The 288,358-nt window shown below is 42.0% G+C and overlaps 1 protein-coding gene across 1 annotated transcript; it reads right to left on the bottom strand.

Annotated features, from left to right (window-relative positions):
* Positions 1-228,214: 228,214 nt before the first annotated feature.
* LOC149163192 (uncharacterized) lies at positions 228,215-229,452 on the bottom strand. Its single transcript, XM_089437560.1, has 2 exons — positions 229,117-229,452; positions 228,215-229,022 (listed from the first exon to the last, which is right to left on the bottom strand). The coding sequence occupies exons 1-2, from the start codon at positions 229,300-229,302 to the stop codon at positions 228,489-228,491; spliced, it is 720 nt and encodes a 239-aa protein (XP_089293686.1). The 5' UTR covers positions 229,303-229,452; the 3' UTR covers positions 228,215-228,488.
* Positions 229,453-288,358: the final 58,906 nt, after the last annotated feature.

Below are 288,358 nucleotides of genomic sequence, written 5' to 3'. Positions count from 1 at the left end.
GTCGAATTCCAAATGAAATAGATTCGGATAATAATTCAACCACTGCACTGTATTCTGCAATGTTATTCGTTGTTTGACCGAGGCTTACCCCATGCATAGAAACTAACTCGTCAGAGGGCGAATAGATAACCCAAGCTGCGGAAGAGATATTCCGTGTATTACGACAAGCACCATCAGCAAATCCAATGTATGTTTGGAGAGGCGTCGACATCTACAATATCAAGAGTAAAACCAAGATAAGCCAGAATAATGACGAAAAACCACACTTGCTAAGCTAAGCACACTGACTAAACTAACACACTTGCTAGCTAGAAAGAAAATCTAACCTATCTAAAAATTTCTCCATACCCATCATTTTAAGCATAATACCTCTTTAGGTAAAGTCCATTTCTGGGTTTACCCAAAGAGTCCCCATCAAAATCAACTAACTCATAAGCCCCTTTTGCTAGCTTTCGCTTTACAATGTAGGGCCCATGCCACATGGGAACGAATTTTCCGGCACCTAGCTTATCGTTAGCTTGATCATATAATAGTACTAGGTCTCCTTCCGAAAAACTTCGAGGGGTTACATTTTTATCGTACTGAGCTTTCATTCGTTTCGCGTGAGTCTCGATAGCTAAAGTAGCGTCACGTCGAGTCTCATCTAATTTAGCCAAGTATAATAACCGTTTCTCCTCTTCGGAAGTAGCTGGAAGTAATTCGACAGCCATTTGAAGTGATGGGATTTCGCATTCAATAGGTAACACAGCTTCTAAGCCATAAACTAGCTGGAAAGGGGTGAAACCTGTTGAATTTTTCACTGAAGTTCGATATGCCCATAGCGCCGAAAATAACATGTTATGCCAATTCGTTCGATGGATACCAATGATCCGTCGAATCATGATGACTAGAACTTTGTTGATTGACTCAACCAAACCGTTGGCTTGCGGATAATAAGGAGTAGAGCTATCGTGGCGCAAACCAAGCTGGCTTGTAAGCTCAGTCATCATGACGTTTCGAAAATGGCTCCCATGGTCAGTAATGATTGCTTGTGGGACACCAAACCTAGTTATGATATGATTGAATACGAAAACTGCAGCTGTCTTGCCGCTTGCGTCGAATGTAGGCATCGCCTCGGCCCATTTTGTAAAATAATCAACCGCGAGGATGATATACGCATGCCCCCCGGCCGAGTGAGGGTTACAAGTAATAAAGTCAATGCCCCATTTGGCGAATGGACCAGCGGCAATTATAGGGTGGAGAGGAGCAGGTGGAGCGCGCATCTTTCGATCAAACACTTGACAGTTGTGGCATGTTCTGACAGCAAGGATACAATCTTTAAACATAGACGGCCAGAAATAGCCAGCGCGCAACACCTTCTGAGCTGTGGCATACCCAGACATATGACCGCCACATGCTCCAGAGTGACAATCATTCAAAACTCTCTCAGCCTCTTCGTGAGTTAAACAACGTCGAAAAACTAAGTCTGCCCCCCGGCGATAAAGTGTATCTCCAATAATTCTGTATTGCTGGGATCGAAACCGAATTTTTCGACGGTCTTCCTTGGAAGCTTCAGGCCGAAAGGTTTGGGTTTGGAGATAGATGATTATATCCCCATACCACGGATCTAAAGTGCTAATAAGAAACAAAGATTCGTCCGCAATGGACTCCTCTGCCACAGTCTCTGTGTCAGCACTCGGGAAATCACACATCAATTCCGCAAAAACTAAAGATTTCTTAGACTTGGACTTCTCGAACTCCAAGTCGAACTCTTGCAGGATAACAATCCATTTAGAGTACTTGCCCCCTAGCAGTTGTTTTGTCAAAATATAAATCATAGGGTTGCAATCCGAAATAACTGTAGTCTTGCGGAGAAGAATGTAGTGACGAAAACGCTGGACAGCTTGAACGGCTGCCAGGGCCAATTTCTCCACATGCGAATATTTTAACTCAGTGGGATTTAAGGTTCTACTAAGATAATATATCACATGCTCTGCTTTGAATTCATCTTCTTGAACTAACACCATTCCAATGGTGGAATGCGAAGCTGCGAGGTATAAGAAGTAGTCCTGGTTGTAGTTGGGAGGATGCAATAACGGTGCATGGGTCAACGCGTGTTTCAGTGCATCAAAAGATTGTTGGGCAATCTCGTCCCAAAAGAATTGTGCGTTCTGTTTCAACAACCGTGTAAAACCTTTAGTGACCTCGGCGTAGTTTGGGATGAATCGGCGTAAAAAGTTCGCTTTCCCTTGCAAACTTTGGAGTTGGCGCAAACTCGAAGGAGGAGGCAATTTGATGATAGCCTCGACTTTCGAGGGATCGACGCGAATGCCGGCTTTTGAAACAACAAATCCCAGCAATCGACCTGTTTCTATACAGAAAACACACTTGTGGGGATTCAACCGAATTCGATAATGCCTACACCTCATAAAGATTGCTCGTAGGTGGACAAGGTGATCAGCTCGGTGTAAAGAATGAGCAGGCAAATCATCGAGATAGGGTTGCACAATGTGCTTGATGTCATGAAATGCATAAGACATTGCCCGTTGAAAAGTAGCACCGGCGTTCTTAAGCCCAAAAGGTAATTTGCAGTAAGCAAATGTCCCCCATGGACAAATGAATGCCGTTTTTGGTTGATCGGCAGGTAGAATATTGATTTGATTATAGCCTGAGAAACCATCCATGAAGGAAAACATCTCACTTCCGGCACAATCATCAATAATTTGATCGATATAAGGCGTAGGATAGTTGTCTTTTGGACAAGCTCGATTGATATCCCTATAGTCGATACAGATTCTTATTGTTCCTTGTTTTTTATTGACGGGAACAATATTCGATACCCAATCCGTTAACGGGATCGGATAAATGAAACCTGCTTTCAACAGCTTTTCGACTTCTGCTTTAATCGCAGCCGCTTTTCGAGGGTGAATCTGACGCAACCGTTGCCGAATGGGTTTAGCATCCGGGTAGGTTTTGATTTCATGAACAACAATGGCAGGATCAATTCCCGGCATTTCCTCGTAAGACCAGGCAAACACGTCGCGGAATTCTTGGAATAGGGCCTTGTAAGTTTGGATTTCTTCTTCAGTACATGCGGCACCTATATGAATGTTCTCCTCGATTCCGGGCTTCACTGAAATATCAATGGGAATAGTACGAGAAATATTCCCTAAATTCAGCTCTGAATCAGAATGTTTCGTTGGATCCTGAGCGTCTTTGACATATTCAGCGGTAAAGATAGATGAAAAATCATTTTCAAATGCATCATCCTTAGGTAAAAACGAAGATCTGTGATGGAGATCTTCCCATGGTAGATCATCTACACTTAGGATTTCGCGAAGTTGTTCGTCAGATGACACTTCTTCGGGAAACGTTATCCGTTCTAAGGGTGAGGTGAAAAGTGACTCTTCACTGACCACATTCATTTGGTCGGTTTCGGTTGAATGAAAGTCGGTAAAAGACATAAGAGCTTCATAAGCAATCTCATACGGACTCAACGGCATAACATCACCGAGTGAGTCTAGCTCAGAGTCAGAGGGAACATACCAAGGATCATCATAAATAATGTTTTCTGACGTGATCATATGAATTGTTGCGAACGAAGGGTCTGCATTGAGTGGAGGGAGAGGAAAAGTTCCCAGTAAACCGGAATCCTTAACTAAACCTACACCAATGTCCCTATAAGGGATTGTCGTTTTACCAACATGCTGGATAGTTTCTGAAGAGGTTGGGTCGGATGAAAAGTATGTCAGCTGATCAATAGTCACGATCTTACCGTTATGTGGAAACTTAATGACTCTGAAGACCGATGAAACGACCGCTGTCATAGCATATGACCAACTTCGACCCAAAAGAAGGTTGTAGTCTAGAGGGGCATCAACCACTTCCACATCCAGACTAACGGTTTTACCTTCGACCCCTATAGGCAATTCTTGTAGAATACCAAACGGACGGAACCCACGGCCATCAAAGGCCTTAAGGATGGTGGGGGATTGGTTCAACGAAGGAGAACCAAGCGATCTCCAACATTGAATCGACATAATACACGTAGAAGCTCCCTCATCAATCACAGTCCGATGAATAGGCCTGTTTTTGACTATCACTGGAATTTGGAAAGCCATTTGATGGGGGAGACGCGGTGTACTACTTTCTAGATCAAAGATCATTAGGTTCGGGTCCTGAACATCGACAGCTCCAATAGCCGACAAAAGCAATTTTCGTTGCGCTGGACATGATTGCAGCACTTCGAGTGCCGACATTGCTGAAGGTGAAACAGCTAAGTCTTCAACAATGTTGTAATTCTGGGCTGCTCTCGCATGTGGATTGAAAGCAGACCTTCGAAGTACACCCTTGGCGGGCGGCTTAATCACTAAGTCTGGGTTAGGTTTTTCGATCTGTAGTGGATCGGAACCAGGAGCTGAGGTTGATGGGTTAGAGTGAGAAGATTCTGCTTCCTTACCATCAACAGGAGCCTTACTACCATAATCTTGCGATCGAGTCGCAATCCTGACATGAGACATCATCAAAATGGGTTCTTCACTGGCATTCGAAGAAGAACCTATCATCTTATTCTCCTGCTCTGGAAATGGATTTTTTAACACAGCAGGAGTGGGAGAACCTTTGACTATTTTCACTACCTCGGCCCGATGAGGGCAGTCTCTCGTAAAATGATCTTCTTCACAAATAAGACAAGGATATCGAGGTTTGCGCTTTTCGTCATTGGTTTCCGACTTTTCCGTTTTCTCCTTTGGAGCCTTGTCTGCTTTAGCCTTCTTCTTTCCTTTCTTCTTTCCACCGTTTTTGGATTTGGCCGTAGATGACTCTACAGCGTGAATGTCGGCGGTAAGTTCAGGAGGAGAAGACTCTCCTGTCGGAGAATCAGGCAAAGTGATAATTGGAGTATTGGAGGTCTTGGAAGACTTCTTCTTACTCTTCGTAGTCACGATACCGATCATACCATCAGCGGCATGAGATCCCGAAGGAGCAGCAGCGATTTGGTTTGACTTTGGAAGATCCGGAATTTTCTCGTGTAACGTACCCGACTGAGTGTAAACTAAGTCAAGGTATTGTGCCTGAGCAATGACTTGCTCCTCAGTAACTACTCCGGCCTTAGCTACATCTTCAGTAATTCTTGGTAATAATGATTTGACAAACCATTCAGCTAAGATTTGGTCCGGGATAAAAACTTTCACTAATCTCCTTCGACGTCTCCACTCATGAATGTGATCAGAAATGTACGTGGATGTCGATTGTTTTAGCGAAGTTAATAATTCTGTACCATTATCGTATCTGACTGGTAACTGAAAATGAGTTAAGAACGAGGTAGCTAACTGGCTAAAGTTGTAAAAAGAGGCCCGTGGTAACTCAATGTACCACTTGGCTGCGAGACCAATGAGTGTACGCTGGAAAAGACGTAAGCGGATGGAATCATCTGAGATGGAATTTGATGCACACCAGAGGTGGTAAGTCATCACGTGATTAGACGGATCCTCTCCAGACTTACCTTCGAACTTGGGTATATCGCTGGGCAACTTATTTGGCATTGGCGGCCAGAACTGAAGATATTGAATTGGATCGTTCGTTAGGCGCGTCAAGTCGGGTAAATCTAAAGTCGCAATAAACGGTAACTGCCGGTTAGGATCTCTAAAACTCTGAGTCACAATACCAGCCCCAGGAGGAGGATATCCAGGATAACTAGGAACAGGAGTCGCATTTGGGATATTATATCCTCCTGGAAAACCAGGATTAACCGGACCGTACTGGGGTTGCTGAGGTGGTTGATAAGTGTACCCAGGATACGGTTGATACTGGTAAACCGGTTGTTGGGCAGCTTGCCCAGGTTGATACTGTCCCTGGTACGGAGGTTGAACAAATTGAGGTTGAGTAGTAACAACCGTACTTGTACCAGGTTGGCCTGCAGGCATCTGGACTGTGGTTTGAACCGTGGGTCCAGACAACGGTACAGATGTCTGAGGAGTGGTTACAGGGACAGTAGAAACCGGAGCTGCCGATACTCCAGAAGTAAGCATGGTAGATGAAGCGGTAGTTGCTGCAGCCGTGTGAGGTGGAGTACCAGGTGCAATTGGCGGCTGAGTAACTACAGAAGTTACAGGGGTCTGAACACTTGACTGGACAGGTTGCGGTTGCTGGGGTGGACCAGGAACTGCAGGTTGTCCTGCTTGAGGTACCGACTGTATACTTGGTTGCGACATCTGTTGACCCTGTGACGGATCCCATGTTAACATTCCAGGGTATTGACTCGTAACAGGTTGAGGATACTGAGATCCATAGCCGTATTGAGGATAGGGTTGATAACTGTAAGGTGCAGTCCCATATGATTGCCCTTGAGGTGGTTGATAACCTTGACCAGGGTATTGACCCGTAGGTTGATAACCTTGAGGTAAATACGAATACTGGGGTTGACCTTGACCTTGAGGTTGGTATCCTTGAGGTTGATACCCTTGGGGTTGATACCCTTGGGGTTGCCATCCTTGAGGTTGCCATCCTTGAGGTTGATATTGATACTGAGGTTGACTTTGGGGTACATATTGAGGCTGGGGTTGATACCCTTGAGGTTGCCCCCCAGTCACGAATGAAGTACCTTGAGGTTGCCCCCCAGGCATTAACGAAGGTTGCCCCCCAGGCGGTAATTGGCCACCTTGAGGTTGGTTAATGGGAGTTGAACCTGACATCATATAAACTTCACCTATACTCAATGGTACATTACCACTGTTTCCAACTAATAACCCATGATCAACAGGTTGAGGAGATGCTCCCGCAAAGGTACCAGAAAGTGATTGATACCCAGTAGGAACAGAAGGACCGCCATGTAAAAATGATTCAGGACTTTGTGAAAACACAGATGACTGACCAGACATATTTACAGGAGAATGAATTCCTCTAGGTGGAACCAGAGTACGAGGTGTAGAAAAACCTACTGAGTTGTCTAAAAAATTGGTTAATGCAAGGTACCAAGATTCACTTCTAGGAGGACTGTAAAAGATGGATTCACGCTCCCTTAGATCAAGGGTAATTAGATCTTCAGAATCAGAAACGCCTATTTCTTCCTCTGGAACAAGTTCTTCTATAGCAATTAATCCAACAGGAAGATTTTCGGTGATAATTCTTTCTATTCTTGGTGAATCAGGAACACTAGGAGTTGGAGTAACAGGTTCTGAAATTTCAGGTTCTTCGCCTGTTTCACTGGCAGATGAAAAACTACCAGCAAGCTCGGAAACTGTAACAGCTTCGGGATTGTAACCTGTTTCTAAACTTTGGTAATCTGGATGGACTACCAAGGAAGATTCTCCTTCTTCAGGTGATCCTACTCTACTGCCACTAGGAGGAGTTACAAGGACCTTTAACCCTTCTAAATGACCCGGAATGTCTTCAGGAGATTCACCCCGCGATTTACGGAGTTTTCTTAACAAATCTATTCCGGTAACAATCTCAGGAGACTTGCCCCGAAGTCTACGGGACTGTCTCGGTAATTCCGCCACAATTAAAGATTTTAACTACAACACACGAAAACAAAGTAAAAAATTTCAAATCAAACCACCTAAAGTCTTCTAAAGAAGCAAACAAATTTGAAGCACACGCCTAAATAATCTAGAGCGTCAAACCACACACAAACAGTAGTCTTCCGGACCAAAAGCGCTAGTTGGTGATTAGGCCCAACCTCGCAGGATTCAGTACAGAAATGGTGGGTGGAACAGTTACCCCGGCAACCTGCTTAATGAATAGACTGGACCAAGTTCCTCCACTTTAACCGTCTCGAAGTGAAGCGAACCCCCCAGAAAATCCAAGTGAGTATAACCGACGTCTGCTCCAGGTACAGTGGGACCTTCCCTCCACCGTCACCTTGGGTAGAATCCTAGATATTATGGCCACTAAGGTTACCAATCACAACAATTACACCTGGGGGAACAGTCTAAACTCCGACAGCACGCAAGGGCAGAGTAGCAAGCTCCAATCCCCTTACCGGCTCCTTGACAACAATCCAAGGTTTACCGATAAGTGACCCCTGGCTCCTCGACAATGGTTAATCCGAGGTTTACCGTTTGTAATACGTACTGCCTGGCGTCGTTCCCAACGAGGGAGGAATGATCCCCTCACTGGTTCGGACACGAGCTCGTGCTTCTCCTTTAAGAGGAGCTTTCCCAGAATGTAACTGAAACAATTGGATTTGTTCTACTCAAGATAGACTATCTGTTTGGTTTTGTAGTCTTGGAGAGTTAAGTACTCACCTACTCCAAGACCCTAGCCTAAGCTATGTTGGTGCTTCAGAGCCCTAGAAAAATAAAGATTACTAGATTGATTTTAATTTAAGCGTTACTTTTAAGGTTGTTTCTTAAGTCAAAAGGTGATGGAAGTGAAACCAGTGGTGTGTTGACTCGACTCGAAACCACTACAAAATGCACCTAGAATGATTTATCCACTACTTTACTTTTTCGATGAATTGCTTAACTAAAAAGTTGAGAGAATGCAATCTTTATAAAAGCAACTTCTTAATTGAAGACAATCAAAGAAACAATTCGTTTGTCTTTTCCAAGCATAAAAACATAACCTCTCTTTACATGCACGAAAAAACTCTTTTCTTCTTTCGAAAACAAAAAGCTACTTGAAACAAGACTTTTTAAGAAGATGTTTTTGTATTTTTCTTTTAATAAAGCAAGTAAATCTAATGTAACCAAAAATCAATCTTAACAACTCTTAAAATCTATGAAAATGCACTCATAAGCAAACTAAAGGCAAATTTACTCTAAGCAATCTTAACGAGGCCAAAACTAACAATGATTATTTCTAAGGTGTTTTACTTGATCACAATCAAATCAAGGACTAGCTTATTGCAGAATCAAAAACTAGCCAAAACAAAACTCTAATCTTTTTGTTCTTTTTGTAAAATGGAAATCAATACTTTATAAACAAGTAATTCGAAATTTGACCCAAAACAACTCAAATGGCAAGTTGCTCACAAAAGGAGACTTTACGACAGGCCCGACTTCTAAGAAGGTTGACTAACCAGAGAGATCTAAGGCTGGACAACTTTCTACTATCAAAGTCACTACAAAGCCTTTCCAAAAATCAAACCCTAGGTCTAAACTTCGTTGAAAACCACTAAAACACTCAAAGCTCACAAAACTAGTTCAGGTGAAAATTCTTGACAGGGTACTAAAGGATCTGGGCAGAAAACACTAAGGAAAAACAAAATCTAAAAGCAATTTAAAGCAAAAATGGAATTTTCTTAAGTTTTACAGGAAGACGCAGGCAACCCGTTGTCACAGGTGCGGCCCCGCTCTGTGCAGACGGCAACAGCGCGTCCAAAGACGCACTGTGCAGTACTAAGAGGGTGCGTCCTTCTGGAAAATGAAGAAAAACCAAATCTAACTAAATCTAAAGCTAAGCCACCCAAATACTAATTCTCACAGTCAAAAACCAGAAAATAAAAATGATTTTCTCAAAGCAAAGTTCATATAAAGGAAAAGACTCTCTCATTAATGGATTCCCCAGCGGAGTCGCCAATTTGTCACACGGAATCTGTCAAGGGTGCGGACACGACTGACCTTCCTAGAAGTCTAAGACATTCTAATGACAAACAAGACAAAATGGAGTGATCTTTCTCTAAATACACCTTTTACAACATGAAAACTACAAGTGTTTAGGCTTACCTTATTCCAAAACGCTGTTGTTGAAGTCCGTTCTTGACGATCCGGATGAGCTCCTCCTTCAAGTCAATTCCTGCAACCACAAACAATCAAACAATTACCAAGCACTTGCATTTCATATAATAAAACATATATTCAACATGCAGACCAAGGAACACATGAAATAACTCATTAACACAAGCTATTGAGAAAAATAAACCAGTTTGTATTAATAACGAAACAAAGAAACTCTTACAACCTGGCCTTGGTGTTGTGCAAGTTCCTCCCAGGGTCCATCAAGGGTTTTCCTCTACTTTGACAAAGCTCACCCTCTCCCAAGTAGAATCAAGTGAAGACAATCTCTCCTCACAAAGGCTCTAATGGAAGACCTAAATCCTGCAGCATTTACCCAAAGAAAATGTATAGCTCCAACCTCTTCTCCTTCTGGCTCAATGCCTTTATTTATAGTGCTGTAAAGAGGTTATTCAGGTCCACTATCAATGGGATCATCCCCCTCTATGGGTGGGATAGCTCCCTTATTGATGGGATAAGTTCCCCCTTAATAGAGATACATGAACCAACTGGAGGCGCATCCATTTCATCAAACCGACCTCTAGAATGTTCTAGAAGTAACCACAAGTAACTTTTTCAAGATAAAACTCGCGCATTTTGCCTTTTACAGAGGGACGCACCTGTCCCTTAACATACAGAGCGTCCATGGACGCATATTTTGTGAACAAGGTCAGCGTCCCCGCAGGTAAGGCTAGAGAGAACCTGCGACCCCGGAGATAAACATAGTTTTTACAAGACTTTCTCTCTTCTTTGAGTTTGAGATGGATAACAGAGGCATGAGACTTGCCTAAGAGGGTAGCATGACTGTTGATTTGAGCCATACTAACTGTAAGTAGTCAAGGTGACATTTTTTAGTGTAACACTCCCTATATACGCGACGGTACGTGGGAGCACAATCCGTGTTAGACCACTATCGAGTCACAGAAGGAGGAATCACCCAACCGTAATGTGAAACAATAGTGACTATGTTTAAAGACGCCGGAACACGTCTCTAGCCTAGACCTCTAGATGTTTGCGTTAAGTTCCAATGCGTTTTTAGGTTTATTCAGTTCATTTTATGGTTGATCTTGAATTAAGTTTCGGTTTCAGGCCTTATCGTGTGATCTCTCACAATTACCTAGATGCAAACTACATGCCAAAGAATACCATTTCGTTCGATGAATTCTAACTATGAGAGGGTTAAGAGTACTTTGTTCGGATTGGGATGGAGTTAAAAGTACTTTTAACCAACAACCAAGTCTGGAGTTATCTGGAAGGCTGGCTGTTAGAACAAATTCGCCCAAACTGGATCAGCGCGGGTGTATAACTGCACTGGTGCGCTGACAGCGCATCTTAATAACGGAGCAGGCTGTGTCAGCGTGGCTTAATACATTCATAGGATGCGCTGGCTCATGAAATTCGACCAGCGCGGAAAACCCGTGTGCTTCCGCGCTGGCAGCGCATCAGTTGCACTATCAGCCGCCAGTCAGCGCGGTTATTTTAATAACAGTCGCGCTGATCAAATAAACTTTGGCAAAGTGGGTCATTTGGCCAGACTAGGGAGCAGGAGCATGATTAATTGGAATTCATGGCACAGTAGGGAGACTGACAGGGAGACAGTGACAAATTACTGTGTAACAATCCTCATCCATATATGTGCCAAGAACAATCATAATATATGATCTTTATGCATATGACGACAACAGCATATGAGTGACTCATCATCAAGTAAAGAAGATGTGAAATCAAGCTATGTACTTCTCCTTATCCTTATGAAGATCACCATGTAAGCACCATTAGAGAATCAACCACAAATCTGATCTAAATATCAACTATGTAACCCCAAGGATCATCTGAACAACTCATAATCATATCAAAATGAATCATTTATCCATATATGCATCATCACCAAGGACTATTAACCATAATGCCAACAATTCATTAAAAGCATATTCTCCCCCTAAACCTGTGCCATCTTGGTTACTGTCAGATCTGATCATGCATATCAGCAAGAAGTATGAATACATCATCATTATCAAGTTAGAAACAAAACACTTCTAACCATAAAGTCATTTCCACACATCATCAACAATTGTAACCATTATCAAACAGCGCAAATAATAAACCGAATCATAACTAATCCTTTTCCTGAACCTGTCCCTTCTGCCTTTCCTCAAACAATCATATATGCGACTATGCCATAACCAACTCGCGTATATACGTGAATTCTCTTTAAGAAACTTGCATATGAGATTTAGGACACTGAAGTTTTACACTTCCAGCTCCCTCTAATTCTGTTATGTCTGTATGTTGTGCTATGCCTCCTCTTTCTGACTGCACTTCTTTCTTCTTCCACATCTTCAAGTGTGATGATGATGTTTTCTCCTTTTGGTATGGTGCCCATACTTTGTTCCTGCATTCCTTAGCTATATGTCCAAGCTTGTTACATGTGTAACATCTTACATGTCTCATATTTCTTCTATAGCAATCAACAGCTCTGTGATCAAACATATTGCAAGCAAAGCAATATCCATTAAAGTACCTTGAATGTGATGATCTTTCTGCATGATGGTCTTGAAACCTTCTTCTTCTACTTCTGGCTGCAACATGTCCAAGATTATGACATACATAACATTCAACATTATTCATAGGAGGAGTAAAAGATTTTATTTGAAGAATTTCTTTCCTTGGTTGATGATGAGATTGACCTTTCATCTCCTTATTGAGCATTTCAGATTTTGCAGTCGAGTCCCTTGTCTTACTTTGTGAACTAGATTCACCTTCAATAGATTCATGAAAACCAAGACCAGTTTTGATAGCAGGAGACCTTTGACTATTAAGAATATCATCCAAGACTTTAGTACTATCTTGAAATCCTAACAGTTTATCCTTTTCTTCTAATTTATCTTTTAGAATATTTACCTCAACTTGATGTTGCTCTTCCTTTTCAAGATACTGCTTCTTCATGTTTTCTTCAGCATTTCTTTCTTCTTCCAACTAACGTCTTAGTTCAAGAACTTCATTTTCATGAGCTTGGAGTAGTTCTTTATTCTGCTTCTTTGATTCTTCAAGATCTTCTTTTAGCGAGCGGATCGTGGCTTCAAGACTTTCATAGTAACTGGATCTATCTTTGAGTTTCTTGATGGTTGTGCTTCTTTCATTGACTTCATCTCTTAGTGATGTTACTTCATCCTGCAACTTTTGATATTTTTCCTTGAATAAATTCCTTACCTTGTTTCCTTCCTCTAGTTGAGCTTTTAGTTTGGCAGCTTTTTCTTTGAAGACACATTCCCTTTTGTTCAATAGATCTTGTTGATATCTAATTTTGTCTGTAAGCCTTTTAAATTCTGCCTCTATTTGATATCTTTCTTGCTCACCCATAAAAGCAAATTCAGTTGTTTCGCTATCACTTTCATCTTTTCCAAATGGATAGATAGCTGGAACATCAGAGGATAACAAATTCATACCTGATAGTTCATCTTCATTCTGAAATGATTATGAATTTGAAGTGCTTCTTCCACATAATCCCCAATCGATTCTCCCACTGTCATAGTTCTTATGAGATGTCTTCTTCTGCTTAGGCGCTTTCTTCTTAAGCTTCTTTCCCATTGTTCCATGGATCTCCTTCAAGCGATCAAGCTTCTACAAAAGGACCTGCTCTGATACCAATTGTTGGAAATAATACTGAGAGGGGGGGGTGAATCAGTATTATCACATCAATAAAACTTTTTCATTTCCATATTCAGATTCATATATGCTACTTCCACAACTTCTTATGATTCAGTTAGTTGATCCTTAATGAGTGCATTAGAACATTATCAACCATATTAACAGTAAACAGGTGCAGTAAAATAGAACAGATCATCACACATAAGCCACACACATGAACACCATGATATAAGGTGGAAACCCAATGTGGGATAAAACCACCTGCTGCAAGTCATCTCAATCTTCTTCTTAATAAGAAAATCCTTTTACAATATTTCTGTACTGGTGCAGTCTTATACCAGTACGCAGGCTTCTACCTGCAGAGAGCTACAGCCCTCTCTCGTTCTCCAGTCTTTCCTGGAAGGGAGCTACAACCCCCATAGTTCTTGTACTAGCCGATCCATTTACTAGTACGCAGGCTGCTACCTGCTACAATGCTCCAAATTTTTCAACTGCTACTGGAAGGGAGCTTCCACCCCCTTAGCTCTTGTACTAGCTAAGATACTAGTACGTAGGCACCGGCCTACAACCTTCTATCCTCCAGGTACCACGTTTCATAAATTTTCAGACTGGATACACCTGAAGCACCACACATAATCTGAAAGGCCACGTTTCATCCAATTTTCATACTGGACCCATAAATATCATTGAAGCACATAATCAATCAATCTTCTGAATCACCCAATCACCATATCAATACATATACAAGGATAATATGAGTGTTAGCAACCCGATCTAGTCCATTAGATCCATTACTAGATCTCATCCATCAATACAATCAATCAAACTGAATATGTAGAATACTGACACCATTAAACAGTCATCAGAACACATCAACAACCTGAACCACCTGTAACTTTAAACATCATAGCTCAAATGGTATATGCTACTACAATGAACCAAACCTGCGTACATACGTGCTTTCACCAAAGCCAACCCACGTACAGATCTATAAATATTCAATCATGACTTGCAGCGATTTCAAACTTAAGTTATACCCAGTTCAGATCATTACAAGCGTCAGTATACAGATCTAGAATAAGCATAATCAACTATATATAGATAGTTCATTTCAAACCATTTGATCCCGATCTATCCTTAGATCTTGTTCTCCATCAACCGGTGAGATCCCTCTTTAGCTCAGATCCAGATCTGCACCATAACCCAATCACAGTATTCTAGATCTAGATATTCAATAATTCAGATGATGCTTTGCCACATGATCTCCTTCCTCTTTTATAGTCTTAGGCCTTTCACAATACCACGGTCCAAAACCATAATAACACAATACCACGGACCCAATACTTGGGATCAACACTTTTGGATGCAATACCATGGGCCAAAACCATAGGATCAAAAACTGTCGGATTAATACCATGAACCAATCATGAAAGTGTGTGAATTTGCTCTCGCATGAAAGTGCGTAAACTTTTCTCTACATGAAATAAACTTTTCTCTGCATAAAAGTGCGTGAACATTTCTCTACATGAAATAAACTCTTCTCTGCATAAAAGTGTGTGAACTTTTCTCTACATGAAATAAACTTTTCTCTGCATAAAAGTGCATGAACATTTCTCTACATGGAATAAACTTTTCTCTGCATAAAAGTGCGTAAACTTTTCTCTACATGGAATAAACTTTTCTCTGCATAAAAGTGTGTGAACTTTTCTCTACATGGATTAACTTTTCTCTGCATAAAAGTGCGTGAACTTTTCTTGTTACACAGTAATTTGTCACTGCCTTCCTGTCAGTCACCCTGCTGTGTCAAAGAAGTCACAATCACTGAATGTTGTGCCCTGAACTGGCTAAAAAACCCATTTTTCCAAAGTTTTGTGCATCAGCGCGTCTGTTCCTAAAATAACCGCGATGACCAGCGCCCCACAGTGTATTTCGTGCGCTGCCATCGCGGAAGAACATCACTTTTCCGCGATGACGCACAGCGCGGCTTTCACGTGTCCTTCCGCGCTGACATGGCTTGTTCAGTTGCTGTCATGTGCTGACAGCGCGGCAGTCTCCATATAATCCGCGCTGATCCAGTTTGGGCGAATTTGTTCAAACAACCAGCCTTCCAGATCTTTCCAGGCTTGGTTGTTAGCTTTGTGAATGTCGACTCCCTTCTATGGCATGTCTGTTCGACTCTTTGCAACTACTCCCCTTGAAGATAAGCTCATCCTTCCACCTTTTTAGGAGACTCCTTCTCCTATATAAACCTCCACCATTACCATGAGCAGCTAGTTTTGGATGGTTAGAAACTAGTGGGAACGAGCTAGACTTAGCTTGGATTGTACAGAGCTTGTAGTGCTCAGATTGCTGCTATAGGTGTGGTGTGTTAGGAGTGGAAGTGATTGATTGCTTTGGGAAGTTTGTTTGTGACATTTGTGTGAGAGAGAGAGACTAGTTTGTCTTGGGAGAACCATCTTCAAAGGTGAATGCTTGAGACACATGCTGACTGATCCCTCCTGAGAAGTTTATCGACGTCAGAACATTTGGTTGTACTCTTCTCTATTCAAATTAATAATAGATGACTGCCATCATTGTTCCATTCTCGTTTGTTATATGCAATGGATAAATGTGAATTATGTCTTTTCTGACTGGCATATAGTTACTTTTACTAGATTTTATGCTTGCGTTCGTCTTCCTTTCGTGTGTGCAGGTGTCCGTTCGCGGGGATCGCGGAAGACTATGACCAGCTGAAGCGAAGGAGCAAAGGAAACATCTCCTCGACAAACGACAGCGCAGGAATCCAAGTAGGTGCTCTTTACTTCTTGTCTAATTGTAACTAGGAACATGCGTGACGGCATTGTGTGATTGTTGCTAGACCCCTGTTGGGCTAGTAGGGATCGCCTCTATCCGTAGAGGGGATTTACCTTCTCAACAATTTGGCGACTCCGCTGGGGATCAGCCTTTTTGTCTCTTGAGTCCATCTTTGTGTTTGAATTTGATTGCTCTCTTTTTGAAATTGGGGATTAATTATCAGTCGTTTGCGTTTCCTGGGTTGATCTGGGAGATGCCCCTGTTTGATTGAAAGATTGGTTGTTTTGATTTGGGAGTTTTGATTTGCCTGTCACTATTTTTGAGCTCCATCGCGGATTTAATTTTAACAGTCGCGCTGAAAATCGGATCATCGCGGAAAAGACGTGTATATCCGCGATGTCAGCGCCGCTTTCTAGCTTAATTCCGCGCTGACTGTGTTTTTCTAGCTTAATTCCGCGCTGACTCTGCTTTTCTGAGATCATCTCGGTTTTTGGGGCAAAAGTCGCGCTGACAGCTCGGGTGGTCTGTGTAAAAGTTGCGCTGACATGGGTTTTTAGTGTAAAACTTGCGCTGACTCCTGAAAGTTGTTTTTATAACTTTATCTCCTGAATTCATCAATCTTTCTTATCCCCTTGTGGTTTCTTGTCCCTCATTAGCTTGTTTTGATTGCTTTTTGGTTAAGGGATGCTCTCTCTTTGATTTCATTCGAGTGACTCTTGTGTTTTTAGACCATGTGACCTAGCCCTTTAGAAGTTTCATCGAGAAACCGTTTGCTTGGGTTACTTGTCTATTCAACATTCATCCACAACCCTCTTATTGATTTGCTTGAGGCTTTTCCACTGCTTATTGCTGGTTGATTTTTAGTGTCGATTATTGAACCACTTTTTATGTTGATTCGATTTCTTCACTACCAAGCATAGATTACGATTGTTTGGATCGATCAGTTCACATTCGCTTCCTCCTTGCTTGCAATCCTTGCTTGTCTTGCCGAGCTTAGATCACATAGCTCGTGCGGAACTTAGTTTTCCTTTTGATTTGGAAGCCTTCGTTGGATGTTTTGGGAACTTTGTGTGCTTTCATTAAGTGATTTGCTTGGTGTTCCGGTTCCTCCAAATTCATTTAGATGCTTTGTGCCATTGGAAGAAAATCAAACTACTAGCTTTGCTTTGAGAATTGAAAAGGAAAAGAACATTTCGTTGATTTGCATTTTCAAAAGAAAAAGTTTCCTTTCCTTGCTTTTAGCTGCATTAGGTTGCTTGTTTGCTTGTATTTGTTTTGTTTGATCAAAATTCTTTACCCTCTCATAGCTAGAATTCATCGAACAAAATGAAATTCTTTGGCATGTAGTTGGCATCTAGGTAATTGTGAGAGAACATACGATAGAGCCTGAAATCGAAACTTAATCTCAAGATCAACTATAAAATGAACCGAATGAATCTAAAAACGCATTGGAACTAAACGCAAATATCTAGAGGTCTAGGTTAGAGACGTGTTCCGGCGTCTTTAAACATAGTCACTGTTGTTTCACATTAGGTTGGGTGATTCCTCCTTCTGTGACTCGATAGTGGTCTAACACGGACTGCGCTCCCACGTACCGTCGAGTATATAGGGAGACCCCACTAGGCTTTTATCCTTTATCCATAGGAAGCCGAGTCGGCCGCCCTACAATTCGCAATGCAGTGAACACAGCATTCACGAAGATTGACCACCCGTACCCTAAAAAGTATTCTGTGGTTTTGCGAAGAGTTTGGCACACCCTCTACCTAGAATTCCAGAGCAGTCGCTTTTGATCCTTTTCGGACTCCCTAAACGAAAAGGTGCCTGTGAGCCTCTTGTCACTTCGTGCTCATTAAACATTCGAAGGAGACTGGAGTCATCTTTGTCCTTTTCTCGACTCCTGAAATATGAAAAGGTCAAGTTTGGTCCTTGCGTCTTAAAAATTTATTCGGCCACGATAACATCACCTGGTTAGATCTTGTGTGCGTTAGCTTGAGCAGGTTTCGTTTTCGTTTGCTATGGCAACTTTTCCAGGATTCACTAACCCAGGTTCCCCCTCTGATGGGAACCCAGGACAATTCCCTCCTCTTGGGAATGTTGGTGCTCCGTATATGGCGACGTTGTCCCTACCAGGGTTAACTGTCGGGTTGCCTGTGTGGTTGTTTTCAACCTCTTTGGTCCCTACCGTATCGGCTGTTAGTCCATCAGTCCCTCCACCTGAACAACATCATGTTGATCCTAAGGTGGATCTCTCCCCTTCGACGCCTACTTCTATGTCTTCCTCTTGTACTTCGCCTGGTGAAACTCTCGATGAGAGTAACCAGGTGGCTAAGAAGAAGAAGAGGAAGACCAAGAAGAAGAAGTCTCCTAAGGGAGAGCTTACACACACAGTCCCCCCCTCAAGTCCAGCTATCCACTCCAGTACACCTGAAGTCGGGTCACCTTCTGCTCCTCCGCGGAAGGTTAAGTTTCCTTGTCGATTATGCAAGGAGGACCATCTGCTTCGTGATTGTCCTGGCATCCCCAGGGTATTAGAAGTTTGGTCTCACGATCCGGCTCGCCCTTCATCGTCCACTGATGATTATGGCGATGCTACCTCATCAGTTGGGAATGGTAAGGAGAAAAGGAAGTTTCGAATCCCCTGTCGACTTTGTGAAGGCAAACATCCCCTTCACCTTTGTCCCCTCATGGATAAAGCCTCTGCTGTGTTGGAAAGTCTTGCTGCTCCTCCGAATCCACTTCCCGCTGGTTATCAGCGTCTTTCTACAGCTGTAGATCGCGCCCTTGTTGACAAAGAGATTGTTTCAGATTCCTCTTTTGTCCAAGCCCCTCTTCCCGAACCTGGCTGTCCCCAGCCTGTTCCAGACCCGCCGTTGGTCGGAAAGAGTGTTGATTCGAGTTCCCCCCCTCTCGAGCACTCTATTTCGGAAGAGCAAAATTCTCATGTTCTTCTCGTCTCCTCAGATTCTCCTGAGCTTGATGAAGGTTCTCCTGAAACCTCTCCGGAGAATTTAGATTCAGTTCTTTCCGAGCAGGGGGGCAACCATATGGTTCCCCCACCAAGTAGTTCGGTCATCTCCTTTGATTGGAGTCGTTTGACTACCCCTCCCCTTCCATCCCACGTGCCTTTCTGGGTCACCGCCTATGCTTGCAATAAGGCGCTGCCCGGCACTGTGTTAGACGAAGGAGCATCGGTTAGTCTTATGCCCGTTACTACTTGGCGAGCTTTGGGTTCCCCATCGCTTGTACCTGTCGCACCGCATCTCACCGCGTTTGACGGAGGAACGAGTCAACCATTAGGGATCCTTCCAAAGTTTCCTATTACTTTGGGGGGCAAGACTGTCTATATAGACGTCTCAGTTACCCAAGGTTCTTTAGACTTCAGTCTTCTCCTTGGTCGTGATTATGTGTATGCCATGGGAGCCCTTGTTTCTTCACTTTTCCGTGTGGTTTGTTTTCCACACGATGGAAGAATCGTGACATTCGATCAATTATCGTTCGTTCGTCCACAAGCCCCTCCGGCGCACTCGTCCTTCCCTCCTGGCTTTCATCCACAAGTTGCATCTGCCTCGCCGCACATCAACTATGTGGCCACCTACCCCGTGCCCGTACCCAGTGATGACACCATCGTGTATAGTGTCCTGGGGGCATTAGGTCCTGATTTCCAAGATGTCGGCCTTCCCTCCGGAGCCACTTTCTTGGGGGCCTCCACTTTCTGTTCATTATGATGAGGTCTGGATGGAGCATAGTTCTTTTCCGGTGTCAAGCTCCTTAAAAAATGAAACTAGGTCTGGTATGGAGCATAGTTCCTTTTCGGTGTCAAGCTCGCTAAAAAATGAAACACGGCGTTCCGAGGATAGTTTTGATCTTGTGGCGACCTCGTTAAAAAACGAAACAAGGTGGTCGGAGCATAGTTCCTGATCTTGTGTCAAGCTCATTAAAAAATGAAACACGGGTTATGAGGATAGTTCTTTTACTGTGTCAACCTCATTAAAAAATGACACACCTCCCTTTTCCGATCGAGTCTTTGATTAAGATCTCGTAAAATCCCAGTCGAGTCTTTCCAATATCTCGAGCATGAACCTTCATTCCATCCACTTTGTCGAATGCAATGAAGCTTGGGGGGCATGTACCTCGATTTGCATCATTATGCTGGGGGCATGCGAACTTATAACAAGCATAGTTTTTCGTTTCAAGCTTGTGTAAACATGAAACCGAATCCAAGCAAAGTTCTCCATGGTTCAAGCTTGTGTAAAAATGAACCCATACCCGATTTCCAAGCAAAGTTCTCCATGGTTCAAGCTTGCGTAAAAATGAACCCATACCCGATTTACATCTCGTGATTGCCATTTTTATCCGCTGAATTTTGCTAGATGAGCCTTGGTTGTTTTCATTCCATCGCCACCATCTCTTTGGCCGATCATATGCTTTCACTTGGTTGTTTATCCTTTCCTGAGGAACCGCAGCGATGAGTGGTTTTATTAGCCAGCCTCTTGACCATTACATGTTTTGAGCAGTTCCACCTTTGCCGGAACCAGTTGCTACCCTTTATACCACTCGTTCCTCTAGGACGAGTCGCCTTTAAGCTCTTTTCTGACTCGTAAAATATGAAAAGATTGCCGAGTATTTTTCCCTTTTTGACTCGTTAAAGAGAATAAAAATGGAGGTCTGCTTTCAGCTCTTTTCTGACCGTTTAAAGACGAAAAGATTGCCGAGTCCCCCTCTCAGCTCGTTAAAGGGAACGAAAGGCGGTCGTTTTTAAGCTCTTTTTCCGACCGTTAAACCAAAAAGATCGCCGGGTGTTTGTCGTTTCGCACTCGATATTGGCTCTAAAACGACGTGTCTTCGACCACTTTTTTACTTTTTCCGGTCGGCGACACTATTTATGAAAAGTACTCCTCGGTTGTAATGGCCGGGCGGTTCTTTCGAGCACAGTTTTATACTTTTTCGGGCTCGAGAGACACAACTGTACGAAAAAGGACCCCCTGGAGTCTCCTTTTCCGCATTCTTTTCAGACTCTCGAAACAAGAAAAGAAGCCGAGTTTTTCCTTTGTCAGGCTCGTTAAACACTCAATGACATCGGATATTGTCAACATGACACACACCAAGCATATGTTATCCCCGTCAAGCTTGTCATCCCAAAATAATCGGGGTACCTGCCTGCAAAGGTGGGGAAAATGGAACTTTGATTACAGTCGTCTCGGCAGTACGTCACTCTTGAACATGGCACTCCGCTGTTTCGTGTCTGGGTGGGGTCATCTCATCTCGTTTTCACTAGCCTCCATGGGTTTGGGACATCCTATTTGACCTCTCATCTGTTCATTGCCGTCATCATCCTATCCGCTGCTCATTTGATGTCAAGTACTGCCAAATCCGTTACAGTGCCGTTATATGTTCAAGAGAAGTTGTCCTCTGCCACAATGCAACCTCGTTCGCTATCTCATCACAAATTATTATACCTCTGTCTCGTGTCGCTGATGTGGGAATTATTATGGCCCACCTTCGATCAAAGCCACTTCTCGTCGACATCAACTCATTATCCGAGAACGTGACTTAGAGACTCTTTCCAGGTGCCTTGGAGCCTGCATGCCTCAATGGCAGGTTCTTCGTGTTCGACGCAAGGTTTGCATCATTGGCCTGCGATCGGATGATTCCGTGGGTGTTCGACACCAGCTCATTGATTCACACGCTACGGATTGTACCTATAGTACCTTGAGGGCCATTGTCATTATTGGTGGTACCTCTCGCGTCTGTTAACGGTTCTCATCATTGACCGGTAATCAGGCGATGTTCATACATGTTCGACTTCAACCCCTGTATTCACATGTGTGGACTTGTACTCTGTTCGGGTCGAGATGGAGCGCAAGACCCTGGATCCTTGCTCACTGTGGTCCAGGTTGCGATTTTGTGGATAATCATAACTCATCAGTGGATGGCTGCGCCCATACCTGAGTCTTCATGGATGGCTGCGCCCATACCTTGTCATTATTATGGTCTTTTTATCTGGGTGGCTGCGTCCACACTATAGACCAGTTTTGCATGTCTTTTGGATGGCTGCGCCCATGCCGAGACTGCGTGTACATGATTGTCAGAGATTTTTCGGTACTTCCTGGTGGTGTTTCAGTTCGGCGTGTGTTGTAAAGCATTTCACCCCTCCCACTCTCTCGGTCTTCATGCTTTAGGGGGCATCTGTTACACAGTAATTTGTCACTGCCTTCCTGTCAGTCACCCTGCTGTGTCAAAGAAGTCACAATCACTGAATGTTGTGCCCTGAACTGGCTAAAAAACCCATTTTTCCAAAGTTTTGTGCATCAGCGCGTCTGTTCCTAAAATAACCGCGATGACCAGCGCCCCACAGTGTATTTCGTGCGCTGCCATCGCGGAAGAACATCACTTTTCCGCGATGACGCACAGCGCGGCTTTCACGTGTCCTTCCGCGCTGACATGGCTTGTTCAGTTGCTGTCATGTGCTGACAGCGCGGCAGTCTCCATATAATCCGCGCTGATCCAGTTTGGGCGAATTTGTTCAAACAACCAGCCTTCCAGATCTTTCCAGGCTTGGTTGTTAGCTTTGTGAATGTCGACTCCCTTCTATGGCATGTCTGTTCGACTCTTTGCAACTACTCCCCTTGAAGATAAGCTCATCCTTCCACCTTTTTAGGAGACTCCTTCTCCTATATAAACCTCCACCATTACCATGAGCAGCTAGTTTTGGATGGTTAGAAACTAGTGGGAACGAGCTAGACTTAGCTTGGATTGTACAGAGCTTGTAGTGCTCAGATTGCTGCTATAGGTGTGGTGTGTTAGGAGTGGAAGTGATTGATTGCTTTGGGAAGTTTGTTTGTGACATTTGTGTGAGAGAGAGAGACTAGTTTGTCTTGGGAGAACCATCTTCAAAGGTGAATGCTTGAGACACATGCTGACTGATCCCTCCTGAGAAGTTTATCGACGTCAGAACATTTGGTTGTACTCTTCTCTATTCAAATTAATAATAGATGACTGCCATTATTGTTCCATTCTCGTTTGTTATATGCAATGGATAAATGTGAATTATGTCTTTTCTGACTGGCATATAGTTACTTTTACTAGATTTTATGCTTGCGTTCGTCTTCCTTTCGTGTGTGCAGGTGTCCGTTCGCGGGGATCGCGGAAGACTATGACCAGCTGAAGCGAAGGAGCAAAGGAAACATCTCCTCGACAAACGACAGCGCAGGAATCCAAGTAGGTGCTCTTTACTTCTTGTCTAATTGTAACTAGGAACATGCGTGACGGCATTGTGTGATTGTTGCTAGACCCCTGTTGGGCTAGTAGGGATCGCCTCTATCCGTAGAGGGGATTTACCTTCTCAACATTTCTCTACATGGAATAAAATTTTGTTGCACTATAATTTATCAAATAAGTTTGTTGCACTATAATTTATCATTTCTGTGATTTGCCATCAAGGACAACACTTGTCTCATAATGCCAACACTTAGCTCTTTTTTATACAATCCCATGGTCTGTGAAACATGGGTAGCTCTTTATAGCCGACTTAACACTTTACAAAATAAATGTGGACAACCCTTTATGACTCTTGACACCTTCATGCTTTGCAACCACAAAATGTGGAGACTTTACAACTTTATTACAAAATTGTCCCAAAACATGGGCTTTTAGCCCCAAAACTGCTCTTGGGGGAACTCGTTCCCAACAGCATGGAATATATTGGATGAGTTGCAGCTATTTTGGTGGGATTGTTGTGGCGGGGTATTTTGACATTGTTTCTTCTTCAGTTACATGTGTGTGAATGTTTTGTATTTTCCATGATCCATTTCACTTCTAAATATGTTTGATTTTCAAGTATGATAAGCAGAATTCATCTCCTATGGTCTGTTTTGGGAAAACCATCATAAGTTGTTTCATTTCTTCAGTTTAAAAAGAATTCATGATTTCCATGCTATTTTTAGCACCTCATCAGACTAAACCATTCCATCAAGATACCACAAAAGTGTTAAAATACATGCCTACCTTTCCCATCAGATGTCTGCAATTCTGACTTTGTTTTTCCCTGACCTAGTTCACTCTCTAACCTAATTCACTCATCTAGTGATTACCACAACCAAATCAAATCAAAACAACCTCTGCACATCATAACTAGCCTAAAACCCTAATCCATCCAACCCTCTCAGTTTTGATTCTCTGGAGAGAACCCTCTCCAACCTGGTAGGGCTAGCTACCAAGTCAAAATATTGGTCTGTGGTTACCTCAGCTAGACTCTTCCTCAACATTGGAGATCCAGTGGGGTGATAACAAACTTCAACCTTCATATTACTAAATTAGAACATTTTAGTTTTATTACTATTAGTTATGAGTAAAAAAATACTCTCCAAGTTGAACCATTCAATTTGGCCTTGAAATGAAGGTTGGGTGTGCGTTTTTGTGAAGTAAGCCAAAATTGCCTTACTTCATTAAAATGCATGCTTGGGCTTCATTTCTTGGCCATGTTAATTGATTTAAATTGTATACTATTTAATTACTAATTTTACACACTAATTTTCTTCGAGTAAGTTTCTTCTTTTCACAAATTGTTGACACTTTTGGGGGACACTGTGAAATGATTGTTGCAACACTTTCATTTACATTAACTTCAACCTTCAGATCACTAAATTAAAAAACTTTAATTGTATTAGTGTTACTTATGAGTAAAAAAATACTCTCCAAGTTTAATCATTCAATTTGGCATTGAAATGAAGATTGTGCATGCATTTTTTGAAGCAGGCCAAAATTTCCTTGCTTCACTAAAATGCATGCCCAGGCTTCATTTCTTGTCCAATATGATTGATTCAAATTTTATACTATATAATTACTAATTTTACACACTATTTTTCTTCCAGTAAGTTTTTGTTGTTCACAAATTGTTGACACTTTTGGGGCGATACCGTGAACTATGGTTGTTGCTTCCCTTTAATTTACATTAACTTTGACCTCCATATCACTAAATTAGAAAAATATAGTTGTATTAATGTTACTTATGAGTAAAAAAATACTCTCGAAATAGAATCATTCAATTTTGCCTTGAAATGAAGGTTGGCCATGCATTTTTGTGAAGCATGCCAAAATTGCCTTCCTTCCCTAAAATGCACACCCAAGATTCATTTCTTGGCAAATATTATTGATTCAAATTGTATATTGTTTAATTACTAATTTTACACACTAATTTTCTTCTAATAAGTTTTCATTTTTCATAATTGTTCACAAAATAAGACTAACAACTTTCCTTATTCTTTGTATTTTCGTGCATTGACCCTTGGTTGATCTTCCTACGCGATACCCTTTTTTGTGGTGCTCCTCTACACAAATCCCAAAAATTGTAGCCCAAAATATTGCTCCAACATTAGGTCCACATATGACCACTTTTCTTCATCTACTAGACATTCCCTACCATTCGGTATCATCTTCTATTTTTAACTTTTTTCTATTTTTAGTAAGTCTATTTTTAATAGTAGATGCCACCTAGGATGATGTGTAGTAGTGATTGGCCACTAAATAGGTAGTGACATGGTGATTTCCTCTCCATTATTGTAGTATCAATGCAAAGTAGATCCATCAAATTTACAAAAATCCTCATGAGCCCTTGTCACTATGGGTTTTAATTTTAATAGATCATTTTGACCAAGCAGGAGAGAGAAAATGACTTAGACAATGGATAAATTTATCAGACCAGGGAAAATATTTTCCCAAGAAATGAAATGATGGTTCATCAAGTGAAAAAATTTCCCAGTAAAGACAAATAGGTGGAATAAAGCACTCCAACAGCCATATAAGTGCACATGTCTCCTTGAGTTGTGCATCAGTTGCACTTCAATTACTCTAGAGGAGTCTAATTATACATGCAACACTATCTCATCAATCCACTCATGCATTCCAACCTTAGATTCATCAATAAGAAATGTGTGCTTTAAGTATTTGGGGCTAATATGTTGCAATTTATATGCATGCATGAGATTTTACTTATTCATGGCTAATTAGTTAAGGCTAACTCCATCACATGGTCATTTTAACCGAGAAAAGTGATTTTCTAAATAATAAATTGCTAGTAGTTGGGGTTATTAAAACTAACACCCTTATAAAAATCATCTTTCATGCCTTATTATCTTAGGATTTGGAAGGATTAATATTCGCATATACTTCTGGCCCTATTTCCCATTAACAAATTGAATTTGATGTACTGCTTCTAGGATATGTCAGTCGAAAATAAGTTGAAGCAATAAAAAATGTTGTTGGCTTGTGGGGGCTTGACCCAGGTTTAGAGTTATTTAGCCAAAGAAATCACTGCACTACTGGCCCTTTTGGCATCAGCCCGCAAGCGCGGACTGAAGTCTCACCCAAAGCAGTATGGGGGGATGCTGGAACCAAGTTTCTGCACCCTTTAGACTTCTGAGGTGTCGATTTAGTCGAACTATGCCTACCTGCGTGTAGGTCACTTCGCACACTATTCTAACCTTCAATACCCTCACGATTTGTTATAATCGCCTTCCGCATAGCCCTAACCAGGGGTTGATATGCTTTCGTGCTACTATAGCAGCAAACTGCACTATTTCCTCAAACGACACCGTGAATCTTACTTATCTTCTCAAAGATCTTAGTTAGCTTCACGTAAACATATATTCTACCTTGCATTCACTTAATCAACACATTCATACATATTCGTCCATCATATAAGCATTAAAAGTGCAATGTATATTCAATGTAACAGATGCATAAAACAGGAAATAAATACACATAATGGATATGAAACTTCTCTTTATTAATGCTCCACGTGTTATAGACTCAACCCGCCTTGCACACTCAGCTGCAGGGGTTCACGCACTTAGCTGCAGACTACTAGGCCTCTGCGCACTCAGATAGAGAGCCTTCTCCTACTCTACCACCCAAAACTAGACGTTACACTTTAAATATGTCTCAACTCTTCATCCTTATCATTATTATTGAGTTATTGATTGATTACTTAACTACAAAGAGCCTCGCTCTATTTATACAATCCCATGGTCTGTGGACCATGGGTAGATCTCTATAGCTGACTTTACATTACAAAATTGAGGGCAGACAACCCTATGACTCTTTTACAAACTACACGTTCCGCGCCCACAAAATGTGGAGTCAGGGTTACAAATTTGACCAACATCTGGGCTATAAGCCCCAAAACTTCCCTTGGGGGATCCTGCAACCAACTGGCCCCCAACACAAACATCATGACTTACCCTCAAGTCACTTTGTCAGTGTGAAGATATTTTCATGAAGACCTCCCAATTCTTCTTGGATCACTACAAGATCGATAGCGCACTGAGCAGCTTCCTGCTGCACTTCTTGGATGCGTTGTTCAGAGACCGTTGTAGCTGAATTACTTCTCTGAACCTGTTCTTATGTTCCTTGCATCTGCGCAAGCTTTGCTTCAATACAGGCTGTAATGACATACGTCTCATCAATCCATGGCTATAAGTGCACCTTCAAAATTGTTTCCTTATGTCAAGCAGCATCCACCTGCTCCTTGAGCGCTTTCGCCTGCTACATCTGCGTGAGCCTCTGTGTAAGGGAAACCATTTGCGTGGTCCATTTTACTTCATCATATTTCTGTTGTAGTTCACGCACCTCTGTTTCTAGGTGTTGTATGTTCGGGTCCTCCTGCAGAGTAGTGAGAACCTTGAACAACTTTGTGCAGTCTTTCACTGCATTGTTGACCTCCGCTATTGCTACTGTAATCGCGCTGGTGTGCGGTTCCTTAACCTCTGGCGGAGTTGAAGGCTGCACCTTCAATTGCAATTCAGTTATCTAAAGGTTCAGTTCGAGCTAAAGCCTGACCATCTCTTCCTTTGCCTCACACACTCCTGCTGCTAATTTCTGGATGCGCGCCTCCACTGGTTCTTCTGCTTGGATGGCCAACTTTGGGACCATCTGGTAGGCTTCCTCGACCACCCGCACAAGCTGTCAGTTCTATGCCACTACCTCATTGTGCTACAAGCTCAACTGTTCAATGTTGATGCACTGCTCGGTCATGACCTAAAGTGAACGGCCTTCCTTGGCTCGCAATTCTGCAGTAACTCCATCCTACAAAACACAGAGCGTCTCCCGAGGGAGTGCAACCATATTTATCCCAATTCCCTTCAGCCTGCTGACCATAGGCCTGTTGGCCTCATTTTCTGTCACAAGCGCTCCCTCCGGTAGCACTATAGTGTTGGTCATTCAAGCGCACAACATTTCCTCAGCCGCGGGCGTGCTTACTGCTAGTCTAGTTGACACAGTGCCATCTTGTGGAGTGCACACCTGTAACTCCTGTATCTGTGCTCAGAGCACCCCCAACACCATCTAGTGTTCCTCTGTGAACTACTAGAGGGTCTCCGCGGTGACTCCCTCACCATCTCCCCAATTTCATGTAGATCCCCCTTAGTGAGGGTGATCGGGTGGAAAGAAGGTTTTTAAGCCTTCGACTTCTTCCGTGACCCTACCTGCTCTCTTGGGGGATATAGTTTCAACTATTTGGATGCTCTCTCTGGGTTCGCGCCACCTTTCTCTGTATCTGTTTCTTGTTCGGGTGAGGGAGATTTGTCTCCCTCACGCTCTTTCTCAACTGCCTTCTGCTATTCTTCCACCTCCTTCACAGGGTCTCACGCCACTTGGGCCTTAGCTAATGTCGCTTCATTCCTATGTTTCTCTGCCAACTACACCATCCGTAGTTTCACCTCATCCTTTTTCCTCTGCGTGGCAGACTTCTACGTTTCCACCGTGGAGCTGGCTGGAGCGCACCACTCCGACGGGCACGACTCAAGAACTACGAAGATGACATTGTCTATTGCCAGGTAGGGTAGCTCACACCACATCTTCGTGGGGTCCTTCCGCTCCTTGATGTAAACATGATGGAAATATTCCTTGAACTCCGCAAAGCTCTTCAGACTGTTATAGGTTGTGGGTGATAACCACAGTTTTCGATTAATCCCCATTCTGATTTTCATCTCCATGAACACCCAAAATATCTTACTATCCATGATCCTCTATGCATCTCTAGTTTCCCATGGTAAAGCATACTTCACTACCTACAGAAGGTCTTGCGCAATCGCCAAGAACTAGCTATCTTCAGGAAATTCCCATGCCACTAGTACTATAGACAATAGCAGCCACACATAATGAAAATTCTTCCCTTGCTCTTGTGCCTCGCAGTAGTTCTCAAGGAACTCACTGCACAAGTAGTTCGCCCAATTAAACTAGACCCCTTATATGCATTGCACGGAAAGTGCAACCACCGGCGCAGGTACCTCATCCACACGGCACTTCCGCATAACCTTTTTGGCCAATATTTGCATCTTGACTTTGACCGTAGGGTTGTTGATGCTAGAAATCGTGTACCCTCTCTTCTTCTTCTATAGCTTGAACTTCTTCTTCATGGCCTCCACAATGGCCAAATAATCACTCTTACCCTCTGAGATGTTTGTTGGGTCCTCCCCTTTGTAAGGGAGTTGGGTAATGCTATGAATTAAGTGGTCCGTGATGGGGATGGGCTCCTCTAGTGATCCAGGTGGATATTGGTGGCCACCTGCCAAGTCCACCTGGACCCCCACCATTGTCTTTCTCAGCATTTTCAGTTTCCTTAATTGTAGCACAACTTACTATTTTTAGCAGTTTTCGGGTCCTGAACTTCCGGAGCCGTTTTGAGGCCCTAAACGACGTTTTTTGGGGAATCCAGGGGCAACATGGCTCCATGGAATGGACCAATGTTACCCGTTCCAACAATGATAGTGCTCGGATAGATCTTTCTAATGAGCTATTGTACGCATCAAACGGAGATCATATGCCAAAGTTACGACCCCGGGAAGTTGATGTACCAATTTACCCCAAACGGGGCCCACAGTTTGGCGTTTCATCTCCTAGGGTTAGGTTTTGGAATGTTAAGGGTTTTCCATTGTTTCTCAACAATAAATAGGCCTTCGAGCCTCATTGTAACACAGTTCAGAGGCATGTAGCCATCACATCTCTTCTCAGAGATAAGCTAACATCGCCCTAGCTGGTTTATTTCCATTTCTGGTTGTAAGCATATTTCAGTATTTTCCATTAATGAAATGAAGTATTATTTCCGCTGCATCTTTGTGTATATGGTTATCTCTGTAATTTGTTGCGTTCTTGTTTAAATCTGGATCAGTGGTATCAGAGCGGTCTGCTTTTTCTCTGTTTTTCTTTGCATGTCCCCAACAAGGTCGGGATATAAGGAGTTAGGGCTTGAACTGGTTGAACCTTTGCAAGACCAGCCTCGCAAATCCCGACGGCCTCCCATGGCGGACGAGAAGAAAGACGAGGGGGCAGGAGATCCCATCAAAATCTTGCTCGAAGAAGCCCTCGAGCGACAACGGAACGCGATGATGGACAGCTTTGCCCAGATCCTTCAGCGGCTACCCAGAAGCAACGCATCGGCTTCCAGCAGCTACTCTGGAAACGCCACACCCTTTAAGGTACAAGTTAATTTTGAAATCCCCATATTCGAGGGTCAGATAGACGCAGATGCCGTAGATAAATGGTTAAATCTGCTAGAGGGTTATTTTTCTGTTCATGAATTTTCGAGTCGGGAAAAGATTGTTTTTGCTCTTCTCAAAGCAGCCCCCCACGTCAAGGACTGGTGGGAAACCTACTGCGAGCAGAAGGATGAAAGTACTGGCTCACTATTTTCAGCCGCACCCACCTGGGATTCATTCCGGGATGCCATCAAGGAGCAGTACTACCCTGTCGGAAGCTATGAGGATGAATACATAAAGTGGACCACGCTGCGGCAGGGAAGGGACCAAGACGTGCCGGAGTTCACCAATCTTTTCCATACCCTTCGCACAAAGTTGGGTATCAAGGATTCGGAGCAACATTTGATACTCAAATACCGTGGCTGCCTGCACAAGTACATCCAGGAAGAAATACAATTCCTAAACATCCCCTCGCTCGGCGCAGCATACCGATATGCCGTCAAGGTCGAGCAGAAGTTTAAACAAAAGAAGCGAGACTTTGGATCTGCGAATCCAAAGCAGGGGAAAGGTGCCCCTAAACCACAAACAAAGGACAAAGCCAAGGCGGGACAGCCCAAGACAACCAACCGAAGCTGCAAGCAAAGAACAGCGCCGCGAAGCCGAGAAAGGACACTGGAAAATGGTGCGAGTTCCATAAGAGCTCCACTCACAACACAAGTGAGTGTCGGGCCAAGCAGTCACTGGTGGCTGAGCTAAAGGTTTCAGAATCAGATGCATGTTCCGACTCTGAGTCAGAACCCGATAAGGGGTATGAAAAAGGGAAGCAGATCATTGATGCGGATCCCAGCGCCACTGTTGCTACCGCAAAGATCCAGAAAAATGAACCCGAAGATCCAGAGGAGGAGGAGCGTCTCTTCCACTCCCAGATGTGGGTAAAGGGCTCCCCGATACAGTTCATTGTTGATAGCGGGAGTCAAAAGAACCTCATTTCGGCAGAGGTCGTGAAGCGGTTGGGCTTACCGACCACAGCACATCCACAACCATACACCATTGGGTGGCTTCACCAAGGACGAGATCTTCGCGTGAGCCAGCAGTGTCGCCTTCCATACAACATCAAGCCCTTCACGGATGAGGTATTGTGTGACATTGCTCCCCTTGAAGTTTGTGATGTATTACTAGGACAACCATACTTGTGGAAGCGACATGCTGTGTATGAATCAAGGCCCCGTGCTGTTATTATTACATTGGGAAATAAGTTGTTCAGGATACCAGAGGTAGCACCACCTGCCGCCATCTCTTTGATTACTGCAAAACAATGCAGTAAGATCATTTCCAAAACCAGGAAATTTGTTTTCCTGATGATACGCCCTCAAGGAAAGAAGAAGACAGTGGCCGCGGCCTCCAAACGGGGTCCCTCTGCACAAAACTACAGATGGACAAGATTGTGGAGGAGTACGAGGACATCTTCACCTCCCCGGCAGGGGTTCCTCTGCACTGTCAAGTCAAGCACTCCATCGATCTGACCCCAGGTGCGCCGCTACCCAATGGACCAATTTATCGGCGCTCCGTTCTGGAGAACAATGAAATCAAGAGGCAGATTCAGGAGCTCCTGCAGAAAGGTCACATCCGTCCGAGTTCATCGCCCTGTGGGAGCCCGATCGTGTTGGTACAGAAGAAGGATGGGACGTGGAGACTCTGTATTGACTATCGGGCGCTGAACAAGATCACTGTCCGTAATAGGTACCCGATCCCGCGGATTGATGACCTCCTAGACCAACTAAAGGGGGCGAAATATTTCAGCAAGATCGATCTGAAGTCAGGATATCACCAGGTACCAATTGAACCCTCCGATGTGTGGAAGACTGCCTTCAAATCCAAGGAGGGCCTCTTCGAATGGTTGGTCATGCCTTTCGGATTGACGAATGCTCCTGCAACCTTTATGAGGCTAATGGATGACATCTTGCGGCCATTCACCAACTCCTTTGTAGTAGTATACTTGGATGACATTCTGATCTTCAGCCAGAGTTGGGAAGAGCACCTCCACCACATCCGACAGGTTCTCCAAACACTGCGGCAACACAAGCTATGTGCCAATTTGGAGAAATGCACTTTTGGCATGACCCAGGTTCAGTATCTGGGATACATCATTGATGAACAGGGGGTGCATGTCGATCCAGCCAAGATCCAAGTCATTCGGGATTGGCCCTCTCCAACCACTCTAACAGAGCTCCGCAGCTTTCTAGGTCTTGCCAACTTCTACCGCAGGTTTGTGTTGGGGTTTTCTCATATTTCTTGGCCCTTGAGTCAAGTCACCAAGGGCGGGGCGAAAGCAAAATTCTTTTGGTCTGAATCTCAACAGAAGGCATTCAGGGAGTTGAAGGATCGCCTCTGCACGGCACCAGTGCTCGCGTTACCAGATTTACAACAACCATTTGAGGTCGAGACAGATGCCTCTGACTATGCTATTGGGGCAGTCCTTACTCAACATGGACATCCAGTGGCATATCACAGTGAAACACTTTCAGACACAGTCCGGAAGTACCCCACTTATGATAAAGAGATGTATTCCATTGTACAGGCCTGCCGACAATGGAAGCATTACATTTTGGGGAAGGAAACGGTCATCCACACAGACCACCGACCTCTGCAGTTCATACAGACCCAAGGGAAATTGCAGAATGATCGCCATCAGAAGTGGTCTACATACCTGCAACAGTTTCACTTGAATATCAAGTATAAAAAGGGCAGCACCAATAATGTTGCAGATTGCCTCAGTCGACCACCGATCATGGCGCTAACCACCGTGCTCAACTCTTGTGGGCACGAGACTTCTGATTGGCCACTTCTCTACAAAAGCGACCCAGAATTCGGCCACACATACCAGACACTCTTGGAGGGTCGGCATGTTGCAGATTTTCACCTCCAGGATGCCCTATTATGCCACCTCGGTCACCTTTGTGTTCCTTCAAGCGAGCGTGCCAAGATGATTTGGGAAGCACACTACAGTCGGGCTGCTGGGCATTTCGGGGTCGAGAAAACAGTGGCAGTACTGCAAAATTATTTCTATTGGCCGAATCTTCGACAGGATGTTGGGAAGTACATCCGATCATGTACTGCCTGTGCCATTGCCAAACCGACCATTAAGAAGCAAGGCCTCTATACCCCGTTGCCTACCCCTAGTCGACCTTGGGAATCCATCTCCATGGATTACATGTCAGGCCTTCCTTCCACTAAGCATGGAAATGACTGTGTTTTTGTGGTCGTCGACAGGTTCTCGAAGATGGCCATTATGATGGCCTGCAAGAAGAATATCACAGCAGAAGCCACTGCTAAACTCTTCTTTGAACGAGTGTGGGTGCACTTTGGGATCCCACAGTCTATCATCTCAGATCGGGACAGTCGGTTTCTCAGCACATTTTGGTCCAGTCTCTGGTCAATGCTGGACACCAAACTCACGAAGTCCACAGCCTTCCATCCTCAAACTGATGGCCAGACAGAGGTTGTCAACAGGATGATTGTGCACATTCTGCGCATGTATAACTCAAAGCATCCACGCACATGGGACGAGAGCCTCCCCTATGTTCAGCACAGCTACAACCGAGCTCTTCACAGCTCCACTGGCCATAGCCCTTTTCAGGTGGGTTTGGGATTCCAGCCACTATGCCCCATTGATGTGGCCATGCCACTTGCAGCTACTCACATGAATTCAGCTCATGTCCAGTCCGAAACAGATAAGGCCACCAGCTTCATTGAGCGCATCCAACATATTCGCCAGCAGGTCCATGACATTCTTGAGAAATCAAATGCCAAGTACAAGCAGCGACATGATCAACATCGGGTGCCACACAAGTTTCAGGTGGGCGACAAAGTCTGGTTGCATTTGCAAAAGGAACGCCTTACTGGAGCCTATCGGAAATTGAGACCACTCCGATATGGTCCTTACACCATTACTAAGGCTATGGGAGACAATGCATTTGAGCTCAGCATTCCCCCATTCCTTGGCCTGCACCCAGTGTTCAATGTGGACCGCCTTCGGCCATACTTTCCACCATTGCTAGACACATCCGACATTGCAGAACAGCTCAAACCCACAGAATTAAATCCAGATTGCATGGAACAAGCTGCAACTGATCGGATCATGGACACACAGATCAAGAACACTCGCCAACAGAATATCCAACTGTATCGAGTTGTCAAAGCAGGCCAACTCCTTCAGCAGGGCAAGTGGCTCACCAGGGAACAAGTTCAGCAGAAGTTTCCTCATCTCATGGAGGAGCTCAACGCAATGGGGACCATTGCTTCCTAAGGGCGGAGGAATGATCCAGGTGGATATTGGTGGCCACCTGCCAAGTCCACCTGGACCCCCACCATTGTCTTTCTCAGCATTTTCAGTTTCCTTAATTGTAGCACAACTTACTATTTTTAGCAGTTTTTCGGGTCCTGAACTTCCGGAGCCGTTTTGAGGCCCTAAACGACGTTTTTTGGGTAATCCAAGGGCAACATGGCTCCATTGAATGGACCAATGTTTCCCGTTCCAACAATGATAGTGCTCGGATAGATCTTTCTAATGAGCTATTGTACGCGTCAAACGGAGATCATATGCCAAAGTTACGACCCCGGGAAGTTGATGTACCAATTTACCCCCAAACGGGGCCCACAGTTTGGCGTTTCATCTCCTAGGGTTAGGTTTTGGAATGTTAAGGGTTTTCCATTGTTTCTCAACAATAAATAGGCCTTCGAGCCTCATTGTAACACAGTTCAGAGGCATGTAGCCATCACATCTCTTCTCAGAGATAAGCTACCATCGCCCTAGCTGGTTTATTTCCATTTCTGGTTGTAAGCATATTTCAGTATTTTCCATTAATGAAATGAAGTATTATTTCCGATGCATCTTTGTGTATATGGTTATCTCTGTGATTTGTTGCGTTCTTGTTTAAATCCGGATCATCTAGCCACAAGCACCCATCATGCACAAGGCAGAGCAGCTGCCTGATGACAAAAATAGTCACTGGGGCACAATGGTAATGCAGCACCCAGAGCAGGTTTAAGAGTCGTACCTTTTCTACACCTCTTAGCCACTTACACGACTCCAACTCTATAACTCCCATCGGTGCATCTTTCTTCTGGCGCATTAGCTACATGGTTGCCAAATGTGGGAACTTCTCATGGTCCACGAGATCCCAGCCTTCAAATTTTAGTACATGCACTTGCCCCAAGTGTGCTCCATAAAAAATAATGTCGTTAGGGACTAGTGGAGTCTACAGAGAGCTTTTTATCTCATTTAGATCTTTGGGCACCCTTTCTTTTCCCTTCTACGGAGGAACATATGCGGGAAGCCTGGTCAGAGGGTCTGCACCTTGGGTGTCAACCACCATTTCTACATCCTCCTCCTCCTCTACCAATATTTCTTTAAATTCTTCCTCCTCATCAGCCTCCAAATTGATAGCATTCCCCTTTTCTTCCATGGTAAGCTTAGTCCTTAATGGGCTCCTCGGGGATATGCACACTGGTACAATAGCCTGCTTGTCTTTCTTGGGTCTTGGCATGCGCGGCGCTTTACGAATCTCTATGACTATCCCGGAACTTTCTGGGACTCCTACTTCCATTATGGCCTATGTGACTTCCTCAGCAGTCATTGCTCCGATATCCATGGCACCCTCAGGCGCTGCCATAGTGCTATTCCACAATTCTCTCAACGGCTCGAGTAAGTGCTCAAAGAATGACTCTTCCTTCAAAATATCGAACAAGTCTGGGTTCATGAGTGTCTGGGCATGCAAAAGCTCAGTTCTCAAATTGCCAAGTGTTTTTTGCTAGACAACCCTTTGTAATTTATAGTGCCTTTTGAATTTGAATTCGATTGTTCCCCCCACATTCAGTCCATTAATGCTCACTTGGTGGTAGATTTTCAAGAATCTAGCCCATAAATTTTGCCTTAAATGCCTGCCATCCACTCCATTTGGCCTCAAACCAAGGATCACATCGTGAATAGTGATTGTAACAGTCACTTTCTAGCTGACCCGCGTGGCAGTGCAGCTACCTTCGAGTTGTCGCGGACCCTGTGAGACTTCGCTATTGCATGCAATCCTAACATCACGCAGTCCCCGGGAAGAGTAGTTTATAGTCTCACGCCTCCTTTCAGCTGCTTGGGGCGGTAAGACTGTGCTTTTGTCAGCTAGTCAGATGGTCGAGCCCCCTGTGTACACCTTCAAATGACTTCCATTGACTTTTCCTGGGGAGAGTTCTCCATTTAATTTTACCAACTAGACCGCGCCACCATCTGTGATCTCCTTAATAACATACGGTCCCAGCCAATGCATTCTGAGCTTCCCTGGGAATTTATCAAACTTACTATCATACAACAACACCAAATCATTCACCTTGAAGGTGTGCAACTTAATATGTCGATCGTGCCAGGCCTTTTCACATTGCTTTTGGACCTGCTGGTGAAATCTAGCTAAAAATCATTCTTCTTCGGGCTCCTCCAACTGCACGAGCCTCTCCTCCAGGGCTCTGCGGTCCATTATACCTTTGAATGCTACTATGTGTAGACTATGCACATGTATTCCATAGGAATTACAGCTTCCACTCCATAGACATGCTGAAAAGGTGTCTATCCCGTCAGTTTCTTGCATGTCGTCCTATAAGCCCATAATACTGCGGTTACGCGCAGGTCCCAATCACTTTTTTGTGCATTTCATACCTTGTTCAACACGTTGCATACCTTGTTGAGCGCTTCTACACGGAGAACATTCTGCGTGATTGTTCTTCCTACATAATGTGTCCCCAACATTAAGAGCCAAATTCATCTTTGCCCCCCCAACACATGCTTATTGACCATACTTCTCAACGTGGAGTTCATGTGCATCCACGTAGGTTTTTTTCCATATGCCTATGCCCACCTAGCGAGATGCACACATAGATCATCCCATCCATTTTATTTGTCTGTCAATCGTACCCTAGGCTTCCCAAATCATGTGCATCATCCTTCTACATTCATCCCATTCGTCAAAGCTCCCTTTGTGCGTACCCCACCACCTCGCGGGCATACTATGTAGTACCCAATCAAAGGCCTGGAAGCATTGCTTTTCTGGCACCTCCCTTTCAAATCTATTCAAGAAGGTATCTACCTCACTTAGACCATCATAAGTAGGCAGGTCTCTTACTTTTGTTGATATGCAGTGTAGTGACCTTGTCATCATATTACAATTCAGTGTAGTTTCCTCATGTAACCTATTTTTCCATCACTTCATCTCCTCATCTGAATCCAAAGTACAGGAACTTTCGTGCTCCCATGCAATCCACCCATCCACGGGTGAATCATCCACCCATCCACGGTGGGATTCACCCAGTCCTAGTTTCGTGCTATTATCTTATAGATGCAGTCCAAATCATCATCACTTTCATAGTCGCGCACCATCTCCGTATAGAGTGATCCTTCAGCAAGGTCCAAGGGTATAATTATGCGTAGTGACTTCTTTTCAAAAATCATCTTGTACTTCTTCAGATTAATCACCCCATTCATGTCAGTGGCCCAATCAATTCCTAAGAGTGCAGGGTAGGGATTGCTATCATCAACAATATCTATCACTTTAAAGTCCACCAGCACGCTCGCTCCCTCAATTTCCACGGTTATTCCCTGCAATCGCCCCATGGGTATTATTTTCTGCTGGTTCACCATTCATAGCTGAATTGGATACCACTGCAGCGCAAGTCATCCCATTCGCTCCCATGTTTGTTTCAGTAGAACATTCACATCTGATCCTAATTCCAGGATGACTTGATCCATCTCATATTCTCCAATCTACGCAGTTAGTCTCATTTCTCTTCCTGTTCTTGTCTTGTGTTTTCTAATATTTTTGACTACGTGCGGTTCTCTTGGTGCGGTCCCAGCGCATCTTTTAATGAGTTCCTGTAACCCTTTTACTACCTTACTTCCACGCAGTAGCCTCATACATGTCTCTAGGAACGTTGTGAGCATAGATGGGTCCATCTCTAGCTCTGGTTTATCTTTGCTTCCTAAAGTGGAGGCACCAGCCAAGCTCTTCTTGGCTTCCATGAAGGTTTTCTGAGTGCACTCCAAATAAAACTCTACTTCTTTCATCGGAGCTTTGCAAACCCAAGTACTATCTTATGGTTGTTTGCCTTTGCTATCTCTTGACGTGATTCCACTTCAGAGCACAATGTTTACATTCATATCTTGCTCGTGCAGCTCAGACCTCATCATCTGCAGGTTCTGAATCAAGGGAGGCGGTAGCGCTCGTTTTTCGTGTATCCTAGCTATCAGTGTAGGACAATATTCTATCTCATGATCAAACAAGTTACAATACAAACAAGACAGGGTTGTTGGATTTGTGCAATCACAGGCATAGTGGCCTGGCCCTCCGTAATTGTAGCATATCAACTGTTTGCGACCTCTTCCAAGTCCTCCTCCGCCTCGGCCTTGTCCGCACCCCTCGCCATTCCTGCATTTTGATCAAGGGGCCGCATTTCAAACTGAGCTCTGTAGGTGGGAATTCTATCAATCATTAACTCATAGCTTCTACACGTGTGCTCATCGTGTCCCACTGACCTACAAAAGTTGTGGAACAACTGTTGCGAATTTTGCGCGTACTTCTGTAACAACTGACAATTGTCAGTGGCATGTTTTCCTACTATTTGACATATCGTGCACCACAAAGCTGGTTTCACGCTAGGTCCTGCTTGCACTTCCAGTCTTAGCGGAATCGGTCCTCCTCCTGCGAGGTAATTTTCAAAAACCAAGCAGTGGTTCTTGTCATGACCCTAACCCTTGCATTTTATGCACCATACCTCTTCGTGCACTTTTGGTCAAGACGTCATGTCCTGTTTCAGAATCTGCATCTAAAGGCATAAATTCACACGTGGATCTGTTGAACTCCCAATTTAGGATCCTACATCAGGTTCTCCTACAGCCTCATTACGATTTCTAAGGCCTCTGCCTGAGTTGTTATCTTTTGCTATGATAGCGCACTCCTTAGATGTGGGGTTAGCGAAGCTACAGACCACTCGTAATGTTTTTCATCCATTAGATTCATATTGGCTTCGCGAATTGTACATTTCAACCTCTCATTCAGCTCCCAAGGAGTCTTGCCTGGTAGCATTTTGATCTCTTTGAATCCAATGATTGATCATGCTTCAGACTTCGGCCTGCTAAATTCTTTGTTTAGCGCTTCTTGGATATCCGTGAATCCCGTATTTGGATTATCATTGGAGTGATTAATATACCATGTTAGCGCGTGCTCCTACAGGGTGCTAAATAGTGTCACTTTCTTTATATTGTCATCTGTAACTCATTGCGCTTCCCATACAGCCCTTACCATGAACCAGAATTGGTCTGGATCCTCATTTCCCAAACCTTTGAACACAAGCAACTGCATTGTGCTTTCCATATTGAATCACGGTGTTGGTGGAGGTGGTATGGGTGAAGATGGAGGTGATTATGGTGAAGTTGGTGGTGGTGTGGGTGGAGGTGGTATTCGTAGAATTCTTTGCCTGATCAGATGGATCGCACTTCGAGGTGAGACCTTCATGAGCTCTTCCTTGTCCCCTCTTGGAGATGAATGCTATAGGATAAAATGTGCGGTGTATGGAGAATGGAGATACCCTCAAAGGTCTTCCTGGACCTTTGGCAGACTATAAGATTATCTACATCTATCACAAAGTTACATGTATGTCCATAAACAATAACTAACTATCAAATTAAGACAGATTGATTACCTCAAGCCTCTGTGTAGATTTGCTGGAGAGAACAATGCAGCTAGGTGGAAGTCCCCTGAGTTGGCTCTTGATCAAGTCCTGCACATAGACGAGACAATCATAATCATAGTATACAACCTTGATAACTAATAGATGAATACGTAAAAGACATCTAGTTACACATAACTAAGCTACTCATGCTAAAAGGTATTGGACAAACAAGTAAATGAATAGTACCAACACCACAGAGTAGACAGTACAACTGTAGTTCTATATTAATGTCCGAAGAGTGATTACAACCATCTGTTGCATCAACCTTCCCTTACCCCTCTAGCTTCTCTCTCTCTCTCCCTTTTTACCAACTTCTTATGCTTAGATTTGAGACTATACTCAACAATCAAGTAAGCTATCCTTTCAAATGATCTGACCTCTATCACCATAGCCCTAGCTTTGCTTATGTAGCAATTGAATTATGGTTTCCAAGTTCCTCCACAAGTCTCTTAAGTTAAAATAAATGATGTTGCCATGCTTTTCAGCTCTTTCCCATTTGCCTCCTTCATTAGGACTTAGAAATCCCATAAATAAGTCAAACTTGAGATGTTTCCTTGCTTTTCTGAGTAGATTTAGGAGGGAATATAGAGATATTTATGAGTAAATTCACTCCTTTGACCTCTAGATGCTCATTAGGATCCACTAATTTTGTTCCCAAACTAACAACTAGAGTTAGTAGGGTCACTAACGCTCCCTTAGGCTTATAGAGAAGCTTTATAAAGCAGGTTGTCAGTGTATAGCCAACATTAGTGTGGAAACAAGGTATGCGATCTTTGTCTTTTCTTCAACTATCATGTCTTTCGCCTCTGAGCTGATGAGGGGGTCATTTTGATGTATAACAGATGCCCCATAAAATGTGAGATCAAAGGCTGTGATGATGGTTGAAATACTTTACTTAACTGTAATTTTCCTTCTTCGACAAAAAGAGAGAGAGGATTGGAGCTTCGGGTGGTACGAGAAGCCTAATACAACACATATATATAAAACAACTAAAATCATGTCCTGAGTCGGGCATTCCCATGCTTAGTAGCTATTTCAGAGTGATTTTCTCATAAAAGAGATATGACGATGTTGGCCGCCGATAAGCACAATGCAGATCCAATGTCATAATAGGATCATTCTAATGAGCTGTCTCCAAAAAACAATATATGCAACTTGGGAGAGGAAGAAAGGTTGAGGTACATAGATGCAAGAACATCGGGGTATTTAGGCTAAACTCATAGGATGGTAGGATTCATATTGAGAGGTAGTCACAATGAAGGTTTATTTGAGGGAGTGCCATGTTCAAGGGAACGATTGTTGCCAAACCACACTTTCTAATACTTAATGTAGTTGTATTGTCTACTTTCCCCATCTAATTAGTTTAGTGAGTCCAGACGGGTAAACTCATCGATCTTTTCATGTTTTAAGAGTCTGAAAAGGATCACAAAAAGAGAGACTCTATGCCCTATCTGATTAGTTTAATGAGTCCAGATAGGAAAACTCATCGATATTTTCATGTTTTGAGAGTCTGAAAAGGATCATAAAAAGAGCGGCTCTATATCTTGTATGTATAATTTAATGAGTCCAGACTAGACAACTCGGTGGTCTTTTCATATTTAGAGAGTCTGAAAAGATCGTAAAGAACAACTCCAGGGTGGTCCCTTTGTCATAGTTGTTAACTGGGTGCGACAAAAGGTTAATAGTATACCCGGATCAGGTACTTTTCCATGAGTTAATCTATTGAATCCGGACAAAGAGAAACCTATGTTCAATAGATGTTGACCTCATTTTGTTACAAGTACAAAGAGACGGACTAAACTTGTTTTTCGTCGTGAATTTTTGATGAGTCACGCGATGACAAACTCAATTCCTTCATCAAATTTTAACGAGTCAAATGAAGAAAACTCAAAATATATTTTTCAGTTTATTGAGCAAGGAAAAAGAGGTAAAGGAACTACTCATTCCTTCCTCGTAGATTTAATGAGCCCAAAGAAGGGGAAAAACTTGAGGATTGTTTCGATTTTAAGAGCGAGAAATGGTCCCAAAAAAGCAAGTGCTCTGGCTGCTATCATAGATTTTTAATGATCCTGGTGACAAAAGCTCGATATTTTTCAGTTTAATGAGCGAGAAAAGTACCTAAAAGAATGCTCAGATCATGTTTATAAATATTTAATGAGCCTAAAGAAAAAAACTCGGGATTTTTTCAGTTTTATGAGCAAGAAAAAAGCGCCTAAAAAGAATGCTCTAATGATCTTTTTTAGTTTAATGAGCTAGAAAAAGAGTGAAAAAGAGTTGCTTGGACCATCGTCGTATGTGTTTAACGAGCCCAATGATGACAAACTTAGGGATTTTTCAGTTTTTGAGAGCAAGAAAATATCCCATAAAATAAAAGCGCTCTTTTGAGAATTGCATGCAGCTTTTACTGCTTTTCATTCCTGAGGGTACTTTCATCAAAAGCGGAAAAAAAGTATAAAAAAGTAGTAGTTCCTATCCATATGGGTTCATGCATGATAAAAAATCATGGGGAATGGACTACTACCTCTTTGATGATTTCAAAAAATCATGTCTCCAAACACAAATATAAGCAAGTTTTTTGAGCATTCACATGCATTATTTTCACTATTTGAGAATTGTGAGTGTTTTGGAGCCAAACAGGAGCATATTTTCTGCGGACCATTGCAGGAGATTCAGGAAACCATTCAACATGCCGTCAGTCCCAGGTAGAGGATAAAACCATTCTCTATGCATTTCTTAACCTTTCTTATCAATTTTTGGGGTGGATTTTTGCAGATCTGAGGTGCCCTAAAGAAGTATTTGCACACTAATGCCCTCTAGATGGCCTATAGGGAGTGTTAAACGCCCTATACAACTTGCTGGAGGGCATTAATCCTCCCTGTGTACCACTAGGGGGGGCACTAGAGCTTAAGGGCATAGTTTATAACCTCATGCAGTGAATCCTGAAGTTGTATTGCCCCATTTTGACTAAGTTTAGGGTTATTTTGCATAGGTTTCAGGCCATAATGACTAGCCTATGGAGAGAACGGGCCCATGATAGCTAGGAATTGTTGATGCTAAATGATCCAACATGCATACTTGCATTACGCCGCTGTAGTTTACAGAAGTATGCAAAGTTGGAGCTGATGAAAAGACAAGAGGATTTATTGAGATGGATTATCCAACGCTGGGATGAACACGAGCAAGTGTTCAGGATTGCAAATCATGAGCTGGCTATTGACCATGATGACATATACTTTTTAGTTGGTTTGTTGTGCCATGGGTGTTGAGAAGGTAAATCCCCTCTACGGATAGAGGCGATCCCTACTAGCCCAACAGGGGTCTAGCAACAATCACACAATGCCGTCACGCATGTTCCTAGTTACAATTAGACAAGAAGTAAAGAGCACCTACTTGGATTCCTGCGCTGTCGTTTGTCGAGGAGATGTTTCCTTTGCTCCTTCGCTTCAGCTGGTCATAGTCCTCCGCGATCCCCGCGAACGGACACCTGCACACACGAAAGGAAGACGAACGCAAGCATAAAATCTAGTAAAAGTAACTATATGCCAGTCAGAAAAGACATAATTCACATTTATCCATTGCATATAACAAACGAGAATGGAACAATAATGGCAGTCATCTATTATTAATTTGAATAGAGAAGAGTACAACCAAATGTTCTGACGTCGATAAACTTCTCAGGAGGGATCAGTCAGCATGTGTCTCAAGCATTCACCTTTGAAGATGGTTCTCCCAAGACAAACTAGTCTCTCTCTCTCACACAAATGTCACAAACAAACTTCCCAAAGCAATCAATCACTTCCACTCCTAACACACCACACCTATAGCAGCAATCTGAGCACTACAAGCTCTTGTATAATCCAAGCTAAATCTAGCTATCCTCTAACTAGCTGCTCATGGTAATGGTGGAGGTTTATATAGGAGAAGGAGTCTCCTAGAAAGGTGGAAGGATGAGCTTATCTTCAAGGGGAGTAGTTGCAAAGAGTCGAACAGACATGCCATAGAAGGGAGTCGACATTCACAAAGCTAACAACCAAGCCTGGAAAGATCTGGAAGGCTGGTTGTTTGAACAAATTCGCCCAAACTGGATCAGCGCGGATTATATGGAGACTGCCGCGCTGTCGGCACATGACAGCAACTGAACAAGCCATGTCAGCGCGGAAGGACACGTGAAAGCCGCGCTGTGCGTCATCGCGGAAAAGTGATGTTCTTCCGCGATGGCAGCGCACGAAATACACTGTGGGGCGCTGGTCATCGCGGTTATTTTAGGAACAGACGCGCTGATGCACAAAACTTTGGAAAAATGGGTTTTTTAGCCAGTTCAGGGCACAACATTCAGTGATTGTGACTTCTTTGACACAGCAGGGTGACTGACAGGAAGGCAGTGACAAATTACTGTGTAACAGATGCCCCCTAAAGCATGAAGACCGAGAGAGTGGGAGGGGTGAAATGCTTTACAACACACGCCGAACTGAAACACCACCAGGAAGTACCGAAAAATCTCTGACAATCATGTACACGCAGTCTCGGCATGGGCGCAGCCATCCAAAAGACATGCAAAACTGGTCTATAGTGTGGACGCAGCCACCCAGATAAAAAGACCATAATAATGATAAGGTATGGTCGCAGCCATCCATGAAGACTCAGGTATGGGCGCAGCCATCCATCAATGAGTCATGTAATGATTATCCACAAAATCGCAACCTGGACCACAGTGAGCAAGGATCCAGGGTCTGGCGCTCCATCTTGACCCGAACAGAGTACAAGTCCACACATGTGAATACAGGGGTCGAAGTCGAACATGCGTGAACATCGTCTGATTACCAGTCAATGGTGAAAACTGTTAACAGACGCGAGAGGTACCACCAATAATGACAATGGCCCTCAAGGTACTATAGGTACAATCCGCGGTATGTGAATCAATGAGCTGGTGTCAAACACCCACGGAATCATTCGATCGGAGGCCAATGATGTAAACCTCACGTCGAACACGAAGAACCTGCCATTAGGGCATGCAGGCTCTAAGGCACCTGAAGGGAGTCTCTAAGTCGCCTTCCCGGATAATGAGTTGAAGTCGACAGGAAGTGACCTTGATCGAAGGTGGGCCATAATGTTTCCCACATCATCGACGCGAGACAGAGGACAAATGATTTGTGTGAGATAGCAGATGAGGTTGTATTATTACAGAAGTCAACTTCTCTTGAACATATCGGCGGCACTGTGGCGGGCTTGGCAGTATTTGACATCAAATGAGTAAGGGTCATGGTGACAAGGCAATAAGCAGATGAGAGGTCAAATAGGATAACCCAAACCCACGGAGGCCAGTGAAAGATAAGATGAGATGGTCCCACCCAGACACGAAGCAAAAGAGTGCCATGTTCAAGAGCGACATACTGCCGACACGACTACGATTACAGTTCCATTTTCCCCACCATTTCTGGCAGGTACCCCGATTATTTTTGGATGACAAGCTTGACGGGGATAGCATATGCTTGAAGAGTGTCATTTTGACAATGTCCGATGTCATCAAGTGTTTAACGAGCCTGACAAAGGAAAAACTCGGCGTCTTTTCTTGTTTCGAGAGTCTGAAAAGAATGCGGAAAAGGAGGCTCCAGGGGGGTCCTTTTTCGTACAGTTGTGTCTCTCGAGCCCGAAAAAGTATAAAACTGTGCTCGAAAGAACCGCCCGGTCATTACAACCGAGGAGTACTTTTCATAAATAGTGTCGCCGACCGGAAAAAGTAAAAAAGTGGTCGAAGACACGTCGTTTTAGAGCCAATATCGAGTGCGAAACGACAAGCACCCGGCGATCTTTTTGGTTTAACGGTCGGAAAAAGAGCTTAAAAACGACCGCCTTTCGTTCCCTTTAACGAGCTGAAAGGGAGCTCGGCCATCTTTTCATCTTTAAACGGTCAGAAAAGAGCTGAAAGCAGACCTCCATTTTTATTCTCTTTAACGAGTCAAAAAGGGAAAAATACTCGACAATCTTTTCATATTTTACGAGTCAGAAAAGAGCTTAAAGGTGACTCGTCCTAGAGGAACGAGTGGTATAAAGGGTAGCAACTGGTTCCGGTAATGGTGGAACTGCTCAAAACATGTAATGGTCAAGAGGCTGGCTAACAAAACCACTCATCGCTGCGGTTCCTCAGGAAAGGATAAACAACCAAGTGAAAGCATATGATCGGCCAAAGAGATGGTGGCGATGGAATGAAAACAACCAAGGCTCATCTAGCAAAATCCAATGGATAAAAATGGCAATCACGAGATGTAAATCGGGTATGGGTTCATTTTTACACAAGCTTGAACCATGGAGAACTCTGCTTGGATTATGTTTCATGTTTACACAAGCTTGAAACGAAAAACTATGCTTGTTATAAGTTTGCATGCCCCCCAGCATAATAATGAAAATCGAGGTACATGCCCCCCAAGCTTCATTGCATTCAACAAAGTGGATGGAATGAAGGTTCACTCTCGAGATCTATGAAAGACTCGACTTGTATTTTACGAGATCTTAATCAAAAGACTCGATCTGGAAAGGGAGGTGTTTCATTTTTTAATGAGGTTGACACAGTAAAAGAACTATCCTCATAACCCATGTTTCATTTTCTAACGAGCTTGACACAAGATCAGGAACTATGCTCCGACACCTAGTTTCATTTTTTTAAGGAGCTTGACACAGGAAAGCGAACTATGCTCCGACCAGACCCAGTTTCATTTTTTAAGGAGCTTGACACCGGAAAGGAACTATGCTCCGACCAGACCTAGTTTCATTTTTTAAGGAGCTTGACACCGGAAAAGAACTATGCTCCAACCAGACCTCATCATAATGAACGGAAAGTGGAGGCCCCCAAGAAAGTGGCTCCGGAGGGAAGGCCGACATCTTGGAAATCAGGACCTAATGCCCCCAGGACACTATGCACGATGGTGTCATCACTGGGTACGGGCACGGGGTAGGTGGCCACGTAGTTGATTTGCGGCGAGGTAGATGCAACTTGTGGATGAAAGCCGGGAGGGAAGGACGAGTGCGCCGGAGGGGCTTGTGGACGAACGAACGATAATTGATCGAACGTCACGATTCTTCCATCGTGTGGAAAACAAACCACACGGAAAAGTGAAGAAACAAGGGCTCCCATGGCATACACATAATCACGACCAAGGAGAAGACTGAAGTCTAAAGAACCTTGGGTAACCGAGACGTCTATATAGACGGTCTTGCCTCCCAAAGTAATAGGAAACTTCGGGAGGATCCCTAATGGCTGACTCGTTCCTCCATCAAACGCGGTGAGATGCGGCGCGACAGGTACGAGCGATGGGGAACCCAAAGCTCGCCAAGTAGTAACGGGCATGAGACTAACCGATGCTCCTTCGTCTAACACAGTGCCGGGCAGCGCTTTACTGCAAGCATAGGCGGTGACCCAGAAAGGCACATGGGACGGAAGGGGAGGGGCAGTCAAACGACTCCAATCAAAGGAGATGACGGAACTACTTGGTGGGGGAACCATATGGTTGCCCCCCTGCTCGGAAAGAACCGAATCTAAATTCTCCGGAGAGGTTTCAGGAGAACCTTTATCAAGCTCAGGAGAATCTGAGGAGACGAGAAGAACATGAGAATTTTGCTCTTCCGAAACAGAGTGCTTGAGAGGAGGTGGACTCGAATCAACACTCTTTCCGACCAACGGCGGGTCTGGAACAGACTGGGAACAGCCAGGTTCGGGAAGAGGGGCTTGGACAAAAGAGGAATCTGAAACGATCTCTTTGTCAACAAGGGCGCGATCTACAGCTGTAGAAAGACGCTGATAACCAGCGGGAAGTGGATTCGGAGGAGCAGCAAGACTTTCCAACACAGCAGAGGCTTTATCCATGAGTGGACAAAGGTGAAGGGGATGTTTGCCTTCACAAAGTCGACAGGGGATTCGAAACTTCCTTTTCTCCTTACCATTCCTAGCTGATGAGGTAGCATCGCCATGATCATCAGTGGACGATGAAGGGCGGGCCGGATCGTGAGACCAAACTTCTAATACCCTAGGAATGCCAGGACAATCACGAAGCAGGTGGTCCTCCTTGCATAATCGACAAGGAAACTTGACCTTCCGCGGAGGAGCAGAAGGTGACCCGACTTCAGGTATAGTGGAGTGGATAGCTGGACTTGAGGGGGGGACTATGTGTGTAGGCTCTCCCTTAGGGGACTTCTTCTTCTTGGTCTTCCTCTTCTTCTTCTTAGCCACCTGGTTATGCGAATCGAGACTTTCACCAGGCGAAGTACAAGAGGAAGACGTAGAGGTAGGCGTCGAAGGGGAGAGATCCACCTTAGGATCAACATGATGTTGTTCAGGTGGGGGGACTGATGGACTAACAGCCGATACGGTAGGGACCAAAGAGGTTGAAAACAACCACACAGGCAACCCGACAGTTAACCCTGGTAGGGACAACGTCGCCATATACGGAACACCAACATTCCCAAGAGGAGGGAATTGTCCTGGGTTCCCATCAGAGGGGGAACCTGGGTTAGTGAATCCTGGAAAAGTTGCCATAGCAAACGAAAACGAAACCTACTCAAGCTAACGCACACAAGATCTAACCAGGAAATGTTATCGAGGCCGAATAAATTTTTAAGACACTGGAACCAAACTTGACCTTTTCATGTTTCAAGAGTCGAGAAAAGGACGAAAAGATGACTCTAGTCTCCTTCGAATGTTTAATGAGCACGAAGTGACAAGACGCTCACAGGCACCTTTTCGTTTAGGGAGTCCGAAAAGGATCAAAAGCGACTGCTCTGGAACTCTAGGTAAAGGGTGTGCCAAACTTTTCGCAAAACCACAAAATACTTTTTAGGGTACGGGTGGTCAATCTTCGTGAATGCTGTGTTCACTGCATTGCGAATCGTAAGGCGGCAGACTCGGCTTCCTATGGATCAAGGATAAAAGCCTAGTGGGGTCTCCCTATATACGCGACGGTACGTGGGAGCACAGTCCGTGTTAGACCACTATCGAGTCACAGAAGGAGGAATCACCCAACCGTAATGTGAAACAACAGTGACTATGTTTTAAGACGCCGGAACACGTCTCTAACCTAGACCTCTAAATATTTGCGTTTAGTTCCAATGCGTTTTTTAGATTCATTCGGTTCATTTTACAGTTGATCTTGAGATTAAGTTTCGATTTCAGGTCCTATCGTATGTTCGCTCACAATTACCTAGATGCAATCTATATGCCAAAGAACTTCGTTTTGTTCGATGAATTCTAGCTACGAGAGGGCAAGAAATTTTCTATCAAACAAAACAAGTACAAGCAAACAAGCAACTTAATGCAACCTTAAGCGAGGAAAGGAAACTTTTCTTTTGAAAATGCAAATCAATGAAACATTCTTTTCCTTTTCGATTTTTTAAGAGCAAAGCCACTAGTTTGATTTTCTTTCAGTGACACAAAGCATCTAAAATAATTTGGAGGAACCGGAACACCAAGCAAAATGCAATTGCCTAATGAGAGCACACGAAGTTCCCAAAACACTCAACCAAAGTCTCGAAATCAAAGGGAAACAAGGCAATGCACGAGCTATGTGATCTAAGCTCTGCAAAACAAGCAAGGATTGCAAGCAAGGAGGAAGCGGAAAAGATCACTTGGAAGCACAAACCAATACACTCTAACAATCACTGAAAAAATGCGAAAAGCGAGTCTAGAACGAGCTGGTCAATCAAGCAAACAGGGATCCTTACGGGAGGCTTGACACACACACGGCCGCTAGATGTCCTAGGGTTCAGAGCGTGAAATCAAATAGAGAAAAGCAAACATCCGACGGACCAGAGTCGCAACCAGTCAATTAGAGACCCAAACACAATCCAGTAATCGCAAAAGTAAGGATGAAAACGTGAACCAAGCAGCTAGAAGGGAAGTTGTTTGCAAACTTAAAACCAAGCAAAACGAAACCCTATGGAGTTGAGCTTCGTAATCAAACAGTTCAAAGTTCAGAGAGTAAAAAACAAGTCATCAGACAAGTGGGGAGAAGCAGGGAATCCAAGTAGGTGCTCTTTACTTCTTGTCTAATTGTAACTAGGAACATGCGTGACGGCATTGTGTGATTGTTGCTAGACCCCTGTTGGGCTAGTAGGGATCGCCTCTATCCGTAGAGGGGATTTACCTTCTCAAAAGACAATCCCAAACCAACAAAGAGACCAATCAAAGTCAAACACAAAAGTGGACTCAAAAACAAAAAGGCTGATCCCCAGTGGAGTCGCCAAATTGTTGAGAAGGTAAATCCCCTCTACGGATAGAGGCGATCCCTACTAGCCCAACAGGGGTCTAGCAACAATCACACAATGCCGTCACGCATGTTCCTAGTTACAATTAGACAAGAAGTAAAGAGCACCTACTTGGATTCCTGCGCTGTCGTTTGTCGAGGAGATGTTTCCTTTGCTCCTTCGCTTCAGCTGGTCATAGTCCTCCGCGATCCCCGCGAACGGACACCTGCACACACGAAAGGAAGACGAACGCAAGCATAAAATCTAGTAAAAGTAACTATATGCCAGTCAGAAAAGACATAATTCACATTTATCCATTGCATATAACAAACGAGAATGGAACAATAATGGCAGTCATCTATTATTAATTTGAATAGAGAAGAGTACAACCAAATGTTCTGACGTCGATAAACTTCTCAGGAGGGATCAGTCAGCATGTGTCTCAAGCATTCACCTTTGAAGATGGTTCTCCCAAGACAAACTAGTCTCTCTCTCTCACACAAATGTCACAAACAAACTTCCCAAAGCAATCAATCACTTCCACTCCTAACACACCACACCTATAGCAGCAATCTGAGCACTACAAGCTCTTGTATAATCCAAGCTAAATCTAGCTATCCTCTAACTAGCTGCTCATGGTAATGGTGGAGGTTTATATAGGAGAAGGAGTCTCCTAGAAAGGTGGAAGGATGAGCTTATCTTCAAGGGGAGTAGTTGCAAAGAGTCGAACAGACATGCCATAGAAGGGAGTCGACATTCACAAAGCTAACAACCAAGCCTGGAAAGATCTGGAAGGCTGGTTGTTTGAACAAATTCGCCCAAACTGGATCAGCGCGGATTATATGGAGACTGCCGCGCTGTCGGCACATGACAGCAACTGAACAAGCCATGTCAGCGCGGAAGGACACGTGAAAGCCGCGCTGTGCGTCATCGCGGAAAAGTGATGTTCTTCCGCGATGGCAGCGCACGAAATACACTGTGGGGCGCTGGTCATCGCGGTTATTTTAGGAACAGACGCGCTGATGCACAAAACTTTGGAAAAATGGGTTTTTTAGCCAGTTCAGGGCACAACATTCAGTGATTGTGACTTCTTTGACACAGCAGGGTGACTGACAGGAAGGCAGTGACAAATTACTGTGTAACAATGGGACATAGGCAAATCTCACCAGGGGAAGGCCAGATCCACAATCTGCCCTAGAGCAAGTGAAATCCTATTGCATCCCTGAGAGTGGACTTGTCAGCAACAGAGTCCCCATAGAGAGGATAAGGTCCAGGTCTATGAGGGCCATTTTATGGTTGATTTTGTGGTTGGAGGGGTTAAAGAGTCCCCATGTTGTTGAGGGAATAATTCCCCTAGGGCTTTGGGTCAGAACCCTATCAGAGGAGGAGTCATCTATAGCAAGAAACAAGCATTCAACTCAGGCAACATGATTAAACAAACTAACTATGTGAGGATGAACATACCCGAATGTCCTTCGTTTGGGTAGTTCCAGCCAGGGTTCAAACCCTCTTGTTACACAAAAATATCGTCACCATGATTATTTGCAGTCAGTATGGGTCTATCATCACTTGTATTGTCCTCCTAAGCAAGTCTCAGACCTCAGCTCTTCAAGTCAAGCTTTGAAAATGAGAGAAAGACATTAAAAACCAACAAATCTTTGGTTCCACACTTTCTCTCACTATTGCCTACGGTCCCGCACCCCCTGTTTACAAAAACTGCGGACCTGTCCGCTCTGTCCCTAAAGGAGTGGGTGCGGACCCCTGTGAAAGTCAAAAAGAAGGAAGTTTATTCTAAAAAACTCACTTTGGGTTAATTCTAGATGATTCTAGAAGGAATTTTGACGTGGATTGGTCGCTCTTAGGTGGTTCATGCATCCCAAAAGAGAAGGAGCTAATCCCTTGATGAGAGGAGCTATCCCTTTGAAGGAGGGCTTTACCCCTTTGAAGGAGGACCTAGTAACTTCCCTCCATTGCACTATAAATTAGGGCATTGGGCTGGTTGCTAGGGAGGTTAGAAGCTAAACACTTTTGAGGGTAAATGATGGTGGAATTGAGACTTCCTAGTTAAGCTTGAGAGGAGAGATCACATGCCTTTTTGGCTTCATTGGGAAGAGAGTGAAACTTGTCAAAGTAGAGGAGACTTCTTGTTGGACCCTGGGAGGAGCTTGTACAGCATCAAGGCACAGGTTGTAAAGTTCTTCTTTGATTTGAATTAATACAATCAGATTCATTTTTGTCAACAAATTGTCTCATGTCATTTGTTTCATGAATTCCTTAATCTTCATGTTAAATATGTTTTATGATATTGGCTTTTCAGGTGTTATTTAATTTGTTTGCTTGTTTGTGTTTACAGATTCGCAATGAGGGAGCTCACTTGGATCAAAGGAGCGAGGCTTCTACAAACTTGCATTGGACCCAAGGTAGGCCTAAAACACTTGTTTGCCTTTGTTTATAAACACATATTTAGAGAAAGATAGTTTTTGATTGGCTTGCTTGTCACTAGTGTTATAGACATTTTTGTGCCTTACAGCTCTAAGCATGAAATGTCCATAAACCAAGGGCTCCTAAGTCCCTAAAAGTGTTGTTCCAACCCCTAAGGGAACAAGGTCAACAAATTACGGCTTCTCCCAGAAGTTCTCCACCAGAAACTGCTCAGAATAAGTCAAAACATGATCATTTCTGCTGCTCCACTAGCTAAGTGCATTGCATAGCACCTAAATCCACTGGCTAGGTGCGTTGCAACGCACCTAAATGCACTACCAGGGTGCGTTGAGCGGGAAATGACAAATGGCAGTGTCATTCCGCGAGGTAGAGAGACAATGGAAGCTTCCAGAATCTTCTCCTATGACACTTGCCTCACTGAATTCGACCAAGGATGAGTAAGAGGCCTTCAGTCTCCAAGTGGAAGCAAGAACTGACAGAGAGAAGCCACTAATCAAATCGTAAGCTGACTCATCCTCCTTACATACATCTATATATGGATCCCTCATCCCAGAGATCCAGAGGCTGGAATTTTGCACATTGTAAGGAATTGTTGTTGGTTTTGAGACACATATCAAAGAATTGGGTGATCTATGCTTTGTTGGAGGTGAAGAGGGGCTTCTTTGCTGGGAGGTTGATGTTGGGTCAGGAATCATCGGTTGTAACTCCTCCTGGATCTTCTTGTATATCAATAAAAACTATTTGAGTTTCTTCTCCATGCTTTTTGTATCATTGATGCTTATTACATTTGTATGGTTAACTTAAATCTGATCCTAAGTTATTTATGAATATAAATCCATGTCTTTGTATAGTTTTCTTCTTCTGTGATCTTACAAGTACTTGGTGAAGCTGGGCAAGTAAGGGAGCAGGTAGCTGGAAGCTGTCAAAGAGGAGAGAGATTGGATCAAAGGACTAGCGCAAGACACAGGTTGGTTCTTCCTATTCCTCTTTATTTATAGTTCATAAAGAAGATACAAAAGTAGTTTTCTCTGTTTGTTTCTAAGGCAGCTATCAGACCTTAGTGGGATAGAGCAGTTCTAAATAGACACTTTTCCCGGTAACAAAATGGCGACTCCGCTGGGGATCGAGTCTAATTAGTTTGTTTGTGTATCTCTTGTTGTTTATTTCATAAACTTATAAGTAGCAATCGAACTGCATTTGCCATATCAAATGCAAAGTAGACATATGCTGCTTCAATCCATTCACTGGATCTGTTTATGATTTGAACAGCTGATTCATAGACTATCTGATTGCCCTTATGATAGCTCTTAGACCCTCCTTAGATCTACCCCTGATTGTGCATTACTAATTGCTTTTACTCGGCCAAAAACCAAAGATTAAACTGCAAACTATGACCCAGAACCCGGATAGAATTCTCGTTTCTGCCCCAGCGCAGGCACTGTGAAGAGGTTCTGCATTTCAACGCACTTCTCGAGAGGGAAACCTGCGCTGCAATTCAGTTTCTCTGTGTAACAGGTGCGCTGATCAGCCTAGCCCTGTGCAGCTGAGGTTCTTTGCTTCATTCTTTCCAGTTTTGTCTCTGATTTTTGCAGCCTGTGATCAGTATATGACTGTTTCAAACCCCTTTTCCTTACTGATATTCCACCTCATTTGTACGAAAGAACTGTAGATGTTTTTATGTGTTTGTTGAGTCGTTTACAGTTTTCCATTGCAAAAGTAGAATAGTCGTACTGTCGTCCTTTGATTTAGATCTGTCACAAGTGTTGATTTCGATCATAGGAGAAAGTTTATTTGCTGTTGATGGTCGATTATGCGTTTACTATTTCCTTTGGTTTGAATTTGTGACTTTCCAGTGTCAAAACGAGTATTTATTTCAAAATCATAAAGTGTCGTAATCATCTCTACCTTTTGATTTCGAAAAGAAGCTTGTTTGTGTTTGTCGCTTGAAAGCAAATTCAAATTTGTACATCAACTTTCTTTTTAGCATCAATACTAAGAAAGTGAAAAACAAATACATGCATGTGCATTTGCATATAGACAGTCTGTTTGGATTGATTTAGGAAAGTGCATTTACAGTGTGCTCTTTGCTCTTTGTGAAAAGATTGTGTCTTTCTTTTCCCCTAGTAGCTAGGATTTTCATTGCCGAAAAGAGATAAAAGTTTGTTTATCATCTTTAGATTGCATTTTAGGAATTACATCTACATCTCGTGGTGAACCCAAAAGGCAAACTTCATAAGAAAGATCAACTTGAAATAAATTCAATGAACCTAACAACGTTTTGGAACTTAACGCACAACATTTAGAGGTCTAAGCTAGAGACGTATTCCAGCGTCGTAAAGCCTGGAAACTATTGTCCTCACTGATGGTTGGGTGATTCCTCCACTTTGAGACGATAAGTGCCAGTACGGACTTGTGCTCCCACGTACCGTCGAGTATATATTGGGAGACCCCTATAGGCTTAAAACCTTTATCCATAGGAAGCCGTGTCGGCCACCCTACTGATCGCAATGCACCGAACACAGCATTCGGGAAGATTGACTGCCGTACCGTAAAAAGTATTCTGCAGTTTTGCGATTGGTTTGGTACTCCCTCTACCTAGACCTCCAGAGCAGTCCCTTTCATTCCTTTTCAGACTCTTTAACGGAAAAGGTCCATCTGAGCACTTGTCACTTCAGGCTCATTAAAAATCGAGGGAGACTAGAGTCATCTTTTGTTTTTTCTCGACTCTTAAAAACTTAAAAAACAAGTTGTGTCAAAGCGTATTAAAATTTATTTTAAACGGAATATTCATTACCCCTTTCCTAAGTTGATCTTGGGTTGAGAAAATGGAGTCTACCAACCAAGGAGTTCCCCTTGGTGGAAATCCTAGTCCCTTCTCCTCTTGGGGAGATGTTGGTGCACCCCATATGGCCACATTGTCGCTTCTAGGACTGACAATTGGTTTGCCTGTATGGCTCTTCTCAACCTCTATCGTTCAGAACATCACTATTCCTGAACAATCGAATCAGCAATTAAACGAGTCCAGAGTTGCCCACCAACCTTCTACTTCCTCTAATTCTTCCTCTCCTCCTTCCTCTTCGCTTGATGGGGCTGGTAAAGCTAAAAGTCAAGTTCCTAAGGAGAAGAAGGAGCCAAAGGCGAATGGAGGAAAACAAGTGTCGTCTAACGAAAATCCACACACTGCACCGACCAGGCCTAAATCGCCATGTGTCATTTGCAAAGGAGACCACTTTCACAGAGATTGTCCTTGCATCCCTCGGATATTAAGGGACTGGTCTCCTCGTTTGCACAACCCAGTGTCGTCAACCTCTGATGATCATGTTGAAAGCACACCGTCAACTAGTGAAAGTGAAGCCCCAGGACAAAAAGGGAAAGCTAGATTTCCTTGTAAACTGTGCGAAGGCAATCATGCCATCCACCGTTGTCCCTTCTTAGACGAAGCTAAAAAAGTTTTGGATGATCATCCGGTTTCACCGTTACGACTTCCTCCTGGATATAAAAAACGCTTGCCAAGTCCGTCACTAGTTGAAAATCCAGTTGGCCCACTCAGGTGGTCAGCTGAAGCACCTATCATTGAAGATAAACCATCTGGATCCATACCAGACAAAAGTCAAAAGGTCGAGGCGGCAGTTGACCCGGTCTTGCCTTCAGAGGTTTTATCTTCAGATGATACAGTCACTGAAGAGAACAAGGATGACACTGTCCAAATTCTCTTCATAAACACAGACTCCGATGAACATGGGGGCAATTTACCCGTTCCTTTACCGCAGGAAGGAAGTTCATCAGAGCCATACCCGGCCATCTATTCGGTCCCACCTCCAAGCAACCTAGTTGTCTCCTTCGACTGGAATCAACTAGGCAGACCCCGTTTACCAGCAAGCATACCATTCCGAATTATCATTCAAATATATAGAATGATTATGGCTGGTACCATCATAGATGAGGGGGCTTCTGTGAGTATCCTTTCCTCAACTGCTTGGAAAGCGCTTGGTTCGCCATCGCTTTTGCCTGAGATGCGAAATCTGACATGCTTTGATAAAGGAACCAGTCGACCTTTAGGGATCCTTCCCGATGTGCCCATAACATTGAGAAGGAAGACAGTTCGCATGAACGTAATGGTAGTTCAAGGACCCTTGGATTATAATCTACTCCTTGGACGAGACTATATTTATTTCATGGGAGCGATTGTCTCCTCACTCTTTAGAGTAATGTGTTTTCCGCACGAAGGAAGAGTGGTCAAGCTCGTAGACCAACTTTCATTTCCCGGATCACGCATAGAAAATAGTCATATACCATCCCTAAATGGTCTTTTCACGCAAGAAATGTCTCAATCTCCAGTCCGTCCTCCCGATGAGCACGAGTAATTCGGAGAGATATGACTGAAACCCAGGGGGCATGCGTCCTAGTTTGCTTCGGCAGGAAAACTTCGGGTATAGGGTAGGTTTCCGCGGGAGAATATGACTAGTCTGTACCCCGTCCGTTATTGGAAGAGGGGTTATTCTAGAACAAGATTCTCTTGTCAAAGTTATGTGAGTTGGCGGGCATCGCCACTCACCTTTGTTTATCTCGGTAGACATCGCTGAAGAAGTGTTTTGTTTGCGCCGCGAATAGAACAATCTTTGGGTGACCTGTAAGAGGTAGGCCTCTCTCGGTAAAACAAATGTTTTGACGGAAGAAAGTAGAGGTAACCTTGAAACTCCATTTTATACCTGGGGGCATGCAAACCTTTTGGAGTGCAAGCAAAGAGCGATTATTTATCTGTTTTTTAGATTAGTCGTTACCTAACTTGCATAAAGAAAGGGTGTGGGGCAAAAATCTAAAAGTTGTCGTATTTATATGAGACATTCTTATCATATGACTGGATTAATCAAGCAGTGTTACCGCGAGGTTCAAGCTCGTTAAAAAATAAACCCGGATCGAGCAGTGTTACCGCGAGGTTCAAGCTCATTAAAAAGTAAACCCGGACCGAGCAAATGTTTCCACCCGCGTTTAAGCTCATTAAAAAATGAACTATTCCCCGGTAAATAACCACCGTGAATGTAGTATTTCAGCCATTAAAGCCTTGGTTGTGTTTGCACCGTCACCTCCACTTTTTCATTGGCCGATCATTCACCTCCATTTGATTGTTTACCCATTTTGAGGAACAGCTGCAAAGAGTGATTTCACTAGCCATCCTTGTGACACTGTCGTGATTGGAAAATTCCAAACCTTACCTGGAATCAGCTGCTACCCATTTTATCACTCATTCCTCAAAAGACGAGTCTTCTTTAAGCTCTTTTCAACTAACTCGTAAAATATGAAAAGATTGCCGAGTCCTTGGCCTTCCAGCTCGTTAAAGGGACAGGAAGTGCTATCCCTCCTCTAGATTTTAATCTTTTTGGACCCGAGGGATTATTGCACAAAAAGATCGAGCGCTTGTTTTGTTCGGCTCGTTAAAGCTATCGAAAATTCATCCCTTCTGTATTGTTTTATACTTTTTCGGACTTAAGGGATTAGATGACGAAAAAGGAATTTTGGAGTTACCTTTATGTACCTTTTCAGACTCTCTAAAAATGAAAAGGACCGAGTTATCTTTGTCGTTAAACTCGTTAAAAAGATTAATAGCGACAAACTTGTCTTTAGACGAGAACGAGTTTCACTATCGCTAGGCTCGTTAAAACATAGCGATGGGTTTGCCCGAAGGGAAAATTATAGAACAAGCATATGTTATCCTCTTCAAGCTTGACAAAAATAAAGAGGTACTGGTCAGCAATGACTGGGGAAAAAATTGGGAAGAAAACTCAAAGAATCTTTATTGGTAGCAAGTCGCTCTTGAACATGACACTTCCGCTCCGTGCCCGAGTCGGGTTGGGTTGTTTCATTCACCGGTCACATCGCCATGGTCACGCCATACCATCCACATTTGGGGTTAATGCTACCAATCCATCACATCAGTGTCGCCGACATGTTCAAGAGAAGTCATCCAGAAAGGCCACCTGTGTCCCACCCACTACCATACATTATACTCCATTCTTTCATGACCGCCACCCTGAACCATATATCATCGGATCGTTTTCACCTCCATCAAAATCATTTGCTCCGTTCCGTGTCATTGATGTGGGATTCATTAAGGCCCTCCTATGACGGATCACTTCTTGTCGACATCAGCTCATTATCCAAGAAGTTCGTCTAGGAACACCCCATTCAGTACTTTGAAGCTTGCATGCCTCAATGGCAAGTTTCTCACTTCCGGCGACAAGTTTACATCAATGACCTTCGACCGAAAGATTTTGCATGGTGTTCGATGCCAAGTCCTTTATTCACACCACGTGAATTGTACTGCAGTACCTTGAGGATCATTATCATTATCGGTGATTCCTCTCGCGCTTGTTAATAGTTTACATCATTGACTGGTAATCAAGCGATGTATTTCCATGTTCGACTTCAAAACATTTCTCACATGGATCGACTTGTACTTCGAGTGAAGATCGGACGATATTGAAGACCCCGGATCTAGTTTCATCCATCCAGGCTGCAATATATATTTAGGGAAATAAAGACATTAAAATGTACAGCATTGCAGCACAGATAATCATCCTACCAAAAGGATGATGGCTCTATCAGAATCATCAGTCTACCATCAGACGATTGTCTGTCCTATGTACATGAGAATGAATTTATAAAGCTGAGAATGGGAATGCCCGCCTCAGCTAGATCATGAAAACAGTATGAAGATAATGTATTGTATTGTATCTTATTACAGGTCTCCTCCCAGCATTGAAAGAACTTCGGATCCTCATAATAAAGCATTTCACCCGATAAACGGCCTCATACTTTAGGGGGCAACTGTTATAGACATTTTTGTGCCTTACAGCTCTAAGCATGAAATGTCCATAAACCAAGGGCTCCTAAGTCCCTAAAAGTGTTGTTCCAACCCCTAAGGGAACAAGGTCAACAAATTACGGCTTCTCCCAGAAGTTCTCCACCAGAAACTGCTCAGAATAAGTCAAAACAGGATCATTTCAGCTGCTCCACTAGCTAAGTGCGTTGCATAGCACCTAAATCCACTGGCTAGGTGCGTTGCAACGCACCTAAATGCACTACCAGGGTGCGTTGAGCCGGAAATGACAAATGGCAGTGTCATTCCGCGAGGTGGAGAGACAATGGAAGCTTCCAGAATCTTCTCCTATGACACTTGCCTCACTGAATTCGACCAAGGATGAGTAAGAGTCCTTCAGTCTCCAAGTGGAAGCAAGAACTGACAGAGAGAAGCCACTAATCAAATCATAAGCTGACTCATCCTCCTTGCATACATCTATATATGGATCCCTCATCCCAGAGATCCAGAGGCTAGAATTTTGCACATTGTAAGGAATTGTTGTTGGTTTTGAGACACATATCAGAGAATTGGGTGATCTATGCTTTGTTGGAGGTGAAGAGGGGCTTCTTTGCTGGGAGGTTGATGCTGGGTCAGGAATCATCGGTTGTAACTCCTCCTGGATCTTCTTGTATATCAATAAAAACTATTTGAGTTTCTTCTCCATGCTTTTTGTATCATTGATGCTTGTTACATTTGTATGGTTAACTTAAATTTGATCCTAAGTTATTTATGAATATAAATCCATGTCTTTGTATAGTTTTCTTCTTTTGTGATCTTACAGGTACTTGGTGAAGCTGGGCAAGTAAGGGAGCAGGTAGCTGGAAGCTGTCAAAGAGGAGAGAGATTGGATCAAAGGACTAGCGCAAGACACAGGTTGGTTCTTCCTATTCCTCTTTATTTATAGTTCATAAAGAAGATACAAAAGTAGTTTTCTCTGTTTGTTTCTAAGGCAGCTATCACACCTTAGTGGGATAGAGCAGTTCTAAATAGACACTTTTCCCGGTAACAACTAGATCTCTTTAGATTCTAGGAAGGTCTATCTTGTCCGCAAGATCGACTCATTCCGTGTGACAAAATGGCGACTCCGCTGGGGACTTGATTTTTTCCTTGTTTTTACTTTGACCTAAGAAACTATGTTTTTGTTTCTGTTTTTGGCTTGTTGTGTGTGGAATTGGGTAGATTTAGTAGATCCAGGGTTATTTCTTGTTTTTCATAACTTTGGGAGAGGACCGCACCCTAGGCTTTTGACACAGTGCAGACCTATCCGCACTTTTTCTTTTAGCACAGAGCGGTACCGCTCCTGTGTTAACTGTGGGCCTGCGGACCCTGTCAAAATTTTGGAAACCTAAGATTTTCTCTGTTAGTCAGCTTAGTTTTTATTTAGATGTTATTATCCCTTGCCTAGACCTGCATATAACCTGTCATAAGCTTTCCTTAGGTTAATTTCATTGGTGTTATGGTTTTAGGTGAAATTCCTAGAAGTTTTGCTTGTTGGGTTTGGTTTTCAGTTTGGTCTTGTAGTAGCTCTGAGCTTAGAAGCTGTAGAAACCTCATATCACCTTGGTTTTTACCAACCTTCTTATGAGTCTGACCATTTGCAAAATCTACCTTTGTTGAGGAATCTGCCTTGTGTTTTCTCTTTACAAAACTTCGAAAAGCTTGTGTTTAAAAGTTTGGATTTCATTTTAAAAAAGAAAACGAAATTGGTTGTTTTTGACTGATTTGTGATTCTGCATAAATTGGTCCTTAGTTTACATCTAGCTAAGTAAAACATCCTTAAAAGACATTTTTTAAGCTTTGACTTCAAATATGTTTTTATAGTTTATAGATCTCAAAGTTAGTCATTTCCATAGTTTTGAGTGTTTTATAAAAAATAAAAAAATCTCTTTTGGAAAAAGTTTGTTTTTGTAGTGGTTGAATGTTTTGAAAGAAAAGGGAATTTTTTGTGAAAATAACTAGTTGTCTTGTTTTGAGTGCATTGGAAAGGAAAAAAAGCTCTTCTTTTAATTTGTTTGTTAAGAAAGATTTGTGTTTACAAGTATTTGCATTCTCAAACTCTTTCCTAGCTAGAAGTTCATTGAAGGGAAAAGATTGTTTAATCATATTAAGTGCATTTTTTAGTGATTTCGAGTCGAGTCTTCATACCACGAGTTTCATCTCCACACCTCTTGACTTAAACAAAAACCAATAAAAGAAACGCTTAAAGTAAAATTCATCTAGTAATATTTTTATTTCTAGGGCTCTGATACACCAACATAGCTTAGGCTAGTGTCTTGGAGTAGGGAGTAATTAACTCTCCAAGACAGTAAAACAAACAAGTAGCTGTATCTTGCGGTAGGAGAGAAATCCAATTGTTGCATTTATGCTCTGGGAAAGCTCCTCTTAAAGGGGAAGCATGAGATGCTTGTATTGAATAGAATTTGTTTGTCATCGTTTATCAAATTTTGTTTAATGCACTTTGCCATCAACAAAAGAAAAAATCTCTTTTGCTTTGTATTAGTTAATGAGAATTAGAACTTTTCATTTTGATTAGTGATTAGTGATCTTAAAGAAGAGTTTGTTAATTTCCATTAGCTGCATTAGGGAAGTTCTTTGTTGTTTTGTGATCATTTCGTTTGCGTGAAAGCTCTCAAACCCTCTCGTAACTAGCATTCATCGAATGAAATGACATATTTTGGCATATAGTTTGCATTTAGGGAAACTTTGAGAGATTACATATGGTAAGGCCTGAAAACCGAAACCTAATGCAAGATCAACTTTAAAATGAACTGAATAAATCTAAAAATGCATTGGAACATAACACACACATTTAGAGGTCTAGGCTAGAGACGTGCTTCGGCATCGTTAAACCTAGTCACTCTTGTTTCACTCAAGGTTGGGTGATTCCTCCTTCTGTGACACAATAGTGGTCTAGCACGGATTTGACCTCCCACATACCGTCGAGTATATGGGGAGACCCCACTAGGTTATCATCCTTTATCCATAGGAAGCCGTGTCTACCGCCTTACAAGCCGTAACGCACCGAACACAGCATTCGAGAAGATTGACTGCCGTACAGAAAGTCCTTGGTTTGCATATGACTTCCAAGGTGTATATGCAGTTTTATGGATTTGTTTGGTAAACCCTTTCGCCTGGCTCTCCAAAGTAGTCACTTTTGATCCTTTTCAGACTCCCTAAAAGAAAAGGCTCATCTGAGCACTTGTCACTTCAGGCTCATTAAACATTCGAAGGTGACTAGATTCATCTTTTGTCCTTTTCTCGACTCTTTAAAAATGAAAAGGTCAAGTTTTGTTCCTGTATCTTAAAATTTATTCGGCTATATTCACATTTACCCGGTTAGATCTTGTTTGCGTTAGTTTGAGTAGGTGTTATAGACATTTTTGGGCACTACAACCCCAAGAATGAAATGTCCATAAACCAAGGGCTCCTAAGTCCCTAAAAGTGTTGTTCTAACCCCTAAAGGAACAAGGTCAATAGATTACAGCTTCTCCCAGAAGTTCTCCATGAAAAACTGCTCAGAATTGGTCAAAACAGGATCATTTCAGCTGCTCCACTGGCTAAGTGCGTTCCATCTCACCTAAATACACTGTGAGGGTGTGTTTCATTTCAAAAATCCCTTCTATGGGGTGCGATGGACGAGAAATGACAAATGGCAGTGTCATTCCACAAGGTGGAGAGGCAATGGAAGCTTCCAGAAACTTCTCCTGTGACACTTGCCTCACTGAATTCGACCAAGGATGAGTAAGAGATCATCAATCTCCAAGTGGAAGCAAGAACTATCAGAGGGAAGACACTAATCAAATCATAAGATGACTCATCTCCATTACAGATATCTATATATGGATCCCTCATCCCAGAGATCCAGAGGCTGGAATTTTGCATATTGTAAGGAATTGTTGTTGGTTTCTTGAGACAAACATCAGATTGTTGGGTGATCTAAGCTTTGTTTGAGGTGAAGAGGGGCTTCTTTGCTGGGAGGTTGATGCTGGGTCAGAACAACTGGTTGTAACTCCTCTTGGCTCTTTCTTGTTTATCAATAAAAGCTATTCAAGTTTTCCTCCATTCTCTTGTGTCATTGATGCTTGCTACATTTGTATGGTCAATTTACATCTGATCCTAGATTGTTTATGATTATAGATCCGTGTCTTTGTATAGTGCTATGCTACTGTGATCTTACAGGTACTTTGTGAAGCTGGGCATGCAAGGGAGAAAGTAGCTAAAGACTATCAAAGAAGAGAGGAATCAAATCAGGAGATTATCGCAAGACAGAGGTTGGTCTTTCTGTTCCTCTTTATCTATAATTCATAAAGGAAAAACAAAAGTAGTTTTTCTCTGTTTGTTTCTAAGGCAGCTATCACACCTTAGTGGGATAGAGCAGTTCTATATAGACACTTTTCCCTGTAACAAAATGGCGACTCAACTAGGGACAAATTAGTTTGTTTGTTTATCATTCTTTGTTGTCTGTTTCATAAACTTACAGGTAGCATTCGAACTGCATTTTCCATAGCAAATGCAAAGTAGATAACTGCTACTTCAATCCATCTATTGGATCTGTTTATGATTTAAACAACTGATTCACAAACTATCTGATTGCCCTTGTGATAGCTCTTAGATCCTCCTTAGATCTACCCCTGATTGTTGCATTACTGATTGCTTTTTGCTCAGCCAAAACCCAAGAACTGAACTGCAAACTGTGACCCGGAACCCAAACAGAGTCTCGTTTCTGGCCCAGCGCAGGTACTGTTTAGAGAATCTGAACTTCAGCGCACTTCCTGAGTGGACAAGGTGCGCTGCATTTCAAATTCTCTATGTTACAGGTGCACTGATCATACTAGGCTCTGTGCAGTTTTGGTTTCTGTGATTCATTCTTTCTAGTTCTATTCCTGAATTTTGCTGCCTGTGTTCAGTATATGTCTGTTTGAAACCCCTTTTCCTTGCTGTTATTCCGCCACCTTTGTACAAAAGAACTGTATATGTTTTTGTGTGTTTGTTGAGTCATTTACAGTTCTCCTTTGCAAAAGTAGCATAATCGTACTGTCGTCCTTTGATTTGAAACTGTCGCAAGTGTCGATTTCAATCGTAGGAAAGAGTTTGATTGCTGTTGATGGTCGATTATCCTGCTACTGTTGTTTTTGTTCTGAATTTGTAATTTTCTAGTGTCAAGAACAAGTATTCATTTCAAAATCGTAAGGTGTTGTGATCGTCTCCATTTTCTATTTCGAAAAGAAACTTGTTGATATTTGTCGCTTGAAAAGAAATTCAGATTTGTGCATCAACTTTCTTTTTAGCATTCATATACTAAGAAAGTCAAAAAAAAATACATGCATGTGCATTTGCATATAGACAGTCTGATTGGCTTGATTTAGGAAAGTGCATTTAGAGTGTGCTCTTTGCTCTTTGTGAAAATATTCTGTCTTTCTTTTCCTTAGTAGCTAGGATTTTCATTGCACAAAGAAGATAAAAACTTTGTTTATCATCTTAGATTGCATTTTAGGAATTACATCTACATCTCGCGGTGAACCTGAAAGGCAAACTTCATAAACAATATCAACTTAAAATAAATTCAATAAATCTAACAACGCTTTGGAACTTAACGCACAACATTTAGAAGTCTAGGCTAGAGACGTATTCTGGCATCGTAAAGCCTGGTAACTATTGTTCTCACTAATGGTTGGGTGATTCCTCCACTTTGAGACGATAAGTGCCAGTATGGACTTGTGCTCCCACGTACCGTCGAGTATATTTTGGGAGACCCCAATAGGCTTAATCCTTTATCCATAGGAAGCCGTGTCTGCCGCCCTGTCGATCGCAATGCACTGAACACAGCATTCGGGAAGATTGACTGTCGTACCGTAAAAAGTATTCTGCAGTTTTGCGATTGGTTTGGTAACCCCTCTACCTAGATTTCTAGAGTAGTCCCTTTCATTCCTTTTCAGACTCCTTAACAGAAAAGGTCCATCTGAGCACTTGTCACTTCAGGCTCATTAAAAATCAAAGGCGACTAGAGTCATCTTTTGTTTTTTCTCGACTCTTAAAAACTGAAAAAACAAGTTGTGTCAAAGCGTCTAAAATTTATTTTAAACGGAATATTCATTACCCTTTCCTACGTTGATATTGGGTTGAGAAAATGGAATCCACCAACCAAGGAATTCCCCTTGGAGGAAATCCTAGTCCCTTCTCCTCTTGGGGAGATGTTGGTGCACCCCATATGGCCACATTGTCGCTTCCAGGACTGACAATTGGTTTGCCTGTATGGCTCTTCTCAACCTCTGCCATTCAGAACACCACAATTCCTGAACAATTGAATCAGCAACTAGATGAGTCCAGAGTTACCCACCAACCTTCTACTTCCTCTAATTCTTCCTCTCCTCCTTCCTCTTCGCTTGACAGGGCTGGTAAAGCCAAAAGTCAAGTACCCGAGAAGAAGAAGGAAAAGAAGAAGAAAGAGAAGAAGAAGAAGGAGCCAAAAGCGAATGGGGGCAAACGAGCGTCATCTAGTGAAAATCCACACACTGCACCAACCAGGCCTAAATCGCCATGTGTCATTTGAAAAGGAGACCACTATCACAGAGATTGTCCTTGCATCCCTCGGATCTTAAGGGACTGGTCTCCTCATTTGCACAACCTGGTGTTGTCAACCTCTGATGGTCATGTTGAAAACACACCGTCAACTAGTGAAAGTGAAGCCCCAGGACAAAAAGGAAAATATAGAATTCCTTGTAAACTATGCGAAGGCAATCATGCTGTCCACCGTTGTCCCTTCTTAGACGAAGCTAAAAGAGTTTTGGACGATCATCCGGTTTCACCGTTACGACTTCCTCCTGGATATAAAAAACTCTTGCCGAGTCCGTCACTGGTTGAAAATCCGGCTGGCCCGCTCAAGTGGTCGGCTGAAGCATCTATCATTGAAGACAAACCATCTAAACCCATACCAGACGAAACTCAAAAGGTCGAGGCGGCAGTTGACCCGGTCTTACCTTCAGAGGTTCCATCTTCAGATGATACAGTCACTGAAGAGGACAAGGATGACACCGTCCAAATCCTTTTCATAAGCATAGACTCCAACGAACATGGGGGCAATTTACCCGTTCCTTTACCGCAGGAAGGAAGTTCGTCAAAGTCATACACGGCCGTCTATTCGGTCCCACCTCCAAGCAACCTAGTTGTCTCCTTCGACTGGAATCAACTAGGAAGACCCCGTTTACCAGCTAGTATACCATTCCGAATCATTGTTCAAATATATAGAATGGTTATGGCCGGTACCATCATAGATGAAGGGGCTTCTATGAGTATCCTTTCCTCAACTGCTTGGAAAGCGCTTGGTTCGCCATCGCTTTTGTTTGAGATGAGAAATCTAGCAGGCTTTGACAAAGGAACCAGTCGACTGTTAGGGATCCTTCCTAATGTGCCCATAACATTGAGAGGGAAAACCGTTCACATGAACGTAATGGTAGTCCAAGGACCCCTGGATTATAATCTACTCCTTGGACGAGACTATATTTATTGCATGAGAGCCATTGTCTCATCACTCTTTAGAGTGATGTGTTTTCCGCACGAAGGAAGAGTGGTCAAGCTTGTAGACCAGCTTCCATTTCCCGGATCACACATAGCAAATAGTCATATACCATCCCTGAATGGTCTTTTCACGCAAGAAATGTCTCAATCCCTAGTCCGTCCACCCGATGAGTGCGAGTGATTCGAGGGACATGACTGAAACCCAGGGGGCATGCACCCTGGTCTACTTCGGCAGGAAAACTTCGAGTATAGGGTAGGTTTCCGCGAGAGTATATGACCTCCGTACTCCCATCCGTGATTGGAAGAGGGAGTTGGACTGGAATAAGATCCTCTTGTCAAAGTTATGTGAGTTGGCGGGCATCGCCGCTCACCTTTGTTTATCTCGGTAGACATCGCCGAAGAGGTGTTTTGTTTACGTCGTAAATAGAAAAATCTTTGGTAACCTGTAAGAGGTAGGCCTCTCTCGGTAAAACAAATGTTTTAACGGAATAAAGAAGGGGTAACCTTGAAACTCTGTTTTATACCTGGGGGCATGCAAGCCTTTTGGCATGCAAGCGAAGAGCGACTATTTATTTTTTAAATTTGTAGGTCCTCTAACCCTTTAAACTCGTAGGATTGGTCGTTTCCTAACTTGCATAAAGAAAGGATGTGGGGCAAAACTCTAAAAATTGTCGTTTTTATATATGAGACATTCTTATCACACGACTGGATTAATCGAGCAGTTTTAGCACATAGTTCAAGCTCGTTAAAAAATAAACATAAGGCATGAGCAAATGTTTCCCCCCGTGTTTAAGCTCATTAAAAAATGAACTATTCACCGGTAAATAACCATCGTGAATGTAGTACTTCAGCGATTAAAGCCTTGGTCGTGTTTGCACCATCACCTCCACTTTTACATTGGCCGATCATTCACCTCCATTTGATTGTTTACCCATTTTGAGGAACAGCTGCGAAGAGTGATCTCACTAGCCATCCTTGTAACACTACCGTGATTGGAAAATTCCAAACCTTACCTGGAATCAGTTGCTACCCATTTTATCACTCGTTCCTCAAAAGACGAGTCTCCTTTAAGCTCTTTTCAACTGACTCGTAAAATATGAAAAGATTGCCGAGCCATTGGCCTCTCCAGCTCGTTAAAGGGACCGGAAGTGCTATCTCTCCTCTAGATTTTAATCTTTTTGGACCTGAGAGATTATTACACAAAAAGATCGAGCGCTTGTTTTGTTCGGCTCGTTAAAAGTATCGAAAATTCATCCCTTCTGTATTGTTTTATACTTTTTCGGACTTAAGGGATTAGATGACGAAAAAGGAATTTTGGAGTTACCTTTACGTTCCTTTTCAGACTCTCTAAAATTGAAAAGGACCGAGTTATCTTTGTCGTTAAAAGTGTAATAGCGACAAACTTGTCTATAGACGAGAACGAGTTTCACTATCGCTAGGCTCGTTAAAACATAGCGATGGGTTTGCCCGAAGGGAAAATTATAGAACAAGCATATGTTATCCTCCTCAAGCTTGACAAAAATAAAGAGGTACTGGTCAGCAATGACTGGGGAAAATTGGGAAGAAAACTTGAAGAAACTTTGTTGGTAGCAAGTCGCTCTTGAACATGACACTTCCACTCCGTGTCCGAGTCAGGTTGGGTTGTTTCATTCACCGGTCACATCACCATGGTCCAATCTTACCATCCACATTTGGGGTTAATGCTACCAATCCATCACATCAGTGTCACCGATATGTTCAAGAGAAGTCATTCAGAGAATTCACCTGTGTCTCACCCACTACCATACATTTATACTCCATTCTTTCATGACCGCCACCCTGAACCTTATATCACCAGATCGTTTTCACCTCCATTAAAGTCATTTGCTCCGTTCCGTGTCATTGATGTGGGATTCATTAAGGCCCTCCTGTGATGGATCGCTTCTTGTCGACATCAGCTCATTATCCAATAAGTTGATCTAGGAACATCCCATTCAGTACTTTGAAGCTTGCATGCCTCAATGGCAAGTTTCTCACTTCCGGCGACAGGTTTACATCAATGGCCTTCGGCCGAAAGATTTCACGTGGTGTTCGACGCCAAGTCATTTATTCACACCACGTGAATTGTACTGCAGTACCTTGAGGGTCATTATCATTATCGGTGATTCCTCTCGCGCCTGTTAATAGCTTACATCATTGGCTGGTAATCAGGCGATGTCTTTCCATGTTCGACTCCAGAACAGCTTTCACATGGATCGACTTGTACTTCGAGTGAAGATTGAACGAGATTGAAGACCCCGGATCTAGTTTCATCCATCCGAGCTGCGATATATATTCAGGGAAATAAAGACATCAAATTTACATCATTGCTGCACAGATAATCTTCCAATCAAAAGGATGATGGCTCTATCAGAATCATCAGTCTACACTTAGACGATTGTCTGTCCTATGTACATGAAAATGAATTTATAGAGCTGAGCATGGGAATGCCTGCCTCAGCTAGATCATGAAAATATTATGAAGATAATGTATTGTATTGTATCTTATTACAGGTCTCCTCCCATCTTGAAAGAACTTCGGATCCTCATAATAAAGCATTTCACCCGACATCAAAAGATTAACGACCTCATGCTTTAGGGGGCAACTGTTATAGACATTTTTGGGCACTACTATCCCAAGCATGAGATGTCCATAAACCAAGGGCTCCTAAGTCCCTAAAAGTGTTGTTCTAACCCCTAAAGGAACAAGGTCAACAGATTACAGCTTCTCCCAGAAGTTCTCCATGAAAAACTGCTCAGAATTGGTCAAAACAGGATCATTTCAGCTGCTCCACTGGCTAAGTGCGTTGCATCTCACCTAAATACACTATGAGGGTGCGTTGCATTTCAAAAATCCCTTCTATGGGGTGCGATGGGTGAGAAATGACAAATGGCAGTGTCATTCCACGAGGTGGAGAGGCAATGGAAGCTTCCAGAAACTTCTCTTGTGACACTTGCCTCACTGAATTCGACCAAGGATGAGTAAGTGATCATCAATCTCCAAGTGGAAGCAAGAACTATCAGAGGGAAGACACTAATCAAATCATAAGCTGACTCATCTCCATTACAGATATCTATATATGGATCCCTCATCCCAAATATCCAGAGGCTGGAATTTTGCATATTGTAAGGAATTGTTGCTGGCTTCTTGAGACAAACATCAGATTGTTGGGTGATCTAAGCTTTGTTTGAGGTGAAGAGGGGCTTCTTTTCTGGGAGGTTGATGTTGGGTCAGAACAACCGGTTGTAACTCCTCTTGGCTCTTTCTTGTTTATCAATAAAAGCTATTCAAGTTTTCCTCCATGCTCTTGTGTCATTGATGCTTGCTACATTTGTATGGTCAATTTACATCTGATCCTAGATTGTTTATGATTATAGATCCATGTCTTTGTATAGTGCTATGCTACTGTGATATTACAGGTACTTTGTGAAGCTAGGCGTGCAAGGGAGCAAGTAGCTAAAGACTATCAAAGAAGAGAGGAATCAAATCAGGAGATTAGCGCAAGACAGAGGTTGGTCTTTCTATTCCTCTCTATCTATAATTCATAAAGGAAAAATGAAAGTAGTTTTTCTCTATTTGTTTCTAAGGCAACTGTCACACCTTAGTGGGATAGAGCAGTTCTATATAGACACTTTTCCCTGTAACTGTAGGGTTCTTTCTCATTTGTGATGGCAACTTTTCCGGAGTTTACCAACCCAGGCATCCCCTCTAATGGGAATCCTGGTCATTTCCCTCCTTCTGGAAATGTTGGTGCTCCTTACATGGCAACGTTGTCCCTTCCTGGGTTAACTGTTGGGTTTCCTGTTTGGTTTTTCTCAACCTCTCTGGTCCCTACCGTCTCAACTGTTGGTCAATCAGTTCCTCCACCCAAACAACATCATGTTGATTCTAAGGTGGACCTCTCCCCTTCTTCACCTGTTTCTACGTCCTCATCTTCTACTTCGCCTGGTGAAAGTCTGGATTCAAGTAACCAAGTGGCTAAGAAGAAGAAGAAGAAGACGAAGAAGAAGAAGTCTCCTAAGCGAGAGGTTAAAAGTACAACTCAAGTCGAGCCACCTTCTGCTCCTCCGCAAAAGGTCAAATTTCCTTGTAGATTGTGCAAGGATGACCACCTTCTTTGTGATTGTCCTAGCATTCCCAGGATCCTCGAAGTATGGTCTCACGATCCGGGTCGCCCCTCATCGTCCTCTGAAGCTCATGGCGATGCTACCTTCTCGACTCACAAAATTAAAGAGAAAGGGAAGATTCGAATCCCCTGTAGACTATGTGAAGGAAACCATCACCTTCACCTTTGTCCGCTCATGGATAAAGCTTCTGCCATTTTGGAAAGTCTTACAGCTTCTTCATCCCAACTTCTTGTTGGTTATCAGAGGCTCTCTTCTGACCCCCTCCCTGTGGACAAAGAGATCGACTTAGATTCTTCTCTTGTCTCTCCTCCTCCTTCCGAACCTGGCTGTGCCAAGCCTGCTCCAGACCAACCATTGGTCGGAGAGAGTGTTAACTTGGGTTCACCACCTGTTGCCTACTCTGTTCCGCAGGAGCATCATGATTCTACTGCTCATGTTCTTCTCATCTCGTTAGATTCTCCTGAATCTCAGAACGACCCTCCTATCCTCGTTGATCAAGAGGGTCCTTCTTCGTCTCCTGTAGTGCAGGGGTGCAATCATATGATTCCCCCACCAAGTAGTTCAATCATTTCCTTCGACTGGAGTTGTTTGACTACATTCCACCTTCCATCCCATGTGCCTTTCCAGATTACAGTACATGCCTATGATAAGGCAGTACCTGGCAATGTCTTGGATGAGGGTGCGTCAGTTAGTCTCATGCCTTTCACTACTTGGCAAGCTTTGGGCTCCCCACAGCTTGTACCAGTCACACAGAATCTGTTGGCATTTGATGGAGGAACCAGTCAACCTTTAGGGATCCTCCCGAAGCTTCTTGTTACTTTGGGAGGAAAAACCGTCTATATAGATGTACTGGTTACCCAAGGTGCTCCAGATTTTAGTCTTATCCTTGGCCGTGACTATGTTTATGCCATGGGGGCCCTTGTCTCTTCACTTTTCTGTGTGGTTTGCTTTCCACACAACGGAAGAATCGTGACTATAGATCGATTATCATTCTTTAGTCCCCTGGTGCCTCCTGCGCATTTGTCATCCCCTCCTGGTTTTTATCCACCGGTTGTATCTGCCCCACCACAGGTCAACTACGTGTCTACTTATCCCATGCCTGTATCCAGTGATGTCGCCGTCATGCATAGTGTCCTGGGGGCATTGGGTCCCGATTTCCAAGATGTGACCCTTCCACCGGGAATGGCACTCTTGGACGCTGCGACTTCTTGTTCATTCTGATGAAGTTCATTCGGAGCATAGTTCCTTTCCTGTGTCAAGCTCCTTAAAAAATGAAACTAGGTTTGGTCGGAGCATAGTTCACTTTCCTATGTCAAGCTCCTTAAAAAATGAAACTGGGTCTAGTCGGAGCATAGTTCACTTTCCTATGTCAAGCTCCTTAAAAAATGAAACTGGGTCTGGTCGGAGCATAATTCGCTTTCCTATGTTAAGCTCCTTAAAAAATGAAACTGGGTCTAGTCGGAGCATAGTTCACTTTCCTATGTCAAACTCCTTAAAAAATGAAACTAGGTCTGGTCGGAGCATAGTTCGTTTTCCTATGTCAAGCTCCTTAAAAAATGGAACTGGGTCTGGTCGGAGCATAGTTCGCTTTCCTACGTCAAGCTCCTTAAAAAATGGAACTGGGTTTGGTCGGAGCATAGTTCGCTTTCCTATGTCAAGCTCCTTAAAAAATGAAACTGGGTCTGGTCGGAGCATAGTTCGCTTTCCTATGTCAAGCTCCTTAAAAAATGAAATTGGGTCTGGTCGGAGCATAGTTCACTTTCCTATGTCAAGCTCCTTAAAAAATGAAACTGGGTCTGGAGCACAGTTCCTTGTCTTGTGTCAAGCTCGTTAAAAAATGAAACAAGGGTTATGAGGATAGTTCTTTTACTGTGTCAACCTCATTAAAAAATGAAACAACTCCCTTTCAAAATCGACTCTTTGATTAAGATCTCGTAAAATACCAGTCGAGTCTTTCCAAGATCTCGAAAGTGAACCTTCATTCCATCCACTTTGTTGAATGTAATGAAGCTTGGGGGGCATGTACCTCGTTTTGTGTCATTATGCCTGGGGGCATGCGAACTTATAATAAGCATAGTTTTTCGTTTCAAGCTTGTGTAAACATGAAACCGAACCCAAGCAGAGTTCTCCATGGTTCAAGCTTGTGTAAAAATGAACCCATACCTGTTTTACATCTGGTGATTGTCGTTTTTATCCGCTAAATTCTACTATATGAGCCTTGGTTGTTTCATTCCATTGCCACCATCTCTTTGGCCGATCATATGCTTTCACTTGGTTGTTTTACCTTTCCTAAGGGACCACAGTTATGAGTGGTTTTGTTAGCCAACCTCTTGACCATTATATGTTTTGAGCAGTTCCACCGAACCAGTTGCTGCCCTTTATACCACTCATTCCTCTAGGACGAGTCACCTTTAAGCTCTTTTCTAACTCGTAAAATATGAAAAGATTGCCGAGTATTTTTTCCCTTTTTTGACTCTTTAAAGAAAATAAAAATGGAGGTCTGCTTTCAGCGCTTTTCTGACCGTGTAAAGACGAAAATATTGTCGGGCCCTTGTCATTTCATGCTCGTTAATGGTTAAGAAACGACGTGATTTCGATCGCTTTTTTACTTTTTCAGGTCGAAGTCACTAATCATGAAAAGTACTCCTCGATAGTAATGGTCGGGCAGTTCTTTCGAGCATTGTTTTATACTTTTTCGGACTCGAGAGACACAACTTTACGAAAAAGGATACCCCTGGAGTTTCCTTTTCCACTGTCTTTTCAAACTCTCTAAACATGAAAAGACGTCGAGTTCTTCCTTTGTCAGACTCGTTAAAACTTAATGACATCAGATTTCATCGAAATGACGCCTTTTAAGCATATGCTATCCTTGTCAAGCTTGTCATCAAAAAATAACCAGGGTACTTGCCAGAAATGGTGGGGAAAATAGAACCACAATCATTGTCATGTCGGCAGTATGTCGCTCTTGAACATGGCACTTGTCTGCATTCGTGTCTGGGTGGGGACATCTCATCTTGTTTTTACACTTGCCTCAGTGGGTTTGGGTTATCCTGTTTGACCTCTCATCTGCTCATTACCTCGTCACCATGACCCTTGATCATTTGATGTTAAATATTGCCAAGTCCACTGTCGTGCCGCCAATATGTTCAAGAGAAGTTGACCTCTGTAGAATACTCAACCTCCCTCTGATACCTCACACAAAACATCTTATCCTTCTCTGTCTCGTGTCGATGATGTGGGAAACATTATGGCCCACCTTCGATCAAGGTCACTTCCTGTCGACTTTAGCTCATTATCCAGGAAGTTGACCTAGAGACTCCCTTCAAGTGCCTTGGAGCCTGCATGCCTCAATGGCAGGTTCTTCGTGTTCGACGCGAGGTTTTCATCATTGGCCTCCGATCAAATGATTCTACGGGTGTTCGACGCCGGCTCACTGATTCGCATGCCGTAGATTGTACCTATTGTACCTTGAGGACCATATTCATTATTGGTGGTACCTCTCGCGTCTGTTAACAATTTTCATCATTGACTGGTAATCAGACGATGTTCTTACATGTTCGACTTCGACTCCCATATTCGCATGCTTGAACTTGTACTTTGTTCGGGTCGAGATAGAGCGCAAGACCCTGGATTTTGTCTGTTGAGATCCAGGTTGTGATTTTGTGGATTATTATGATCATTACATACTCATTCACTAGATGGTTGCGACCTTGCCTGAGTCTACTTATCGATCCTTACTGGATGGCTGCGCCCATACCTTGGATCTGGATTTTTATGTACTCTGCTATGGATGGCTACGCCCATACCACATACATCATGTACTTGAGATATCAGTTGTACTTCTCCATGCAGGTTCTCCGGTGGCAGTGTTTTAAGTTGGCCATGTTCTTGTAAAGCATTTCACCCCTCTCTCTCTCTCAGGCTTCATGCTTTAGGGGACATCTGTTACACAGTAATTTGTCACTGTCCCTGTTACCCCTTCTCCCGCACATTGGAGGACTTATTCTGGGACCTGTGAGAAGTGACATAACCTGAAAACATTTGCATTGTATCCCCTTGAGTATGTACTTCATATGCCCTGAAGACACCTTCTGCAAAATACCCAAAAAAATAGCTCTTTCTCCATTGGTGTGGTTCCACTGTGTATCACTCACGCCAATGGGGGAAATCCTCCAAAGAGGGTGCGCCAGCTGGCGCTCTGTCTCAGAGTCGCACTCGCGCCAGCCTAGTTGGGTAAAGTTTTCAACAAACAAACTTACAAAGGTTCTTCCTAACCCACTCATGAACTGAATCTATATTGAGTTGGGTCAGTTTGGCTTCGAATCTCCATAGAAGGGAAGTAGTTCTCCGCATCTCATGGAAGCTTCTTAGTGATAAAGCAAATCCCATGAATCTTGTGGATGACCCTAACTCCTTCTCCTCTATCTATAAAAGCTTGTCATTTTGCCTTTGACAAGTTAGAGTCTCCAAGTTCCAAATTCTAAGTCTCAAAGTCTGAGAATTGCCAAGTTCATGCTACAAGGAGCCTTCTTCATTCCCATGAGGCTAAATCTAAAGTGAGGAGATTCTTGCCCAAGTAACCAAGGAGAGAGAGGCTTGTTCCCCATTCCCAACAAGCTTTGCAAGGCATGTGTTGCTGATCACCCAGCCAAAGGAGGATTTGACGTCAGAACTATGGTTGTGTTCTTCTTTGTTGTTTATCAATAATAATAGACGACTATCATTATGGTTCCACTCTTATTGTCTTTGTAATGATGATTGAGTTATATCCTTTCCGACTATATATAGTTGCATCTATTGGATTTTATGCTTGTATTTGTGTCGTTCTTTGCATGTGCAGGTGTCCGTTCACGAGGATCGTGGGGATTGTGACCAGCCGGAGCAAAGGAACGAGAGCGAAGACTCTTCTAAAAATATTAGCGTTGGAATCCAGGTAGGCCCTCATCATCGGTCTTTGATTTTCAATTAGGAACCTGCATGTTAGCGTTGTTTGATTGTTGTTAGACCCCATTTGGGCTAGTAGGGATTGCCTCTATCCGCAGAGGGGATTTACCTCCACAACAGGTAGATTAGAGGAATATTAACCAAAGTGTTTAAACTTGGTTAATTGCATAAATATGCATTAGAATAGGGTTAGAAGCAACCTTAGGAAAATAATATGGGCTTGCTAATCAAAACATGCCCTTAGGATTAAATTAATTATGTTTAGTGTAGATTAATCTTGATTTAATTAGTTTAATCATGTAATTTAAACATGATTAATTAATATGTAATAATTCACTGGCTTGTGATATATGGCATGCACAATCCAACGGTTGAGATCTTCCCTACCCGGATCAATGGTGGAGAGTTAAGTTCGGACTATTGGAAATAATACTGAGAGGAGGGGTGAATCAGTATTAGCAAATCAATAACTTTTTCATTTCCATAATCAGATTCATATACGCTACTTCAGTTAAGGGAACTGGTGTATGCACACAACTGTGTTTAATGCAACTAGCGTATATCCAACAAACTTATGATTCAATTAATTCATCATATATTGATCTTTAATCAGTGCATCAGAACCAGATAAATAGTAACCAGGTGCAATAAAAACAAAATAGATCATCACACACAAGAAACACACATGAACACCAAGATAAAAGATGGAAACCTAATGTGGGTGAAAACCACCTACTGCAATCATCTCTGTCTTCTTTTTGATAATAAGAGAATTCTGCTTACAATTATTGTACTAGTGCAGTCTTATACCAGTACGTAGGCATCTACCTGCAGAATGCTACAACCTTCTCTCGTTCTCCAGCTTCTACTGGAAGGGAGCTACAACCCCCTAGCTCTTGTACTAGCTGATATGTTTACTAATACGTAGGTGCCAGCCTACAGAAGGCTGAAACCTTCTCTTTTCTTCCAAGGACCACGTTTCATAAATTTTTAGATTGGATCCATCAACAACATCATTCAATCATCAAACATATTTGCATCAACCAATTTCTTTTTGAACCAACCACAACCGAATCAATAAATCACTTTGATCATTCAGAATGTTGTCACCAGAATATAGTAACCAGAACCAAAGCAATAACCCAGAACACTCCAATAGCAAACAGAAGCAACTAAAGCATATTTTATAAGGTATACGCTACTTCCATGTGCCGAACCTGCGTGCATACATGCTTTCTTCAAAGTGAACTAGCGTACAGATCTGCAAATCAAATTTTATGGTGTATATTCTATTTTGATATGCAGAACCAGCGTGTATACGCTCCTTTTCTGAAGTGAACCTGCGTACAAATCTGTAAAAGATGATTTAAACATAGCAACAGTTCCAGACTTCAATCATACCCAGACCATCATATTTATAGACTACAACATGCGCCAGTTATTCAAATACATTATCAAACCACATAAAGATAATTTACTTCAAGCCTTAAGATCCTAATACATCATTAGACCTTATCCTTCATCAAGTGCTAAGGTTCTTCTTTGGTTCAGATCAAGCACGGCACAATAAGCCAATAACTTGCACATTAAATCTCACACTATATCAGATATTTGATACTTGCACACCTTGGCCTAATGAGCTTCTCCTCCTTTTATAGTTTTTAGGCCTTTCTCAATACCATGGACCAAAACCACTTAAGACCAATACCTTGGACAAAATACCTGGGGTCAATACCTCAGACCCAATACCTTGGACCAATACCATGGACCAAACACATCGAACCAAACATTTAGTTTTCCAAGGTATACGTGTTTTTCCTTTGTGAAAGTGCGTGTGTACGTATACGTGACTTGTATATAGTGAACCAACATGTATACGTAGCTTAGTCAATGGTGAACTCATGTATACATCTCTTTCTTCATTCTATGAAGTCTGATTTGTAACTTTGTGTTGTTAACCTATAGTATTGTGATCTGTCATATGAGTGAGTTGCTTTATGAACTAATTCCTTGAAGCTGTCCTGCATTTCATCACACTTGTAAACACTCCTGTCATGCATTCTGTCACATCTAATATCTCTTATGTAGATTCATCTAGTTACCATATATAAGAGAGTTGTTCTGCTACAAGTGGGTTTCCATCAAGTACAACGCATACATCATAATTCCAACAATCTCCCCCTTTGGACTTGATGGAAACAACCACACCAAGTCACTCTCCCCCTTTGACATCAAGGGCAAAGGGCCATGCTCCCCCTAAGTGCATGTTGAATTCTCTGATATGCTAAAGTGCTGATTGAGCTCCCATGATCGAGTCCATGCTCCCCCTGAGCATAAGAAAAGTCTGCAAAAAGATGTTCTGAAATAAGAGCATGACATTATACATACATCACACTTGACCTTCCTATCACCATTGACTCATACATGCATCCATCTCCCAACCAAGTGGGGATATACCAAATTTCACTCATCCACCCAACCAAGTGGGGATATACCAATTGTTTATGCATGACTGAAATATTACATCATCCTTCCCATGCATAGTGGGGCTACAAATTACATCATATGACCAAAAGGGACTCATCACTTCTCGGAGAAACTCTCGCGAGCTCTTCCTCGCTTTTCCACGAGGATGAAATTAAGGGACTAGTTTCTAATTCTTCACTACCTCCGCTTCTGTAGATCTTCCCACTTCACGTAGTCCCAAACATTAATTTATTCACATAACCTGCTTTTCACACAATATCATCTTAATCCAAGTGTTCAAAAATTTAATATACTTACCTCGCGGTCCTTGAGGAAGCGTCGTTTTGCCTCACTGTAGTTGATGGTCGTATCTAACGCGAACTCAATGATAGATCCTCCTATAATTCGATCGAGCCAATGGTCCATAGCTCGCGCGATCTTATATCCTGACGCTTCTAGTCTGCACACTAATTCTGAAGTCCACACGATTGGTTTGTTGAGCCTACACCTTCCCTGACTGTCTGCTAGCTTCGTGATCCACTCATACAGCTCAGAAGGAAAGAATGCAAAGAAAATTTCATGGATTTCTATATATAAGTAGTGCTCCAACCACTGTTCCTTAGATACTCATGGATTCCTGTTTTCCTACACCACGAAGTCGTGAATATTCTTTTCCAACCACCCTTCAATTTATTTCTTTGTTGGATTCCAGTGACACGACATCAGACATCCCTTATGCAGATCCCGGTCCCGGCAACAGAACCATTTGTTGGCTTATAGGGGCTTGACCCAGGTTCAGAGATGATTTAGCCAAACAAATCCCGATACTACTGGCCCTTTTAGCAATAGTTCGTGCGTTGACTGAGGTCTCACCTGAAGTAGTATGAAAGGGTGCTAGAACTAGGTTTCCGCACCCTAGAGATGTCTGATGATTTTCAGTGGTCCGCACATTTTCCCTGCGCTCGTTGCTATGCGCATCTACCAGTACCTCGTAGCCTACGATGCTACCTTCGCGCAACCCTGCTCGAGGTGTGATCCATGTTATTACCCAAGTTCCTTACTATTAACCTGATATTATCCGATTACTTAACTTATTTGTATGAGCCCAATTATACTTAACAGTGTTCAGTATTCATATAAGTGTGCAAGATAAACAAAATAGTATAAGTGCATAAAAAGTAATACAAAAGTATATAGACAGTATTTGGAATCAAAATTCTCTTTATTATTATTCTTCTTGGGTTATAGACTCGACTCCGCCCTGCGCACCCAGCTACAGGGGTCCGTACACTCAGCTGCGGACTCTACCAGGCCTCTGCGCACTCAGCTGCAGAGCCTATTCCTACTACTACGACCCAAGACACTTAGACTTCTTCTCTATCCGCTATTAGATCATTACATCCATTACATTAATCAATCCATCCATTCCCTTCTTTACAACTTAGAGCCTCGCTATTATTTATACAATCCCATGGTCCGCGGACCATGGGTAGGTCGACAGTACATTACAAAACTTATGGCGGACAACCCTATGACTCAACATGCTATGGGGGGATTCCATGCCCAACATCTGAGGTATGAACCCCAAGGTTTCCGACCCTATCTTTCAAGGCACTTACCTTGTTTGTTCGAGGCTCCAACCTTCAAGGCACCAACCCTCTGGGCTCCAACCCACTTCTATATTTTGTCTAGATATGTTTGATAGTAATTCTCTTCTCCCAAAATATTCTTCACTGGATTCTATCAATCTATGGTTTCACTGTAGTCTCCATGTTATATAATCAATGGCAACCTTGTCTCATAGAAGGTGTCACCATTGCTCTTCATTACATCCAAGGAAAATATTCAAGTCACATCATTATGCTAACACACCAAGTTCTACAATAGTCTTTACACAAATTCAATGTATCTTCAATGAATTGTACTACGCTCCACACACAACCTTCTATTTCAACTCTCTGTTCTAACTTTCGTGGTAACAGCTTCAGGAGTATGCTTCTCACTATTCTTGCTATCGCAATCTCTTACTTCCCAGAAAAAAACTCAGAAACGCTTCAATTCTGGTGCTTGCTAATGCTCCCTTCAAAATGATGTCAGATGAAACTTTATTTTTACCTTCACAAAACCATTCTTCAAGTTACGTTCTTCACTAGTCGAAGTCTTTCAAAGGTTAAACCAATCAACAGAGTTGCTTTTCCTTCAGCTTCCTTCTTTCCTGCAGGAACTTCGGCTTTCTTTCTTCTCGCTCGATCTTCGGCTTCCTCTATTCCTTCAAGTTCACGAGTTGTGAACTGTTGTTTTGTACTTTGATAGATTCTCAAGATCGATGGTCAGAAATGAGAAGTCTTAACTTATATTTATATGGGTTTCACCAATGACCAAAAAGAAACATTTATTGGAGGGATTCCGACTTGTATATTAAAATATATCGAAGAGTCTTTCATCCACAGACTTAATTATTGATAGAAACCATATAAGAGAGGTTATACCCATAGGGAGGTCCCACATGCCATGTCACTACCTCAATCGCAATCACAACTTTCAGAGGTCTTTTACAAGTCGTGCCCATAACATAGCCGATGGACGATTGCCCCTATCGGATGCGATATTATATTAAACTATTTTTATAAACCCGTTGGGTCCACCACTTTATCGTAATCGTAATTCCATAAGACTCCCGCAATCGCAACATTCAATATCACCGATATTTATATATCACCCCGTAGCGATGCGATATTTAATAAACTATTTTTAATAGATTCTTCGGGTCCACAAATCTATCGCAATATAATGTTTGACATCCCTTTGAACTTTGTGATTATTGCAGATGCGATATTTAATTAAGTCATGCGATAATAATGCAGTGGGTCTGCAATGTTATCGCAATCAGCGGTTTCGGGGGTTTATCACAATCGGCAGTTTGGTCGTGTCAACCCTTAAGACTCGTGATATGACTCTCCAACGAGGTGGACACGATATAACATAAAGGAGTATTGTAATAGTCTGGCGGGTCTGCAATGCACATATCGCAATCGGGGGTTTTGAGTAGTGGAAAGGTTTTTAAAGTTCGCAATGCAGAAAATGCGATATATTCCAAACAATAGTTAATAAATCTGTTGGGTACACATATTCAAAACGCAATTGCAGGTTTTGTGCAGTGTCATATAATAAAGTTGTCGATAAAGTGATGATATGAAGTTGTCGATGTGTTTGGTGGTCTTTATTGTTAACTCCTTCGTTATGGCTCCTCTTCGGATAGCTCTACTCCTCTGTCATAATGTTCCTCTTTGTTCTTCTGATAGTGCTTACCCTTAGGCATATGCAGTAACCTGCATTGTCTTGGATTTTCACTCCTGTGGCTTCTCTTCAATTCTATTACTTCCGATAGCTCTTCTTTGATGGCTTCCCATAAATTTCCTCCTTGGTCTTACTGCTTTTATTTTGTCCTTCCGATAAATTTCCTCCTTAGGTATACTGATTTTATTTTGTCTGTATATATGTATTTAATCCACTTGTATCTTCCATCTCATCATATCTTCATATATCAAACATTCATCACTATGATCATTATCATCAATGGGCATCAATAGGAAACATCATTTATCAAGGAATTTTCCATCGCAAATATTGTTGTATTGACATCAATGAAGACCTAGATTAACTATCCCCCCTTTGGCATTGATGTAAATATTCTTCTTCTCTCCCCCTTTGACATCAATGGAAAAGGAGTGCACAAGGACTCCCCCTGTCGAACTACTCCTCTTGTCAAACTGCTCCCCTTGTCATGGTGCTCTTCTTATTGCTCAAGATAGAAGGATTGTTGTCTGTATTCTGTTGTCTTCCATAGTCAGATTTAAGAGGTCTTCATAGTCTGAAACAAGAGAAAAAACCACTGAAATTGTCTTTCTCGCTATATTTCTTCAAATTTGAGTTCCTCTATATTTTTGTGCTTCTCCTTAAGTCACTGCCATTCAATATTTTAACATTATTGCATTCGGATGAAATGGTGAGAGATTGTGCCTCACTGTTGCTATTTTCCAAAGTGACTAGCATTAAACTGAGCTTATATTCGACTATGCAACATTCTTCTTTCTATAGTACTTTTGATGAGCCATTTTTCCTTGTGTTCTAGTAAAAGTTTCTACAAGTTATTTCTACTAGCAGATTTGACATCCAATCTGTGACTGTCTTTTGAATTCTTTTTACTGATTGGCAGCTTTTTGCAATGCTTCAATTTTGTTAGATGCTGCCAACTACTCTTGCTTCAAGCTTCATTCCCATATGTATCTATTTTTTGAATCTTGCCTCTATTTGTGTCCATAATTTACCTGTTCTCACATCAAATCCCTGAGTCGAAATATTCAACTTTTGTAACAACAACAACATAGTTCTTCGCTTATTAGCATTAGATGGTCTTCTGCTGCTCCAATTTCTGTTTAGAGATCTAGTGGAAAAAATTTTAACAACAGTGCATTGGATAGATAAGGGATCATGTTCTTTTAAGGGAGTGTTCCTAAGAAATGATCTATCAAAGAATGATAGTTAATATAACTCATCAAGGATTTCATAAGGACCCTTTTATGGATAGCTTCTACAATCAAGAATCACAAGCTCCCCCTAACTGTATGCATGGCCTCTTTTTGGTAGAATCCCATCATCAAACACTCGAAATATCAAGGATATCTTCATCAATTCAACGTCATGTGTTGTTGGTTGGAGATTCCAAGAGATTTTCATATTGTATTTGCTTTCTTCTCCATACTTGTGTAACTTTCTTCTCTGGCATGGTTCTAGCTTGTGTAGGAGCCCAAGTCAAGAAACAGTCACGTGTCATATTTCCAATGTTATGACACTTGAAGCACTCTGTGTTGAATTCATGACTTCTTTTTGAAAAATTGCTTCTCGGAGATTGGCAAGGACCATAATGTTTATTTTTGTGATATGCCCTACAATATTTTTCCATGTGTCCAAAGTTTGTACAAGCATAACAATAACCAAGAAATATACTTTGGTACCTGGGAGAAGAAGGTTTCCTTGATGTACTTTTGAAGTCTTTTTTCTTGAGATCTTTGATTATAACTATTTCTTCTTTCATCCTTGACATCATCTGCATTTCTTCTTGGAATAGGATTTCCTTCATTGTTGCCTTGTGTTAGGGTCCCACCCTAACCCCCTTATTTATGTCATGGGATCACGTCATAGTCAAGAGTCAATAAAGCCCATATTAATATTTGTAAGTGGTTAACCCGCAATTAATGACGGGACCACAGTTAGTTGCAAATGGGCCGTAGTATTAGATAGATGGTATTAATAAAACCCACAGTATTGGCCCGTGGTATTGCATGTATGATTCATATATAAAGGATAGAGACTCCCTGCGAGGAGTATCGTGTCTTATTTTGTAATCGAGCTCTGCTCTATTGGAGGTTGCCCCCTCGAAGAGGCAAGTGAACATTACTCTCTGAATAATAAAATCATTGCTATTTTGTGTTCTGGGTATCTTTTCTTCGCATATTCTGTATTGGGTATCATTTTGCAGGTTAAGAGCCTAACAAGTGGTATCAGAGCACTTTCCAGGGCCGGTGGGATCTCCAATTCTTAGCAAAAAAAAAATTGGCTACAGACGTGTTCCGGCGTCTTTAAACCACGGGATCTGTCGTTGAGCGCATAAACCTGCGGATTTGGGGAGGCATGCACGCAGGAAATACAAGAGGTGGTCACGTCTGTTGGACTCCCTTGTAACCCCTGTGTGTACCCCTTCGAGTAGTAGCGCATTAGACAGAACTGCGCACGGACTGTCTTCCACGTACCCTCTGGGTATATCAGAAGCCCCTAGGCTCCCTTGAAACCTCGCCATAGATAGACGGTCGGCCGTCTTGTGGCTACAGTACACCGAGAACAGCACTCGGAGATATTACTCGCCCGTACGATAGGGTAGTCGGGTTGTACGGCTAAGGGTACGGTCGATCCTCCTTAGTTAGAGCCCTGAAACATTGGGCCGAGTACTACTGCCAGACCCTTATGTATATTGTGATCTGTAGCACCTGACACTCCTCAAGACCATAGTTCCCTTTTCTAGCGGGGGATCGCACATCATCTATTCCAGATCCGCTGGTGCAACGGGGTGCAGCAACAGCCGACATTAGTGAAAATTTTTAGGCGGTCCCAATTTTTCATCAGGTTGGTGTATGGTAGAAACTAGAGCTCAAGCAATGGCCAATGAAAGAATGGACAAACTTGAAGAATCCATCGAATCCATCAATAAGCAGCTTACCGGACTAGGTCTCCAGGTCCAGCAATTAATCCCGAAGGGCAAGGAGCAAGCCCACGAGGAGGCGTATAATGACAATGAATACAATGAGGGTGAGTCTAGCCACTCTCCTCACGTCTGGCACACCCACCCACCACCCAGTCAGCGACCTCCCAAGTTGGATATGCATAAATTTGACGGTTCTCACCCGTCCGCATGGATAGCACAAATGGAGCAGTATTTCAAACTGAATCATATCTTAGATGATGCGACTAAGCTTATGTTGGGGAGCATGTACTTGGACAATGAATGGTGGCAATGGTGGAAATGGAATCAACGTTGCAATAGACCTTTTAAGACTTGGACCCAATTTACCAAAGCTCTTCGAGACCGCTTTGAATAGGAGGACTCTTTTTTGGGTCGCCTTACTAAGCTCCGACAGACAGGTACAATGGATGAATATATTACAGCTTTTGAAGCCTTAGCCTTTCGCACTTGGGGTCTCTCAAATTTGTTCTACACGGAATGTTTTATCAGTTGTCTTAAAGAAGCCATCAAAGCTCAAGTCTTACTGCACCACCCTCCCACTTGGACAGAGGCTTGCAAGGTAGCCCGTAACGTGGAACGTGCATTAGCAGCCCAATACAGTCGCCCAAATTTCCCCGCTAAAGGTCGTCCCCCACAGGCTCACAACACGACTCAAACACTTAAGGTCCAAAAGGTGTCACCTGCGGAAATGGCCAAAAGAAGGAAGCAAGGAATATGTTACTACTATGATGAAAAATACTCCCCAGGTCATAAATGCAAGGAGCCCAAATTTTTTCAAATAGATGCCACTGGCTACAGCTCAACAGAGGAAGATCCACCACTTGAGGAACATGAGGCGCTAGAAGAAGACAACCCAAAGGAGAATGTCTCTGACGAACCAGTTATTTCGCTGCATGCATTGGCAGGGATTTCTTCCCCTCAAACTCTCAAAATTAGGGGTTTTCTTAAACATCGCCCAGTAGTAGTCTTGATTGATAGTGGAAGTACCCATAATTGCATCCATCAAAAAATCACAGAAGCAGTGCATTGTTTTGTACGAGCAGTTTCTAACTTCCAAGTCCAAATTGCGGATGGGGGCACAATGAAATGTGAAGGCCGCTGTGAAAATTTCAAACTTCAAATGGGGGATTATCAGTTGAAAACCCACATTTTTTCCATACACATGGGGGGTTGCGACATTGTCCTCGACGCTGAATGGCTCCGCACTCTTGGGCCAATCACAATGGATTTTTAGGAGTTATATATGAGTTTTAAGCAGAACAACTACACACATACCCTCCGTGGACTCCAGGCGGGAGCCCCCTCTATCATCAACTCGCATCGGATGGAAAAATTGTTAAAAAAGGGCAATCATGGAGTGGTAGCTCAATTTAATGCCATCCAGGTCGTCGAAACCAAGTCTCTTCCAATTCATCCTGAGATGCAACAGATTTTAAATAACCATCTGCCAGTCTTTGACAAGCCTCATGAGCTTCCACCCTCGCGAGGGGAACATGATCATAGCATCACCTTGGTTCCAGGGGCCCAACCCCCAAATGTGCGGCCATACAGATATCCTCACCCAAAAGAATGAAATAGAAAAAATCATCAAGGAACTTTTGGAAGCAGGTGTCATTCGTCCCAGCATTAGTCCTTATTCATCCCCAGTGGTCATGGTGCTCAAAAAAGATGGGGAGTGGCAGATGTGTCCCGACTTCAGGGCCCTCAATAAGTTGACAGTCAAAGATAAATTTCCCATTCCGGTCGTTGACGATTTGCTGGACGAACTCAATGGGGCTCAATTCTTCACTAAGCTGGATCTTCGCTCAGGCTACCACCAAATTCGCATGAAGTCGACATTCGCAAGACTGCTTTCTGAACTCATGAAGGCCATTATGAGTTCCTGGTCATGCCATTTGGTCTTTGTAATGCCCCCTCTACTTTTCAGAGCCTTATGAATCACATTCTCAAACCATATCTCACGAAATTTGTCCTTGTCTTCTTCGATGACATCCTCATCTATAGTGGCACTTGGGCTGCACATCTTCAGCATGTAGATCTACTCTTACACCTGCTCTGCAAGCATAAATTATTTGTCAAGATTTCCAACTGTTCATTTGGCATGGAAGAAGTTGAGTATTTGGACAACATTGTGGGGCGTGAAGGTGTCAAGGTGGACCCCAAAAAGATCCAGGCAATGCAAGCATGGCCTCAACCTAAGACTTTGAAGAGCTTGAGAGGATTTTTGGGTCTCACAGGCTATTATCGTAAATTTGTCCGCAACTATGGCCGCATAGCGAAGCCCCTCACTCAACTCCTAAAGAAAAATTCCTTCTTCTGGAATGAGGAAGCACAACAGGCATTTATCGCTCTCAAAAACGCCATGTGTTCCGCTCCAGTCTTAGCACTACCTGACTTCACCAAATCCTTTGTCATTGAATGTGATGCTTCGGGGACCGGTATTGGGGCAGTCTTAATGCAGGAAAGGCGACCTTTTGCCTTCACAAGCCAACAACTAAGTGGGAGGAATCTGGGCCAATCTACCTACGAAAAAGAAATGATGGCCATCTTACATGCCGTCGAGACCTGGCGAACTTACTTATTAGGGCGACGTTTCCAAATCCGCACAGATCATCACAGTCTTAAATATTTTTTGGAGCAACGCCTATCCTCCCCACAACAAAATAAATGGCTCGCCAAAATGCTGGGATATGATTATGAGATCATTTACAAGAAAGGGAAAGACAATAGTGTAGCAGATGCATTATCTCGCCAATTTGAGGAAGAAAGTACTCTGCTAGCAATTTCCCTCCCCATTCCAAAATGGATTGAAGAGGCTCGCAAGGAATGGTTTTCACACCCCGGGCTATCCCAACTCATTTCTCAATTGCAGGTAGATCCAAATTCCACCAAGGGCTACTCGTGGCAGGATGATATTCTTCGCTACAGGGACAGAGTCGTAATATCCCCAACATCCACCCTCAAAGGTCGCATTTTGGCAGAATTGCACTCATCGCCCATTGCAGGCCATTCGGGCTTTCAGAAGACGTATGCTCGCACCAGAAGATCATTTTTTTGGACAGGCATGAAAAAGTACATCCTTAATTTTGTAGCAGAATGCGATGTCTGTCAATGCCACAAAGGGGAAACCGTCAACACACCAGGCACATTACAACCATTGCCCATTCCGACATCAATTTGGACGGAAGTTTCTATGGATTTCATTACAGGTCTTCCAAAGTCCGGGAACAAGTCAGTCATCGTGGTGGTTGTGGACCGACTATCGAAGTATGCTCATTTCTGTGCCCTACCCCACCCATTTACACCAACTTTGGTCACTCAATATTTCATGGATCAGATTTTCAAATTACATGGCATGCCCACTTCTATTGTGTCCGATCGCGACCCGATCTTCACCAGTAATTTTTGGCAGGAACTCTTCAGGATACAAGGCACTCAACTAAAACTTAGTACTTCCTATCATCTGCAAACGGATGGTCAAACTGAAGCCGTCAACAAATGTCTAGAAACCTACCTTAGGTGCTTCACTTCAGAAAAGCAACACCTTTGGGTACAGTGGTTACCTCTAGCTGAATGGTGGTATAACACCAACTATCATGCCACCACCAAAATGACTCCCTATGAAGCAGTATATGGTCAACTTCCGCCTTCCCCTACTTCTTATCTCAAGGGGTGCTCCAAAGTACAAGCAGTGGATCAACTCCTACAACACCGTGCAACCATGCTCGCGCATCTTAGACAGAATCTTCATCAAGCTCAGAACCACATGAAGCAACAGGTAGACCAGCATCTCTCAAAGTGCCAATTTCAAGAAGGGGATCAGGTCTTTTTGAGGCTGCAACCATATAAGCAAACATCACTCAAAGACAAGGGTTTTCAGAAGCTATCTCCAAAATTCTACGGACCATACCAAGTACTTCAGCGCATTGGAGAAGTGGCTTACAAGTTGGATTTTCCACCTACTGCAAAAATCCATCCAGTTTTCCATGTATCATGCCTCAAGAAAGTGATCAGGAACAATTGCCGAGTTCAAACCAGTCTACCTGAATTGGACGAAGGGTCAATATGGCTTCAACCCGAACAGGTTCTATACACAAGAGACAAACACCTGTGCGGCCGCATGATTAAGGAAGTCCTTGTCAAATGGAAAGACACCTATTCGGAAGATGCAACTTGGGAACCAGCCACTATTCTTCAGCAGTTTCCGCAGCTTCAGCCTTGAGGACAAGGCTAGTCTTAAGGGGGAGGGCATGTTAGGGTCCCACCCTAACCCCCTTATTTATGTCATGGGATCACGTCATAGTCAAGAGTCAATAAAGCCCATATTAATATTTGTAAGTGGTTAACCCGCAATTAATGACGGGACCACAATTAGTTGCAAATGGGCCATAGTATTAGATAGATGGTATTAATAAAACCCACGGTATTGGCCCGTGGTATTGCATGTATGAGTCATATATAAAGGATAGAGACTCCCTGCGAGGAGTATCGTGTCTTATTTTGTAATCAAGCTCTGCTCTATTGGAGGTTGCCCCCTCGAAGAGGCAAGTGAACATTACTCTCTGAATAATAAAATCATTGCTATTCTGTGCTCTGGGTATCTTTTCTTCACATATTCTGTATTGGGTATCATTTTGCAGGTTAAGAGCATAACACCTTGACTCTTATCCTTTGCTTTGTTGGAATTGGGAGCATCAACATTTCTTTCTGGTTTCCTCATATCCTTTTTGTTTGAAGCATTATCATTCTTACTTGAGGATTCTCCTTCATAGCCAAGACCAGATTTATCAAATGGGGATCTTTGATGGCTGAGCATGTCATCCAAGACTTGAGATCTCTTCAAAAATCTGTCCATCCCTTTAACCTTTTTCCTGAGGGGGACAATCTATTCTTCCAATCTTTCGCAATCATTATTCTTCTTAGCAAGTTGTTCTCAAACTCTTCCTTGATATGTATTGCTTCATTTTCTTCTATTTTAAGGGAGATGATATCTGATTTCATTCTGAAGATTTCTTCATTTTCCTTAGCTAGACTGCTCTCCATTTCTTCCATGATCATTTTAGCTTTACATGTTTCGGCCTTGAGAAGGTTGAGGTTGGATTTTAGTTTGAATATTTCTTCATACTTTGCTTTTAGCTGGCATATCATGGTGTTTTTCTTCTTTTCTGCTTCATCAACCTGTCCTCCTATGATTACCAATTCTTCCATTGTCTTCTCAGTTCCTTTTGCTTGTTTCCTTGCTTCTTCTAGTTGTGATATAAGGGGGGAGACCTCTTCCTTGTATTGACCAATATTTGCTTCAAGTTTGTTCAAGCTCTTGTGCCTTTGTTCAAGGTGGCTTGATATGTTATCTTCCCATTTCTTTTCTTTATCCAATTGATTTGTCATGCATATGACTTCTTCATGATGCTTTCTTTTACTTTGATGAAATTCCTTCTTAAGCTTGGCAAGTTCTTCATCCCTTTTGTTGTACTTGAAGCTTGACAAGGTCAACTTTATTCCTTGTTTAAACTTGGTAACCAACTAGTGCTTTCTTCTTAAGATCCTCATTTTCCTTTTTCAAACTGATAATCTCTTCCATGGTAGCCATAAGTTTAGTGAGGAGATCTTCTTCAAAATATTTTTCATTCTCTTCATATTCTAGGTCTTCTTTAGCCTTGATGTCATCATTCTCATTTTCATCTTCTATGATGGGTTCTAGATTTCCTTCTTGGTTTCCATCATCTTCTTGACTAGTGGTCATGGTCAATGCTCCTTTTGAGTGAAGGTCATGAAGTTTGTCCAATATACCCTTTTCTGACGAACATTTTCCTAAATTATTCTTTATAGAATCCAATAGCCCATTTAAGATTTCTTTCATTACTTTTGAATTGTACTCCTTGGATTCTCCATCCATCATGCTATCAGTAATTACTGATTTCCATATTTCAATGCCTTGAGTCTTTAAGAAATTCCTCATTCTTTCTTCCCATATATCAAAGTTTCCATTGAACCATGGAGCCTTTACAAATTGATTGATTTCAACTTCGATGGTTGAGGGAGACACATCTTTAGGAGGATTGGAGACTTTCTTCCCTGACTTTGTCATTTGTCTTCTAATTGATCAACCTTCAAGTTGTTAGGATTTGATTGAAGGTATTGGATCTGATACCAATTGTTGGAAATACTGAGAGGGGGGTGAATCAATATTCCTTTTCAATTGTTACTTTTACCAGTTAAATCAATTATATTGAGGACACAAAATGAACAATAGTAATAAATACTTTTATTAATATAATCTTTACAATAAATCAGGTACAATATATATAGGGCTCCAACCTATTGCCAAGCACCAACTTGGTCTTTTGTGAGGCTCCAACCTTTAGGGCACCAACCTTGGATTTAGGAGCACCAACTCCAAGGACGCCAATCCTTCCAATTCTGAGGCACCAACCCCAAGGGCTCTGACCCTATCTTTTCAAGGCACCAACCTTGGATTTAGGAGCACAAACTCCAAGGATGCCAATCCTTCCAATTTTGAGGCACAAATCCAAAGGGCTCCTACCCTATCTTTCAAGGCACCTACCTTGTTTATTCGAGCCTCCAACCTTCAGGGCACCAACCCTCTGGACTCCAACCCACTTCTATATTTTTTCTAGATATGTTTGATAGTAATTCTCTACTCCCAAAATCTTCTTCACTGAATTCTGTCAATCTATAGTTTCACTGTAGTCTCCATGCTATATAATCAATGACAACCTTGTCTCATAGAAGGTGTCACCCTTTCTCTTCATTACACCCAAGAAAAATATTCAAGTCACATCATGATGACTAACACACCATGTTCTTCAATAGTCTTTACACAACTTCAATGTATCTTCAATGAACTATACTAAGATCTACACACACACAACCTACTATTTCAACTCTCTGTTCTAACTGTCACGGTAACTGCTTCAGAAGTACACTTCTCATTATTCTTGTTGTCACAATCTCTTACTTCCCAAAAACAAACTCAAAAATGCGTCAATGTTAGTGCTGGCTAATTCTCTCTTCATAACGATGTCAGATGAAACTTTATTTTTCCCTTCACAAAATTATTCTTCAGGTTACATTCTTCACTAGGCCGAGTCTTTCAAAGGTTAACCCAGTCAACAGAATTGCTCGTCCTTCGACTTCCTGCTTTCGTGCTAGAAATTCGGCTTTCTTTCTTCTCACTCGATCTTCGGCTTCCTCTGTTCCTTCAAGTTCACTAGTTGTGAACTATTGTTTTGTTCTTTAATAAATGCTCAAGATCGATGGTCAGAAATAAGGCATCTTAACTTATATTTTTATGGGTTTCACTAATGACTAGAAATACATGTTTATTGGAGGGAGGCTGACTTGTATATTGAAATATATTGAAGAGTCTTTCATCCATAGACTTAATTATTCACGGAAGCCATATAAGAGAGGCTATACCCACAAGAAGGTCCCACATGCCATGTCACTACCACAATCGTAATCACAACTCTCAGAGTTCTTTTACAAGTCATGCCCATAACATAATCGATGACCGGTTACCCTTACTAGATGCGATATTATATTAAACTGTTTTGATAAACCTGTTGGGTACACCACTTTATCGCAATCGTAATTCCATAAGACTCCCACAATCGCAACATCCAATATCACTGATATTCACATATCACCCCGTAGCGGATTCGATATTTAATAAATTATTTTTAATAAGTTCGTTGGGTCCACAACTTTATCGCAATAGGCAGTTTGACATCCCTTTGAACTTTGTGATTATTGTGGATGTGATATTTAATTAAGTCATGCTATAATGATGCAGCGGGTCTGCAATGTTATCGCAATCGGTGGTTTCGGGGGTTTATCACAATCAGCGGTCTATTCATGTCAACCCTTAAGACTCATGATATGACTCTTTGACGAGGCGGATGTGATATAACATAAAGGAGTATTGTAATAGTCTGGCGGGTCCGCAATGCACATATCAAAATTGGGGGTTTTGAGCGGTGGAAAGGCTTTTAAAGTTCACGGTGCAATAGACGTGATATATTCCAAACAACAGTTAATAAATCTATTGGATACATAGCTTCAAATCACAATCGTAGGTTTTGTGTGGTGGCATATAATAAAGTTTCTGATAAATTTTTGATATGAGGTTTCCGATGTGTTTTGTGGTCTTTACTATTGACTCCTTCGTTATGGCTCCTCTTCCAATAGCTTTACTCCTCCGACGTAATGTTACTCTTTATTCTTCTGATAGCACTTACCCTTGGGCATATGTGATAACCTAATTTTTCTTGGCTTGTCACACCTGTTATCCTCCACAATATCCTATGTTGAGAGGAATTGAGGGAGGTAACCACAAACCAAGCTTTTATTCTGGTAGCTAGCCCTACCAAACTAGAGAGGGCTCTCTCTATGGAATCACAGCCAAAAGATGACTGAGATGTAAAGGATTTTAGGCTAGATAGCTAGGCTCAGGTAGGTTTTGGAAAATTTATGGTTTTTGATGTTGGATAAGGGAGAAAAACCAAGTAGCTAGGTCAGAGGGTGCTAGGTCTAGGATTTGAGAATCAGATTTGCAGAGATGTAATGGGGAAAGGTAGGCACACACTTTAGCACTTTAGGGTTGTCATTATGTATATGGGAGATAGGTAGGGTTTCTAAACGAGCATGAGTCTCATGAATTCGTTTATATCAGAAGAAAAATGAACAATAATGTGAAAGCTTCTCCAAAACAGAGCATTACATGAGTGAATTTTGTTTGTTATCTTAGGAAACAAGAAGATGAAACATGGAAATGGAAATGAAAGATATAATACATGCAAACTTATGATCACAGAAGGAAAAACAATGCTAAAACACATACCACAGGAATCCCACTATAATAGCTGCAAACTCTGTCTATTAGTTCTTGCCAAATTCTCAATTACACTAGCATTCAAGGCTTAATTCCACTGCATCCAACCCTTGAAAATTATTACAAAAGGCCTGATATAGGCTCTGAAGTTGAAATAATCCCTAGGAGGTCGAATTTCCAGCAAATAAAGTCAAATACATGCACCTATCTAATCATTGCTACATACTAGGGAGGTTACTCAACCATTTCCTCTTTTATCTAACTATCACAAGATATTTATCCAAAGCATTAAATGGAGGATAATACACATATTTACCCATATAGTAACCCATTTAAATTTACATTTTACCATTTACATTCATCCACTTTCACCTTTTGGCTTTTACAAAAGTCAAACTAGAAACTCTGAAAAATTACACAGTGAAAATTTTAATTAAAATCTCATAAAATTGTAGAAGCATAGTGCCAAGCTTGAGGAAATTGTTAGGTACCTTCCTGAAGTCAAAATTGAAATCTGAAAGAACATTAAACTAGTCTTGTCTGTCTAGTTTCCAGAACATCTTGAATTTTTGAAAATGACCCATGGGAAGGCCTCCAAAAACTCATTCTCCCAAGGTGTCTCTAGAAGGGTTGCGCCAGGCCCAGAAGGGTCGCACTATCTAGCAAAAGGGTCACACCTGTTGAGAGCTGATTTTAGTAGATTTTAAGGATTCCATTCTGCATTTTGGAAATCTGGTTCAAGTAGCCCCACGTGTCTACAATCCAATGAGCCATCAAGCTCCAAATAATACCCATGGTAAGGCCTCCAAAACTTGATTTTCCCAAGCTTACTCAAAAGCACCGCGCCAATCCAGATTTAGTGTCAGAGGCATGAAAAAGGTGAGTTTTTTAGTTTCTGATCAAAATATGAAGCTTTCATGCAAAACTAAGCTTAGATTTGGCATGTACTCATCATTATGCACTCATCCATGTAGGAAAAACTTCATTTGGATGTCTAGGGAAAAAGGGTCACGCCTATGCGCAGCGCTTTTGTGTGCCATTTCCTGCAAAATTTAAGAAAAAAATCCAAATTGCTCCAAAATCTTCAAAATATTCTCCTTGTCTACTATGGATGATAGGATAAACATCCTTGGATGTTTTAGCCACCAATTTCATTCTTTTACCCCTTTTTCTTGACTCCCTTTGCTTGTCTTGGACTTCTTTCAGTCTTGTTTTCAATTTCTTAATTTTGATTTGTGCAATCTGATTCCTTGTTTGATAGTGGGCAGCCATGAGTTTATGTATCTTGTTATCTCTGTTGGCCTTTTCAAGGAGTTTCTCCAGATGATCATTGACCCTGCTTAGCCAATATTCCTTGTCTTCATTGATTTCTTTGTCAATGAGCTTTGATGTAGGGTTGATAGAATTGGGCATCCAACTCTTGATGGTTGAACCATTTCTCACAAATATTTGGTATCCCTATGGCTGTTGCTATGATGTCAGTTGATATAGTGAATGTCACTCCTACAATTGTGACTTGATCCTTCTTAAGATGTGTGGAAAAAAAACTAGTCAACTTAGCATGGCATTTGAATTTTTTCAACTTGCTCACAAAACTCAAGACACCCTACATGTTGAAAACATTGCTTGGAGAGTGGTGAGGACATCAACTCATGTGTATTGAGGAGTTCATACCTTTCCATTTTCCCACCGTTGTTGTAAGGCCTCCTTTTTGTTGTATCTCTGAGATGATAATGGTCAACTATCATGCTAGGGCATCTAAGATATTTGTTTTGGGGAATTTTGTTTTAATTTTTGGAGGACAAATGTATGAAACAGATTTAAAATAGTGATGACTAACCTTCTTGAATAATACTAATATTAAACAAAGGGCTGCTCTTAAAATCCACACAGTGATTTATCTTATCTGGTGATGAATAGAAATAGAAAGATGATATGACTATTACAGTTTTCAAATAGAAAATTAAATAACCATAAGTAAGAAAACCTTCAAACAATGTTCAGAAAGTTTGACAAAATATGCCCAATATTACAAAGATACTAATGATTTTATGATTTAGAGGGAATTACTTAAAAAAACAGTTTTTATAATTCAATCTCTTTAAAGATGATCACTTCAGAAAGTTTATAAGAGTGAATTGAGACTCAACTACTCCTATCTGGTTATCTTTGTAAAACTTAAGAATATGGAGAAAACACAGTGAATGAAAACTGGAAAACTTACAAGGAATACAAAATTGTGTGAATAAAAATTCAGAATCCTTTGCTTTGGTATTAATGATTGAGAAAAAAATGAGTACATTTAGTGCTTACAAATGTTTCTTCATGGGTGCAACCCTTTAATAACTCGTTAAAGAGAGTTATTTATACAATCTTAGAGCTAAGAAAATATCTTCAACAAATTTGCAAAAATAGATTAATACAAAATCAGGAATATGAACTGATAGTCGATCTATCACTATTTTGGTGTTGAACTATTGATGAATGTTCCTGGAAATGTTGAATACTGATGAGTTGTTGATGGCTGTCCTTGGAAATGATGAATACCATTGAGTTGTTTGATGACTATTGAATAAAATTTTACAAGTAATTTTGTTCAATTTTCTTTCCTGATCTTCCAGAACAGATGGAGCGCAAAAATAGAGCATACTCAGCAATATTGAAACTATTTATTCAAAAACAAAGCAAAAATATTCGATCTCTAACTTCAAATTGTGGCTCTCAAAACTCTATTTGTTCTCCTTCTTCTCAAATATTCCTTCTCTTTCTACATCTTTTTGCAAATGATTAGTGAGTTGGGTGGCTCTTACTGCACCACCAATAAATAAAATTGCAAATGAAATGAAATCTAACTTAAAAACTTAAAAAGAAAAAAATAACCAAACTTGGTATTTATTCATTGATTCTATCCTACTCTACTCTACAGGAAATAGAAAAATTGATCAAGTATATGCATATTTCTAGTGTAACCATGTGTGTAACAGGAGTAAAAAGATATTCATGCTTATTTTTGAAAAATATGCATTAAAATACATCAAAGCATGAAAGACCAGTTGTTTTGATAATACAATCAAGAAGTAAGGAAGAATGAAAGAGTGATGTGACTTGATCCTTGATTGGAACCATCTTTCAATAAGGCCATGACATTCCTGATTCCTTTCTTGGTTTAGATCACATTGAATATCCTCCTTTATTATGCATTCCTCAATCTTAGATTCTACTGGTTTCTCCCCATCAAAATTATTGCATGATTATTTAATCTCTTCAACATATTGACAAGAGGAATCAAAAGAGACTTGAAGATCCTCTTGTGCAGGTGGAGAGATAGACAAGTTTCTATATGAAGTTAAAATAAACTCTTCCTGAGAGGAAGATATCCCAGCTATTGCTAAGATTTGATAAATTTCTTGGACGGAGATTCTTCAAACTCTTGATTGTCTTTGAATTACTCCAACAGGTTGATAATTCCTGCCGTGCACACAAATTAGTACAAAGTTTTGAAAAATTATTAAAATCTAATATGCATCCTAAATTATTTTAATATGCTTCTAACCATGCATCTAAGAATGAATGAAACTAAATTGAGTTGTCTAAACTTTCAAAAGAAACACCTATGTATACATCCCCGGCAACGATGTCAAAATGTTGGGTGATTTAATTGTGAGTTAGATCCATGTCATTAATTGTCAACACTGGGTTCGTAGAACTGACGAGGTATACATGTACTATATGTACTAGATGTTTATCTATCATAATAGATTAATCTAATGCAGTTAAAACTAATTACAAAGAAAATTAAATCAATCTAATCCAAACCAAACCAAACATAAAGAAATTGAAATCACACTTGCATAAAGGAAATCACACTTGCTTCAAAAGGAAATCACACTTGCATAAATGAAATCACACCACACTTGCATAAATGAAATCATAATTGCATAATTGAAAGCACACCACACTTGCATCAATGAAATCACACCACACTTGCATAAATGAAATCACACTTGCATAATTGAAATCACACTTGTTGAACTGAAATCACACCACACCTGCTGAAATGAAATAACACTTGCTGAAAGGAAAAAAACACTTGCATAAAATGAAAACACACTTGCTAAAAATAAATGAAATAAAATAACTACACTATGTTACCAGTATGTACAAAGGTTTGCAAATGGTTGTTTATGGGGGCCCTCCATTCCTCAGCAAGCACATTGAACAACTATCACATCTTGAATATCAAAGTGGCTATATCTATTTCATAAAAATGAAGTTACAAGATATTACAAGAATTATTTATCCTCACTTTACAAATTACATCTATAAACTAGTAACTAACACTAACACTCACAACCTCTAACTTGACAACTAACAACCCTTTGTATGAAGGGCGCACTCCTATTTATACAAAAATTAAGGATAACTATACAATAAATATAGATCCTTAGATCTCTCCTAAATCCACATTTATCTCTTGTGGTTACAACCAATCTCCTAAAAATGTAAGATACAAATCCTCTCAAAATCCTCTCATCCATGATTCTTCTCCTTTGGATGTGCATAGTTAATGATCCACATCTTCTAAAATTATTCCACAAATGCTCATGAGTTGGAATTTGAAATTCGAATTTGTGGTCGGGTGGCCGAATAGGACCCTTCTAGAATCTCCAAGTAGGCCTACAATATCACAAAACTCATAACACTTTTAGATATATATGAAAACATGTTAATTCCCTAACATTTAATCACAAATTCACTTATAATACTTAAAATTAAAGACTTGGAAAATAAAATGATAAACCCATGTAATGCTTAAAATGGTTACTTAATGTAAGGTTATGGGGCTATAGAGTTACGAAATAAGGGTAAAATGATGGAAATGAAGGTGAAAGTGGATGACATTTTGGAGACCCAACATAAGGTCTCTTCTTCTGAAATGTCTGAGACTTATTTCTAAATTTCAGACCTTCTTCTCTTTCAGTCCCCTCTTTGTAAGGGCATTTGGAAGATAAATGTCCAACTCTTCCACAATCGAAACAGTTGAATGGAAACTTCCCTTTATATTTACCAAAGCCTCACTTCAGTTTTCTAGCTAGTGGAGCCAGATCGTGATCAGATTCATTTCTAGAGCAGTCTTGATTTTTGTGTTCCTTTGCCTTATTAGATACTATGAATGCAACTTCCTTTGGTTCAAATTTATCCATTCCTACTCTCATCTCATAGGATGTGAGAGTAACATGTAGCTTATCCATCTTGAGATCCTTTAGGTTGACCATTTCCTCTATAGTTGAGATTTTGGCATTAAATCTCATGGGTAGAGATATTAATACCTTTAGAACGATTAACTCTTCCTTGGCTTCTGTTATCACCCAGGTTGTTCCCTATGACTCCCAAGGGAATACGGCCGGGGTAACCACTAACCAATCTTTGGATCACAGTTTCTAGCCAAACTGTAATCAGAGAGGGCTCTCTCTTTATAATTTGTCTCTGTTTTGATAGTATTTTAGGCTAGTTATTATGCTCAGGTTTTGGTTTATATTTTGGTTGAAGGATTTCTTTCAGTGCTTAAGGTGTAGTGTTCAGACAATAGTATATCATTGGGCAATGGAGTCTAGAGCTGTGAAATGTTTTGAAATGCTGGAGTGATGATGTTCAGACTGCAGGGCCTATTGAGTATCTCAAACTAACAAAATTTAAACTTAAATGGTGATGTATGGTCAGCCAACAGAAAGCATTTAAGAATTCTCCATTAAGCTGGTGATGTGAAAGTGAAACATGATGCTCAGGAGCATACTTGAATTCCTGAAACAAAGGTCACTGTGAAAGATATATTCTGAAAGTGCAGCAATTAAGAATTACACTTATCAAGATTATAGCTGAAGAAAGACATTCATTAACAACATAGATTGAACTCAGGGTATTGCATGAATAAGTCCTGAAGGTTATTCTTTTTCTTTGTTGTCAAACACTTAGAAATTAAGAACATGTATGGATGGTAATAGATTTAAAATACATAACAAAGAGAGTTACAAAAACTTATTGTATTGTGAAGTACACAGGAATCCTGCGATTTTCAACAGACACCAGAACGCATTCAACACTTCAGAACTCCGAGAAATTCCATCACTTTCTTTATTAAACTCTGAAAGGATTACAGCTTAAGAAATTCTTCAAGAGAAATCAACAACAACCCCTGCAAGCTTGTGCGAGGGGCAAATATATACAATCCGTTGTTACAAAATATCTGAGTGCTAAGTTATCTCAGAAATGAATATCTTCACCAACTTTTCAAGATATTTTGATCAGAAGTTATTACATCATTGAATACAAAGTAAATGCATCTTTATGCTTGTCAGAAGATATTTTGGCCTTTGGAGGCCATCGAGTCGGTTGGAGTGATCTGCATTAATGCTGACAAATGCGCTTTTGGAGCTGCTCTGCTGTAGCTTCTCGGCCTGGACACCTGTAGCTGTTCGTTTTGACTTGCTGGCCGAGACTTCTGCTGAGTTGGCTCAGCTTTTATCTTCAATGCCTACTGATTCTTTTAAACTGTCCTGTGTATGACAGTTTGCATTTTCCATGAACAAAATTTGTTGAATGGCAACCTGTTTATAAAATCGTTTGTATGGCCTTGGTCCACCATTCTAGTGTAGGTAGTTGATGCCTGAGAATTGCATCCATGGTCTCCTCTGCCTCTGTATATTTGTAAAAATTGGGAGGCACCTCAAACAGGTGTTTGATTTCATTCATTATAAAAAATAAACTTTCTACTCTATTGTAGAGAGTTTGTCCTGTGGCTGGCCCTGTTTCCTCTGAAGTGTTGGGCTTCTCGTTGATCTGACTAGTGGCAAATGTATTAACCCTTTTGGCATACTGGTCATGTGTGAACAATCTCCCTGCGCTGTTCAGTAAGCTAGGGAGCCCTCTGTTTTCTAACACCTGAAATTTCTCCATAAACCTGTTCACCTCAGTCTGCATGTCCTGGGTTCTTCTCTCCAAGGTCTGCACTAAGTTTCTCAGTGTGAGAACCCTCTTGATTAACTGAATGTGCTCAATTCTGTTTGAAATTCCCATGGCAGCCAACTGAGTGCTTGTCCTATTGTTAAGCACATTAATCATCCTGGTGGCAATTTCAGGCATGTTGCTTAGAGCAGCTCTTGATCTCTGAATTTCAGTCTGTGCTTTTGGAATGAGGTCTAACTGCTCATGGATTGTTTCAATATATTTCCATTGCTCATTAATAGATTGGCCAATGTTAGCCCACAACACTATTTTAAGCTCAGCCACAACCTTATCTAATTTGAGCTCGTTTTCTAGCTCTTTGATCCTGTCTTTGAGGGCTTTTATCTCCCTGCCCTTTTCTGCCACAGACTGCTTGGATTTGTCATATCTTTCATTGACCTTGGCTAGTTTTTCCTTGGCCTCATTCAATTCTGTCATTTGTGCTTCTAAGGCCTGGATCTCATTCCTCAGCTTTTGCATGTCCAGGCTTGGGGCCTGCTCTGTTGTTGGTGGTGCTGCTGAGGTGGATGTTGCTGCTTGTTCTGTCTGTTGAGGAGGAGGAACAGTAGGTGGAGCAGTTTCCTCAAGATTTATCACTTCAGGAGGAGGCTGGGAGGTCTGACCTTCTTCTCTTTGCTTCAAAGCTGCCTGTAATGCTGCCTGTGCAGCCTCTGATTCTCCCAGCTTTTCTTGTGCCTGGATAAGCTGTTTATAGAGAGACACCAGCAAAGCTGTGGCATCTTTATCATGCCTTTGTTGAGCTACTTCATCTGTTTGAGGGTGAATTGTGGCTGGGAGTTTGATCTTTCTCCTCAAAGCTGCCATATCTGCATCCCTCAACTTTAATATTTCTTGTATGCCCTTGATATCTTTGGGATCATGCCCAATCTCAATAATTATGTCTTCTAAGGACCTTATTCTGTTGTCCTTTGCTTGAGATGATGCCCTTTCCAACTCAAGTTGGGCAGCTGTATTATTAAGGCTATTTTCTAGCCTGTAGTTATCTAATGTTTTGTCTGCCAAGGAAGCATAGACCATCTCACCTGTTTGTTTATGCAATTCAATTTTATCCATCGGGTGGATGTCCTTGGCCAGGACCTCAAGATTGGTCCTTAGGTAATCTGAAGGGGACTTTGGCTGCAAAGTAGTTGGCATGAAGTGACTCATGATCATCTTGCCCTCCTGGACATCATATGCAGACATCAGACGCTGCTGGTTGGTGGGAGCCATATTTAACAGATGGTTATACAGCTGTATTTTTATGGGTTCATTCCTTTTCTTGATTTCAATGAACTGCTGCTTAATGCTTAGTTCACCCCCTCTCTGCTGGCTTGAGGAGCTGACTTCTCCTCCCACTGTTCTCTCTTGTTCCTGTTGGAAGGAACTTGCAGATGCCTCCAAACTGGGCGGGCCCATACCCAAAGATTGCCCTATAGGCATCTCTTCCTCTGAAAGGGGATTCATCCTGTGCCTCTTCTCACCATGACTTGTTGATGTAGTCAAGGGAGTTTCTCTATCCCTTTTCCTGCTTACATCCTCCTTTTGTGGAGTTTGGAGGACTGAGGTTTCATTAACTGCTTCTTGCCTTGGAGGTACTATGTTTTGAGCTTGCTGCTCAGTGAGAATTGGGGCCTCAACTGCCCCTTCTTGATGTGTGGGCTGCTCTATGTCATGCTGCCCTACTCTTTGCTGTGATTCCTGTTGTTGTTGTTGCTCTACCTGTTGCTGCACTTCTTCTTGCTGTTCCATCTCTTTATCTGTTTGGTCTCCAGTGATGGGAGGTGGTTGCTCTTGTTCCACCTGCTTTCCTTTGCCTTTGCTGCCTGTCTGTTGAGTGTCCATGGCAGCTCGCTGCTGTGTTGTTGAAGAAGAGGTAGCTGCTCCAAGTTGCCTTTGATATGATAAGGAAACCTGTCCACAAGTTTCCAAGTCAGCCTCTTTTTGCAAATTCCTAGCCTCTCTCTCTAGTATCTGCTCTCTAGAGATTGGCTCTTCTAGAGTGCCCTCTTTCCAGCCTAAAGAATTTGCATACTTTTCAATATGAGGCAGCCTAACATGTTGTTGAGGCCACGAAAATCGCTGCAACAACATAGGGGAAACCACCCGGTCCGGACCTTAGTACATCTCCTTTTCCGTTTGGAATAGTGGCTCCGACTGGGGATAATGGGACTAGTTTCCCAAAAATGGATAAAAGTGGGATGAATGAGTGACTTATGATGTATGATGGTGATAAGCGAACAACTAAAACTATCGGTGAAATATACTAACTATAATCTAATCCCGGGACTTATCAATTTTTAAAGCGTAGCGTTTGATAATCTGTGCTTTAAGGCAGGCATATAGATGACTCTAACGCTAAAGCATAGATGTTTAAACCATTTAAGATTGCTCTGCATAATTAGTTATGCAGAGCGATAATAGCGAATTACTACACTTAGTCATTCATATCATTGCTACATGCATGATTAAAAGAGAGGGCATATCACAAAACATCCAATAGTGGAACGAAATGAAGATTTGCTGTTACAGCGCATACATGTATTCAACAATAGCAAAAATAATAACACAGCAATTCATATAAGAGGAAAGACACAGATGCAGATAAAAGTACCATGTAAGCTGCTTATCAATCCAGTATATTAATCGCTATGTCGCAGTCCTTCCTTCAAACCAGAAAGCATTCCAAACAAGAGACAATAGTGCGCAATTGTATAAAACAGCCTTCTCGTTAAATTAAGGACTATCGGTCGAGTTTCACAAAAGAATATAGGCTGAAGCACAGTAGTGCAAACTTCAGCCTTTAAGTCTATTACAAAATTTTACGACCCTTTCCAAAACAATGAAAGGGTCTATAAATACTAAGCTAATCTAAATATCTAAGAAATTGAAAAGCTATTAAATTGGCATCAATAAATATTTCTTCCATCTTTCTTGGTGATCTGGCAGTCGGCGGCAATGCTTCATCAGGTGGCCTCTTTGCCTTTAAACCTTAGCTGACATATCGCCAGCATTGGCTCTACTTCCGGTGGAGTGTTGAGACGCGAAGTGAGCTGGGCATCATATGTGGCGTCCTGAATGTTGGGGATCAGGCATCCGAGAGCATCTGTTAAACATTTGAGAGCCGACCTTTGAGTGTGTGGCTTGATTAGAAAGAGCCAATATGCCTCAGAGGTTAAAGTATTTACTCCAGCGATTAACCTTCCCTTTTCTTCCAAGTCATGATAACTTGTTTGTTCAATCATGTTTGCCGTTGTTATGCTTCCAGGTGTGCACTGGGAAATCATGTTTGCCAAATAGAGTGTGTTGTTGACTAAATCAATCATATTGCTGGCAATCATTTTACACCTTGAAGCTGCCCTTTCCGCTTTCATCATCTGAGTGTTCCATTCCATGAAGAGTATGTCCTTGTACGTCTCATAGATTCTGGGCAAGTTCGCTTCCTTCCCCTCATCAGTATCTTGCCACTCAAGATATCCTGTTATGGTTTCTTCGGCCTGATCTAGCTCATTTCTGGCTTGCTCTATCCGCTGACATACTGCTGTAGATATTTCGCATAATGGCTCAGCCTCAGTAAGTTGCTGGCATAGGAGTCTAATCTGAGATATTAATGCGCCATTTATTTGAGCTGCTTCTGCTCTGAAATCCTCCACTTTCCGAGTGCCCTTGATGTCTTCGAGCTGTGCTAATAGTTGGGCTATTTGCTCGTCTTTTGATTTCATCATCAGCTCATTCACCGCTCTCAACTGTGCCAATGCTTCCGACAATTCTTTCTGCCTCTGGATTGCGCTCTGGTCTATCCTCTGCTTTTCAGCCTGCAGTTGCTGGGTTAATACATTGTTTTCTTGTTGTTGTGCCAGCAACTGTTCTTCTACCTGCGCTGCCCTGTTTTTCGCCTCGGTTACTTCTGCCTGTAATGCACAAATCTCCTGGTCCTTAGTCTTCAATAGAAGACTTACCTCCGATGCCTTGTCAATAGTCGTTGCAGAATAAGCTCTCGCATACTGCGACAGCTTTGTTAGATCATCGAAGGGATCGAATTCCTCCTTCCAGACTACATTGCCCGTGACTGTTTGCTTAGGAAAGATAGAAGGTTGATCAAGCCTTCGTCTCTTCCTTGAGCGCTTAACAACGGCTTTATGCTTTGGACTGTAGAAAACATCCAGGGGAGGAATATCTTCCACCTGGAGAACAATTTGATCGGAAGGGTCTTTAGTAATTACCTCGACATCCTTTGAAATGGGTGGGCCATTGGTTTCGCTTAGAACCTGAGAAGAAGTGGTATCTGGTGCATCGCTTGTCTTAGAGGTGTCTGTGTCTTTGGAGCCTTCCTTTCCACTGATAATGGAATCGAATTGGTTCCATTGTTTAAGCAATTCAGGATCAATGGAGGTTTGTTTATCTTGCTCTATCTGGGATTTGCTCCGCTCTTTTTCTTGTTCTAACCTCTGCTGCTCCTCTAGTTCTTTTCTTTGTCTCTCTTCTTGCTCCCTTTTCTGCCTATCTGCCAATTCCTTTTTCTGCCTATCTGCCAGTTCTTTCTTTTGTTTCTCCTCTTCTTCCTTCTTCCTTTGTTCCTCTATCTCTTTTTGCTTTCCCTGTTCTTGATCCTTCTGCGTCTTTTGCTGTTTTTCTATTTGCTCCTTCTTCTGCCTCTCAGCTTGCTCTTTTCTTTTCTTTTCTGCCTGCAGCTTCTTTTGCCTTTCCTCCTGTTGTTTGTTTTGTTCCTTAGTTGTAATAGGAGGTTGGCTCGTCTGTTGCCGACCAGGCTCGCTTGAGGAAGACGCTGGGGTTGTTGTCAATAAATCTAGAGGCAGAGTTTGCAACCTCTGCTCTCTAAGTTTATTGAACTCAGTTAACGTCTCATCATTGTATTTCATTCTAGTAAGCTCTTTGGCACCGCCTATTGTTTCGGCGGCGATGAACAGGTCATCAAACATATCCTCTTGATGGTCAACTTTTGTTAATTTGGCCTGTTCTAGGGTAGTGTAGGTAGTTTTATGTGGATCATAGAGTCTTCTTGGGATAGTGGCCAGGGATAAAGCTTGCATCTTTTTTGCCTCTTTTTCTACATGATTGAGATCATGCGGAGTAAAAAAACCAATTCTCAAGGGAAAAGAGGGCCAGCCCCTCTTCTTTTCTTTCTTGAGAGTTTGTGTGACACTCTCAGCCATAATCTGGTAGGAGATTTCTCGGGCCAACAATTTGTCTGGAACATATAAAGGAAGAACATGCGGCTTGGCTTGGCTCCCAAAAACCCTAACATAGGTAAAATTCTCTTCTCCGAACCAACTTGCCACAGCTGGTAAGTCGAAGGAAGCCAGATAGGAGATTTTGGGAATAGGCCGATCAAAAATGGAATAATGAATGGGAACCATAAAACCATTGCAAATTTGATACAAATGGTCCTTGTAAGAGGGCTTCACAATTTCTGATGGTACAAATGAATGGGTGAAGGGTCTTGGGTGGTCCACCTCCAACCGAGGATAGGAAACTCAGAATTAAAGCACAAGGTATCCATAATGTAAGCACTATAATAAAATGGTGGGATTTTCCTTTCGGTAACTCTGGATTTGGCTCTAAAGTCACGAACAGCGACGGCCAACTTATCAGAAAGAATGGTGGCCCAATCCATGATTATACTATTAACAGCTGCTTCCATCAGGGGAACCATTTCTATGTCGAAATTAGCAGAGTCATGTAACCCCCATAGTCTACACATCATAATCCCCGCATAGCAATAGGGAGAAGCCAAAGAATCGACGGAGTACTTACCCGAGCTTTCGTGCTTGTGTTTGGCCGGATTCTACCTCCAATCCCGGATGGGTTCAGATTGTACTTCATTTTCGGCTGCAAATTTCTCCACGAAGGCTTTGTTATAGATTTTCTCCAGCTCGGGAAAATGATACATTTGCCTTAGGTGCTCTGGCTTGAACGACCCGAAAATCCTTCCATCCCTTGTGTGAAACGTTCTATCGACGATTGGAATTTCCTCGATTGCCCAGCGCACTACATCAGTGTAGGGCAGGACCTTCTCTCTGGCTGCTATCCTGTGAAGAAAGGAGTCGGCCAAGTCTTTGAGAGTAGCATCAGACTTCTTTAGTACATCCACACTAGCCTCTGTCACTGTCACTTCTGGTTGCTCAGCCTCTAATAGATTATATGTGCCCTGCCATGAAGTCCTAGTGAGACCAGTGCACGTAGTGTCTGAAATTAGGCCTTTCTTCTTATCTACGGCAGCTTGTCCTGCAACAGATGTGGCAGCGGAGCCCGCGGTCCTCTTGGATTTCTTCCCCATCATGCTCAGGCTTCTCTCAACAGATGAATTCTACACAAATGCAAGAGAAATCGTAACAAGGAAATAACAATGACAATCCATAACAGGAAAGATATATCATTTGAAGTGTGGTGAGATTAATTCTCAAAAGTGGCTGCGAATCCAATCACTGGGAAGATATTGCAGATGCATTAATGGTGATTTAAGGCCTGCTACTCATTAAATGACTATTACACCGTTATCCGGCTGAATGACCCCCTTAAGCGTGCAACAGATATTTTGGCGGTTAAACGCAAGTGTTCGTTAATCGAAGGGGCAAAGTTTTAAATACACATGCATTACCTTATCACTGCATTTAACGGCATTTTGAAATTTGCGCTTTATCAACCGGATATCAATATAACTTTAAGGGTTCAAGCGATGACTTTTTGAGAATGCCGACCGCCGATGAGCGATATCGCATCGCATCGGGGAATAGATGCTACACAATCATTAGAAAAAGATCCTGCCGAGTGTCGATAGCGACATCGCATCGGACTAGCGCGTGGAAACATTACAAAGTACATATAAAGTGATTTGCCGATTTCCAATTGCGATATCGCATCGCATCGGGGGTAAGACCCGAGCGCCTTATCAAAGTGCATGGGATTCTGCCGATCGCCGATAGCGATATCGCATCGGGTCGGGGTGTACAACTTAAGGCGTTTTTTCCTACCTGAGGCAGTGCCGATAGCCGATCACCGATATCGCGTCGCGTCAGGGCGTGAGTTATGTGCCCTTATTAGGTGTGCATGGAATATCGTCGATCGCCGACAGCGATATCGCATCGGCAGAGAACAAGGTGTCGTTTTAATATATTTCTCATTTCATTGCGATATGCGATCTTGCGATCGCTTTATCGCAATAACAAAAGATTGTTTTATTATTGGAACATTATTATTCAAAAAGGCTTAAATATATAAACTCATTTGATTATCATACCTTTTTGAACACAAAAGCATTGATGCCAATTTAAATTTTAAAAGGGACCCATTCCATATGTTAATTTTTTGTGTGAATGAAAATGTTATGAAATGGGGGGTTGTTGTAGAGCAAAACACATGTGAATAGTTACCCAATTTGTGTTTTATCCTCCTGAGGGAAATAAAATGATTACGGTCATAAGGGGACCATTTGAAACTGGTTTGCAATTTGAAACCCTCTAAGATCATATCTGCCTCCTTCCATCCCTCCTCTCTTTTGTTGTACAAAAAAGGGCCTAGCTGGCTCCTTACCTTCAGTTGTACCTTCTTGTTTTTGCTTTGGAAATGGAAGTAGTCAGTATACCCAAACTGCCTGAAGTATTCTAGGGCAAACAGTCTCATAGGGACATATCTAGGCAGCCTGTAAGGGTCCAATTCACAGCCATATACTCTGATCACTGTGTGGTGTTGGTAAAAGTACCAATCACCAATGTTGTAGGATTTGGAGAGATGGAGAATTCTCTGCATGTCATCGGTTAACCTTGGAGGAGGGACACGATACAACAATGTCATAGCTGGGTGAATGAATAGGTCTATAAATTCACAGTATGTGTATGGTGATTGAGAAACGTCATGGAAGACTGAGGTCCAAAACACAACTGATCTTGGATTTCCCTGAGCATTAAGTTTCTTGAGAGGAATGGAGAAATTGTCTGGCTGATAAAACAAGAACAGGTGGTAGATGTATGAGGTGTATCTGAACACCCTTTCCCTTGGTAGATTCATCAGCTGCTCATGGATCTTTTCTGCAATATAGGTGGCATAGTCATAGTGTACAGCTGGAGGCTTTCCAGGAGAAAACATGGACAGCATTGCCATTATGGTGCCATCCACATCCTCAATTCCCTTGTATCCCAGGACATAGCTGATCAAATCTACTAGCATTCTGCCCAGGTCATTCAGGTAGTGATATCCAATAGGAGGAGTCCTTATAGTTTCAGAGCTTGGCTGCACAAATAACTGGTTAATTTTGGTAATCTGGGCACTTGACAGATTATTTCCCTTCTTTATTAAATCCGACATGGAAAGAGGGGTTAATGGCCTTGCAGTATGGAAATGCAGCATCTCATTTATGGTTTCTGGGGTGATAAAGAACAAAACAGAGCCTGTAGGACTGAGAACAGCTCTCTGGCAAGGATCATAGCATTCCTGGCATTTGTGGATCAACTCTGGGAGGGCATTGACTTGAGGGAGGTTGTAAATGGGCAAATTTGAGTCCCAAATCCCTAAAATATCAGCTCCATTAAGGTGTTGAGCTTTTAATTCATTTAGCATATGGATATTGAACTTAGAACCCATGGGAAACCAATCTAACATCTGATAGTCTACATCTCCCAGGGCTTTCCATGTTATCTCCCTTTGAGGGGCATTAAGAGGCTGGATATTCAAGGCTATTGGTGTCTCCATAGCTACTGAAGCTTTTGGACTGTAGGTAAACTGGTTTCGATCGAGCAGAACAACAGGGAGGAATGTTTTCTTGTAATGGCAGTGAATTATAAGCAACAGAAGGCAAATTGAATAAACAGCAGTTGAAATACTGTCTAAAGGGTTGATAAAACAGTAGCAGGACTGACCAGGAGTATTTTCTGTGGTGAATTTGGTCAATTGAAGTCTTTAGTTCACGACTACGCGAACTAGCTGTGAATTCAGCTTAATTTGTCAAATGCGGCTCTGCAGGAGGTTTGTGACTTCACTGGTTAAAAATGGGTGCAAGTCACTGTGTATTTGATGGTGAAAACAGTGTTTCACAGTCTCTTAACAGCTTGCTTGAGGAAATACGGATAAAACCAGGCTCATGGAATGATTTTGAGAAATACCTGGTAATTTCGCCGGTAAGAGTTGCAAATGCAGGTGCAATGGAGGCGCTGGCGGTCTTGGAAACAGCTTTAGCAGGTTGGCGCTGGTTTGAACGTGAGCAGCATGCAAAAATGGCTAAAGTTTCTTTTGCCAAAAGTGGAAAAAACATGACATTTTGGCCTAAATATGGAATTTTGGCAATATTGGCGCGTTTTTGGGATGACGTCAGCATGACGTCATCGGGTGGGGTCGGAGTCGGATGACGTCAGCATGACGTCACCGGGTGAGGTGGCAGGCTGCGATTGGTCCACGGGGATAGTGAGGTGGCAGCCATATCAGCGCGGGGGCGGACGAAGGAGTTGATGCGACGGCGAGGTGGCAGTGACGTGGCTCTGACGTGGGGGTGACGCAAGCCCGGCAAAACAAGTGGTAAGCGGAACGACGGTAATGGTTTTCTCGGACCGCTTACAATACGGAGACGGTTTTGTCAGAGGCCGACCCGAGAAGCTGTGAGGGCGACGCGTGGCAGAGGCCTGACGTCACCCTCTGACAGTTTCTCGGGTGCTAAACGTCGGACCTCGGGCCCAACCCGATATTCATAATAGTCGTCCGATCAAAAGTGCCCGATCGGACGGTCGACGGGTTGATGAGATGATCGGACAATACGGAAGCGGAGAAGGATTAAAATAATGTATTTTTTGGGGGGCGCGCTCAGCGGGAAACCTTTGGAATATAGTGTTTGTAATGTTTTCCAATGAAAAATAATGCGGCCCCGACACTTTGGATAATTGGCAAAAAGTGGGTTTTGATATTATTTTGCGATTTTAGAGCGGGTATGGGTAAAATGGGTCTTTTTATAAGGTTTTCTTGGTAAATGAAGGCTTTGGTGGGCAAAATGAATTCAGAAGGGGGGAGGGGGTTAGACTTAGGTTCATCAAAGTGACCAGATGCCATTTTGATCCCTGACAGAGGGCATATGGCTATAATGCCAAAGGGAGGGATATTTATACAATGCTTGGGGTTTATACACCATGGTGTTATAATACTAGGGGAAAGGGAATCATAAGGGAATTATATAATAGAGTTAGGGTTAAAATGGATGAAAGGAGTGGATGAGGGGAGATAACACTAAGTTTATTTGAAAATAACTTAGCTTAAGGAGTAGATCAAAATGAAAAGAGTTTTAGACAAGAAACATGGCTTCTAATAGGACTAAGAACCACTAAAAACCACCAATTCTTTCATGAATATCAACTGATGAGGGGATGTTAGTAATGAATGGAGAGGGGAAAATTTGGAAGTTAGACATGCTTCTTTACTTGTTGCAACCTGATAGAGAAGAAAGACTTCCCAATCCATTGACTTTGCTTTGTGAAATAGGTTAGCATACCTTCAATTGTAAGGAATGATACTTCCGCAACCCCAACTGCCTACCCATCTACTTGCCTAGCATTTTTTGTTTCTTCTTGGAGGGTGCACTTGGACTTGCAGACCCTTATTTGCCTTTTCTTTTCTCTGGCTTTTTCTTTTGTTTTTCTATCTACTTCTACCCTTATTTCTTCCAAGGTCCCAGATTAAGCAGTTGGGAGCCTTTCTTCTCTACCTAGGCTACTTGTCTGCCAAGATTAAACAGTTTGGACAGACTTCTTTCTCTATTCTACAACTGAAAATTTAAAACATGGCATGATCCAGATTAGGCTGTTGGACCATCCATCAAAATTTGAGTCCACATCAAGCTATAAGCACAGATTGTATTCTCTTGGAAATATGTGATCTTTGCATCATCAAAGCAGAGCATATTTGGACCTTTTCATTGCCAATCATGAAATATGAAACCTATTGGTATAGGTAGCTAACAGCTTCCTCACCAAATCCTCTAATCATATTAACTACTTCATCAACTCTGAGGAAGTACTCAACTATGCTTTCATTCTCAGTCATCTTCAAGCTTTCAAACCTCATTTTGAAAGTTTGAAGTTTTTCTTGCTTCACTTTGTCATCTCCTTCATGACACTGGTTAAGCTTCTCCCACATCTCATAAGCAGACTTATAGTGCATAACCTTCACAAGTTCTGACTAACTGAGACCAGCAAGAATGGAATGCTTGGCTTTACCATTACTTAGATACAGTTTCTTTCCATCTGCATCTATGGGGGGGATATCTGGGACATTGTAATTTACTAGTACTTAGGTCCAAACATATACCCCCAGGGTGTTTTGAAGGTAAATTCCCTCTATGAATAGAGGCGATCCCTCTAGCCCAATGAGTGGGTCTAGAAACAAACCAAACAACTAACATACACTTTACTAGTTTATGTTTAACAAATGCAAAGAGAAGGAGAAACATACCTCGCTCTAATGTTAATCGCTCGATCCTTTGAAGATGACTCTGAATCTTTCGCTCCAGGCCTCACTCCTTACTCGTTCTTCACGTCTGAGTACCTGCAAGGAAGATTGAAGAGCTATGCAAGATACAAGAGCATATATTGGCATACATCAAACATAAACTACTTAATAGATCAAGGAGTATTAAGCTAAAAGTATAAACATTTACACAATTATGGAAAGTGAACATCATATGTATATATTAATAAGCTAAAAAAGGGAAGAATACAACCTATGACTTGATCTTTGAGACCTCCTTTTGGTGGATGTCCAAGTCCAAGCAAAGACTTTTCAATCACTCCTTCTCGAAGCTAAAATGGGTACCATGTAAGCATAATCTCAGCATAGGGATGCAACAATCAATGAACAACCAGTTGGTGATGGAAGGGAGTGAATTTATAGGAAGGGAGAAGGAGTTAGGGATCCACAAAAGAGGGAGGAAGGTCCAAATCTTAGGGGGAAAGCTCATGATGATAAGATCAAGAGGCCCAAATGAGAGAGCTCGATCATATCAACAACAACCAATATCCAACTTGTTGTTCCTGAAGGTTCTAGTGAGCGAAGCTTCTCCTCTAGTTTTGGAAAACCTACCAGAAGAGGTTTAGCATGGGTTTTCCTATGAAAACCCACACTGGAAGCGCGAATGTATAACTGAGAAACCTGCCATCAGCACGGAAAAGCAGTAGGGAAAAATGCGTTGATGCCAAAAATTAGGTTTTTAGGCAAACTTTTCCAGAATGGATCCAGGGCAATTTTCCTTTGATTCTTCAGGGAGTATATGGTCTATATATCATGATGGATATGCTGAATAGTAATAAATGTTTTGGCACTTCAGGATATGGAACGGGAAGTGAATAGGAGGTATGAAAAATAATGTGTAACAGATTCCCACTAAAGCATGAAGGCAGAATAGGGAGTGATGGTTGATAAGCTTTACAAGTCAGTGCAAGGACGAGAACAACACCATACGGAGGTAGGAAAATCAAGCATATACATATACATATACATATCTGACGTCTAAGATGATCATGCCTAACGATACAGGAATATGCATCTAATAATACATAAATTTGTTGTATGGACGCAGCCATCCATAAAAAGGATCATGTGCAAAGATACTCGGCATGGTCGTAGCCATCCGAATAGAAAGGTTCATGAATATGGACTCACGGTATGGTCACAGCCATTCATCCAAAGGAAACATGTATACGATCATGAATGACTCATAACTACACGCAACCTGGATCCTATCAGACAAAATCCAGGGTCTTGTGCTCTGTCTTGACCCAATCAATTTACAAATTCTAACATGTGAACAAATGTGTCAAAGTTTAACATGATAGAAAACCACTTGATTATCGGTCAATGATGTAAATTGTTACCAGGCACGAGAGAAGCCACCACTAATGACAATGGCTCTCAAGGAACAATTAGCACAATCCATGAATGTGAATAATGGAACTGAAGTCATGTTGACACCTAATCCTTGTGATTGGGTTAATTTATGTAAATAGGTAAATTGGAAATATGAATAGTCATCGGGAGACGAACTGAATAGTCTCTCACTCATGTATATAACAAAGACCTACCCGATGGAATAGAACACATGAATCATTTTTTCCTTATGGAGTTACCGCCTGGCCTGACATGGTATCAGAGCCAGCTCCTTTTTTTTGGTTTTTATGCCCTTTGTAACTCCCTATTCTGCTCCTCTGCTCTCCATTCAAAAATGTTTCCTGTTCATAAATGTTGGCAGCTTGCTCCACACTGTCACCTGAACGATGCTGCCCGATACTGCCTACACCCTCTATCTTCCATATTCCATATATACAATCCTGCCCCCTCCACAGTCACTGCCAGGTCTAAATGATGAAAAACCTGCACTCTCTGGACTGTCAACATAATGTTTTCTGCCATAACGTGGGACGTCGACTGTCCGACTATTCCAGTGCTCAAAGGTTTGTGAGTCCTAATCGATCTGTGGGATTTTTAATGTGGATCATAAACATCTATGTCTGACTATTCCAGTGCGGTCATTGATGGGATCCCTAGAATTATCTTTTGCGCCCATGCCCATCTCTATCCCACAGTCGGCGCCAATCCTCTCGCCACCTCTCCTGCAAACTTCGTCGTATATTTAAGAAAGGTTATCTCTTTGCCAAGAACCAAACTGAAAAATTCATCCCACATCTCAATGTTGTTGTTGTTCAAGACGAGGTAGTTGTAAATTTCCATGAGATTAGGTAGATGTTCCTTTCTGAAATTGGGAACATCGCTGCTCACTGCCTGCTCCAGAGCCGAGGAATTTCTCGAGACGGTGCGTACTAAATGCTTTTCCAGGTGTGTTACAAAGCCCGGTACAAGTTTGAGCGGAAGTGAAAGTAGTTGCATTTCGAGGTGTGTGGAGCGATATATTGAGGCAACTCAGATTATTAGCCGTGCAATCTTCAATGCTCCTCGTTGATGGGGAGTCAGAGTATTGACTAGAATGGAAATGAACACAAGCCTTAACCGCAGTGAAAAAGGTCAATTTAATTTTTTATTGTTATATTTCATGAAGCAGTTGCATCCCAACTTCTACTCTTTGAGGAAAGAAGCATTCTTTTTTCTTAAATTTTTTAAGCAAAATATCCACCATATGGCAAGGTAGGCTCAAATGAGCCTTGACCCCACCATCCAACCAAACAACATCCCTCAGAGCCCTCTAAGAACCTTTATCTTTTCTAAGATGAAGAATTCAGCACCTCCAACTCTGACACTACCTCCTTGACTCAAATATTTTCCTTCCAAATCCTTACTCCTTCATTTCAACTCCCGCACTGTTATCCCATATATTGGGTGTGACTTTCAGCTCTCCTTGATTTTGACACCTTAAACATTCTCTCCTTGACTTCCTGCTCTCCCTGATTCTGACACCTTAAACCTTCTCTCCTTGACTTAACACAAAAAGAGCGTTGGGTGGATACACCAATTTTATCACAGTTATCCCATATATTGGGTGTGACTTCCTACTCTCCCTGATTTTGACACCTTAAACCTTCTCTCCTTTACTTAACACAAAAAGAGCGTTGGGTGGTTACACCAATTTTATCATAGTTATCCCATATATTGGGTGTGACTTCCTGCTCTCCCTGATTCTGACACCTTAAACCTTCTCTCCCTGACTTAACACAAAAAGAGCATTGGGTGGGTACACCAATTTTCCCATATATTGGGTGTGACTTCCTGATCGAAACTGCAAATGCAAATTGGTGTCATTCTTTATAGCATCCTTTGGGCAGGCTTTTAGTTCTAAGAGGCTGGTATTGTGGTATATTAAAGCTGCTATCATTGTATGCGTTGAAGTTCATGGCATTATATTAACAATAGTCTTATTGAACGCTGAATTTTTTTGACATAAAATGTTGGTAACGTTGGTACTGAACGCTGAAGTTTTCTTCACATAAAACGTTGGTAACATTGGTATTGAACGCTGAAATTTTTTGGCCATACGTTGAAGTTTTTTTTTGCCACGCATGGTATACAAGTTGACTTTTTTGTCCCATCATATCAGATGTATATTGTTTCCCATTAAGAGTAAAATTTTGCAGCAAAAGTTTTTTTGTTACAGAATTCATTCAATCATATCCATGGTGGGAATAGTTCTCACTGGCAAGGAGAACTATCCTGAATGGTTTCGGATGATAAAACACAACCTCATTTTCAATGAGTTGTGGAAAGGAGTGTGTGTCGGAGACGGAGACAATGAACCAGCATAGCCTACCTCAGACAAAGAGCTCGTCATTTGGGAAAAAAAGAACAGCAAAGCTTATGCATTAATCGCAGCATCTGTAAATGAAGAGGTGAGTCGCCATATTTTGTCATATTCAACTGCCTTTGAAGCCTTACAAAAGTTGAAACAACTCTATGACTCACATTCTACACTTGAAGTTGTTCAACTCATGATTAAACTCTTCACTCTTGAACTGCAAAATAATGATCCTCTTGCTCTTGCATTTGAAGTAAAGTCTACAATGCATGATATCAAATCCACTAAAGTTGAATTGGATATTCCTCTTATTGCTTTTCTCAAGGCACTTTATCCTACTTACTCCAATTATCTTGAGTCATTGCAAGCAAATGGAAATCTCAAAGATATAACCTTTGACTCTCTTGTGAAAAAGTTTGCTGAAAGAGAGAAAGCTTTTGGAAAGAAGACAACCCATGAATCTTCTGAAGAGGTTATGTGCCTTGCTCATAAAGAAAAGCATCCTGCTCAAGATTCTACAAGAGGAAGAGGTGGTCGAAGAGGAAGAGGAAGATATTTCAGAGGCAAGGGGGGCAGACATTCTCAAGCAGAAAAGGCAGATTTTCACTGCATACACTGCAAAGGAAATGGATCACATGATGCCTCTACATGCAAGCTACCATGGGACAAAATTGAGCAAAAAAGAAACAAACAGAAAGGTAAAACTAATGATACAGACAAAGGTAAAGCACTTGTATCCGCTCACTATGTTGTGGAACAATGTAACATTGGAGTAAATGAAGATTTGTTTAATGCTTCACTTGCTTCTTGGAAAAACGATTGGTTGCTTAATTCAGCAGCAACCAGCCACATGACTCATAGAAAAGATTTTTTTGAAGATTTCACTAACAATGTTGATGGAGTAGTATACTTTGTAGACCAATCAAAAATCAATCCATCAAGGCTTGGCACAATCAGGCTTAAACTGCCTGGTCTTCCAGACTTTCTTCTGCATCATGTTCTATATCTCCCACAACTCAAGAGAAACTTGTTGTCCTTAGTCCACATCCGCCAGCAAGGTCACTCCATTCATATGTTTTATGGCAAGCTTGAGGTAAGAAAAGCATCTGACCACTCACTTGTCATGAGGGGAATAGAAGAAGAAAAGCTTCTCAAGCTGCAAGGAACCTCTGCTCATGCACAACATTTCTCATACAATTCTCATCATGAAGAAGGTACACTTCCATCAAGTTTATTATGGCATGCTAGATTTGGACATTTGAACTATGACAGTCTCTGCTTATTGAAGAAAAATGGTGTTGCTGGTTTGCCTACAATTCCTAGGAACCTTAAGCAATGTGATGCTTGCATTCTAGGAAAGCATAGCAAACAGTCTTTTCATGATTCACATTCAAGAGAACATAGAAAACTTGAACTCATATGTGGTCCAATGCTTGTTCCTTCTGCAAATGGAAATAAATATATCATGACATTTATTGATGACTACACCAGAATGTGTTGGGTTTATTTATTGAAGAACAAATCTGATGCTTTTCAAACATTCAAGAATTTTCATAAATGGATTGAAAATGGTGCACAATCTCATATTGGGTCTATTCACACTGATAATGGAAAATAATACACATCAAATGAATTTGAAAACTATCTTCACCAACATCGGATCAAACATCAAACAACTGTGCCTTATAATCCCCAACAAAATGGTGTAGCTGAAAAAATGAATAGGACAATCTTAAATATGGTACGATCCATGCTCTTCTTAAAAAATGTAAAGATAATGTTTTGGGCTGATGTTGTTCTATATGCTCCATATATAAAGAATAGATGTCCATATAATGCTATAAGAAACAAGACTCCATATGAAATGTGGTATGGACATGTTCCTTCGGTAAAGCATCTCAGGGTTTTTAGTTCCACTTGTTATGCCTTTATACCAAAGGTACATAGAAACAAACTTGGTGCTAGAAGTCATAAGTGTATCTTTCTGGGATATTCAAACACCTCCAAAGCATACTGTCTCCATGATGAAGTAAATAAAAAGTTTGTTCTATCTAGAGATGTAATTTTTCTTGAATCATCCAAAAATGACAATGTTGTTGAGAGGCAACTTGATCGCTTGGATAGATTCGCAAAAGCAAAATCATTTCAAGAATTTGATAATCAGATTCCACATCTTGAAGGGGGGATTCCTATACTAGATCAACATGTGGAATCTTCTTCTGAAGAACACTTTCCCCCACATGAAACTCCAAAAATGAATGATGCTTTAAGTGATGTAATTGATAGAATTGGGAGACTCAATTCTTATTCAGTCCCAACTCAATCAAGGGAGCAGCCTGGACCATCTGAGAAAGGTCCCCTAAAGTGGCTGACAAAGACACTTGAAAGTGTACATCCTGATGAAGTTCGAAAGACAGGAACCATAAATTCAAACCAGCAAAATGGAGGTGATGTAGATGACTCTAATTCACCTGTTGATATGGATGTTTCTTATGATTGTGAATTGAACTTGTCTACAGATTTTGAACCAACTTCCTTCAAAGAAGCTACTTCTCATGATGAATGGAAAGAAGCAACGCAAAAGGAGTAGGATGCCCTCACAAAGAACGGCACTTGGAAGCTGGTTGATCCTCCATTAGGAACCAAACCAATTGGCTACAAGTGGGTCTACAAGAACAAGTATAAAGCTGATGGCTCACTTGACAAGCACAAAGCTAGGCTTGTGGCAAAAGGTTTTGCACAGAAGGAAGGGGTCGATTATGAGGAGACTTTTTCCTGCATAGGAAAATGGGCTACCATCCGGACACTCTTTGCACTAGCAACTCAGAACGGTTGGAAAGTCCGTCAAATGGATGTAAAAACTGCTTTCTTGAATGGAGATCTAAAAGAGAATGTTTTTATGTCCCAGCCTGAAGGATTTGTTATGAAAGGACATGAACATAAAGTATGCAAACTTGTGAAGTCCTTGTATGGCCTCAAACAAGCACCGTGAGCCTGGTATGAAAAACTAACTGAGCATCTTCTGAAACTCAATTTCAAACATTTTGATCTTGATGATGCAACTTTATTTGTCAAGAAAGTTGGAAAAACAGTTGTATATCTTGTGGTATATGTAGATGATCTTTTGATGACAGGGAGCAATGAAAGCTACATTGCATCCATAAAAGAGGAATTGGGGAAAAGTTTTGAAATGACTGATTTGGCCTATATTCATTACTATCTTAGCATTGAAGTAACCCAACATCCAAATTCCATATTTCTTACTCAAAAGAAATACATTGTAGATTTGTTAAATAGGTTTGGCATGACAGAGTGAAATCCTCTGACTACTCCAATGGAACAAAACTTAATGCTCACATCTATTGAAGGAAAAGAATTTGAGGATGCAACAAAGTATAGACAGCTTGTAGGAAGTCTCAACTACCTAACTACTACCAGACCAGACATTTCGTTTGCTGTTGGAATCCTCTCCAGGTTTATGCAAAAGCCTTGTGAGGAACATTGGTCTGCTGCAAAAAGAGTTCTAAGGTACATGAAGGGAACTCAAGACTTTGGAATCAAGTATACACAGGTGGACGACTTCAGCTTGATTGGATACTCTGATTCAGACTTCGATGGAGACAAAGAAACTGGGGTATCAACATCAGGATATGTTATGAGTCTTGGATCAGGAGTTGTCTCCTAGAGATCACGCAAACAATCAGTTCCATCAAATTCCACAACAGAAGAAAAATACGTGGCAGCAGCTGAAGCAACAAAAGAAATTGTGTGGCTCAGGAAAATTCTTGAAGATTTGCAGGTAAAACAAGTAAAATCAACTCCACTCATGAATGACAATACCTCTGCCATAAAGTTGGCCAAGAACCCAAAGTTCCATGATCGAACAAAGCCCATCGATACTAAATATCATCTGATTCGACATCATGTTGAGGCCAAAACAATCCATCTCCGTCATTGTTCCACAAATGAGCAAATTGCAGACATCTTCACCAAAGCACTTGGAAGAGAAAAGCTTAAACGATTCAGAATGATGCTTGGACTCACCAACATCCCTTCAGATTAGGGGAGGTCTTACTCAGTAATTTGTCATTGTCTTCACTCCAGTCTTCCTACTGTGTCATGTGTCCGTCATACATGTTCATATTATACAATGCTCTCTGATGTTGCCAAATGACCCACTTTTCCTAAGTTATCTGCCTCATCGCGTCTGTTGGCTAAATAAACGCGCTGAAGGGCACTCCAAAACAGTCCAGAAGCATTGCCATCACGGAAGTACACCTGATTCCCGCGATGGTCTGATTTTATGTGCCAGCACGAGGTCGCTTGTAATCTTCAGCGATGACCTAACTAGCTACGTTATTCAATAGTGATGTCAGTGCATAAGACCAATTATGGACCCACGATGATCCAGATTGGGCGAATTTGTTCCAACAGTCGGCCTTCCAGATGACTCCAGACCTGGTTGTTGGCATAGTTTATGTCACCCTCCTTTCTCTGGTGTGGTTGTTCCGTCATTTGTGCTACCTTCCTTGGAGATAAGATCACTCTTCCACCTTTCATGGAGACTCCTTCTCCTATTTAAACTCTCACCATTGCTATGTGCTGCTAGTTTTTGGATAGTTTCTGATAGTTGGTTAGTTGAGCAGTGTTGTTAGTGTTTGTGAGTTTTCTAGATAGTTGGTGTGAGTGTGACAAGTGTGGGATTGTTGATAGCTTGTGGAAGGTTGTGAAGTGCCCTTAATCTTGTGTGAAACTTGTGAGTGAGAGAGACTTGTATGTTGGGAGATCCATCTTCAAAGAGTGAATGCTTGAGGAATATGCTAGCTGGATCCCTTTGAGAAGGCTTGTGACGTCAAGAGTTTGGTTGTAAGCTTACTCTTATTTCATTATTAATGCAATCAATGATGTTTTCCTATGTCTTGTATGTAATGTACTTGATAGCTCATGACTTCTTGACTTTGTGAGTAAATAGATCATTGTTGTTCCGGTTACGTGCTTTGTTGTATTTCCTTTGCATTGTTTCAGGTTGATTACTCATTAGGAGAAGGATAAGCTATTGTTGATCTATCCTTGTTTGTGACTAGACCCACTCTAGGGCTAGAGGGGTTGCCTCTGTCCGCAGAGGGAACACTTTCTTGCATCACAAATTGGCGACTCCGCTGGGGAGCTTTGGCCTTTGTTCTTTTCTTGTTTACTCTTGTCTTGATTTTTGTTTTGGTCTCTTTTGAAGTTTTGGGGATTAGTTACCGGTATTCTGAGTTTCCTGGCCTGATCTGGGAACACCCCTTATTTGATTGAAGGATTGATTGTCTTTGATTTGGGAGTTTTTGGTTCGCCTATTACTGTTTTGAAAATCATCACGGCTTTAATTTTAACAGTCCCGCTGTCATCGCGTCCACCTTGTTGTAGTATCCTGTTCATCGCGTGATTACGCCTAACAGTCACGACAGTTCTGTAAATCGAACCATCGCGGAAAAGTCGTGTACTTCCACTCTGACATCGCTCTGTTGCTACGATGTGTTCTTTATCAGCGCTTGTTGCTCGTGTATTACTCATGCTGATTGCTGTAGAATTGATTTTCTCAATTCTGCCTCCTGAGTCCATCAGTCCTGCTAGTCCCTTGTTGTTCTCACTTGTTTGATAACTTGTTTTTCACCGTTAATAGGTTGAGGCACTCTCTTGTGAGATTTGTGGAATGAATCTTGTTTTCTTGCTTCTGTGACCTAGTTTCATTGTTTCAAGTTTTTTGGATCATTTTCACTAGGTTGCTTGTTTGTTCAAAGATTCATTTGCATCTTGTTGTTGGTTTGATTGAGCCTTCCCCTTTGCTTGTTTTGGTTGATTTTTTAGTGCTTGTTATTGGACCAATCTTGGCATTGATTCGATTTCTCTTCACTACCCGGGCATAGATTACAATTGTCTGGATCAACCGATTTTCCACATTTCTTATTGCTTATTTGTTTCTTTTAGATTTAAGAGACATCAAAATCAAAAGGATTGCATTCATTTAGTATACGAAATTGAAAGTGAATTTGCATTTCAAGTTGCATATTGAAAAGTGAATGATTAAATCTCTCATTAGTAGTATCTGTGCACTTTAGGAATTGATTTCTGTTTGCATTGAGTGACTACCTTTGTTGTCTTGGTTTTCTTGGTTTGGGAATGATCTCTCTACCCTCTCATAGGTAAGTGTTCATCGAAGAAAAAGGATATTTCATTCATTATAGCTGCATCCTAGGATTTGTTATATACATAAGGTAATGCCTGAAAACTGAAACATAATCCAAGATCAACTCTAAAATGAACTGAATAAATCTAACAACGCATTGGAACATAACACACACTATTTAGAGGTCTAGGCTAGAGACGTGCTCCGGCATCGTTAAACCTAGTCACTTTTGTTTCCACTCAAGGTTGGGTGATTCCTCCTTCTGTGAATCAATAATGGTCTAGCACGGAATTGTGCTCCCATGTACCGTCGAGTATATGCTAGGAGACCCCACTAGGTTATCATCCTTTATCCATAGGAAGCCATGTCTGCCGCCTTACAAGCCATAACGCACCGAACACATAACTCGGGAAGATTGACTGTCGTACGGAAAGTCCTTGGTTTTCATATGACTGCCAAGGTGTATATGCAGTTTTAAGAATTTGTCTGGTAAACCTTTTTGCCTAGTTCTCCAGAGTAGTCACTTTCGTTCCTTTTCGGACTCCTTAAAATAAAAGGTCCATCTGAGCACTTGTCACTTTAGGCTCATTAAATATTCGAAGGCGACTAGAGTCATCTTTTTGTCCTTTTCTCGACTCTTTAAAGATGAAAAGGTCAAGTTTTATTCCAGTGTCTTAAAATTTATTCGGCGACGATTCACATTTACCCTGTTAGATATTGTTTGCGTTAGCTTGAGTAGGGTCCTTTCTCGCTAGTTTGCCTAGGATTTTTTGAATCATCATCCTGGCGGAATCACCGGTCCCGTCTCTCGTTCCAAGTGACCAAGGGTCTCCTTCTTCTATTGCTCCTGAGGTACCGGTTGTCAGTGATACTCTTCCTGTTATTCCGAGTGTCCAACCGATTAACTCTCGCGCTCCAGAGGATGAGACTTACGATATTCACTGGAACCCCATTAGGAAGACTTCTGAAGAAGATATTCCCAGTACTCCTCCTAGTGTTTCGGTCCCAATGTCTTCTTCCGATATGGAGGACACATCCCCTGTTACAAGTGAAGAATCTGTTGCGACGAGCGGTGAAATTCCCACCTCAACGAAAACTACACCTTTTCGTATCACCCCTCTTGGTGTTACGTTGCCTTTACTCTATAAGACTTTGAGGGATGTTATGAAATCTAGGACCCCCCTTACAAGTTCTATGTGGTCTCACACCGTCACTCCGACCTCGGAGTCTTTTATTCCTCAAATTCACAATGTGTCTGTCACTTCCGTCCCGACTATTCCAACTGTCTGTGTGGCTTCTTCAACCCCTGTTGTTGGTGTCGTTACTGCATCCTCAGTTATGACCACTGTTGCTGGACCTTCTCCTGGGTCAGCGAATAGTGGCCCATCGGCATCTGTATCTGGAGTTGTTGATCCTACACTAAGTGCCCCACCTTCTTCTGGTTCCATTCCAACAGGGGGAGCATACGATCAATATCTACATGCTCTTCAGAATCCAGATCCTCAAAATCCGTTTCATTATTATGATTCTAGAGGGGCTCATCTCTATCACCATGGACCTTTGCCACCTGAGCCTGCGGTTGAGGTCACAGTCCCATTATCTGTTTCTTGGACCACCACTGGTTCTGTCGGTGGCCAAGTATTGCCTGCACATCTTCAAGGACCACCTTATCAAGGCCAACCGTCTTACGCGTAGCCTTCTTATGGGTAGCAGTATTACAGGCAGTCTTATCCAGGGCAACCCGGAGGCCCACAAGGAAAACCCTTCCAGGGACAACCTTCGGCCTCTAGTGGTCCTTCTTTTACTTATTTCGCAACCTTCTGGTAATTCAGGACAACCTTACATCCAACAAGGTCAACCTGGTGTCCAGCAAGGCTACCCTTCTGGGCAAGTCGGTCAACCTTACGTTCAGCAAGGCCAACCCACTTTCTAGTATGGTAAACCATCTGGACAAGGCAGTCAGCCTCAAATCTAGTCAGTTCAACCAACTATCCAGTCTGCTCAGCCATCCGGTCTATCAGGACAGCCCTCAGTTGTGCAAGGACAACCCAACAACCAGCAAGCTCAACCTTCTGGGAAAATGGGTCAATATCAATCTCAACTAGGTCAACCTTCTGGCCAAATGGCTCAACCTCAGTTCTCTGAAGGACATCCATTTGGGCCTGCTCAACCGGGCACTCAAATGATTGTTTCTTCTCAAGCTCAACCCGGTTTTCAGTCCCAGTCTGGGCTTCCGACCCAATCTGGTCTTCAAATGCAGGTTGGATCTCAATCCCAACTGACCTATCAAACACAGCCTACCTCCCAGGCTCAGTTTGGAGCCCAGCCGCCATACGGTTTCCAGCAATCCCAAGGGCATACTCAATTTTCCCCGTATCAAAATTATCAACAACTGCAGGTGAGTTCTTATCAGAATTACCAGCAACCTTATGTTGCTCCTGTAGGCCAAGTTGCTAATCAATGGAATGCTGGGGGGAAAATCTAGGGTAAGCCATCCCATAACCCCTAGGGACAAAATCCCTACGAACAAAACCCTTATGGGTCAAATCCATCCAGAAAAAATCAATGGGGGCAACCAGCAACTGGCTGGAACTCTGGTACTACCTCTTACCCGCGGCCTCAAATGTCCTTTAACCCTCAATTACCCTTTTTAGCAACGTTGGAATTACCGGATGTGTCCAAACTGACAAATGATCCTATCCTCCATAATCCTTATTGGCCCCTGGTTCCAACTAAGATTCCCGGTGATTGTCCCAAATTCGATGGTAAAGCTGGAGAATATCCCCAGGCTCACGTCATGACTTATCATCTATGGTGTTCATTGAATTCATGGCTTGATGATTCAATCTGGCTCCGCCTTTTTCAAAGGACTCTCACTGGCTCTGCTGCTAAATGGTATATTGAGCTAGCTCGCGGATCTTTTCAGGATTTTAACTCGTTGGCTATGGCATTTTTAACTCATTTTCAGTTGCCGATTCGATATGAAACAGGCACACACCTCCTAACATCCTTAAAACAGACAACGGCTACGCATATCTCTGATCATATCCATGAATGGAGATGGCGTCATCGTTTGATTAAGTTTTGGATTCCCGATCAGCTTCTCATCGACTAGTTCACGACCTCATTCGTCGGTCCGATAGCACGGGACATTGCTATGGGGGCATGTGTAACTGAAGAACATGCTATTCCATGCGCTTAGTACCTTGACTTGGTTTACTCCCAGTCTGGTATGCTATATGATTATTTGTCGGATGCCCCGAGACCCGGAACTTCCAAAGCCCCGCCAACAACATCTGTTGACGGTTTCATCGGTTCTGTTAATCCGCCTTCAAAGAAAACTTCCGCGAACCTTCGGAAGCAAAAGTCGAATTCTCCGAATGAAAATACTTCTCAGGATGTATCCAATTCTGGTAGTACTTCCGAGGTTAATGCCGTCCAGTCCACCACGGCGGACAAAGCCTCGAAAGGAAAGAAGAAGGGAAAATGAAAGAATAAATCGGATCAACCTAATCAGGATTCCCCTAAGCCTCCACCCAAGGAAGGCGACAAACGCAAGCCCAAGTATCCTTGTCTTATCTGTGATGAGGATCATTATACAAAAGACTGCCCAAGGCGGTCTAAAGTTAGTCATTTGTTGAAAGGTGCTCCCGGGACTCCTGTTGTGCTCAAAGAACCTTTTCCCTCACAGTAAATGCAAATGGTGGCTGATCCATCCCAATCCTTTTCTCCCTTTGGTTCTCAAGTATTTATGGCTGGGATGATTCCCGTCCACATTAGTACTCAGGCAAAAGAGTATCTATCGTCTGCCGGGAAAGAACCTGAGGTCCCCTCTAGTGCTCCTTTGTCCAGTTCTGGTCCGCTATATATCGAGAGACCTAGCACTGAGACACCCGTCCGACCCCCTCCTAAAGGTGTACTCCGGAAATCTTCTTACAACCCTAATGCTCATTTTTCCCAGCACTATAGCAACATTGAGGACTTAGCCCAGGCTCCATCAGCTATGTCCGCCTTAGAGGTTCTCCAGAGTTGCCCCTCTCAGAGGAAGTCCTTGCTATCAGCCATCGGTGCCATTGACCCGGCTAACTCAAATCTGATTACTTTTGACCTAGAAAGCCATATACTGAGACTGCCTCACCAAATTGCCTTCCTTATTCAAGTCATCATCAATTCCAAAACGATTCATCAAACAGTCATTGATGAACGTGCTTCGACTTGTATCATGTCTGTTGCCTGTTGGAAGGCTATTGGTTCTCCGACTCTGAGCCAATCTCCTAGGACCTTGGAAGCCTTTGATGGGAGAGAGTCTCGCCCTTATGGTATACTCCAACATTTTCCCATTGCTTTGGAAGGGAAGACGGTCGAAGTGGAAGTTGAAGTTGTTGAAGCAAATCTTGCCTACAACCTCCTTCTGGGACGCAGCTGTACATATGCCATGCGAGCCATGTCTTCATCTCTATTTCATGTCATTCATTTCCCTCATCAAGGGAAGATCATCACAGTAGACCAACTGTCCTTCTTTGCCTCCTCTTCCGAAGGCAACATGCCCTTTGTGGAGCATACCTCCATCCCATATGAGAGTGTGGGAGCTGGAATTTTTAAAGATCCTGCCCTTATGGGTGTTTTTTCACTCCCACCTCCTAACGTCACTCCTATTAATATGATTTCTGTTTGCTCTGATCCGTGGGTTCTTCCCCCCGCTGATCAGATAGATGCATGGGGCGACGAGATGTCGTTGAGTCCTACCGAGCTCAACTACGTCGAAATTGTTACTGCATCGACTCCACCTTCTGAACCTACTCCTTCGAGCAGAGCTCTCGACTCGTACAGTGATTCCCCTTGGCTTGGAGATGACACTTCTTCGGACCCTCTCAAGGAAATATTTCCTTATGATGAAGCCATTATCGAGACCATGTCTCTCGAGGAACCCCCTTGGTCTGATCATCACCATCATTCTTCGTTTCTCCCTACCCACCGGGAAATGCTTACCTGTCTCGAGCGATTTGCTCCTTGTCTCCCATCCCAACCCCTTCAGAAACCCATTCAAGTTTATCAAGTGTCTTCTAAAGGAAATATGGGGAACATCACGCAGACCCAGCCCTTGACATCTCTATGAAACCAGGGATTGTCGAGCATATCCATGTCGAAGTAACTTGTACTCCGGAGGAAATTCAGCTCTATACTGATTTTTTTCGCGAATTCAGTGATGTCTTTGCTTGGTCTGACGAAGAAATGCCTGGAATTGATCCTACCATCGTGGTGCATGAGATACCTATGTATCCGGGTGCTAAGCCTGTTCGCCAGTGTCTACGCCCCGTGCACCCTAGAAAGGCTGCAACTATTCAAGCAGAAGTTGAAAAGCTTCTTAAGGCTGGTTTTATTTACCCCATCCCACTCACAGATTGGGTCTCCAATATCGTCCCTATGACTAAAAAACAGGGTACTATCCGAGTGTGTGTTGATTATCGTGATATTAATCGGGCCTGTCCCAAGCATAACTTCCCCAGACCCTTCATTGACCAGCTCATTGATGAGTGTGCTGGGAGCGAAATGTATTCATTCATGGACGGCTTTTCTGGATACAACCAAATTAATATTTCCCCCGTCGATCAGCACAAGACTGCCTTTATCTGTCCGTTGGGCACTTTCGCCTACAAAAAGCTCCCTTTCAGTTTGAAGAACGTCGGTGCTACCTTCCAACGCGCAATGTCTTACGCATTTCATGATATTCGACACGTTGTGCAACCGTACCTGGATGATCTACCAGCTCATTCAACTAAACGTCAGGACCACCCCGCTCATCTTCACGAAATCTTTCTCCGTTGTCGACACTACCGCATCAAGCTTAATCCTCACAAGTGTGTCTTCTGCGTTGAGTCCGACAGACTTCTTAGGTTTATCGTCTCCTGAGAGGGCATCCGTTTGGATCCCCTTAAAGTCGAGGCTATTCTGAATCTTCCTCCCCTTGATTCTTTGCAGCAATCGCAAAGTTTGCAGGGCAAAGCAAATTTTTTATGATGATTCATTCCCAACTATGCCGAAGTGGCTAAAGGTTTCACGCAGTTGTTAAAGCGGGATACCCCTTTTCATTGGGATGCCGCTAGTCAAGAGTCCTTCGTGCGTCTCAAGGTTCTCCTTGTTTCGGCTCTGTTGTTGTTTCCTCCGAATTATCATCGCGACTACACTCTATATTTGGCCATTACCGATACTACTATTGGCATGGTTCTCGTTCAAGATGACGATGATGACACTGATCATGTCATATATTATCTCAGCCGCAATCTTCTAGATACAGAAACTCGATACACTTACGTCAAGAAGTTGGCATTGGCTGCCGTTTGTGCCATCCAATGTTTACGCCATTATATCTTGTTGCGTACTACGACAGTGGTTTCTGATTGCAACGCGATGACGTACATTCTGTCACGTTAACTGCTGGGGGCAAGTACTCGAAGTGAATCGTTATCCTCAAAGAGTTCGACTTGGAATTCACCACCGCCAAGTCTAAGAAATCCCTCGTTTTTGCTAAGTTGCTGTTGAGCCTCAAACCTGCACTTTTTTACACATCCTCTCAGCCTCCTTTTCCTATTCATTTCCTTCTTTTGCCACTCATTCCCTCCATCAAATTGCTCAAATCATTGTATTTTAGGACTTTTTACATGGTTTGCTAATTATGCTAATGACTGTTGTTGGTTTAGAATTTTGGTTCAAAGTGCTGCGTTTCCACAGCTCACACAGGGTTTTTGCAGCCAACCCCGGATTCCGCAGCTGTTTTATTAAATGATATGTTCCAGGTGTCCTCCGGGAAGAAGAGCCACATGGGCAAGTTCGTGGAACCAAGGACATGGTGTGTGTCCTTCCAGCTCACCCAAACCGGTCATAAAAACCCATGGTCAATGAGGAGGCAAATACGGTCAACAGAAGTCATTGGCGGTGGCACGGCTCTGCGTGTTCTGTTTTGGAGCACGTGAAGAACATGTGGGCATTTTCCTCAGCCACGAAGACAGTGGGAAACATGAATCCAACAGGAGATTGAATGCCCACAACGACCGTTGCCTAAATCCAAGGACGCAGCAAGATTATGTGTTTTTACACAGCTGCTTGAATAGCTTAGTTTTCGTTAAGTTAGTTTGCTTTCCTCTGTTATAAATAAAGCGTCTTTGAACGCTGGATAGTTAGTCGTTGTTGTAATCGCTTTGTAATTTTGAGCTCCCCACTGTACTTTTACATTTGCTGTCAATACATGAGAAGACTGTTTTACACTTAAGCGTATAACTGCTCCTTGAACCGGCTGAAGTAGGCAGAGGGCCCCTGTTTTCTGAAGCCCTGTATAATAATCTTTAATTTCCTGCATTTCTTTTTCTTGTTTCATGTATAATAGTTGTACAGATTTCTTTTCAAATTGCTGCATTTTTATTTCTTTTCAACATGTATATTAGCTGTACATAAACTTTGAATTCTGTTGATTTACATTTCTGCACTTTTATGTTCATGACTGATCAGTGTGTTATGCAGGTTTCTTAGGCAAGCCCGGGACAGTTTTCTTTCTTTTCTTTTCATAACTAGTGGCATGTGTGATCATCTTGTCTAGGCTGCTGACCTTTATTTTTTCTGCAGTTTGATTTTCATTAGTATCATTTCTTTAACTTGCACTTTACTTTCTGCTCAGTAGTTATCAAGTTGTTCATTTATTGATGGTTCTTTTTCTATAATCAACCAACTTTATTGGAGCCAAAATATCACTTAGTGCAGCTTGGTTTATTTTGCTTTAAGACTCACATTACTGACCTGTTCATAATTGCTCTCACATGATTAAGAAAAGGTTAAAATAGTGTGATTTGTCTCACTTAAATTTCACATTGATTAGATTTAAATGAAGAGTTAAAATAGTGTAAAGTAGTTGTTCTTGCTTTTAATTGAGTTAATATAGATTTCATTTTCATTTTCATCAGCAGCAGAGATACTGGGCCGATGCCATTAGTCCTTTATTTGATTTTAAGCTTTGGTTTTATTGCAGTTGTTGTTCAAGCTTTCTTTTAGAATACTTTTTAAGTTTTGAGAAATCATTTAGAGCTCACCACAATCACCCAGATTTCACTTGCTTTATTTCATTTCCATCACATCACAGTAGGAAAGATACATTTGAAAACAAACTTAGAAAAAAAACTAAAAACGACAAAAGACTAAGAAAACAGTTGCCTAAGTACATATAGTACACTTCACTTCATCAGCTTACGAGCCCCGGGTTGACATTTAAAAGTTGCAATTTAGACATCACTAAATTGACCAAACATTTTGGCGCCATTGCCGGGGAAGTGAAATTAGGTAGCCAAATTTTAAAAAAAAAAAACAAGAAAATTTCAAGGAAGGAAAATTGATAACATCTCAAAGTATGCTCTCCTCTTGCACTTAATGTCATCTGGAGGATCAGAAAAGAGAGAGTTATTGGTTTAATGGTTTCTTGAGTATGCTCTCTTCTTGCACCTAGAGTGACCTGGAAGATCAGAAAGAGAATTATTAGCCCGACTTGAAGAAAAAATAAAAAATGACATGCATAGAGCAAGAGATTCTAGGGGAAGGTTTTTAGCTAGAGCCAAAAGTTCGATTTTTACAACTCCATCCACTTCAAGGAATAGACAAGAGACACCTCCATCATCTCCAACTTACACTCCTAGCCCTAGGATTCCTGGAATTCAAGAGGCAGGAGTCGACTCTCCCATACCTTCCATCGAATCTGAATTAGAAGGAGATCCTTTCCTTTCTTCTACAGAGAGACAAATTGTAATTGAAGAAGTAGAATCATCTGAAGAAGAGGGAGAAATTCCTCCTCATACACCTTTAGTAGAAGAACCAGAAGACTCTGAAGTCTCCAGGGAAACTACCATGACAGAGGAAGGAGCAACTGGATTTGGTAGAGGTAGAGGTAGAGGAGGAGGAGGAAACAATGGAGGAGGTAGAGGTAACATTGGGGGAAATAGGGATGGGGATAACTCATTCGGGTTTCCTATAGTTGATGAGGACTCCCGAGCCACAATGAAAAACATTTCACCATCTGTCCTCCCAAACTTTCATGGGTTTAGGAATGAGGACCCTGAAACATTTCTATTTGAGTTTGAGGTAGTGTGTCGAACTTATGATTATTTGGATGACTCACAAAAACTCAAACTGTTTCCTTCAACATTGAAAGGAGCAGCCTTGAAATGGTTCATGGGATTACTCACTCAATCCATTAGGTCTTGGAATGATATGAAACAGGCATTTTTGGATAGGTACCTGGACTATTGTATGCCCACCAATCACAAGGATGAGGTATTCAAAATGATGCAAAAAGAAGATGAAAACTTGGAGGAATTACTTGAAAGATTTCAATATAATCTGAAAAGAGAAAAAATGAGTAACTTGGATGAGGATACCTTGAAAGCCCTTTTACTAAAAGCCATTAGAGATGAATGGATAGATCTTTTGAATATGATGGGAAAAGGAGATGTATCTCAACTTCCACTTTCTGACATAGCAGAATTATGTGTCCATCTCTCAAGGGGGAAATCTAAAACTCAAAAAGGGCCTAGAGATCCTTCTCTCATCAGAGCAAATAAATCTGCAACTGGATTGGTAAGTAGGGCTGAGATTGGCAACATGCTTGATGAATTCAAAACTGATATCTTAGGGAGCCTTAGTGAGCAACTAGACACCCTTAAGATTCACAATAAGCAGAAAGCAGAAGCTGAGGCTTTGGCCATCTTTTGCCCAAAGTGTAGGAAGAAACATGCTCTAAGGGAATGTCCCTTGGATGCAAAATTTGTAGAAACATGTGTAATTTGTTCAGAGAATCATGAGACCAAGGATTGTCCTTTAATTCCTGGGCTCAAAGCTGTCTTTCAAGAAGAACCGAATACAATTGAATCTCTCTGTTTTGTTGCAAGGAGACCTTGGCAGGGGCAAAAAAATCAAGGCTTTAGCAACTCTATGAATTTTCAACCCCAACCAAATTGGAATCCTTGGCAACAACCTTGGTCCCAACCTCAAAATCCTTTTCAATCTTGGGTACAAGGTATGCAAAATCCTTATGGGAGATTTTCTCAATTTTACCAATATCCTCCATCTTTTCAAAACCAACAAGCTCCACAACTTCCAAATCAAAATCCACAACTATCATTGCCATTTCCACAACAACAACCTTCTCAACAGAATCCAAATTCTCAACTCTTGCTTCCATTCCAACAGAAGTCAAATCAACTTCCTTCTCAGCCATTGCCAAACCCCAATAATAAAAACCCTCAAAATGCCTACATGATGGAAGGACAACAATTTCCTACCTATATGATTGTTCCTCTCAATGAAGTACAACTCAGATCAGGTAGAGTCCTAGATAAACCTTCTATAAATGCTCAAAAGCAAAGAATTTTTGAGGAAGAGTCTCTTAAAGCCAATAAGGGTTCTGAAGCATCTCTTCAAAACCCAAACACTCAAAAAGAAAAAGAAAAAGAATTAACCCCCACAACTCCCATAGTTGAGAAACCTACATCTTTATCCACACCTCCTTTTCCTGAAAGATTACAAATTGGCAAAGGAGTGGAAAAACAAATTTGGTTTCCTGACTATAATTTTTTAGATGAATTGAAGAATGTCTGTATCAAGATTCCCTTGTTACAAGCCATTAAAGAGATTCCTATTCTAGCAAAAACAATAAAGGAGTTGATTTTTAAAAGACCAGGAAGGAAACCAAGAGATACCAGAAGGATCCACCTGGTAGGGAAAATTGCAGATATCATGATGGGAAAAATTACTATGCAGAAATATGTAGATCCCGATAGCCCAATTGTAAAAACACATATCAATGGGGTAGAAATACCAAATGCTTTGATTGATTTAGGGGCTGCTATCAACATCATGAGTAGACAGACTATGGAACAGCTAAAACTTCCTAATCTTCTTTTTACACCCACCTTATTGCAACTTGCAGATCGATCAATTATTAAACCAGATGGTGTATTAGAAGACATTCCAGTCTCCTTAGACTCTTGGGAATATCCAGTGGATTTCATGATTTTAACTCCCAAGAGTAATCTAGGAGGACATCCTCTTATTTTAGGAAGACCTTGGCTAGCCACAACTGATGCTTTCATAAGTTGTAGGTCTGGGGATATGTATATTTATGATGGTAATTCGACAAAGAAGTTCAATCTGTATCCTCCAGCAAAAGAAATTACAGAAATAGGGGATAATGAGTGGGTTGATGATGAAGATACTATACAACCTGTCTTTACCATTTCTGAGATCAGTGAAGATAGTCAAATTCTGAACACATTAGAAAATTTTGAACCATCTTCAGAATATGACCACACACAATTTCAGTTGGATTCTGACATTGAGTGTCTATCATCTAGACAGATGTCTCTTTTCTCTATGGAAGAGTTTGGTAGTTCTGCCATTGAGATTTTTCCAGGAAAAACATTGAATATCAACAAAAACTTGGAAAAATCACAACAGGAAAAGCTAACCAAAGTCTTGCAAAAACATTCTACTGCATTTGCATGGGAGTATACAGATATGAAAGGTATTGACCCGAAGACATGCATTCATCACATCTACATTGAGGAAAACAGTAGACCAATCAGACAACCTCAAAGAAGGATGAATCCAAACCTTAGGGAGATAGTGAAAGAAGAACTCCAAAAGTTACTTAATGTAAACTTCATTTACCCCATTTCAGATAGCCGGTGGGTTTCTCCTTTGGTTATAGTACCTAAAAAGAATGGTAAATGGAGGGTTTGCATTGATTACAGGGAATTGAACAAAGCATTGAAGGATCACTTTCCTTTGCCCTTTATTGATCAAGTATTAGATACTTTGGCAGGCAAAACGTATTTCTCATTTTTGGATGGTTTTAGTGGTTACAATCAGATTCAGGTAGCACCTGAAGATCAGGACAAGACCACATTTACCTGTCCATGGGGAACTTTTGCTTACCGAGTACTTCCTTTTGGATTATGTAATGCACACGCAACATTTCAAAGGGCAGTACTAGGAATCTTTTCTGATCTAATTCATGATTGTGTAGAGGTCTATATGGATGATTTTACAGTTTATGGTAACTCATTTGAAGAGGCATTAGAAAATTTGGAAAAAGTCCTTATAAGATGTAAAGAAACAAATCTTTCATTAAGTCATGAAAAATGCTTTATGATGTTTACTGAAGGGATTGTTTTAGGACATCATATTTCAAGAGATGGAATTAAAGTTGATAGGTCAAAAGTTGAAGTCATCTCCAAGTTACCTATTCCAAATTGTTAGAAAGATGTTAGAAGTTTTCTTGGATTTACTGGATATTATAGAAGATTTATTGAAAACTTCACTAAGATAGCATCTCCGCTTTTCAAATTACTTACAAAAGACTGTGAATTCAGTGGAATCATGACTGTCAATCTGCATTTGAAACTTTGAAAACAAGAATATCTGAAGCACCCATTTTGAGAGGGCCAAATTGGAAACTTCCTTTCCATATTTCTACAGGTGCTTTAGATACAGCTCTAGGAGCTGTGTTGGGTCAAAAGGATTTAGTTCCTTATGCCATTTACTACACCAGTAAAAATTTGACTCCTACTGAGTTAAATTATACTGTGACTGAAAAAGAGTTCTTAGTCGTTGTTCATGCAATCAACAAGTTTAGACACTATATAACTGGCTATGAAACTTTTGTCCATACTGATCATTCTGCAATTAGATATCTCATGAACAAACCTGTTACTAATGGCAGAGTTACAAGATGGCTTTTACTTTTACAAGAATTCAATATTACTGTGTTAGATAGACCAGGAAAACAAAATACAGTAGCTGATTTCTTGTCTAGAATCCAAAATACTAACGAAGATTCTCCTGTAGAGGATAAGTTTCCAGATGAATATTTGTTCGCAGTAACTACTAAAACTCCTTGGTATGCAGATATTGCTAACTATTTGGTTACAGGGAAGCTACCTCCACACTTATTTCCTAATGAGAAAAAGAAAATTATTCAGGAGAGTTCACATTATTCATGGATTTCTAATGAATTGTTCAAAACAGGGCTAGATTGTGTGATCAGAAGATGTGTTCGGGAAGATGAAATGCCTGACATCCTTAAGGCATGTCATGATGAACCGTGTGGTGGACACTTTGCTGACAAGAGGATGGCCTATAAAATCCTTTCTTTAGGATATTATTGGCCTTCTCTCTTCAAAGATGCAAAACAATATGTTAGAAGGTGTGACAGCTGCCAAAGAGTTGGGAAACCAACTCTTTCAAATGAAATGCCATTACAGCCACAGGTACTCATCGAACCCTTTGAAAAATGGGCTTTAGATTTCGTTGGACCTATTAATCCACCATCTAGACAAAAGAAGTATATATTGGTTTGCATTGATTATGTTACTAAATGGGTAGAAGCAAAGGCATTGCCTTCTGCCACTGAAAATTCAGTTGTTCAATTTCTTTTTGAGGATATTTTTACTCGTTTTGGTGTCCCAAGAGAAATTGTGACAGATCAGGGAAGTCAATTTACATCTAACTTGATGGAGAAGCTGATGGAAGAATACAAAATCAAGAACAGAAAATCTACTCCATACCATCCGCAAGCAAATGGTCAAGTGGAATCTACAAATAAAGTCCTTGAGAGCATCATCACCAAAACTATTCATCTCCACAGAAGAGATTGGGCAGAAAGGCTTCCTGAAGCCTTATGGGCCTATAGAACTACATGGAGGAACACAACAGGACATTCTCCCTATGAATTTGTTTATGGGAAAGAAGTCTTGCTCCCCATTGAGTTTCAAGTCAAGACCTTCAAGATGGCAGTTCAGTTGGGGATGAATCTATCAGAAGCCCAAAAGCACAGAATGGAGCAGCTGAATGAGCTAGATGAAATAAGACAAGATGCAATTTTAAGGACTGATCTAGTTCAGCACCAAAGAACTAAGTGGCATGACAGATATATCAAGGAGAGAAAGTTTCAAAAAGGAGATTGGGCGTTACTGTTTGATTCCAAGTTTAAAGACTTCAAAGGGAAATTTCAGACTCATTGGCTTGGACCATATGAGATTGATGAAGTCTTTAGCAATGGAGCAGTTCGAATCAAGACTATTGATGAGCTTCAAACTCCTCTCATTGTGAATGGCCACCGATTGAAAATTTATCATAAGCCACTCTCAAAAGAGGAATTTGTCAAAATGCTTCAAGAAAATTCTGCAATGAGGCTGGTGGAGAAGAATTCTTCTCCTCCATCAGCCTAGTCTTTGTTTCTTTCAGTTGAAAAAAAAAAAAAAAAAATTGTATAAGCCTGAAAACCAATCATAGATTGGCAGTCTTATACAGAAAATGTAGAGTGAAAATCAGGGACACCTGACACTCTATATTTTCCAAAAAAAAAAATCTCTCTTCCTCTCCATCTTCACTCCACTTGTCATTTCCATCTTCATCTCCATCTCATCTTCATCTCCATTCCACTTCACTTCCATCTCATTCCATTCATTTCATTCCATTCCATCAATAAAAATCCCTCTCAGGACTATTTCATTCAGTTAGTTCTTTTTCTAACTATTTTGTGCAGTTAAAGGGGTGTTGTCTCAGTTTCCGCAGCTGGGAACCGTTTCCGCAGCTAACACCAATTTCCACAGCTCGAAACGATTTCCGCAGCCAGCACACTCTGTCTCTACAACCAGGATTAATCTGTTTTCAAAAATCACAATCAGAGGTATCATCATCACCAAGGGCGGCAAGGATATGAGGCATCTGCAAGATCAGAAAGCAATAATGGGTCAGCAACCTTAATCAACAAATGGCAAACTTATGAAGGTATGATCAAAATCTTTTCCAAACAACAATTTAATGTCATTTTATGCATAGTTATTAAATCATGGAAAGAGCCACTAAATGCAATGATTCGGAAAGATCATCCCACTCCTCCTCCACGATAATGCTTCATCCACCTCATACCTTTCTAACGGTCCCCTAATCATCATTAATTCAAAACTTGAAACGGGGCTGCTCCTCCATTACTGGCCATACCTCTGTGACGTAACCCAATGTACCACGGCTCTCCTTACCATCATTTCTACAGCCAACGCTGAGACGTGTGTGTAAGCCACCCGACTCTAAAGGATTCGGTCGTTATTCCGTCCACTTATCACTCCATTTCTGCATGCATTGAACTCATTTCTCGTGTTTGTCTTCTACTCCCTTGTACTCACACCATTTCCACTCTCATTTCCACTGCAAACTCCACATCTCTGTTTCAAACCCCGATTACAGTTCTGCAATACGCCTTGCATTACGTTACGGCTACTCCACTTACAGCCGTAATCCACCTGTTTTTTCCCGTGAGCATCCTCCTTGAGCATCCACACACAGTCAAAGCTTCAGCCGAAGTTGAGAGCCGAAGATGGGGAAGCTGCTTAGAGCTGAACATGAGGGTCCGAAGTATTTAGAAGGGTATCCACAGACGAAGGAAGCATTAAAGAAAGCAAAGTGGTTGAAGTTTATTCAAAAATTCAGAGGGTATAATAAGGAGGTAACGAAAGCATTTGCTCGATCCTTCAATGGACACACCGTGGAAGTAGGGGACCTTAAATTCACAATAACAGAGAACACCATAGCAACAGCAACCAGTCTACCTCAGGAGGGAGAAAGATGGTTTAAGAACAGAGGGCTGGAAGATCAGGGATGGAAAGACATGCTTAAGAACCCAGGTATGGACACTTCAATATTCACTAAAGGGATTCCTGTGCATGTAATTAAGGAAGAATGGACTGCATTGTTATTACTAGTTCAAAAGTTTATCACATGTGAGGGCCGCTTTGGCACTATGTATATGTACCATGCAAGGATTATGATGAATTTCATGGAAGGCCATGCCCTCAATTTACCCTACTTTTTGTTAGCAAGCCTAAAGAAAATGAGTTCCACTGTCCCAAAGCATGTAGGCCATATTGAACCCCACTTGTATCATCACGGGTTCATTAGAATTCTCATAGAAGAGCAATTGAAGAATAACAAGGATACATGGGAAAAGTTTCTAATCAAAAACCATTTCCAAGAGGTGACTGAAGCCTCTAGCAGTTCCCCTAGAATCCCAAAAAGAAGTAGGAGAAGAGAAAGAGATGTTGCAGCCCAAGATCCTCCTATAGTAGAAACTCAAGAAATTGCTCAAGAAGAAGAGGAAGAGGGAGATAAAACCAAGAAACAGAAAAAGGATAAAGGGAAAACAATTGTTCAAGAATCATATCCATCACCTGAACCTTCAGTAGAAGAAGACTCTCAAACCTTGGCTGATAGGCTAGCACAACTTCAAGCTGCTGCCCTCTCAAAGAAGAAACAGAAAGAAAAACAGAGTGCCCAGCAAAAGAGCACTAGTGCACAAGTGAGAAGAAGCAGTAGACTTAAAGAAAAAATGAGTGTGACTAAAGAAAAAAAATCACATTTCATTGATTTGGGAGAAGGTACACCTGAAAAGGCTCCAACTCAGCTTGACCTTGAGTCGAGTCCTCCACGTGTTGAGTCCACTCCTCCACGTGAAGAGAGTCCCTTTCAGCCAGAACCTCAAACAGAATTTGATTTTGAACATAGTCCAAGAAGAACACCTGAAATTGACCCTGACCAGCAGGAGGTATACAATTATTTGGAGACCTTGGAGCAATCAGTTGCAGGTCCAAGCACTATATTGCCTCTTGATGAACAGGTCCAATCTTTAAAACAGGAATTGTTTGAGCTAGAAGTCCTGAACCGGCATATTAAACAAGAAAACGAAGCATTGAAAGAACAAAGCAAGGTGGACAAAATTGTCCATGACAATACCATGCTTCACTTAGGACTCTGGCAGAAGAAGAACAGAAAATTGAAGAGAAAATGTAAGAAATTGAGCAGGGCATTGATCAATTTGAAATTCAGGTGTTTAGTCAGAAAACCAAGGACAATTTTGGTAGCAAGGAGAAAGAGAAGAAGGCTAGATGTTTTGGCAGAAGCATCTGAGCACATGGATTGAAAAACAATGACAAAGTTTTGGTTGCATGAGGACATGCAACACCTTCACAGTGGGGGTATGTTGAGCCTCAAACCTGCACTTCTTTACACATCCTCTCAGCCTCCTTTTCCTATTCATTTCCTTCTTTTGCCACTCATTCCCTCCATCAAATTGCTCAAATCATTGTATTTTAGGACTTTTTACATGGTTTTCTAATTATGCTAATGACTGTTGTTGGTTTAGAATTTTGGTTCAAAGTGCTGCGTTTCCGCAGCTCACACAGGGTTTCCGCAGCCAACCCCGGATTCCGCAGCTGTTTTATTAAATGATATGTTCCAGGTGTCCTCCAGGAAGAAGAGCCACATGGGCAAGTTCGTGGAACCAAGGACATGGTGTGTGTCCTTCCAGCTCACCCAAACCGGTCATAAAAACCCGTGGTCAACGAGGAGGCAAATACGGTCAACAGAAGTCATTGGCGGTGGCACGGCTCTGCGTGTTCTGTTTTGGAGCACGTGAAGAACAGGTGGCATCTTCCTCAGCCACGAAGACAGTGGGAAACATGAATCCAACAGCAGATTGAATGCTCACAATGACCGTTGCCTAAATCCAAGGACGCAGCAAGATTACGTGTTTTTACACAGCTGCTTGAATAGCTTAGTTTTCGTTAAGTTAGTTTGCTTTCCTCTGTTATAAATAAAGCGTCTTTGAACGTTGGATAGTTAGTCGTTGTTGTAATTGCTTTGTAATTTTGAGCTCCCCACTGTACTTTTACATTTGCTGTCAATACATGAGAACACTGTTTTACACTTAAGTGTATAACTGCTCCTTGAACCGGCTGAAGTAGGCAGAGGGCCCCTGTTTGCTGAAGCACTGTATAGTAATCTTTAATTTCCTGCATTTCTTTTTCTTGTTTCATGTATAATAGTCGTACAGATGTCTTTTCAAATTGCTGCATTTTTATTTCTTTTCAACATGTATATTAGCTGTACATAAACTTTGAATTATGTTGATTTACATTTCTGCACTTTTATGTTCATGACTGATCAGTGTGTTATGCAGGTTTCTTAGGCAAACCCGGGACAGTTTTCTTTCTTTTCTTTTCATAACTAGTGGCATGTGTGATCATCTTGTCTAGGCTGCTGACCTTTATTTTTTCTGCAGTTTGATTTTCATTAGTATCATTTCTTTAACTTGCACTTTACTTTCTGCTCAGTAGTTATCAAGTTGTTCATTTATTGATGGTTCTTTTTCTATAATCAACTAACTTTATTGGAGCCAAAATATCACTTAGTGCAGCTTGGTTTATTTTGCTTTAAGACTCACATTACTGACCTGTTCATAATTGTTCTCACATGATTAAGAAAAGGTTAAAATAGTGTGATTTGTCTCACTTAAATTTCACATTGATTAGATTTAAATGAAGAGTTAAAATAGTGTAAAGTAGTGTAAAGTAGTTGTTCTTGCTTTTAATTGAGTTAATATAGATTTCATTTTCATTTTCATCAGCAGCAGAGATACTGGGCCGATGCCATTAGTCCTTTATTTGATTTTAAGCTTTGATTTTATTGCAGTTGTTGTTCAAGCTTTCTTGTAGAATACTTTTTAAGTTTTGAGAAATCATTTAGAGCTCACCACAATCACCCACATTTCACTTGCTTTATTTCATTTCCATCACATCACAGTAGGAAAGATACATTTGAAAACAAACTTAGAAAAAAAACTAAAAACGACAAAAGACTAAGAAAACAGTTGCCTAAGTACATATAGTACACTTCACTTCATCAGCTTACGAGCCCTGGGTTGACATTTAAAAGTTTCAATTTAGACATCACTAAATTGACCAAACAATTGCTTTGCTATTTTCCATATTCTATCGTGCCCTCTCGGTCAAAGGACCATATCCCCAATGAAACTATGTTCCTAATTAGCACCCTCGATCCCTGATACAGGGATATCATTGTATATCTGCAGACATCCTCTTTTCGTCCTAATGTGTCTAAGGATGCTCGGCGACGAATTCGTCATCAGTCTCAACCCTATCGTATCATTGGGGACACCCTGTACCATCTCGGTGCCGACTCTGTTCTTTGCCGATGCCTAACATTCGAGGAGGCTGAGTGAGTTTTGAATGACTGCCATTCTAGCACCTGTGGTGGTAACATGTCCGGATATGCTACTGCTCAAAAGATCCTCCGGGCTGGTTATTTCTAGCCCTCCATCTTCAAGGATTGCATTCTTGCCGTTCGCTCGTGTCACGAGTGCCAGATCTACCAGCGGAAGATGTGTGCGCCTCCCGCTCCATTGCACCCTGTCGTTACCGTCGGCCCTTTTGCAAAATGGGGCATTGATTATACGACCTATAACCCTCGCTCAGTCGGGGGGCATGGGTATATCATCATTGTCGTTGATTACTTCACAAAATGGGCCAAGGCGATGCCCACATTATCTGAAGATGGTCACACAGTAGCGCAATTTTTGTTTAATCATGTTATTTCACGGTTTGGAGTCCCTCAGGCTATCGTCACTGATCACAGGAAGCATTTTCGTAATCACATGATGATAGAGCTAACAACCCAGCTCGGCTTGTGACATGATAGTTCAACTCCATACTATCCTCAGGCCAACGGCCAGGTAGAAGCTGTCAACAAGGTTCTAGTTACGATGCTTCAACGTACAGTTGGCATGCACAAGTCTAACTGGCACTTGATGTTGTTCTCCACCTTGTGGGCCTACCAAACCTCTGTAAAGGATGCCACCAGTTTCACTCCATTTCAATTAGTTTACATACTGGAGGCTACCCTTCCCATCGAGTGTGAGATCCCTTCTTTGAAATTAGCCGTCGAATTACTCCCCGACACTACTCCGGTAGAAGAATTCCTTCTTTACCTACAACGGCTAGACGAGACCCATCACCTAACCTCTCTAGCTATTGAAGCATAGAAGAAGAGAGTGAAAACTCACTTCAATCATACTGTCCATCCTCGTTCTTTTGTTGAGGGAGATTTAGTCCTGCTCTACGATCAAGCAAATGATAAGATGGGGGCAGGTAAATTCGAGCCCATGTGGCATTGGCCTTATATTTAAAAGAGAGTTTTGTAGAAAGGGGCCTACAAGCTGATTTATTATGAATGGAATCCTCTGGATAAGCGCCGAAATGGGCTTTACTTGAAAAAGTATTATGCGTGAATTCCATGCACTCTGATTTGTACATACGTGTGTTTTTAGCAGGTGTGTTGTATGTGTGTGTTTTCATGTTTTTGGCTTAGTGTGTAGCATGATTTCCGCTTATTGTGTCTTTTACTTCTTGTACAGATGTCTGGTGCACCTTACGTTGGTTTCGTTGATGGTGCCTGCCGTAGTACCCACAACTTGTCCTCTGCGGCATGGGTGATCTACGATCCTCATGGTGAGTTGATAGATCTTCAAGGTGTTTGTATAGGTTGTACCACGAACAATGTCACTGAATATAGTGTTGTTATTGAGTTACTGACCGAGGCGATTAATCTCAGCATTCGTGCATTGGTTTTGAACCTGGACTCTCAGCTTGTCGTCCACCAGCTCAATGGGCGATATTCCATCAGAGACCATCGGATTTTAAGGTTGTACTTACGTGTTAAATTGTTAGAAAGGAATTTTGATTTCATTACATATCAGCATATTCCACGATGATTAAACGTGTTAACTGATGCATTGGCTAATCATGTATTAGACAGACATTTGCGTAACATGTAATCAAAACAGCATACAAGAAGCATGTAAAACACAATAATAAACCGTAGGAATATCTATATATATATATATATAGATATATATATATATATATATATATATATATATATATATATATATATATATATATATATATATATATATATATCGTGTGGTGCACCAAGGCGCTCAAAAATAAGTGTACATGTCCAAATAGAGTCTTTGTTCTCCATACATCTGAGACACATGTCTCTCAAAAAATCACCAGTAGGAAATAAAAACCTAGGTGTCTACTGCGGTGGGTTATGCTCCCTATAGCATACCACCACCCATGCCACCCGCCTCAACAGGTGATGCACCCTGGGTTCCACTCCTGCTGTGTGGATCTGGAACACTATGGGGACCTCCTCGATCCCCATGTAATCTGGAATCCCTGTTGTTAGGCCCTCAAGGTTTCGAGCCACTATCTCCACCATATCATCAATCGGAGGAGCCAAGGCTAGTGCTGCAATACCCTGCGCATCCCTCCGTGCCTCTGGAGCCAGTGCGACAGGTCTCACGGGTCCTACATCTATATACCATAACATTCGTTATTAGGACATATGCACGGAAAAATCAAAAAACATCATAAAAAAAAAATTAAAAAAAAAATGTGATCAAGTGTCTTACCACCATCATCCCACTGCTCTCCAGCGGGCAGTTGCATGTCAGGTTCTCCACGTAATTCCATGCCAGAATACGGCCAATCCTCCACAAAGATCATCTAGCACTCCAGCCACTCTCAAAACAATGTCCCCCACGCCACTGGTCGTCCGCCACCTCCTCGTGGCATGACGTGTGCCCATCGTGTGGCCCTAGTCTCACGTGCTCTGGGCAAATCCAAATCCATGTCCTGTAACTGCAGTGCCGGCACCCGCTCTAGCATGAGTGGAACTAAGATGGATCCATAACCAAATTGCTTCATCTCACCTCAACGGCAGTTGGTGAGTTGCCTCTTCATGTTCGTCGTCACCATTTCTGCCCAGTTAAACATGGTTGGATTGAGACACTCGAGAGCCAGCAAGAGATGGGTCTTTGAAGCCTCATGTTGGGCTTGGGAGCCCGCTGCCCGTGTCACCATGAAAAGCATAGCACGAAGGACCACATCGTCCATTGTAGGGATTGCCACCTTCCCACTCCTCGTCTTGCGTGCCCGTGGGCACACTTGAGCCATTAGCATCTCTAAGGAATCAACCCCGGGTCGCTGCCCCTCTAGAATGGGCCTCTCACCTCGACGAGACAGCCCGGTCAAAAAATATATGTCTGTAGCATCAAACTCGATATCCTGGCCTTGGATGATGAATTTCCCATCCGTAGGATTCCAGGCCCGGATCAGTAGCTCCAGCAAATCAGGTTGTGATCGGAGATGCGGAGTTAGGAAGAATTTGAGCAATCCACATGCTCGTAATGCATTTTGGCACCCCGCATCAGTGAAAGCTTCTATATCATTGTCATCATGTGTCCACTCTTGCCATACAAACGCCATTATCACTTGCATGACGGAAAAAATCGAATTAGCACTTCGTTTACCAAATTCAACGCGTAATTTGCATAAAAAATAAGTTCATGTCTGTTTTTAAAACAGACGCGATGACGCAAGGTCTCTAGTTCATTTTTTTTTGCGATCATCATGGAAGTACACCACTTTTCCGTGATGATCGGGGCGCGCTATGTGTCAATTTTTCGGTCATCGTGGACCCGAAGGCTATACCTGTGATGACCAAGTGGCGGAGCTCGGTTCAAAAACCCGCCCAAATTAACACATTTAACGTTCAAAATGCATGAAAAAGGTATGGAATTGAAGCGCAGGACAAGGGCTAATTACCTGGAACAAGTTTCGGGGTGAATGATGGACAATTAAAGCCGAATTTAGCACGCCAACTTTGGTGCTCCAAAATGCTCCACAGTGAAATGAATAGTAACTATGGTAAAAATGGTTGGATTAACCCCTTTTTTATAGTAATTTTTGGAAATTAAAAAATTATATTTTATGAATGTGTGTTTTTTCTCATTGTTTTGCCACATGGTTAGTCAAAATTTGGCTTTTTAACTATGTCTTTATGTGTATTGTTCATTTTATCTTGAATGGGTTTACGTGTGACGTGTTTTTGTGCAGAGCTACAGGTAGTGGAGTTATGACAGTTTCGTGTACACTTGATCCATAAAGTCATCTTTAAGCCCTTTTTCCGACTTGAAAAAGGAAAATATAGCCGAGTTATCCCTCTTGAGTCGTTAAAAGAAATAAGAGGTGGTCGCCTTTAAGCTCTTTTTCGACCATGTAAAAACAAAAAGATTGCCAGGCCTTTGTCATTTCAAGCTCATTATCGGTTACGAAACGACGTGACTCCGACAGCTTTTCTACTTTTTTAGGTCGAAGTCACTAGTCATGAAAAGTACTCCTCGATCGTAATCGTCGAGCTGTTCTTTCGAGTATCATTTTATACTTTTTCGGGCTCGAGAGACACAAATTTACGAAAAAGGACCCCCCTGGAGTTTTCTTTTCCGTGTCTTCTTCAAACTCTCTAAACATGAAAAAGACTCTGAGTTTTACCTATGTCGAACTCGTTAAACCCTGACGACATTGGACTCGTCACCATGACGAGACTCGAGCTTCTCCCTCCTAGGGCTCGTTAAATTATTACTAGGTTAGACTCAACAACAGGTTTATCGTTTATTGTCTATGGCAGCTAGTCACTCTTGAACATTGACACTTTTTCTTCTTGTCGGGTTGAGACATCCGCACATCATCATTTTGCCTTCCATGGGTTTGGGTTGTCATTTAGCCTCATTCCATCCGATTCATGCCATCTCCATTGAGCCTCTGATCCTTTGGTACCTTAATGTTGCCACCCTCCAGAGTCGTGTCACCGGCGTGTTCAAGAGTATAATCCTTCTGCAGTTTACACCCTCGCCTTCTCCTCTGATACTCTGTTTTGCCATCTGCCACTTATTCCTTATCTCGTGTCGTTGATGGGGGAAACATTATGGCCTTCCTGCGACGGGTCATCTCCTATCGACATCAGCTCATTATCCAGGAGATTGATCTAGACATCCGCTTTAGTACCTTAGAGCTTGCATACCTCAATGGCAAGTTATTCACACCTGACGATCAACTTTCAACATTGGTCGTCGATTGAGTGATTACACAAGTGTTCGACTTCAGCTCCTTCTTCACACTTCGTGGATTATGCTAGACATTACCTTGAGAGCCATTGGCATTATTGGTGGTTTCTCTCACGCTTGTTAACGGTTTCCATCATTGACCGGTATCAAGCGACTTCCTATCATGCTCGACCTCAGCACATCTATTCGCCTGTTAGGATCTGTACTATGATCGGATGGGTTCAAGACCCCGAACTCAGATTACATATGTTCGGGCTGTGTGGATTGGTTTATGATTACATGACTCATTGATGGATGGCTGCGACCATACCTTTACCATCATCATGGTCTCATTAGCTGGATGGCTGCGTCCATACCACAGACCTATTTCGTATGTCTTTTGGATGGCTGCGCCCATACCAAGACTATATGTACTTCATTATCAGAGATATCAATTATACTTGCGTGCAGGTTCTTCAAGATGGTGTTCCAACTCAGTCAGTTTTGTAAAGCATTTCACCCCTCCCACTCTCTCGGGCTTCATACTTTAGGGGGCATCTGTTACATAGTAATTTGTCACTGTCTTCACTCCAGTCTTCCTACTGTGTCATGTGTCCAAGTCATACATGTTCATATTAGACAAATGCTCTCTGATGTTGCCAAATGACCCACTTTTCCTAAGTTATCTGCCTCATCGCGTCTGTTGGCTAAATAAACGCGTTGAAGGGCACTCCAAAACAGTCCAGAAGCGCTTCCATCACGGAAGTACACCTGATTCCCATGATGGTCCAATTTTATGTGCCAGCGAGAGGTCACTTGTAATCTTCAGCAATGACCTGACTAGCTATGCTATTCAATAGCGATGTCAGTGCATAAGACCAGTTATGGACCTGCGATGATCCAGATTGGGCAAATTTGTTCCAACAGTCGGCCTTCCAAATGACTCCAGACCTAGTTGTTGGCATAGTTTATGTCGCCCTCCTTTCTCTGGCGTGGCTGTTTCGTCATTTGTGTTACCTTCCTTGGGGATAAGCTCACTCTTCCACCTTTCATGGAGACTCCTTCTCCTATTTAAAATCTCACCATTGCTATGTGTTGCTAGTTTTTGGATAGTTTCTAATAGTTGGCTAGTTGAGCAGTGTTGTTAGTGTTTGTGAGTTTTCTAGATAGCTAGTGTGAGTGTGACAAGTGTGGGATTGTTGATAGCTTGTGGAAGGTTGTGAAGTGACCTTAATCTTGTGTGAAACTTGTGAGTGAGAGAGAGACTTGTATGTTGGGAGATCCATATTCAAAGAGTGAATGCTTGAGGAACATGCTGGCTGGATCTCTCTGAGAAGGCTTGTGACGTCAAGACTTTGGTTGTAAGCTTACTCTTATTTCATTATTAATGCAATCAATGATGTTTTCCTATGTCTTGTATGTAATGTACTTGATAGCTCATGACTTCTTGACTTTGTGAATAAATAGATCATTGTTGTTCTGGTTACGTGCTTTGTTGTATTTCCTTTGCATTGTTTCAGGTTGATTACTCATTAGGAGAAGGAAGCGGAAGCTGGAGCAGTGCAACGGAACTCCATCGACCACCGGTTGAGGTAGGCTTCCAACTATGACTATTTAAGGAAAGTTGTTGTTTATCTGTCCTTGTTTGTGACTAGACCCACTCAGGGCTAGAGGGGTTGCCTCTGTCCGCAGAGGGAACACTTTCCTGCATCACAGAGGGAATGTTGACACTTAATCCTTGTGATTGGGTGAATTTATGTAAATAGATAAATAGGAAATATGAACAGTCATCGGGAGACAAACTGAACAGTCTCTCCCTCATGTATATAATGAAGACCTACCTGATGGAATAGAACACACAAATCATTTTTGCCTTATGGAGTTACCGCCTGGCCTGACAAGTCGAACACCCGTGAAGTCATCTAATCGAAGGTCAATTATGTAAACCTGTCGTCGAATGAGAAGAACTTTCCATTGAGGCATGCAAGCTCTAAGGTACTGGAAGGGAGTTTCTAAATCATCTTCCTGGATAATGAGCTAAAGTCGACAGGAAGTGATCCATTGAAGGAGGGTCATAATGAATCCCACATCATCGACACGAAACAAAAGGAATATAGTAGAGCAAGTAACATTCAGGACTATGATAGAAATTCAGACAATGTACAAGCGGTAAAGAACTGCATATATGACTTCTCTTGAACATATCAGCGACACGACTCTGGAATTTGGCAGAATTTGACTCAACATAGGATCAGAAGTCATGATGATGAAGTGGTATAATTAGATGAGAGGCAAAATGGATTTCCAGAACCTAGGAAGACAAGTGATGAAGTGAGGATATCCCAAACCCGACACGAGTAACAGATGAGTGTCATGTTCAAGTGACATGCTCCCTTTACAGGATGCAAGAGATGAACACTTTCACTTTTTCCCCACCATTTCTGGCAAGTACCCCATATATTTTTTATCGCAAGCTTGAAGGGGATAACATATGTTTCCATATCTATCGAAATACAAAGGAAAATCATGATCGAGCGGTTAAACCGGACTTCAAAAAAGCACTCATTCACATCTATATCTATCGCCGGGTCCAATCTCTAAAGCCTTTTCCGTAGCGCTTTTCTCTCCTCTCTCTGATCTTCGATCAAATTTGGATTGTTGATATGGCACTTGATCCGACATTTGTCGATCAGCCCGTCCAACCAAACTTGTGCAACTCTCCTCCATAGTCTATCTGTCCTCACTAGATCTAACGGTTCACATCGATATCGGGCTGACATCAGGCTCGGAGATTACCCACTCGAAAAGCGGTTTTCTCTCTCTCCTTCACTGCTACATGTCACCCAGTCAGTGGAATTGGATGACCCCACCTTTTTACCACTCACGGTTTTTTCTCTGCCCAAAATACCATCTCCTTTTATAAACCCGCCTCTCTCCTTGGTTATCGTTCGGACTTTTTCGCGCCTGATGACCATAGATTTTAATCATCGACAGCGGTGATGGTTCCTCCAGACTCCTCTTCCACCAATGCTTCTGCTTAATCTCCACCGTCCATCCCATGACTTCGAACTATGCGACTTAATCTTGGTCGTTATTAATCTGATAACCTCGTTCATTGATTCCAATGGTTCCCGTGTCTGACAAAAGGAAAGCGGTCAACATCAGCAGAAGAAAAAGTACCTCAGGAAATACAAATTCAAGGAAGCACAACAAAACAAGGATCACAATGCAAAGCCAAAGGAAGAACAAGAAAACAAATCAAATGGAATCACAGTGGCATATTACAAAAACAATAGCACAAGCAATGAAGGAGAGAACTCAGTCAAATATGAAAAGAAGAACTAGCCAACTCAGGAGCAAACAGTCTATAAGCCATGAAAAACTATCAGAGAATCCATGACATGTAAATTTCTCTTTCTAGTAGGTCAGTTTGTTAGGCAGTACACTAGAATACTCATAAAAATACATGAAGTCTTGAACACCAGCCTAGGAGAAGAGACTACGTTCCTATCTCATGGCTTAGATGTTTATCATTTTACAGTCATTTGTAATAGGAGCTTGCTCCAACAAAGCTTTTGATAATATATCAACTACCTGACCTTGTTAAAAAAAAAAACAAATGCTTTCCATATAATTTCACCCTTCGGATGAATCCATCCTAGTAAGTTTTATGAGCCCTAGGAAGGAGAAACTCAGTCTCGTCATGGTGACAAGTCCTGCGTCATTTAAGTTTTACAAGTCCAATGGAGGTGAAACTCGACATATTTTTCATGTTTAGATATTTTGAAAAAGAAGCGGAAAAGAAAACTCCAAAGGTCAGTTTTCATAAATCGTCTCTTAAATCTGAAAAGGTAGAAAACAATATCCAAGAAAACCTCTTAGCCATGTTTGACTAAGAGAGTCTAGAAAAGGGTTAAACTTATACTGAGTAGACGTCATTTCATTTACTTTTACGAATTCGAAACGACAAGTACTCGGAAATCTTTTCATTTTTCGAGAGTCAAAAAAGAGCTTAAAGATGACTCCTCCTAGAGGAACGAGTGATATAAAAGGATAGCAACTTGTCCTGGTCATGATGGAACCGCTCAAAACATGTAAAGGTCAAGAGGTTGTCTAATAAGACCACTCATTGCAGATGTTGCTCAGGAAAATTTAAAACAACCAAGTGAAAGCGAATGATCATCCAAAGACATGGTGGCGATGGATTGGACAAACCGAGGCTCATTTGGAAAAAATCGGCTGATAAAAATGACAATCAGGAGATGTAAAATGGGAATGGTTTCATTTTTACACAAGCTTGAAACATGGGAAACTATGCTTGAGGATGCTTGAAGATGGTTTCATTTCTTCACAAGCTTGAAACATGAGAAAAAACTATGCTTGGATTTGCTTTCATTTTTTACACAAGCTTAAAACAAAGATAAACTATGCTTGAGATAATTTTCCATGCCCCTAACATAATGACTCAATCGAGGTACATTCCCCCCAAGCTTCATTTCATTCACCTAAGTAGACTACTAGTTACTAACAGGTGGATGGAATGAAGGTTCACCTACAAGATCAAGTGAAAGACTCGACTGTGATTTATGATATCTAATCAAAGACTCAAATTGCAAGGGGATGTGTTTCATTTTTTAACAATATTGACATAGGAAAAGAACCATGCTCATGACACCTTGTTTCATTTTTATTGAGCTTGACACAAGTAAAGGAGCCATGCTCATAACCTATTTCAATTTTTAACGAGGTTGACATAGTAAAAGAACTATCCTCATGGGGACCTATTTCATTTTTTAACAAGGTTTACATAGTAAAAGAACTATCCTCATAGGGATGTATTTCATTTTTTAACCAAGTTGACATAGTAAAAGAACTATCCTCATAGGGACCTATTTCATTTTTTAACGAGGTTTACATAGTAAAAGAATTATCCTCATAGGGACCTATTTCATTTTTTAACGAGTTTGACATAGTAAAAGAACTATTCTCATAGGGACCTATTTCATTTTTTAACGAGGTTGACATAGTAAAAGAACTATACTCATAGGGACCTTGATCATGGACTATAAGAAACCATGGCTTCCAAGAGGTTCTCATCAGATGGGAGAACAACAGTTTGGAAGGGATACATGTCAAGGGATCTAATGGAAAGATGTGGCTCCAATGCCCTCAGTACATGGTGTACTACATCACCTACTAGATCATCAGTAGATGTGGGCATAGAATAGGTGACCACTTACTTAACCTATGGCAGGGGTGATACCGGTTACATATAAGAACCATTTAGGGATGATGGTTGAGAGTTCATTCAGGACCAATGAATGTAAGTTGATCAATGATCACAATTCTTTTTTCATGCGGGAAACACATCACACGAAAGAGAAAAGAGACAAGAGCACCCATGACATAAACATAGTCACAGCCAAGGAGTAGATTAAAATCTAAGGGGCCTTGGACAACCATCACATTTATATAGATCGTCTTTACTCCCAAAGTAATAGGTAACTTAGGAAGGATCCTTGACGGTTGATTGGTTCCTTTGTTAAAAGCTAATAGATTCTGGGTGACGGGGACAAGTTGCGGAGAACCTAAAGCGTGCCAAGCAGTTGAGGACAAAATACTAATAGATGTGCCCTCTTTTACGATTGTGCTCGGTACGACCATAATTTAAGCCTGTATTGTGATCTGGAAAGGTACATAACATGGAATTCGATATCCTTCCAGTCGACTCCAATTAAAAGAAGTGACTAAAATACTCGTAGGGGGTGTCGTAGGAATGTGAGAGTTGCCCTCTTTCTCTATGGGAATAGGAGAATTGCTCTCATGCAACTCGGGAACCGAAGGATTTCCCTCGAGTTCATTTGAAACTAAAGAAACTAGAAGAACCTGAGCAGTACAAGGTTCACTCTCTACCGAAAAGGTATGGTTAACTGAAGGTGGAGTCAATTCTACCATTTTCTCAACCAATGGTTGGTTGAGAATGGACTCACGAGACTCACTTTCAGAGAGAGCGGGGTTGATCAATCATGGGATCAACTAGCGGAGGATTAGGGGAAAGATTTCGATAACCAGATAGAAGATGAGGATAGTAAGTAGTAAGGTTTTCGAACTCTTTGGAAGCTTCATCCATAAGAGGAAAAAGGTGAATGGGATGATTACCTTCACACAACTTATAGGGAAATTTGACTTTTCCCTTTTTCCCATGAGATTTACTGTTACTAGTTGAGGGTTTGTCACCAGCATAATCTCTAGAGCCTGATGACGAAGTTTGATGTGAACCCGTGGACCACACTTCTAAGACCTTGGAAATACTAGGACAATTTCGAAGAAGGTGGTCACCCCTACATAACATGCAAGGGAATTTTATTTTTCGGGGTTGGTTAGAATATTTTTCTACATCAATTGCGTTTGTAGCAATGGATGCTTGGTCACCCCCTTACTTATTTTTCTTCTTCTTCTTCTTAGCTTCTCGGTTACTAGAATCCAGACTTTCATCAAGCGAAGAGGAAGAACGGGGTGAAGAAATAGGCGAAGAAGGTGAGGGGTCAACTTTAGGATCAACATGAGTTTGATGTTGTTCAAGTGGAGGAGAACTCAGTTGAAATGAAATTTGGATACTCAGAATCACCGAGGTCGAAAATAACCAAACTGGCAGACGAATGGTCAATCCAGGAAGGGACAACATTGCCATATAACGAGCACCAGTATTTCAAAAAGAAGGAAAAGGACTAGGATTCCCATCAGAGGGGTTTCCTTGACTAGTAGATTCAGGAAATTTTGCCATTAGTATCAACCTAAGATCTACTAAGGAGTATTTTCATAGGAAGGATGTTGTTCCATGGTCAATTAATTGATTTTAGAAATTAACAAAAAAAAGGAGGGGTAAGTTAGGAAAGAGGGTTTACCAAGTATCCATGAACCATAATATACACCTTAGTTGAAACCAAGGACTTAACGTACGACATCCAATCTCCCTGAATGTTGTGTTTAGTATATCACGTTTACAAGGCAGCTGACTCGGTTACATGTGGCTAAAATATAGCAACCTAGTGGGGTCTCACAATATATACGCGATGGTACGGGGAGCACAAGTCTGTGTTAGCATTGTCTAATGCATAATCATTCGATGAGAGCATCCCCATATACCTACCATAGTGGAGTGCCTCTGATATACCCGAGAGTACTGGAGAACCTCTGATATACTTTTGTACTAGAACAGGATTTCACCCCCGGGATACAAGGTAGGCAGTTAATGATAGATGTTAGGTTTATAGACATCAGAACACGTCTCTAGCCTAGACCTCTAAATGTTTGTGTTAAGTTCCAAAAGCTCCTTAGGTTAATTGAGTAAATTTTAACATTTATCTTCAATTATGTTTTAGTTTTGGGCTCAAAACAACGTCACCTGAATTCCTAAGATGCAGCTATATGAGAAAAGGAAATTTTCCACTTCAATGAAAGCTATACTAACCAAGGGAAGAAACTCAATCAATAATGCATCAAACAACATGCCTTCCACCAACTTTCACTTTCATCTACCAAATGCAATGCCAAAAGTAAAAATGATTTTCACTTTTCACTATCCTAAAGACTACTTTTTTCAAAAGAAAAATGATTTTACTTTACTAAAATGCACTTATATGAATTATGCTTTTATTTTCATTTTGAACGATTTGATGCACCTAATATAGTCTTTAGCTTTCAATCACTGGTAAATGTGATATATTTTCAATGATGAATCCCAAAAAATAACTTTTCAATGCAACTAATCTAATGCATTTTCACGAAAAGTAAATTTTGAAAGACATGCTAAAACAAATGCAAAATGATGTTTTCAATGATTTCCACAGAAAACAACACTCGATCAATATAAAACCAATATCTTAATGACACCAACGAGTAGCAAGCCATGACCAATTGACTAGAAACCCTAGAACTCAATCAGATTTCACTTCAAAACCAATGAGACAAAATTTGCAAATTAATCAAGACAATCAATCAAAAACACTGACAAATCCAAGTATACAGGATGGGAAAAGACCTCAAGGGCCAAGACACACTGGATTTTGACAAAGAAACCCTAAAAATTCTCACATTCAAGGATCAATGCTACTTTATATAGAAAAACCCATGCTAACAAGGTCATCAACGCTACTTTTCATAGCAAAACTTATGCTATTAGCACTACTTTTCATAGAAAAACCTGTGCTAGTCTTCAGCACGGGTAAACAGTGGAAGATAGGGTTTCCAACGCAAATTTACAGGTAAAAAAATGCACTAGTAGCACGACTATCACTGATAAAACTCGCGTTGAGCGAGGAATATGGGAAAAACAAAAAATATTTCACAAACACTCCAAACTTAGCACTCTAAGGATGCAATCAGTGATTGTGCAGACCTATATAGACTCAAACTAATTGATAATTCGATGGTCAATCAAACTGATCAAGATATCAGATGAAAAAAGAGGATGAAGTGTCTATAGCTTCCCCAATGGAGTAGCCATTTTTCTGTGAAGGTAAATCCCCTATGCAAACAGAGCCGATCTCTCTAGCCCAATGAGTGGGTCTAGAAACAAACCAAACAAACTAACATACACTTTCCTAGTTTATGTTTAACAAATGTAGAGAGAGGGAGAAACCTACCTCACTCTGATGCTAATCGCTCGATCCTTTGGAGATGACTCTGAATATTTTGCTCCAGGCCATGCTCCTTACTTGTTCTTCACATCCGAGTACCTGCAAGGAAGATCAAAGAGCTATGCAAGATATAAGAGCATATATGGCATACATCAAACATAAACTACTTAATATATCAAGGAGTATTAAGCTAAAAGTATAAAAATTTACACAATTATGGAAAGTGAACATCAGATGTATATATTAACGAGCTAAAAAAGGGAAGCATACAACCTATGCCTTGATGTTTGAGACCTCCTTTTGGTGGATGTCCAAGTCCAAGAAAAGACTCTTCAAGCACTCCTTCTCCAAGCTAAAATGGGTACCATGTAAGCATAATCTCAACATAGGGATGCAACAATCAATAACCAACCATTTGGGGATGGAAGGGAGTGAATTTATAGGAAGAGGGAGGGAGCCAGGGATCCACAAAATATGGAGGAAGGTCCACATATCAAGGGGAAAGCCCATGATGATAAGATCAAGAGGCCCAAATGAGAGAGCTCAACCATATCAACAACAACCAATATCCAGCTCGATGTTCCCAAAGGTTCTAGTGAGCAAAGCTTCTCCTCCATTTTGGGAAAACCTGCCAAAAGAGGTTCAGCGCAGGCTTTCCTATGAAATCTCGTGTTGGCAGTGCGAGTGTATAACTAAGCAACCGGCCATCAGCATGGGTAGGTAGTGGAACAAAACACATTGATGCCAAAAATTATGTTTTTAGGCAACCTTTTCCAGAATGGATTCAGGGCAGTTTTCCTTTGATTCTTTAGGGAGGCTATGGTCTATATATCATGATGGATATGTTGCACAGTAGTCAATGTTTTGGAACTTTGGGATATGGAACGGGAAGTGAATGGGAGGTATGACAAAATACTTTGTAACAAGGGACATAACATATGCCTCCATTCTTACTTTCCAAAAAGCATAATTGGCTCCATCAAAGATCGATACCCTAATCGAGTAAACTTCTTGGCTATCTTGCCTATTCATAATTTCTTAAGGATCTACCTTCCAATGGTTAAATTGTTACTGAAGGAACTTGACTCTAATATCAATTTTTGGAATTAAGGAATTGCTAAGAGGGGGGAGGTGAATCAGCAATTTAAAAAACTATTAATTTTCTTTTATTACAGTGCTTATAGTTTCTTCTTATGTTCTTTCACATGTGAAAGCATTCATTCATGAAGCAGTAAATCTTATAAACTTCCATAGCACATACTTAAACAACAATCTCATGATCAACATACATTTGACATAGTGTTTTCACGTGGCAACCCAGAGGGAAAAAACCACCAATTTATTGTTTGTTTTATGATGTAATTTAAGCACCAACTTAATTACAAATATTTGTTTGTGAGGACCCACTGATTGGAGGCACCAACCCCCTTTTGTTTAGCAAGCACCAACTTTCCAAGAGGCACCAACCTCTTGTGTTTAGAAAGAACCAACCTGCAAAGAGGCACCAACCTCTTAAGTGTGCAAGCACCAACCTGTCACTTTCACTGTTTTACTATTTCATACAATTTTCATACTGAAAACATAGGCATACAAATTACAAGTAAAATACCAACTTAATGGTTGCTTGTAGATTCAACTTCTGCACTCTACTTTCTGAACACTTGTGGCAGTATTCCTCTTGCTGCCCACTGCAACACTTGCTTTCTGCTCTACTTTCTCTGCTCAGGGCTCTCCATTGTTTCACCACAGCACTACCCTTGCAACACTCTTATCTATGCTCTGCTTTATCTGCTCAGTGCTCTCCATTGTTTCACCACAGCACTATCCTTGCAACACTTTGCTCTATGCTTTGCTTTCTCTGCTCAGGGCTCTCCACTATTTCACCACAACACTACCCTTGCAAAAATCTGCTCCAATTCATAGCTCACTGCTATACTCTCACACAAGTATCCTCCCACACTCCAGTTAGCTCAATGGAGGTTCACCATTTTTTTCATGTGACTCTCTTAGCTCAATGTAGTCACTGTCATCATCAATTTTTCCCATGCATGTACCCTAGGCATGGCACCCCATTCTTCTGTTGATTTACGCAAACTCTAGTTTAGTCATTACATTAAACTCATAAGGATGGGTGATGATCACTTCTTTGTCATACAACTGACTCTCCATGTTGTGTATTAACTCTCAATCCTCCTTACATATTTCACAAAGGCTCCCCATGCTTCTTTATGGTTCACAGAAATCTACATGTACATCATCATGGATTCTTTGTTTTGCATTTATTTACAATGCGTGCATGGGAGGTCTTCGGCCATCAACCTTATAGTTTTGCATTCAAAACCACAAATTTTGATTCATACATCTTAATGGCACCCTGTACCATCATATCAGAGCTTTTCATCGCAGTGTTGTGTAGTGGTGTAACACTATTAAATAGCCAAATGTCGACCTTCGATCAAGTCTAGCCCATTTTGCATTAGACCCCCACTATATCTCCACAATATGACTTGGTTCGGTGACTGAGCACCAACCATATCAGAGCCCCCTATATCGGTGTTTTTTATTTATGGCCAATGTGCTAGCAACCACAAACCTGTGATATCGTCAATTTTCAAGCTCCTTCCACTCAGCCCTTACCACACACTTCTCACTATAGGATCGAGGGCGGTGACCAGGGGCTTGGCCTTAAGGCGCTAAGTCTTTCAGTGCTCTGTCGGAGGCCTTTGGTTCCCTTATAAAGTTTCGCTCCCTTAGTTTCTTGTCTTTACTCTAGATTGTGCACTTACCACATCGGAGCCCCTTATCAGCGATTTCCACTTTGTGACAATGTGTTGTCCATCACAAATCATCGATCGCCGATTGTCGATTACTGAAGTGATGTCATCTCATGCCACGTGGCATCTTCTGACCAGTGACACATGTCACTCATATATGGCCCATTAGGCCATCCATAAACACCGAAACAACCTGCCATGTCTCCCTCCATATTGTGATGTCATGCTGACACAAGCGGCCATGTGTCCCTTATCAGAACCAATCAGATTCTGCCACTTGTCCTCATCAGAGCTCCTCCTATGCTACCTTATGTCCTTATTAGAGCCAACCGGATGCCTCCACATGTCCTGCCTAGAGGAGAGAGAAAGGGGCCTTGCCTACTCTGGTTTTTCACCAAATTCCTTTATATTTTCCTTTTTGGCCTCCCCAACAATTTAACAAGGAATGCATATTCTCAACTTATCCCCCGATATTGCGAGACCTCTGACATGCAGGATCGGGACCTCCAACATGCAGGATCGGGACCTCCGACATGCAGGATCAGAACCTCTGATTTTCCAGGACCTTCGATTGGCCGAGACCTCCGATTGTGATTCATCGGGACCTTTGATCTCTGATATTCCTCACTACACAAGGCTTGAATCATCTTAAACTTCAGCAAGCCATATCTCTCAAATCACCAGTCCATTTATGGACTTCTGCATACCGTTGGAAAGCACTTCCAGATCAATTTCCAATGAAAATAGTATGATTAGCCACTAAGCTTACCTAGATGGAATCACAACCACCAAGGCATGAAGCCCCATCATCAGGTTGAGCCTTGTTTGACATCAATGCCAACACATACACAACTAGCCACCTTCATACCATCAAATGTGCAACACTCTGATGCAACCCTATCAAATAAATGTCTCGGCACTCAAATGGGCAGAGTTTATGTTGGCAAAGAACTGTAGGGGAAGTCTCGCCATGGCTATGTGGTGATTCAAATTGCATATCGATGGTCTAGCCATGGGGGAAGGAGAATAGAGGGGCGAAGAAGATTATGGCGTGAAAGAAGCCTCTGTCGAAGATAAAATATAATATATAATATATAACATATCCTAGGTTAAGAGGTAGCCTAGCCAAAGGAATCCAAATAAACTATCAATTTTGGTTCACATAGGAGGAGTCAAAATTCTTCTCAAAGGTCACAAAAAATGTCATTTTTTTTTAGTTTTGGCAGTGATAAAGTCCTTGTGTTCATCGCAATTATGAAGACCTATTTCTAGTTTGTCAGAATTGTGACAAACTACTTCTGGGTCATTGCAATTGAGAAAACAGATACTATTCATCACAATTCCAACTCCTAATAAAGGTTGTCGGCATTGCGACCATGTCACTGCAATTGCAATGACCAAGAAATAGTATGTCGCAATTTTGACTACCTAGAAATAGGACGTTGAAATTGCAATGAACACAGGGACTTTATCACTACCAAAATTTTAAAAATGACATTTTTCTTTAGCTTTGCGACAATATGGGCCATATCGTCAAACCATGCCATTTCAATTTATTACTATATATAGTAGTGTAAAAACACTTAATTTGTTGCATGCACAATAGTAGGAAAACATAGGAAATAAATGAAAAAGAAGCCATGGAATAGACCGTTCTTAACAAACCAAACAAATCCATAATTTGCAAAGAAGAACCTTTAATCAATGAGAGTTGAGAACAAATTCTTCTCATACCTATGGCCAATACACTTTATCTTCCTTGGAGTCGGTTGCCAGCAGTTCTCTTTAGCAATTGTGAGCACCAAACTAGGGTTCCAGAGAGTGTTTGAGCTCTGCTTCTTCTCAAGAGTAAAATCACACACCAACTACCTCTACTTGGTTGTAAATCTTGACGTGCTCCTTGTGATATGGCAAATTAAATGCATGTCTAGTCTCATAAATTCAACCAGTGCTCAAATCCCTCACCATATGATCCACATAAGCTCACCTCGGGGTTGGCACACTTCACAAATCGTAATTGATATTCAAGTTGTAAAATTTACAAACCGAATTAATATTTATGCTATGAATGGTTATGATGATATTATTGACACCATTCAATTAATCTTGTACGCATGGGGGTGTATTATTTTCTATAACCTATTGAGGGCCCCAAAATCGGGTCAACAACAAGGAGGATACCCACCCGGTCCGGAACCTAGTTGGCGGCTCCTTGCTCGTTTGGTGTAGCGGGTCCGACTGGGGATGATAGGACCAGCTTCCCAATTTAAAGGATGTGTGTGTGTGTGTAGATTTTAATGATGCTAATCTAGAGGTAATTTTAAGCTAATCTAACTCTAAACTCTAAACTGACTCTATGCTACTTTAATCTAACAAAAACAACACATCTAATCTATACTAACCCGGGGTAGGATTCTTTCATCATGCGATCTAAAAAGATTTCATACAATAACTGGTAATAAAGATCATTCAGCTATCATAACAATATAAATCAATTAAGATAAACCATTCTGCATAAGAAGTTAGGCAAAACAGTTGTGAACAGCATATCGCATGATAAGTTATTCATATGTTAAGCACAAACAAATGATTCCACCGTACAAAAGTGCCAAATGGTAACCCAGACATTCATACATCAACATATAAACAACTCAGCTGTATATCACTCTAAGAATATGAGCAGAAATTAATCAAGAGATAAAAGTACCATTTATGACTGATTTTACTCACAAACTTCAAGCAATAACGATTTATCTCTACTTACTTCTAACATCTACTAAGAGTACAGAAGTGCAACATCAGTAGCAGACATTAAAATGCAAACATAAATAAATCTCGATCCATCCATTCATCAAAAACCACCTCCGACGGTGCAAAAGTGCATGTTCTGAGGACAAGTTTTTTGATAAATTTCTGGACCCTTCTCCAAATGCCATGAGAAGGGTTAAATACTACTAGCTAACTAATCTTAATTACACAAATTTAGGGAACGGCTTCAAATGACCGCCCTTTTACTAAAGCAAATTTATTTCTAAAAATTGAATCTAATTTCTAACCGTTTCTGTATCTGCTCCTTAGTGCTGTAAGCAATGTGAGGTTCGCCTGGAAAGAGTCGGCTGGTTGTCTTTTCCTTTTTCTCGGGCGATAAAAGTAGAAATAACAAAAGCTGGCACCTCTTTCTGACAAACTAGAAGATATTTTTAAAAATCTTCCTTTGGCTGGGTGTATTTGCTGTGTGTATACTTAGTATAACCCAGATTTTTTTTTAAACTGATTGTGTTGTTGCTATTTCGGTTTCCGGCCGTGAAAATGACTCAATGAGTTAGGGATTTCGTTGCCTGAACAATCTTACGTATTGAAAATTGCTTCCGTTCTTTGTTCCAGGCTTTTCTGAAGCATCATCCCTTTTTAGCGTTTTTCTTTTTGCTTTATCCAATCTGAGCTTCAGGATATTTTGCAAACATGCTGCTTTTGTGCGCCTTTGACTCTGAGTCTTGGATAGTCTATTTTCATTAGTGTCTATGGAGTGATACTCTGGAATCTGCGGCTCTGCTGCATGCGACAACCATTTGCGAAGGCATCTCCTCTCTGTTCTTCAAGTATTGGCGCTTTCCCCTTCTCCTTAGATGTTTCCTGCATATAGATTTATATTAGTTGCTGCCTTGCAGTTTACGCAAAGGAAAAGAGACATGACGAAAAGATTGACATGAAAGCTTTAAGTTCTAATGAATGCATGATCATGATACTCATAATGACTTGACTCTTCGAAAAATGCAACACGATCATCTTTGGATACTCAGGCGTGCAATCATTAATTCCCCTTAAGGTGCGCGCTCGATTTTGGGTTTACAGATCATGCCGAAGAAACTTTGCGATGAGTGGTTTCTGCGATTCGTATCGCAGCAATTAATAGTTTCATTCATCGCAGATCGCAAATCGCAAAATCGCAGTTTGTAAGATCGCAGATCGCAAATCGCAATATCACAATTTTCATTTGCTCATTGTGTGCTGCTTATGCGATGTTGCGATATGCGACGTCGCATATCGGCCATCGGCGATTCCTTAGGTTTTTCTTTTAAGGGCGCTTTCAAAATATGCGATGCGATGAATATCGCATCGCTTCATCGCAGCTTACTTACGCGCATAGGAAAACGCTTCACTCTCTCTTTGCGATGCGATGTAGCTTTTAGGGAGTTAAACACAAAAATTTTGATAAAAATATTTTTGAGATTTTTTGTTAAGGGTCCCCCTTTGCTTGATATTATTGCTAATACCAAGCAAAGAGGGGGGTTGTTGGTGACCACAACAATGGCGATTCACTGTGAAGAACCAGTTATCTCTGCTTTTCTATTGACATTTCCACTTCCGAAACAGAAAAAATTTTCATATGCCTAAATTTTGTTATGGACAGATAGAGTAGATTACCCCTCATCCTGTCAATGATACTTTGTTTCAACCTTTCTTTTTGTCCAATTGTCTGCTTCCCTAGGCTTAGTTCTTGCATTCATACCAGACATTACTCGGTCCTTTTTAAAGATAAAATAAGGTCTTCTCTGCGTACTGGCTTTTAAAATATGCTCATTTGTCGTAGGTAGAGCCTCTGCTGCCCGCAAGCGTCCATAGCCTCGACAGGGTTACCATGTTATCTAGCAATGATCATTTTTTCTGCTTGAGGTTATTTACAACATTTCAGAGAAAAATCCTTTTTGACACTTTTTCCTTTTTTATTCTCTAAAGAACAATGTCTTGGTTTGGTGGCCAAATTATGACACAGTCATTCACTTGATTTACACTTTTGTTGAACAAGTTGGCTCGTGATGAGACCCCTTGTCTTTTGATTGCAACAATCTTGAGTCATTGCCCTGTTTTGATAGACAGTATTGGCAAAGTCAGCAAGTCATAATATCTGTGATCATGATAAGCCGGCTCGTGACGAGACCTCTTATTCTTTGAGATATAGTGTTTTCTCGTATTGTTTCTTTGAATGCTGCGGTTTCCTTTTGCAGGGAGGAAGTCATTGTTTTTCCTTAAGAAAGCTCTGGATGACAATATAGAGTTTGAAAACAACAGCTTTTGCAGAGAATATTTATTTTATTATTGATGATACCTTTCATTGTGCTGACATAAAACAATTTTTTACCAAAGGTTGCTTTCATCAAAGTCTTTTGAGAGGTTGAAACTAATATCATATTCAGGGTAAAGTTAACTCTATTTGTCAATAATAAAAATCAGATTTTACGAAAAGTTTTGCTATTTTTACAAGTGAAATCAAAAGCTGATAGAGAGTTAGTGTGCTCTTTCATGAATCCTTTTCAATGATCACTTACAACTTATTTTATTTATAAGAAAGAGAAAAACAAAATAAAAATAAAAACAAACTAAAACTATCATACAAAAATAGAAGAACGATCTTCTTATGGAAAATACATTTTAAGAATCTGTCCATTCACAGGCAAAGAATCTCTTCTACCTGCCAAATCCTGCAACACAAACGTCGATGGGCCTATGACTTTTACAATCTGAAAAGGACCAAGCCACAGCTTCTGAAATTTCGTATGCTTGCCCTTTTCTTCATGAGCCTTATCCCATTTCAAAACTAAATCTCCCATCTGAAAGTTCTTTCTGGTTATGATGTTTGAGTCAAAAGAGGATTTTATTAGCGCTTGGTGGTGAGCATGGGTTTTCTTAGCTTGTTCTCGTTGTTCTTCTAGTTTGATTATCTCCATTTGTCTCAATTGCAAAGAGGAAGTAGATACTTCATCGATGTGTTGTACTAAAGACAAAGAGGGAATGACTAAGTGAGTAGGAAGAACCACTTCTTTCCCATAAACTAAATTAAAGGGAGAAGTGCCGATCGAAGCTTTCTTCATAATTCTGTCTGCCCATAGAGCATTAACCAGCGCTTTGTGCCAATTCTTTTGGTTTTGGTCAACTGTTCTTTTAATAATCCTGATTAGGTTTTTGTTTGTTGATTCAGCCAACCCGTTACCTTGCGGATAGTAGTTGGCAGAATACTTCAGTTTGAACCCTCTTTTAAGTGCAAACTCAGTCATTGCATTTCCAGAAAAGTATGATGCATTATCAAACATTAAGGCCGTTGGCAATCCAAACCTATTGATGATAAATTGATCTATGAATTCAATAATGCTTTCAGAATTAACTGTCTTGAGAGGAACTGCTTCTACCCATTTAGTAAAATAATCTGTTGCCGTGAGGATATACCTATGCTGCTTAGAAGAGTGAGGAACGATCTTACCTATTATGTCCAAGCCCCATTGGCTGAATGGTTGCTCGATGTTAACCGGCTGTAGTGTCATGGACGATTTCTTTTGTTTCCCTGCAGCAGTCTGGCAGATTTGGCATTTCCTTACGTAATTGTATGAGTCTTTGAACAGCGTGGGCCAATAATATCCTGCACGTAAGATATTATGCGCAGTAGTCTCTCCAGCATAGTGTCCACCTGCTGGTCCATCGTGGAGTTCCTGCAAAACCTTTTCGGCTTCAGTTTTCTCAAGACACCTAAGAAGTACAGAATCGTAATTCCTTTTAAACAGAACATCATTTATGAGCTGGTATTGTTTAGCTTTCAATCTCAGAGCTCTTTTCTTGGTGTGATCCAGGTGTGATGGAGCATACCCGTTCTTAAGATAATAAATGGTGTCCGCATATAATGATTCTGCGTCGTTTAGGCTTACCTCATATGTATGTACCTCTTCAGATGAGTTCTCAGGAATTTGCGATGCTCCAGCTAACATCTTGCAGAAGCATTGACCTCTTACGATGTTTGCTGGTTTGATCTCAAGATCGTATTCTTGTAAAGCGGTAATCAAATTCGCCCTCTTTTCACCCACGTCCTTCTGTACCAACAAGTTTCTTACCGCTGGAAACGGTAAGACGACTTGGTATGGGCTTTAAGTAAGAAAGGTATGAAATATTTGATCGCTTTGAAAACAGCATATGCTTGTTTCTCCACGTCTGAATAATTGAGCTCAGCGCCTTGTAAGTTCGAGCTAAAGAATGCGATTGGAGCTTCCGCCTTCTCTTGATTTGCTTGAGTTAAAATCGCGGCATAAGATTTCTCTGAGGCAAAAGTATATAAGATAAAGGATTCTGAAAAATTTGGGGTAGCTAAAGATGGAGCGTTGATGATAGCTTGTTTGATCAAGTTGAATGCTTCGTGCTCATCTAGGCCCCATTTAAAATTTGAATTCTTTTTTATCATATTTTGTAAAGGAGAAATAATACGTGAAAAATTCGGGACAAACCTTTTTACAAAATTGATTTGTCCAAGGAAAGATTGCATGGCCTTTTTGTTATGGGGAATGGATATTTCGGAAATTTCTTTGATTCTGTCAGGTTCAATGTGAATACCAGATTTTGACACTATGAATCCGAGTAATTTCCCTTCACTTAATGCGAAAAAAGATTTCTTTGGGTTAAGTGAAATTCCATACCTTAAACATCTTTGAAAGATTTGTTTCAAGTCTTTGAGATGGTCGCTTCGCTTCTTGGAGTACACTGTTATATCATCCAGGTAAATCAATACCGATTTATTGACTAAACCTTTAAACGCGATGTCCATGGCTCTCTGAAAGGTAGCGCCGGCATTGATCAGACCAAATGGAATCTTCCGATATGCGTATGTGCGCCATTTGGTTCGAAATGTGGTTTTTAACTGGTCATCGGGATGTACCAGCACTTGACTGTATCCTGAAAATCCATCCAGGAAAGACATTAATTCTGAGCCCGCTACTGCCTGTAGTATTTGCTCCATAGGTGGGAGGGGAAAATTGTCTTTCTGACAGGCTTTGTTGAGATTCCGGAAATCAATACAGATTCGAATATCTTCGTTTTTCTTTCTAACGGGCACCATATTGGATACCCATTTGGAATGTCTGATGGGGAAAATTATTCTGGCTCTCAACAACTTATTTAGCTCAGTCTTTATCTAATTTTCTAAGTTGGGGTGGATTTTCCTGAGCTTCTGCTGGACAGGTTTTTCATTGTCAATCATAGGGATAGTGTGTTGAATGATAGAAGTGTTGTATGTCTTCATCTCATCGTAATTCCATGCAAAAACGTTTTTGTATTGTCTCAGAAGACGGATATATGCTGATTTTTCTTCAGGGGCTAGGTCGTGGCCCAGATTAACGTTTTGCGGCTTCTGATCGGTTCCTAGGTTCACTAATTCATAATTCAGAGTTGAACTGTAGAGTTTAGAATTGGCAGACCTTTTAAAACGACTTTTCAAATCATATAAATCTTCTAACTTAACCACCGATTTAGGTATAGCATTATCAATGCTATTTTGTTGAACTTGGTGATCATGATGGTCTTCGTCAATTATTTGATTTGAGTAGGATCCTTCAGAAGTGAGGAAATTTACAATGTCAGGGTCGTCGTTGAATACTCTCCAGTTGGTGATGTTGTCAGGGATGGATGGTCTAAAGATTAATTCTATTGAGAACCTATCGGGACTAAAATCTTCGAAGGGAATAAGTCTAGAGGCTACGTTAGCTAACAGGTCTGCGCTCGCATTTTGGAGTCTTGGGATTGACGAAATATTGACTGCTATGAAATGTGAAGTCAGATCTTGTACTAAAGATTGATAGTGCTTTAAATGACTTGATAGGCAATGTATGGTGTTACGTACCTGTTTGACGACAATTTCAGAATCTCCAAAGACTTGAAGATACTTAACATTCATCCCGATTGCTTTGTATAGGCCTTGCACCAAGGCTTCGTATTCCGCTGTATTGTTTGTGCAATCGAACTCAAGTCTGCATGTAAGCATGGTCTTGTTTCCGTCTGGGCTAATCAGAACGCATCCTGCTCCTGCTCCCTCGTTAGATTTAGAGCCATCAAAATATAATTTCCAAAACAAAGATGTATTTACAGAGTTATCTAAAAATTTAAAACACTTTGAATCATCAGTTTGGGAAAAAAATTCAACTTGGGACAAAACTGAATTTTCTAAGTAAGGTGAGGTGTGAGCATTGAAATTTCCGAGGAAAGAATCTACTGAGTAATTGCCTATGATACTGCTGTTGTATGCTATTGCTTCATTCTCTCCTTCCAATTCGGTCACTATGTATTTTTGGTGCAACTCTCGTTCAACCTTTATTTGATTGGGTTTACCGTTGTAGGGTAACCACATGTGCGACCAGTCGGTTGAGAAATATCCGTGGAGTTTTTCGGACCAATCCCTGCTAAGAATTAAACCATAGAATTCAGGGATATCAGCTACTGGAATGTCGATAACCTGGCATACTTTCGGGTTAGACGACAATCTTATGGTCACCTGGTTAAGTTCACCAATCACTTCGACTTGAGATCGATCAAGTTGAACTATGCGCACTGTTACACAGTAATTTCTCACTGTCTCCCTGTCAATCACCCTACTGTGTCAGGAATTCACAATAATCAAGTTCATGCCCTCTGAACTGGTCAAATAACCCACTTTTCCAAAGTTTTCATCATCAGCGCGACTGTTATTAAAATAACCACGCTGACTGGCGCTTCATAACAGGCCGCATGCGCTGCCAGCGCGGAAGCACACGACTTTCCCGCGCTGGTCGAATTTCATGACCATCGCAGCCTCTGTTTATATTAAGTCGCGCTGACATGGCCCTGCCTATTACTACCTTGCGATGTCAGCGCGACAGACCAGTTTTGCACCCGCGCTGATCCAGTTTGGGCGAATTTGTTCCAACAGCCAGCCTTCCAGATAACTACAGGCTTGGTTGTTGGCCTTGTGAGTGTCGCCTCCCTTCTATGGCATGTCTGTTCGTCATTTGAAACCACCTCCCTTGAAGATAAGCTCATCCTTCCACCATTCAAGGAGACTCCTTCTCCTATTTAAGCCTCTACCATTGCCATGAGCAGCTAGTTTTTGATAGCTTGGATTGTGTGGAGTTTATAGTGCTCAGATTGCTGCTGCTATAGGTAGTTGGTGTGATAAGTGTGGAAGTGCTAGATAGCTTGGGGAAGGTTGTGGAGTGTTGCTTGTGTGAAAGAGAGAGTTTCTTGTCTTGGGAGATCCATTTCTAGAGGTGAATGCTTGAGAGACTTGCTGGCTGGACCCCCTGAGAAGGATATCGACGTCAGAACATTTGGTTGTACTCTTCTCTGTTATTGATTAATAATAGATGACTACTATTATGGTTCCATTCTCATTTGTCTTTGTAATGGTTAATGTGAATTACATCCTTTCTGACTGATGTATAATTGCTTTTATTAGATTTCACGCTTGTGTTTGTCTTTCTCTTCGTGTTTGCAGGTATCTATTCGCGGAGATCGTGAAGGATTGTGACCGGCCAGAGCGAAGGAGCGAGAGCGGCATCTCTTCATCAAACTATAGCGTTGGAATCCAAGTAGGTGTCCATTGCCTATCTTTTAATTGCAATTAGGAACTTGCATAGTAGCATTGACTGATTGTTGCTAGACACATTCTGGGCTAGTAGGGATCGCCTCTATCCGTAGAGGGGATTTACCTCTCCAACAATTTGGCGACTCCGCTGGGGAGGACTGCCCAAGGCGGTCCGAAGTTAGTCGACTTTTGAAAGGTGCTCCTGGGCCTCCTGCTGTGCTTAAAGAGCCTTTCCCTTCCCAGCAGACTCAAATGGTGGCAGATCCGTCTCAATCCTCTTCCTCGTTCGGTTCTCAAGTGTTCATGGCTGGAACGATTCCCATCCATGTTTCAACTCGAGCAAAAGATTATCCATCTCAAGCCGGGAAAGAGCCGGAGGTTCCCTCTAGCACTCCTCCGTCCAGTTCTGGTCCCCTTCACATTGAACGACCCAGCACTGAGACGATCCCTTGACCCCCTCCGAAAGGTGTACTCAGGAAGTCATCTTATAACCCTAATGCTCGTGCTGCCCAGCATTATAGAATTTTGAGGACTTAGCTCAGGCTCCGTCTACTATGTCCGCGTTAGAAGTCCTCCAGAGCTGCCCCTCCCAGAGGAAGTCCTTGCTATCAGCTATTGGTGGCATCGACCCGGCAGATTCAGATTTGATTTCTTTTGATCTCGAGGGTTTTACACAGAGACTGCCTCACCAAGTGGCCTTCCTTATACAGGTCATCATCAATGGCAAAACGATCCATCGTACAGTTATTGATGAGGGTGCCTCCACCTGCATCATGTCTGTTGCTTGCTGGAAGGCCATTGGTTCTCCTACTTTGAGCCAGTCTCCTACGACCCTGGAAGCCTTCGATGGAAGAGAGTTTCGTCCATATGGTATCCTCCAACGATTGCCTATCTCTTTAGAAGGGAAGACCGTAGAGGTGGAGGTCGAAGTTGTTGATGCTAATCTCCCTTACAACCTCCTCCTTGGACGAAGCTGGACATACGCCATGCAAGCCGTAGCTTCCTCCTTGTTCCGTGTCGTTCGTTTCCCTCATTAGGGGAAGATTGTCACGGTGGACCAGCTCTCCTTTTTCGCTTCTTCTTCTGAAGGCAATGTGCCATTCGTGGAGCATACCTCTAAGTCATTAGTGAGTGTGGGCGCCGGACTTTTCAAAGATCCCGCTTTAATGGGAGTCTTTCCCCTCCCACCTCCGAATCTCGCCCCTGTCAACATGATCTCAGTACGTTCTGATCCATGGGTTCTTCCTCCCCCGAATCAGGAAGACTCTTGGGGTGATATGATGTCGTTGAGTCCTGCCGAGCTCAACTACGTCGAGATTGTCGCTGCATCGGCTCCCCCTCCTGAACCTGCTTTTCCAAGCAGTGTTCCCGATTCATATGATCATTTCCCTTGGCTGGGTGATGAGGCCACTTCGGATCCACTGAAGGAAACATTTCCCTCCGATGAGGCCATCATAGAGACCATGTCTCTCGAAGAGCTCCCTTGGTCAGATTACCACCATCACTCTTCGTTTCTCCCTCCACATTCGGAAATGGTCGCATGTCTCGAGCGGTTTGCTTCATGTGTCCCATCCCCGCCCCTCCAAACACCTGTTCAACTGTTTCAAGTGTCTTCTGAGGGCAATATGGGCAACATCACGCAAACCCAGCCTATCGACATCTCTGTCAAATCAGGGATTGTCGAGAACATTTACATTGGAGTCACGTGCACTCCTGAGGAAGTTCAACTCTATACTGCTCTATTTCGCGAATTCTGTGATGTCTTCGCATGGTCCTACGAGGAAATGCCCGGCATCGACCCTAGTATCGTGGTGCACGAAATACCGACATATCCAGATGCTAAGCCCGTTCGACAGCGCTTACGCCCAGTGCACCCTCGAAAGGCTGCAGCCATCAAGGCCGAAGTTGAAAAGCTTCTTAAAGCTGGTTTTATTTACGCCATTCCCCTTACGGATTGGGTGTCTAACATAGTCCCTGTGAATAAAATGCATGGCACTATCCGGGTCTGTGTTGACTACCGCGATATCAATCGTGCCTGTCCGAAAGATAACTTTCCTACGCCTTTCATTGATCAGCTTATTGATGACTGCGTAGGAAGTGAGATTTATTCGTTTATGGACGGCTTCTCTGGCTATAACCAGATCAACATAGCCCCTGCAGACCAGCATAAGACAGCTTTCATTTGTCCTTGGGGTACTTTCGCCTATAAGAAGCTCCCTTTCGGTCTCAAAAATGCCGGTGCCACTTTCCAGCGTGCGATGTCATATGCTTTTCATGATATTCGACACATCGTACAGCCTTACCTGGATGACCTCCCAGCTCATTCAGCTAAGCGTCAGGACCACCCATTTCATCTACGCGAAATTTTTCTCCGCTGTCGACACTACCGTATTCGATTCAATCTGCACAAGTGTGTCTTCTGCGTAGAATCTGGCCGACTGCTCGGGTTTATCGTCTCCCGAGAAGGCATCCGTCTGGATCCCCTCAAAGTCGAGGCCATCTTGAATCTTCCTCTCCCTGCCTCTTTGCAGCAATTGCAGAGCTTGCAGGGCAAAGCTAATTTTCTTAGACGTTTCCTTCCGAATTATGCCGAGGTGGCTAAGGGTTTTACACGGTTATTAAAGCGAGACACACCCTTTCGTTGGGATGCTATCGCCCAGGAATCTTTCGAGCGACTCAAAGACCTCCTTGTCTCAGCTCCGCTCTTAAGACCTCCCAACTACCACCGTGATTACACTCTCTATCTAGCTGCCGCTGACACCACCATCGGCATGGTTCTAGTGCAGGATGATGATGACGGCACCGAGCACGTTATCTATTATCTTAGTCGCAACCTTCTGGATACGGAAACTCGTTACGCATATGTCGAGAAGTTGGCATTGGCAGCTGTCTGCGCCGTCCAACGATTCTGACATTATATCCTGTTGCGCACCACGACCGTGATTTCTGACTGCAACCCAATGACCTACATTTTGTCGCGTCAACTGCTGGGGGGCAAATACTCGAAATGGATTGTAATCCTCCAAGAGTTCGACTTGGAATTTACTGCGGCCAAGTCTAAGAAGTCTCTGGTCTTTGTTGAACTGCTCTGTTCCCTGCCATCTCATTCTGCACCATCTCGTTCGGAGGAGCATATCCCGGATGAAACGTTGTTTCTCATCAGCACCCTCGACCCGTGGTATGGGGACATTATAGTATATTTGCAGACGTCTTCCTTCCGTCCCAATGTATAGAAAGATGCTCGACAGCGGATTCATCACCAATCTCAACCCTATCGCATTCTTGGCGATACCCTGTACTGCCTCGGCGTTGACTCTGTTCTCCGCCGATGTTTGACTCTCGAGGAGGCTGAGCGGGTGTTGAATGACTGCCACTCCGGTGCTTGTGGCGGCCACATGTCCGGATATGCTACCGCCCAGAAAATTCTTCGTGTTGGTTACTTCTGGCCTTCTATCTTCAAGGATTGCATCCTTGCCGTCCGTGCATGCCATGAATGCCAGGTTTACCACCGGAAAATGCGTGCACCTCCTGCACCACTGCACCCTGTTGTTACCGTAGGCCCATTTGCCAAATGGGGCATCGATTATACGTCCTGTAACCCTCGTTCGGCCGGGGGGCATGGGCATATCATCGTTGCCATGGATTATTTCACCAAGTGGGCCGAAGCGATGCCTACACTGAACAAAGACGGTTACACAGAGGCACAATTTTTGTTTAATCATGTCATTACTCGGTTCAGAGTCCCCCAGGCTATTGTCACGGATCACGGAAAACATTTCTGTAATCACATGATGACGGAACTAACGACTCAGCTAGGCTTGCGTCAAGATAGCTAGACGCCGTATTACCCTCAATCCAACGGCCAAGTTGAAGCTGTGAACAAAGTTTTGATCACAATGCTCCAACGTACCGTGAATACGCACAAGTCTAACTGGCATCTGATGCTGTTCCCCGCCTTGTGGGTCTATCGGACCTCTGTGAAGGACGCCACCGGTTTCACTCCTTTTCAGTTGGTTTATAGACTGGAGGCCACCCTTCTTGTTGAGTGTGAGATTCCTTCGTTAAAATTAGCTGTCGAGTTGCTTCCCAACACCACTCCGATGGAGGAACGGCTTCTTTACCTAGAGCGGTTAGACGAGACCCGTCGTTTAGCTTCTCTGGCTATCGAAGCGCAAAAGAAGAGAGTTAAGGCTCACTTCGACCACAACATTCAACCTCGTTCCTTCGTTGAGGGAGATCTAGTACTGCTCTATGATAAAGCTAAGGATAAGCTGGGGGCAGGAAAACTCGAATCCATGTGGCTAGGTCCCTATATTGTGAAGAGAGTTTTGCAGAAGGGTGCATATGAGCTGATTGATTACGAAGGAAACCCTCTTGACAAGCCCCGCAACGGGCTTTATTTGAAGAAATATTATGCATGATACATACGTGTGTTTTAGTGTGTTTTGTGTGTGCATGATTTCACTTTTTGCTTTGGTGTGAAGGTGTGTTTGCCTCTTATTGTGTCTTCTGCTTCTTTTGCAGATGTCTAGTGCACCTTATGTTGGTTTCGCTGATGGCGCCTGCCGTAGTACTTGCAATTTGTCTTCTGCGGCATGGGCAATTTATGATCCTCACGGAGAGTTGCTAAACCTTCAAGGAGTCTGCCTCGGTCGTACCACTAATAATGTTGCCGAATACAGTGCCGTAATTGAGTTACTAGCCGAAGCAGTTGATCTCGGCATTCGTGCAATGATGGTAAACCTGGACTCTCAGCTCATCTTCCATCAACTCAACGGGCGATATTCCGTCAGGGACCAACGCATTCTAAGGTTGTATCTACGTGTCAGATTGTTAGAAAGAAATTTTGATTATATCACATATCAACATATTCTGAGACGATTAAACACGTTGACTGATGCATTGGCAAATTGTGTGTTAGACAGACATTTGCGGAATAGATAAACATTATACAAGAAGACATAGAAAGCATAATAAGACCGTAGAGTAAAGCATCTGTAAATAAAATATTTTTCCAAGCATAGTTTGCATGCGTGTCGTGTGTGCTTTTAAGCTTGCATTTTAATATGTGGGTCATGTGTTGTGCAACTGATACATTAGATCACATTTTGAGCAGTTGCATAACATATAAAAAACATCATCACATGTAACAAGATCCATCCAAAATCGGTATGTATATATATATATATATATCGTGTGGCGCATTAAGGCGCTCAAAAATAAGTGTATATGTCAAAAAATAAGGCCGATGTCCTCAGTACATCTGAGACACGAGTCTCTCAAAAAATACAGCAGTGGAAATAAATCCTAGGTGACTACCGTGGTAGGTTATGCTCTCTATAGCATACTACCGCCCGTGCCACCCGCCTCAAAAGGCAGTGCATCCTGGGCTCTACTCCCACTGTGTGAATTTGGGATGCTATGGGGACCTCCTCGATCCCCGGTAATCTGGGACTCCCTCCAGTAGGCCTTCGAGGTTCTGCAATACGATCTTGGGTGTGTTGACTCCTGGAGGAGCCAGGGCCAAGACTCCGTCACCCTGTGCCTCTCTCCTCGCCTCTGGAGCCAAACCAAGGGGTCTCACAGGTCCTACATCTGCATATCATAACATTTATCGTCAAGGCATGTACATGAAAAAATAAAAAAACATTAAAAAACATAAAAATTAAAAAGAGATCAAGTGGCTTACCACCATCGTCCCACTGCTCTCCCGCAGGCAGCGGCATGTCCGGGTCACCTCTGAAGTCAATCCCGGCATATGGCCAGTCCTCTACAAAGATCACCTGACGATCCAGCCACTCTCGAAAATAATGCCCCCATGCCACTGGGCAGCCGCCACCTCCTCACGGCATGATGTGGCCCCACCGACTGGCCCTCGTCTCTCGGGGACCCCTGGGTGGATCAAGGGCCATGTCCTGCAGCTGTAACGCTGGCACCCGCTCCATCATAAGTGGGACTAGAATGGACCCGTAACCAAACTGCTTCGACTCCCCGCGTCGGCAGTTGCTCAGCTATCTCTTCATGCTAGTGGTCACAGCTGCCGCCCAGTTGAATATGGTGGGTTGCAGACACTCGAGAGCCAGAAGTAGGTGGGTCTTTAAGGCCCCGTGATTGGCCAAAGACCCCGCTGCCCGGGTCACCATAAACAATATGCTTCGTAGGATGATGTCGTCCACTGACGGAATGGACACCTTTCCACTCCGCGTCTTGCGTGCCCGTGGGCACACACGAGCCATCAATTGATCCAAGGTCTCGCCGCTGGGTCACTGCCCCTCCAGGATGGGCATCTCACCCCGGCGAGATAATCCAGTCAAGAAATAGATATCCGTGGCATCGAACTCAATGTCACGGCCGCGGATGGTGAACTTGCCATCGATTGGGTTCCAGGCTCTGATAAGGAACTCCAAGAGATCAGGTTGCGCCCGTAGACGTGGAGTCAAGAAGAATTTGAGAAATCCGCATGCTCGCATGGCATTGCGGCTCCCAGCATCGGCATACGCGGCAATATCCTCGTTATCGTGGGCTCTCTCTTGCCACACAAATGCCATTTTGCCCTGCATGGCCATTAAAAAACATTAGAAGCTTACCTACAAGAATCTGGACGTTCAAATTTGCAAAAATGAAAGTTTACGGCGTCAGCGCGGCTGTTTTTAAAACAGTCACGCTGACCATGGCTTCCCTTTGTTTTTTCCGCTGGGTCAGTGCGGAAGCACACATGTTTTCCGCGCTGACCCAAAGGTGGTATGAGTAAATTTTTATCGATCAGCACGGACCCGATAGGGATTTCCACGCTGACCGAGAGCGCACCAACGCTCTAAAAATTCATCCAAATGGCCCAATTCCACCGTTAAAATGTTGAAAGAAGGAATCAAAATGGAGCGTAGGGAGAGAAGGACCTACCTGGAACAAGTTGCAGGAAGAACGGTGCTCGAACGGGGTGGAATTCGCTCCGTCAACTTTGCAGCTTCACAACGTTCTCCACAGCTCAAATGGTAACAATGGTAAAAATAGTTCATTTACCCCCCTATTTATGGTAAAAAAATATATATTTGACTATGGTAACTCATAAATGTGGGTTTTTGTTCAATTTTCGCCATATATTGCATGCTTATGTCGCTGTACTATGATTTTCTACATGTTTTACTATGTTTTTAACATGTTGAACAGGTTTCACGTGGGTAGTGTTCTTGTGCAGATTTCCGTCTCGGTGGACTCATAATAGCCCTGTTCACACTTGATCTCGCGATGTCGTCTTCATGCTCTTTTCCGACGTAAATCAAGAAAAGATTGTCGGGTTCCCTCTCGACTCGTTAAAAGGAACGAGGGGCGGTCGCTTTTAAAGCTCTTTTTTCGACCGTTTAACTTAAAAAGATCGCCGGGTGTTTGTCGTTTCGCACTCGCTATTGGCCCCAAAACGACGTACTTCTGACAGCTTTTTTACTTTTTCGGGTCGGAGTCACTATTTACGAAAAGTACTCCTCGATCATACTGGTCGGGCGGTTCTTTCGGGCATTGTTTTATACTTTTTCGGGCTCGAGAGACACAACTTTACGAAAAAGGACCCCCCTGGAGTTTTCTTTTCGCTGTCTTTTCAGACTCTCTAAACAAGAAAAGACGCCGAGTTTTTCCTTTGTCAGACTCATTAAAACTTGATGACATCGAGCGTTGTCGAAATGACACTCTCCAAGCATATGCTATCCCCGTCAAGCTTGTCATCCAAAAATAACCGGGGTACCTGCCAGAAATGGTGGGGAAAATGGAACTGTAATAATTGTCGTGTCGGCAGTATGTCGCTCTTGAACATGGCACTGGTCTCCGTTCGTGTCGGGTGGGGATTTCTCATCTTGTTTCACACTAGCCTCCGTGGGTTCGGGTTATCCTATTTGACCTCTCATTTTCTCATTGCCTCGTCATCATACCCTCTGCTCATTTGATGTCAAATACTGCCAAATCCACTGTCGTGCCGCCGATATGTTCAAGAGAAGTTGACCTCTGCAACAGTGCAACCTCATCTGATGTCTCACACAAATCATTTTTACCTCTGTCTCGCATCGATGATGTGGGAAACATTATGGCCCACCTTCGATCAAGGTCACTTCCTGTCGACTTCAGCTCATTATCCAGGAAGGTGACTTAGAGACTCCCTTCAGGTGCCTTGGAGCCTGCATGCCTCAATGGCAGGTTCTTCGTGTTCGACGCGAGGTTTTCATCATTGGCCTCCGATCGAATGATTCCGCGGGTGTTCGACACCGACTCATTGATTCACACGCCGCGGATTGTACCTATAGTACCTTGAGGACCATTGTCATTATTGGTGGTACCTCTCGCATCTGTTAACAGTTTTCATCATTGACTGGTAATCAGACGATCTTCACGCATGTTCGACTTCAGCTCATGTATTCACATGCTTGGACTTGTACTTTGTTCGGGTCAGGACGGAGCGCAAGACCCTGGATCCCTGTCTGTTATGATCCAGGCTGCGATTTTGTGGATGATCATTACATGACTCATTGATGGATGGCTGCGCCCATACCTGAGTCTTCATGGATGGCTGCGACCATACCTTATTATTACTATGGTCTCTTTAGCTGGGTGGCTGCGTCCATTCCATAGACCTTCTTCATGTCTTTTGGATGGCTGCGTCCATGCCTAGACTACATGTACTTGATTATCATAGATTTTCAGTCCTTCCTGGTGGTGTTCCAGTTCGGCGAGTTTTGTAAAGAATTTCACCCCTCCCACTCTCTCGGTCTTCATGCTTTAGGGGGCATCTGTTACACAGTAATTTCTCACTGTCTCCCTGTCAGTCACCCTACTGTGTCAGGAATTCACAATAATCAAGTTCATGCCCTCTGAACTGGTCAAATAACCCACTTTTCCAAAGTTTTCATCATCAGCGCGACTGTTATTAAAATAACCACGCTGACTGGCGCTTCATAACAGGCCGCATGCGCTGCCAGCGCGGAAGCACACGACTTTCCCGCGCTGGTCGAATTTCATGACCATCGCAGCCTCTGTTTATATTAAGTCGCGCTGACATGGCCCTGCCTATTACTACCTTGCGATGTCAGCGCGACAGACCAGTTTTGCACCCGCGCTGATCCAGTTTGGGCGAATTTGTTCCAACAGCCAGCCTTCCAGATAACTACAGGCTTGGTTGTTGGCCTTGTGAATGTCGCCTCCCTTCTATGGCATGTCTGTTCGTCATTTGAAACCACCTCCCTTGAAGATAAGCTCATCCTTCCAACATTCAAGGAGACTCCTTCTCCTATTTAAGCCTCTACCATTGCCATGAGCAGCTAGTTTTTGATAGCTTGGATTGTTTGGAGTTTATAGTGCTCAGATAGCTGCTGCTATAGGTAGTTGGTGTGATAAGTGTGGAAGTGCTAGATAGCTTGGGGAAGGTTGTGGAGTGTTGCTTGTGTGAAAGAGAGAGTTTCTTGTCTTGGGAGATCCATTTCTAGAGGTGAATGCTTGAGAGACTTGCTGGCTGGACCCCCTGAGAAGGATATCGACGTCAGAACATTTGGTTGTACTCTTCTCTGTTATTGATTAATAATAGATGACTACTATTATGGTTCCATTCTCATTTGTCTTTGTAATGGTTAATGTGAATTACATCCTTTCTGACTGATGTATAATTGCTTTTATTAGATTTCACGCTTGTGTTTGTCTTTCTCTTCATGTGTGCAGGTATCTATTCGCGGAGATCGTGAAGGATTGTGACCGGCCAGAGCGAAGGAGCGAGAGCGACATCTCTTCATCAAACTATAGCGTTGGAATCCAAGTAGGTGTCCATTGCCTATCTTTTAATTGCAATTAGGAACTTGCATAGTAGCATTTACTGATTGTTGCTAGACCCATTCTGGGCTAGTAGGGATCGCCTCTATCCGTAGAGGGGATTTACCTTTCCAACACGCACTGCGGATTTTTGTGGCTGAACATTCAATTTGGCACATATTGATCTGGGTAAAATATCCGTTGAAGCACCAGAATCAACCAAGCAATTGTGCACGTTTTTATTGAAAATTTCATAAGTGAGAAGAAAAGGAGGAGTATGAGATCTTGATCTTCCTCCAATCAAGGCAATGTCATTTGGATCAATCTTATTGATCATGTTGGTTGGAGGTCTTCCCATGTTGTGGGAAGCTACAGCTGTAGGTAAAGGTGTAGTAGGCAGGGCATGTAATTCTTTCATCATTATTTTCTGTTGATGTTTCAATTTGCTCAATTCGTAAAGAGTGATATTAGCCCTAGTATTTTTCATGTCATCGATAATGTTATACTCCATTTCATCCGACACTATCAGTGTTCTTGATGGAGGTGCTTGATCTGATTGGACTGGGCTAAATTGGGTCGCTTTAGCAGTTGTTTTCTTTGTTGCGACCTTATCTTTTGTTGCAGGGCTTGCGCCCTTCTGTTTAGGGGTAGTTTGGGGAGGATCAAGTTGATTTTTGCTTCGTGTGCTAACCGGAAATGCTTCTTGATATTCTTCTTGTGGGAGGATGAAATCCCACATTCCTTGTAGTTCCACAACTTCTTCATCATCGGTCTGCCCTTCAGTGATATTCTCTTCTTCTTCTTCTTCTTTAGATTCGACATTTGAGACAGCATTGGGTGGTTTCATCTCCATGGGAAGATTTCTTTTAAAAGATCTGTAGGGCTTTTTTGAAGAATTCTCTGCTACTTGTTTTCTTATGTCAATCATCTCATTTGACATGGCCTTTAACACTTTTTGTAATCCTTCCATATCGAAAGGATCCTTCGTTTGCTTCTTCTTGGTGTCTTCTTTGAAAGAGATTTTCTTAGATTTGCGTTCTTCTATTGTAGATCTCTTTTCTAGGGCAACTACGCGTTTTTCTACTGCTAATGCCTCAGTCAAGTTTTCAACTAAGGTCGTCTTGTTTGCCCTATCTACGAAGATAGCCAAGTTTGATGGTAAGGCCGTGATGTACCATTCACATCTTACTTCCTCGCTGGGTTGAGAAGCAGTGGGAATTTTGTTTAGGATCTTGTTGAACCGTAAATTGAAATCTTTAATGGGTTCTCTAGTCTCAGCTTTAAGATTAGATAGGTCATTAATCAATGTCGATGTTGATCTGTCATCGCCAAACTTGGTGATGAATTGACTTTGAAAAATGTCCCAACTTGTGATGGACCCGGAAGGTAACGAAAAGTACCATGACCCGGCTGTTCCTTGCATTGTATAAGGAAAAAGCCGAACGACAGCATCCTCGTTAGTAACTCCGTTGAGGTTAACAGAAAGCATGAAATTATTGATATGCTCTTCGGCTATCATGCCTGTTTCTGGATTGAATTTGGGTAGCCATTTCTCGGGATGGGCCGGTATTGGGCTCAGGGGTGGAGGCATCAAAACCGCTCCAGGATTGTTCCATGGAGACTGGGCCATCGTTGAGCCGCTAGTTAATGAAAGTGCAGAAGACGGTCCCTGATGTTGAGAAGATGAAGATATTATGATCTTTGATGATTGAAGAGGAAGGGTTGTGGAAGATGGATGAGTGATTTGGGATGAGGATGTGGGTGGTTGACTTCGCGGTGAGGGGGTTGAAATGGACGAAGTAGATGAAAGAGTCTCACGGTCAGACTCTGGTGGTGTTTTCCTTGCTCTTTTCCTAGTAGGGAGAGGGAGTTCACTTGGTTGAATACCAAACTTTTCACTCTTCAATCTGGTCAGGGGATGAGCAGGATTGTACTGCGAAGTCACGCTGTTGTGAGATTTATCAGACTTCTGAGAAAAATAGAGAATCCTTGGAGTTTACGAATCAAAGTTTGAATTTCAGGGGGTTCAATGATCAGTTGGTCTGATATATTAGGGTAGGTAGCAGCGGTGGATACTCGAGCGACTTCTAACTCCGGGTTTAACCGTATTGGAGAAGTTGGGGGAGTTGATGAGGGTGATTTACTCTCAGAATGGTATTTGGATTTTGACTTAGTTGCCATTCATAGTTCGTGCCCTCCTTCTAGCACCAAATATGTTGAGGGCCCCAAAATCGGGTCAACAACAAGGGGGATACCCACCCGGTCCGGAACCTGGTTGGCGGCTCCTTGCCCGTTTGGTGTAGCGGGTCCGACTGGGGATGATGGGACCAGCTTCCCAATTTAAAGGATGTGTGTGTGTGTGTAGATTTTAATGATGCTAATCTAGAGGTAATTTTAAGCTAATCTAACTCTAAACTCTAAACTGACTCTATGATCTAACAAAAACAACACATCTAATCTATACTAACCCGGGGTAGGATTCTTTCATCATGCGATCTAAAAATATTTCATACAATAACTGGTAATAAAGATCATTCAGCTATCATAAGAATATAAATCAATTAAGATAAACCATTCTGCATAAGAAGTTAGGCAAAACAGTTGTGAACAGCATATCGCATGATAAGTTATTCATATGTTAAGCACAAACAAATGATTCCACCGTACAAAAGTTCCAAATGGTAACCCAGACATTCATACATCAACATATAAACAACTCAGCTGTATATCACTTTGAGAATATGAGCAGAAATTAATCAAGAGATAAAAGTACCATTTATGACTGATTTTACTCACAAACTTCAAGCAATAACGATTTATCTCTACTTACTTCTAACATCTACTAAGAGTACAGAAGTGCAACATCAGTAGCAGACATTAAAATGCAAACATAAATAAATCTCGATCCATCCATTCATCAAAAACCACCTTCGACGGTGCAAAAGTGCATGTTCTGAGGACAAGTTTTTTGACAAATTTCCGGACCCTTCTCCAAATGCCATGAGAAGGGTTAAATACTACTAGCTAACTAATCTTAATTACACAAATTTAGGGAACGGCTTCAAATGACCGTCCTTTTACTAAAGCAAATTTATTTCTAAAAATTGAATCTAATTTCTAACCGTTTCTGTATCTGCTCCTTAATGTTGTAAGCAATGTGAGGTTCGCCTGGAAAGAGTCGGCTGGTTGTCTTTTCCTTTTGCTCGGGTGATAAAAGTAGAAATAACAAAAGCTGGCACCTCTTTCTGACAAACTAGAAGATATTTTTGAAAATCTTCCTTTGGCTGGGTGTATTTGCTGTGTGTATACTTAGTATAACCCAGATTTTTTTTTAAACTGATTGTGCTGTTGCTATTTCGGTTTCCGGCCATGCGAATGACTCAATGAGTTAGGGATTTCGTTGCCTGAACAATCTTACGTATTGAAAATTGCTTTCGTTCTTTGTTCCAGGCTTTTCTAAAGCATCATCCCTTTTTAGCGTTTTTCTTTTTGCTTTATCCAATCTGAGCTTCAGGATATTTTGCAAACATGCTGCTTTTGTGCGCCTTTGACTCTGAGTCTTGGATAGTCTATTTTCATCAGTGTCTGTGGAGTGATACTCTGGAATCCACGGCTCTGCTGCATGCGACAACCATTTGCGAAGGCATCTCCTCTCTGTTCTTCAAGTATTGGCGCTTTCCCCTTCTCCTTAGATGTTTCCTGCATATAGATTTATATTAGTTGCTGCCTTGCAGTTTACGCAAAGGAAAAGAGACATGACGAAAAGATTGACATGAAAGCTTTAAGTTCTAATGAATGCATAATCATGATACTCATAATGACTTGACTCTTCGAAAAACGCAACACGATCATCTTTGGATACTCAGGCGTGCAATCATTAATTCCCCTTAAGGTGCGCGCTCGATTTTGGGTTTACAGATCATGCCGAAGAAACTTTGCGATGAGTGGTTTCTGCGATTCGTATCGCAGCAATTAATAGTTTCATTCGTCGCAAATCGCAAAATCGCAGTTTGTAAGATCGCAGATCGCAAATCGCAATATCGCAATTTTAATTTGCTCATTGTGTGCTGCTTATGCGACGTTGCAATATGCGACGTCGCATATCGGCCATCGGCGATTCCTTAGGTTTTTCTTTTAAGGGCGCTTTCAAAATATGCGATGCGATGAATATCGCATCGCTTCATCGCAGCTTACTTACGCGCATAGGAAAACGCTTCACTCTCTCTTTGCGATGCGATGTAGCTTTTAGGGAGTTAAACACAAAAAATTTGATAAAAATATTTTTGAGATTTTTTGTTAAGGGTCCCCTTTGCTTGATATTATTGCTAATACCAAGCAAAGAGGGGGGTTGTTGGTGACCACAACATAACCATAGCCTCATATGCACCTCATATAATTTGCATTATGAATTTTTCACAACACTTAGTGCCACATGCATGCTATGGATATCCTCACTATGGTTTAATTTACAACATGCACCACCCTGTATACATGTTACATTAGAGGAAGTTTTAGCCTAAAAGTTCCCACAAAATTTTCATGTAATTTCCATGTCATAGTATGTAAACCAATCAAAATCCCTTAAATTTAAAAAGATGTACATGTAAATATTTTGGAGGGAAAAGAACAAAAACTACTTTTTTAATTGTATTTTTTACTTATCTCCTCATAGGTTTACTCAAATTTCAAGTGTAAACACTCGTTGGATGCAGAATTAAATTCTGCATCCAACTAGTATCCATCATGCATATTTTTTTAGAAGACCCACATTGATAAAAATTGAAGATAAATAATAATAATAAAAAAACGTGTTGAACATGTTTTTTTAATATATCTTCATTTTTTATCAATGTGGGTCTTCTCAAAAGTATGCATGATGGGTATTTGTTGGATGCGGAATTTAATTCTACATCCAACGAGTGTCTACACTTGAAATTTGAGTAAACCTATAAGGAGATAAGCCAAAAATACAATTAAAATAATAATAATAATAATAAAATCTTGTTTTCTCTCCAAAATTTATAACTCTTATTTTTTTATTTTAACTATTAATTTATTATTTTTCCTTAGGAGACCACTTTTAGACTGAAATTTCCTCTAATAACAGTGTTGACGAGACCATTGAATGAAATACCTTAGAACCATGCTTTCACGGCCACAACGACCATGACATTTACAACCTGTCATGTGATTATTTATGTTTAATATTTTAAATGATAGACTCTTATAACCATACCCTCATACCTTTATACCATTAGATTTTTGTGATTGATATTTCAAACAATAACTGTTATAACTATAATCTTTTACTGTTCAAACCTCTCATGACTTGTCATGAAATTGTCATTTTAAAACTTAGTTTAACCAATGTTTTTGTGCTTAGAGATATAATCATGTTGTAAAGAATAGTTGCTCAATGAGGGAAGTATCCATTTTTTCTATTATGCCCAAGACTAATCATGGAATTGTGATAATAGCATTCCCATAACGGTGTTGTTGTTGTAAACTTCCTGAATATATCAGTATTGTCGATATAATAAAAGAACATTCAAACCACACATGCAATGTACACACGCACACATATGACTTCTTGAAACACCATGTGCTAATATGAGAATATGAAACTATGAAATGATGTCATGTAAGTACTCTTATTTCTCTAAGGGACCCCACCTACTCAAGCTTAAAATTTTAGTTATTTTAGGATTGTTATTTTTATGCCTTTTATGAGGAGTCATAATGAAGTGCAATGGCTTGCACAATGTTTTATGAAAGTGGCTCAACATGAAGCAGTAAGGTCATCTGGATAGACCTTGATGATGTGTTTAATGTCGTGAAATGTGTAAGACATGACTCACTAGAAAGTGGCACCAACGTTTTTAATACCAAAAGGAAATTTTTGATAAGAAAATGTTCCCCATGGGCATGTAAAGGTATTTTTGTGTTGATCCTTCGATTCAATCTAGATTTGATTATATCCAACAAAACCATCCATAAAGGAAAAGATAGCATTATTGATGCATTCAATGATTGATAAAAGGATTGGATAATTATCTTTTGGATAAGCCAAATTCATATCCCTATAATTACCACAAACTATAAACATTCCTTATTTCTTAGTTACCGAAATAGTATTTAATACCTATTCTATCAAGGGCACCAAATAAATAAAACCAACATCTAGGAGTTTTTGAACCTCTACTTTGATAACAACTTCTTTATGAGGGTTCATTGGCTTGAGCCTTTGCCTAACTGGCTTAGCTCTGTCATATATTTTAATTTCTTGTTCGACAATACAAGGGTTAATTCCAAGAATTTCTTCGTAAAGACCAAGCAAAAAAGTAGTGGAATTCTTTGAACGAGGCATTGTAAGTTTCAATTTCTCAAAGGATACAATCCACTCTGATCATAATGTTTTCGTCGACACTTGGATTTGTGGAAATGTTGATGGGTATAATCTTATGAATATTCACCAAGTTTCCCTTTGAGAATACATCGAGCAATGTGATGGGGAGTTGGGACCACTCAGCAAGACCAAAGGAAGCCAGGATTTTTAGTGATTAATCCAATCTATCTCTGGGAAAGAAAGAGGATCGATGATGCAATTCTCCCCAAGGATGATCAAAGATCGACATGACTTTCATGATTGCCTCGTTAGTAGGAAGATAAATATCCAAAAAGTCATGAAATAATGGATGGTCAACTGCCCATATGGGCACATGATAATTGTCAAGGGGTTCACTAGAGGTGTCACCAAACTCATAAGTGTCAAAGGTCGACTAGATGTGCTGGTAAGAAATCTTTGTTGGATTTAAAGGCATGTGCTCACCATATTGATCAACCTCCAAAGGAGAAGGTACCACACAAGGGTTAGGGGACTGATGTGATCCACTGGTGACGAAAGAGATCATATGCATAGGAATGGCAAAAAGTAGGTGGAACGTCAGGCAAGAGTATAAGGAAGACACATATAAGCGACAAGATTTTAAACAGTCTCAAACCAACACTCTCATACATGTTATATCCAACAAATGGCATGGTAGTGTCTATAGCGGTATATTTAGCCATCGGCACAATTGAGAAACAGGCAAACAATCTCAACAAAGGACGATGGTTGAAAATTAAGTAGCATTTGGATTTCTACCCTTTCATTGTGAATGGTTTGGGTTCCCTTCCCCAATTTTTTTTAAATCTACCTTAGTCATATAAAACATATTTCATAACTACATTCATAGCTTTAAATATTATATAAATATAATATTTTAATATATATTATGCATAGAAATAGATAACATCTATAATAAATAATAAAACATATGTTTTTTAATATAAATAATTGTTCATATATATGTATATATGTATGGATCATACTACATAACTTTATAAATATTATACGTCAGTATATAATATACAAAGAAATAAATAACATTTGCCTAGATAATATAAAATATGTTTTTGTAGAAATAATTTTTCATATATATATACACGTACATATATATACTACAATACATAACTATATTCATATATTCATATATTGGTATTAATAATTATTTTTTTTTCCCTCTGGAAAAATCACTGTATATTTCATTAATAAGTCGATAGTTACATATAGAGTCTGTTATATTCAGAATATCTTCAAAAATCAGTTTGTTGCATTACCACGCAGGGTATGCTATCAGTTCACTACATTTAGCTGTTCATTTCTAAATAAATGCCAAAATTTACATTATATCTCTGTAGAGTGCTGTCAAAAAATATGTCTAATGAGCTATTTGTTGATCCAGGGTTGGGTATCCTGGATCTATATATGGCCGGTGGTAAAATTTTTGCTCCTGTTGATCAGTGATCTCTGTAATCTCCCATAATCCTCTGTCCATCAGCGATGCCTCCTTGGAAAGTTTGTCGGCACCCTTATTGTGCTCCCTGTATATATGAGAGATAGTAATATGGTTAAAAGCTGCTTTGAGGTGGAGTGCTTCTTGTAAAATAGTGCTGAGAGAGTGTGTGTGACAAGTAGCAGTGTCGTTTATCCAATTAATAATAATCTGTGAGTCTCCAAAAATATTGATGCTAATGCAATGGTGCCTCAATGCAAAGTGTAGAAGGTGGCGAAGGGTAATCAGTTCGGCGAAGTTGTTGGTACCAATCCCCAAGCCAGCCTTGATTATGTAATGGTGATTTTCTGTTACATGGAGGATGAAGCCTCCTCCACAGCTCTGCTGATTTGCAGCGCCGTCGAAGTATGCCCACGGCATGCTTGTGTCGATGGGAGGATGCGGTGCAGGTTGTCGAGAAGACGGAGGGGGAGGGTCGGGCAATTCCTGCAGGGCAGCAACAATACTGGCTTCGAGCAAAGTCCAGTGAATAGGCTTATCATCGAATATGGCGCTGTTTCGAGATTTCCATATTGCCCAGTTAACTATGATTGGAAGGTTAATCAGTTTCGTCCCCCTGTTTTTCTTTTCCCAATCAATCCATGCGGTTATGATATTCGGTCCCTCCCAGTCTCCTACGAATTTTGTGTGTGGCTTAAGATTTCGCCACAATTCTATGGTAGCACGACATCTCAGAAATGTATGTTCTATCGATTCCGATTCTTCCTTGCATAGCACACATCTAGAGGGTCCGTGAATAGCTCTTTTCATGAGCTGTTCACTTGTGGGAACTTTGTTCCTGAATATACACCAGCTGAATAATTTTGATCGAGGGGAAGCGGCATATTTCCAGATGTTCTGCCACCAGGTTGCAAGAGCTTCAGGCTTCCGGTGCTCAATGAGATATAGATAGCCCTCCTTGGGTGTATATACACTGTGGTCAGCTCGGTGCCAAATGAGTTCATCCGGGCCTTCTGTTATGTGAATGTAAGCTTCCACTAATGCTTCTCTGTATTCGTCCCAGACAGTGTGCCATCTTCTCAGGATATTTAATAGGATTGCAGATTTCCATGCTTGGTGAAAAATGTCTGATTGAGTTGGGTCTGCAATCTGCGAAATAACCTTTATATTTCGAGCTGAGAGGAATGCAATAAGATCTTGTGGAAGAGTGTGTCTGCCTCCACTTCCAGACCAGGGATCAAGTCCAATTCTTGCACTGTTACCATCTCTGATGCGCCAAACTATGTTGTCCCTGATGAGAGGTAAGGAATGCAGGAGGGCCTTCCAAATCGATGATATACCAGTTTTATTCCAAGTAGGCAGTCTTACCCAATCGCTGATGCTGAGAGGCCAGATATATTTATGGAACACAATGTTTGTCCAAAGGCTGTGGGTAGTCAGAAGAGCCCATCCCATTTTTCCGGCCAGAGCTTTTGCAAATATCGGGAGTTCCTTCAGTCCCCATCCTCCCCATTTCTTTGGCAAAGCAATCTTGTTCCATCCGATCCAAGCGAAAGTTCGTTTGTCTTGGTTCCCAGCCCATAGGTATCGGTTGCACAATTGTTGTAGCTTGGCCAATATGTTCCGGGGAATCCATGCCAGGGCCATCCAGAACACAGGGGTGGCTTCCAGCACAGCTTTTATCAAGATAAGCCTCCCAGCCCTAGAGAGGTATCTGTGACACCAGCAAGTTAACCTTTTTTCTATCTTCGACACCAGCCATACCCAATCGGCGATCTTCTGACTTTTCGGTTTAATCCAGTATCCCAGGTATTTGAGCCCTCTATCCATTGGCTGAGTATTATAGGGAAAAACCGTTCTAGCAACATGAGCTTCGTTTACAGAGGTGCCGACCATAGTAATAGAAGATTTTGCTCTGTTCACTTCCATACCAGTTGCTTTTGTGAATAGATCAAGAATGCGGGAGAAAGAGGTCGAGTCTTGTACACTTCCATCCAATAATATTAAGACATCGTCTACAAACAAGAGATGTGTAAGGAAGCAGATGTCTGATATTTTAAGACCTCTGATGGATCCCTCCCTGTTTGCAGAGATGAGGAGGCGACTAAGAGCTTCTATGACCAAGAGAAAGAGCAATGGTGAGAGGGGACAGCCCTGACGCAGCCCTCTTTCTGAATGAAAGAAGTGAGAGGCAGATCCATTGATCAGAATACTGAAGGTGGGGGAGGTGATGCAAGCCATAATCCAATTGATTAGGGAGAGGGGGAAACTAATATGGATGAGGATCATTTTAATGTACAGCCAGCTCACTCGATCAAATGCCTTGGAGAGATCTATTTTCAGCAGAATGCATTTGAGATGTTTTGTCCAGATGGAGTGGATTGCTTCTTGTGCCGAGCCTATGGCTTCATGAATCTGTCTGTTCTCCAGAAATGAAAATTGTTGTGGAGAAATATGTCTGGAGAGGATGGGCTTGATCCTATTGGCAATGATCTTAGAGATGATCTTATAGAGCACATTACAGAGGGATATGGGGCGGAAATCATCAAAGGAGGATGGGTTGTCAGCCTTTGGGATGAGAGCAATAAAAGTGGAATTAATTGCATGATAGATACTCCCCGAGCTCCTGCTCTCCTCAACAACTTTAAGAATATCTCCTCCCAGAAGTTCAAAGAAGGCAGAGTAGAACTCTATGGTCCAACCATCCGGACCAGGGCTCTTTTCCTTCTTGAACCATTTTATGGTGCTTTCCAATTCAGCCATAGTGACAGGTGCTTCCAGGTCCTTTGTATCATCTTCCTCTACAAATCTGGGGAGATGTGTGGCCACATTGATGATCTCCGCCAGATTTGTACCCCCAGGGCTCTTGTATAGATTTCTGAAGTGTGAGGTACCCAGATTTGATAACTTGTTGAAAGTATCTGCCCGGCCTCCCTCAGGGAGGGGGAGGTTCTAAATGGTGTTTGCCACTTTCCTTCCTTTGGCGAAATTATGGAAAAACCTGGAGTTCTCATCTCCCGCTTTCAGCCATGTAGCTCTGCTGCGAAGCCTGATAGATTCCTCTCTTCCCTTAAGGATAGCCTTCTTCTGATTTTCCAGGTCCACCAGTCACGCCTTTTCATCCTGTGATAAGAACCCTAAATTTCTCTCATCCAGAAGACCCTTCAAATCATCCTCCACCTTGTTAAGTAGTTCATCTTCATTCTTCTTTTTCTCCTTTGCCCAATTGATCACTATATGTTTCAGCTCAGTTAGGTTTTTCACGAATCCCCTTGCAATCGAAGTTTCTCTTTCAATAGGATGAGCTCGCCAGAATGATGTGATCAAGTTTGTGAAACTTGGATCTTGAAGCCACATATGGTTGAACTTATAAGGAGCTTTTGGCTTCTGTTCCTGGCCCCGAATTTCCAAGGCTATAGGGGTGTGATCTGAGATGCCACCGTTGCTAACCCACTGTTTGTATGTATGCAATTGATGAACCAAGCAAGGATAATTTTAGGGGCGAATGTTCGCCCTTTGGCGAAATTAAGGGGTTTTAAATTTTTAGTGGGCGAATATTTTGTATCATAGTACATTTTTACAAATCACCTCAAATAGCCCACCTTATTTTAAGGGAGAGGGTAAAAAAGGTAAATTTAGCCCTTGAAATTAGGACTTACAACCTTCCATTCGCCCATTTTCAAGAATAGGTTTTATTTAAGTGAATCCATTCGCCCATTTTCAAGAATAGGTTTTATTTAAGTGAATCCTATGGGCCAAATACCATATTTATAAAAGAGGTATGGTAAATTAATAAAAGTATAAATAAATGAGAGGTATGGTAAATAAATAAAACATTTTTTATATTTACTCCATAAGTCACCTTATATACATGTAAGGGTGTAAACAAATAAAAATATAAGTAAAGTGGAGATATGGTAAATAAATAAAAAGTCTTTTTATACTTACCCAAAAGGTATGGTAAATAAAGAAAAATATAAATAAACTAGATGTATCGTAAATAAATAAAACCTCTTTTTATATTTAGTCCATAACCCTCGTTCTATTTATGAAGGCTCAAGAAAGAGGTTTAATTTAAGTGAATCCTATGGGCCAAATACCATATTTGTAAAAGAGGTATGGTAAATTAATAAAAATATAAATAAACGAGAGTTATGGTAAACAAATAAAACATTTTTTTATATTTACTCCATAAGTCACCTTATATTTACGAACACTCAAAAAATGGGTTATATTTAGGTGAAACCTATGGCCAAAATACTATGGGACAAATACCATGGACTAGATTGTTATTAATACCATGAAAAAACCATTATTAACCCTAATATTAGAATTAATAAAAATAAAAATGGCACATGGTATTGACCCATGGTATTCACCAAAATGGCACATGGTATTGACCCATGGTATTCACCTGGAATGTAGCCTATTTAAATGGGGGAATTAAACCAACATGTAGCCTATGCTAAGATTCACTAGGACTTCAAAGTTTTATTATTTAGTGAAAGACTCGCCAAGATCTTATAAGATTTTATAATTGAGGTAAATATTCGCCATGCCTGGTGAGAGATTCGCCAAAAAATTATATATACATATTATATTATTGATAAAATCGCCTTCCATTTTTCCTATATACCATGGAGATTCGCCCATTTATTATATTTATAAATTTAGGGGGGGTTCTTAAAATTTTCCCTGGAACCAAGGGACCCTTTATGAGGAATCTATCTAACCTTCTGGCCAAGGCAGCCTCTCCTGTTCTTCTGTTTCTCCAAGTTGGCTGAAGCTTCTGTACAGGGATGTCAATGTAGTCGTGTTGCTCCAATAACCCTCTCATGTAATTTGTGATGGGGTCAATCTGGGCCGCCTCACCCCAAGACTCACTGAACCCCAAGGAGAAATTCAGGTCTCCCCCGATGATGATGTTGTCGCGGGATAGAAGATTGCAGCTGAGGATTTTTCTCCAGTATTGTTCCCTTTGATGACAAGGTCCGTAAATATTGAAGATTCGGATGGGGAGACCGAGTTCAATTGGGATGATGTCTGCTCCAAGGAATCCATGTCCGCCCCAGGATGATTCCAGCTTGATAGAGGAGGGGTTGTATCCGAGCGCCAGTCCCCCTGATCTTCCCAAGGCATCCAATGCAATGAAGTTCCATCGAGCCCCTATAGAGGCTAGTGCACGGGTACAGGCATCTGCCGATCCAAGAGTTTCTTGTAACAAAATGATATCCGGTGACTCGACCTCAAAAAGTCGTTTAAGGGCTAGCTTTTTAGGGGCGCTGGCCAGTCCCCTACAATTGAAGGAGATATACTTCATGGGGGACCATGCTTAGGGGGGTTTGAAGCTCTAAGGACCCCTACGATGGTGGCTTGGCGCCCAGCCGCAACTTCAGCGCCCGCAAGTCTGATAGCTTTGTTGAGGTTTGATTTACGACCCCGGGACAGAGGGAGCCCTGTGTCAAGAGGGACAATACCCAAGCCGGCGACGGGTTCAGAAGCCTCCGGGCGGGATGCCCTAGGACGAAGGGAGTAGGGATGAGATGAGGTCGTCCGGGATGAAATGGGCGAAGGTGGCGGGGATGAGAAGGGCAGTGAGGGCGGAGCAGTGGATGACGACGGAGGAGGAGTGGGAATGTTACACTGAACCATGGTGCAAACAAATGAATTTTCGTACATAAATGCGATATCAGATGATTTAGAGATAGACAAAGGGAGGGTATCCGATACTTTTGCGGCCGCAGCTGCTGCCCGAGCCCTGGTCATTGGAGGCGGAGGCGGGACATGCTGATGTTGAAGCTCTTCCGCTGGGGAGCCACGATGATCTGCGCTGATCTTGGGCGAACGAGGAATAGATGGAGGAGCACTAATCCTTGGCGATCGAGGAATAATGTGGGGTGCCCTGCCGGAGTACGATTGAGCCTGATTGGGCGATCCATCCTGGCTGGTGATTAATGGACAATCCTTATATACATGGCCGATTTGGTGGCACCGGTTACATCTGAAGGGAACTCCTTCATAATCCAATATCTGTGTTCTAGTAAAATTCCCCCATCTCAGGGTCATTTTACCCTCTAGCCCTTCTCTGGTATCCAGGTGGACCAAAATTCTAGCAATGATTTTTTCGTTTTTCTCCTTGTAAGATCGATCATGGTCTAAGTATGTTCCCAGCGCATTCCCGATCTTGATGAATGCCTCCTCAGACCAATATTGAAGTGGTAATCCCGGCAGTCGAACCCAGAGAGGTCCCGCTCCTATCTGCTCGCGTTCCGGGTCGAAAAGTGGGCTCCATCGTTTCAATAGTACTGGTGCCAATTCTATGTGCCAGTACTGTGCCAGAACGGTATTCGTGTGTTCCTCCTTGGCGAAGTGTAGTGAGAACCAACCACGAGGGAGTTTTTGTACTTCTGGTAGCTCCGAGACCATTTCTCCCCAAATTTCTTTCACCCATGATTTTAGCCTTTCCGCCGTGAAAGTACGTCCTCGAACGTGGCCTACCAATGTCGTTCGAGCCAGTGCCATGGCTTCTTCAAAGTTGGATGGATCGCCAAAGGATACAGATACGTCTTTCACAGTTTCTCTGATACACTTAGTCTTCTTTGAGCGAGGCATAGTAGGGTGGTCGACCAGCGTATTAGATGTCCCGACCCTAGGAGAGGGTTTTACAGGCTGTGGATTTAGGGCAGGCGAGCTGAAGCTGCCCGAAAGCCTGATCTCAGCGGAACCCAGGTGAATTGACTCCGGAGCCCGATGCTCCCCCGGCTGATTAGGTGGAACTGAAGCGGTTTGGTTCGCAGCTAGAACAATGGGAGGGGTTTCTTCAGCCCTAGTCTCCGCAAGATCTGCAGCAGGGAGGGGATATGCTGGTGCAGAGGGAGGGTTTGCTTCTGCCCTAGGCTGCGACGGATCGGAGGGATCTATACATCGGGGCGGCGAAGGGAAATCGAGGGCATAATCATCGGGCAAGTAAGATGATAGGAGAAAGGGGGTACCTGTCGAGAGAGGAGGTGCCTCCAGAGCGGGCTGAATGGGGGAGGGATTCAACGAAACCACAGGTAGCGGGTGTTGAGAAGCGATGTTGTCTGCATCTGGTGCGGGAAAATAGTTAGGGTTTCCGAAGATAGCAATACCATCAAGTGGGTCCGCCGAATAATCAACCAGCTCCATCTCCTCGTTAATCTCCATACCGGTCAACTGTTGTTTAACCGCAATCGTTGTCAGCTGTCGGAAACCCAAACCCCCAGATCGCCTTTCCTCCAGCTCGTCTCTTTCGCTGTCCGGTCGGCGTAACTCCCCGTAGACCTGCGGCTCCTGCGGCATATGACCTAACACTTAACCAAACCCCGTGACCGCTCGACCGCACTTCCGTAGTTCTGAAACGCCTGCGGCTAGTCTATCCTAGCCCTCTACGATAGCTCCGCGAGACCTCCATCATATTGGTATTTATAATTGTATTATAATATATTACAATTTATATTCTTGACATATATATTAATAAAAATAGAAATGTATGATAATATTATGATATACTCGTGTTAATAAATAATATTAATCATAGTACATAGCTATATTTTCATATTTAATATAGTATAAAATATTTGAATAAAGAAGAGAAATATGAATTTTTTATTATTAAATATATTTGTTTTTATAAAATATATTTAGCTATTTTACAAATATTTTGTTATTTTTTTCATACTCACTGAATGTTTCCTTACATATTATTTTATATATTATTTTTATTATTTACTGGTCAAGTTTTAAATGTTATTTTCATTCGGATTTCTTAATTTATTAATATTAAATCTCAATAATTAACTATATATTAATAAATATAAATTAATTAACTTATATTAATAAATATAAAATTATAAAATATTATCCTATAAATAATTATAACATATTACATAATTATTATTTTCTTGATAATAGTATATTTATTATTTTCTAACTTAACAATAATATATTAATTTATAAATATTATATTTTATTAATTATTTTTTACTCTCTCCAATTTTTATATTATTTTGAACATGATGCATCTTGATTATTTAAACTTGTGGATAGATCGGATTTTTCATCTTTATACTGAGGATGAATCATATTAGTTGGTTCGAAACGTCGATCAGAAACTAAAAATGTGATTAACTTGGAAGAGTCATCTCAAACAAAAAATACTTAAGTTGATCGATCATGACAATCTTTCCTTCATAAGGAAAGGGAAGCACACGAAACATCAATGACATAACAACAGTTATAGCATAAAACCAGTTACAACTAAGGATCAAGTAATAGTCCAATGGATCTTCAACAACTTCAACATCTATGATCATGATTTTCCCCTAGCTCAATGGAAAATGAAGGGAAAATTCCCTGAAGAACAAAGGTATGTCCATTGAAGGCTTGAAGCATTGTACTTGAATTTGTAAGTGCTAGAAACCCAAGAGCTTTCCAGCATGACATAGTGATAACACAAGTAGAAAACTCTTCATCTACAAGGGCAAGTCACACATCACGATTGTAGATGTGTACCGATATATGGAATGCAACCTCATGAGAGAGTCTACATCAATGGGCATCAACGTCAAACATTATCAAACTTGACTCTGAGGGACTAACCCCTTTGATAGTTTAACAAGGCTTTATGTTGTAGAGGACAACTTTGTGAAACTCTCAAATCAAACATGGCACAAAGTGCTTGGGCTAAAACCTCGATAACATTGTAGTGTTGGGAATCCTGTGTTGCATTAGTATTATGTGGAGACCTTCGAAGAACACCCTTAGGTGGGCGAAACATTGGCTTCCAGAGGCTTATCGAGCATGAGATGTCCATTGGGTGCAGTGGGGATAACAAGGTCTTTAGAGGCAAAACTCGATTCTAGAGTGTTGTAAAATTTGACTCTCGTAGACAAGTTAATATGCTCAATGCATATAAGGACAGGTGCATTGCCTCCACGAAAATTAAATTGTCCTCCATTTCCCCTGGGCAGACGTGTAGGAGCTTGTATAACCATTGGTTGTTGTGGTTGGGTGGGGAATAGATGTGTCAACGCAATCGGCTATTGAGTAGTTGTCATTTGCGCGAGGAAATGATGGATTTCATTCATACGTGGGCACTCGTGAGTTAACTAATCCTCCTGACAAATCTTGCAATGGAATTTGACCTTATGATGTCACTCATTCGTGCCCCCACCTTGATTGGGTTGATTTTGTTGGGTCTCCTGAGAAATTTTAGACGTATTATTCTGATTATTCTCCTCTTTTTCTTGCTAGGTTGTTAAGGGTTCCTAGGTTGTGGATTGCACTATATCAACCTCTTTTATTTTCTTAGAAGAGAATACTTTTTGAAAACTTGGCGCAGTTTTTGAGGTTTGTGAAGTAATGATCAATTGCCCTAATTGAGCAACTTACTACCTCGCAGCATCAAAAGAGAACCAATCACACCATCAAAATGTGGTGCCTATTTAGGTCGTGGTAGTTAAGAGGAAGATTGAGGAGTGTTAGGGGTGATATCATATAAAGTCTATGACTCATAATAAATCAAATCAAGGTGTTGGGCACATATAATGACCTACTCCTCGATAATCTCCCTGGAAATGGAAACATCCTTGGCTATAGGTGGGAGCAAGGATCGGGTGAACCAATTTTTAAACAATTATTCACAAACCTCGGTCCTAATTAACAAATTTTGTCACCTCCACTTGTGTATATGACCCAAAATATGAGTAATGTCATGTTTGAATGTTGAAAAGAGGTTTGTTTCAATCTCTTGTTGCAAAGGCAATTGGAAATGGTTCAAGAATGTTTGCACCAAGGAAGTGTTGGCTTATTAGGGCCTGACCCAGGTTCAGAGGTGATTTAGCCAAACAAATCCCAGTACTACTGGCCCTTTCAGCAACACCCTGCGGAGCACGGACTGAGGTCTCACCGGAAGTAGTATGGGAGGGTGCTAGAACTAGGTTTCCGCACCCTGGATATGTCTGATGAGTTCAAGTGTTCTGCAGTTCGACTCTGTGCGCACGTCACTATGCGCACTTACCCGTACCTCATAGCCTTAGATGTTGCCTTCACACAACCCTACTCGGGGGCTGAACTCTGTTATTACCCAAGCCTTTACTAGTATTTCGTTGTTAGTTTTATTAACTTAGCTTACTTGCATGCTTTAAGTTATATTTAGCAATATAAACCATTCATATATGTGCGCGTAGTAAATAAACAATATATTTTCGATTTACATTAACCATGCGGTAATCCAAGAATAGATACACGAATTGGTAACAAAACCTTTCTTTATTAATCTCTTCTTCGGTTACAAACTCGACTCCGCCGTCCGCGCACTCAGCTACGGACTACTAGGCCTCTGCACACTCAGCTGCAGAGCCTTCTCCTACTCTACGACCCAAGACACAATTAGACACTTGCGACTCAATCACTTATACTTCTTCTCCTTTTACACTTAGAGCCTCCCTCTATTTATACAATCCCATGGTTCGCGAACCATGGGTAGGCCAACATTACATTACAAAACTAGGGTGGACAACCCTATGACTCTAATATATTTCCGCGTCGCAATTCATGGGGCTTTACAACATCATTTGGTCAAAACATGGGCTTTGATCCCCAAAACATGTCTCAAGGGGATTCCATGCCCAACAGACCCCCAACACAAATGTCGTGACTCGCCCTCGAGTCACTCTATCGGCGTGGCGATCTTGGCACGGAGTTCCTTCAACTGTCCTCAAACGGTGCTGATGTTGGCAGCGCACTGAACCGCTGCTTGCTGAATTTGTTGCATCATTTGTTCTAAGACCTCCATTTCTAGGGTGCTTCTCTGCATTAACGTGTGCATCCCCTATATGTGTGTGAGCTTTCCTTCGATTTTTTTCGTGATATTGAAAGCCTCGTCGATCCACGGCTGGACACGCGCTTTGAGAACTACCTCCTTATGTCGTGTCGCGTCCACTTGCTCCTTCAGTGCCTTAACTTGTTGCATCCTCGCAAGCCACTAAGTGAGGACTACTGTCTGTGTAGTTCCTCAGACACTGTCATATTGCTGTTGGAGTTCTCGCACCTCTGTCTCCAGGCGCTAGATGTTGGGGTCCTCCTGTAGAGTTGTGAGTACCTCAAGTGCTTGCTCGAACAAAGTGGTACAGTCTTGCACTGCACCTTCAATTTCTTCCAATTCTGCTGCGATAGTGCTAGTGCACTGTTCTCAGACCTCCGAGTGAGTGGAAGGCTGCGCGTTTATCCGCAGCTCGACAATCTGAAGGTTTAGCGCCAGCTGAACCTTGGTTGTTTCTTCTCTAGCCTCGCAGACTCTGGTTGCCAACCTATGGATCCTAACCTCTACTTGTAGATCTGTTTGGATGGCCAGCTCCAGGACGCGTCATCTACCACCTGCAGCAAGTGTTGATTCTGTGACACAATTCGTTGCACTGCAAGCTGAGCTATTTATCTTTTGCTCGCTGAGAACTTGGATCGCGCGGCTCTCCCTAGCGCGTAGCTCTACCACTATCCCATCCTGTAGTAGATACAGTGTCTCACGTGGAAGGGCATCTAGATTAAGGCCAAGGCATTTCATCATGTTGACTGAAAATCTATCAGTCTCGTTCGCTGCTACTAGGGCCCCTTCCAGTAACACTATTGTGTTTTCCATCCGTGTGAGTAGCATTTGCTCTACTGCCAAGGATCCCACTACGAGGTGGGTGGAAATGGTACCCACCTGAGGGGGACACACTTGTAACTCATGCAGTTGTGCTCTGAGGGCCCCCAACACAGTCTGGTGCTCCTGCATAAAATCCTGAAGCGCCTCATTTGTGACATTGTGAACCGTCTCACCAATGTCATGGAGATCACCTTTGGTTAAGGTGATCGGGTCAATGGCCAACTTCAAGGCTTTGACCTTCTTCCTCAGTCCTGCTCTTTCTTCCATGTGTGGGCACTTTAACTGTGTGGATGCGGTCCCCAGGTCTGCACTCCCTTCTGTTGTTTCTGCTTCCTCTTCCTCCTACCCCAGTGAGGACGTTGTTTGGTCCTTGTCCGCATTCACAGTTACTTCTTCTTCTGCTTGTGCTGCTACTGCTGCTTCCGCGACCTTCTTCTGCTCAGCGGCTTTCTGTGACGCTTCGCGTGCTGCCCTTACCTCAGCTGTTACTATTTCCTTCCACCTTTTCTCGGCCAATTGTGTGACATGTATCTTGGCACCATCCTTCTTATTCTTTACTGCCACTTTCTCAAGTTTTGCAAGATCTAGGGCGCACCATTCCGGAGGCCATTTCTCCAAAAAAGTAAAAATGGCGTCGTCAGTGGCTACAAAAGGTAGCTTTGTCCACTGCTTCGTCGGATCCTTACGCACCCTGATAAAAATGTTGTGCATGTCAGATTTAAAGTCTGCAAAACTCTGCAGACTATTGTACATCGTGGGCGACAGGCGCAGCTTCTGGTTGATCCACATCCGAATGTTCATCTCCATGAGCGCCCAGAATATTTTGGTGTCGCATATCCGTTTCGCGTCCTTTGTAGCCCAGAGCGAAGCGTACTTTACAGCCTTCGGTAATTCTCTGTCAATGATGGGGAATTGAATGTCCTTTGGCAGTTCCCCTGCTACGAGCAATATTGATAACAATAACCAAGCATAGTGGAAGGTTTTATCCTGCTCCTGGGCTTCAAGACAATTTTTCAAAAATTCCTCGCAGAGGAATTCAGACCAGTTGCACTGGACCCCCTCCACGTACTGCTCAGCCAATGTGACCATCAGCGCCGTATCTCAGTGGCGCGGCACTTCCTCATAATTTTTCCGGCCAGGATTTGGGTTACTACACGTACTCCTTTGTCCTTGATGCTGGAGATGGCGTAACCCCTCTTCTCCTTCTCCAGCATGTATTTCATCTTCATGGATTCTGCAAAGGCCAAATCACTGTCCTTTCCTTCGGCTATGGTTGCGGGATCCTTTCCTTTGCAGGGGAGCCGAGAAATGCGATGAATTAGGTCTGTCGTGAAGGGGATAGGCTCCTCCAGCCATAGATACCCATCATGCACCAGGCATAGCAGCTGCCTGATGACAAAAATGGTGATGGGCACACGGTGGAAATGCAGTACCCATAGTAGGTGCAGCAACCGGGCCTTTTCCACACCGCGCAGCCACTTCCGTAGCTATAACGTTGTCACCACCCCCTCAATGCTCTACTTCATGAGGTTCCCAGTCTCCAAGTGAGGGAACTTCTCGCAGTCAGCGAGGTCCCAATCTTCAAACTTCAAGGTTGGCACGCGACCCAGGTGCATGCCTTCAAACACAATGTCGTTTGGGAGGAGCGGGGTCTAAAGTGAACTCTTGGTTTCGTCCAAGTCTTTTGGCACTTTGGTCCTCCCTTTTCGTGGAGGGACATATGCGGGCAATTTTGTTGCAGAGCGTGTAGGTTGAATATCCTCCTTCATGCCTTCGTCTTCTTCCTCTATGATGATCAGGGCCTGTAAATCTTCTTCTTCCTCATATGTTTCTATCATGACAGCTTTCTCCCTTCTCTGCCATCGATAGTTTGCTGCGTAGTGGGTTCCTCAGGGACACACATACTGGAGCCATTGCTTGTTTATCCTTCTTGGGTCTTGGCGTACGCGGTGATTTGGGGATCTCTACCACAACCCCGGCACCTTCTGGAGCATCCTCCACCATTGGGGTTTGCACGGCCTCGTCGGCGGTTACCTCTTCAATTCCCAAACCATCTTTAGTTGCTATCATTGTATTTAGGCTGTATTTTGGCACTCATGAACTCAGGGGCTCAATTATCGCTTGGCTCTCAATGCTCAGTGCTTTGCTCAATCGTTCAATTCTCAAATGACCAAGTGTTGTTTGTTGGGCAGCCCTTTGTGTTTTATAGCGCCTTTTAAGTTCGAATTCGACCGTTCCCCCCAATTCTGATCCATTAATGCTTTCTTGGCAGCGGATTTTCCCAAATCTTGCCCATAAATCGCGTCTTAAATGCCGTCGCCCCCTCCATTTGGCCTCAAGTTGAGCATCCCATCGTGAATAGTGACTTCAATGGTCACTTTTCAGCCAACCCACGCAGCAGCACAACCCTCCGTGCACAGTCGCGGACCCTGTGACGCTCTGCTTTAGCGTGTATCCCCAATATTGCGCAGCTCCCAAGCAGAATATTTTATAGTCCCACGCTCCCTTTCAACTTCCTGGAGCGCTAAGACTGTCCTTCCCGTGGCTAGTCAGGTGGTCGCACCACCCGTGTGGGGCTCCATCCCGTCCTCCACCATGGTTCGCAGAGAATCCCCACCTTCCATTGTTGTGGTCGGCATCGCACACTTTACTACTTGCAACATGCTACCCTAGTTACTACGTTTGGCGATATGCAGTCCAAGCCAAGGCAGCAGACTAACCAATTCACGGCGATAGTGCTCAAACTTGTCAGTATGATCGTACGCACCTTACTTTACCATCCTAGGTTCTTCGATGAAAAACGCTTTCTTTATCTTGTCTTCCAGCTTCTTGACCTCCACGTCCATCATAGCGCTTTTCTTCCTTAATCGTACCCTTCATTTTCAAGTTCGCAGAGTCTAAAGTTTCCCCGTTGGATTTCTTCCTTAAATCCAATGTGTTCTATTTCTTGTGGCTGTGTGATTCCTTCGTTCCGGGCTTCACGAACCGTCGTATCTACGGGTGCTGCTATGTGCGAACTAGGCTTCGCATGCTCCATAGGGATTACAGCCCCTGCTTCATACTTCAGCTTCATAAGTGCTCGCGTGGTCAAGGTTTTGCACATGGTCTTATAATCCCATAGAACCGTTGGTACACACAGGTCCCAGTCAATGCGTTTCAAATGGTGGACTGTGTTCAGCATTTCGCACACCTTGTCAAAGGCTTCCCTGTGAATAATCTTTGGCGTGCTTGGTCTTACCATACTTCATCATTTGCGCCATCTTCTTGCCCTCTCCTGCTTGTTGGTTCTGTTTCCTATCGTGAGGACGGTGTGCTTTCGTGTAGATTGCATACCATACACTTGTACCCATTGGGAGAGGTGGGCATGCATGCTATTTTTTCCATCATACCTAACTTTCATCCTCATCTGAGGCTTCCCAAACCATATGAGCATCATCCTTCTGCATTCATGCTAGTCCTCAAAACTTCTTTGATGCGTACCCCTCCACCTTGCAAGTGTAGCGCGCAGTACCCATTTCAAAGCATCGAACCGCTGTTGTTCTAGCACCTCTCTTTCAAATTTGTTCATGAATTCATCCACCGTTATCAACTTGTCGTACATAGGCAAATCTCTTACCTCTGTTGTCACGCAGTGCAGTGATCTTACCATCATGTTGCAATTGAGCATGGTTACCTCATGTAACTGGTTCTGCCATCTTTCTATTTTTTCATCTGAATCTGAGGTGCAGGAGTTTTTGCGCTCCCACGAAATCCTACCATCCGCTGTTGGGTTCACCCAATGCTGCTCCCGCATGGTTATCTTGTAGATACAGTCTAGATCGTCGTCGCTCTCATCGTCACGCACTGGCTCTGTGTAACGCGATCCTTCTGCAGGGTCTAAAGGTACCACTACACGTAGTGACTTTTTCTCAAAAATCATCTTGCGCTTCTTTAGATTTATCACTCCATTCATGTCAGTGGCCCAATCTATTCCTAGTAGCATGGGATAGGGATTGTTGTCATCAACAATCTCTATCACTTTGAAATCTGCAAGCGCGCTTGCACCTTCGATATCTATCGTTATTCCCTGCAATCTTCCCATCGGTAGGATCTTTTTCTGGTTCACCATTTGCAATTGAATAGGAGACCATTGCAATGCGGGCCTACCCATGCGCTCCCATGTCTGCTTCAGCAGGACGTTCGCGTCTGATTCTAAATCCAGAATCACTTGATCCATTTCATATTCCCCGATTTGCGCAATCAATATCGTCTCCCTTCCTATTTGCATTGTGTGCTTCCCGAGCTTCCGGACTACGCGCGGTTCTCCTGACCCAACGCACCTAGTGATGAGTTCTTGTAGTCCCTTCACAGCCTTGCTGTCGTGCAACAACTTCATTCATGTCTCTAGAAAGGTAGTAAGCATTGATGGGTCCATCTCCGGTTCTAGTTTGTCTTTACTACCTGAAGTGGAGGCCTCCATGAAGCTCTTCTTAGCTTCCATGAATGTCTCCTTTGCACGCTCTAAATCGAACTCTGGTTCCTTTGTTGGAGCCTTGCGAACCCAGGCACTCTCTTCAGGCTACTTGCCCTTGTCATCTCCTGTCGTAATACCACTTCGGAGCATGATGTTTACATTCGGGTCCTCTTTGCACGGCTCAGACCTCATCATTTGTAGGTTCTGAGTCGGGGGAGGTTGGAGTGTTCCTTTATCGCGCAACCTCACTATCAGCATGGGGCAGTCCTCTGTCTCATGATCAAACTGGGTACAATATAAACATGATGCTCTCGTTGGATTTGTACAATCGCGGGCATAATGCCCTGGCCCTCTGCAATTGTAACAAATCAGCTGTCTGCGACCCCTTCCTGGTCCCATTCCACCTCGACCTCGTCCGCGCCCCTGAAATCCAGTGCGCGCCATCCCTGCATTTTGATCGAGGGCTCGCATTTCGGTCTGAACTTTGTAGGTAGGGGTTTGATCCATCATCAATTCATAACTTCTATAAGTGCACTCATCATGGCCTACTGATCTGCAGAAATTACAGAACAACTGTTGGGACTTCTGCGGATACTTCTGTAATAGATGGCAGTTATTTATAGCATGCTTCCCTCCTATCTGACAAATCGCGCACCATAATGCAAGCACCGCGCTCAGTCCACCTTGTGCCTCTGGTCTCAATGGCATTGGTCCTCCTCCCGCCAAGTAATTCACAAACACTGGATAATGGTCCTTGTCATGTCCCTGGCCTTTGCACTTTATGCACCATACCTCCTCGTGCACTTCTGGGCGAGTTGTCCTGTCCTGTTTCAAAATCTGCATCTCCAAACATAGGTTTTTCAACTACGCGTGGATCTATTAGACTCCCAGACTAGGATCTTGTATTGGGGTCTCATGCAGTCTCATTTCGATCTCCAAAGCTTCGGCCAGAATGGATAGCTTCTGTTGTGACAGCATGGTCCTTAGATGCGGCGTTAGTGACGCTATAAACCATGCGCGACGCTGCCCATTTGTCAAGGTCATGTTGGCTTCGTGAATCATACCCTTCAGTCTCTTATCCAGCTCCCAAGGGGTCTCGCATAGAAGCAACGCGATTTCATTAAACCCGATAATCGACTATGTCTCCAATTTTGCCTTGCTAAATTCCTTGTTTAGCACAACTTGGATATCCGTGATCCGTGCGTTTGGATTGTCATTAGTGTTATCGGGAAAACTAGTGTCTATGCAGAGCTGCTAGTCCCACTAAGGCTGGTAGCTACCTTAGAAACAAACAAACTAAAACTACTTTCGTTTTCCTTTATGAGAAATAGATAAGAGGGGAATAAGGAGACCAACCTCTATCTTGCACTTGGTTCCTTGCTCGTTTCCTCTCCCTTCTGATAGATCTTTGCCACTCGCTTCCTCATCTACCCAACTTCAAAGAGCACCTATAGAATCAAAGCAGCATAACTCTATCCAAGAACATAGATCTATTATCACAAACAATATAGGACCAGATATATATTGACCACACAAATGCATATAACATCAATCATACAAGAATGTGGAGGAAAACTCGAATAGCTTTATTGATATTCAAGAAACAGCGAAGAGGATTACAACCAATTGTTCTGACCCAGCATCATCCTCTCAGCAAGAAAGCCCTTCTTCACCTCATGAAAAGCTTAGATCAACCAACACTATGATATTGCACCAAGAAACCAGCAGCACTTCCTTACAAGATACAAAATTCCAGCCTCTGGATCTCTGGGATGAGGGATCCATATATAGATGTTTGCAAGGGGGGTGAGTCAGCTTTTGAGAGTTGATTAGTGTCCTCTCTCTAATAGATCTTGATTCCACTTGGAGATTGATGATCTCTTACTCATCCCTGGGCGAATGCAGAGAGGCAAGTGTCACAAGAGAAGTTTCTAGAAGATTCCATGATCCTCCACCTTGCAGATTGACCCTGCCATTTGTCCACTCTCACCCATCGCACCCCATAGAAGGGATTTTCAAGATGCATCGCACCTCCTGTGTGTATTTAGGTGGGATGCAGTGCACTTTGACCATGGAGCAGGTGAGATGGTCCAGTTTTGACCAGTTTTGAGCAGTTTTTCATGGAGAACTTCTAGGAGAAGATGTAATCAGTTGACCTTGTTCTTTTAGAGGTTGGAACAACACTTTTAGGGACTTAAGAGCCCTTGGTTTATGGAAATTTATGATTGGGGTTGCAATGCCCAAAAATGTCTATAACAGTTGCTCCCTAAAGCATGAGGTCGTTAATCTGTTGATGTCGGGTGAAATGCTTTATCATGAGGATCTGAAGTTCTTTCAAGCTAGAAGGCGACCTGTAATAAGATACAATACAATACATTATCTTCATAATATTTTCATGATCTAGATGAGGCGGGCATTCCCATGCTCAAATTTATAAATTCATTTTTCATGTACATAAGACAGACAATCGTCTGAGTGTAGACTGATGATTCTGGTAGAGCCATCATCCCGTAGGTTGGATGATTATCTGTGCAGTAATGATGTACATTTGATGTCTTTATTTTCCCGAATCTATATCGCAGCCCAGATGGATGAAACTAGATCCGGGGTCTTCAATCTCGTTCGATCTTCACTCAAAGTACAAGTCGATCCATGTGAGAGATGTTCTAGAGTCGAACATGGAAAGACATCGCCTCATTACCAGCCAATGATGTAAGCTGTTAATAGGCGCGAGAGGAATCACCGATAATGATGATGACCCTCAAGGTAGTACAGTACAATTCACGTGGTGTGAATGAGGGACTTGGCGTTGAACACCACGCAAAATATTTCGGTCGAAGGCCATTGATGTAAACTTGTCACCGGAAGTGAGAAACTTGCCATTGAGGCATGCAAGCTTCAAAGTACTGAAAGGGTTGTTCCTAGATCGACTTCTTGGATAATGAGTTGATGTCGACAAGAAGCAATTCGTCATAGGAGGGCCTTAGTGAATCCCACATCAATGACACGGAACGGAGCAAATTATTTTAATGGAGGTAAAAACGATCTGGTGATATAAGGTTCAGGGTGGCGGTCATGAAAGAATGGAGCATAAATGTATTGCAGTGGGTGAGACACAGGTGAATTCTCTGAGCGACTTCTCTTGAACATATCGGCGACACTGACATGATGGATCGGTAGCATTAACCCCAAATATAGATGGTGTGACGGAACCATGGTGATGTGACCAGTGAATGGAACAACCCAACCCGACTCAGATGCGGAGTGAAAGTGTCATGTTCAAGAGCGACTTGCTATCGATAAAGTTTCTTCAAGTTTTCTTCCCAATTTTCCCCAGTCATTGCTGACCAGTACCTCTTTATTTTTGTCAAGCTTGAGGAAGATAACATATGCTTGTTCTATAATTTTCCCTTCGGGAAAACCCATCACTATGTTTTAACGAGCCTAGCGATAGTGAAACTCGTTCTTGTCTGTATGGACAAGTTTGTCGCTATTCGGTTTTAACGAATTTAACGACAAGGATAACTCGGTCCTTTTCAATTTTAGAGAGTTTGAAAAAGGGACTTAAAGAAAACTCCAATGGTCCTTTTTCGTCATATGATCCCTTGAGTCCGAAAAAGTATAAAATGATACAAAAGGGATGAATTTTCGGTACTTTTAACGAGCCGAACAAAACAAGCGCTCGATCTTTTTGTGTAATAATCCCTCAAGTCCTAAAAGATTAAAATCTAAAGGAGGGATAGCACTCCCAGTCCCTTTAACGAGCTGGAGAGGCCAATTTCTCGGCAATCTTTTCATATTTTACGAGTCAGTTGAAAAGAGCTTAAAGGAGACTTGTTTTTTAAGGAACGAGTGATAAATTCGGGTAGCAGCTAATTCCAGGTAAGGTTTGGAATTTTCCAATCACGGCAGTGTCACAAGGATGGCTAACAGGATCACTCTTTGCAGTTGTTCCTCAAAAAGGGTAAACAATCAAATGGAGGTGAATGATCAGCCAATATAGAGTGGAGGTGATGATGAGAACACGACCAAGGCTTCAAAGGTTGATGATAATACATTCACGATGGTTATTTACCGGAAATTGGTTCATTTTTTAATGAGCTTAAACTCTGGGGGAACATTTTCTCATTGCTTATGTTTATTTTTTAACGAGCTTGAATTCCGCGTTAAAACTGCTCGATTAATCCAGTCGTATAATAAGGATGTCTCATATATAAAAACGGCATTTTTTCAAAGCTTTGCCCCGCATCCTTTCTTTATGCAAGTTAGGAAATGACCAATCCTACGAGTTTAAAGGGTTAGAGGACCTATAAATTTAAAAAAATAAATGGTCGCTCTTCGCTTGCATGCCAAAAGGTTTTCATGCCCCCAGGTATAGTGAAGTAGAGTTTCTAGGTTACCCCTCAATTTGCAGATAAAACAGTTTTTTTATCGAGAAAGGCCTACCTTTTCCAGGTTACCCCTCAATTTGCTGACAAAACATTTGTTCTATCGGGAAAGGCCTACCTTAACAGAAGTATCTTATTCCGGTCTAATCCCATTTTCAAAAATGGACGGGTGTGTCAGCCAGTCATATATCCTCTGCGGAAACCTACCCTATACCCAAGGTTCTCCTGTCGAAACAGGCCAGGGTGCATGCCCCCTGGGTTTCAGTCATATCCTCCGAATCACTCGCGCTCATCAGGAGGACGGACTGGGGATTGATGAGACATTCCTTGTGTGAAAAGACCATTCAGGATTGGTATATGACTATTTGCTATGTGTGAACCGATGAATGAAAGTTGTTCTACGAGCTTGACCACTCTTCCTTCATGTGGAAAACACATTACTCTAAAGAGTGAGGAGACAATGGCTCCCATGCAATAAATATAGTCTCGTCCAAGGAGTAGATTATAATCCAGGGGTCCTTGGACTACCATTACGTTCATGTGAACGGTTTTCCTTCTCAATGTTATCGGCACATTGGGAAGGATCCCTAACGGTCGACTGGTTCCTTTGTCAAAGCCTGTTAGATTTCTCATCTCAGGAAAAAGCGATGGCGAACCAAGCGCTTTCCAAGCAGTTGAGGAAAGGATACTCACAGAAGCCCCTTCATCTATGATGGTACCGGCCATGACCATTCTATATATTTGAGCAATGATTCGAAATGGTACACTAGCCGGTAAACGGGGTCTGCCTAGTAGATTCCAATCAAAGGAAACAACCAGGTTGCTTGGAGGTGGGACCGAATAGACGGCCGGGTATGACTCTGACGAACTTCCTTCCTGCGGTAAAGGAACGGGTAGACTGCCCCCATGTTCATCGGAGTCTGTGCTTACGAAGAGAATTTGAACAATGTCGTTCTTGTTTTCTTCGGTGACTGTATCATCTAAAGATGGCTCCTCTGAAGGCAAGACCGGGTCAACTGCCGCCTCGACCTTTTGACTTTCGTCTGGTGTGGATTCAGATGGTTTATCTTCAATGATAGACGCTTCGGCCGACCACAAGGGCGTGTCAGCCGGATTTTCAACTAGTGACGAACTCGGCAAGAGCTTCTTATATCCAGGAGGAAGTCGTAACGGTGAAACCGGACGGTCATCCAAAACTCTTTTAGCCTCGTCTAAGAAGGGACAATGATGGACAGCGTGATCGCCTTCACACAATTTACAAGGAAATTTACATCTTCCTTTTTGTCCAAGGGCTTCACTTTCACTAGTTGATGGTGTACCTTCAACATGATCATCAGAGGTTGACGACATCGGATTGTGCAAACGAGGAGACCAGTCCCTTAAGATCTAAGGGATGCAAGGACAATCTTGATGACAGTGGTCTCCTTTGCCAATGACACATGGCAATTTAGGCTTGGATGGTGCAGTGTGTGGATTTTTGCTAGACGATGCCTGGTCGCCCCTTTTCGCCTTCGGCTCCTTCTTCTTCTTCTCCTTCTTCTTCTCAGTTACTTGATTTTTGGCTTTACCAGCTTCATCAAGCGAAGAGGAAGGAGGAGAGGAAGAATTGGACGAAGTAGAAGGTTGGGGGGTAACTCTGGTATCGTTTAGTTGCTGACTTGATTTTTCAGGAATCACAGTGTTCTGAACGACAGAGGTTGAGAAGAGCCATACGGGCAAGCCGATTATCAATCCTGGAAGCGACAATGTGGCCATATGGGGTGCACCAACATCTCCCCAAGAGGAGAAGGGACTAGGATTTCCCCCGAGGGGAACTCCTTGGTTGGTGGGCTCCATTTTTCTCAACCTAAGACCAACGTAGGAAAGGTGATACTTATTCCGATTAAAATAAATTTTAGACGCTTTGACACAACTTGTTTTTTCAATTTTTAAGAGTCGAGAAAAAACAAAAGATGACTCTAGTCGCCTTCGATTTTTAATGAGCCTGAAGTGACAAGTGCTCAGATGGACCTTTTCCTTTAAGGAGTCTGAAAAGGAACAAAAGAGACTGCTCTGGAAATCTAGACAAAAGGATTACCAAACCAATCGCAAAACTGCAGAATACTTTTTACGGTACGATAGTCAATCTTCCCGAATGTTGTGTTCAGTGCATTGCGATCGATAGGGCGGCAGACACGGCTTCCTATGGATAAAGGATAAAGCCTATTGTGGTCTCCCAATATATAGTCGACGGTACGTGGGAGCACAAGTCCGCACTGGCACTTATCGTCTCAAAGTGGAGGAATCACCCAACCAACAATGAAAGCAACAATTACTAGGCTTTACGACGCCGGAATACGTCTCTAGCCTAGACTTCTAAATGTTGTGCGTTAGGTTCCAAAGCGTTTTTAGATTCATTAAATTTATTTTACAGTTGATATTGCTTAAGAAATTTTCCTTTCAGGTTCACCGCATGATGTAGATGTACAATTCCTAAAATGCAATCTAAGATGATAAACAGTCGTTTAATCTTCTTTTTGCAATGAAAATCCTAGCTACTAAGGAAAGAGAGATGGCGTTCTTTCAACATAGAGTAGAGAGAACACACTATATGCACTGTCCTAAATCAAACCAACAAACAGTCTAAATGCAAATGCACGTGCATGTATTTGTTTTCAGCCTTCTTAATGTGTGAATGATAAAAATAAAGCTAAGCGTAAATCTGAATTATTTTTCAAAGCGACGTTACTAACAAGTTTCTTTTCAAGACAAAATGAGGACAATGACGACACTTTGCGATTTGGAATTGAAAACTTGCTTTAGACACTTGAAAAACTACTAATTCAAATCAAATACAAGATTAACAGTGTAATCGACTATCAAGAACAATCAAATTCTCTTCTATGACTGAAAACGACACTTGCGACACTTTCGAATCAAGAAACGACGGTACGATTACGCTACTTCTTTGTAAAAGAGAACTGAAAATGGCTCAAAATACATAAAAACATTTACATTCCTTTGCACAATGGAGGTGGAATAATGGCAAGGAAGGGGGTTTCAACAGAGGTGTACTGACCATAGGCAACAAAACTCTTGAATACAGCTGAAAAGAGTGAACACAGAAACCAAAGCCTAGGAGCAGGAAAGGCCTTATCTGATCAGCGCACCTGTAACACAATGAAAAAGAGATGCAGCGCACCTACTACACTCGGGAAGTGAGATGCATCCAGAATTCACAGAAGAGACAGTGCGCTGGACCAGGGACGAGACTTCAACTGGGTTCCGGGTCACAGTTTGCAGCTCAGTTCAGGGATTTAGGCCGAGCAAGTGGTAATCAGTAAATCAATCACAGGGGTAGATCTAAAGAGGTTACTAGAGCCACCACAAGGGCAATTAGAGAGCTTGTAAATCAATTGTTTAGTTCATAAACAAAACTCGAAGATAGACTGAAGCAGCATTGATATACTTTGCACTTGCATAACAAATGCAGTTCGAAGGCTAGCTGGCTTAACTTCAGGCTCCGTCTGTAAATTTATAAAGCAAACAAATGTAGATAAACAAATAATCTATTCACTCCCCAGTGGAGTCGCCATTTTTTTATCAAGAAAACTAGTGTCTATGCAAAGCTGCTAGTCCCACTAAGGCTGGTAGCTACCTTAGAAAAAAACAAACTAAAACTTCTTTCGTTTTCCTTTATGAGAAATAGATAAGAGGGGAATAAGGAGACAAACCTCTATCTTGCGCTTGGTTCCTTGCTCAATTCCTCTCCCTTCTGATAGATCTTTGCCACTCGCTTCCTCGTCTACCCAGCTTCAAAGAGCACCTGTAGAATCAAAGCAGCATAACACTATCCAAGAACATAGATCTATTATCACAAACAATATAGGACCAGATATATAGTGACCACACAAATGCATATAACATCAATCATACAAGAATGTGGAGGAAAACTTGAATAGATTTATTGATAATCAAGAAACAAGAAAGAGGATTACAACCAATTGTTCTGACCTAGCATCATCCTCTCAGCAAGAAAGCCATTCTTCACCTCATCAAAAGCTTAGATCACCCAACACTATGATATTGCACCAAGAAACCAGTAGCACTTCCTTACAAGATACAAAATTCCAGCCTCTGGATCTCTGGGATGAGGGATCCATATATAGATGTTTGCAAGGGGGGTGAGTCAGCTTTTGAGAGTTGATTAGTGTCCTCTCTCTGATATTTCTTGATTCCACTTGGATATTGATGATCTCTTACTCATCCCTGGGCGAATGCATAGAGGCAAGTGTCACAGGAGAAGTTTCTAGAAGATTCCATGATCCTCCACCTTGCAGATTGACCCTGCCATTTGTCCACTCTCGCCCATCGCACCCCATAGAAGGGCTTTTCAAGATGCATCGCACCTCTTGTGTGTATTTAGGTGGGGTGCAGCACACTTTGACCATGGAGCAAGTGAGATGGTCCAATTTTGACCAGTTCTGAGCAATTTTTCATGGAGAACTTCTGGGAGAAGATGTAATCAGTTGACCTCGTTCTTTTAGAGGTTCGAACAACACTTTTAGGGACTTAAGAGCCCTTGGTTTATGGACATTTATGATTGGGGTTGCAGTGCCCAAAAATGTCTATAACAATTAGAATGCTTAATGTACCACGTCAGTGCACGATCCTGCAACGCGCTTACCAGCGTTGCCTTCTTTATGTTGTCATCTGTGACTCCTTGCGCTTCCCATACAGCCTTTACCACGAACCAAAATTGGTCCAGATCTTCGTTCCCTACTCCTTTGAACACCGGCAACTTTATTGCGCTCACCATATTGAACTGTGGCGGTGGCGGAGGTGGTGTGGGCGGAGATGGGGGTGAAGATGGTGAAACTGGTGGTGGTGTAGGTGGAGGTGGTATGTGCGGAATTCGCTGCCTTATCAGACTAATCGCACTTGGTGAAACTTTCGCGAGCTCTTCCTCGCTTTCTCGCCGAGGAAAAATCAAGGGACTAGTTTCTATCTCTGCGCTACCTTCGTTTCTATAGATCCTCCAACTTTGCGTAGCCCCAAACATCAATTTATTCGCATAACCCGCTTTTCACACAGTAGCATTTTAATCCAAGTTTTCAAAGATTTAACGTATTTACCTCGCGGTCCTTTGAGAAAGCGTCATTCCGCCTCGCTGTCGCTAACTGAAGTATCTACCGCGAACTCGATGATAAACCCTCCTATGATCTGATTGAGCCAATGGTCCACAGCGCGCGCGATCATATCTTCCAATGCTTCTAGTTTGCGCACCAACTATGGAGTCCACACAATCAGTTTGTCGAGCATACACCTTCCTTGATTGTCTGCTAGCTTCGCGATCCACTCGTACAACTCAAAGGGGAAGGATGCAAAGAAAATTTTGTGAATTTCCGTATATAAGTAGCGCTCTAACTACTGTTCCTTTGATACTCACAGATTCTTGTTTTCCTGCGGCGCGAACTCGTGAATCTTTCTGTCCAGCCACTCTTCAATTTCTTTCTTTGTTGGATTCCAGTGACACAACATCAGACATCTCTTATGCAGATCTCGATCCCTGCAACGGAACCATTTTTTGGCTTATTGGGGTCTGACCTAGGTTTAGAGGTGATTTAGCCAAACAAATCCTGGTACTACTAGCCCTTTCGGTAACAGTCCACGGAGCGCGGACTGATGTCTCACCTGAAGTAGTATGGGATGGTGCTAGAACCAAGTTTCTGCACCCTGGAGATGTCTGATGAATTCAAATGTTCTGCGGTTCGACCCTGCGCACATGTCACTATGCACACGTACCCGTACCTCGCAGCTTGAAATGTTGCCTTCGCGCAGCCCTACTCGGGGGCCGAACGTTGTTATTACCCAAGCCTTTACTAGTATTCCGTTGTTAGTTTGATTAACTTAGCTTACTTGCATGCTTTAAGTTATATTTAGCAATATAAACCATTCATACATGTGCACGCAATAAATAAACAGTGTATTTACGATTTACATTAACCATGCATTAATCCAAGAATAGATACACGAATTGGTAACAAAACCTTTTTTTATTAATCTCCTCTTCGGTTACAGACTCGACTTCGCCCTACGCACTCAGCGGCAAGGGTCCGCGCACTCAGCGACGGACTACTAGGCCTCTGCGCACTCAAATGCATAGCCTTCTCCTACTCTATGACCTAAAACACGCTTAGACACTTGCAACTCAATCACTTATACTTCTTCTCATTTTACACTTAGAGCCTCACCCTATTTATACAATCTCATGGTCCACGGACCATGGGTAGGCTGACATTACATTACAAAACTAGGGTAGACAACCCTATGACTCTAACATACTTCCGCGCCCACAATTCGTGGGGCTTTACAACATCATTCGGTCAAAACATGGGCTTTGAACCCCAAAACATGCCTCAGGAGATTCCATGCCCAACAGGAAGCATAATCACTATAGAATGTTTTATCAAGTTCGATACACAATTTAGTGGCATCCTCGGTTAAGGTACGTCAGAAAAGACACAAACGCACAAAATAATCCATCAAAGAATTTGAAGAGTACCAAAGATGTTAAGTGATGACATGTGTAGTCGGGTTTTCTCTTGGCTTCCCTTCGCACTTAAGAATATCGAATGGTAATTTAGTGGGAATAGGTGGCCACCTAGGATAATGGCATATGGGGTCATTCATAAGTTTTTCCAAACCCGAAAAATCAAGTGATGCTAGAAATGGGAGTTGATGTTGGTTGAATGGATCAACAGATAAATATGGCCACCCTTATGGACCTTGCAATCCACCCATATCATAGTTAATGTAAGAAGGTTGACCAAAAAGATAGATTGACTTAGGGTAGTGAACCCTAGACCAGCAAATGTGGTCGAAGGATTATGGCCCCCGGGGATAAAGGAAATCCCAAAAGCATGGTTGTTAATGGGATTGTACCCGACACTGGAAGGAGGATCTCTTAGTGTAAAAGCATTGTCGTAAGCATAAAAACTTGTTAGCATAGTGGCGTTAGTGGTGTTGGTGTTCCTAGATAAGTTAACCCCTCCGAAGGGATGAAAACCTCTAAATAAGGGCGTTCCTCCTAACATAGAACTACCCCATGGATGAGATGTTCTTCTAAAGCCAGTATTTGCCCTAAATTAACTAGGGAAAAATGTAGATGCCCCCAACATGTTTGTCAAAGATGACTAACCCATATTCAAGATAGTGATGATAGGGATACTACATCTATTAGATGAACCAACCACCGAGCTCTTATAGGTTGGCTCATATTTTCCCGTGATCCAAACATAAAGTTGGGCAGAGGGAGAGACAGACAAACTTGAAAAACTTATTGGTGTTGCAGTAGAAACTAGTGGAATTCCCCATTGGGAGGACAGAGGTGTTCTTAGTGTTGGAGAAGTGGGCCCTATCACATTGATTAATGGTAAACAGAAAACACTCTCAACGTGGATGGCAATAAGAGACCCATTTACCCCATAGTAGAAGGACCACGCTCACGAGACAGTAGATGAGAGTACAAAGAAAAGGGTTCAAAAAATAGGCACTCAATTGTACAAATCTGGGGTTGAGAGGGTTAGTTAAAAGTGGGTTGACGTGTGGTGGCAAACTCTCTTCTATAACCAACAATGACCAAGTATTCCCCCATATAACCAAGGTTATCCCCTCTAACTCGGGTTTGACCTAAGTCTAATTATGCCAGAGCTATCTTATGTATTTTAGGTGGTGGAACCTTCTCTTCAAGAAAAAGGTTTAAAAGTCTTCGAAAATATTAGAGAGTTTGGTTAGCCACAATGAATATATTTTTATTATTTAATCAATTAATGTGAGACACACCTATGGAAAACTAGACTCGAACCAAACAAATCACATATAAAATACGTAAGAAATGCAACAAGAAAACCACTAAAAAAGGTACCTCTTGAAAGCTTATACGCTTGAGGAGATGAAGCCCCCAAGGACCTTGGACTAACGAAACACTAGAGAAGCAGTTACCCCAACATCCCTCTATCAGCCTTAATCAGTGCAAGTGACCTTAATGGAACTAAGCATCACCCTCCAAGAGCACTGATATGGTGATTAACGTCTATCTCAAATAACGTGGGGACTTCCCACCCACAAACGCCTAGTTAAGATCCCTAGAAGATAGGCCACTAAGGTTACCTCTTCATAATAAACAATTGAAGGGACATGTGATTAGAACCATATGTATGGGCAGGGTATCTAAGCTTGAAACCTCTGGGAGATTTCTCAAAGCAAGCCATACACTTCTTAAGGAGATCCCTGTGTAACACACACAATTCAAAGATAAGTGACTATCCTAAGAGTGGAGATGTCACTCCATAGATTCTCGATGTCACTATGTGCTTAACACCTATGTGAGAGGAGATTCTTGACAAACATCTAACAAGAAAATGGATTCATTTTTTAGTAGATCTAATTTCAATTTGATAGCTTTGAAGAGTTTCATCTCCAAACTTTACTCCAAGGCTCTACAATCCTAAACTATTGTTGATTTGCGATAACCAAAAAGTCTAACTAATTTTACTAGCACTTTAATTTTACGGATGTTAATTACTCAAGGGTATGTAGTGCAACTGAGATGGTGTAAAATGACTCAATACCAATCTTAATGCAAGTTGTATGAAGTGCAAATGTTTCACTTTCAATTTCAACAAAAACTAAAGGTAAAGAGTATATTTCATTCTTCTAAAGCAACACACAACCTCACTTTCACTTTCAATATCCATCCTAAAATTCAGTAAATCCATAAAAGAATCTTATACACAAAACAACTCGAAATGTAAAATAAACTCTTAAACAATGTTGAAGCAAGAGCACCAACACACTCAAAAACTCAAAAGTAAGGCTTTGCAAAAGAAATTGTGAACAAAGACTCATAACATGCAAATAAACAAGTTCAAATACAAAGTAAGTTTCAAATGTGTAGCTCAATGCAAACCGCATGTAAACATACCTACAATGACCTACAAAAATAAACAAACCAAATTGCAAACCAGAAAACAAAACTAAAGAGGCTACACAAAATGGATTTCTTTGTGATCCAAATACACAAACAAATCATAAATACTCAAAAAACCACTCAAATCCAATTTACAATGTCACAAAAAAACAAAAACATCAATCACCTCAAGAAACAATTGTGCCATGTTGAATTTCCACGATCTTTGGTCTAGGTTAGAATCTTAAAATCTTTGATGCTACTAAACCAAGAATCTTAACAAGAACCGCTTTGCACAACAGAAAATATAACGCAGTAAATCAGATATGCACAAGTATACACAATTTTTAACAAATATTGTACAATAATGTACAGCCCAATCTTCGTTATATTAAACCAATTTGAATAATACAACAATCTATGGAGTACAAGATACAATGAAAATATTAGTTGCAGCTTTTATGTCGTATCTTGTCTTGTCAATCCTTCACTTCTGTATTGTTCTCTAGCTGCGCCTTAGTCCTTCAACGGACAACTAATAAAGACTCCAGGAGGGCTAACACCTAACACTACTGCAAGTCACTTATGTTGCATCTACACGGGTTGATCCAATCTGCTCTTCTAGGCTGGCCAATCTTTGAGCTCCAATCTGCCAATCTAGCAATCACTTTTTTCCATCAAAGTGTTGCACGTTAAGCACCAAACTTCACCCAACCTTCAATGTTCTTCGTCACTTCAAAATTGCTTGTCTAGGGCTACTTTGGGTAGCCAACATGTTGCCCTCCACCAAACCAATGGCACCCAACACTTTACTATATGTTCCACTTTTTATTGAAGTCTTGAACTGCCCAAGTTGACCTCATCACATGGCACTTACAAGATGCAATAATTCTGTCCACACATGGACCATCCGACTAGCATCAAAAACTACACAAATATATGCCTCTGCTAACTCAAGGGCTAGTGTTCCTTCTCTGCACTTAGTTCACTAGTTAAGGCTTCCTAGTTGTCAGCTACAACCCACTTTTCTTCACTCTGAGACCTCCCAAACAGTGTGGCCTTCTCCCAAACATGTATCTTCTCCTACCTTGTTGTTTTGTCCACCTTCTAGGCCTCCAAACACTACCCTACAGCCCCCTGTTCACACATCAACCTCCCTATGTCTCTCTTTTGTACCTTGGCCTCCTAAACAATTCTCTTTAGGCATGCCACTGAGTTGTAGCAGCTCCTCCTAGTTGCAACTCACTTGTGGGAGAAATATATGACAAGGATTAGGCCTATACACCACCCAAAACTACCCCTAAGTAATGTAGCTCCCTCTGTGATTAATTCAGACCTGTAATGAAGGTAAAACAAGCCCAAAACTGCCCTTAACCTTCATGTCCTATCCTCCAAAATCAGCATTGCCTCATAAATGTATATCACAAGAATGGATGCACATTTGGATGAGGAAATAACACTCACATCACCTTATATTTATACCCAATACAAGGGCTACTCGAATTAGTGAAGAGTCATGTCTATTGGACAAATTCTCCTCAAGCCTACATGACTTGATTGTCCAAAAATTAATTGACAACTTCAAAAATTCATATCTCAAATTCTAGAGCTTTGATTTGTGTGATCTTCAAATCATTGGATTCGCCACTTTATCCTTTATCACCTCAAATTTCTCATGCTCAAAACTCCTCATGGTTTTGGCCCAAATCTCGATGGGTGAAAAACTTCAAGCTTAGGTTCCAAGCCCACAAGTCACTGTTGTGGCGCTTTGTCATCCAAACCGCAAACCCTAAGGCTCAAAGTACCTCCCAAGCTACTCAAAAATCAACACTCCCTCTTAGAGAGGGAAGTACTTCGAAGACTATAAAGTAACTCAACACCATCATCACTACGTGCAACACTTGCCCAACTCTTAGCGCTCACCACTACAACAATCTCCATAGCATGAACTACGCCTCTTGGAAGTGTCGCTATCACTAGAAGCATCTTGCTTCTTCTCTTGTATCACTTTCCAATCCCTCCATGATTACTTCTTTCCAAATGTGGAAGCACCCTTTCTCCCCACTGACCACGCACTCTTCTTGGGTTGCAAAGTGTCCCTCTAAATCTGCAAGCTCCCGCTAGAACTTGACTCCCTCTGTACCTCTAGAACCTGGAATTTCTTGGAAACCTGTGCCTGCTCCTTTGAAGCATGCCCCTGCTCCACCTGCTTCTTCCCGTGATCCATAGGCTTTCCCGTCAACTTGTGTAGACCATGCACTCTAACTCTAAGCGCAATCCCATCGGAGCATAAGTCTTGCCTTCCCATCCTAGAACAAGACCTCAAACCCCTTATTCTCGATCATCAAAACAAAAATCACGCTATATATGAGGCATGGTACAAACAATACATCATGGACCTGCATCACTCGTCTTGTCTCCATTTTGAATGAAGTGACATTAAGAATCAAACTTCACTCAACCTTCAATTTTCTTTGTCACTTCAAAATTTCTTGTCTAAAGCTACTTTCGGTAGCCAACATGCTACCCTCCACCAGACCATTGGCACCCAACACTTCACTATAAGTTATGCTCATAAGTGAGGTCCCCCACTGCCCAAGTTGACCTTAACACATGACACTTATAAGCTGCAATAATTTTGTCCACACATGGACCATCCAACTACCATCCAAAACTAAACAAATACATACCTCTACTAACTCAAGGGTTGGTGTTTCTTCTCTGCACTTGTCATTAGTTAGGGTTTCCTAGCTACCTGCTACAACCCACTTTTCTTCACTTCCAAACCTCCCAAACAATGCAACCTTCTCCCAAACATGTATCTTCTCCTACATTGGTGTTTTATCCACCTTCTAAGCCTCCAAAAATTGCCCTACAACCTCCTATTCACATGTCAACCTGCGCATGTCTCTCTTTTATACCTCAGCCTCCTAAACAATGTTCTTTAGGCCTACAGCTAAGTTGTAACAACTCCTAGCTACAACTCACTTGTGGGAGAAAGATACCACAAGGATTAGGCCTATATACCACCCAAAACTGCGCTTAAATAATGTGACTCCCTTTGTGATTAATTCAAACATGTAATGAAGGTAAAACAAGCCCAAAATTGCCATTAACCTCCACATCCTGTCCTCCAAAATCAACATTGCCTCAAAGATGTATATCACAAGAATAGATGCACATTTGGATGAGGAAATAACACTCACATCACCTTATATTTATACCAAATACAAAAGCTACTCAAATTAGTGAAGAGTCGTGTCTATTAAACAAATTCTCCTTAAGCCTACATGACAATACTGTGTAAAAATTAATTGACAACTTCAAAAATCCATATCTCAAGTTCTAGAGCTCTAATTTGAGTGATCTTAGAAGCATTGGATTTGCCACAATATCATCTATCACCTCAAATTTTCTCATGCTCAAAATCCTCATGGTTTTGGCCCAAATCTCGAAACATCTTTATTATAATCTCTTGTTGAACAAATCACTTTTGATTATATACACTTCCGTTCAAATCTGTTTTGAAAATATTATCAAAAAATTAAGAATTCGCTTTTTTTAATCCATGGGCACCCTCCATCTTTAAGGAGTCACACTTAATAAATACCATACTTGTAGGCCTATACTCATTCTAAAACCATGAGTTTGTAATTTATTAATTCAAGAATGGTAAGCAAGTGTTAAAAGTTAAAATCATTTGAAAGATTTGTAAATGATGAGCTCAACTTCACTAAACATTAATGGTTGTATTTAACCTATGGTTGTGCTCAAACAATTTGGATACCTTAACCATAAATAACAATACCGTTCACAACAAGAAGGGAACTACACCACTAGGTGGGCTCAACTTCACTAAACATTAATGGTTGTATTTACCCTATGGTTGTGCTCAAACAATTTGGATACCTTAACCATAAATAACAATATCGTTCACAAAAAGAAGGGAACTACACCACCATTTATAAAAAGAGCATCGATACCTTATGAAAAAGCAACACCCTTTACAAAAAGAACATGGATACCTTATCCATAAATAACAACAATCATCAGAAAAGAAGGGAACAATAACCTTCACAAAAAGAGCAACATTGTATTAAAAACATACATGGCCAATGTATAAACTAGCATTTGCACCAAATGTTGCAAAGGAAACGCCGTAAGGCATAAAATGAGAAGAATCATGACATATGATATTAGAGAAGTGGATATTTTGTTGACCATTAATTAAGGAGTCTTGATTATTTAGTATATCATGATATTGAGTAGGTTGAATGCCTAGGTCCAATCCTTTCAAATAAATGAATCTTAGAGAAGTGGATCTTTTGTTGAGCATTGATTAAATAATTATTTTAGTTGACATAGAAACTTTAATTCGCTATTGAGAGGTACCATGGTGAACCCCTATGGTAGAACCACAAGCTTTCCTTTATTTAGCATGATATTATGCGAGACTTGGTTATGTATTTGAACAGGTAGAGGCCTAGGTTATGTATTTGACCAGGGAGAGGCCTATAAATAAACACAAAAGGATTTTTAACTCTATTCCGAAAAAGTTGAAAAAAGGTTATTTTTCAATATTGAATTGTCTCACTTCATCAAAAACTTGCAGTGTTTTAAATTAAAATAAATTTATACCTAAATAACTATAATTTTAATATTAAAAACATTGTAAAAAAATTAAAATATTCATGTAATTGAATTTTATTTATTTTATTGATTTTTATTTAGAATAAATAAATATATAAACTAAAATAAATTTATATATAAATACCTATAATTTTAATATTAAAAACTCTGATTTCCTCTTCGTGTAGGAAAAGAGCTTCCAAGTTCCCTATCGTATTTAATGAATCCATACATACTTCCATGGTGCTGCACTTCAGAATATAAGTATTTAATTATTTAAGGAGTATAAAAGTTTTATTTATTGAATGTTGTAGATATAACCAGGTGGGCAATTCCCATTCAAAATTAAATAACCACGCCAGAAACATTAACTCTCCATATGAGATACGTTTCAAGTTAACCGTGAAAAAGTCAAAAGGACAATTGAAATTTGAAAGCTATTCCCAAATTACATCCCTGGAAGCATAATACAATACACCCTGATAATTTTTGTTGTTCGCCACATTATACATGCCATATTCCTGGAGAATGTTTAATGACCGTATCATATCAGATTTCTTGAACGTTGTATCGATGCGCATCCAGACAACAATACTACAGCGATGGCCCTTTGCAACTCACAGGGTTTGTATATAGGTTTATAGGCCAAAAAAAAAATTCTCTGGTGTTTAATTTGAATGCTTGATGACCATTAACTATTCGTGAGTATTTTCCTTTAATTTTAATGTTTGGTGGACATTAACTTTGATTGAGTGATTTTGCATAAATGTAAACTGTGATGCAACTGGAGATTATATCCGTGTGGATCTCCTGCATGACCCTAGATTGGTGGCTCATGATGATCTAATATGGTAGAAAACGACACTATGGTTTTGCAATGTGAGGAGCAATTACAAGAACTCTATTACATCCCACAAGGGATTCAGGGCAACCATTAATGTAATCAATAGTAGAATGCGATGATGGAAACAAAGAGGTCAGATACAAAATATACACACCGATGCAAATGGATAGTTATTCTTTCACAATTTGACAACCTTTGTCATTTTATCCTTTTATACTTTTTATATTCTATACATACATGTCGGTACTATAAATGAAATGTACACTTCAACCTTTTCCCAAATTAAATTCTTCAACTTTTTCTCAAATTAAATTCTTCAAGTATTGTTCCATGCAAAGTTAACATTAAGCTCTTCTTCAGAGTTTGTGAAAGCCACATTTTACACTAGAATTAACTTCAAAGTGTTAATCTGCGCTTCTAAGCTATTTTTTAATCTAATACCACCTTGTGAAGTCATTTGGAGAATGCATTTGTTAATGAAGTGAGTGAAATATTTATTAAGCGAATAAGAACTATTTATTAAAACAAACATAGACAAGGGGGAAGTTTCGCAATAACTTATTTATGGGAGAAGTTTCATAATAATTTATTTAGATGGATGGGAATTAAGAAACAAGCATTCACAATGGATGAGAAAATTCAACAGGCATAGTGCACTTTACCAAGATGTCAGAGAAGGATGGAAAGAGAATTGTATAAGTGGACTTATAAGAGAATGGTCCACGTGCTACCATGCATAACAACAAAGCCTCGATACCAAAGTTCAACGACTATAGTAGTGATGCAAACAAGACTTAAGGTAATGGTGTGGAAAGCCATCATGAATACTATTTCTTCTTTTTTTTCAGTTTTTAGTAGTACCTTTGTCATGTCTCCCCATTATTACATTAATCATTTAACTAGATTAAATATATCTATATAAGTATAAAAAAAAATGAAACCAACGGAACTTTGAGCTTGGCAATTTAAATTACTTCCTCAGCAATATTATTACTTGGAATAAGGACAGAGATCACAATCATACTGTTCATTCTATACCCTGATATTTTTTTGTTACAACTGTTGTAAATATAACCCGTGCTTTATGGAACGCATATCCCTATGCACTGTACCTATATTAACTACCAAACACTGCCCTATGTGATGAATTTAATTATAACCAAAGCTTATTTATCTCTAAACCATTCGATTTGTGATCTTAACATTCACACCGGCTCTGACATGGCTTCGTGGCACAAGCAGGTCATCCCTCCTTAGCTGGACGCCTCGGGATTCCTACTCCCATCGACGGTGGTGCGCTCAGCGCTTTGATCCAAGGGCTATGATCTCTTCAGAGGATTTATTCATTCTAAGTTGCTGGAAATTGGCTCATTCGATTCCCAAGCTCTTGGCCCCTGTTCGAGCTCTGCTCCTCCTACCTTTGTCTGATTCTTCGTGTGTAGCAGGAACCTTGTCTCAGAGGGTCAACCATGAAAACTGGGGCTATCTTCTTAATGGTAAGCTGTCATGATGGGGCCAACCCACGTGGTCCCGCCGTCAATGCGCTTATGATGATGTGTACCAACAATGAATATAATAATCAAAAGGATTTCGGATATATGTTAGTTGATTTTTAATCTGTGCTGAATTGATTAGAGTTACGGTGATTGTACCCTGGTTGTTTGTCTGGTGGACATCTGTCCCTCCTCGGGATTCTACGAACCCGCCTTGGTTTGGGGTTTTACACCTTCGCGCTCATTTGGTTTTCGTTGTTTCTCCCGGTCATTTGCTCTGCGAGCTCTCGGCGATCCCTTGCAGCTTCTGTGGTTTTCTTTGTATTTTCCTGAGGCTTGTCCGCCTGGTTTACTGAGTTATGTGCTCCTGGTTGCCTTCTCGGCCTCGATTGTTTGGGACTCGGCCTGGAATTCTTCTGTTCGCCCGGCGATTCGTTGAAACCCTGGTAAGGTTTGCGTTATTATATTTTTCTGCGTGTATGTTCTCTGTCACTGTGTGTTTGGAGTCTGCCTTAGTGGGTCTCTGCCTCTGTGCGTCTTTTATCGGTTGCTGTCTGTGTTTCACGAGGGTTTACAGTTAATTGATGGCTGCATGGTTCTTGGTGACATCCTCTTCAGCGCTGGTTCGTTCCCTCACAAATTCGACAGGGTTATGGTGGCGTTCTCTGTTGATTCCTCCGCCAACTCGCCTGGTAAGTCACTGTTCCATGCTAGACTTTTACACCCCTCTTCTTCCTGAGTCTAATATCTTGGCTCCTTTGTGAGCAGGAGGGTCTTTCGAGGTGAAGATGCGACTATGGCTTGCCTGTCAGGTAACAATACACTGTTTTTTTATTCAGTCATTCCACTTCCAGTTCTCTGTATTTATCTCTTGGAACCTAATCTCGTTCTGTTTGTCTTCTTACAGGTGGAGCCGCTCGATGGTCTCGGTGCTTGGACTTTCAGCTGTCCCGAACAAAATACGGGTAGCGTCGCTCTGTTGTTGTGGTTTGCTTGTCTTGGTTTTTACGACTTGTAGGGTTGGTCTGTTCTTGTTGGCCTTGAGCCGCTATCTGTTCTCGGTTCTCTGGTCGTTAGGCTTTGTCGTTGATTATGGAAACGAGTTAGGGTCTTATGGGGTTGGCTTCTGTTTGCAGTTAGTTTTAGTCCCCACGTCTGCGAACTGGGTTCGGTCTTTTACTTTTGAACAAAATGTGAACATATAATGAACTTTGGATGACTGTATTTTGTAACCCTATGAATTCTGTGCTGGAATAAATTTGGATTGCTTTCGTAAATTCACATACCTGTTATGGTTATGTAATGCCTGATTATTTTGGTTGTGCTGCTTGTAACTGGACGCTGTTACTTTTCGTCCGACTTGACTATCTTCTTCTCCTGGTTCAGAACCTGTAGCAGTACATTGACAGTATTCACATGATAAAATATTAACAAATGTTACACAGCATTGAGGACGTTGTAGGATTGTGTGTGCACAGAACAATAATTATATTTCTCTCTCTGTTTCTTTTCTTACACAGTCGAACCCTGTAATGTGCCTTTTCCCTCCTTTAATAGCACTGTTTTCAAACGGTTTTAACTGCTGTTGGTTTGTTCGGTTGGTTACATCAGTTGTTCCTTATGTGGAACTTTGCATAGTTGGCTAGTACATTTTCTTTTCATGCTTTTACAACAGTAATGTAACTGTCTGGAAACAACGACTCTAACTAATTACTACTGCTCCTTTAATGAAAGAAAAGTAAAATAAAAAAAACAAATATACTATCCATCCAGTGAATTGATTTCTCCGTCCTCTTCAGAAACCATATCAACCTCGCTTCTGTCTTTGCCCTGTTAGCGAGATGCTCCTGCATCATGTCGAATTTCTTCCCAAATTAGACTCTGTGCTACAATTCTCTTTAATCTGTGGTTTTCCTTTTCTTTTTTTCTCTTCAACTCCGGATTTCATGATACTAATTGCTTACGTGATGAATTTAATTATAACCAAAGCTTATTATCTTTGGACCGTTCGATTTGTGATCTTAACATTCACACCGGTTCTGCCATGGCTTTGTGGCACGCGCAGGCCGTCCCTCCTTAGCTGGACGCCTCGGGATTCCTACTCCCATTGACGGTGGTGCGCTTAGCTCTTTGATCCAGGGGCTATGATCTCTTCGGCAGATTTACTCATTCTAAGTTGCTGGAAATTGACTCATTTGATTCCCAAGCTCTTGGTGCATGTTCGAGCTCTGCTCCTCCTACCTCTGTCTGATTCTTTGTGTGTAGCAGGAACCCTGTCTCAGAGGGTCGGCCATGAAAACTGGGGCGATCTTCTTAATGGTAAGCTATCAAATTTCTCCCCAAATCAAACTCTATGCTACAATTCTCTTTAACCTATTGTTTTCCTTTCTTTTTTTTCTCTTCAACTCCAGATTTCGTGATACTAATTGCTTACTTATATTCTGTTCTCAAGGTTTGGTGGGTTCGAGTATGAGAACTCCTCTGCTATCAACCCTTGTGGTTTTCGGCTTATTCTGGCAGTCACCGATGCGCAAGTCTTCTGGGTAAGCAATGGACCGAGGTGTTTCATATTTTGGCATATGTAAGGTTTTTGCATCCATAGAGTTCCTTGAGCTCCGCTTCGGTGGATGCTAAGGGTGCTATTGTTCGGTTTGTTTATGGCTACTCAGAGGGATGGCACCTCTAATGCCTCACGATACCCTCTCGAGGCTTCCTCGTAGACCTGCTATTCAGGTTGCTCTCTGGACTGTAGTGTTGTAATTATGTTATTTTGGCTGAGAGCCTTGTAATTTCTTGTCGGCAGATTATTGTGTATTTTAATCTCCTTTCCGAAAGAAAACATGTTAAGCGGCCACGGCCCTTATAAGCTCCCAGATTATGCTGTACCTTGTTTTTTGAAGCCTCGCTTGAGTTGAGGCCCTTATTGACATTCTATATAAGTTATCTGGTTTTCTAATGAATTTTTGTATGGGAGTCGTGGTCATTTAAAGCTATATTCCCAGAAATGTTGTCAATTTATCTATGGGTTCTTGATGTCATACCTGTTATCTCGTTTTCTTCTATGAAAGGTATATTTCAAAATTTACGCACAAATTGCATTCTCTGCTAATTAATTTGACATGCACAGACTTCTCTTGATTCTGTGTACGCTACTATTCTTGACTTATTCAGTGTAGATTATTTTGATTTCCTTCTACTGTAAAATTTTGCATTCCGTTAAGCAACTAAAATCATTTCGCTTATGATGATGAGTTCACTATTTGAAGGTTATTTTGCTTTTACTAATATTGGGTTTATAAGTTAAAGAAGTGGGTAGGGTTTATTGCTTATGAACAGAGCTTCTGCTCTTTTATTACCCGCTTAATAGCGCTCGGCTTTATCTAGCGAATTTTATTGGATTAAATCCTTGTTAGAGTTTCCATCCCTAAGCGCCACTCCTGCTTAAGCCCAGAGGTTTCTTCAAGGTTTTCTTTTAGAGACTAGGCTGCTACTTAATTTCACTAGAAATACTACAAGTTTACCCGAAGTTTGCTTCATTTTCTGGGTTCACCAATCTATGGCTTAGTTCATTTCTCACACATTAAGTTATTTATTCTTCGCACTGATTCACATAAGTGTCCTAGAGGCATCCTGTCGTTCCTTTTACCGCAGTGGTAATGTGAGAAGCCTCCCCATCAATTGTCATCTTTGACAAACCAAAATCACCCAATATTTCATTCAAATTATGGTCTAAAAAAAATGTTGGCAGTCTCAACATCCTTCTGAATTATCTTTGGAAAAATGTTGGCAGTCTTGACATCCCTGTGAATTATCTTTAGAGTGGAACCCATGTACAAGTATTCCAATCTCGCAGGTGGATCACAAGAAAACATGGTTACCGTTTATATCATGAAAAACTAATGTGCAATATTATTGTGAGAAAGACATACCCTAGCCTACGTTAGTTCGAAACATTGTACATTAAGAGCCCCAAAACAAAAGAACTAAAACCAAATTTGTGATGGTTAAGTTGCTTAACATGTTTATATTTCTCTGAGAAACGTATAATAAAAGCGATCTTTGCTGCGCAAACAATTTCAGTGTCAAGCTCTCCCTGGCCATCGCCACGACCATGATTTATCTACATAGCCTATATAAAAATATTCTCAACTGCTTTTTCCCTATCGTAAAACAACCTTCCCTTATCGTAAGTAAAGAAGGCTCACCACACCTGAGTTTCCATTGCCACAACACGCTAATCAATTATGTCAACCAATGCGCAAACCCTTTCCACAACTAATTAACTAATTTGTAACCATTTTGTAACTATTCTGATCAAAACGCTAAAACTTTTGCAATCATCTAACATATAATCCTATGGTTTACTAATTCTATGGTCATTTAACATATAATCTAACAAATTCTCCTTAAAAGCCTAAATGACAATACTGTGTAAAAATTAATTGACAACTTCAAAAATCCATATCTCAAGTTCTAGAGCTCCAATTTGAGTGATCTTAGAAGCATTGGATTTGCCACAATATCATCTATCACCTCTAATTTTCTCATGCTCAAACTCTTCATGGTTTTGGCCCAAATCTCGAAACATCTTTATTATAATCTCTCGTTGAACAAATCACTTTTGATTATATACACTTCCATTCAAATCTCTTTTGAAAATATTATCAAAAAAATCAAGAATTCACTTTTTTTAATCCATGGGCACCCTCCATCTTTAAGGAGTCACACTTAATAAATACCATACTTGTAGGCCTATACTCATTCTAAAACCATGAGTTTGTAATTTGTTAATTCAAGAATGGTAAGCAAGTGTTAAAAGTTAAAATCATTCGAAAGATTCGTAAATGATGAGCTCAACTTCACTAAACATTAGTGGTTGTATTTACCCTATGGTTGTGCTCAAACAATTTGGATACCTTAACCATAAATAACAATACCGTTCACAAAAAGAAGGGAACTACACCACCATTTATAAAAAGAGCATTGATACCTTATGAAAAAGTAACACCCTTTACAAAAAGAACATGGATACCTTATCCATAAATAACAACAATCATCACAAAAGAAGAGAACAATAACCTTTACAAAAAGAGCAACATTGTATTAAAAACATACATGGCCAATGTATAAATAAATACTAGATGGGAACATTACACTTTACAAAAAGAGCAACATTGTATTAAAAACATATAACGCCAACGTATAAATAAATACTAAGCATTCTATCTTTGCCTTCACCCTTGTCCAAAATCATGTTGAAATATCCCAAAAATCTAAAAGTTCGCATCAAAGTTCCCTAATTACCAGGGATGTGAGCAAATTTAAGTAACCATTTAATATGATTAAACTTTAATCAAAAATAAAATAAAAAATCACCCTCCAAATAAATCGGGAATAAAAAATATATTAGATATGGAATCCGCTTTATAGATTTGAAATATGTAACTCATTTTCCCATCATGGGAAATTGAGCTCATTACAAGAAAATCCCATTCAAAATGAATTTTGAGTAAGTAGTACGCCTATGCCATGCCTAATGATTGAAAAATCATATTATTAAAAAGTAATTGAGCAGTAAGTGTTTAAAATAGGCATATTAAAATAATGAAAACCCATATAAATTGCCCAAATATTCAAAAAATAAATAAATAAATAAATAGACAAACGATTATCATAATGATCTTTTTATGTTCCATGTACCTCAGAGGTACAGCAGACCAATCCTTTCATTCATGTTCAAGAAAATTTCTCCTCATATTGTAAAATTCAGTATGGATCTTGAATCGGAGATCACAACGTGCAAATTTCAAACCTGCGACATTTTTACAGGTATAGCTAATTAATCACTCCATTAATTTTTTACAGCACTCTACCATTTCCAGAATCAATTTCTCGGCTTCCTTTAAATATTTTCTTTCACAAAATGAAGCTCTTCCATTTCCAGAATCAATCTCTCGGCTTCACGTAAATATTTTGTTTAATGAAATGAAAACCTCAAACGGACCATATAATGAAACCAGATTTAACAGGGATATCATCAAAACGTACAAATCTCAAACCTTCCGCATGCATTCAAAGCAAAGAGAATATTTTTACAGTCCAGAGCAAGCAAACATGTCCACTCATGGATTATTTGCTGTTTTCTTTCCAAGATTTCAACTTCGTAGAAGAGTGACGGAGCACAACCAGAATTTGGGAGAGAGGTTAAAATATAAAACCCTTGACCAAAAACAGACATTAAAGATGATAGTGGCGGTAATAATAATATTGTACATCTGATTTTGGTAGAAAAGGCCCTAAACAAGTTCTCATTTCTTAGCTTTCTTTGCAGCACCGCCTGCTTTCTTAGGCGTGGGCTTCTTCACAGCCTTGGGAGCTGCCGGCTTCGCCGCCGTTCTTGCAGAAGACCTCTTTGGGGCAGCCGGCTTAGCGGCCGCTGCTGGTTTCTTGGCCTTGGCGGCCGCGGGCTTTGCCTTTGGAGCTGCGGGCTTTGCCGCCTTCTTTGGAGCAGCGGGCTTCTCTGGCTTCTTTGAAGCCGCGGGCTTAGAAGGGGGCTTTGCGGGAGCTTTAGCCACAGGTGCTTTAGGTTTCTTGGCGGCTGGCTTCTTCTTCTCCGGCTTGGGCTTGGGAGCGTCAAGCTTCTTTTCTTTCTCGGCGAGCTTGTAAGAGCCCTTCACTTTGGTTATCTTGCCAGAACTCGACAAATTCCGGAGCTGCACATTGAGCTTCTTCTTAAATGTGGGAGGCAGATCAGATTTGTACTTATCGCCAATAAATTTGGCAATTGCGTAAGTGCTGGACCCCCCACGCTCCTTCAGGGCCGTAATTGCTTCAGTAACCATCTGCAAATAAAGCATCGAACAAAACTGTAAATCCGTAGAAAAGACGGTTTAAAAGCCAAACTATTCGATAAATCAAAGGCGTGTTGCGAAGTACCTGGAAATAAGGGGGGTGTGCAGGCGGGGGTTTCGAACCCTTGGCGGACTTTGGCTTCTTCTCCTTCGGAGTTTTCGCCTTCTTTTCCTTCGATGCCTTGGCAGGCTTCTCTTCTGCAGGTTTGGGATCTTCATTCTTCGCGGGCTCGGCAGCGACCGGCTCTGCAGCAACTTCGGCGGAAGCCATTGATTATTGTGAAATTACACGACACAACAGCTCGATTTTCACAGCGGAAAATAAATTCGCTTCTGATTGCAGGAACTGAATTCAATCGCAAGATTGCTAAAATCAGCGATCGCAGGGATGGAATTGAGAAACACGATGAGATCTTGCTGGTAGATGAGAGAGAAGCACAGGCTATTTAGATACTCGTGCTGTCAGGGACGTTCTCGCTGTGGCTCATCGACGGCTCCTGGTTGTTGGACAGGGTTTATTGGACGGATGGGATTGACCCGGATGCCTTGCCTCGGATTGATTCCCGATAATGACTTTTCTTTGGACCCATTCGATCGGCTCTTATCGACGGCTCTCGTTTAACGAAGTTTCATTAATGTGGTGAGTAACGCTTGTGTTTTCCAATCCTGTTTAGAGCATTAGATCTCCCTCGTCTTCTATCCATTTTCTTCATTATTTCTCTAGTCTTTGAGCTCACAAGTTTTGGCTCCCCTTCCATATATTTTTTCTTATGTTTCTATGGGTTCTCGCTGGTTTTTCAGGCTATGAAGTCACACATGTCTATGAGCTTCCCTTGTGCTCTATAAGGTGGCATATCATATGCATTATATGAGTTTTCGACAATGGATGTGCCCTAAGACGTGTGATTGAATACTAAAGAATGAAGTCAAGAGTGGTTTGTGCGTTATTTTGGACAAAAACTATGAAGAGGTGAGTATTTTTTTCTCAATCTAAGGTCTCTCTTCAAGCACAGGTGATTAAATCATAAAACATAAGTTGTGACATTGTAATTTCCAATGTATGTGCATATTTAATATATAGTTAATATTCTCATGAATCATGTGTCAATTTTGACACTCTCAATTTCTAACTTTGCAAAGCAGTTGCTTTTATTGTTGATAAGTCTAGTATTTATAGGAAATACAACATTATTGAAATGGAAGTTTTAGATCTACTAAATATGTTTTGTTGTTTTGCATCGAGCTTTAGATGTATTAAATGTTTTTTAATTCATATTGCATCGAGTGTTATATTATTAAGAAAAATCTCTCCCACTCCTAGTTGTAAGAGCACATTGTTTCTCTTGATGTAATTAACTTTGACCTCCTTCAAACTTTACTTATAAAGAAATCATCTACAATTACATAGTAGTTTAGTGTCATCCCCACATTTACAAGATATTATAACTAAGGTTTATATTATTATGTTCTTTTTTACATCAGGATTAAGCTTCATAATTGTTAGTCCAGGCTATATTGAATATTTTCCCAACAGGTTTGGTATTGATAATGAGGAACAGGGAGTTTCACAACACTAATAGAGGTTCCTCCCCCCCCAATGAGGTGGTCATAAAGATACTTGGAAATTAAAGACAAACCATTGTCACTAGAGGTTGAGGTCTCCATTGAACATATTACAAGAGCCAAACCCAATCCATCTTCTCCTTAAGACTTGCCATGGAATTATCAATCAAGGTTATCTCCCCATAAGCTTCACTCAACACCTTAAGATAGCAATGGGAGAACATGAAGGTAGGGTCAACCGTATAACATTGGGATGGGAATACCTTGTGTTCATATTATGAACCCAATCCTAATCATGTGTTATCATTAAAGCATACTAAATTCCAAGTCGCACAAGAACCTTAGGACAAATGGTAGGAATCAAGAGTTTCGTGCTGTTAATGAGGGTTACATCCCTACTAATTTTAAAGTATATATGGGGATACCTTGAAGTAGTGGTCAAAATTATGGCACTTGAGGATGTGATCCTTATGCACATATTATGAACCCCTTTAGTCCCCTACGTAACAAATTGTAATGTGTTGAAACCCCACCTTTGGGCCACAATACTATAATTCTAATGATGTAAGTATTATATTTTCAAAATTATTTAAACTTGGCTAAGTAATTTTCTAATACCATGAGTAATTATGCCCAAATAGGGCTCCAATACCATTTTGAACTATATTTTGCATTTGATACACTTATGCAATCCTAACACAATGAATACCTCGTTAAACCATTCATAATTACAAACATGCACATCATAAAATAATTAAGCAGATATAAATACACATTATGCACTTTAGAAGAGCATATTATTGAGCACTTATCTTAAACAAAAACACCAACTAGTTGCAAACCTCAAATGTTCCACCCAACGATAAACATTATTGTTTAAACTCTCTCAATAATAGATCACCTCCATGTGGGGCTATGACTTTACCATGAAAAAGGGACTCTCTCTAGGCCACCAAGGTCTCACTGTTAGAACTAAGATTGGACTAGGCCAAGGTACCAAACTCTAGTAGCAACTCCAACCAACAAACTCTCATCCCCCCTACCCTACACAGCCCGAGGAAGTGTACCCCCTTCTCTGCATTACAATCCCTTGGGTTGTCCCACTTCCCTTCCAAGGCTCCAAAATAGGCCAAATACAAAGTCTCAAAGTTGTGGTTCTAGGAGCTTCAATTACTCTCATGGAGTCTCAAGGTCTAGGCTTCACAACAAGGGAAACCTATCCCAGACAATTCTTCCTCTAGGGATATAGCCTCCCCCAAAGCAACCCAAGGAGAATTTTTCACCTAAATCCACCTAGGAGTCACATGTTTCATAGAGAAAAAGAGTTGCAATGCCTTACTAGCTCACATCCCACATCTAGAGCAACAATCACAAAGCACAATGATTAGAATGAATGTCTTTTCCACTAATCTCATACCTTAAATATACATGTCTCTCTCTTGACAAGTGGTACACATATACACACCTTCCGACCCCTTAGGAACTTTAGAACTAATATATGTATTATGACTTAGGACTTATGAATACATTATCATATTCCTTGGCTTGGCCCCTTTTTCCTTAAACCCTTAGCCCCCTTCCCCTCTCATAGAGTCGTAGGTTCCCATGCTCTGTTGTTCGACTTGGTCTGAAAAGATATATATATATATATATATATATATATATATATATATATGAGTGTCATTACAATGTAAAATGCTAGGCTCGTCGACCTCTCAACATACAGGCTCTTCAGCTTAATATCTCACAAGCTCTCCAACCTAAAACATACATACACTGTCACTTTGGCACAAATCCATACTAGTTCATTAACCCATATAACATATATACATAAGAAACTAAAACCCGAGAGTCAAAGTTACAGTATATTATTGGTGTACATTGCACTTAGGAGTTCATCTAGACCTTGTAGGAATTTACAGGGTAAGTTCCACAGAAAGAATACCAAAAGGACACCGCTCACAACCAGATCTCAAATCAATACACCAGTATTTTTGACGTGGTTAAAACCCTCAGAGTGCAAGGAGGGAAACAGTCCACGGCCTGTCCCAACGTGGGTACTACAGGCAATTTATTAATCAAAGAATGAAAATTTACATAAGCTTCTCTCATGCACGGATTACCCGAACAATGACCCTCCATGCGCTTTAAATAGAACTCATGGACCAATCGGGTGTCAAGCCACGGATCAAGTGTCGGTAATACCGAGGTGAGAGTGAATCGTCGGATCACTACATATCGTGACCGTCGGATTGTAAGTTACAAAATGTACAACGGTAAAGAAACACACTTTACCTAACTCTAACCTAACTCTATACTAGACCAAGTTGAACTTAACTATATCCTATGTGTCGGAATATCCTAACATCCCCCCTTAAGAACAACTTGGGATAGGATTGAAGGATTTACAAATATGACACAATAGGAGAAGGAAGGAGGCACTAGAGCCTATCCCCCCTTAGTGACAACTTCCTGAACTCCAAGCATATATCGAAGTTTAGTGAACTTCGCCTCTGTGAGAGCCTTTGTGAAGATGTCTGCAACCTGATCATCTGTTGGACAATATTGCACTTCAAGAACATGGTCATGAATGAGCTTTCTGATGAAGTGCATGTGTAGTTCAATGTGTTTGCTGCGCTGATGCTGGACTGGATCTTTGCATAGCTGAATGGCACTTTGATTATCACACCAAAGTGTGGTTGGATGCTGCTGCTCAAAGCCAAACTCTGATAGGATCTGACGAAGCCACAAGGCTTCCTTACTAGCTTCCACGGCACCACGATACTCTGCTTCTGCTGACGAAAGAGAAATGGCAGCCTGTTTCTTACAAGCCCATGTAATAGGTCCTGAACCAAGAGTGAAGACATAACCGGCAGTAGACTTCCGATCATCAGGGTCACCAGCCCAATCAGAATCAGTGAAACCAACTAACAGAGGAGCTGCTTTGGCACTGTAATGAATCCCAAACTGTACTGTACCTCGAACATAACGAAGTATTCTTTTAGCTGCTTTCCAATGACTTTCACAGGGGTTTTGCATAAAACGAGCAACAAGGCCAACAGCAAAGGAAAGATCAGGACGAGTATGGGTTAAATACAAGAGTTTTCCGACAAGTTGACGGTATAAGGTAGCATCAACTTCAGGAGAAGTACAAGAGACTGAAAGTTTGACTCCAGACTGAAAGGGAGAAGGGGCTGGCTTACAGTCTTCCATGTGAAAATGACGAAGAATATCACAAGCATACTTGGACTGGGAAAGGAAAATACCCTCTTGGGATTGCAAGACTTGAAGACCGAGAAAATAGTGTAAGTGTCCTAAGTCTGTCATTTCAAATTTCTTTTTAAGGCTTGACTTCACATGGTTTATAAGGTTGGGATCACTACCAGTAAGAATAAGATCATCAACATAAAGAACAAGGATGATAAGAGAGTTGCCCACTTTCTTGGTGTAGACAGTATTGTCAGAATGACACCTAGAAAAGCCAGATTCTAAAAGAAAGCTATCCATTTTGGCATACCAAGCCCGAGGAGCTTGCTTGAGGCCATAAAGGGATTTCTTAAGTCGACAAACAAGGCTGGAGTCTGTTTGTATGAAGCCAATGGGTTGTTCCATATAGATTTCTTCCTGCAAGTCCCCATGCAAGAAGGCAGATTTAACATCCATCTGATGGACTTCCCATTTTAAAGAGGCAGCAAGGGAAAGAACAAGGCGGATAGAGTTCATTTTGGCAACAGGGGAGAAGGTTTCAGTGTAGTCAATGCCTTCAACCTGTGAAAAGCCCTTAGCAACGAGACGAGCTTTATGTTTATCAACTTTCCCATCTGGTCCATACTTGGTTCTGTAAACCCATTTACATCTAACAAGTTTGCGTCCCTTTGGTAGAGGAACAAGATCCCATGTATCATTTGTCATCAATGAATGATATTCTTCATTCATAGCTGCTTCCCAATGTGGATGGCCTGAAGCTTCTGCAAAAGTGTCAGGATCATGATTTACTGGAGCTTGAGCCAGTAAAGAAGAGGCTCTTTCAAACTGAGAACGTGTACGTCGCTGATCTGTAGGATCACCGGCAAGATCACCTGCTGCATCCCGAGTAGCACGGACCCATCTTGGAAGTTGAGGATCCTGAGAAGGTGGGGGAGGATTATCATCCTCGCTTTCATCATCTGAAGAAGAAATGTTTTCAAAAGTAGAAGAGATAGGAAGAGGTGGCACATCCGCCGGACTAGGCTCGCAGGCCGATTTATTTTCATCAAATTTTACATCTCTTCTAATGATAACATTTTTGGACTTAAATGGAATAAGTCTATAACCTTTTACATCTTCAGAATATCCAACAAAAGTACATTTCTCACTCTTAGGTTCTAAAGCTTTATGCTTTTCATCTGGAATATGGGCCCATGCTTCACTTCCAAACACACGAAAGTGACTTACATCTGGTTTAATGGAACTCCAAGCTTCTTCTGGAGTGATATTCTCTAGAACCTTAGTAGGAGTGCGATTGATTATATAATTTGCACAATTAATTGCTTCGGCCCAAAAACTAAGACTGAGTCCTTTAGATTGCAGCATACAATTAGCCATTTCCTTTAAGGTGCGATTTTTCCTTTCAGCTACACCATTTTGTTGTGGAGTGTATGGAACAGTATGTTGCATTTGAATTCCATTTTCGGTGCAAAAGTTGATGAATGTGTTTTTAACATATTCTCCACCATTATCAGTTCTTAGCTTAAGAATTTGATGTCCAGATTGTTTTTCAACAAAGGCTTTGAAGGCCAAAAAAGTGTTAAATACTTCGCTCTTGAGTTTTAAGAAGTATACCCAAGTGCGTCTGGAGAAATCATCAATGAAAGTTAAGAAGTACTTGCAGCCAGAGAATGAAGCAACAGGAAGAGGACCACATAAATCACTGTGCACAAGCTGTAAAGGGGCTGAGGCGTGCCAAGAGGCACGTTTGTCAAAACTGTCCCGATGATGTTTTCCGAGTACACATCCGGAACAAACACCATCTCTGCAAGATACCATAGGAAGACCTGTCACCATATTTTCTTTACATAGATGCTGAAGGGAGCGATAGTTTAAGTGACCAAATCGCTCATGCCAAAGTTTGCTCACTTCATCATTATGAGCAACAAATACTGAGGGAAGATTGGATGACCCAAAGTTGTGAAACTTATACAACCTTTTGGAATCATCAGCAAGACCAGTAGCTAGAATCTGTTTAGGATCTTTTAGATCCTTGATTACAACATCATGAGGTGAAAATTCAACAATTTTACCTTCACCTGAATGAGTTATCTGATAGACAGATAGAAGGTTGCAGGATAAGGTTGGAACACATAATACATCATTAAACTGACCATTGTCTAGATGAACAGTTCCAGTCCCTACAACATTAAGAGATCTATCATCACCAATATATATATTTTTGGTGTTACAATCATTTAAAGAAGAAAACATGGCTTGGTTTTTGGCCATGTGACAAGAGGCTCCAGAATCAATGAGCCACTCATGAGAATGAGAAGAAGAAGAAGATACATTTAATGCATAACCAGACTGAGATGATTGATAATGACATGCAGAAAGTGCCATTCCGGAAGTTGAAGTTGAAGTAGGCTCCACATGGATGTTATGTTTCTTCATTGCGGCTTCCAAGGCTTCCATCTTCTTAAAGCATTTAGATTCTAAGTGGCCATCTCGATTACAAAAGTTACAATGTCTATCAGTCTTCTTCCATTTGTTTTTATTGGTCTTATCATTTTGCTGAAATGATCTTTCATTTTGAGGCTGAGATGGTTTAGGACCATTCTTTTGAGGATATGACTTCTTAGGATTCTTTGAATTTGGTTGCTGCTGGGCGGCTAACGCTTTCGTGGAAGAGTTTCCAAGATTAAGAAGACCAAGGTGTAAGAGTTTTTCTTGTTCTCTTATTAAGGAATCACAAAAGGAGTCAAAGGAAGGGGCCTTGTATTCTTGTCCTTGACAAATGAAAGCTTCCCTTGTAGAATGGAAAGTGGAAACAAATACAGAGTAGGCTGGTCCCAACTTAGTAAGGATGGAATAAATAAGGTTACCATCTTCTTTCTTAACTTTAACACCTTCCAAGAGATATCTAAGGGTCTTGAATTTGGACAAGAAATCTTCAATGCAAGAAAAATTATTAGGATCCAAAGTAAGCAGCTCATTTTCAAGTTGATGGGCTCTAATTTCATTTTTAATTCCAAAAACTTTAGCAAGTTTTTCTAATGCTTCATGAGGAGTCTCAAGTTCTGCAATGTGGAATCTAAGATCAGGAGAAACAGACATCCCTATCAAACCACGTGCTTGATCTTGTCTATTTTCCCATTTTGCCGCCTTGTCTTCATCTTTTGGTTTCTTCTCTTGGTCTGTGGCTATTCTGTAGAGACCTTTACTTCTAAGTAAATCTCTCATGTAGGCTACCCATTGGAAGTAGTTAGTGCTGTCAAGAATGACTTGGCATGGACTTTCCATTTTAAAAAAAACTGAAGCTGAAGATGCTGAAAGTAAGTGTTCCAATGGATAGATCTCGAAAAAATAGGCGGTTTTAAAAAAAACGGCTCTGAAAAAGGCTTCCGGATGAAGAAGTTATGGCTTTTTGAAAAAAAATTGTTGACGTTGCCGGCAAAGTGCGCGAATGTGCGGGAATGAAAAAATCCGCCCCCACAAAATGGAGACTTGAACCCAAGACCTCTACTCTCTTAAAATAGCTTTGAACCAATTGATCTATACAAAAAATTTGAGAGAGAGAGAGAGAGAGAGAGGGGGGGGGGGGAGAGGGGGGGGTGCCTTGGTTTGCGTGCTTGCCTTGAGAAAGCTCTTTTTCCCTACAAAACACAAAACACAAAACCCAACACGAATATGCAAAGAAAAACGAACCTTACGGCTCGAAGTTAGCTTTAGCCAAAAAAACTAGAAATTTAAAAAAAAAATCTCAAAGTTAGCTTTAGCCGAAAATCTAAATATTTTTCTCAATGTTTCTGATTTTCCGAGATCACACTAAGGTGCAGGGAAAAGAGCATACGCATGAGAAAAATCATTCCTTTCTGTTTCTGATTTGCCCAGATCGCACAGAGTCGCAGGGCAAAGAGCATACGCAGAAATGAAAGGTATAGATCCGGTTAAAAAAAAGGCTAAATAAACTGAGACCGAAATAAGCAGAGAGAAAATAACAGTAAACTGCAAAAAAAACACTGTATACCTCCCGATCTGAAAAATGACGCAGCTAGGGCTACCGGAAACCTTTTCGCGTGAAACGAAAGGGGTTCCTCACTGGAACAGATGCTCCGAACGCAACAGAGCAGTCCTCTCGGCTCGAAAGCAGTCAGAAACAGCAGATCTAGGAAACGACAGCCGCATGCAGTTCTACCGGCTTCAGATTTGGATCACCAACGGACGCGGCCCTCAAATAGCTCTGATACCATGTAGGAATTTACAGGGTAAGTTCCACAGAAAGAATACCAAAAGGACACCGCTCACAACCAGATCTCAAATCAATACACCAGTATTTTTGACGTGGTTAAAACCCTCAGAGTGCAAGGAGGGAAACAGTCCACGGCCTGTCCCAACGTGGGTACTACAGGCAATTTATTAATCAAAGAATGAAAATTTACATAAGCTTCTCTCATGCACGGATTACCCGAACAATGACCCTCCATGCGCTTTAAATAGAACTCATGGACCAATCGGGTGTCAAGCCACGGATCAAGTGTCGGTAATACCGAGGTGAGAGTGAATCGTCGGATCACTACATATCGTGACCGTCGGATTGTAAGTTACAAAATGTACAACGGTAAAGAAACACACTTTACCTAACTCTAACCTAACTCTATACTAGACCAAGTTGAACTTAACTATATCCTATGTGTCGGAATATCCTAACAGACCTCACTTAGGCCATCATTCGACCTTCTTCCATGCATTATTAGGGGCAAATTTCACCACTTTTAATTCACTACTAGGCCTTCCCTACCATTTAGGATCATCACCTATATTTAGCATTCTATATGTTTAGTAAGACTATTTTTAGCATGGGTGACTAGGATGACATATAGTGATGATTGTTGTACCAAAACTAGATCTAATACAAGGAGTTGTTGCTCGACGACTTTTTTCCTAAAATCCATCAGATTGTGTGTGAAGAATATCAGTCATAGCAATCCTATATGCATGCATACATGGAAACTACAAAGTGTGGAAATAGAGTGTACCTTCTAACTGAAGTGGTTGTTATTAGGTATTGCCAGCTTAAAAGATCCAATCCACCTAAAGTGTTCACTTCTTGCTTTCTAATGTTGAAAAACTACACACATGCAAACAACAAATTTATACAAATACTCTACAAAACCCATTCGCATGAACATAAACAAAATCTAATGTATAACATGAATCAGACAAGAGAAATCGATAGGATGGGAAAGGCATCAAATTTTCATTAACATGTCAAAATGAATATGATATACCATCAGCGTATGAGCACTCCTCCTCAACTTCCAATCTTGGCCACTTCCTAGATCAAGGATAATCTCTAGGCACACAAAAATGTAGCAAAACATTCTCTATAATTCTGACTAATTGGATCTAGATCTAGATTTCATTCGATTTAAGTGAAACCGAATCTTTATCGATCTAGCCCCTTTCCTCTTGATAGGGTCATATCGTATAGGTTCATTCTATCCTTTAGGAGAATGTATTTGGACACCTAGGGGCCTGAGAAGAAGACCCATATAAGTAAAATCAAGGGTGAAAGGGGATGCATTCTAGCCAGCAATTGAGGTATATTTCTCACTATAGTGGAGTGGCAAATATGGTTATAACAAATGCCCCCTAATGCATGAGGTCATAAAAGAAATTGATGGGTGAAATGCATTATGAAAAACATAGAGCTCAAAATGGAAGGAAGGTTTTTAGATAGGAGGAATGACCTGTTATAGAGTTTTAGTGAACCCAACGTTTCAGACAACCAAGTGAGTCCATCATCAGGGGATGCGTCAATAGATATTCTAGGACTAAAGAGTTGAAGCAAAGCAACTTAGATACTGAAGTCTCAACCATGCTGATATCATCCCTGAGTTAGGCATACCCATGCTCAGTCATAAAGAGAAATTGAACATGGCCACCAACTATACATTGTGGATCCATGACATGAAATGCTAGGTAATGGCCATGAGGAATACATAGTGGATCAATGTGACAAACCAAAAGATCATAACTACTAGGAAATACAATGTGGATCTATGGCATAGTATACATCAGTAGGACTATGGACACATATAAGAGAATTTCCCCAAGTAGCCCTCAAAGTACATCAAATGATACATAATGTCAATGCAGCTTGGGAAGGGTTCCATATAAGAGTGAAATGTCCCTAACCCAAGGTCTTCTACACAACCTCGATGGTACGAATCTACAGTATGCGAATAGATGTATTGATGTGGACCATGGTAGAAATCATCTGATTGTCAGTCATTTAGGTATATTGTTAATAGACACGAGGGGACCCACCAATGATAAAAATGGACACAAAGGTACCTAGTACAATCCACTGAGTGTGAATAAATGAGCTTACATCGAACACTTGTGGGCTAGATCGATCAGAAGTCAATGAGGTAACCCACTGTTGATCACAAGGAAGCCTACCACTTAGGTCTACAAGCTCCAAGATGCTAGTAGTTCCTAGATTAAGCTCCTAGTTAATGAGCTGAAGTCGACAGGAGATGATATGTCAAAGGAGGGTCTTAATGTATCCCTCATCAATTGACATGGAACAAACCAAGAGATGATGTGAGCAAATGAAGTCATGAAGTATAACTGACACAGGGATGGCTGACACAAAAAATTGAACAAGGATTGTAGATGGGTGACTAATACTGATAATTTCCTTGAACAAGTAACAACACAACACAAAAGTAGCTTGACAACATTGACTAATAAGCACCACATGTTACCGTGCAACAACATCGGAAGCATTGAGGCATGCTCCTTAGTGACTGGAAGAGTTGTTGAGTATGTTATCATTGATGTCAAAATGGGTGCAGTAGGTGCAAGATTTCGACAGTGATGTCCTTTGTATGCTAGTTGTCTTGGGTGAGATGATGCATTGGTAAGACCCCAACTCTAGGATTTGGACTCCCTGGATGATATTCATACATCGCACTTGTTGAATATTTTGATGATGTAGATCATTGTATTTGTCTTGAAGACCCTCGCCATTGGATTATATTCATCATGTGGATTTCGTTGATATGTGGAGCATTTCGTGGGCCCTCATGGTTTGAGAGATATGCCCAGTCAAAGTCAGTGCACCCTGTTAAATTTTCTTAGGGGTATATTTTTCTTTGCTTTGATAATTGCATTTCTTCATTAACACGTTAAGTTCACCCCATAATATCATTGCATTATTCAGATTTACATCATTATTCATTATCATATGCAACTATGTAGAAAGAACAATATCATCATCATCAATGCAACGGAACATAAAGGAACAATGGAAGAAAATCATTCACACATAGAGGCACCAGGACTGGTCGAAGACTAGGGCAAAACCAACTATGGGGAAAACCCTTGCAAATTCTTCTTCTTAGATTGTCATAAAATGATTCAACAAAAGAGAGTACAATGATCCATATCTTCATCTATGCAACTAACCAGCAAAAACAACTACAACATCCATAAATGAACCCAACAAATCTTATGCTCAAAAATATGATTTTGAAGATTGTAATGAATTGTCACTGTCTACAGTCAATTGTCAAACCCTGCGGTCACTGAGCGAAATCTTTAGAAGACTGAGATTTCATCTTTTAGGTCCCGATCGCACGAAGGAGTTATGTGAGGAACTATAGGTACCCAGTCACTCCCTTAAGCTTGACATGCTAGTGATTGGGGTCAGATCGGGATTACATAAACCCTAACTCCCAATCACATGGATGGAGAGTTGTATGTGCGACTAGAAGGCTCCAGTCACACAGATGAGCTTTTGTGCGAGCGACTGCGGTCGGATCCATTCTGTGTTGTGCCTGCGACTGTGGCCCAAACCCCTAGATCTAAAATGCGAGCTTCAGACCCTACAATTTCACCTCTGTTAGGGCCCTATAGTCTAGGAATCAAAGTGTTTTCTTATCTAACTATTTCATTTTGGAGGTTTGTTGGTAAATTGTGGCATATGAGTCACTAGGTGTCATAGTCTAAAGTTTTCTATGTGAAAAGGTTTGTGTGTGGCATAGGCTATCATCTCCATTGTAAAGGTTCATGTCATAAAGGGGTATTTGAACCCAAAATTGAACAGACAGTCGAAGGGAGGCGTTTGAGGCTCAAGAGAAAGAGGGTGTTGTGCAACTATTATGCACAAGTCTCAGAAGCCCATGGACTATTAGGCAAATTTTGCTCTATTGGTTTGATTTCAACCATTCCGAGAATACAATCCAATCCTCTCTAGAGTGTCCTGATTTTTTAAAGATATACTTGTTATTCAATTAGCATTTCATCTTCATACTCATAGTCATGTATGCAACAATTTCACTGGCGACCTACAAGCAAGCCCAATAGACACAGGTCCTCACTCTACATATTTAATCTTTCAGGGAGATGAAGAAGAAGAGAAGACAAACTGGCTGGGAAGGAGACGGGTGCGAAATTTGTCTTTTTCCTTCAAGATAGATGCTTATAAATCATGGACAGTGAAGATGAGACACGAGTGTATTTATTTCCTGTTGTGGGCCAACCAATCTCCTCTAATCACTACTATGTTCAAGCTGGAGGCATGGATAAAGGATTGGTGTTAAGTTGCTCCGAAGAGGAAGACAAGGTTACATGCATCTGTACCTTTACTAAACACATTAATCCAAGAATTTTGGAACCCAAAAATCTATATCAACAAATCCAGATAATTCCAGAGGCAAATTGATTCAATGCAAAGAGCATTGGTGAATGGTACTGCCCCTTTATCTTCATCAATGAAATGGGCAACAGATTTAAAGATCCCAAGATTCAGGTGATGGAGACTCCCTTCTACAAATTGCATCTAGAGATGTTTTGGCTATAATTTCTGTAAAACTATTCTGTTTCGGTCATAATTGTTATGCTCTTAACCTGCAAGTAATACCCAAACACAGAATATGCGAAGAAAAGATACCCAGAACACAAAATATGCGAAGAAAAGATACCCAGAACACAGAATATGCGAAGAAAAGATACCCAGAACACAGAATAGCAATGATTTTATTATTCAGAGAGAAATGTTCACAGGCCTCTTCGAGGGGGCAACCTCCAATAGAGCAGAGCTCGATTACAAAAACAAGACACGATACTCCTCGCAGGGAGTCTCTATCCTTTATATATGACTCATACATGCAATACCACGGGCCAATACTGTGGGTTTTATTAATACCATCTATCTAATACTACCGCCCATTTGCAACTAACTGTGGTCCCGTCATTAATTGCGGGTTAACCACTTACAAATATTAATATGGGCTTTATTGACTCTTGACTATGACGTGATCCCGTGACATAAATAAGGGGGTTAGGGTGGGACCCTAACATGCCCTCCCCCTTAAGACTAGCCTTGTCCTCAAGGCTGAAGCTGCGGAAACTGCTGAAGAATAGTGGTTGGTTCCCAAGTTGCATCTTCCGGAGAGGTGTCTTTCCATTTGACGAGGACCTCCTTAATCATGCGGCCGCGCAGGTGCTTGTCTCGTGTGTCTAGAACCTGTTCGGGTTGAAGCCAGATTGACCCTTCTTCGTCTAATTCAGGTAGACTGGTTTGAACTCGGCAATTGTTCCCAATCACTTTCTTGAGGCACGATACATGGAAAACTGGATGGATTTTTGTCGTAGGTGGCAAAGCCAACTTGTAAGCCACTTCTCCAATGCGTTGAAGTACTTGGTATGGTCCGTAGAATTTTGGAGAGAGCTTTTGACAACCCTTATCTTTGAGTGATGTTTGCTTATATGGTTGCAGCCTCAAAAAGACCTGATCCCCTTCTTGAAATTGGCGCTCTGAGCGATGTTGGTCGGCCTGTTGCTTCATGCGGTTTTGAGCTTGATGAAGATTCTCGCGAAGATGGGCGAGCATGGTTGCGTGGTGTTGTAGGAGTTGATCCACTGCTTGTACTTTGGAGCATCCCTTGAGATAAGAAGTAGGGGAAGGCGGAAGTTGACCATAGACTGCTTCATAGGGAGTCATTTTGGTGGTGGCATGATAGTTGGTGTTATACCACCATTCAGCCAGAGGTAACCACTGTGCCCGAAGGTGTTGCTTTTCTGAAGTGAAACACCTAAGGTAGGTTTCTAGACATTTGTTGACGGCTTCGGTTTGACCATCTGTTTGTGGATGATATGAAGTACTGAGTTTGAGTTGAGTGCCTTGTATTCTGAAGAGTTCCTGCCAAAAATTGCTGGTGAAGATCGGGTCGCGGTCGGACACTATAGAAGTGGGCATGCCATGTAATTTGAAGATCTGATCCATGAAAGTTTGGGCAACAAAGTTGGTGTAAACGGGTGGGGTAGGGCGCAGAAATGAGCATACTTCGACAGTCGGTCCACAACCACCATGATGATTGACTTGTTCCCTGACTTTGGAAGACCTGTAATGAAATCCATAGAAACCTCCGTCCAAATTGAGGCCGGAATGGGCAATGGTTGTAAGGTGCCTGGTGTGTTGACGGTTTCCCCTTTGTGGCGTTGACAGACATCACATTCGGCTACGAAAGTAAGGACGTCCTTTTTCATGCCTGTCCAAAAGAATGATCTTCTGGTGCGAGCATACGTCTTCTGAAAGCCCAAATGTCCTGCAATGGGAGATGAGTGCAATTCTGCCAAAAGGCGACTTTTGAGTGTAGATGTTGGTGATATTACGACTCTGTCCTTGTAGCGAAGCATATCATTCTGCCACGAGTAGCCCTTGCTGGAATTAGGATCTACCTGCAATTGAGAAATGAGTTGGGAGAGCCCTGGGTGTGAAAACCATTCCCTGCGAGCCTCTTCAATCCAGTCTGGAATGGGAAGGGAAATTGCGAGCAGAGTACTTTCCTCCTCAAATTGGCGCGATAATGCATCTGCTACACTGTTGTCTTTCCCTTTCTTGTAAATGATCTCATAATCATATCCCAGCATTTTGGCTAACCATTTATTTTGTTGTGGGGAGGATAGGCGTTGCTCCAAAAAATATTTAAGACTGTGATGATCTGTGCGGATTTGGAAACGTCGCCCCAATAAGTAAGGTCGCTAGGTCTCGACTGCATGTAAGATGGCCATCATCTCCTTCTCGTAGGTAGATTGGCCCAGATTCCTCCCACTGAGTTGTTGGCTTGTGAAGGCCAATGGTCGCCCTTCCTGCATTAAGGCCGCCCCAATACCTGTACCCGAAGCATCACATTCAATGACAAAGGATTTGGTGAAGTCAGGTAGTGCTAAGACTGGAGTGGTACACATGGCGTTTTTGAGAGCGGTAAATGCCTGTTGTGCTTCCTCGGTCCAGAAGAAGGAATTTTTCTTTAGGAGTTGAGTGAGGGGCTTCGCTATGCGGCCATAGTTGCGGACAAATTTACGATAATAGCCTGTGAGACCCAAAAATCCTCTCAAGCTCTTCAAAGTCTTAGGTTGAGGCCATTCTTGCATTGCCTGGATCTTTTTGGGGTCCACCTTGACACCTTCACGCCCCACAATGTGGCCCAAATACTCAACTTCTTCCATGCCAAACGAACACTTAGACATCTTGACAAATAATTTGTGCTTGCGGAGCAGTTGCAAGAGTAGATCTACATGCTGAAGATGTGCCGCCCAAGTGCCACTATAGATGAGAATGTCATCGAAGAAGACAAGGACAAATTTTCTGAGATATGGTTTGAGGATGTGATTCATAAGACTCTGAAAAGTAGAAGGGGCATTACAAAGACCAAATGGCATGACCAGGAACTCATAATGGCCTTCATGAGTTCTGAAAGCCGTCTTGGGAATGTCGACTTCCTTCATACGAATTTGGTGGTAGCCGGAGCGAAGATCCAACTTAGTGAAGAATTGAGCCCCATTGAGTTCGTCCAGCAAATCGTCAACCACTGGAATGGGAAATTTATCTTTGATTGTCAACTTGTTGAGGGCCCTGAAGTCGGGACACATCCGCCACTCCCCATCTTTCTTGAGGACCATGACCACTGGGGATGAATAAGGACTAATGTTGGGACGAATGACACCTGCTTCCAACAATTCCTTGATGATTTTTTCTATTTCATTCTTTTGAGTGAACGGATATTTGTATGGCCGCACATTTGGGGATTGGGCCCCTGGAACCAAGGTGATGCTATGATCATGTTCCCCTCGCGAGGGTGGAAGCTCATGAGGCTTGTCAAAGACCGTCCGATGGTTATTTAAAATCTGCTGCATCTCAGGATGAATTGGCAGAGACCTAATTTCGACTACCTGGATGGCATTAAATTGAGCTACCACTCCATGATGGCCCTTTTTTAACAATTTTTCCATCCGATGTGAGCTGATGACAGAGGGGGCTCCCGCCTGGAGGCCACGGAGGGTATGTGTGGAGTTGTTCTGCTTAAAACTCATATATAACTCTTGGAAATCCATTGTGATTGGCCCAAGGGTGCGGAGCCATTCAGCGCCTAGGACAATGTCGCATCCCCCCATGTGTATGGCAAACATGTGGGTTTTCAACTGATAATCCCCCATTTGAAGTTTGACATTTTCACAGCGGCCTTCACATTTCATTGTGCCCCCATCTGCAATTTGGACTTGGAAGTTAGAAACTGCCCGTACAAAACAATGCACTGCTTCGGCGATTTTTTGATGGATGAAATTATGGGTACTTCCACTATCAATCAAGACTGTTACTGGGCGATGTTTAAGAAAACCCCTGATTTTGAGAGTTTGAGGGGAAGAGATTCTTGCCAACGCATTGAGCGAAATAACTGGTTCGTCAGATACAATCTCCTTTTGGTTGTCTTCTTCGATCGCCTCCGGTTCCTCAAGAGGTGGATCTTCCTCGGTGGAGTTGTAGTCAGTGGTATCTATTTGAAAAAACTTGGGCTCCTTGCATTTATGACCAGGGGAATATTTTTCATCACGGTAGTAACATAGTCCTTGCTTCCTTCTTTCGGCCATTTCCTGAGGTGACACCTTTTGGACCTTAAGTGTCTGAGTCGTGTTGTGAGCTTGTGGGGGACGACCTTTAGTGGGGAAATTGGGGCGGCTGTATTGGGCTGTTATGGCTCGTTCCACCTTACGGGCTACCTGGCAAGCCTCCGTCCATGTGGGAGGGTGGTGGAGTAGAACTTGAGCTTTGATGGCTTCTTTAAGACCACTGATAAAACATTCCGTGTAGAACTCATCTAAGAGATGCTGAGTGCGGAAGGCTAAGGCTTCAAAAGCGGTGATATATTCATCCACTGTACCCGTCTGTCGGAGCTTAGTGAGACGGCCCAAAAAGGAGTCTCCCTGTTCAAAGCGATCTCGAAGAGCTTTGGCAAATTGGGCCCAACTCGGAAAAGGTCCATTGCGACGTTGATGCCATTCCGCCCATTGCCATCGTTCATTGTCCAAGTACATGGTCCCCACTCCAAGCTTAGTCTAATCATCTTGGAGACGATTCAATTTGAAATACTGGTCCATTTGTGCTAGCCATGCGGATGGGTGAGAACCGTCAAATTTCTGCATATCCAACTTGGGAGGTCGCTGACTGGGTGGTGAATGGGTGTGCCAGACGTGAGGAGAGTGGCTAGACTCACCCTCATGGTGTTCATGGTCATTATACGGTTCCTCGAGAGCTGGCTCCTTGCCCTTATCGAGTGCTTGCCGTACCTGGCTAGTTAGTCCGCTAATCATAGTTTTGAGCTCGTTCATATCTGTTTCAAGTTTGTCTAGCCTTTCATTGGCCATTGCTTGAGCTCTAGTTTCTACCATACACCAACTTGATGAAAAATTGGGACCGCCAAATTTTTTTTTCTAATAAATTGAATGGTACCACCGTGCTCAGCTCGTCGTCCTGATGCTGATGGGCTAGATCACAAATAAGCGCTTCGGAAGATCTCAGATTTTTTTTTTTTTTTTTGAAAACTCCTAACGGAGTTTTACTCCTTCTTGATCAATACTGCAGTCGCCAAATCCTCAAAATGTCAATGCCGCCAAAAGTCCTGCGAAAATTATATCCAGGTACAGGAACCCTTCACAACTACTCCGATCTGGTGGATCTGAGAGATCTGAATGGTGGAACAACTGCTGCTGCTGATCTGATGGAGCTGCGGGACTGATGTTTGCTGCTGCTGCACTTGCTGATCTGGAATAGATGATGTGTGATCCCCCGATAGAAAGGGAACTATGGTCTTGAGGAGTGTCAGGTGCTACAGATCGCAATATACATAAGGGTCTGACAGTAGTACTCGGCCCAATGTTTCAGGGCTCTAACTAAGGAGGATCGACCGTACCCTTAGCCGTACAACCCGACTACCCTATCGTACGGACGAGTAATCTCTCCGAGTGCTGTTCTCAGTGTACTGTAGCCACAAGACGACCGAAGGTTTATCTATGGCGAGGTTTCAAGGGAGCTAGGGGGCTTCCTATATACCCAGAGGGTACGTGGAAGACAGTCCGTGCGCAGTTCTGTCTAATGCGCTACTACTCGAAGGGGTACCCACAGGGGTTACAAGGGAGTCCAACAGACGTGACCACCTCTTGTATTTCCTGCGTGCATGCCTCCCCAAATCCGCAGGTTTATGCGCTTAACGACAAATCCCGTGGTTTAAAGACGCCGGAACACGTCTCTAGCCAAAATTTTTTTTTGCTAAAAATTGGAGATCCCACCGAGCCCTGGAAAGTGCTCTGATACCACTTGTTATGCTCTTAACCTGCAAGTAATACCCAAACACAGAATATGCGAAGAAAAGATACCCAGAACACAGAATAGTAATGATTTTATTATTCAGAGAGAAATGTTCACAGGCCTCTTCGAGGGGGCAACCTCCAATAGAGCAGAGCTCGATTACAAAAACAAGACACGATACTCCTCGTAGGGAGTCTCTATCCTTTATATATGACTCATACATGCAATACCACGGGCCAATACCGTGGGTTTTATTAATACCATCTATCTAATACTACCGCCCATTTGCAACTAACTGTGGTCCCGTCATTAATTGCGGGTTAACCACTTACAAATATTAATATGGGCTTTATTGACTCTTGACTATGACGTGATCCCATGACATAAATAAGGGGGTTAGGGTGGGACCCTAACAATAATACATGGAGGAGGTTTTTAAGGGAATGAAGGCCATATGTCCAAGGTATAAATTGTGGGAATGCTCCAAATTCAGATTTCTAAAGAACAAGTTACACTCGAAAAAGTTGCAGCCAAGATATATCTATAGGAGGTGTGATAAATACTTCACTCTTAAAGGAAAATTGTACAACACGTCTTTACACTCAACTTCAAAAAAGCCAGAATATTGCCTAAATGGCCATGCCCAGATAATGACGTTGTTGCTTCTCCTCCTTGCATGAGTTTATGTAACTAATATGGAGATGGTTACACATTCAATAGATATGCCTTTCAAAAAGTGGAAAATTGTAACCAGGTTATCAGGATTTGGAGGAAGCTGAAATTTTCACTAGTGAATGTTTCGGGAAAGGATCTCATGGAAGGAAATAAAAATCTTATTCTTGCATTCTTGTGGCAGTTAATGCACCAAAATATTCTCCAACTCTCAAGAACCTGAGACATCATTCTCATGGTAAAGAGATCACAGATGTTGATATTTTGCACTGGGCCAATCAAAAAGTGAAGAGCGTAGGGGGAACTTCTCATATGGAAAAATTTAAGGATAATAGTCTTACAAATGGAATATTTTTCCTTGAGTTTTCGACTACTGTGGAACCTGTTAGGATCCTATATTTCATAGGATGAGTTGTATATTTAGACTTGGTGATTTTATGTTTTCAAATATAAAGACGTATCATATTTCAAATTTATTTCCAAAGAATAATTGAAAAAAAGAAAAAAAATGTAGGGGACAATAAAAAAGATAGAATAAAGAAAATGAAAGAAAACAAAAAACAAAGAAAAGACAAGACAAAAAAAAATATGAAAAATGTCCCCCTAGGTGAGCAAGTCCAAATGCCACCAAAAAAAGCAGAAAATACATGAAGACCTTCATTTAGAAACGTTTGTATATAAGTGTGCAGGTTGTTTAAGTGCCACTTAGAAATAAATTGTTCATTTAATCATACTGGCTAATCATGATTAAACTTGATCCAGTAGGTTAGGTTAGGGAAATAAATCAACCATCTAGTTTAATCATGGTTGAAATGGTTAGTTAGATTAGATGAAAGTTAGCCAAACTGTCTAAACTTGGCTAAAGTTGGATTAAGTATTTCAATAAAATTTCATATTATTTTAAATAGGAAAAATAAAATAAGGGGCTTGCTAGACAAAATGCGCCCTTAGGGTTAATTAGATGTGTTTTAGGATAATAATCCTGCTTATGATAATTAATCGTGATATTTAAACACAATTAATAATTTGTAATAAAGCGTTCGACATTAAAGATTCAAGTTTATTATAAAGTCAAAAACGACAAAAATGATTTTTTGTTATGTGATATAGTGGGCGCATGATTCAACGACTGTGATCTACCCCTCCCGTATCAACGACGAGGGATTGTTTTCGTCCCCCCAGTCCATCCTGCCATTATCGATGGCGGTTGGGGGGGGGGGGGGGGGGGGGGGGGTTCTAAAAAGTGGTAATAATCCCCGGGTCCCACGCTACGTGGCGGCCGCTTGTAACTTCGCACCCCTGCCTAAAACCACATACCACCACCCCGAAAACCACCTTTCTCTCCTCCGCTCCTACTAACGATCCACCACGTCAACTCTCGTATCCTACTTTCCACTCTCGTCATTGCACCACCTGTCTCTCCCATTGAGGAAGAAGGGTGCTCGAATTGATATCATCCAAACTATTTTTTCTTCTCTTAATCACAACAAACCGCATTCAAATTGATATCATCCAAACTATTTTTTCTTCTCTTAATCACAACAAACCTCCAAAAGACCTCCTACTGACTAATGGACTACTATAGGCTCTTAATTTCAAGCAAACTTCTCATGCAATTGAGTGTAGAAACAAAGAAGGAGTGCGTCACTTACTTCTCGTCAAAGCAATTTTGGGTGTGCACGAAGGTTTTGAGACAATATCGAGCCACAGTGACTCCTTTTTCTCCTCCCAACTCCTCCTGTAGCTCCTCTCGGCCCTTCTATAGCAATTTCAGGCCTACCTGTAGCTTTCTCCAGTAACACTTCGCAGGCAGGGTTCAAAGCTCCTCGGTGACACTCTAGGTTGCTCGATGCACTAGCTCAACCTTCCTCTACCTGTTTTTGGAATGAGTGAGTGATGGTGCAAATGATGTTGAGCCAACACATAATATCCTCTTTTGGTTAAAATCTTGAAGTACTCTAGTGACTTGGGATTAACACGAGCTTCCTCTTTTGGATTGTTGTCCCCACTAACTGTAATTATTTCTCCCTCCTCCTGATTATCACCCCACTCTTAGAGGACACCACCTTGTTTTGACTTGACATTTCCACATTGCATGGGTGACTTAACTCACACTGTTGAGGGTGGCCAAGTTCACTGGCCACCTCCAGCTTATTAAAACACCTTTTCTCGCTCAAAACACATTTTTGTCATTTTTATGCAGAGGGAAGAGGTTAGGGTTGTCATACCTAAGCCTACTCGTGGATCGAATTGTTGCAAAGGTTTGCACGCTGGAGCTAGACCATATATCATTATGATCAAGGGAGTTGACCTCTTTGACTTATTTCATGTGCATGTCTTCATTCTTGATGCTACCTTGACTGTTGCTTTTGTTGTGTGTTTGCAGGTGCCTCTTCTGATATCCAAGATGCTGCTGCCGATGGAAAGCCTCCCTGAGAATGATGTGTCTCTTTATGGCTGCAAACAAAGCTTCATCATCCCTTTTGGTGGTGGAAAAAAATAATATCAGTGATTGTTGTGTGGCTGCACAGGCTACTACAGGAGGAGTTTCTTCATGTAGCAGTGTTTTGTTCTCCCCTTGAAGTCTTCAGTTTGCATGAGGGAGATGATGATAAGCTATGAGGATAGGGTTAGAGTCATGGAGGAGTAGTGTAGACACTATAGAGATAAGAAATAGTAGCTTTTGTGTTTTTTTTATTAAGGTAGGATAGAGTGGAGAATTTGAGCAATTTTTTGGTGAAATGGAGTGGATGGGTGATGGATGAATGATGGAAAAGTCATAGGAGGTGTAACAACACTGGTGAAAAGTTCATGTAATAAAAGTTAATAAAGGCAAAATAAAGACACAGGTAAGGGACACATATTCCAAGCCAAATGTTGCGCAAATATATCTTAGTGGGCATCAATGGATGTGTGTTTTGGCTAAGGAAAATTGACAAAGGCTAAAACAAAGGCATTAAAAGGCAAAAATGCATTTTGGCACATTTATTTATGAAAATTAAGGAAATTAGGAGAAAATTAAGGTGAAAGGTCACAGGTTGCATGTGAGGAGGAAATTGAAGGAAAATAATGGAAAATGAAGAAATTAGAGGCCTCATGCATAAAAAGGCTTATGAGGACCAGTTCATGGCTTTTGTCAGTTCAAGTTCAGAGCGCTCTCTCATTATTCACTCTCTCTCTCACTCTTGGTCACTTAGAGTTTTCTTGGTGCACTCTAGTTTTTGGAGCAAAGGAAGAAAAAGGAAGCAAGGATCAAGGAAAGGAAAGCATGATCAAACAACTTCAGCATGAATACTTGTAGGTAGCCTTTTGCATGTGTGATTTCCTAGTTGGTTTGGACATGCATGGCTTTGCATGTTGGTGTGTGGTTCTCTTGTTGTCAGTGGGATGGTTTTGCCAGCTTATGACAGTGGTTTTCAGCCTAGCCTTGCTTTTTTTTTCTTTTTCGAATGCCATGGTATGTTGGGATGTTTATCCCAGTTTTTGGAACTTTGGGTTGTCAGATGGATTTTGGAATCTGGAGCGGAGGTGGTCTCAAGGTTCATTCACAAAGGCCTAGGAATCCCTTAACCGGTTTTGGTGGGATACACGGTAAAGCCTGAGGGAGTAGTCTCGGTTTAGGGCCTAGTGATCCAGGTTTGGAATGCGATAAAGCTTGAGAGACAAGGATAGTGATGGATTCTGGATGGCATTCTGAGTTCTTTTTGGTTGTGATCGGAGCACCGGTCTTGGTGTGATCGCGATTTGATGAGGGTGGAGGTGGTTTAACCTTTGGATTCCCTTGGTTGTTCTTGAATTGATTGTTCTATGAGATCCCACATTCATGCTTGGAATATGGCACGGGCGTGATTGGCTAAAAGAGAGATTTGGTTCAGCCATGTCTATGGTCGGGTGGTACGTGTAAGTCCCGAACCTCCATCTCCACTATTCAGCATGGCGAATGCTATGAAGATGCCCATATTCAAGGGTCTGGGGATAGAAGTTCTTGAACAATTCTGGTTTGTAGCAGATGCTATGTGGAAGTCACAACAGATAACAGATGATGAGCTGAAGAAAGCGCAGATGGTCACAACATTGCAAGATAGGGTGCTAAGTGTTACACAGTAATTTGTCACTATCTCCCTGTCAGTCTCCCTACTATGTCATGAATTCCCATTAATCATGATCATGCTCTCTAATCTGGCCAAATGACCCACTTTGCCAAAGTTTATTTCATCATCGCGACTGTTATTAAAATAACCGCGCTGACTGGCGGCTGATAGTGCAACTGATGCGCTGCCAGCGCGGAAGCACACGGGTTTTCCGCGCTGGTCGAATTTCATGAGCCAGCGCATCCTATGTTTGTATTAAGTCGCGCTGACACAGCCTGCTCCGTTATTAAGATGCGATGTCAGCGCTCCAGTGCAGTTATACACCCGCGCTGATCCAGTTTGGGCGAGTTTGTTCTAACAGCCAGCCTTCCAGATGACTCCAGACCTGGTTGTTGGCCTTGTGAATGTCGCCCTCCCTTCTATGGCATGTCTGTTCGTCATTTGAGCCACCTTCCTTGGAGATAAGCTCATCCTCCCACCATTCATGGAGACTCCTTCTCCTATTTAAGCCTCTACCATTGCCATGAGCAGCTAGTTTTGGATAGTGTGGAATTCATAGTGCTTAGAGTGCTGCTGCTAGTAGGTAGTTGGTGTGACAAGTGTGGATTTGCTAGAGAGCTTAAGGAAGGTTGTGAGTATTGCTTGTGTGAGAGAGAGTTTTTGTCTTGGGAGATCTACCTCCAAGGGTGAATGCTTAAGAGACTTGCTGGCTGGACCCTCTTGAGAAGGACTCAACGTCAGAACTTTGGTTGTACCTTTCTCTGTTATTGATTAATAATAGATGACTACTGTTATGGTTCCATTCTCATTTGTCTTTGTAATGGTTAATGTGAATTACATCCTTTCTGACTGATGTATAATTGCATTTATTAGATTTCACGCTTGTGTTTGTATTTCTCTTCGTGTGTGCAGGTATCTATCTACGGGGATCGTGAGAGATCGTGACCGGCCAAAGCGAAGGAGCGAGAACGACATCTCTTCATCAAACAACAGCGTTGGAATCCAAGTAGGTGTTCATTTCCTATCTTTTATTTGCAATTAGGAACTTGCATAGTAGCATTGATTGATTGTTGCTAGACCCATTCTGGGCTAGTAGGGATCGCCTCTATCCGTAGAGGGGATTTACCTCTCCAACACTAAGCTTGTATATTATGTATAGTACGACCAACTTAGATGTGATGTTGAAAGATACGAAAGATGCATTGAATAATGAATTCAACAAGCCTAAGTCACAAGCCCAGTATGTAACGGAGGTCAAAGAAATCAAGCAGAGGGTAAATGAATATGCATGGGATTTTGATCAAAGATTGAAATGTCTGTTGCAACAGACTAGTCTGCAGATCATGTATGAACAACACAAGGATTGGTATATTGCTTCGCTATTACCTCATTTGAAATTTCCATTGTCACAACAAAAGATTGGAATGCAAGCTGAGGCACTCGAGATTGTTATGAATTTGGAAGCCTCACCTATTCAGGATACGAATCTAGGAGTGCAACAAATCCAGTCGCAATTGGCTAGCCTACATATGGAGTTGCAGAGTCTCAAAAAGGGAAAATAAGTCCAGAATGAGACTCACACAAAAGTATGGTGTTTAAAATGTAAAGGCCATGGTCACGAAAAGGATCATTTCCCGGTGTATCAGAATTATCTAGTTGGAGGAGGTTTTGTCCCCCTGAAGCCAAAAGATACAGCTAGGACAAGCACCAGTGTAGTGCCATGGTGCGCTATCTGCCAGATCACAAGAAAACGTATGACAAACAATTACCACTTGTTACAGAAGTTTATGTAGACTCCCCAACAACTGTTTTGCAATTTTTGTAAATCTGTAGGTCATGATGAGCGCAATTGCCGAAGTTATGAATTAATGATGGACATAACACCAACATATAGAGTACAAATGGAGGCATGTCCTCAATAGGATTAAGGCGCAACTACAACGCGAAGAGGATTCCAAGGACGAGGGGGAGGAGCTGGAAGAGGTCGTGGACAGATCATTTGTTACAATTGTGGGGAACCAAGCCACTTTGCGCGAGATTGTCAGAATCCAACGCACCCCTCTTGTCAATATTGCCGACAGTTTGACCATGTTATAGAAGATTGTCCCGTGCTCATCGCAAAAATGCAAGAAAAGAAGACCCAGACCCAACAACCTACTTAGAACATCCAGATGATGAGATCAGAACCGCATGAAGATGGGCCCAGTGTTAATATTATTACGCGGAGTGGTATAACTACCGGGGAGGATAAAGGGAAACAACCAGAGGAAAATATATGGGTACGTAAGGCTGCTAACAAAGATGTTTGATTTGATCTGCATAAGGGAAAGGAAACTTTTATGGAGGAAAAAAAGAGCTTTGCCAATTCATGAGTGTCCACATCAAAAACTCAGGGTGCATGAACGGAGCAACCTAAAGAGGTTAGTACTGCGCAAGAAACAAATCCTTCATTGTTGACATCTTTCTTACAGACCTGCATGAAGCTCTTAAGGGACCAAAAAGCAGTAGAGGGACTGCAAGAATTGATTAACAACTGTGCTAGCAAGGGAAAGCCACTTCCTGAGCAGTGCGCAATGCACAAAGTGGATAAGGGTAAGAAGAGGAATAGTCAGGAGATGAGATTGACTGCACAAATCGGAAAATTTGAAATGGAAAAGATAATCCTTGATCTGGGATTTGATGCCAATGTGTTGCCTAAACAAACTTGGAAATGAATGGGAAAGTTGATGCTACAGTGGTCCCCAATCCAACTGCGAATGGAGAACCAACAAAAGATTATTCCTATGGGGCACTTACATGGAGTGACTGTGGATATTGAAGTAGCGCGCGCTATAGCTAATTTTGAAGTGATCGAGATAGTGGATGAAAATAATCCCTACCAGGCATTGCTTGGAATTGATTGGTATTGGGTGTGACTTTTTACTTGTTTTTTGCACTTTCTTTCCCTAGTTTTGATCCTCTTATCCTCCAGGCCCATGAAACTTTACATGATTAATCACCATTTTTCTCATTTATACAACCTATTCCACTATCATGTTATTTTTCCATGTTTTGCTGAATAATACGATACTATATTCCTTTTTGTGGCTAACTGGGGTGAGCATTGGAGGAGTATTTTGGAAGCTCTTCTCTTTTTCAGGTGTTTCTCGTGGGAACAAGGTTACAGAGTAAACAGGTTGTGCTGATCAGTTTCAGAGCAGGGTAGAGCAGTTTGTTGTTACACCCTGTATGTTGTTACAGGTTGCTGTTACGTCACGTGCTGATACAAAGGACCGATGTTACACCAAGGGTGATGTCGCCAGTGATTACCGTTACATCCCAAACCGCTATTCGACCATAGGATGTTGTTGCACCAAAGTTGGCAAGTTGTGTGTACTATTCCACATAACAACTGTCGGGTTTTAGGAATTGTTTATTTTAGAAGAAATAGACCCAAGTGGTTGCAATCTTAACCAATGTATCTGAGAAGTAATTGTATTTAGAAATAGGCTGTAACTACTTTTATTTTATGATCAACATGAAAATTGTGAGATTCTCATCACTGATCTATTCCTAATTTCGAGCATGTAATAATTATAAAAGAAACTCGATTTCCTATGTACAAGGACGGCATATAGAAAAGCACTGTTACTCTGCTCTTGTAACTCAGAATTATTTTTAATATTAAAATCACTACAATGATGTTGTTACTGCTCTTCATCTCATTCATTAACTAATCTTGTGTTATTCTTGCACCCCTGTTAGGGAGGAAGGACCCTCCTCTTTAGCAGGGACTGCAACGGTAAAAGAGTGCACATTATTGTTTCTTTTATTGTCATATGGTTTTCTGTTGTTGCTGTATAAATTGTGAAATACATCTGCTTCTATTCCAGATTATATTATGCTGTTACACTGATTTGATTAAATAGAATGATAGTGACCAGCTGGTGTAGTCATTAGTTTACTATGTGGCACACCCTTACTCTGGTAATTGTGAAGTGTGATTTCAATTCTGTGGAGTGTTTTAATTTCTACATGAATGATTTAATTTTTGCAATTGATTCAATGACATCTTTTACTATTCTTTCTATTTTTCATTCTTGGCTGTAGTGTATTGGCACAAACAGTGCGAACTCCATTGAAACAGAAAGACCTACCCTGGGTTGACAATTAAATGTTGCAGTCTCGTTCAATTAGGATTGATTAAAACATCACTACATTTTGGCGTCGTTGCTGGGGATGGCAGTTGACATTATAACCAGCCAAGTTGTTTGTTTGATGATAGAGTGTTCCTAGTCCACAATCGTTGGGCAGTAAGACGAGAGGTAAGAACCTGCGCATCGCTCTAACACACCTGGGTAGGCTCATCGTTGTGATCACTAGGGCACTTAGGGTGTGGCATTTTGGTATTTTTTTAGCGTGTCTTCAGCACTTCTGTTGTTGGGCGGTAAGACGAGAGGTAAGAACTTGCGCATTGCTCTAACATACCTAAGTAGGCTCACCACTGTCAATTAGGATTGATTAAAACATCACTACATTTTTCCGTCGTTGCCGGGGATGGCAGTGGATGTTATAACCAGCCAAGTTGTTTGTTTGATGATAGAGTGTTCCTAGTCCAAAATCGTTGGGTGGTAAGACGAGAGGTAAGAACATGCACATCGCTCTAACACACCTAGGCAGGCTCACCGTTGTGATCACTAGGGCACTTAGGGTGTGGCATTTTGGTGTTTTTTTAGCGTGTCTTCAGCTCTTCAGTTGCTGGGCGGTAAGACGAGAGGTAAGAACCTGCGCATTGCTCTAACATACCTAAGCAGGCTCACCACTGTTGAAGACTAAGACACTTAGAGTGTGAATCAATACACATAGGGTCCATGTGTGCAACTGTAGGAACTATAGAAATACCAAAACTACCCCCACTCTAATTAGTCACAGGAAAAACGGGTCGTAAAAAGGAAAGGAAGAGTGTAGATTTGGGAAGGAAAACATTTATCCATGAACTAATCTCCAAGGCAGAAAAAGAACAATCAAGCTCTCAAAGGGACACAAGGAAAACAGGGCCACAAAAAGCTATTACTCCCATAACAAGGACAAAAACCTTTGATTCCTCTATCTCAGGGCCATACCATTCTAAAGCTAGCAACCACACTCCCAAGATTAAGCATCCAATTCAGGAACAACAGGGGGAAGCTAGTAGCCAGAACTTTAGGACCGAGGGACAAGGGGAAACTGAGGGGGGACATCAAAAACCTGAGACAGGAGAGCACCTATTGGTTTATCAATATCCAGATTCAGGTAGTGCAGTGAAATAGCCAACCCTGGAGTTACCTGAGCCATCAAATCCACCTAAAATACAATCACAAGAGAAGTTTGAAGAACGTTTGTTACAGCAAGGGTTAAAAGGATTAGCCACGTGGGACAATGTTGGGAACGGGATCCCCAAATGATAGTTTTGGGGTTAAAAGCCCATGTTTTGGGTCAAATTTTGTAATAAAATTGTAAATTCTCTGCATTTTATGGTCGCGGAGCACGAAGGTGTCATGAGTCATAAAGGGTTGTCCGCCCTTAATTTTGTAAAGTAAAGTCGACTGTAAAGATCTAGGTAGTTCAGAAGAGTCACAAGTTGTAAGGAGTCTTGAGCGATAAGGAGAAAAGTCTAAGTTTCAGGTCTTAGTGTAGGTAGAGGCTTTGCAGCTGAGTGCGCAGAGGCCTAGGGTAGAAGTCCGCAGCTGAGTGCGCAGACCCCTGCAGCTGTGTGCGCAGGGCGGATAGAGTCTGTAATCATCTGAAGATATCAATAAAGAGAAGTATTCTACAAATTATGTGTCTTTGTTTCCTGTTAATGCATCTTGTCATATTGTGTATAAATTTCAATTATAATGCTTATGCGATGCGCGAATGTATGTAATTACGTTGGATAATTGAACGCAATTAAGGATATCTGTTTATGCGGGGCTAACTATGATTGTTTAATAAGATAAGTAAGACACTTAAGCTAGTTTGGGAATTTGTTCTATACACTGCTTTAGCAGCGCGGAATTTCCTGAACCGCAGGTTAGGGCTGTGTGAAGGTTGATCATACCCCTTCGCAAAGGTACTGAAGGACGGAATAAAGGGCTAGATCGATAGAGCCCTAGAACTTAACGACCTGTGCGAGAGAAGGAATAGAAGGAATAAACTGACATCACGACCATCTCAGGGTGCGGAAATTTGATTCCAACATCCCCCCATACTGCTTTGGGTGAGACTTCAGTCCGCGCTCCACGGGCTGATGCTGAAAGGGCCAGTAGTGTAGGAGTTTGTTTGGCTAACTAATACTGAACCTGGGTCAGGCCCCACCAAGCCAACAAATGGTTCCGTTGCCAGGACCAAAATCTGCATAAGAGATGTGTGATGTCGTATCACTGGAATCCAACTAAGAAAGAGATCGAACACTGGTTGGATAGGAAGATCCATGAATTCGCAGCGTAGGAGAACAGAAGTCTGCGACTGACAAAGGAACTGTGTTGGACAGGTACTATATACAAAAATACACGAGATCTTTTTCTGTTCCTTTCCGGTTGAGCTATATGAGTGGATCGCGAAGCTAGTAGATAGCCAAGGAAGGTGGAGACTTGATGGTCCTATTTTTTGGACCCCGGAGTTAGTACAGATATTGGAAGCCTCTGAGGATAAGATCACCCACGCTATCGATCATTGGCTCGATCGCATCATAGGAGGATTTGTGACTAAATTCGAGACAGAGCGACGCTTTTTCAAAGGTTCGCGAGGTAAGTACTTGAAGCCTTTGAATACTTGGATTAAGATGTTATTGTGCAAAAATTGGGTTATGTAACTACCTTGATGTTCGGAGCTATGCGAAACGGAAAAATTTACAGGAACGAAGGAAGAAAGGGTCCTGAATATAGTCCATTAGTTTCACTTCCATTAGGTGACGAAGAGGGAGTAGCGCAGGCTTCTCCGCGAAGTGTTATTCAGTCAATAAGACAAGGATTCTTGCGACTGCCACCTCCACCCACACCACCTCCAACTTCACCACCGTCACCTGCGACTTCACCTGTACCACCTCCACCTCCACCGTGGTTCAGCATGGCAAATTCCGTGAAGTTGCCTTTGTTTAAAGGCTTGGGAAATGAGAACCAAACCAGTTCTGGTTCATGGTGAAAGCTGTATGGGAAGCTCAAGGCGTTACAAATGATCACTTGAAGAAGGCAACACTGGTTAGTGCGTTGCAGGATTATGTGCTAACTTGATACATTAAGTACTCTAATGATAACCCAAACACTAGAGTGGCAGACATCTAGACCGCGCTGAACAAAGAATTCAGTAGGCCTAAATCTGAGGCACAGTCGATTGTGGGGTTCAAAGAAATCACGATGAAGCTAGGCGAGACACCTTGGGAATTAGATCAGAGGTTGAAGTGTCAAATCCGTGAAGCTAATATGAACTTAACAGACAGACAGCATCGCGAGTGGTTTGTGGCTTTGCTCCTGCCACACCTAAGGGTTGCGCTGTCACAACAGAAGATAACGACTCAGGCAGAGGCCTTGGAGATTGCAATGAGACTGCATGAAACACCGATGCAAGATCCAAATCTGGGGGTTCAGCAGATCCATGCACAATTGAAAAATCTTTGCCTTGAGATGCAAAGTTTGAAGCAGGATAGAACAGTTCGACCAGAGGTGCGCGAAGAGGTATGGTGCCTGAAATGCAAGGGTCAGGGGCATGACAAAGACCATTGCCCGGTCTTTGCGAACTACATGGTAGGAGGAGGACCGATGCCTTTGAGGCCGGAAGCTCAAGTAGGACCAAGCGTGGGCCCTGCATTGTGGTGTGCTATATGTCAGGTAGCAGGAAAACATGTCACACATAATTGTTATTTGCTACAGAAGTTTGTACAAATGCCACAACAAATGTTCTGCAACTTTTGTAGGTCGATAGGGCATGATGAACGCAACTGTAGAAGCTATGAATTGATGATGGACAGAATGCTCGCCTACATGGTTCAGGCAGAAAGGCGGCCCCCTGACCAGAACGCGGGGATGGCGCGGAAAGGATTTCAGGTGGGTAGACGAGGACGAGGCTAAAGAGGACCTGGCAGAGGTCGGAGACAACTGATTTGCTACAATTGCGGAGGACCAGCACATTATGCCCGCGATTGCACTAACCCAACGCGTTCGTCATGCAAATATTGCACTATGTTTGATCATGAGAAGGAGGATTGTCCTACGCTGATAGCAATGATACGCGACAAAGGGGAACTATCCCCTCAGCCGACTTAGAACCTCCAGATGATGAGGTCTGAGCCTTGCAAAGAGGATCCAAATGTGAATATAGTGTTTCGAAGTGGAATTGCAACAGGGGATGATAAGGGAAAACAACCTGAAGACAGCGCATGGGTTCACAAAGCTCCGACGAAGGAGGTTGAATTCGATTTGGAGTGCGCACGTGAAACATTCATGGAAGCAAAGAAGAGCTTCGCTGAGGCCTCCACCTCAGGGAGCAAGGATAAGCCTGATTAGGAGATGGACCCTTCTATGCTTACAACCTTCCTAGAGACCTGCATGAAGTTGCTACGCAATAGCAAGGCTGTGAAGGGATTACAGGAGCTTATAAATAGATGCGCCGGAAACACTCCGGGTGAACCGCGCATGGTACGAAAGATTGGTAAGCATAAAACAAGGACAGGACGAGAGATGAGGCTGACCGTGCAGATAGGAGAGTATGAAATGGATCAGGTTATTTTGGATCTGGGGTCAAATGCGAACGTCCTACCGAAACAGACTTGGGAACGGATGGGAAGACCCGTGCTGCAGTGGTCTCCGATTCAGTTAAGGATGGAAAATCAACAGAAGATCATCCCCATGGGGCAGTTGCAAGGGGTGACTATAGATATTGAAGGCGCGAGTGCACTGGCTGACTTTGAAGTAATAGAAATTGTGGATGATAGCAACCCCTACCCTGTGCTCCTTGGAATTGATTGGGCTACTGATATGAATGGGGTAATCAACCTAAAGAAGCGAAAGATGATATTTGAGAAGAAATCGCTCCGCGTAATAGTACCCCTAGATCTTGCTGAAGGATCGCGCTATACTGAACCAGTCTGCGATTATGAGAGCGATGACGATCTGGACTGTATCTATAAGATAACAGCGTGAGACCAAGATTGGGTGAATCCAACAACGGATGGACGAATTACATGGGATCGCGAGAGTTCCTGCACCTCAGACTCTGATGAAGAATTAGAGCGCTGGCAGAATCAGTTACATGAAGTAACCACATTGAGCTGTAACATGATGACCCGGTCGCTGCATTGTGTGTCGTCAGAGGTAAGAAATCTGCCCACTTATGATGGCCTGAATGATGTAGATATATTTTTGGATGCATTCGAGAGGGAGGTACTAGAGAAGCAGTGCTTCCAGGCTTTGGATTGGGCACTGTGCGCTACGCCTGCAAGGTGGTGGGGTACGCACAAGGGTAGCTTTGATGATTGGCATGAATGTAGGAGGATGATGAGAACATGCTTTGGGAAGCCGAAGGTACGAATGACAGACAAATATGATGGGCAGGATGATCTGCGCGCGCACTTGGCCAAATGGGCTCAGGCTTATGGAGAGAAGCCCCAACCTGAATGGGTGCACTTGTTTTGTCACACCCTGGATGTCATCCCGATGAACTGGTACTTAGAAACGGAGCTCCGCCATGGTACAGGTGAATGGGATATTCTGCGCGAAGGATTCATAATGACATTTAGCTTTGAAGACAGGTTTGACTATATCAATGAGGCGCTACAAGAAGTAAAAGCAACAATCTTTAGGATACTGCAGGATCCTTTGGACCTGATTCAACTTGATTGGGCTACTCAGTTGAGTCACGTGCTAGAATGCTATAACGTAACCGCTGAAGAAGAAGATGAGGATCCGCGAAAGGTTAACATCCCTGAAACAGAAGGTCACCGCGAGGTTGAAGGACCGCATATTGAGAATCCTGATATAACTGCGCCACTGAAAACGAAACAGGTAAATATTGGTACGGAGGCAAAGCCTAAATTTGCGAAGATTGGAGATTACTGGGATGACGCGACGGTGGATAAAGTCGTTGAATTGCTCCACGAATATCATGGATTTGTTCCCTACCAAGTTTACGGATCTAAAAGGGATAATCGGGGACCTGGGTGTAATGAAGATCACGTTGAAGCTCAATGTGAAGCTCGACGCAAAGCCGGTTAAGAAAAGACCTTACCGTCTCAATCCAAAGTATAAGGAGAAGGTCCGCTTAGAGCTACACAAGATGCTTGCGTCAGACATCATTGAGCATGTGGAAGAATCTGATTGGGTGAGCCCAATGGTGGTACACGAAAAGAAGCAGAAGGATGAAATAAGGATATGCGTAGATCTTAGGAAGTTGAATGACGCTTGTGTAGATGATCCCTTCCCGACTTCGTTCACTAATGAAGTGTTGGATAATATATGTGGCCAGTGTTATCACTCTAAAATTTCCCTAGGGTTGTTATCTTGTGTCAAAATAAATATTAGAGGTAACCACAAACCTACTTTTCAGATGAAGATCTAGCCTTCGTAATGCTTAGAGAGGGCTCTCTCTTTATGATTTAACTTTGTTGAGTTAATTGATTTTAGGCTAGTTATTTAAGCTTGATTGGGTTTTGACTTTGATTTGGGGGTGGAATTACTAACTTAGATGGATAGAGGGATGTCCTTTACCATTGGGCTATGGGGTCAAGTGTCAAGAAAACATGACTGAATCAGGTTCTAAAGATAGTGTTCACAGGGCAAGGTAGTTGAGTAAATTCAGATCTTTTAGGCTGGATGGTGAAGTGGTTTTCAATCGGGGTCAAGGAGCAGTTAAGAATTCCTTAAACCGGATAATGAGGGAAATGATAGAAGTCAACCAAAACTAGAGAGCAATAAAGGATTCCCTACTCTGGATATAAGAAGAAAACATGAAAATGAATAATTGTTCAAGATAGAGTGTACTTAAACAAATTCTGTAATAATATTCCAGTTATTTCATTCAATTTAGATAACATGCAAGTATGTGAAACACTTAAGAAGATAACAATTTGACAAACAGAAAATACTTCACTGAAGTGGCCCAACGCATGAATCCTGTAATGCAATGCCTTTATTACTCAGTCTAGTCTACTGACTTGAAAAATGATACAATGAACCCTTAGGTTTCAGATCAATACAACTATAGAAATGTTTAGCAATCCACCTCCTATACTTCAAATTATGAAGTATTTATACAAAAAAATATTACAAAATATCCTAAACTGATTTAGGAATTATTCAAGGAAACAAAAATATCTTCATGCAAGAAGATAGAGACAGATATGTAATTGATGCAAGTTGTCCCTCTTTTATTGTTTGTTGTTGGCTCTTTTTTGATATTACACTGCTTTTTCTCTTTGGTTGTTTGTCTTTCATGCTGATTGTTCTTTTACTTTGCCTTTTGGCCGATACTCTTTTATCTCATGTTCTTTGACTTAGCTGATCCGCTGCTTTTCTTTCACTGCTCTGTATCCACTGTTTACCTTGCATTTTTACAGTAAATCATTTAATTTTTCCCAAGTCTTTATATATGATAATTTAATATTTACCATTCTTCTATAGACTTCATCAACTTCTGTGTATTTTGCAAAGGTGGACTTGTTTACAAAAATATGTTTTGCCTCATGCTGGAGGTAAAAGAGGTTCTCAAAAGTCTGGTAAAGAACCTTTCTTGTAGGCATCCCTTTCATAGAGGAACTATTGGCTTGCTCCTTTGTGACTTCTATGATTCTTTTATCATAGTCTTCATGTGGCATTAACATGTCATTTATTACCAATGGATTAGGGAGACCTTTCTGCCTCAAAACATCAAATTTGACCATGAACCTGCCTATAGCTAGCTCCATGGTTTGGCATTTGTCCTCAAGCTGCATCATTTTTTTATTTTATTTATTATTATTATTATTATTTTTTTTTTCACAAAATCGGTTGCTAGATGTATTCAAAAAAGGAAGGGGAGACTAAGCTCCGGTGTTACATTGGAAGAGATCATAGTATGAGCTTGTAGCTTAATTACATTGAGACATTCCGCTGGAATGCTTTTATATACCGATTGAAAGATTCTAGCACAAGTGTAGATTCTGATAAATTGAGACAAAAGCAAATTGACTTTACAATACATCTAGTCAATACTTATGTGACTGATTTGTCGAGCCGTGGAATCCTCCGGGTGGCTGTCAGCGTCTGCAACCTTTATACTAGAGGAACTGGTACTTGGGGCATTGAGCTTGTCCATCATAAACTTGAGAATATCAACAGATTCCTGAATGTGCGCACAGGTATTTGTTAGAGCGTTGAATTGCTCCTGCAGAGAAGAGATGCGATGAAGGAAGAGGTTGAGATCGGCCTCATATTTAGCTGTGATAATCCTTGTAGCAGCATCGATTTTTTTGTCCAGGAGACGCTGATGCATTCTGACTTGTTCAAGTTCAGCTTGTAGATCACGACAATGAAGGCAATCTTCACTGCGATCCATCCAAAGAGCTTCAAAACTGGCCTGGAGCGACACTGGAAGAGGGCTCTCACAAGCTGTTGCGGCGACACTGGGAACAGGTCTGAAGGTAATATCAGACTTGGATTCAGGGGCTAAAACAGGGCAATAGGAAGCGTTAATGGCCAAAACAGAGATGCAGTGAGGCGAAGAGGCGGGCCTTATCAAAGCGGAGAGAAGGGGTTGGGCATTAGGGAGCCTGAGAAAAGAGGCGTGACCATTAAGAGAGATCGAAAGCCGACTGTTAGCCACTGAAGAGAGTGCAAAGAGATCAACGAACATGAAGATGGGGACTTGTAGGTGTAGGGGAGGCTTCCTGGGATAAATAATCGGTGGGCAGGGACCTATGAAGTACCGGATCACGTGAATGAGGCATGGGCGGTCACGGATATCACAGGAATAGTTTAGGTTCAGAAGAACAACAAAATCTGTAATGAGATACAAATGGATTTTCAGCGACTTGCAACAGTATGCGTCGGATTTACTATGGATTTGATCAGGGTACTTTTTTGCAGAAGCGCGGTTCATTGGAAAAAAACAGCTTAAAACAATCATGGAAATCAAGGGATGAAATGGTGTAGGTCCTCATTGTTGCAGAGAATGCTTCCTTTAGGCCGAGAGCAAGCTTGACTGGCCCTTTTGTCAGCTTCTCGATTAATGGAACGAAGGATGTGATAGAAATGGAACTCCTGATCATGAGATATCAAGACTTTGCATCGACTGATGGTTTGCTGCAAGAAAATGTTGGAAGCTTGCCGCCTGTTGTTCATTAAATTAATTATGATGGCAGAGTCGCCAAAGATGAGGGCTTTTTTGATTCCCTGGGCCTGTAACTGAAGAATGCCTTGATAGAGGGCCAGAGCTTCAGCCCTGTTATTTGAGAGGATTCCCAATCCCCATTCAAAGGAGATTAAGGGTTCACCAGAAGGGTTGTAGATAATGCCCCCTGCTCCCGCAGCTCCCGGGTTTGATTTAGAAGCTCCGTAAAAAAATAAGGAGTGGGAGTTACTTGTGTGAAGCCAATTGCTGAAGTCGTCCTGCTTTAAGCGAATTTTCCAACTGTGACTGTTTGTTTTGCCCAGATTGCTGCAGACTTTCACTGTTGGTGGGATACTGATCTTGTCAAGTAGATTTCTTATAAAGTCTCTTTCCTCAGCCCATAGACTAGTGATGTCAATTTTTTTGGTAATCTTAGAAGCAATAGTTTCGATCGCCAGACTTTTTGCCTTGATATAAAGGTGCCTGATCGAAGTCTCTTTGTCTCTAAATATCATGTTGTTCCAAGCAATCCAGATCCTCCATAAAAGAGCAAATGGGAGGGCGTCCCACACTCTCTTAGCTGGATTATGTTTCATGGATTGCCAAGGGTAATTTCTTTTCCAATTATTTAGAGCTTCATCAATGGAATGTTGAGAATTCCAGATGGGAGGCGCGGAAGGGTTGATGTTGTTCCAGCATGAGACTGCGAAAGGACATGAGATAAAAAGATGTTGTATAGACTCCTCTGCTTCTTTGCAGTTAGGGCATCTGGAGGGTCCAACAATACCTCTTTTTTTGAGGTTCTCTGCAGTGAGAGTTTTTCCTTTCAAGAGAGTCCACATGAAGAATTTAACCTTAGGAATTGCTTCTGCTTTCTTTAAAGTCTTCCAGTGTATCCATGCTGGCGTTGGGTGTTCCTTGCTGTTTAAGTAATCATATCCTGCTTTAATTGAGTAACTGGTTCCTGTAGGGTCCCATCTAAGTTCATCCTTGTCGTTTTTAAAAGTGGAAGCAATGTTGTCCAGATGATTGCAAAAATTGTCAAAGTTGCCTTTGAGATGATGAGGGATGGGAGGAAATTTCCATCACATCCAAACATGGGTTATTGCATCCCATTGAGAGATTTGGCCTAAATTACATATACCTTTACTTTGCAGAAATAGAATTATTGAATCCATACCTGGGAGGCTGTTGATTGGTGGGTTTCCCATGATTTTATCAGAGCTGATGTTGACTTTCATACCTCCTTTTGGCACCTTGGAAACGTTTTGCGCCATGAATGTGATGGCTTTTTTACAAAGCTTCCAAATCTTTGTGCAGTTTCTGTTGGGAATCTCAGCCGTAAGCAGATGCAGCCTTGGTTGATTGAGGTATTTTGCCTCCAAGACTTTTTTCCACCAGGTTGTTTGGTTTTCCATGAGTCTCCATATCAACTTCCCACCAAAGGCTAAATTCATGAGAGTTGGAGATCTAATGCCAAGGCCTCCTTTTTCTTGGTTTTGGGTGACTTGTTTCCACCCCACCAGGTTGAATTTTTTCTTTTTGTTCTTCCCTCCCTGCCAGAGAAAGAATCTGAGAACACTGTCCATTTTGCGAAGAAAGGAAGCTGGAGCTTGAGCCAGGGAAAATTGATAAAGGGGAAGAGAGGAAAGGCCCGATTTGAGAAGCACCAATCGCCCAGCTGGATTGAGCCAAGAAGTTCCCCACTTCTGAACTTTTCTTTTCATTTTGTCTAAAGTTAGATCCCAGACATCTGCCCTTGCATTTCCTATACTCACTGGCATTCCCAGGTAACTGAAATAGTCCCAGTTTAACTTACAAGGGACACCAAAAATGTTAGCAATACTTTGAATCGTTTGAGCTGAAGCATTCCATCCGTAAATACAACTTTTGAGATGGTTAATCTGGCCCCCTGAGTATCTCATGAATTTATCTAGCAAGGATTTGAATCTTCGAGCTATAATTGTGGTCGCCCCACCCAACAACAGAGTATCGTCAGCGAATTGGGAGTGGTTGATATTTTTTATGCCATCTTCAAATTTAATGCCAGTGATGAGGCCTACCTGCCTCTTATGGTCAAGCGCACAGCTGAATGATTCCGCCATTAAGATAAATAGATAAGGAGATAAGGGGCAGCCTTGTCTTAATCCTCTTGAGGATCGAAAGGAGGGTCCAGGTCTATCGTTGATAAGGGGAGCAATCCAAGGGCCAGAGATACATGCTCTTATGATGTCAAGAAATAAGGGAGAGAAGCCCATTTTTTGGAGAACCGCAAAAAGGAAAGAGTGCCTTACCCTGTCAAAGGCATTGGCCATGTCTAATTTCAAAATAAAGCCCTTTTCATTCCTTGAATGGCTTGAATGAATGGCTTCCTGGACCAAGAGAATAGAGTCTGAGATTTGTCTGTTAGCCATAAAGCCTCCTTGATTTTCAGAAATTAGCATCGATAAGAGGGGTTTGAGACGTGAGGCAAGGATTTTTGTGAAGATTTTGTAGGAATAGTTGCATAATGATATTGGCCTGAAGCGAGAGAAATTGGAAGGGCGGTTCTTCTTTGGAATGAGGGCCAGGTGAGTAGAGTTTGTATAACCTCCTATTTTGCCTTTCCTCTGAATCCATTTGAAGTATTTAATGAGATCTTTTTTTATCAAATCCCAATATTCTCTGTAAAAACATATTGGGAAACCGTCCAGTCGAGGTGCCTTATTAGGCTGAAGGCTCCAAATTGCTTCCTGAGTTTCTTCCTCTTTTATCTCTTCTGTCAAATTTTTATTTAAATCTGCTATGACTTTGGTTGGCAAGTGCTGCAGGAGGTCATCAAAGAGTTCTTCCGCCCCTGTTTCAGTTAAGAGCTCCTTAAAATGGTCTGAGGCAGCGCCTTTGATATATGTTTGGTCAGTGTGTTGAGTCCCTGCATTGTCTATGATGACTGTTATGTTGTTTTTGATTTGCCGAGCAGTGGCTTGCTTGTGAAAGGAGGAGGTATTCTTATCTCCGCTTTTCAACCAGGTTTGCCTAGATTTTATACGCCATTTTTCTTCCTCCTCTCTTTTGATGCTGCATAATTGATTGTATAGATTTTCTTCTTAAGTCTTTTCATTCTGACGGTACTCTTGATTTTCTATTACACATTGGAGGTCTTCAATTTTGGATTTCAGCGCTCGTTTTTTTCCTTTGGTTCATTATACTACGTTTTGGCCCAATTTTTGAGCGCTTTTTTCACATTTTTTAATTTGTTCTCCCATATAAAGCCTGGAGATCCTTGAACATGTTGACCCCAGGTTTGCTGGATAATATTTTTAGCTTCTTGGTAATCGCTCCATATGTGATTATATTTGAATGGAAGAGGCCCAACAGGACAGTGCATATCCATGGTTAAAGTAATTGGGTAGTGATCTGAGACCGCAAAAGGAAAAATGGAGGCGTTGACAACTGAATAAGAGGAAAGAAAGGAGATATTGACCATAAACTGATCCAGTCTCTCCATTATATTGCTGCTACCCAATCTGCGATTACTCCAAGTGTATTTCCAATCTGCGATTACTCCAAGTGTATTTTCGGTTTTTTGGAATGATGTCTATCAGAGCACCGTTTTGCATTATGTTTTCCAACTGATTTCTGAATGGGTCTGGCGTAAAGCTTCCCCCACCCTTTTTATTGGCATGTAAAATTAAATTGAAATCGCCTCCTAAGATGATGTTGCTGTTGTCTTCTTCCATTATGTTCTTGCTGAGAGAATCCCAGCAAACTTCTTTGTCCCTGTAATGATTAGGGGCGTAGACATTAAAAATCACAATCTGCTGTTTGCTCATGTTGTTCCTCAACACTGTCTTTATCCAATGCTGTTCTATTAGTTCAGCTTCACTGTTCCACTCTTCCGGGCTCCAAATGGTAGTAATCCTGCTAGAGGCCCCTCTGGCTTCACATGTACATCCTTTATAACGCTTATGACGGTCAATGATCTTGTTGATTTTTGTCTCTCTCTATTTTGTTTCCTGTAATAAGATAATGGATGGTTGCTCTTGATTTATAAGATCCTTTAGGGCATTGGTTTTGGAGGGGTGCCCGAGTCCCGTGCTGTTCCATGAAAGAATTTTAATCATTTCAAAACTATGATTGGAGGAGGTGCTCTCCCTCCCTTATCTTTGCTTGTTGTTTCTTGATCTTTTGGGCCCTGAATGTAAGATTCTATAGGATTCTGGAGTCCTAGAGCTATATCTTTTTGTGTGTTCTCATCCCTGTGCTGTTTGGAAGTCTTTCTTCCCGACTTCTTTTGACCATCTAGAGAGGACCCTTGATCCTTGGAGTTGCTACGAGTAATTCTAGGGGGGAGTCCTCAAGTTGCATCATTAAGTTCCTCTTGGTGATTACCTTTTTCACCTTTAGTATAGTGCCAGTTCTGTTAGCTATGCTAAGTTCCTGCAATTCATATTTATTCTTTGAGTTAAGGAATTGGATTATCCTTGATGCTTCTTCTGGCATATTTCCAAGTTCGGCCTTAACCCTTTGAATTGCTTCACCAATCTCTTTAACTAAATTATTTTGTTCAAAGATAACTTGTATAGATGGCCAAATATCATTGACAAAGCTCATAGCTGCTCTTTTGCTTGGGCAAGTGGCCCCTTCAATGTTAATCCCTTTTCTAAGTTCTTTATCCTCTCTCAGTCAACTTGTTTGACTACTGTACTTCATTTTTATGCATGATTTGAGCCAATGTCTTCTCATAATCTAGAATTTTCATTTGTTCTTTAAGTCTATTTATTTCAGTGGTCTGAATGGACATGTCCTCCATGGCTTTGACTAGTTTCGCTACTTCATCACTAGGATGAACTGCTGTTGTTGTTGAACTTATTGTTGTTGCAGCTGGAAGTGCTGTAGCTAGTGGAGTTGTTGAGGCCAATGAAGCTGCCAAAGTTGAAGGAACTGCTGTAGTAACTGTAGGAATAACGGTGGCAATGGCTGTCTCAAGGTTAGCTTGTTTCAGCTGTATTAACTCATCCAATTCCTTCTCCATTTCTTTTAATTGTGCATTTAGCTGGAGAATGAGGTCCATTATCCCATCTTTCTGGGTTTGGCTTTCTAGGACCTCCTTGGTCTGTGGATGTTCAAAAGAGGGTAACTTCAGTTGCTTCTTTAAAGCAGCAATATGCTCATTTTTCTTCTTTATTAGTTTTTCTGCAGCCTTGATATCATTTGTATTATATCCAATTTCAATTACCAAGTCTTCTAATGAATTGATTATGTCATCTTTTCCTTTGCTGATGCTTTCTCTAGCTTAAACTGTGTTGTGATGTTGTCTAGAGAGTTTTGAAGCTTCTGAACACTCATGGCCTTGTTGGTCATTGTTGAGTATATCATTTCACATGCGTTCTTATGGAATTCAATTTGATCAATAGGGTGAACATCCCTGGCCAAAACTTCAAACTCTATCTTCCTGTAGTCTGTTGACATTTAGGCTGCTGGACTGTAGGTTGCAAAAATGTCATTTACATTTTGTTGGTTTAGTGGGGCCTGACCCAGGTTCAAAGTTAATTTAGCCAAACAAATCCCGGTGCTACTGGCCCTTTCGGAAATAGTCCGCGGAGCATGGACTGAGGTCTCACCTGAAGTAGTATGGGAGGGTGCTAGAACCAGGTTTCCGCACCCTGGAGATGTCTGATGAGTTCAAGTGGTCCGCGGTTTGACCCCGCGCGCAAGTTGCTTCGCGCACTCTCCCGTACCTCGTAGCTGATATACTGCCTTCGCGTAGCCCTACTCAGGGGTTGAACACTGCGCTTCTGCGTTATTACCCAAGCCCTTACTGGTATTCCAATGTCAGTTGATTATTTCAGCCTACTTGCGAGCTTTAAGTTATACTTAACAACATAAACCATTCATACATGTGTGCGCAATAAATAAACAATATATTTGCAATTTATATCAACCATGCATTAACCGAAGAACAGATACACAAAATTATGATAAAACTTCTCTTTATTAATTCCTTCTTTGGTTACAGACTCGACTTCGCCCTGCGCACTCAGCTGCAGAATAATATGCCTCTGCGCACTCAGCTGCAAAGCCTTCTCCTACTCTATGACCCAAAGACACACTTTACACTTGCGACTCAATCACTTAGACTTGTTACTCCTCTCTATCATTCTATCTCTATTTAGAGCCTCGCTCTATTTATACAATCCCATGGTCCGCGGGCCATGGGTAGGTCTATCCAGCTGACATTACATTACAAAACTAGGGTGGACAACCTTGTGACTCTATCATACTTCCGCGCTCCGCGCCTGCATTTCACGGAGCTTTACAACAAGATTCAGTCAAAACTTGGGCTTTGAGCCCCAAAACATGCCTTGGGGGGATTCTCTGCTCAACAGGCCCCCAACACAAACATCGTGACTCACCCCCGAGTCACTCTGTCGACGTGGCGATCTTTGTGCGGAGTCCCTCCAACTGTTCTCGAACAGCGTGGAGGTCGGCAACGCACTGAGCTGCTTCTTGCTGGATCTGCTGCATACATTGTTCCGAGCCCTTTGTGTCGGGAGTGCTTCTCTGCATCAATGTGTGCATCCCTTGTATGTGTGCGAGCTTGCCTTCGATGTCTGTCATGATGGTGAAGGCCTCGTCAATCCAAGGCTAGACGTGCGCTTTTAGGACTGCTTCCTTATGTCGTGCTGCGTCCACCTACTCCTTCAGTGTTTTAGCCTACTGCATCTGTGCAAGCCTCTGGGTGAGGACCACTGTCTACGCAGTTCCTCAGACACTGTCATACTGTTGTTGGAGTTCTTGCGCCTTTGTCTCTAAGCGCTAGATGTTGGGGTCCTCCTGCAGAGTTGTGAGGACCTCAAGTGATTCTTCCAACATGCTGGTGCAGTCTCGCACTGCACCTTCGATTTCCTCCAATCTCGTTGTGATAGCGCTAGCACGTTGTTCTCTGACTTCCGGGGGAGTGGATGGCTACGCCTTTAACCACAGTTCGACAATCTGAAGATTCAGCTCCAGCTGAACCTTTGTCATTTCCTCCCTGGCCTCGCGGACCCCTGCTGCTAACCTGTGGATCCGCACCTCTGCTGGTATATCTGCTGGGATGGCTAGCTCCAGGATGCTTCGGCAAGCGTCGTCTATCATAGGCACCAGCTGTTGATTTTGCGACACCAATTCGTCGCACTGCAAGCTTAGTTGTTCCATATTTATCTTCTGCTCACTGAGGACTTGGAGCACACGACTCTCCCTAGCTTGCAGCTCTGTAGTTATCCCATCCTGCAACACATATAATGTCTCGTGCGGAAGGGCAGCTAGATTAACATTGAGACCTTTCAGCATGCTAATCGAAGGTCTGTCAGCCTCATTTGATGTCAAGAGTGCCTCTTCGGCAGCACTATTGTGTTCGTCATCCGCGCGCGCAACATCTGCTTTGTTGCCTTGGATCTGACTGCGAGGTTGGTCGAAAAGGTACCAACCTGAGGGGGGTGTGCCTGTAATTCCTGCAACTGCGCTTCGAGGGCCCCCAACACAATCTAGTTCTCCTGCATGAAATCTTGGAGAGCCTCATTGGTGACATCGTGCACCGTCTCGCTGATATCATGCAGATCACCCTCAATTAGGGTGATTGGGTCAATGGACAATTTCGAGGCCTTGACCTTCTTCCGCGACCCTGCCCACTCTGTTGGGTGTTGGTGCTTTAACTGTGTTGACGCGGTTCGTGGGTCCGCGCCTCCTCCTTCAATTTCAGCTTCCTCTGCTTCCTGTCCCTGTGAAGGTGTTGCTTGGCCCTCGCCCACCTTTGTGGCTGTTGTCTATGCTGTTGCTGCTGCTGTGGCCTTTTCCTGCTCGGCTGCTTTCTGTGCCTCGTCCCGTGCTGCCCACACTTCTGCTGCTGTTGTTTCCTTCCTTCGTTTTTTGGCCAACTGTGCGATACGCAGCTTGGCATCGTCTTTCTTCTTTTGCGCTGCCGAATTCTCGATTTCTACAATGTCTGGGACGCGCCATTCCGATGACCATGCTTCTAGGACATTGAAAATAGCGTCGTCGGTGGCTACAAAGGGTAGCTTTGTCCACTACTTAGTCAAGTCTTTGCACGCTCTGATATATATGTTATGCATGTCTACCTTAAATTTTGCAAAACTCTGCAGACTGTTGTAAACCTTGGGTGACAACCGCGACTAATAGTTGATCCACATTCGGATATTCATCTCCATGAGCACCCAGAAGATCTTGTTGTCGCGTATCCTTTGAGCATCCTTCATGGCCCAAAGCGAAGCGTACTTCGTGGCCTCCAGTAAATCTCTGTCAATTATGGGGAATTGACTATCCTCCGACAATTCCCCAGCTACGAGCACTATGGACAGCAACAACCATGCATAGTGGAACATCTTACCCTATTCCTAGGCTTCGCGGCAATTCTCTAAAAATTTTGTGCAGAGGAATTCAGACCAGTTAAACTAGACCCCCTCCACGCACTGCTCAGCCAGTGCGACCACCAGTGCAGGTACCTCGTCTGTGCGGCACTTGCGCATAACTTTTCCTGCGAGGATTTGGGTTGCCACGCGTACTACTTTGTCCTTGATGCTGGAGATGGTGTAGCCCCTCTTCTTCTTTTCCAGCTTGTACTTCTTCTTCATGGCCTCCGCAATGGCCAAATCACTACCCTTCCCTTCCGATATGGCCGCGGGGTCCTCTCCTTTGTATGGAAGCCGGGAGATGCGATGAATCAAGTCTATCGTGATGGGGATGGGCTCCTCCAGCCATAAGCACCCATCATGCACCAGGCAAAGCAGTTGCCTGATGACGAAAATGGTTATTGGGGCGTGGTGGAAATGCGGCACCCAGAGTAGGTTCAACAGCCCGACCTTTTCCACTCCGTGCAACCACTTCCACGGCTCTAATGTTGTCACCACCCCCATGGTGTTCTGCTTCATGAGGTTTCCGGTCTCAAGGTGAGGGAACTTCTCGTGGTCAGCGAGGTCCCAATCTTCGAATTTCATGCTCGGCACGCGGCCCAGGTGTGTGCCTTCAAACATAATGCCATCTGGGAGGAGCGGGGTCTGGAGTGAGCTCTTGGTCTCGTCTAGGTCCTTGGGCACTTTGGCCTTCCCTTTTCGCGGGGGGACATAGGCGGGTAGTTTTGTCGCAGAGTGCGTAGGCTGAGTATCCACCTCCATGGCTTCATCTTCTTCTTCTGCGATGATAAGCTCCTGCAAATCTTCTTCTTCTTCATTTATTTCTATAGTGACAACTTTCCCCTTCTCCTCCATCGACAATTTGCTGCGCAGCGGATTCCGCTGGGACACGCGTATGGGAGCCATTGCTTATTTGTCCTTCATGGGTCTTGGCGTGCACGGTGATTTCGGGATTTCTGCCACAATCCTGACACCTTCTGGAACATCCCCCACAATTAGGGCCTGCGCGGCCTCCTCGGCGGTTACTTCTGCTATGTCCATAACATCCTTAGTTGTTGCCATTGTATCTGTGTTGCAATCTATCACTCACAAATTCAGGGGCTCAATCAATGCTCAGCTCACAACACTCAGGGCTCTGCTCAACCACTCAATTCGTAAATGACCAAGTGCTGTTTGTTGGCCAACCCTTTGTATTTTATAGCACTTTTTGAATTCGAATTCGACCGTTCCCCCCAATTCTGGTTCATTAATGCTTTCTTGGCGGCAAATTTTCCCAAATCTTGCCCATAAATTGCGTCTTAAATGCCTGCCACCCGCTCCATTTGGCCTCAAATCGAGCATCCCATCATGAATAGTGACTTCAACGGTCACCTTCTAGCCAACCCGCACGGCAGCGCAACCCCTCGTGCGTGGTCGTGGACCTTGTGACTCTTCGCTTCTACGCGCAGCTCCCGGGCAAGATAGTTTATAGTCCCGCGCTCCCTTCCAACTGCCTGGAGCGCTGAGATTGTCTTTTCCTCGGCTAGTTAGGTGGCCGCACCACTCATGTAGAGTTCTATCATGTCCTCCTTCAGGGTTCCTAGAGAATCCCCACCTTTTATTGTTATGGTCGACATCGCGCACTTCACCGTTTGCAACGTGCTACCCTGGTCACTATGCTTAACACTATGCGGTCCAAGCCAAGGCATCAGACTAATCAATTCACAGTGATAGTTCGCAAACTTGTCAGCATGATCATACGCACCTTACCTTACCATCCTAGTTTTTTCAACGAGAAAATCTTCCTTTATCTTGTCCTCCAGCTTCTTGACTTCCGTGTCCACCAGAGCACTTTTCTTTCTTAACCGTACCCTTTCTTCTTCAAGTTCTTGGAGTCTAAGGTTTCCCTGTTGGATTTCAACTTCCAAGGTTCCGCGAACCATCGTCCCTACCAGTGCTGGATTAGGCTTTTCAAGTACTAGAGGGCTTACAACGTTCGTCTCATATTCTAGCCTTGGTGGTGCCTACGCGGTCAGGTTCTTGCACGTGGTCCTATACGCCCATAGAACAGCTGGTATGAGCACGTCCCAATCAGTCCGTTTCACATTGCGGACCATGTTCAGTACTTCACACACTTTGCCAAAGGCTTCCACGTGGATAACCTTTTGCACGCTTGGTCTTATCATAGCTCCTGGTTCCAAATGGAAGGGTTGTTCCGCCATTGTCTTGCCCGCTCCTGCTTGTCAGTCATGTTTCCTATCGTGATGACGGTGTGCTTTTGTGTAGGTTGCACACCATACTCCTGTACCCATCTGGAAAGGTGGGCGTGCGCGCTGTTTCATCCGTCATACTCGAATTTCATCTGCATCTGAGGCTTTCCAAACCGCAAGCGCATCATCCTTCTGCAGTCACGTCAGTCCTCAAAATTCTGTTGGTGTGTACCCCACCACCTTGCGGGCGTAGCGCGCAGTACCCATTTCAGAGCATTGAACCGCTGTTGTTCTGACACTTCTTTTTCAAAATTATTTAGGAACTCCTCTACCTCGCTCAACCCATCATACATAGGCAGATCTCTTACCTCTGTTGCCACGCAGCGCAACGACCTTGTCATCATGTTACAGTTGAGCGTGGTTACCTCGTGTAACCGGTTCTGCCATCATTCTATTTCCTCGTCCGAATCTAAGGTGCAGGAGCTTTCACGCTCCCACGAGAGTCTACCATCCGCTGTTGGATTCACCCAGTCCTGCTCCTGCACAGTTATCTTGTAGATACAATCCAAATCGTCGTCACTATCATTGTCGTGCACCGGTTCTGTGTAGCACTATCCTTCTGCAGTGTCTAAAGGTACCACTACGCATAGTGACTTTTTCTCAAAATTCATCTTGCGCTTCTTTAGATTTATCATTCCATTCATGTCAGTGGCCCAATCTATTCCAAGTAGTGTGGGATAAGGATTGATGTCATCAACAATCTCTATCACTTCGAAATCTGCAAACGTGCTCGCACCTTCGATATTTACCGTTATTCCCTGCAATCTTCCCATAGGTAGGATCTTTTGCTGGTTCGCCATTCGCAATTGAATAGGAGACCATTGCAGCGCATCCCTGCTCATGCGCTACCATGTTTGCTTTGGCAAGACGTTCGCGTCCTGTTAGCACCTAAATCTGCCTTACGCTGAAGGAAGGCAAAATTCAGGGTAACCACAAACCACGCTCAGTCAGGTAGCTAGCCCTACCAGAACAAGAGAGGGCTCTCTCCAGGTCACGCTCAGTGAAGAATAAACAAATAGGGTCTGAGAATGACTTAAAAATGGATATTGATTTTAGGCTAGGTAAATAAATATGAAAGAGGTATATATGAATGACTGAGTTTTCTGGGATATATGGGACCAAGGAACAACATGAGCAGAGAATTTAACTCAAAGACGTAGATTATTTCGTGAGGCAAGACAGGCAGAAAGTCTAGCAATTAGTTTTGAAATAATATGAAGTGGAGGGATTGTTTAAGAGGGTGAAAAGGGCATAAATACATGAATCCTTTTCAACAGAAGAAAACATAGAACATGAAAACTTTCCCAAGGCAGAGCAGTAAACTGAATTCTACCTTTTCTTACTTAGAAGCTTTCACTGGAAATGAATATGAATGGACTATGAAACATAACGAAATACATATGAAACAAAAAGAAAATACATTTGCTAAACTCGCGCCACAGGAATCTCATGAATCAGAGCTGCAATCTTTCATTAATTCTCTGTCAAAATGTACAGTGAGTGACTGGGTTTCTCTCCCACAGTTTCCTAGAAATTCCAACCAACCCTCTGCAAATGGTTTTTCATACAATAAATAGACTTTGCTATGAGAGAGTCAATCGACCCAGGAAACGAAAAGCCAACCATCAGAGTTACATTCAGTTTCTATAATGACCAATTAAAACAAAGTAAACATGAACGCAGATCTTCTGGGTGACTGCTCGCCTTCCTTTTGCCACTTGGATAGAAGCCAACCTTTCATGAAAATGTTTTTCAAACTTTGCCTTTGATGCCGGGAAAAATATATTATAAATGAACGGGCCCACTTGGAGAAAATTGCAAATCGAATTCTCGCGGAGCGGAAGTGATTTTGGCCTTTGAATTGTTTGGTGGAAGGAGAGGTAACGCAGGTCATGGAGGATTTCCACAAAGGAGATTGTGGTCGTCACCTTTTTTGGAAAACAACAACAAATAAAATTCTGAGAGTAGGATACTATTGGCCGACATTGTTTGCTGATGCATATAAGGTTGTCAAGAACTGTCATAAATGTCAGATTTTTGAAGGAAGGTAGAAATTACAGCCTTTGCCGCTTAAGCCCATTGAGGTGAGTGGTCCTTTTCAGCAGTGGGGGTTGGATTTCATTGGTGAAATTCGTCCTGCTTCTTCAGGTCAGCATAGATGGATCCTCACAGCGACAAACTATTTCACGAAATGGATCGAAGCAATTCCCACTAGGCAAGCTACAGATGCGGTAATTATTTCTTTCCTTGAAAATAACATCTTGTCTCGCTTTGGTTGCCCGAATAAGTTAATCACCGATAACGCAACAGCTTTCAAATCAAGAAGAATGGTAGAGTTTTGTCATAAATATCACATCATTTTGGGTCACTCAACTGCCTATCATCCGCAAGGCAATGGTTTGGCAGAGTCTTCTAACAAATCTTTAGTCAATATTATTAAGAAGCTGCTGGAAATCAACAAGAAGAGCTGGCATAAGAAGTTGGTCAATGCACTTTGGGCAGATCGGGTCAGTCAGAAGAAATCCATTGGTATGTCCCCCTTTGAGCTTGTTTATGGAGTTGATACAGTGTTTCCTACCTCTCTCGTAGCTCTGGTAGTAAAACTTCTTCAGGAGGCCGACAGTGAAGACGATCCTGTGCAGAGAAGATTGAATCAAATGGTCCATTTGCAGCAGACCAGAGAAGAAGTTCTCCAAAACACGTCCAAGTTGCAGGAGAAGATTAAGAAAATTTATGACAGAAAAACAAGGTGGACAAATTTTAGTTGGACGATGTGGTGCTGAAGTGGGATGCGAGGAATGAGGAGAAGGGTAAGCACGGTAAATTCGAGAATATCTGGAAGGGTCCCTTCAAGATTGCAGCATATCGGGGTCAGAATGCCTTTCTTCTAAAGGAAATGAACGGAGAAGATTGTCCAGGAGGGCCGATCAATGATCGACTGCTCAAGCGGTACCATTTCTGAAAAGTTTTCTGTTGTTTCCATTGTCACTGTAAATACCATTTTGTTTCAGTTTTAGTTTGAGTTGGTCTAGTCAGTCTTAAAGTCATTTTAAGTTCAAATTTGAGTTAGTTTGAGTCAAGTTTCATGTTAATAAATGAGTCGAAAGTTTCGTGTCGTTTGTCGAAATGATGACTCCATAGCCCAATGGATGAAGGCACTGTCTGCTCTCCCAAAGATCTGTTGTTCTTGGCACCTCCAAGGAGCTACCATCCCCATTGGAGCCAATGTTAGAGTCGGTCTTGTCAGTCCTCCATCCGAGATCAAAACTCTTTCTGCATTTCATTTTTAGGTGTCTCGCTCCATTCACTCAGCTGCATTCCGCTAGGGGCATGCCATAAATCGGATGGAAGGGTCTTGCCAGTCATTACCCCTCATGCTTTGTACCTGCTGGCTCAGCTCTGTTCATCAAAGTTCATTAAATGACAGTCAATATTTGGTATTTTAATGGGAAAAAAATCATATCAGTCATAGGTCTAGGGTTTCATAAGTCGTGTTTTCAGAGTACCCAAACATGCCAGCAGGCCAGAGGGAGGTTCAACAAGTTTCATCTCCAGATTTTCATCATCCATGATGCTCAAGGGTGATTCCTCTTCAAAACTCTGTTTTGAAGAGGAAATCGTCAAATTAATGTTGAGGAAATAGTCAAATTAATGTTTATGATAAATATGTAAAGTTCTCCAACATGAAAGCACTTGAAACGTTGGTTCTGGTCATCCTTTGCCAAATGCCATGACAGCTGCTCCTGCAAAAAATTGCCAAAAATTTCATCATTTTAGTCAAAAATCCAAAAAGAGAAGGTGAAATACAGAGTTGTATTAAGTTGTGGAAAAAGTGCCCAAATGAAACATTGCAAAGTGGGTTTTGAAGAAACAAAAATTAAACCCATGACTCCATGCTTTTATATGGATTTTCTCATAAGAATCAAAAGTCATTTTACATGCCATGGTCGGAGAGAAATCATTTCAAAGTAATTTGGTGAGCCAGCACATGTTTTGGATGAAGTTGGAGGTGTCTTGACAGGCGCGGCACAGGCGGAGTGGCGTGGCACACTGAGGGAGCGCGACGCACTGGGCGTGACCACACAGTGTTAAATAACACGGCGCGGCACACTGGGTATGTTGCGCGGCACATACGCATAAAAGCCCAATTTTTCTCAGAACTGCAACAAATTGACGTTTAATCCCGTGAAATTGCCAGGTGGGGTCGATCTCTCAGTGTTTTATCCATTTTTATGTTAGTATGATGATGGTTTATGGCTGCTTATGGTTGCATTAAAAACTCTTAAACCCTACCACTTAAAGTCATCAAAACAATTGCTATTAGGGTTGCAAATTCATTGTGTTGGTGCGAAGGTTCCTCCTCCATTTCATTTTTCCCTTCTTTCCATCGTTCCCTTCTTCCCTATTCCATTTTTCCCATTTTTCCCTATCCTAAAACGTTACTAAACTCATATTCCCTATCCCATCTGCTCATTTGTCAAATGTAAAACCCCAAAACCTACCCTATATAAAATTTCCTAAAACCCCCTACATGTCCCTAAATAAAATTCCTCGTCACAGTCCCTAATCCCTTTATATTATTCCCCTTCCTAACAGTCCCTTGTTGCATTTTTCCCCTTGGTGGCAGATTTCGACACATCACAAAAGCAGTCCAAACACAGTTTTATCACCAACGTCTTTTTCTCTAAGGCAGTGGAAAAACAGCAGTCATGGCATCTAAGCATGCATCGGACTATGAAATGGAAACCCAAGGCGACTCATCCTCGGAAGAACAGGCTCCCCGGAGGCCTCACAAAAGTGGCAGACATGTTAGAGAAGAACCGACCACCCTTATAGAATTGCAGGCCTGCCCTCTTGCTATGTCGTGTTTCCAGCATCAGTCATGCTTTGAGTTTTGTCAAAAGGTGGCTAGTGTTCAATTTCATCATGAGCTGGCTCGTCTATTCGTGATGCACTTACATGGAGATCATGCTACTTTAGCTGGGGTCACCTTCACACTTACACCAGAATCTGTCTCATTAGCGACCGGCATACCAAACATTAGAGAACCATGGAACAAGAAGCAGAAGATTGATCGACATCATTATGAGCCATATATTAAAACCACTTTCTTGAGGCAGCTCCAAAGAGTCTTTCCATTCCGATATCTGAAATATGAATATGCTCCACTAATGAGATTTTTCATGAAATATTTCAGCTGTGAGGGACGATTCTCTCGTCTTTATGCTTATCACATCAGGTTGCTCATGCATTTCACCAGGGTACGGATGATGAACATTCCATATTTCATTTGCCGGAACATAGAGAGGATGACCACATTTATACAGGGCATCACTTGGGAGGATTTCATCTCTCGTGACTTCTTCAGAGCTTCACGGGGAGTAGCAGAGGTTAAGCATGAAGGTGAACCTTCTCATCAGTATGAGTGCCATGAGACTGCTAGTGTGCCTGTTTTCATCACATATCAGAGAGGCACCAGACATTTGTTTGCAGCGACAAAGCAAGTGTTATCTCCACCCGGGGTGGAAGGGGCCTCGCTTCCTCCATCAGCGTCACAGGTACAGGACAAAGGCAAAACGCCAATGCAGGATGAGGGGCCTTCAGGTGAGCCATCAGGTGAACGAGAGACTGACTTCATTCTCCTTCATGATGATGATATTGATACGGGTCTGCAAAGTGCACAACTTAGAGAGATCATCCAGGAGCAGTAAACTAAGATCGAAGCCTTATCCCTTGACTTGGAGAGGGCTAAGTGGAACATGAAATACTTGAAGCAAAGGAGCAAACAACTTGAAGATTAGCAGGCAATCATGGAGCTACAGAACATCCGCGAGAATCGCCAAGCTGCACAAAGGAGGAGAGTTGAGCTCACGTCAGAGCAAAATGATAAACACTGTTAAGTTGCTGTTGAGGGGTTTTATGTTGTATAAAGGTGGTCATTCTCTCTATGTTCCGGCAAATGAAATACAGAATGTTCATCATTCGTACTCTGGTGAAATGCATGAGCAACCTGATGTGATAAGCATAAAGACGAGAGAATCGTCCCTCACGGCTGAAATATTTAATGATCAATCTCATTAGTGGAGCATATTCATCTTTCAGATATCGGAATGGAAAGACTCTTTGGAGCTGCCTCAAGAAAGTGGTTTTAATATATGGCTCATAATGATGCCGATCAATCTTCTGCTTCTTGTTCCATGGTTCTCCAATGTTCGGTATGTCGATCGCTAATGAGACAGATTCTGGTGTAAGTGTGAAGGTGACCCCAGCTAAAGTAGCCTGATCTCCATGTAAGTGCAGCATGAATAGACGAGCCAGCTCATGATGAAATTGAACACTAGCCACCTTTTGACAAAACTCAAAGCATGACTGACGCTGGAAACACGACATAGCAAGAGGGCAGGCCTGCAATTCTGTAAGGGTGGTCGGTTCTTCTCTAACATGTCTGCCACTTTTGTGAGGCCTCTGGGGAGCCTGTTCTTCCGAGGATGAGTCGCTTTGGGTTTCCATTTCATAGTCCGATGCATGCTCAGATGCCATGACTGCTGTTTTTCCACTGCCTTAGAGAAAAAGATGCTGGTGATAAAACTGTGTTTGGACTGCTTTTGTGATGTGTTGAAATCTGCCACCAAGGGGAAAAATGCAACAAGGGACTGTTAGGAAGGGGAATAATATGAAGGGATTAGGGACTATGAGGAGGAATTTTATTTAGGGACATGTAGGGGGTTTTAGGAAATTTTATATAGGGTAGGGTTTGGGGTTTTACATTTGACAAATGAGCGAAGGCGATAGGGAATAGGAGTTTAGTAACGTTTTAGGATAGGGAAAAATGGGAAAAATGGAATAGGGAAGAAGGGAATGATGGAAAGAAGGTAAAAATGAAATGGAGGAGGAACCTTGGCACCAACACAATGAATTTGCAACCCTAACAACAATTGTTTTGATGACTTTAAGTGGTAGGGTTTAAGAGTTTTTAATGCAACCATAAGCAGCCATAAACCATCATCATACTAACATAAAAATAGATGAAACACTGAGAGATCGACCCCACCTGGCAATTTCATGGGATTAAACGACAATTTGTTGCAATTCTGAGAAAAATCGGGCTTTTATGCGTATGCGCCGCGCCGTTTGAGTGTGCCGCGCCCGTGTTATTTAACACTGTGTGGTCGCGCCCAGTGCGCCGCGCCACTCCACCTGTGCGCCGCGTCTGTCTAGACACTTCCAACTTCATCCAAAACGTGTGCTGGCTCACCAAATTCCTTTGAAATGATTTTTCTCTTACCTTGGCATGTAAAATGACTTTGATTCTTATGAGAAAATCCATATAAAGGCATGGAGTCATGGGTTTAATTTTTGTTTCTTCAAAACTCACTTTGCAATGTTTCATTTGGGCACTTTTTCGACAACTTGATACAACTTTGTGCTTCACCTTCTCTTTTTGGATTTTTGACTAAAATGATGAAATTTTTGGCAATTTTTTTGCAGGAGCAGCTGTCATGGCATTTGGCAAAGGATGACCAGAACCAGCTTTTCAAGTGCTTTCATGTTGGAGAACTTTACATATTTATCATAAACATTAATTTGACGATTTCCTCTTCAAAACAGAGTTTTGAAGAGGAATCACCCTTGAGCATCGATGATGAAAATCTGGAGATGAAACTTGTTGAACCTCCCTTTGGGCTGCTGGCATGTTTGGGTACTCTGAAAACACGACTTATGAAACCCTAGATCTATGACTGATATAATTTTTTGCCCATTAAAATACCAAATACCGACTGTCATTTAATGAACTTTGATGAACAGAGCTGAGCCAGCAAGTACAAAGCATGAGGGGTAATGACTGGCAAGACCCTTCCATCCGATTTATGGCATGCCCCTAGCGGAATGCAGTTGAGTGAATGGAGCGAGACACCTAAAAATGAAATGCAGAAAGAGTTTTGATCTCAGATGGAGGATTGACAAGACCGACTTTAACACGTCCAATCCTAGATTCAAAATCACTTGATCCATCTCGTATTCCCCGATCTGCGCAGTTAATCTCATCTCTCTTCCTATTCGAGTTGTGTGCTTTCCGAGCTTCCAAACTACCCGCGGTTCTCCTGGCGCGGTCCCAGCACATCTAGCTATGAGTTCTTGCAGTCCCTTCACAGCTTTGCTATCGCGTGACAGCTTCATGCATGTCTCTAAGAATGTAGTGAGCATTGAGGGGTCCATTTCCGGTTCCAGTTTGTCTTTACTTCTTGAAGTAGAGGCATTCGCGAAGCTCTTCTTAGCCTCCATGAATGTCTCCTTAGCGCGCTTTAAATCGAATTCTGGTTCCTTTTTTGGAGCCTTGCAAACCCATGCACTCTCTTTGGGTTGTTTGCCTTTGTCATCTCCTATCATGATACCACTTCGGGGCACGATATTTACATTCGGGTCCTCATCGCGTGGCTTAGACCTCATCATTTGTAGGTTCTGAGTCGAGGCAGGTTGGAGTGTTCCTTTATCGCGCAACCTCGCTATCAGTGTGGGACAGTCGTCCGTCTCATGATCGAACTGGGTACAATAAGCATGATGGTATCGTCGGATTTGTACAATCGCGGGCATAATGCCCTGGCCCTCCACAATTGTAACATATCAGTTGGCCGCGACCTTTTCCTGGTCCCATTTCACCTCGACCTCGTTTGCGCCCCTGAAATCCAGTGCGTGCCATCCCTGCATTTTGATCGAGGGCCTGTGTTTCGTTCTGGACTCTGTAGGTAGGAGTCTGATCCATCATCAGTTCATAACTACTAGAGGTGCGCTCATCGTGGCCTATTGACTTGCAGAAATTACAGAACAACTGCTAGGAAGTCTGTGTATACTTCTGTAATAGATGGCAGTTATCTGTAGCATGCTTCCTTCCTATCTGACAAATCACGCACCATAATGCAGGCACCGCGCTCGGTCCTACTTGTGCCCCTGGTCTCAATGGCATTGGTCCTCCTCCTTCCAGGTAAGTTTGCGAAGAATGGACAATGGTCCTTGTCATGTCCCCAGCCTTTACACTTTACGCACCATACCTCCTTGCGCGCTTCTGGGCGAGCTGTCCTGTCTCGTTTCAAACTTTGCATCTCAAGGCACAAGTTTTTCAACTGTGGATGGATCTGTTGAACTCCCAGGTTAGGGTCCTGTATCTGGGTCTCGTGTAGTCTCATTGTGATCTCCAAGGCCTCGGCCTTAGTGGTTAGCGTCTGTTGTGATAACGCATTCCTTAGATGCAGCGTTAGCGAAGCTACAAACCATGCACGATGTTTCTCATCCGTCAAGGTCATATCGGCTTCACGAATTGTACACTTCAGTCTCTGATCCAACTCCCAGGGGGTCTCGCTGGGAAGCATCGCAATTTCCTTAAACCCAATGATCGAATGTGTCTTTGATTTTGGCCTGCTAAATTCCTTGTTTAGCGCAGCTTGGATATCCGCGATCCCTATGTTCGGATTGTGATTGGAGTGCTTAATCTACCAAGTCAGTGCGAGATCCTGCAGAACGCTGACCAATGTTGCTTTCTTTATATTGTCATCTGTGACTCCCTGCGCTTCCCATACAACCCTTACTACAAACCAAAATTGGTCTGGATCTTCATTCCCTACTCCTTTGAACACCGACAATTTTATCGTGCTTGCCATATTGAACTGTGGTGGTGGCAGAGGTGGTGTGGGCGAAGACGGGGGTGAAGATGGTGAAACTGGCGGTGGTGTAGGTGGAAGTGGTATGCACGGAATTCGCTGCTTTATCAAACTGATCGCACTTCTTGGTGAGACCTTCGCGAGCTCTTCCTCGCTTTCTCACGGAGGTGAAATCCAAGGGCTAGTTTCTAGTTCTGCGCTACCTTCGTTTCTGTAGATCTTCCCACTTCGTGTACCCCCAAACATCAATTTATTCGCATAACCCGCTTTTCACATAGTAGCATTTTAATCCAAGTGTTCAAAGATTTAATGTACTTACCTCGCGGTCCTTTGAGGAAGCGTCGTTCCACCTCGCTATAGCTGACTGAAGTATCTACCACAAACTCGATGATAAATCCTCCTATAATTCAATCGAGCCAATGATCCATAGCGCGCGCGATCTTATCTTCCGATGCTTCCAATATGCGCACCAACTCTGGAGTCCACACAATAGGTTTGTCGAGCCTACACCTTCCTTGACTGTCTGCTAGCTTCGCGATCCACTCGTACAACTCAAAGGGGAAGGATGTAAAGAAAATTTCGTGGATTTCCATATATAAGTAGCAATCTAACCACTCTTCCTTTGATAATCGCGGATTCTTGTTTTCCTGCACCACGAACTCGTGAATCTTCCTGTCCAACCACTCTTCAATTCCTTTCTTTGTCAGATTCTAGTGATACGACATCAGACATCTTTATGCAGATCCTGGTCCCGGAAATGGAACCATTTGTTGGCTTAGTGGGGCTTGACCTAGGTTCAGAGTTAATTTAGCCAAACAAATCCCTGTACCACTGGCCCTTTCGGCAACAGTCCGTGTAGTGTGGACTGAGGTCTCACCCCTAGTAGTATGGGAGGGTGCTAGAACTAGGTTTCCGCACCCTGGAGATGTCTGATGAGTTCAAGTGGTCTACGGCTTGACCCCGCGTGCAAGTCACTTCAGGCACTTCCTCGTATATCGCAGCCTGATATACTGCCTTCACGCAACCCTACTCAGGGGTTGAACGCTGCGCTTCTATGTTATTAGCCAAGCCCTTACTGGTATTCCAATGTCAGCTGATTATTTCAGCCTACTTGCGAGTTTCAAGTTATACTTAACAACATAAACCATTCATACAGGTGCACGCAATAAATAAACAATATATTTGCAATTTATATCAACCATGCATTAACCCAAGAACAGATACACAGAATTATGATAAAACTTCTCTTTATTAATTCCTTCCTTGGTTATGGACTTGACTTTGCCTTGCGCACTCAGCTGCAGGGGTCCGCGCACTCAGCTGCAGATTACTAGGCCTCTGCGCACTCAGCTGCAGAGCCTTCTCCTACTCTACGACCCAAAGACACACTTTACACTTGCGACTTAATCACTTAGAGTTGTTACTCCTCTCTATCATTCTATCTCTACTTAGAGCATCGCTCTATTTATACAATCCCATGGTTTGCCGGCCATGGGTAGGTTTATTTAGCCTACATTACATTACAAAACTAGGACAGACAACCCTGTGATTCTATCATACTTTTG

This window comes from Pinus tabuliformis, chromosome 5_2, assembly GCF_031772625.1.
Source record: "Pinus tabuliformis cultivar Carrire ecotype Pingquan chromosome 5_2, CPIR1, whole genome shotgun sequence".
NCBI lineage: Eukaryota > Viridiplantae > Streptophyta > Pinopsida > Pinales > Pinaceae > Pinus > Pinus tabuliformis.
Note: the sequence above shows the minus strand (reverse complement) of the source record. Positions and strands in the feature narration are given on the sequence as shown.

Bases quoted from the DNA above. Each gene is read 5' to 3' on its own strand.
- LOC149163192 (XM_089437560.1), bottom strand. From the start codon at position 229,302: ATGGCTTCCGCCGAAGTTGCTGCAGAGCCGGTCGCTGCCGAGCCCGCG. The intron at 229,023-229,116 runs GTACTTCGCAAC...CTTTATTTGCAG, and splicing joins CACACCCCCCTTATTTCCAG to ATGGTTACTGAAGCAATTAC.